The sequence below is a fragment of the Drosophila sechellia genome, chromosome 3R, assembly GCF_004382195.2.
Source record: "Drosophila sechellia strain sech25 chromosome 3R, ASM438219v1, whole genome shotgun sequence".
In the NCBI taxonomy this organism is placed as follows: Eukaryota; Metazoa; Arthropoda; class Insecta; order Diptera; family Drosophilidae; genus Drosophila; species Drosophila sechellia.
Window position 1 is genome coordinate 29,505,166 of NC_045952.1, and position 275,530 is coordinate 29,780,695.

Below are 275,530 nucleotides of genomic sequence, written 5' to 3' on the forward strand. Positions count from 1 at the left end.
TTAATTATTCCGAGATGAAATGGCAAAAGGGACGCGAGAACCCAAAAATCCTCCTTAGTTTCACTTTTTCGGATGATTTATTAATGTTTCGCCGCAGAAATATGTTTATGCTACCAAGTAAAATAACACAGAACTGCGACTTTATACGTAGGCATTATTTGAAGCTTAAATGAGTTTCGAATCTGCGAGAAAACCAGATAAAGCTATTATCTCCATATCTGTAATCCAGTAAACCAATAATGTTGCTTAATTTGCATTATTTTTTCGTATCTGATAAGCACGAAAGCTATATACAGGTCAGAAAAAGATGGTAACCCTTTTAAATGGCGCCCACGCAGTTGGGCAATATTAAATTGTGTTTCCCTTGCTGTTGGCGACAATTTTAATTTGCCTTTTTCCAATTAAAATATTAAAAAATACTTCCTTTGATGCGGGCAGCTCAGTTCTTTTTGCTTCTCAAGTGTCCTTTACAATTAGGCCGAAAAGGCTTAGCGGCCCGAAAGTTCATAAGCCGATTTAAGCCGCGGCAGCTGTTGCCCATTTGTTTGGTAATAAATTTCGATTCAACATTATAATCGTCCGATGGTTGCTATTTGGTCCAGCGGATTCACATCTCAATTTTGTGAAATTACAGTCACTCGATTTTACTGGCACATTGTAGAGCATTTCGAGTGGGTCCTTCGCGGCCAGTTGGCTGCCATAAAACTAGCAACCGTAGTTTTGCGGTGGCATTAGTTTTTGGCAGTTTTAATTGGCCGGTCAGCGCCGTTGGCCACGTTTTCAGCTGCCCAGCGCTTCAGCTGAAATGACATTTCGTTATTGTGCTGGGTATAATTACTCCGCAAATAACTCAGCCGTGAAGATTGTGTACGTAATATTCGGTTAGTTTGTAGATCGGCACGGGGAAAAACATTCATTCTGTATTGCACTGATTATTTTTTCAAAGCACACACTACTAACTTCAAAGTTTACATTGAGTAAAAATCTTCATTTTAAGAGAACGTAACGATTCTGATTTATAATTGTTATGTAGAACAAACACTTTCCATCAAACAAATAATAATTTATATAAGTTCTCCGTACACGAAATAATTGCGTTGCTATCCAGAGTTCAGGTTTTCGATAAAAAATCAGGCGGACGGAATGCCACACATGCGGCAAGTCGCGTGTTTTGTTGTGGCAAATGCTCTTGACAAATTTCCGCACATCTAACACATTTGTTATGAGCGTTTTGCACAACTTTCGACACACATGCATGCCACTGGCAGCAGAATCGGGCGCACTTGGCCCATTAGTCAGACCAAATGGAGCTAAAACATGTGGTTCCACTAAATTCGTGGAGTAGTACTACGCACAGTTTATTTTCTGGCGGAATTAATGAACTCGTGATGTAGACATGTCTCACTTGGATTACGGCCAATTTCTCAATTCTGATGAGCAACTGGCGAAAAACTGGAAGAATGCGGAGCTCCTTTGTCTTCGCCTGCATCGCTTCGCCATTTGCATGTCTGGCTGCAATTTGCCAGCGAAATGCGGTATGTGAATGCGATAAATATTTGATAAACAACATTTCTGCAGCTTTGCGGTTCAGTGACTCTCCAGGGCGACGCAAATTGCGGCAAATTTCTCGCATTTATTTTCCATTTCGTGGGCTGCCCCCTTAGCGCCGCATTAAAAAACTTTCATAATCATAACTCTGTCTTGGATCTCGTGCAATTGTTGCCGGCGAAGCTCCTGCGACTCGAGGACCCTGCTCTGCGCTGCTCTTCAGCCGGCGATAAGGAGAACGGAAAATCAATACATATTTATGGGTTCATGTGGTGGGTGCACGTACGGAATATCAGCCGCACATACGGGAGTGCTGCGTCCAAAGGAATGGCTTTCATAGGAACTCCGATCCGACTCCGGCCGGCTGCCCATTTGCACGTTTCGAATCGTAAAATACTTTTCCGTACGCCCTCAGAAATGCGCAAAGGAAAATAATTTTTAATAGTGGCACATGTCCTGGCCTATCCTCGTGGGTGTGTTCCCTTCGTATGTGCAAAAAACTGGTCTGCAAACAGGTTAACGTTGAAAAGTTCGCTTCTAATAAAGTTAAAGAGTTTGCTGGCCAAAAGTTCTAGGTTATTGGACCCCAGGGTTGATATGGTTGTATATATTTTCTTTAACTTTCCTCTACTGAGCATGATTTTCAAATGTCGTCCTTCAATATTGATGTTCATTATTCACCGCCTAATCGAGGGAAAAATCATTTAAAGTTCTCTATTGACAATCCTCTTAGCTCCTCCCTTTTGAGAAAGCTGTTGGCTAGAAAAACTGCATTATTTAGCAACAATTAGTTTACCAGTGTGTACCTTCGCAGAACAGGTAACACGGTGCGGTTCCTGTTCAAACAGCTTAGTTGCATGCTACACTTGGTCGCTATTGGTGGTAATCGGCTTAGGAGCTTTCTTTCGAGAGTGCACTTTGCGGCAGAAAATTGATTTGGAATCTTTCCGCAATAGCCAGCAAACAGACAGACAATGGCATTAAGCACAACTAATTTAAAATGTAGTTCAAGAGTTTGAGGAGCAACTTTAAGAGGTCAAAAGGCTGGCGGGATTGCAATCAAACGTGCCTCCCAATTCATTTCATTCCACTTGACGTCATTTAATTTAGTTTGGAATGGCTGCTGCTGGGATGAAAGCAAACATTCCTCGGAAAAAATTAAGGATTTCGGCACTAACCAGGTGCTCAGACTCAGTTGGCAGAAATTCTGCAACAAAGTGAAGTTTACTACTGACTCGAGTAGACTTATTGGCAACTGGCGAGTGCTGCTGTAAAAGCGTAAAATGAAATCCTGGCTCCGCTTTCACTTTCACTGTCTCTGCATTCGAATGCAGGCGAGTCCTCAAAGCCTTCACTTCCTGTTTGATTGCAATTGATATACGTACTGTGTTGTTTGTGCGAATATAGAGTGGAAATTTCAAAATTGAAATAGGTCCTTTACGCCGAAAAATCGATTGATTTTCGTTCTCCCCTCGGCGCTTTCTTGTTTTGCAAACTTTGAATGTTATTTGCTTACTTGATGCTGAAAGAAAATATCAGTTGACTGATGCTTTATACAAAAAGTCCATAGCCGGACTTTAACCTTTTATTCCAGTTTTATCCTTAGTTGTTGCATGTGCTTAGATGAGGATTTCAGCCGATATCTCTTTAATTGGCCAATAACTGCTGAATATGTGGCACCACAATATAGTTACCAAAGTAATCGGCTTAAGAGCCCCCACTGCGAAACGCAGTTTAGTGCATTAAAAGAACTTGCAATGCACTACTGTCTAAGCCAGATTACGACGACAGCCAATGGATTTAAGCTCAAGTATTTTAAAACGGAACTGTGAGCCCAAAAAGGGGGTCTTCTTGCCGAGATTCCAGCTGGAGTTAAATGGGAAAACTGTTGAGGTTGAAGCAGCTGTAGTGGCAAATACCAATCGAGCATGGCTTCAAATCAAGTTCATTTCGTTCCACATGACATGACATCATGGCAATGGAATCAAAAGTGCACACTTGTAGACACAGAAGCCTCGGGTTTGCTTAAATTTTTATGGCCTCAACACTTACCAGGTGCACAGCTTTTCTTGCCAGCTACTGGATGTTCAGTAGCAGGGAAATCCACTGCTGGAAGCTCGAGTATCCAGAAAATTGAGAATGAATGGAAGATGGGTTACCACCACTTCCATTGTTGCAGACAAATATTTCTGTCTAATTGAAAGCAAAAAGGAATATATATTGTTTGTACTTACATTCGAAAATTTAATATGTAATATTTATTAAATTGACTCTTTTGGAAGCATTGTCTTAGAATTTATTAGAATTTGTTTCATTTTAAATTAGGGACCTATACATAATGGCAATCAATTAGCATAAATATTAGATTATCAATACATTGGTCGTGGACCTTTGTTCGTCGGGGAATACGTATTTTAGTATATCTACTGATGCGATCTGTTGTTGTAGTTGGTGGATGAGGTGGTCATCGACTGGAGTTCAGTGGTGCGCTTTTGGACATCCAGCTCCATCTTGGTGGGGCAAATCAGACCGACCCACAGCCGACGATTCGTGGAGTCCAAGAGGACAAAGTAAATGAACATCACAAATCCCTGCATGGTAGCCGTGATGCAGAAGAGGTATGAAAAGGCCACACCTGCTTGCATGAAGGCGAATATTCCAAAGATCCAGGTAAGTCCCAGCAAAAAGAAGAGCATTATGGAGAGTCGGATTTGCTTAACCACCATTTTCTTTTCGTTTTTATGGATGCTCTGGCTCAAAGAGTGCGAGATGCTGTAGAAGACATACACGAATATCACCAAGTTGGACACAGTAATCAAGGTCACAGGGAGCACCACCCCAAAAATGAGACCATAGCCCGATGGATAGCAGATGCCAGTGTCCGTGGAAAGTTGGGCAGCCGAGGGGACGTACGAATCGGGGTCTATTAGAGCCACCAGCAGGGTGGGCACCAAGGGCAGTAGCCAGGCCACAATGGCGGCCTTCAGGATATAGCGAGGTGGTCTCTCGATTCCGATAACTGTGACGTAACGCTGGAACTGCAGGAAGGCGATGATCAGCATCCAACTGAAGAGGACCAGAATGGAGTACTGCATGGCAGCGCCTAGAGCCACACAGCGAACTGTGTTCCCATTCACAACGAGCGCTTCGGATACATCATCTGTATTGAGAAACACGAAGAGCACCATCTGGAGGCACATAGCCAGGGAAAGATGCAGTAGGACCTTCGTGGAGGCCTGACTGCGCCAGCTTTTGAAGAGTGCGGCAGTGAGGAATATTCCCAGTATACCCAGAAGGGAAAGGCTGCAGCCCACTATCGAGATAATGTCCAGCACTTTCTCATTAATGGGAGTAATTAGAACCTCCTCGCCAAGGTCGTTGGCTCGATAGCTTCCCCCCACCAGGAATGCAAACTGTGTGAGGTGGTTAGTGTGGCACTCAATGATGGCATCCTTCAAGGGGTCCGAACTGCTTGCAGTGCTTACTCCCTCGTTTGACCAGGTCTCATAGTTCCAATATCCACATCCACTTCCAAAGCTAAAGGCCTTTGAATCTGGATTGCGCAGATTTTCATTCCGCAGAAGAAAGGGCAGGGGCAGCGAAAGATAATTGCCTATTAAATGTGATGGAATTAATTCAAGTATTCAAAAACAAATGTTCATGCCTTCTTTACTTCTCAGTCCTGGTATGGAAATGGAGATTACTTTGCTGCGAGGCTTGCGAGTGCGTTGCAATGAGGTTTCCACGAACAGAGCATCGTGGGCGTAGACCTTAAAGATGAGATAGGTTGCCCCCCTGCTATTCACTTGCCGCCAGAGATTCTCCGGCAAAAATGTAGCTGTCTCCAGATTGGATTCCTGCTTGACCTTAGCCAAGTCTTCGGAGAATCGGATAAAGCGGTACCAGGAGCCACTAGCGGAAGTTCTTCGCTGGTACCCTGGCGCAGAGAATATAGCTATTCCAGTTATGCGATCGCATTCGGGGTTGGCGAAGAACACGCTGATGTTGCCGGTAATCAGAGCTTGGACACCGATATCTGAGAAGTTGTATGTTTCCACTCCAGTAGTGGCCGTTTCTGCCTCATCACTGGTCGGCTTGGCCACCACCTTGCCGCATCTGTCCCTGGGAACCAGTTGCTCCGGAAGGGCATCCATGTAGCTCTCAAACTGGCTGAGAAGGGAGTTGGTGGCGTTGAGCTGGGCGGATAATCTGAGAACCTGACTGTCGCAGGACATTATCTCCTTGCAGACACTGACCAAGTCCACACTGATCGTCGCATCCTTGTTCTGTTGCATCAATGTGCCGAACATTTGTCCGGTCATGTGGACATCGGCGGGTAGAAGAGTCCTATCCCTCTGCCGGAACATGTTCCTCATGATGCCAGTCATCTCACGGCGCCCCTGGGAGTCATTGGTGCGCCTCCTGCCCTCGAGAATGTCGTCATGCAGGGTGTTCAAGTCGCCACTGATCGTGTGCTCCCTGAATCGCCTCAAGCACACCACGGGATCCCAGTGCTCGGTGGACTCCCAGTGGGCTCGGTTGTCCTGCACTCTGCACTCCCTGGTGACCGGCATTCCGTTTCGCAGAAGGCAAACATCGTGCAGGGTGGCACGTTCGCCGATTCTAGCCCGTTTCCACTTGTTCTGGTGAGGTGTTTGATCGTGGTTACGAGTTATGTAGTCGTGCTGAAACTCCTCCGGCTCGCAGAACATGGACGTACAGTAAACCAGATTTGTTTGCGTAGGTTCATCCGAAGAATTACGTTCCTCTCCATCACAAGACGCAAACGTTCCGTTTCTCAAGCACATTTGATTTTCCTTTGGGCAGGCGGAATAGATCGGCGAAACCAAGGCCAAGACCACAAAGAGCCCTACACACCAGTTGAAATTCATGGCGATGAATCAGGTGCCACAGCTGTTGGCAGTTCTCCGAAACTGTTTACAAATTCTTTGGCAGATAGTGCTTTTCACGTCCGACGTTCTTGAAATATCGCGGCATACTGAGCTGTCTGGCGATCGATTAGATTTCTGTAGACCCCTTCAAAGTGTTTGCTATCAGTTGCCACCACGAGCGCTAATCGACCCCCGTTTTTGTATATCTACACACTACTCACGAAAAGACCTCAAGTCTGCGGCATTTGATACAATTTACATTGTGATTAACACGACCTCGGCAATTGAAGACAAATCCGACGGACCCCTTTGAGGCAGGGAAGTATCACCAAACTTGTGACGTCGTCTTTATTTGTGCAAATAGCGATTTCACGCCTTTTTACGGGTCTTTGTACTTAAAATAATGCTCTGGCTGATTCATTTTTTACTCGCTTGAATTGCCAGATAAGAAGTTGTTACCGGGAAACACGGCTGTACAGGGGCTATTTATACATCAATGATTATCGCAATATTTATTAAATACATAAATTTTAACAACTTTAAAAACGAGTTTCAGAATGAGGGTCAGTCCTAAAATCTTTCAGTTGCATCCGTTCAAGAGAGCTTTGTTTGATCAATTCATTGCTATGGCTTTTTTAAAAAAAAAAAGAAAAAATAATTTTTTAAAAAATGTAAAAGAAAATAAATAAAGTATTTACATTACATTAATAAGTATTTACGCAATTCACTCGAGTTGAGCAGATCCTTTGGCCTTGAAAAAAATCATGAAATGCAATGCATAAAGTGCGATTTTCATTTTGACAGGTTACACGTTTCCAAAGACTCAGCCTTCGATTAAAATCCACCTGTACAGACTTCATTGTAAGCCAGTTTTTGGGCCAAAAAGTAATTTTTACAGCCGACTTCGCAGCACGTAGACTGCGTGTGCTAGCGGAAGTTGTTGGCTTGTTGACACGTTTTCAATTATCAGTCAAATGCCGCTGACGAATTCAAATACGAGCACTAGGCCCACTCGCTTTCAGGCAGCCAATAATCCACCTCCATTGGCAGCAAAAATTGATTGGCCTGCATGCGTTCAATCAAATGTGTCACATCTTGACATATTCACTTTTCCTTTATTGCCAGGCTATTGGGATTGGGATCCGAATATGACAAACCTGCAGCTGCGGAGCGGTTGAATGTGGCACTTGGAAAGTATGGGTGCCCTTCCATCTCGAATTTGGGCTTTAATTTAGTAAGCTTCAAAAATCGAGCTGATTTTCCTTCCCTTTCCGAGCCAAGAAAATGTAAAAGTAAGATATAAATATTTCGAATTTTCTGATTACTCTTCAACAAAGCCAAAGCAAGTATTTGGCCAAGTGTGGTGGGCCATGATATTTGGATTGTCCTATTCCTAATTTATGTCCCACCGAAAATCCAATTAGTGGTGTGGCCGACAAAAGCATAACGAACTCTTGGATCTGAGCCAGCAAGTAAACTTCCTCGGGGGCAACAAGTGACTGGCAGTGGCAGAAAGCTGGGTTTTGCCATTTCGCCTTGGCCAAGTTAAGTCAACGATGCTGCAGCAGCCAGGAAATCATTCAACATTCAACAAAACTACCAGCTCTGCGGTGGTGTGACCGCCAACGATGGCAATACATTTTGCAGGGCCATTTTTTGCATTAGCTGAGCTGCACTAACAAGTGTTGTTGGTGTCGGTGGAAAAGGTTGTGGTTAAGAGGGAAAACGAGATTAAGGTTGGACTTCGAGGCTTTCTCCTTTCCAGACCAAAAAGGTCTTTTTCAGTCGATATCAAATGAGCCGTGGCTACATCAACGCTCTTTTAACGACTCTTAAAAGGAGGCAGGGACACGCATTAAGCGCGTTCGATAAAAATTGGCTATAAGAAGCATAAGTTTTAAGCACTTAAATGACTCGCTGACGTCGCCAACGCACTTTTAACGCAACGGAAAGCCGGAAAATCTGAGTGAAATAAGGCAAGATGAAAATGGAAAATAGCATATGCAGATGCGCTTAAGGCCGCTACAGATGGCGCCCATTAAGCTCATTAAGAGCTGCCATTCTTCATTTCTTTTCTTGGGGAAACAATTTGGTCGGGAAACAAAGACGTGGCGCCACAGAAACCACATGTGAGCAAGTCCTTCATCCTTCCAACATTTTGGGCCATGTCAATTGCAGCCAAGAGAAATTCATTTTGGCTTGCGGGCAAAGTTAAATTGAATTTTTTCACCAGAACTCGTTCGGTTCACTTTACTTACCCTCGAATCGGCTCAGACAACAGGTTGCGGGATTTAATGAAATTAGGAACTGACGAAGGCAACGTAGCCATCGTCTAAATAAATACTCCGAAAAGCACAGGGGGCCTTCAGTTGCAGCATAAAAGAGAACATTGCAAGTGGATCTAAAAATATTTAAAAATTCATTAGCTACACAAGACGATACAGCAAGTGTTTAATCCTTAATAATAGACATTTTACATACATTAAGTATAGAACTTATTTACGGAGGCACACCCTGTTTGCATCTGCCGGATTATGTACACACTTTTCAGCTGCCTTCATTTTGCACAATTGCCCGGGCAACAAATATATGCTCGTGCACTCTGATTCAGCGTGAACTTTGACACGGCACATGTGGCCCAGGATGTCGCCACCATCCGCCCGACCTTTCCGGATTTGTGTGTTTTATGCCAACTTCGAGCAATTTAATTTAATTACAACGTCTGGTGGCGCTGCTGCCGCTCCGGCATCATCTAATTTCATTTGGAACCGGAGACCGGGCAACAGTTGCCCCATAAACACTGCCACACGATGCCGTGTTTTTGGCCCGAGGTCCTTGCCGGGATTGGCTGCAATCCCTACAGCATTTGCATAAGCCTTGATTAAATTCGGCTCTGACTTTTGCAACTTATTCACAGGCATCGATTGGAAATCCAGCAGCCAGAACCGGAAATTGTCAAGGAAATGAGATGGGCTGCAAGCCTGGCCATTTAATTAAATACCAACTGGCAATACATAGAGTGTTCGGCTTGGGTTCGTTCACATATCACACGGCAAAAAGTTTCCAATTACGAATTCGTTGGCCGAGTTGTTTGCTACATCCGCATCGAGTGAAAACTTTGCGATGGGTAAAGGTTTGAGCGACCAGAGAGCGAGTGCTTCTAATGAAAAACCACTTAGACGGAGACAAAGAAGTCCACTTAGGCTGCAGGACATGTATCCTGTCCCGGTGCCCCTCCACAAGTCAGCTTTATGCTGCTGGGGAAAAGTTTCTGCCGCTGCACATGCAGTTTGTAGCGTGCCTAACGACGGGAAAATAGCCAAGGACATGTCCTCAGAGAACATCACGTCCAGGGATTCCCAATTTAATGTGCCTACTTACAGAAATAACAGGCTTGCAGCTACACAAATGTCGGCCAAACAAGATAAATAACTCAGATTCACTGAGCTGACTGTGTACTTACCACATTTTATTACTCTACGTGGGCCTGCTCTTAAAGCTGGCGCACATAACATATGGCCGGCAACATGTCGTATGCGTAATGCGACTTTTGTTGTCCTTATTAAACAATTAAGCGGTCATTTTTATTGCATCGCTGGACAAATTGGGTTGCAATTACATTCCATTTGACCTTGAATGATTTTAATATATATTTAATTCGATTCCCATCCGCCGCATCCGTTGCCATCAGTAAAACAAACATCAAAAGAGAGGAAAAGGCCCACGGCAAAATGGAAAAATGTGGCATAAAGCTCGGGCTTAATTGCCGGAAAAAAGGGTTAATTGCTCGCGTATTTGGTTTGTGCATGCCAGAAAACACCCGAGAGCCCTCTGAGCGAACATAAAAAGTTTCGTTAATGGAAAACGGCGGAACAGCATGTCAGGGGACTCGCTCTAGATACAAACCCAAAACAATTGCAAATTTCAATATTTCCGCCAAGCAAACTCGAAAATTAATTCAGACAGCTCCCCGGGAGCACTTTAAGCCGGAGCTGCCTTCAAAATGCTGCCTCATAACATTAGCAATAGCCCCTGCCTCAAATTTGAGTGCTTGCAGCGGACTTTACAAGCGCTTGATGCATTTTTTATGTTGCCAGCATTACTGGGCACTCTTCGTGGCCACGAGTGCACTGAGCGAAAATATCATAATATATGATGTAAATATGTATAAGAGTGACTAAAATGATCTGTCCTATAAAGATACGAATGCATTGATTGGCATTACTGAAGGTATTATTTGTTTGACCCATACGACTGTCACACCCCTCAACTTTAATTGTCTAGTTAGTCCCTTTAAGTGAAGTTAGTTTATCCGTCTAGCGAACATTTTTCGCCGTGCTCGTGTATGTGCACAACTTTTATCACTTGTTTGCTTTGCATTTTACGAGCATTTAAATACAATGAGTGCCAAGCGGACAGCTGTTGCATGTGCTTGTTTTCTTTTCGAGGGCGGAGGACGCAGTGCAGCATCACGTTTCTCTGGTAGCAGGACAAGGGGGCCAAGCGGACAAGCTGGCTAATTAGAGGGACAGGACGCAGGACGAGGTCCGATTCCAGCCGAATTCGGAACAAGTGGGATTAAATTCAACTCCGCACAAAGTAATGCATCGATCGTTCTTTGCCATTGCTAGGCTTAAAGCTCATTTCGCCAAAGTGCTCGCTTTTATGGCGCATTCAAGTCCACTATTGTTCAGTGCTAAAAAGCAGCTCATGAATGCCGAGCAGCAAACTGGCAACTATTACTTAATAAAGTGAAATATGGGAAATTTATAACCAGACACACACACACACAGACACACACACCGAGTTCGCAGTTCAAAATGGCAGGAACGGGTGGGTCACGAACATGCTAAACTTTCCATATTTGAGCTTCAGAACGGAATTTATGCGCTTTCCGTGCTGCGGGTGGGAAAACCCGCCCACTAGCCCACTCTCCAGATAGTTATGCAGTCAGTTTTCATTACTGTTCGGCAAACACAATAGATTAAATAAAAGCGCAAATAAATTGCGTTCGAACGATGGTAAAATATTGTACATAAATATGAGAATTTATTGTGAGGTTGGGGGAGTTGCATAGATCAGAAATTATACAATGCTGGGGTTATTTACGTAAAAGAGATTCAGCCTCAGGCAAAACAACAAATGACTATTTCATGGAAGCACCTTTTTTCTGATATAATTAGAGTCAGTTGACACAACCAATTTAAGTCGGTTAGAATGAAAATAAATATTTACTTGCATAATAGCTATAATTTAGATTCAAATCATAGAATATAATAATTTCAGATTTAAGTAGCATATTTGCTTATTCATTTGCTAATTAGTACAACAAACCTTACTTTGCGGTTAATCAAAGCAGGAATATATGAGGGTATGACATTAATTAGCTACAAGGCTTCTATAACGTTTCTACGCGGAAATAAATCAAACATTTAAATTGGGTTAGGACTAGATGAAGCAGAATTTTCAAGCGAAACCCAAGATACGTATATACAAACAACCAGACCCTCACGAATTTCTCCGACTAGATATTTGTTTTCCATTCGGCTGGGCGAAACGAAATGCTAATGGCAGCCAGACAAACACACGGACTGAAAGGCTCTTTCCCTTGACAGGTAGCACTTTCGGAATGTCAACCCTTTTTATGCATACTTTCAAATTTAACAGCACTTGCCTCATTAATTTCTGAGCACTTTTACGCCCTTTGACTTTGCCACATGACAATGACGATGGCAAAGCGAATCTGCTGGATGGCCTGGTGTGGCAGTGGCACGAGTAAAAGCCAGAAAATCGCAAAATACTTTGGCTTAACCCATTCATGCCAGCCCCACTGACTGTCCTGCACAGCTTAACTCTCGAGTCGACTCGACTCAATTCCACTTTTGTTTACTCTTTTTTCGGCAACTTAATTTGCTCGCATTACGTATACGACATGCAAGCCGGGCTATGTGGAAACTTTTTGTTTCTGCCGGAAAAGCCAAGAAAAACTAGGAGAGAACAAGTGTTTCGACCGAAGGCTACCCTCTCTGTTGGTTAGTGGTTGCTAGCAAATTCTTTACTTCTCAATTCTCTGCTTCTCAAGCAAACAAATGATTGCTCTGGAAATATTACAAATTATTTCTTGAATTATAATTGCCTCCATGCCATAAAACATCTAGATTTCATTATAGTTCTATTTACTTATATACCCCAAAAACCTTGACTGCATAACAAGAGCATCTGTTTTTCCAGGCTGCAATCGAATATTTTGCTGTGGTCTGGGTTTGAGAAGTGCTCGTATTTGGCATTCTGGGGAAATTCATTTTGGTTCAGTTGTTTGCCCATTTAACTGCAAGCCACGGCGGCATGTAAATATTGATTTTTTTCCTCCTGTCCGCAGCGAAAGGCCAGTATCGAAATGAAAACTTGTTTGAACGATTTGAGGCTTGGACATGAGTGGTGCCAGTTTGACAGACTGAAGGAATCGAAGGCAGAAATTAGAGGCACATATAAATCTAGCCGCTCAGTAGTGCGAAAACCATAACCCAGACCAACAGTCGAGTCAAAAGCCAAATGGGATTTGCTGGAACTGTGCATTGTAAAACCAATTCGTTTCCATTTGTCCTCGGCGTCACTTGCACTCTACACAACCGCATACTCGCACAATGCAATTGAACTCTGCCCCTTAACCTCCACTTCCGTTTCCGGTTGCCCAAGGAGAAGGAGCCGCTCTGATCCTGCTGCTGACAATGCGAGTGACAGTAGGAATGCAAACACAATACACAATATGAAATACGCAGCACTCAAGGATAAAGGCAGAATGCAGAATGCGCACTACGCACACAATACAGGTGGGCTACGGTGGTTACCGTTGTGATTGAAAAGGGATAATAGAGTAACAGTGGGGAAAGGGGTACGAATATTCTGTTCAAATTGAAACAGATTTTCAAAATCGATTGGAAGTATTAATGTTTTCCACGAATAAAGTATCTGCATTTAAATTTAAAAAAAAAATATCCCTTTTTTCGAATTGAAAGGCTACTATTATTCCCCACTGTGCCAAATTAGAAGTAAGAAATCGCAGGCGGAAGCGCTCAACACTTAACATGATTGCACTCGACTCAAAGGCTGAGCTGGGATTTGCGGATTCTCCGTGTGGCGGACCATTGGGGCAAATTCGGGCTTTGGGCATTTCAATTTTGGATAGAGGCACTGCTCCGCCGGGCTTAATGGTCCGATTAACACTTTATGACGTACTCGGGACTCCCTGCGACATTAAAGGCTGCTTATTTATATACTCGAACATTTATATTCGTGCATTTATGTCGAGTGCAAAGGGGAGCTATTTTTGGACAGGACATTTTGCAGGAATTGCCGTTGGTCACGACAGCCCCCACATTTTGTTGTCGTCTGGCTGTTTGGTCAATACTCAATTATGGCACCCCAGTGGGCTCCGGCTCCATATGCTGCAGCTGGCAAAACAGGTCGAAAACAAATTGAAGGTGCAGAGGTTAAACTGCGAATCTGCCACCTGCGAGCTGACACCCGCGAACTTTACCGAACCGTATTGTGGGGCAAATAAAATGGAAAGCATTTAATGTGGCGTGAAAAAGCTGAGAGCGCCAAATGAATGGAATCCCAATGAATGGAGCGCCGATTTGAAGATTTCAACTTTGACAGCGCCCACAGAACGCCTGAATAATTCACAAAACGGCCACAATTTTCTTTTCAGCGTCAGGGAAAATTGACTTTTAATTTTCCACGCCAGCTTGGCAAAATGGAGTATTTCATTTATAAATCAACAAACTGTTGGTCATCAAACAGCCAGCATTTCAATTAATATGCAAATGTACGCAAGGATAATTAACCAGACTGATGTTTCCGAACGGCGAGCCTCTCAGCCTTTCGCTGCTCTGCTGTTGATGTTCAGCCATCAACCTCCAATCGCTATTCACATCCCGAAAGGACCCGCATTTGCAAAGTCATTACCTTGGCGTCGCTGACAGGACACATTCCTCGAATTCCCGCATGGCCGTTGGGCCCAATAAAACTGACTCGTTGCCGAACTGATGACATTTCAATAAAGAGATCCAGACCCCAAACAACATTGATTAACAAGCTGTGGGCTCGTTGGTAACGCAAATGGATTAGTGGCAGAGATGGCCAGTAACTAGGAAGGTAAACCGAGACTCGCATCATATTTTGCATTTTCAGGTGTCCATTTACCGATTACCGAAGAATAGGTAACAACCATCTAATTGCTACGAGATATTGGTATGTTAAATGAAACTATTGCGTTGCCAAGAAGAGAAACGTAAAACTGGGCTTACTAATTGGTTTAACGCATAATTTCAATTATCCTACACACGCGTATTGTTAAAACTTCGAAAGGAAACATTTGTACTCATGTCTATAGGTAATTAGCATTGGCATCCAGTCTAAACCCACCTGCAGAATTTGTTTGGAAAATCGAGTGCATTGAGTAAACACAATGAGAGGGCTGCCAGTGCAGTGATAGCAACCCATCAAAGCCGAATTCCCGCCGAGAACAATGCTCTCCAATTAGGCAAATGGCAAAGTTGATTAAGTCAGCCGCCGTGCTGGGAAATTGCAGGACCGCCCCTTATCCACATGGCCATCAAATAAAGGACCCAGCAATTTTCATTTATTGCACACAATTTCAATTATATCGAGTGCTGTCCGGGCCAAATCGAAGCCGTGACAAATGCCTATTCCGGGATGGATTTACACGGCCCCTGCCGCAAATGGAAGTCATTTATCAAAAACAAAGGCGCTGACTCGGCAGCCATCACCTGGAGATAAGACGAGAGCCCGGAAAGCCCACCCGAGGACCCTTTGTTTGATTCGATGTTGCCATGTGGGGTTGGCTGTGCCGGGTGGTGGTGGCTCCCCTTGTTGCTGACAACCGGAGATAAATACGCACATACAGGTCATTTTACTGTCGTCCGTCTTCGTTTTCGGCGCGGATAGGAGTCCTGGCGAAATCCTGGAAGGGAAATCAGTGTGCTGTGCATATTTAATGGCGTATGCAAATGCAGAGGGTCCGAAATGGCTCAAAGGCTTGTATATTTACGAGTCCGACAATGCCACGAAAACATATTTAACTCGCTCGCATTGTGTCTTGTATCTTCGGTTATCCGCCATTTGTAAGCCATGCCGAATGTTCAGGAAGACCCCAAACAAACCACTTGGCCCCGGTTCCCTGCTCCAGCCGCCTTAAAGACCCCAATCCGCATTAGGCTGCGCGGCTGTCCTAAATCAAATGGCCCATATTTTTGCCTGTCATCCGATAGGATGTCTTATCGATGGGTCTTCTTTGACCTAGCTTACCTAAAAGAAATGACAAAATAAAGCCCATTCATCTCTCTCCTCAATCGCTGAAATGGCGATTAGGGCACTTTAAATAATACATACAAAACATTTGGGTACAGGTATATAAGCTTTACAATGATAGAAATAGACTATTGTAGGTTCATAGGTTCATTCATAGTTCGATGATTAAACTCATCAACTCCAGACGATATTAATTTGCGCACTTTACAACAATTTTACCTTTACCTTGTGGTAATCAACCTAATTTCTTGTGTTTTTCGGGCTTGTGTTTTGATGAACGGCAGGTGTGAAACATTTCATTGCCCAAAAATAACGACCTCTGTGAATTTTCACCGCCCCCAGCGGTCGGATATTTATTGTCTAAACGAATGTGCCGGAGTGCTTCGAAATTAATGGCCGTGGCAACTTGAAAGCAGTAAAGGGACCAAAGGGAGGGCTTTAAAGCCAAGTTACCTGGCCCTCGGCTCATTGGAGCGTTCTTATCGATTGAGTTCGCGCCTTAATTATGAGTAGGGCGAAAGAGATTGGAGCTGCCCATGCTTTTTCACTGATTGCACAACCGATGCTGATTGATGGCCCCTTGTCAGTTAGATTAATCGACTGGCCCTGGCCGAGCGAAAAACTCAAAGTGCACTAACAGCGGATCCTAGTTGCACGGGCACTACATGAAAATCGCATTTGCTTCTTTTATGGCCAGAGTTAATTTGGCTTAATGCATTCTGCGTACCCAACTTTTGGGGTGTCTGGTTTAAAGCCTCAAAAAAGCTGAAGCCCGGGCATTAATATTAAATGTGCGCTCGAAGGCTTGGAGTTTGGGCTAGAAGAGCTCAAATCATGCGCAACTCGAAACAAATCGTTGAGCATTCCGTTGGAGCAAAGCTCCCGACCCGAGACTTGGCCATATATGTAAGCCAAGTCAAGCCAAAGACTGGCAACAAGTTAGCAAACATACAACAATGTCTTGGATGTGTGCATTAAAAGTCAATGACTCGGCAAATGAATTGCAGGCCCAGGCAAATTAAATTAGCGTAGCGACTTGATGTCCTTGTGGGTGACCCTAAGTCGAAATTGTTCTTATTGAAGGATTCAGCGATCCCGAAGTGCGTCGTCTGTCCACTTTATGAGTCGCCGGCATGGCCCAATGTAGCATTAAATATTTAAGTTACCTGGCGTAAAATGCCCCAAATGGTAATCAATAATCTGCGAGGCCGGACTTAATTAGTCAAGTCCAAGGAGTAGTGTGGGATCTTGGTCCTGGTCAGCTGCCAACTTTATGTTGGTTGGAAATAATTAAAGTTAATTGAGTATAAAAAGTCAGCGGAAATTGGATAGGCCTGCACAAGTTCCATTAAATCTTTGGCTGAAATTCCACACGGTGTGTTGTGGGAAATTAAAATGCTCAGGCAGTTTCGATTTCACAGCCCAGCATCTGACATAATTGCACTGCCAGCAAGTTGTCCTCTAAGCCAGCTTTAATATGCTGGCTAAAGAACCAAAGAGACTGGGCTAAGAGAGGGCTGAAGAGAGCGAAAGAGCGGTCCTGCGCAGCTGTGCGCAGATCCTGTTGCTGCTATGCCCCGCCTGCCACGGCTTACGTTGCGTATACGCAACGATGCGTTACTCACAAGCCACGTAGTCCCAAGGAGAGACTAGCTGGACACAAAGAAGGACGAAGGACTGCCAACAGTTGGCGGCATCCAACGCACTCGAACGGTACTCAAGCGGAAGTGCGACTTACAAACATCCAAAATCCACAGTCTGGCATTCTTGGGCGTACATAATGCATATTTATATATATAGGGATAACCCCTGGGCGCATTGTTCTCTAGGCATTATGGAACGTGTCTGGGCATCTCTTGAGTTTTTCTGTTCTTCTAGGGACGAAAGGTGTTTTTTGGAACCACCATAAAGGCGCTCGCAAATTCAAATCCATAAAAGTGTCATTAGGGTGGCGCATAAAACACAAAAGGTGCGCTCCGAAATTAATTAAAAAGGCAAACTCGAGACCGGAATTAATGGCGCATAAGATTTATGCAAACAGGCCGAAATAGGCGCCTTTTGGAAATATCCTTGCTGAAATGTATTTGCCTTAAAAGTGTTTCAATTCATTTGGCAGCAATGGCTGAGTTACTGCTCCGCCACTTCACAGGTTGAATTAATTCGCTATATAAATAGTTGTCTTTTCCCCTGTCGCTCTTTGCCCAAGATCAGAATATTAAATTTGTTTTTGTGATGGGACGAAAAGGTCAGCGCGTTTAAGTTTGCACGCAAAAATTAGCAAAAATAGAACTTAAATATTTATACAGCCCAGAACACGTGGGCGCATTCAAATTAGGTTGTCATGGGGTAACAAAGGAGTAATGTCCTCGAGAAACTCGTGTAAACGGAATGGACACTAATGCCAGCCTTTGTTTACGTTTTGAGCTTTGTTTGCCCCATAAAACAGCAGCCCCAACGAATGTCAGATTGTCCAAATGAAGTTATTTGAGTGTGTGTTCGGCAAACACACTCACACAGATACTCACCCACACTCACAGAATTGTGGGCAATTATGCGATGCGCTTAAGCCTGATGAGGTTTTCAGCGCGGGATAAATATCAGAGGAGTAAAAGAAAGCAGCACGACCACATTTGTCAGTCAAGCCGAATTAATGATACACGGAAAGAAAATGCTTGACTGTTTAACATTTGCCTTCCAGCCTTTTGGATTTTGCTTAACCGAATTCAGTGGCATTTAAAAAACATTTAAATAAATTGGAAATTATTATAGGTCAAAAGTTCAGTTAGTTTCTGAAAAGCTTTTTCCCCAAATAGTATATTTCTTTCGCTCAGTGCAGAGGGATATCCACACATATGTTTTGTGGTCCTGTCGAGAGTAATAATTGCGTAGGCACATTACGGTTATTTGCTGAAGTAGGCGCAAGTATGCGATTAATTTGATTACACTCCGATGAATAGGCTGTGTATTTGAGGGGATTTGGCTGAGTAGAGGGCCCAACTCTTTTTGGGAATCCTGTCTGAGTAAGGGGTTATCTTATATGCCACCGGTTGCATTGAACCCTTGCCAATTCCGTGGAAGAAAGAACACTGGCAATCACTTGGACACAAGGGGTGCCATTTCATTAGAAGTTACACAGTAAGTCGCTGTTAGTTGTATTTGTCTGCTGTCTGTTGCTTTGTTTAAAGTTCATAAAGCGTGAAATGCTAACAAGTTAATTGAAATTCCTGCAGCGTTTCACGTGCGATTGTTTGCTCTCACAGGACACACAAGAAAATGAAAACTCGCCTCGAAGGAAAGCATTTCTTTCTTGTTGCAGCTGGCTTGACTTTTCCTCTCTGGACTCCTTCCTTTTTTCCCTTGGCTGAGCAAACCCTTAGCCGGTGTGAAAAAATGTAGACAAGTGTAAATTTATATTCCCTTCTGCGGAAAAGGGGCCTTTGGCCACTTAGAGCTACTCGCCGGAAAATGCGAGAGTACGGTGTATAACTTTGACGTGAGCCATAAAGGAATTTAAATATTTCTCCAGCAGAAAAGCTATTTGCATTGTTTATTCAGCGTGACTTCAAGCAGACAAGGTATCTGCTATTCAGTTTTCCAGGCGTGCTGAAAGTCGTAGAAACTACCAAGTTTATTGCACACGAGCGCTCAACTTTTGCGAAGGAAAACAAAGAAGCTCCTTGGCAATCTAAAGTCCAAATGTAGCATCTACAGTACCTAAGCTGCTACTATTCCCGTCCAGTTTCAGTTTTACTAGCCTGCGATTTGCATATTTCACATAATGTGTATATAAATAAACCGTATGGTCGCTAAAAACCACACCGCATCAAAATGGCCCCCGGGAATTGCGTCAAAATGAGAATGTGTTGCCGCATTTTCATACAACTCCATCGAGATTGGCTTATCTGCACACTGAACCAAAAAAATGCAACAAAGTGTGCTTATTTAGTTCATAAAACAACTGCATGCTATAAATAATTCAGGAGTGAAATGCGGCATATAAAAAGATAAAGCTCTCATGATTCTACTGTCTGTACCCATACTTTTCTACTTTTTGGTGGTCGAAGTATTTTGAATACTTTTTGAATATATGAGGTTTGGCTGGTTAGGAAACAATTGAATTTTAATTGTAACATTTTGTTGTAGTAAAATGTAACAGATAATCAAACATAATATAAACATTTTTCGAAAGTAACTAATGACTAAAATATTTTCGCCTTACGACCCGCTTCTTCAAAATGTTATACTTTTCGATTAGGCGGTGGATCTCGTTTTTTTCTAACATATGAAAGACAGTGGTGTCACAGAAACGCTGTATGGAAGCAATTTCCAGGTTTGCGGGGGTCAAGCTACCTCTGTCCAAGGTCATGCCCATGACCTTGATGGCTACGTCCTTGGCTTCCTCGAGCGAAGGACATACGTAACCCTTGCTGAATAGTTCATTCTGAAGCATTTCCATGGCTGCCCCTGACTTGCGGCCAATGCAGGTGACCTTCCAACCACTGTAGTTTCCACTCGGATCGGACTGATACAGCTGGAACCCGAAGCGGCGATCCCAGCCCATGTAGAGAAAGGATACCCCGAACGGTCGCTTGCCACCATATTGCGTATACGCCTGTTTGATATCACACAGGCTCCTGACCAACTGCTCGCAAGGAATCATCTCACCGAAGTTGACAAGATATTGTTGGGTGCTCAATCGCAGTTGGGCAACCAGCACGTTACCATCCGCCATGTTGCCCGTGGCGCAACAGGCCATGTCCTCGTTCAACGTCGAGATTCTTGGCACGGGAATACTGGTGTCCATGAGCTTGTCAACGCTTCGTTCAGTGGCCAACAGCACTCCGTTCTTGGCTAGGATGCCCACGCATGTGCCCGACTGCGAGGCGGCCTCCATCGCATACTCCACCTGGTAGAGGCGGCCCTCCGGTGAAAAGATCGTGGTGCGGGAATCGTACAGACGCGCCATCGTTTGGTAAAATATAAAAATATACAGCAGAACACTTGAAACTTGGATATGGGTTGATAGCTACAAAATATGTGGGGCAAACGAGAAGTTTCCACGTACTAGATTAGCAGGAATTCTAGATCTCATCGCCAATACAAAAAATACAAACGTTTTTCCAATTCAAAATTGTTTACTTTGTTAAATGTAGTAGCATTCTTTCTTTTTGAGATTGCTCTATTTTCTCATATTTTTTTTCCAAAGTAAATGCATTTTTGTAAGTATAACGTACAAAATGCTGCAAAAAATAAAAAATTTTCACCTACTTTTCCATTCCCTTTAAGCATCATTTATTTTCATTTTCCGCAGCGAAAATTGTATGTGGCTTTGGGGATTATTGCACAAAGCGCATAAACTTATTAAATATGCAAAATGGCTCTTATTTTTCCTGTGGTAAATGGAAAGGCTCCGCTGTCAGTCGCAAATTTGAGGCACAGCTCTGCGTTATGATAAATGATTTGCCAGCGGGGAGTTGTCGAGCGGGCCAGGAGGCATAAATTATGAACGGGGCCAAAGGTCAAAGGTAAACCAATGCCTCTGGGCCGCAGACGCTACTCTATTAATGTCGAACTTTAGCCCACGGAGAGTTCTGTCACTTTTCCAATTGACTGCAGTCGGCAAACTATCTTAATTAGCTTCGCGCTGACCAACAAGTTCATTCAACATCTGGATTGCCCTCACTGAAAAGCTGAGGAGAGAAGCCGAAAAGGATGTCGTGCCAGTGCAGTATAAAGTCGATGATCCATATTACGATCCCGATTGGTGATTAGGTAATGGTAATGGGTCTGTCTGGACGCTCCGCACCCAAAAGGCTGGAATGATGCCACTCCCTGGAAAACGGGCAAAAGTGGGTCTTAAGTGGAGTGCGCCAAGTCGATTGGAAAGCAATTCTCTTGCCCTTGCCATGCATAAAATATGAGGCAACCGGGGCCATAACTCAATTTGCTGCTACATGCATCCCCTTGCCATCCCCGAGTCCTGGCAGCATCATCAAATCGAAATCGGTATCGGAATAAAAATAAAATGCCTGTCTGCAATTTGGTTTGGTTCAAAAGCCCATCAAACTCATTACGTAGCATTCATGCCTGACCATTTCGGCCACGTTTCCATGTTTTGTGAGCCGCCTTCTTTGTTTATTTTTTGACAGACGAATCCCCAAACGTGGAGCGTATGTGACAGAGGATTTAGCACTCAGCGCCAGCTGGACTCAAATCAGCAGAAAAATTAGGAGAAGAGCTGGTGGTTAGGCTGATTATGATGCGCCCCTTGTAGAACTCATACGGCATATGAAATATGAACGAGTGCGAAGAGCTGAGCCGGAAACGACCCTCATCAATATGGATTTGGCGACGGACATGTGGGCCACGTTCGCGTTGAGTGCCAGTCCGAGTTGAGTCGAGTTTGCTAAATTAATTGCATAAATAATTTACATAGTAATTACACGCAGTCCTGCGAGAAAGAGGTATGCAGACACCCCTCCGTTTGCATATAAATCAAAATGCTAATGCAATCGAGTCGATATTTGCATTTTACGTAATCTTGCAACTCCGTAATTACGTAATGCAGCCACAAGCTGATTGCCAGTCGCAGTCGTTGAGCTTTAATTGCGTTTCCGTTTCCGTTTCGCTGACTCATCGAATATTAACCCCAACCTTTTGGCGCAAGAACTAAAATTGCACCCACTTCCGGAAGCCGAAGCCACAAACGATGTATATTGGATGAAAAGGTAAAAGGGCTAATTTAAGCTCTGCAAAGAAATCCAGGGGGATTTAAGATGTAACTAATAGCTTTGTACCTTAATTTATGGTGATTGTAAACAGTTTAACTAACATAATCGATCAAAAGAAAAACACTTCAGCGACTGCTCCTATTCTGCTCTGCTGATTACCATTTTACAATCAATCGAGTAGTCATAAAAATGTTCAAAGATCATTTACCGGTTTGCGAGGTATATATATGTTAATCTGCTCAATCGATTGATCATCGGCCATTTCAACATCTCAATCGATCACAGGCAGGTCGAACAACTATTGCACGACCAAAATTTAATGGCTTAGCATATGAATCGCATTATGGTTTCTTTTGTGGCTGTCTGTCCATCTTGGGATCAAAAACCATGTTAGAGAATCACATCTCTAGACGTATCAAATGGCAAGACAAACGATCGACGCGCTTTTAATGCGCATTGTTGGCACAAAGAGGCGTCGATTAAAAATCAATATAAATACATCGATTGCTATTATGAACGCACTACAAAGGAAGCTCTGGACACACTTAATATATCTTTATAGAAACTTTTATGCAAATTACTAGCTGAAGAGCCGAGCCCATGTAAACTGAGCACTCATAAAGTTGATTTATGCAGCCGAATCAAGACAAATTTGCATAATTATAATGGCGTGAACAGTCATAGAGTCGCCCCAAAGTCTAAGCCTGAAAACGAGACTCACAAATCTATCACTTGGATCTCCTTGGTGGTCAACAAAAAATGGCAAAGATCGCGATGGTATCTCCCAGGGGCTTGGACCCTCGTTTGTCCAGATCTGGGGGCACCTCGTGATCGATCCAACTGGACTGCCAAATGCATAAATCACGTGCCAGTGCCGAAAAAACAGAATCAGATTTTATACAAATCAGAGAATGGAGATCGGAGAACGGAGAATGTCTGCGACTGGCTTCGCTGACTAGTTGGTAGAAATTATGTAAATGCATGAGACTAGACCCTGAACTTGAAGCGAGTCGCCGGAGCAGAAGCTCGGACCGCTTCAGTTTGCTGCTGAGTTAACTGGAGATCGGTCGAAAATTTAGAGTGGGAACTGCCCCTCGAAAACAACGTGTTGGATACGAATTTACGGACCATGTACAGGACTTTTGTTTGGGTAAGCTTACAGCCGAAAGGAAATTGAGATGGATACAAATGCTATTCATAAATTGGACTAGTTCGAATTGGTTTCATATTTTCCAATGTGTTTCTTGCGTGATTCATAAAAAAATTTACGAGTTTCTAATCCGTTTGCTATTCAATTATTTATAGAAAATAGTAATGGGTTTTTAGTGACTTTTAAAAAATAATAATAAATGTTCGATCCCATTCAAACTCAACTGAACTCAACTAGTTGTCAACCTTTAGAGTATTGTTTTTAAAAATTTTGCAACTAATTTATTTAACTTTTAAGATAAGGCTGCGTGTTTATTCAACACCAAGGTTGGCGCTTAAAAGCATTAACGTTTTAAAAGGTTAAACATTCGGACGCAGTTATCTTGCTTATTTAAATATATTATTAATTGAGTGTAATTTGTCTTGCAGCTGTTAACCCTAATGGCGGTGGCAAGTGCCGCCACCTCTGCTCGGGACTACCTGCCACGCCCCCCCGCCAGAGCCTATGTCTATGGCACGCCCCCGCCCAGCACGATGGCTCAGTTGCGACGGATAATCCAAGGTCACCTGGAGCGCTTCCAGCAGGCGGAGCAGGCCCACTTCTCCCGCCGCGCCAATGTGCAGCTGGGGAAATCGGAAGTGCCGGCGGAGAGAAAACCGCTGGCGATGCACCTGTGGGTGGTTCCCACGCCCGCCATTTCCGGCGCGGCCTCGGATAACGTCCTTGATTACGCCCTGCCGCCCAACACGCCCACTCCGAAGGACTACGCGCACAAGTTCCTGCCCGAGGGCAAGGATGTGGTACCCGGAAGCTCTTACATACCGCTGCGGTTGCTGGTGATAAAGCGCTGAGGCTGATATATGAATCTTGGGCGGCGGCTTGCCTTTTGTTGTTCGAAAACAAGTTCCGGCGGAATGCCGACACCCGATACTTAATGCCCAACCAGTAGTTGGCTAATTGGCTTTAAGCTTACTGGTTCCTAGCGCTAGTCTAGCAATAGTTTAGTTGTTTATGTTAAGGCCCAAGTTCGCTAATCTAAATTAAGCCACCACATCCCGGGGTCCGTGACTAAGACTTCCGACCTTATCGCATCCAATAAATCCGAAACTAAGACTCAGCCACATGCCGTCGTAATCTATGAAATACATTCACCAAAAACTAAGTTGTCATCTCATTTACATAAATTAGAAGTCATAAATTTGAAGTGAGCGGGGAACTACTTGGTTCGAAACGGTTAAAAGCTGTATTCAAAACCGGTTAACGTTTATCTGGCAGCTGTAATCAAAAGCTTAAAGCTTCGCTTGTTGGGTTTAGTCTTAGACTAAGTTTGGAAAGCAAGACTTAAAGCTATGGTTTTGCCTATACTAAAGCTCACTGACAGATATTATTTATTCAGCAGTAAAATGGCAAAACTTGGAAGTTCTTTGGTAATGTAATGAACCCCAATATTTACATTCGGGTTTTATTTGAAAAGTCTGATGATTCATTATCTGATGACTGGCCCCTAATTTACTTTTCATGTTCTACGCAAGGGGTATGATAACCGGTTGACATGGATACCAAGATTAGAGATTGAAGATTGTATAATCAGCCAGCAAACATTATGGTGAATTGTATACCTTTTATGTTATGAGTGAAAGTTATTCGCACACAACTAAGTTTTTGTATTGCTTTACAGGAAAATGAATCAGATTATCCACAACAACTTACAAGTCAATGTATAGGTACTATGTAGAATTTATTTACATTTTGTTTTCCTAACATAAACTTAATAATACGTAGGCTTATGTACTTAAATACTAGTACTGTTTGTTGATGAATGGCTTAGGCCTTGCAAAATCGAGTCAGTGGGCATTTGTATAGTTTCCTGATTTCTCTTCTTGCTCGAATTGCAACATAGACCCAACCAGGCCCGCTGGTTTTCTTTGTTAAATACTATAAAGTAAAGGAATAGAACGAATCCCTGTAAAGTGGCTGTCAGGCAGAACAAATAGGCGAAGATCCTTCCGAAATCGAAGTATGTACACAGTCCAAAAATCCAAGTTATTCCCAAAAGAAAGAAGAGCAGCACGAATAGGCCCAGTTGCTTGAAGATTAGGTCACGTTTGAACAGGGCTGTATAGACACTCCAGGAGATGTATCCCACCAATATTGCATTGGCCACCGTGATAACACCAATAGGCAGTATGACTCCCAGACTTAAGCCATAGCCAGAAGGATAGCAGAGGATGGGATAGTCCATTGAGGAATTATTGGGCCTGTAGGAACCGGGTTCCAGAGACACCACCAACAAGGTGGGTATAAGTGGCAATGACCAGGCCGCCACAGCCGACATTAGTATGTAATGCCGTGGGTGATTAACTCCAATGACCCTCACATATCTTTGATACTGCAGAAACCCAATGATAAACATCCAGCTGAAGACAACCAAGAGTAGATATTGCATCACGGCTCCAACCAGGGTACATCGTTCCGACTCAGATTGTTCCAGCTGCTCCAGCAAATGGCTTTGACTGAGGATCAGGAAGAAGAGCAACTGAAGACCCAGGGCAGCACAAAGATTCAGCAATATCTTCGTGGAGGCTAAGGTGCGGAAGCTCTTAAAAACGGCTGCAGTTATAAAGATCATTAGGAGGCCCAGCAGAGAAAGGGTCAAGCCCACATTGGTGATTACATCCAAGGAGTGATCATCTTCTTTATTGGTGTCCAGACCTGCCTGCATTTTGTTGACTCCCAGTAGAAATGTAAACTGGGTCAGATGATCCGCATGGCAGAGGATCACTGGGTGCGATGAGGCTTCCAAGCTGCCAACACCGCAAGTCGATATTCCATCGCTAAGCCAGGTCTCATAGTTCCAGTAACCACATCCTCCTTCAAATTGAGTTTCATTCGCTTTTGCATTGCGCAGGAAAAATGGCAACTTTCCAGGTAGCTTGTTATCTTAAGAAAAGATTTTTGAATTACAACATAATTGCCATAATTTTTCCTCAACACACTCACCATTCAATCCTGGTATTGTTATGGATATAACATTACTAGTTGGCCGTCGTTTGATTTCCTCTTCCGTCTCCACAAAGAGTGCATCTCGAGTATAGACTTTAAAAACTAAATAAGAGGCTCCCTTCTTCTTCAGTTGACTCCATAGTTTTTCGGGAATAAAGACCGCACTTTCTAGATTCTCCATGGACCTTATATCTTCCTCATTATCCGATAGGTGAAGCATTTCAAAATGCGACATATTGCCACCAGAGAAGTTCACTATCCCACTAACATTCCTCACTTCTGGATCCACGAAGAATACTCTGAGTTCGCTCGTCTTTAGAACAATAACACCCATGTCGAAAAAGGGATGGAATGTGAACTCAGTGCTGTTTGCAAAAATAGTGCTGTTTAACTTTAAAATTGTTGGACTGAGCTCATCCAAATAATCCTCGAAGTTGCTAAGGAGGGCATTTGTTGCATTAGCGTCTGCTGAAAGACGAAGGGTTTCATTGTCTGTAGACATCACTTTTTGGCATATCTTCATCAAGTCTCCTACGACTGCAGCATTTCTTTCCGGTTTTTTGACCAGGGAATCGAATATCTCCGAAATACTGAAGACATCGGCGGCGGCCAGCTTCTCCTGAGTCTGAGTCAGGAGGTTACTCAGTTGGCTAATCATATCCGGAGGGCTCTTCACAGCGAGAAGGTTTATACTTGAGCTGAGTTCCGGTGCCGACCTACAGGTCACGTGATCCAAGCTCTGCCAAACTCTATTCCCATTGCGAATTTGGCACCTCCGTCGGATGGGTATTCCCCTTTCATTCAGGCATAGATCCCTTAGATTGGCCTTTTGCCCAACTCTCGTTTTCTCCACGCGATTGATTCGCTTCTCCTTGCCCTCCTCCGTTTCGTATTCCAGTTCAAAGTCCTCGGCCTTGCAGAATCCTCGGTTGCAGTCCTTGTAGGGATTGTGCGACAGCTGACCATCTGCGTCCACGCAGAGGAGGAATCGCAAGTTCTTCAGGTGGCAGTAGTCCAGACACCGGGCCACATTCGGCTGATCCAGGGCGTACAGCGGGGCATTCGTACCTCCAGATACGAGTATTATATAGCCAGCAATCCACCAGAGAAACAGCAGCATACTGCTATCTATTTTTACCCAATTCAAGCGCAGGCTGCGATGTCGCACTCCCGAAGCTCCGCGATCGACTGACGAGGCGGAGATAAAATGCGAGTGGCGATAAAACGAGTTTTCCTCTCCTCATCCCTGTAAATAGGGCCTGCAAGAATTGCCACTTTCCTCACTGTTCTAGCTGGGTATTTGAATTGCTGGTCTACTTCGAGCGGAGCTCAAGGTCAACTGGTTCTCTGGTCGACGATAAGAATTGCAGCATCTTCAAAGGTCGAACGGTGCGTTATTTCTGAGTGTTAAGAATACTTTTCAAAATATCTTTGAATACAATAAGCTCAGCGAAAGTCTTGAAAATAGCACGAACCCCTTTCATAATGGGTATTATTTATACACAGTAGTTCTGTTTACTTTGATCACATTTTTATCAGGGGAACTTCCTAATTAAAAACAAAAAAAAAACATATAGCCCTGATAAAGAGCTAAATGGTAATTATCAAATTTATATATACACCCAACGATAATGATAATTGGTTTGTCGCATAAAAGTGAGATTCTCCGAATGGATAAAGTTTAATTGCCCATTTTTTAACAGCATTGCATGCATCGATAAAACTAATAGGAATTACAAATAAATTAAAAATCTGATTTTATTTCTTCTGGCTAGCAATGGGTGTCATTTCTGAATGTTTCTGTTATTCTCTCTGATTTTAAAATTGCAACGATAATTAAACACCAACTTTGAGTTGCTAGTTGCCATAAGCATATGCATGCATTGAATGGTAGCTAGAGGCTGTCAACAACAATGACTATGTATGATAAGCAGCCACCTTTAGATACTTACCTTACTAACAGCTAGAAGGTAGAGATAGAGATATTCAAATATTTACATTCAGATACAAAATAATGTTCTCTTGTTCAAGCTGTGAAATCTTTATCTTTAGAGATAAGGTGAGCATTTCAATTGAAGAATTCAGCAAAAGCATGGATACAATTTGTCTGTTTTTAAGTTTTTAAAACTAAAAAACTGAATATACCGAAAGCCACGTAATTTTTGCCAGTGCTCTCCTCTCAGCTCGTAAGATCCAATCCGTCGATGGAATTAACGGCGTGAATAATTAGATGCGCTACTTGAATGGCTGCCACCAACATCGTCAATGATCACTTGATATTTTTTCACTTTCTGAGTAGCCCCACTCGAGTTTGGAGAACTCGCGCGCGCTTGTAGAAACGAGTCTGAATATTTTCCGACAATTCAGAGTCTAGACTCTCGCGAACCCCCATCATCTGTCAACGGCGGCAGAAGATGAAGCAGAGCTGTAGTTGATGAATTGCTCTGTGTGTACTACTGTTCCTATACACCTGTGAGTTGTCGAGTTGATAAGAAAAACCACTCGAGCTATTCATGACATTCACCCCTGCTATTGTAGAATTAATACTACATCTATAATCATATGCATTACCTTTGATTCTACCACTCAAGAACTTTGAATAACCCTGCTGCAATCCACGCAGATTAATGAGATAGCTGTGACCTCTGGCAGTTGGTTTACAGTTCTTGCAAATCACTAAGCTGTGGTCAACTGGCAGTATTTGGATTCAATTATTATTGATGCGAGTGGAAGATGCAACAATTGAGAGATGTTATGATGTGGCAAGGATATTATTTACCTCAACTGAGAAGCATTATCACAAATGTCTGCACCTCAGGGCGATTAAATATTCCAACAATATGAAATTTGTGCTTGGTAAGCGTGTGCTTGTAAATTAGTAGTTAATAAGTAGTGCAAGATACCAACACATTTGTGGTGGCCATTCTAGGTAGTTAAATATTAAACGAGCTATCGAGAATAAGTATTATTGAGTTGGGCGTTCGAAAAGTGCTTAAGAAGGCCATAAATTATTTTGAAAATTGGTCGTTTGACCTACTTTGAGTGAATGAAAGCTGGAATACTCATTTCTATGGCAACATTTTTCCCCAGTTTTCGTTTTGGCTCAGAAGCAATATCATCACTGGCACGTAAAGCGGCACAAAAAGACGCAGGACGAAGCAGCTGCAGAGGGTCCTTCTTTTCATTGTCATAGAAGACATGTTTCGGCTGTGCGGAGTGCTCCGGCAAAGTTGGTTCCACTTCAGGAATTTATTTACTCAAGTGTGATGCGATTATCCTGATGCACTTGTTCTTTGTCTCAATGCGCTAGTTACGCCCGCTGGGCACCGCCCAAAAACAAAAAAACAAATAAAAAAACGAAACAGAATGGAATATTTTCGTGCCCAGATGGCGTGTGCAGCAATAGCAATTGAGATGCCAGCAAAGTTTGGTAACCCTTTCTTCGTTTCGGCTTCTTAATTAAATGCCAGCCCGATTGTCATCTTCTGGCAACCGAACTTGATTAGAGTCCAGGGGCTGTACGTATTTTTCTCCTGCAACTAACGCGCTCCATTTCCCCAGCACAATGTTGGCAGGACCTCTCGATGAGTTGGCTTCTTTTAACTCGCGGTTATCCACAGCTCCCTTACCAGTGCCCACCCAACTGAAACCGAATCAAAAGGATGACTAGTTACGACCTCAAGTGTCCAGGACAGAAGGTCTTCGGTAATCTTTCGCCTACCTTAACTTTATAACTTGGGATACGTTGTTGTAAGCTAAAAACATTTATCATCCCTATATTTTGTTTTTAAAGTTTGTGCCTTAGGGTATTTGAAACTTCGTTGTCAGTATTTTGCCATCCTTTTGGTTTCGTGGTAACCATGAATGGGTGAAAGGGTAAGGGGTATCTCGGCGTAGTTTTTGTGATTGTGTAGAGCCATAGCCCCCGGCAGACTGACAATGATTTTGACAGTCTGCAGGCAGCGCATTCACTATGATACCTGCGTACCTGAATGCCAGCTCCTGCTCCTCCTCCAACGTCACCGCCAGCGATGTCCTGTCAGTGAGCAAATGCCTCTGCCTTTGCTGGCGCGTGCTCTTTCGACCTGTGTGCGATCCGCGGTGCTGGGGAGCGAATAGCCAGCACAATTAAAACTTGGACAATGCATTTAATTATGTTTGCGGAGAGTAATTAATTTATGCAGCGCTTAAGCGCACATGAATATCCGACTGATGCACTCTGCAACGGCCGGTGTTGCGGTTTTCCGAGTGGGTTTGCCTTGGTGTTTTGTCGCTAACAGGTGCTTGTTTAGCCACACCCCATTGCGCCCCATTGGTCGACCTTGCCACCCCGCCACCCACCAGACTACGGATCGCCCACCCATTCAATTTCAATTACCGTACCGTACGAGCACTTCTGTTTACCACTTGCACTGCAAGTGTCTCTAATTTATTTGCTACGTCTGGAGCGCCGAAATGTTCATCTGCTTGACTGGAGCTGCCCGAAAATCCATTGTCGTAGGTAAATTATGCGTGAGCCATTGACTGAGGCGGCAAGTTACAGAAATCAGCAGGAAAGTAAATAAGAATGGCAATAAATAACGCCGGAAACGGAAGTTGGTGCGAGGTGGCGCTGGAAGAGCGAATGCAAAGCAAACACTTGCCGGGGAAAATTGAGCGGGTGATTTGATCCGCATCCAACAAATCAAACTAAAACACTTTCCAAAATGTATCTGCTTTTATAAATAAAGTTTATAATATCTATGATTTATTATTGCAATCACTATATTTAGTATAATTATAAGAATGGGTAAATTAATAATTTATAATTAGCTTATTCAAATTAAAAAAAATTACTACCTATAATTAAAACCTTTAGTTTATATACTTTTATTTTAAGTCAGGCAGACGCCATCTATTGGCAGGTAGCCGAAGATGCTAGAGCGAGATAGAGCTCGAGAGCGAGCTTCTGGTCTCGAAAAGCTTTCCCGACGACACGCAACAACAAACAGCTGAGTGGGTGGCAGTCGACAAAGGAAAAGCGGACAAGTGTCCTGCGAGCCGCCTTTAATACGGCGCTCCTTCGGCAGGAAGCGCTCAGTCGTCGACGGCTGATTCAGGCGAATTGTTCACTCCGGCGGACAGAGTGCGGCGGAAAATCGTAGCGGACTGGGCAAACTCCTTGGGAAAAGTCGCGCGCGCGTTTCGCGTTTCTTATCATACGAAGCGGCCAGTGAAAGTGGAAAGTTATTGCGGGAGTGAAAGCAGGCCCCGGAGAAAGAAGCTAAAAAAAAGCAGCAGACACACAGATAAATCACAAGTTTCAAATAAACAAAAGCCGAGCGAATCGTCGTCCAATAAAAGGAATCGCGCGGCTCCAACAAATGTAAATTATCCTCCCACACACACACATGCTTTGTTTTTTGTGAATCATACATAGGCGAATGCGCCACACACACACACACACACACACAATGCCATTCCAGTTGGCTCCGGATATTAAAGCATACTTCTGTGCGCTCTAATTTATTTTGGTTCCCGGACGGATATTTTGGTTCACGCTATCATTGTCCTTAATTTATGAGGTTCTGCGATTCTCTCTGCAAAAGTTGCCAAATAGAAATATTTGCCTCAATATGTCAAAGTTTATTAGACATTTAGCTTTGCGTGCCCACGGCAATTTGCTGACAGTTGTTTTAGTTGGTGGGACGATAGTGAATGACCATTATATTTGATAAATGCCCAGGCGGACACCAAGTTGAATGTACAATTGCTTTTGCCGCATTTTCCGCTCAGTTCCCTTTACCCAAAAGATGCACTGCACAAAAAAAAGCAAGGTCTAAATTCATTAGCCTATGCTATAATAAGTTGTTGGGAAACCTTATATTTCGTTAATTGCTTTAACCAAACAAATAAATATAAAATAATTGTTAATAACTATAGAATATTTTCAGTTAGATCAGGCAGTAAAATATTTTTTCGCTCGGCCAGCTGATGACTTTATGATATTATTTTTCACTGTACAAACTCAACTTTTGCGGAGAGCACGGCATCCACATCCTGTGGCCGTTCCGTGGCCATGTTGTGTGCACTGTGCCTCATTTTGCGCCGGCCTAATGGCAGGCTCATCATTAACTCAGTTATTGTCAGTTTAGCGCTAAATTGACAGGCGGAACGACGGGCCTTTGGGGAAAAAGAAAGGGGACTTTTTCAACTGGGCCGAGTAAATATCGTTTTGTTTTTACTTTCGCAGCGGCGTCATTTTGTCGCAATTATCAAATGGTTTGCCCGTCATCGCCAAATAGCAGTGACAAATGGCCGCATCGAAGAAACTTTGGCCCCTTCCCCAATAAGCCTGGCCAAACAATTTGCAAAGCCCTGGGAATCGAGACTTATTTACACTCTTGTCTCTCTCTCGACTGGCACGAAAATAGCACAAGGACCTTCTGTTGACAGTGCCTTACCGTTATCAAAATGCCAAATGCTGCACGTAATTAAAATTCGCTCAATTGGAAGGATGTCAGAGGCCCCGAGGTCATTCGCAAATAGGTATTGCCGGTGGAACGCTCTCCTGATTAATATTCCCTATTTGGCAATCGCAGTGAGCAAACATGGGACGGAAAAAGTCTAGCAGTTACATACCAATGGCCAAACGAACAACAGGCATGTACACATTGTACTCGTGTACACTTTCATATATCTTATGACGAGGCTCCTAATGGGCTACAGAAATGTCTGCCAAGATGGGCGAAAATCGATATTTTCTCCGCTCGCTGGCTGGTTTGTTTAAAGTATTTAAAGCATTGCCGGCTGGCAGGTGGAAATCCCTCTCCCTCGCCTCACTCACTGTGCTTTTCCCCATGTAACTTATCATTGCTTTGCAGGCCAAGTTTTCCTCTTTTCAATTGGAGGTAACTTTTCCGGCCAGGGCTGCCATTTTGTGCTCCACTCGCTTATGCCAATCCTGCCCCAAGGCGACCCATTCCCTGGGCAACTCCCAAGCCCAAGCTCCAAACTCCGCGAGAACTCAACGTTCGCAGTGCCTTAATTGCCCTGCACTCGTCGTGGCGCATAAATTTCTTGGCCAAAAGTTTGTGCGCTACCTGTTTTGGCCCGACTTTTGTGTAATTAACCAGACGTATGCACACTTTGTAGCTTTGTTTCAAAAACGCCATTCTGCCATTTTGGCGCTACTCTGCGATTAAATTAGTCAAGGAATCCGTATTCATATGGTATTTAAGATTAAAATATTATATTATTTGAAGAGATGTAGAAGTAATAATCTATAGTTTCTACTTGAATGATGGGCTATCATTTCTTTCACAAAATTTAAATTGTCATTTATTTAGCAAGGGGACTTCCAGGGCATCCAAGGATTCGGCCAAGCGGACTCCAAGCCCCCATTTACCTCGACTAAATTGTGACCCAGTTGATGGCTGAGCTGCGGGTTGTTGGTGTGCCTTTCTATTGGTGCATCGGTGTACGTTGCCTTTGCCTTCCGCACGTGTTGCATGTGGCATGCAACAAACAGCACATATGTACATACACCGCTGTATAGCCCGCAAAAATGCAGATGTAACAGCGTGGCAGCAGAAATGGCCCTAAAAATTGTAGCTGCCAAGTTTGGGAAATGCTCCGGGCCACTTGGGCCGACTTTTCGTTTGCGCTCATTTAAATATTTGATTAAAGTAGGCGCTTAAAGTTAGGCTTCGTATTTTGGCCTGAAAGATTAAAAAGTGGAAATAATCATGGCAGAATGGCTGCAAGCAAGCCCGATTCGGTATCGCATAAAATATTCATAAATGGCAGCGGTGTAATAATAACACTCCAACGCCTTCGTTGCCAAAGCACTGCTCATATATTTCCACTTTCACATGCTCCGCTCGTTATTGCGCAAACCGCAGTGTTTACATTGTAAATATCATTACACTTTTTGTGTTTATCATAGCAGTCATATCGGTTGGGCAAACAAATATAATTTATTACATTTTCATTGTCGCGCTCCCAGGGGAGCAGTGAAAGTCGTACGGCGGACGGACGAATCGCGAAAATGAAATAAATTGCAATATCAATATTGAATTCTGGTGTCCAATTTCAGTTGTGATATGCGTTTGAACATATTCGTTGTGAAGTGAATTAAATACGCCAGCAGAGCGTTTCAATTAAGCGAAAACCGGAAGAGAAAAAAAGCTCTAAAATGGTAAGTGGCATTTAATTAAAAAATCAATCAAAACTGATAATAGAGCACATTACAATCACACATTTCGCTCTCAAATGAACACAGCTGCCTAAGAGAGTCCTCGAGCTGACATATGCAATCCAATGATTGTGATTTTCGGAGCATTTCCACCAACCTTATTTATCATTTCACTTTACTTGTTTCTGCGTGTGGCACTTGGGACTCTCTTCTCCTGCACTGCCACAACATTTCAATGCGCACAACAAAGGCAATAAACATCAAATATCGGTTAGATACATCTTCATCAGACAACCGAACAGCAAAGCTGAGAGCCCGGGTAGCAGGAAAAAATCCGAAAGGCAACAGCAGACACAAACAAAAAGCGAAAACACACTGGCGGCCCGAGGATGAAGCCTCATGTGTGGCCAACTAGACGTATGCGTAATGTATGTAAATATATTTCAAGTGTTTTGCTTGTTTAGTATTACTTCCGGCGGAAGCGATTGATTGTGCTGCGTATCTGGATGGCAGAGGTATGTCTGATGTCTGCTGCCTCCCCCTCCTTCTTTCCCCCTTTGAGGGTTTGATTTCGCACAACAAATCAAATTGATTGCTTTTCGGATACATTTAAACGAAATGAAAATGCGCAATCGCTATTGGTTTCGCATATTTCAAATTTATCGACTCGAATCAAAGCTTGTGTCCCGTCCGGGAATGTAATTAAAGTCCAAGAGCTCCTGTTTTTACGATTCGAAAGAGCCCAGTACGGCAACATGGATCATTCGGGCCAGATACACCAGACACTAGAGTGAAAATATTGATGTTTGTTTAAGAGCAGCCATAAACATAAAAACTAATCGGTTACTGTTTTCCCTTCAATCGCAGTATGGCTTCGTTAACTACGCTTTGGAGCTGCTGGTGCTGAAGCATTTCGGGGAGGAGATATGGGAGAAGATCAAGTAAGTAGCGTTCAAGTGCCAAGTCAACAGTTACACAAACTCATTAGCAAACGACAATTAAATGGTGAGCCGGCATAAGAAACCCAATCACTCTCCCTGGCATATTTTCTCATATTACCCAATATATCCTGCGATTCATTTCAAGGCTATGTGTGCTCCCACAAACATATTAACAGCCACGCACTTAATTAATAACTAAAATACATAAATCCCCCACATTTGTCTGCCACGTACCGCAATTAACTAATTATCCATTTTTCACATCGGACATGGCCGTTCAGTCGTTGGGCGTGGCCCTCCCACACAGCCGTAGTGAGATATACATAAATTAATCGAGGCCGCTTGTTGTTGGTGGCGCATAAACAAGCAGGACACGCGTCGCATTAATGCGTACATGGATTTCACAGGCTCAGAGATCCCAGGCTCCAGCGTGCGAGTGCAGCCAAAATCTACACTCCCCGAACTGCTGATAGAGAACTCTTTTTACAAATACTTTTCACACTCCAAGGATTCAAACTCAATTAATTATAAGGTATCAATGATATAAGCTAAGTCTAAGAGGTTTCTGGGACTTGACTTAAAATCGGAATGGGCTAATGTTTTCCCTTGTTCGTCAGTGTATTCAGTTAGCGGAAATCAACGCCCCGAAAAGGCCACGCGCCTTTGGCAAGTGTGTGGGTGGGTGAGTTTATGGGAGCGTTAGTGTGACTACAGGCTATGTGGTATATGCGATTCGCATTTATCTTAATTAAGTTATTGATATTGCTACATGGCTGCGCGGGTGAGCCTGAGTCATAGACTAAGGGAGTAGTCCTCCACTAATTGGCCGTGATTTATGATTTCTGATTGCTTAACCGCAAGTCACTTGCCATTTGTATTGGCCACGTTCACAAATTGCTAATGAATTGAGGCAGTCAAGGGGCGTATCGCATCGGGTGTCGGCATCCTGGCCCAGACAACCCTTTAATTATGGCGAAGAAGAGGGAAACATGGCGAACTTTTCTCATTAGAAGGGTCTGCTCCAAAGGAAAAGGTAACAATAGCAACGTTCGCAGGACACTGTCATGTTTGATGTTATAAGTAAGAGTTAATTCAATTAATTACGGCATTTAAGACAGCTATAAATGGGTTGCTATTTTAGAAATCTTGCGACTTGGGTACTACAAAATTGTGGAATTCAAATAGAAATGAAAGAATATTTTAACATATATATTTGGCTGCTGCCGCTTAATTTCTCTCGGTGCACTGGCGACCCTTCAATTTAAATGCCTGCCAATGGGGTCGGCATTGACATGACTTTAATTACATTGCAGTTAGTTGGCAGCCACAGTCGTAGACATAGTCGCAGAGCCTAGGGAAATTGCTGCAGCGAGAATCAAACTCATTATCCAGCACTTGAGGCGCCAAGACAAAGACGGGGTCTCAAGTCCTGCGCCTTATGTTTTATGTCCTACGTCCTGTGGCCTCAGCCCGGGGCCACAGTCTCTCTGCTCTCCCAGTCCCCATTCCTCAGATGGGCCACATCGTTTGTTGCCGTCCTCGCACTTGAAGGCATTGTCAAAGCGATCATTAAAGCGAGGAAAAAGAATAGAAAAGCCGAGGCCACAATGGGAACGGGGCCCTGGGGAGGGGTTCGTCTGGTTCTGCCCGCCTTGGCATCGTGGCATTGGCATTGGCATTTGCCTTGATTGACACCCAGCTGACCGCATTGATAGATAGATAGTTGGTAGTCAGTAGTCGGTCTACCTCGTTGTCAGCCCACTGCTGATTGCTTTTAAAGCCTCTTCCCAGGACCTTAAAGCCAGCTCCTGTTCCGCAGCCTCGCCGGTCGTGTTTGCGCTCACTTAATCAGAATCAGTGCGTTAAGTGCTTTATGCTACTTGGTCCCGAAGCATAATTGCAGCACATCAATCTGCAAATGGGTCTCATTAATTTGCCCAAACAAGATGCTCGACGAAAGGGGGAAACGGAGCCGACTCTCAGTTTAAAGCAAAGATGAAACCAAACAGATAACTTAAGGCTTCTGCAGCTAAACACAGCACGGCAAAAAAAATGTACTGCATTCGCTTTCAAATTATATCTTATTGATAAAACAACCCAAAAAAGCAGTTCAGTTTTTCTGAATTTGTTAGACCCCAATTATCCCATTATATAGTATTAGCTTCAATTCAATGTAAGGAATAGTATATAATTTTGATTCAAAATTGATTATCGAGGCTTTTCCTCGGAGTGGCTGTAGTGCCAGTTGTTCAACTAATACACTCACAGCAACCAGTCGACCAGTCGCGTTATTGTTGTTTTTTCTGCCTCAGCTTTTCATCTGCTTCTGTTGCAAAAGTCCTGTTATTGTTATCCTGCTGCCGACGTGCGTGTTTGTGGCACTTTAGACAAAAATCGATTTGCCTATAAAATGCTTTACAGCAACGACCACAATGCGGCCGCAGGCGAGAGCTGAGGTTTGAGCTGCTCGGCTGCGATGGAATTGGATTTGCCCTTTGTGCGAGTGTGTCAATATGCCAGTATATACACCCTATGGTTATGTGGCCATAAGGTTTGAGCTGTCATATGAGCCGCAGCTGCCGGTCACTCGCCAATTCACGCTAATGGGTTCCGATGCCCCGACCTCATCCTTTTTGCCTGATTTAATGCGTGCGGAATGATATCACTAATTTAGTTAAGTGTCCAGAGCTTTTAGCTGCCCGAAATCTTATGCCATTTATGGCGCCCAAGAGGGGCAGGTGAATATCAAGCCTAGAGTTTGATAAATGGCTACAAAACTTGCTCGAGCACGTCAGCGCCGACTTGTCATATTAAATGTAAATTTAAGGCATTTCTGAGGCCAACACGTGCCATTGCCGTTTACCGAACATTTTTTCGACCTATTAGCTTTCTGCGCAGAAGGAGTTGAGTTCAAGGGGAGATTCTCGCTGACAAATACTGAAAATCCATCAATCTTCATTGCGCTTCACTGGAATTTCCATCAACTGCGCTGCGGCGGTGGAGAAGCAATCAGCCAGCATTTTGTCAAGCATCCTGCTAAGGACACTCGTTTGATTGCAGGCATTTGCGAATCCTTTGCCATTAAAAGCGCATTTGTACACTCACATCGTGGTATCTGTGCAAAAGTATTTATATACGGCTTTGATACGCGCTAGTTACGGGTGCCTCCGTTGGATCGGGGGTCCTCCTTTCTCTACTCTTAGTTAGTTGCTGCCCAGGCTGATGTGATGGGAGTCAATAATGACTTTATTGTGTACTTATGATATATGTAGGTTATATATATTTGCCACTTTAAATAAATCAACTGCTCGGTTTGGTGTCAAGATCAAGAATGATGAAAGCTTTATTCTTAATGTATACGCACGGGCAAGCAGCAGTGCTTTTGATCCCGTTAGTTCTAGATAGCGAGTCTAGACGAGGACGTCGCGATTACGCAGTGTGTATGTGTGTGTGTAGGTTCATGTTAATTTCAACGTCGAGAGCGTCGCCACCACGCAGTATGTGTGAATATGTGTGTGTGTGTGTGTTCATGCCGATTTCATCATCGGGTGCAACAGAGTTTCAGGTAGCGGGGGACGAGGCTATGCTGGCATGGTAGCTCGTGATCAATATATATATATACAGCGTTGGCACTTTGCTGATGTCGCCTACCGGGCGGGCTTCATAGGCGGAGGTGGTTGTTGAGGGGGGTTAATGCTGGGCATGGTAACTCGCTCAGCTTATTTTTTGGTTACTTCGGGCCATTAGTCGCCCACACTCCCACACTCCCACACTTCCCCACTCACCCAATGACCTGACTTTTTTGGCCATGTCGTCTTTTTTTTAGATATTCATAGGAACATTCGCATACACACGCCCGCAGCATTACGTCTTTTTCCCTGCTGTTTGGCACACTCACATTGCTTTACACACCCCCTCGAACACACGAAAATCGATCGCATTTTCATGGCAGACATTATGGAAATTCGAGTCGATTCTCGAGTGTGTGTATCTGTGCTGGGGTTGGGAAAATGCCATTTTGAGGCTTGTAACGAGTTGAGGGTTGCCCGTGCCCGTGCCGGTGCTAATGCGTCAAAAATGTGCGTTGGCCTGGCCAAAAAAAGTTCTCAGCCAAACTCAAACTCCGCAACTTTTTAGCTGACAGCTGGTAACATTTGGGGAATGCAAACTGTGCCGCCGGCAGCTCCAAAAACTCAAACACGAAAACAAACATCGGGCGAACACAAGAGAAGCACCTGTTTCACCAGTGCTGTCGGCGCCTAGCTTAAATCAGAAAAGAAACAAGTCAGCAAAATATTTAGAAACAACAATAGTTTTAAAAACAAACAAAAGAGATACATATATTAATAGTCGATAAATGCCATGCTAACAACTAAAACACGTCTAAAGAAAAACGCACTTTATAGATGTTTCTGTTTTCCAATTTTATCTGCCGTTAAAGTTTAAATCGCAAAGTCACTATGGATATGGATTCGTTCAAAAAATCGCAGCACTGATGGTTTCACCCTTCTCCTCTGGCAGGTGAAGTTCCGCCCCAACTTTTTGCATTTACAATATTTTCATATTGCTGCTCCAACTGTCGTCGCCATTTTGTCAACTGTTTTCAGCGCGCAGCAAATATTGTTACGCTTTATTGACTTCCATGATGCTGGCAAGCTGCTCCATGACAGTTGCAGCCACGCCCCCTCGCAGGAGCATCCTGTTCCGCCCCTGGCCAGGACATTTGACACGTTTTCGCACTTATCGCCGAGATTACTTTTTGCTTTGATTGCATTTCTTTTAGCTCGACGTCGCGACTCCTTTGCTTCATTTATTGTCTGTTTGATTGCTTCATATTTTTGGCCAAAACCTGGAATCCTGGCATCCACTACAATCCCCCGGTTTATTGTTGAAAGTTTCCCGTTGGCGTTTTATGTGCTCTCCACTTTTATCGCTTTATGAATTATGCGTCGCGTGCGTGCGGCCCAAAGTTGGTGGCGTTGCGCATACGCAATGTTGGACCTGCCGCCTTCAATTCGCTGGCACTCGAGCATTATCGCCATTAATGGCTTGTCAATAGGGCCGAGTGTCCTTTCGTGTGTTAAAGTCAAATGGTGTGCAATAATCTAAATAAGACCGAGTCCAAGGAGGCTAATTATAGTCAAGACAACGGGGCAGCCACTTGATAACGATTATGACAAGCCATTAAGCAGGCAAAGGCAAAAGGAATAGCCATTATTAAGCGACTCACTGGATATTTGGGTAAGGAGAAGTAAGGCGGTATTGGCTATCAAAAATGTCATTTACATAACACGAAACCTTATACTACGACACTTTAATTCATTTTTAATGAAGAGAAAAGGATATCAATCGATAAACCATTTGTGTAATATGATATACCCGAATATTCAGTATAAAGTTTAATAATAATTATTTTGCCAGAATTGGTTGCATTAAACAAATTCAAATAATTGTATCTTTTTTTACTATCAACGAAAATGAAGCTGGGTTAAGTGAAGCTGTGTTCGTTCCAGAACTTCTTATCAAAAGTTCAATTACACGGTAAAAGTAAATATTTGTATTCCGACCGCTTGGGTACACAGTTTTGGTGTTTCCGCGGACCCTTTCCTCATGTCTTCAGCAAAGCTCCTTAGGAGACTTTCACGGAGGGTTGAACTGACTCGAGTTCACTTGACGGATCCAACTAATTACGTATTCCATGGCTTTGGCGAAAACCAAACGCCAACGAAAATTCCATTAATTTGTAATAATAATTCCATGATACAGTAGTCATTAATTATGTAAACTGGACATTTTTAATTAAATGCGGCAGTCGAAATATGTTTGCCAACTGGGCGCCAACTGGGCGCATACGCAATGTCTAGTTAGTAGTGTTGCAACAGCCTGGGCTCTAAAGGATAATTAAATAACCCGCCAGCCAGTAGAAGGAGTGACTGGGCACGTATTTCGCGCTCAAATGCATCGCTGAAATTTTTATTTATTGCATTTTGCGAATTGCGACACGCGCGCTAGTTTTGCGAGATCCTTTGGGGCCGAGGGCAGGACACGTCGCTTAAAAGCAATTTATTTTCCCCTTATGAGAGGGTCAGCTGCTGGTTGAAACGCTTTGCCACCGTCCGCTTTTCGCCAGCTCGTGTGTGTGTGTGTTTTTTAATAAAACTAAAAACCGCACAAGACTCTCCCTGAGCGCATTTGTAACATTTCGAAATTGCATTTGGGCTGCTTCCCGGGTAAAATCTGCATATTGAAATCGTGTCCTCTCCAAAGGCAGCAGGCATTTTTCATTTGTTGCTGTTACTTCCGGCCGAGATTTGCCAACGTCGATGATGCCAAAGGGCAATGCGTCCCGCCCATTTGCATTTTGCAGCAAAACAAGACATTTCCCGGAGCAACTGCTCTGCATCTGCTCTGCATCAGAAACATCGTCCTCTAAGCCGGAAGTGTTGCCATGTGCCGCCTCCTAGATTTGCGCCGTTTTGTTGGCCTTGCGAGGCTGCAGCTTTGAGTGGAGCTCTGGCCGGCGGCCATCATTAGGACTAAAGTCCTGTAGGATTGTAGGACTGTAGGACTGAGGGGCAGAGCCACCAGAGCAAATTTGCAGCATAGAAATGGTTCCGGATAGGCGGCCATTGCAAATTGTGTTAGGATGCGAGTTGGCAACTGCCAGTGGAAATATAAATCTAATTTCCCTCTCGATTCGATTGGAAATCCATTTTTCAGAATTTGTGTCGAGTGCATGATATTGTTCTGACGGCTGACGTCACTCGAAGGGTATTTTGCTAAATACTATTTGACTTTAGCTAACTTTCAGCAAATACACTTTAGGTGGCAGAATCTTTCCAAAAAAAATATTTATCGATTTACCCTTCTCATGAAAACTAACGGCGAAAAAAGGATCACTTTATCAGTATTTTGGTCAAAACAAGGCAAAAAATCGTCAAAATTTTAAAAGTCGTACAGTTTTAAGGTCCTAATGGTTTTCCTAATTAACTGGTCTTCAAATCTTGAAAATTTTATTTTTTGACATTTTTCGAAAATATTGATGATGTAACCCCTTATCAAAAAATCGAAAATTGGCCAAAAAAAATTTTTTTTTCAACAAGCCAAAAGTTATAAAAGTTGAATGTTTAGGTTATAAGCTGCATAAAAAACGGAACACTAAACTCAAAAACCATCTTTTATTTCGTTTATAATAGAAATCACCCCGGTAAATGGCTAAACCCATCAATTGAAATAAGCACATTTAAAAAATTCCGTACGAACACATTGCTCTTTAGTTCCCTTACATTCTCTCATTACATCAAATATTTAAGACCCATTTTTTCGCTGCATACGTAAATATCAGCTCTGCATACAATAACGTTAATTTACCCTTAATTCCGCCTTAGGTCAGCTTTAAAAACTAATTGTGTTAAGGGCGGCTTAATTCTTTGCTTTCCCCTGCGAAGACCAAACCCAAATCGGAAAATGGGAAATCCAGGCGCAGTGGGGCGGCGTCGACCGCAAAGTCCGCAGTGAGAGATGGGCGCGATGTAGTGGGATTGTTCGGCATTTATCAGGGCTTTTCTTTTGGCGGCATCGACAGTTGCTAATGATGTCCTAATTTCGAGATGTCACAGTGCATGCGTAGAGATAAAAAGTAAATGGAAATGGCCAAAGGCAAGGGCGAGTCAATCGATGGCGGGCGGTAATAAATGACCACGAAAAAGACAAAAAGAATGCTGCCCGATTGGGCCTGCATATGGACAGATATTAATGGGCCTGGCCAAAAGTGCGATTCATTCGATTTTCCGATCATCTGGTCTGCTTCTTTCTCCCTTTTCGGATTTTCTGGTCACTAGGTGTGCGACACACACTTCAAGCTTGATGCTGGCGATGATGATGATGATGAGATCCTTCATCCTTCATCATTAACAACGTACATCACGTCTGCATGTGAATTGCTTGGCAGCGGTTTAACGCTAATCGCATACAAATACACACGAGACAGCAGACAGGATACACCCATAGTCACCAAAGTGGCAAAGTGGGAGCACCAGGGTTTATCTTCCGGTACCAGTAAAACTGGGGAATTGGCTTCCACTGCCTTCTTCCTGATTTGAATAACACGCCTCAGGGATTACCACAAACACACAGATTCCTAGGCACACCGAAATGGGTCATCAAATGGTTGTATGAACAACAAGCATATCGGAGTGGGGCTCCTTAAGGGCATAAAATTCGAAAAAAAAACCCTTTAGATAAGATAAATTTACATTATTATATGTTATTATGATAATTTTTATAATATTTTTTTTTAATATTTAAGCAAGACTCAATTATGATATTTTTTGTAGTTTAATTTATGACCCAGCATAACCTTAGGCAAATACAATTTTGTATTTATTCGTTACTTAGTCCAGTTTAGATGTTTGGCCTAGTTTCCACTAGAATCGCTGTAATTTCGATGTTAATTTCCCGCCTCTGGCATTCGATTAAAGCGATGCTCTTGGCTAATTCGACTTGACCCTGGCACAACTTGGCTGCATCCTGTATGTGCGGGTGTGTGTGTGTGTTTGTGCACAATAAAACATGTGACTCACTTGAGTTATGTGCCACATTAACTTGCCCGAGTCTTAAGTGGCTTTTAACCTTATTTCGTTTCCGTTTCTGCGCTGCACTGGCTGTGGTTCTTTTCTTTTTATTTTGGTTCTTTGCAGCTACTTGGGAAATTCCAAATGCAAGTTGGCCCGTCTAAAGCTGACTTGGGCATACTCTATTCCGAAAAGTGCAGGCATTTAGCTGGCATCATTTAGCCAAGCCAGGCTTATTACGGTATAGAATCCTTCTCACCTCGCTGCAAGGCCGAATTGGATGAGTTACTTACACTTCTCTCCATTTTCTCTTTGGCTAAGTGCCTGCCAAGAAAATGCACTAATGTCGGCTAGTTTAAGTTCGTTCATATGTGTGTAAAACATTTCAATGGGCGAATACATAACTGCAGACAAACAATGGAGGTAAAAATACTAGGGCATAGGTTGTGTCTTATTTAAAAATGGTAAATAATAAAGGATTTCGCTCCCAATTAACTAATTTGTACGGAATGAACCAATCTATTTTTCATTTTCGTCCTATATTTATGGACTCTGCTGTCCGGCGGTTGCATGTGCAGCCCACATTCGCATCCAAACTTCTGCGGTGCACGTTAGAAACAGCTGCGGGCTGATTTGTTAAGTCGAAGATGGCGAAACGAGGAACCACAATTAGACGCGGGCTCATCTTCTCGTAACGAACTCATTAGGAATTCCTCACCCGACCGCACGCAAAGTCATCCTCAGACTCGAATTAGCTGATTGATTATGGATTTTACTCACTTTGCGGTTTGCCGCGAGGCCCACACTCCAGCGCAGGCTAAGCCAACTTAAAGTTTCAGCTGCCAAAAGTCAACAAGTAGTTCATAATAAAGCGATTTAATGCCCTGCCATAAAAAGTGAGAGTCATGTGAGGAATTGCGAGGAAAAGTGGGAAATGCGGGGCGGAAAAGCGCGAAACGGGAGTTAGAGAGCGTGTCAGTGACGCGTGAATTCCTCGGGTTGAGCTTTCTGGCCGGGGACTTTTCATCCACATCCCATCCACACAGAGCAGCGCAGAACGTGGGCTGCGAATGGCTGCGATTGGCATATTAAATAATAATATTTACGCGCGAGAGCCACCAAAACCAAAGCAGTGGCCTGCTGGGGGATGTGTACACAGGATATCCACACAGTATATATAAACTTTCGATGCTGAAAAGGCAATGCGCGTGAAACTTAAACCAACAATCGCGAGGCAAAACAAAAGCACTTGGGCGTTGTCCTAAGCTACTTAGGCGCGAAATGTTTTCGTATTTTTTAGGCGCGCTTCTTCGGCTCCTTGGCCGTTTTCGCAGATTAAGCCACTTAGTTTCGGCCGCCTGTCGTTGTCACTGAGTAAACAATATTTAAATGAGTTTAAAGGGGCTGCGTTGCCCAGCGGAAATTGAATTTGTAATGAAAGCGGCGGAGACGAAGCCACTAAGTGTCGCCTTGCATTTGCCAGACCAACGCGGCGTATACGCAATATCCAGGAAAAGAAGGAAGAACATGGCTCCATAAATTGCCGTCGTGTGTGCGTAATTAATTTTTACAGCTCGTATTAATTGACGCTTATGCTGCCGCAAATGTGCTAAATTTAATGGCAAACTTTTTTCTTGGTGTGCGTGTGTGTGACCGAGGATTTAATGACAAATTGCATTAGGAGAGAAGAACGAAAAAACGTGCCCGAATCCAATGGACTAATTCTGCTTTCTCCACGCACATTAACTTTTTCAATTAAGTTGTCGATCAAAAGGCGAATCTGCGAAACACACACACTCGCCGACGCCAGACACGCACATTTAAATCAATAAAAATCAATAATACGCAGTGCTGGGCGGCAGGTAAGCTGGGCCAAAACGTGCAGCATAATTTAATTTACGGCACAAAATGCTGCCTAGCTGGCACAATAAAAATGATAGACATTTTGCCGCTGGAGTGTTGACTTTATGAAATTATATTGCGCACAGATAGAAGCATTAGGCGAAGGTAACCAGCTGCAGATGATGGTAAAAGCATCCCACCTCAGCTCAACTGAGCAATTAAATGGAACCAGAATTTATGAAACGAGTGAGCTGCAATCTTCACTTCCAGTTCACTGCCCATTTAAAGGACTTTAAGTAGCGTAGTCGTAATATTTATGCATGCACTCGCCATAAATCTTGTTTTAATTTCGAGCTTCCTTCACTCAACCGCATGCCATATATTTTATAGAATAATAAATTGCATGACGAAAATCAATTTCCATTTTGGTGTGTAATATGCAGCAACTTCCTTGGTTTTCTTGGCTCGAAAGCTCTTTTTCAGGTTCCTGTTTCCCATTCAATGTCCGCTGGCAGTTCAGGAAATTAAAAATCAGCTTCCACAGCTTCAGAAGCTGCAATATTAAATGTTTTCTATTGCAACAACTCAATCTTAGCAGGGGTGCAAGTACTTCTCGCATTTCAGCGACAGCTGCTGACACATTCTGCAATCCAACAGCATTTCGCATTTGAAATGAGCAATAATGAAATACCGCATTTCGCCTTCGCTCACCTGCGATGCCACGCCCACTTTTTCGCGACAAATCAGAAGTTTTGCGTAGGGAAAATGGAAAAACTTTCTCACGTACAAAATCTACTTTTCTATTACGTTTTTCCTCGAACTCAACCATCCACCCACCTCCCACATGATTTTCATGTTCGATTCTGCAACGTTGGCATTTTTTCTCGACTTTCTCCGGGTTACTTTCACTGTGCTGGCACGTTGTATTCAATTTGTTTTGGTAACAGCTTGGCGCAAGTTCTATTAAATAATAAAGTCGATTTGCACGATGTTCACAAAGGCAAATGGCAGCGGGTTTTTCTGTTTCTGTATTATTGTTATTCGATGCAAATAGCGGCCAAGTTTCTACGAAGAATATAAAATACTTACCCAAGAGCCAGCTAACTTTTGAGATAAACTTAAAGGATTTTGGTGCTTAAAATTGACTTTACAATCCGCATTATGCTTTATCTCAAAGCAACTGCTTGCTCTGGTGACCCTCAAACAGGAAGTGCCTGCTCTGCTTTACGTTTAAGAACTGCTTGCTCTATTAACTTAAAAATAACCTATCCTACAGAGATAAACATGTTCTCTTCGGCATAATTGAATTATCCAAACTACTTCTTAGGCTATAGCAATTATTCCTAGAAAAGTTATATGAAAATATGACAGTTTTTCTTAAACTTAATCAAACTGAGGCTGTCCAATTCACTTTTGATTAAATTTCATCAAAACCCCAAAAAAAAGCACAAAAGGCAGCGCATTTGAAAAATTCTTTAGCGTGAAAGGGAAAGCTGAAACCCTCGACCCATTTTAAGGCTGACCAAAATTTCTCATTTGAAGGGCTTTATTTCGTCTTCATTGCTTAATTAAAAACATAAATATGAAAAAGCATATAAAGTGACCGCCATATGGGCAGCTGCCCGCCAAAAACACACAGACAGACACACACACACACATACACAGGGTGGAGGAATGCCAGCCACTCACTCATAAATTCACGAGCACAGAAGCAATTTAATTAAAATTAATGTATTTGCCACTCTCTTTTTTTCCGTCTGTGTGGAAAACCCTTCTCTGCCATTTCACATTTTGCGGTTTCGCCTGACTCGATTTTGATGGCTGCTTATTTTTGGCTCGGCTCGGCTCGGAATTCAGGAAAAAGGCCATGGTCAGCATGGAGGGACAGTTTCTGGTGCGACAAATTTACGACGATGAAATAACATACAATCTAATTGGAGCAGCTGTCGAGATACTCAGTAAGTAGTTAGCTGGTGCCATTTGGTTATGCAAGCATATGTGGGTCATAAAGTACTGACTCACAACTGTCCTTGAAGATATTCCCGCAGATGACATCCTGGAGCTGTTCGGCAAGACTTTCTTCGAGTTCTGCCAGGACTCGGGCTACGACAAGATACTGCAGGTCCTGGGAGCCACGCCGCGGGACTTCCTCCAGGTACTTTCGCATTATTTACTCAATACATCCGAACTTTAACTTAATTGAAGGCCATTTCACACTCATACGCCATGCATCTGCGGCACAATTGCATTGGCCAATCGACTTTTAAGTCATTTTTCATGCTGCTCCCTTGGCAGTTTCTCGGTTTCGGTCTCGGTCGAGACTCGAGTTCGACATTCGCCATCATTGATAAGCATTAAGTATTTTGCTTGAGCGCACACATCGCCACTCAAACCCGAACCGTAACCCATTTCCCTTGGCGCCTTTTGTTGCACTCACATTCGATTTATTTTCAATTTTCCACATTTTTCACCGCAAATGCTTCTCGAATCCTTTGTCATAATGAAAAATGAAATTGAATTTTCGTCTGCACCACCGCAACATCAACAACAACAATGCCACACGGAGAACAAATGCCACGAATGCGGGCCATCAATTCACTTTGAATTCCGTGGACAGCATGATTTTTATCAACATTGAAGAGATATCGATTGACCTTTTATATAATTTCTAAAACAAGTTTCTTGCTTGGAACCCAATTTTTGTTTTTTATAATTAGCTAAGAAAAAAGTTACTCTATCTAAATTATCCACTTTCCTTTTTCTCTCTGTGCAACAATCAGAATCTGGACGCCCTGCACGACCACCTGGGCACCCTGTACCCTGGAATGCGGGCTCCCTCCTTCCGCTGCACGGAGAAGGATGGCGAGCTGCTCCTCCATTACTACTCGGAACGGCCTGGCCTCGAGCACATAGTCATCGGCATCGTCAAGGTGAGATACGACTATATACGAGTGTATGTGCCCAGTCACAGTCCCATTCCCATTCCCATTCCCGATATCCTGTGGGAGACCCATTGACGCCTCCGCTTCGCTTATATCTTATATCTCTCGCTCACAGGCCGTTGCATCCAAGCTGCACGGCGTCGAGGTGGAAATCGACATTGTCAAGCGCAAGGGAGAGCCCATCGACGAGGCCGAAAAGGAGCGGGCCATCGCCCGGGAGAATCAACAACTGCTGGAGGACGCGGTGGCCACGACGACGACGGGATCGGCAACTGTTGTCCTGGCTCCTTCGACGGATGCCGAGCGAAACAATAATCACAATGGCAGCAATGGCAGCAACAATAATGGAATGGCCAACAACGGCAACACCGTCAACGTGAATAACAACAACGATGGCCAACAGATTGCCAGCGAGACAGGTAACGTAAAGGCAAAGGCTCGGAAGAGTAAATAATGCAAAAAACAGTCGCCACGATTAACATATTGCGGAATTCACAGAGCTGGCTGGCATGACAATAAATGTAAACTGTATTGACTGGCTGGGCCTTATTTATTCATTTCATTGTGCCGCCCAGCGATATAATAACGAGGAAACTTTGTGACATTGCTCTGATTTTAATACAACTGGCTGACTTCGTTTGGCTTTTATGGCTAAATGTATTATTTACCAGCTAAAAACGGTTTATTTATGTTGAATAAAATGCAATTATTTCGTATGCAATTAGTATCGAAAAACTGTCAGATACTGTTAGCCCGCCGAAATTGTATTTTCTGAACTACTGGACTCATCGAACTACATAAATTTATTTACTTATATCTTGCTGCCAAACTTTTGCAGATCCCTCCATTGCGCTTAGCACGTGTCCTATCGCCCAGGACAGCTTCGATTGCGACGGGGACAAGGAGCAGAAGTGTTTGCGACTGCTGAAGAACAAGAGTGACGACATCGAGCGATACGACCATGTGCAGTTCCTGATACGGGAGATCAACGTGGCCGCCAAGTCGCAGGTGGATGCCAAAAAGGACGAGGTCGCCGACGACGTGGAGTTCCTCTGCGAAGGTGAGTGTTCACCTACTCAGGCTAATTGCCTGGCTAATGCTGACCCTTCCTCCTCGTCACACAGCTCCACTCATATCGCCCGCCACTTTCTGCAAGGTGTTCCCCTTCCACCTGATGTTCGATAGGCAAATGAAAATCGTTCAGGCCGGCAAGGCTGTGTCTCGAGTAATTCCCAGGTGAGTCCTTGCTAACGGTTTACAGTACGCCATTTACTTATGAGCCATTGTTTGCGATTAGTGGCCATTAGCTGGATGGCGTTCGGATTTGCCCCAGCCCTTTCCCTTTTTAGCACACTGCAAAAAAGTACTTTAACAGATGTCTGAAAGTATGCACACTTTTAGACACTTAAACGAAGATGTTAGCATCTAAGTGATTTCTGCAGAGTCCTTATATATGCATTATAAGTTGGGATCAACAAATTTATGCTTTGTATTTCTCCATGTGCACCCCTCAGAGTTGCCGAGGAGAACTGTTCCCTAATAGAGGTGGTGGAGGCCATCCGGCCGCACCTGCAGCTCAACTTCGAGAACATCCTGTCCCACATAAACACCATCTATGTCCTGCAGACACGTCAGGGGGCCATGAGCAGCCGGCACGAGCAGCGTTTTCTGAGACTGAAGGTGAGCAAGGGCCAACAAGCCATCAATGTGTCTGGCACGGTTATGAAAGTCCCATTCCAAAGGGCCCTTACGCACAGCCGCGCCGTGGCATTAAACTTAATGCTCGGCCTGCCACAGAGTGCGGCATAAAAATCTATTTTATTGCAGTGGCTCACCCTCGGCACCCGAAAATAATCTGTTATTCTTTTGTACTCCTCAGGGGCAAATGATGTACATTCCGGAAACGGATCGGATACTGTTTCAATGCTATCCCAGTGTCATGAATCTGGACGATCTGACCAAGTAAGTACCAGTTAATGGGGATTACAACAGGGAGACAGGGATATAAGTGCTCATAATGCACCAGCTTCTAGTGTACTTGAAATACGGTTTTAATTAAGGCAATAATCTTTTGGAAACACCAACCAATTTTTCCGCAAGGAAGGACTTTAAGTATCGTTCAACCATTTTAATAAAGCGGCAAATGTGTCTTAACCTGATTTTAGAGGAACGACCATATTAAAGGCATTAGCTCTTAAATGAGGTATTACTAGGAGATACCTTTATGGCATTAAACTCGCAGTCAAATTGAAACAAATGCGCCTTCAGCTGGCTGAATTTATGCGTGACATTAAAAGTGTTTCCTCTTGGCTTATTTTCTTCGCTCGGATTCTATTTGCTGCCTGGCGATTTCAAAAGTCCTAAGTAAAACAAAATGCGTGTCATTTTTCCATTTTACACCCACGTGCCACATCTTTGAACTCGCCGTTGAACGTGGAATGTGTCCTGTTTTTCAGGAAGGGACTCTACATCTCGGATGTGCCGCTGCACGACGCTGCCAGGGATTTGGTCCTGCTCTCCGAGAAGTTCGAGGCGGAGTACAAGCTCACGAAGAACCTGGAAATGCTCACCGACAAGCTGCAGCAGACCTTCCGCGATCTGGAGAGCGAGAAGCAGAAGACCGACAGGTAAATGACAAATGACAGCGCCGACTCCTTAATGGCGCGCAATTCTCTCAGGCGCGAAATTGAAATTACTTTTCCATGTTTCTGCATTCTTTCTGCTACATCTTTCTGCTTCATCCTGGCCCATTCAGGCTGCTCTATTCGGTGCTTCCAAAGTCGGTGGCCAATGAGTTACGACATCAGCGTCCTGTGCCGCCCAAACGGTAAGAAAAAGTCAATTTACCCTATCCCTATGGGAAGTGCACAGAGAGAAAAACAAATTGTGTTGAGACCATTGTATAGCTTAGACTTACAGTCACATTACTTTTCTCTCTGTGCATCACATGCTGGAAAATGCAAGCAATTTGCCATATTTGTGTCCGTTTATTTATGAGACCACACTTCCTTTGCCATTCGACAGCTACGACTCCGTGACGCTGATGTTCTCCGGCATCGTGGGCTTTGGCCAATACTGTGCGGCCAACACGGATCCCGACGGGGCCATGAAAATCGTGAAAATGCTGAATGAGCTCTACACGGTCTTCGATGCTCTGACCGACTCCAAGCGAAACCTGAACGTGTACAAGGTGGGTCAGTCAGAGTTCAAATGCAAGTGGGCAGGGCTGGCCAACAGCCCCTGCAGTGGCCACTTAATTACACTTTCTACCTGACCACAAATACGATGCAATGCCGGCCCTTTTTTCGGGTCAGCTCTCAATTTGGTCCATCTAAAGGACTCATTGGCATGTCTGTGCTTTCAGGTGGAAACAGTTGGCGATAAGTACATGGCCGTTTCCGGACTGCCCGACCACTGCGAGGATCATGCCAAGTGCATGGCACGAGTGGCCCTCGATATGATGGACATGGCCAAGAACGTCAAAATGGGGTCCAATCCAGTGGTGAGTGTGGAATATAACAAATGCCGAATATTTGTCACTATGGTATTTTGGTGTATATAGTGAGGGAAAACTTCACGTTTAGAACTAGCAGAAGTAAAACTCGCTAAATTTCCCGCAATTGTATTTGAGTCTCGGCTTCGCTTTTCATCAAATTTTAGCATATCATGACGTCTTTCCTTTTATGCCATATTTCGTGCAGCCTTTGCCGAGCAACAAAAATGCATTCACAACTGACAACTTGTGCTCAAGTTGCTCAAGTGCCCGCGGATAAAAAGCGGGGTTGGGGCTGGGAAAATGCTGTGTTTTTCCAGGGGGCCGTCACTCTAATTGTGCGCATTGAAAGTAGTTGGAAAATTGTCTCGCGCGTGTTTTTGTTCGTTCGTGTGAGTATGCAACTTTCGCGCAATTTGTTGCTGAATGCGCCATTCGCAATTTTCCATTCGCCATTCGCCATTTTGAGCAACAGCAACTCAATGGCGCATAAATTTCAATGTCTATCCCCTCGCCCCTCGCAATCTCTTAACCCTCGACTGGCCGGATTGAGTGGCAAGTGCACGTAAAATATTAACAACTTGTGGCAGCAGGCAAGTGCGAAAAAAGTTCATTTAACAAAGTTTCCCATTCTCGGCGCAAGGCGTGGGGCCAAGTTTTGGATGGAAAACTGCGAAAATGGCTAAAATTAATTCAAAATTGATGACACACAATGTCAAAGGACGCGTCTTGTACCTTGGTACATGGTCTCGGATCCTTGCCAGTGGCCACTTGACCGTCAACTGTCACCAGAGACGTTGAAACTTGGCCGAGGATAGTGACGAGGCCTCCTGCCTGCTTTTACTATCTTTTTTTCGGCTTTAACACTTTTGCTTTGAGTGCTCGGGCTTAAAATACACTGCACACATGCAGGGCCACAGATAAATGTAGATATGAAAGGGGGAAGCAGGGAGGGCGGTTCATCCACAGGACGAAGCGAGGACGAGTGTGAGGACGAGGATGCGGATGCCCCACTTGATGGCATCCTTCACAATTACAGCATTGTACGTGTGGACAATGCTTGTGGCTTGTCAGTCACTTTTTGCACATGTCTTGGCATCTGTATGTATATTAGGGTGGCTCACAGCGAAAATGAAAACAAAATATATTGTTGGAATAACATTATGTAAATATTCTAAATATATTCTAAATATATAATCTAATTCAAAGAGGAAATATAAATTCAATTACTCCACTGAGTAGATTAAATAATCTGTAAATATAATTTCCGACTCACCCTAGTGTAGATATGTTGCAGGATCTGCGTGCGTGTGCCACAAACCCACCCACACAAACTTAGCAACTCTTGCTTGGGCTCGTGTCACTTGGCTTTATTGTCAGAGTTGTTGTTTTTCTGTTGCTAAAATTCCATTACCTTATCGTCTTGCCGTTGGCTGTCCTCGTAAGGAAGTCTTCTTTTGGTCCTGGGATCATCCATCTGTTCCGCCCACCACCACCAAGCCATAAGCCCCAACTAGTCTCCATTTCCATCTGGCCTCGCCGCAACTGCAGTCAAGTTTTTGTGGCTGTCAGTATTTCATATTTGACTGATTGCCTTTGGTAATGCAGGGGGAAACCCCTTTCATGCGGACGAAAAGGAAAAAACGGGGAGGGGAATTCGAGAATCGAGTCAGCGTTTGATAGATCGCTCGAAATCCAATTAACAATCGCCACGGGCGACTAATGGCAAAAACTAGGACACGACATCCGAGCCTGTTGCACTGCCCTTCCCCAGGACTCTCTGCGCCCCTTTTGCGCCCCTCCCCCCATCGAACCTCCCTCGCCGCCACTGGCGTCATTTTGCGCTTCATTAAATCCTGATAAAAAGCAGCAGCAGGAGCTAGTCATTCCGCCTGGCACCTCCTCCTCCGTTTATGAAGCCAATTATACCGATGTTTTTCTTTATGCAAAAACTTTTCTTCCAGCCCTCTTTTCCCGCTTTTCCCGCCAGTTTTTCTCAATTCAACTCTTTGTTGGCTACTTCCTGTGCTTACAGTCCATAAATATTGATTCGGCTCTCAGCAAAAACTTTCTGCAGTTGCTATGTATTTTATACACTCGAGGGCGAAACCAGGAAAACCATTTTCCTCACTGCCATGCATCTTGGCTGATGGCTAAAAATAAACCAGCAATTTTCCAGAAAATAGTTTCGAACTAGAATAGACAATCCGTAATGTCCTTTAGCATTTTCTGGCAAGAAGTTTCCTTCTCTAATTGGAAAAAATTGCGAAAAAACTGTTTTTGTTTCCCGAATTATGTTGACATTTGAAGTATGGAAAATATCATAATAAATAAAAGAAAAGCATTGGCTCCAACATAGCTATCCATCATATAATCAATAGAAACTGTTTTAAGCTCTATGTTGAATCATTCATCAGTGGTGCAGTGGTACTGGTTCAATTTGATTTTGTTGCCAATTTTTTCGCAACTCGACTTTCTGCACATTGGGTTTCCAAAAGTTTTGATACTTTTCTTATCGCACTCCGCCCCCTAGGCGATTAGTTTCATGTAATGTTTTTCTGGTAATTACAACTTTTGTCCTTCGTTTTTATCTCTGAACTGCTGGCACTTTACCCATTTACACATATTATCCTGGCTCTGCGTTTCTGCGAAACCCTCTCGCTTTTGGATTCCAGCATCGTCACCTACTAACAAGGACCTATTGTGGGCGGGGTTGGGACTTCCTCCTATTCTCTCTGGTCGCCGCTCAGTTCGTTTTAAATTTAATTAAAGAAAACTTTTTCCTACTGCTGCTGAAAGTTTTTGGAAAGTAATTGTGGCAACTTTCGCTTGGTTTTTGCAGCTACATTCCGTTGCGGTTGGCAACTTTTCGGGGTGTTGATGATGGCGAAAGTTTATTAGCGCAATTAAGTGCCTTTTTAAGACCCTGTGAGGCCCGATAAATTCTGCTACGAACTCAGATTATACATTTATTTTCTAGATAAACTCCTTACAAATTCTACAATTCTAAATTCTTTGTTTGGTCCTTGTTTTTCCAGCAAATTACCATAGGCATCCATTCCGGCGAAGTGGTGACTGGAGTGATCGGCAACCGAGTGCCGCGCTACTGTCTATTCGGAAACACTGTCAATCTCACCAGCCGGACGGAGACCACTGGCGTTCCGGGGCGCATCAACGTCAGCGAAGAAACCTATCGGTGAGTGCTGGTGCTTGTACTGGATGTTTTTTGCTATCTGGGCTCCCCGGGCAGGGAAATTGGCGGAAAATCGGGATCGAAATCGGGTGGACAGGCCTCCTCCGTATACGCTCCATCGCCGGTGGCCATGAAAGCCGCCAATGCGGCCTTTTCCGGATCCGTGACAGCCTGCAGGAGCTGCGCTTGGTTCTCGCTCTCGTCCTCGCTCTCCCCTGCACTGCTGATTGTATCCAGCCGGGCCACCTCGCTACCCAGCTTGCATTTGGCCGAGGATTTTTCCCTCTGCTGATCCTTGTCCTCCGTGTCCTGTGCCTCAGGTCCTTCGAGCTCCTCGGTGAGATCGATGTAGCGTTGCAGGCGCTTTGGCAGCCTCAACGTGTCGATGCCGTTGGGCAGTTGATTGTGCATCCGCAGGACGTCGCGGATACAGCAGCTGGAAATTCAAGTTCCATTTTAAAGTCTTTAAAACAAAGAATATAGCGTTAATTTATCTTGATTTTGTGAACGCGATGTCTGGATAATCGTATATACTTTTATACTTTTCTCGCCTTTAGGCGCTGCTCCTGTCAATCTCAGCGGGATATTTCATAAATTAATTTAAGTTTCGCACAATAAGCTCATACGGTGAACAAAAAAATCCGCACAGCAAAGTTCATGTGCTTAAAACTTTTCTCGTGAGTGAAAGGCAGCAAGAGCGAACAAACTTTCACTAAAGTTGCCTGCGAAACTAGAGGAAGAAGTTAAAGTAGCGGATATTGGTAGCGGATTCTTTTTGGCCCTTCCACTTTGAGCCGCAGTGAAAGCTTCCTCTGAAGTTTGCCAGTGTGTGGAGCCGGTTCTAAAGTGCCTTTTTGATACAGCGTGGAGCAGCGGCAACTTGTCCGAAATTCTTGCGAAAGTGAGCCCCAAATTGGCGTCATAAAACGCACGGGAGGCTTAACAACATGCTAATCAGCTGCCAGGGGTATCCAACCAGGAACTCCGCAGTTTATGTCCATGTTAATTTGTCCTGTCAAGTTTCTCTGTTCTGGCAATATTTTGGCATTTTTACGGCCGCCGACGACAAATTCGACCAATCAATAAAGCAAGCTGACACCGCCCAAGGGGAACAGATGAGCGGCGGAAGTCACTGAGCAGCCATAAAAGCAGGCACAAAAAGCGTTGCCTACTTGTGGGCGCCTCTACGGGAGTCGGGATGCCGGGGCGTATGCGCAATGTATTCGCCCATGACGGCAATCGTCACATTCTCTTCAAGACACTGATTTCGGGGCCAATGCGCAATGTAATGCGGTTTGCATGCATTCTTTGCGGGTACCAAAGAGATTTGCATAAATTGAAATCGCAAAATGGCTGGCTTCAAGAAGAGGAACTGCGGCAGAAGATGTAAATCAAGTGCTCATTTCGAGCACATTGTTGAAGCCTCGACAAGTGGACGCCGACTCGATTGCAAATACAGTGGCTATTGACTTTTCAGCAAAGAAAAATATGATGAGAGACTAAAACTATATTTATAATTTAACTCAAAGCTTAGTTTATCTAAATAATCTTCAAAGAATGTCAGACAAACGGAACAGAACATATGCTTTCAATTCTATATAAACACTGGCCTCAACACCCATGCTTTACTGTACGAAATGCAGGGCAGGAGCGCGAGTTTTCGCATCGCAAACATTGGCCAGAGAAAAACAAACTGGCAAACAAGCTGCAAAACGGGTTTCCAGCTGAAACGAGAGCCAATGTCAATGGACATTTTTGTGACACGTGAGCAGGCGGAGGCAAATATGTTTGTCTATTTGTGTACCCGGCATCATCGGGTCACCGAGTGCTCCACAAATAAGTGGCACATATGTGGGCTAAGACCACGCATTTGGAATCCCACAAGAACCTTATCAATTGCAGACGACAACTTCTGGAATTAAGTCGAAGAAACTTCTCGACTCAAACAGCGATCAACGTGGCAAGGAAATTCGCATCGATTTAATTCATTAAGTTGGCCGACATTTGACTACATTGCGGCCGAGTCAGTGAGGCAAGCGGGAAAGTTTCGACCCGACTTCTGGATACAATACATGAAAGAAGAAGGCCAACTTGTACTAAGCCGCCCGACAAAAGCGGCAGGACGAGGGAAACTTGTCAATTTTTGCCCAGACAGTCTGTCAGTTTGTCAGCCAGTCAGTTGGGCTCCTGTCTTATGCTTATTTCATTTTTCGGGCTTATAGCCGAATTGTCTGCCCGTAGGAAGTTAAGCAAGCGTGGCGGACCTAAGCCAAAGTAATTGAATAAAAAAGTGAAACTTATTATGGCTGTCAGACTCCATTCTCCCTGGCCTAATCTCCATTTCCGACCAAAAGATGTGGGCAGCCCATTGTTGGTCACAAGCTCAAGTGTTCCAAGCGGTTTCCATACCCTGCTAAGATTACAGGTCAAAGTTGATAATTACCGGCATAAATGACGAAGACTGGGCACTCCGTAGACCTGCTCTTTGCCAATAATCTTATCCATCAAAAGGCGGCCGTAGCGATCGAAGAACATTTCCCTGCGGGCAGCGTATAAAAGGGGCTGAAATAGAATATTAGAGATAATAGTAAGACAAACTACTTCTTACATATTGCATCACTCCAGAAGATATCATTAATTTAATAGGCATTTGCTCACCTTGAAGGGCATCTCAATCATCACCACATTGCGCAGCAGAATCTTGAGGCACATGACCAGTTCGAAGCTGTAATTGCGGCCATCCTCGATGAGTTTGTCGAGCAGCGCTATAATTACGGAGGCGCCTCCGTCCGGCGGCTTCGGTGCGGCGCCGTATCTGCAACGGATGCAAGGGGCGTGGGTGGTGAGAAGGCGTGTCAGCGGTCGGGAGTGGGTAACTGTTTGCAAATGAGATACAAGCTGCCAGCACGTAGTTGGTTTGCTTGTGGTCAATGCAAAGGGTCAGAGGTCGGTGGGTGAAGGGGCAATAAATGCTAGATGCCCCGATAAACACAATGTACAAATGAAATAATGAACAGACACGACTCGCGGTTGTGTCAGTTGCACACTAGTACACACGCACAGGAGCAGAGATGTACACATGTACACTGAGAAAAAAGTGTTGTCAATTAAAATAATTTTAGAGCTTAAGATTTCTTAAGGTAAGCTGAAATGTCAGATAAATTACAATGGAAATATCTTTAAAACTGTATCTACAATAAGGTTTATCAAATTGTTAAGTGACCAGAATTTTTTTTCACTGCATTCAGGCCGACCTGAGTAAATGGCAAATGAAGTGCGAATTGCAAATTGCAAATGACGCCGGCAGTGTTGTAACTTTTTAAATTGAAAATGTTTGTCAAAGATCTCCCCCGCATTCGCATTTCTCGTTTTCTGCCTGATAAGCATTGTAATTTATATGTTTCGCTTATTTATGTGTTGTTTCACCGCCGGTACATTGTATAAATATTGTCTTTTTGCCCAGCGAACAGAGTCGCAGGCCGCATGGCGTATGCGCAATTATGCACTAGTAAATCAATTTGGCAGCGAGTGAAAGTACCAGCGAAAAAGGAATTCATTTCTCCACATTCATTTGCATATTTTATGGCCAATTTCAAATGGGAATGCAACAAAGCGCAGAGCGAAACGCAAATTAAAACACACAAAAGCGAAACAATATCGAAAATTTATGGCGCATCAGCATCAGTAACTCGAAAAACAGTGGCCGCATCTGAATAAAAATCAGTCGAGGCCGAAAGGCGTCGGCGCAGAAAGAGATACAGAAACAAAAAAACCGACTGACAAAACCCACCTCCGAAAACATCCGGGAAAGCGGTGGAAAACCGGAGGGTAAACCGACAGCGGGGAATTGGCAAGCCAAACTCAAACATTTGCCATCAATCGAAGCCATTGCAATTGCAATTTGCTTGGTGCAATCAGCACAGCTGGCGGGAATCTCAATACCGTGCTGAATCTAGGATGTACAACTGGCCTCCGCCTCATCATGCGAATTCTTTCCCAATTACGCCCCTTTTGAGGAGTGGGATTCACTTTTAATTTCGTAGGATAACAAAGGGGGCACATAATGTTGCAAATCGGCGGATGGGGAGGGTGTGCTCAAGAATTCGCCCGAGAAATGATTCGGAATTTCATTTGGCAGCTATACTGAAGCTGTATTTTGGCGGAGGCATTTTGAAATTTATATTTAACGCCAAAAACCATAGTTCTATTACTTTTAAGGAAAATAAATAAAGTGCAAATTTAAAGAGACTTCTTAAGTCACTTCTAGGAAAAATCACATAAAATGTGCCACTCAGACCGAAGGACCTGCGGAAATTGAATAATTTTTGCGAAAATCTTGATCTAATGAAATTCAAGCTGCCTTCCGCCAGCCGTCGACATAAACTTTGACAGCCGAGCATCTCAGACGGGGACTTTGTTGTGACTCGCCTTTTTGGCCAGCAATCAATACTCGCATTTTATGCTAAGCATCCTTTTTGGCGCTGCATCAAAAATTGAAATCGAAGCCAGCGAAATGGTGGGGCGGGGCGGCAGGCGTGGCCGCGGCCATATCCAGTTAGGAAACAATAAATTGCCGCGACGGCGAAAGTCAAGGACGAAGGACGAAGGACTCAGGATCAGGACCAAGTCGAAACTGCAGGCGTTTACATATAAATTTATGAATCTCGGCCGAGGACCCGAGTGCATGCTCGTAACTTTTTACAAGCTGCTTTTTTGGACCTCGAGACTCGCTGGAGACCGCCTTGTGATGCAAATTCGCTGTGGCAGCGACTTTCATATTTAATGATAATTTTTCCTTTTATTTTCTCTACCCGCTCCTTGGCTTGGGTCTCGTCGAGCGTTTTCTTGTGGCTTCGCGAGCACTTGCTTATGCTAAGCGTCTTGTATTTTATGTTGCATACATTGCGGCGCCGCCAAGTGGTGACCGCTTTGCATATTTCTCGCTAATTGAAGTGGTAGTCGCTGGCACTTCCCTTCCTGTCCTCTTTCCCTTCCCCCTGACCGGAAGTCCTTTTTCCAGGCCACGACTTACCTCAGCAGGATGAGCAGCAGTTCGGGAGCGTTCGCCTGCAGGGCAATGCGAAGGGGCGAGGACTTGCCGCAGGACTCAATGGGGACATCAATGAATCTGCAAAAAAAAAAAGAACAAAAAGTCGGATTCGGATAAGTCAGTTAGTTTTTAGGCCCACATTCCGAGTGAGTTTAGTGGCCGCCCAAATGGGCGACAAGCATCAAAATGGGCTTCGCACATTAGCAGGACTCTCTGGAGCTGAGAAAATGGGCTGAGCCTGGGCGGGTGCCAGACCTCAATTAAGCTGCTCGCTTGTTGCTCAGTGCCCTTCCATTACAGGAAACACAGTGAAAAATATAGAGCCCTTCCTTGTTTTTACTTGGAACTAAAAGAAGAGACCAAAGTTCGTACTTTAAGATGTCTTAAAGACGGATTACTGAGCCCTATTACCTATTCATCTTCGACAATTTTGCCATGTTTTTTTCTGTGCCTAACTTGACATTGCGTATACGTAGTGTGTTATGTGAGTGGTGGGCGTTTGTCTCCATTCAGGCATTAGCATGTACAATGCACTTAAAGCACATTTCCGACACAGCGCACACAGACACACACACACACGGCTTTTATGTCTACGCATAAAAGTAGGCAAATAAAAGAGCAGAAACCACAATAAACCGGAAGTAGAAGTAACCCACACAGCAGACGATAAGCGCACTTTGAGCCACCATCCAGTGACAGCTTGGAAATTGGCTTGGCAAATTCATTTGCGTTTTATTGGCGGCGATAAAAGTGAGTCCCTGCAAGAATCAAGCCATTCCCCAATCGCATCCCATGACAGGTTCCTCAATAGCCGTATATAGCACCTCGTGGCTGGCACATTCTCCTCCAGTCGGAAGTGATTTGCCCCCAAGTCAGACATTAACACTTTAATCAGCTGCTGAGTGGGCTGACAAATCAAATTTCTGTCTAATGGTCTGCTTAGCGAGTATTAGGCGGCGTTTCATGTTAATGTCTTTGCTATACAGTGCGCACTTCGATTCAATCCGATGAAAGGAGTGGGAGTTCTTTCGGCTTGTGCAGTTCCCAGTGCCTTGCATATATTGGCAGGGTATAAATTATTCCGAGTGCCATTAAGTCGGCAGGTGGACTAGCTAGTGGATTATGCTAAACAGCAGTGCAATAATGCAACTTGCTAGTTTAAGCCACTTAAGCTGTGCAATTACTGAATTAAATAATACTTTTTTCATTCGTTTCAATCGACAATAAAGCTATACACCTTTTTACAACTGCTTTTGTTGCAATAAGAACACTAACATCGAAAGTAAATTAAATCTCATTGTCAGCTTTTAGCTTCAACACCATTCCTCTTCACGAGTGTTCACTGTTCTGCGAAAACTTTGGCAATATGCTGCTCCAGCACTGATTTATGCAACTTCAACGGCATTTGGCCGAAACGTTTATTGTCACATTGCTTGTTTTTCTCAGCTCCTCGGTCACACACACACTCACACACACACACGGTTTCCGGCCCCACATACATTTGCAGCTATTAACGCTTATTCATGACTTTGGCTGCTGTTTTGCGAGAGGGCATCATAAATGTCGTCTTAATGCTTGCCAGTCAGTATGTTTTTTGCCTTCTGTTTGTTTAAGAAGCGCAAACAGTCAACTCTGCAATGGTGTGGGTGCACGGTATATATCCATGGGGGCGGGCTGTATCTGTGTGGATTAGTGGGCGTGGTGGGGTTGAGCATGCTTTTGTGCGCTTATTACACGCATTTTTGACTTTAATCCTCCGAAGTGCTGGCGAACAAAGCCGAAATAACAAAAGGTTTACATCGCTGCCTGTTGGTTTTCAGCTTATCGCATCAGGGACACTCACACACGGACCTCGTGTGCATGTGGGCGGGTCGGAAAAAGAAGGCGGAAAATGGGAAACCCCCCGAAAGCAAGCTGCAAATGAAAATCTTAATTATACATGACACCAGCAGAAGTGAGAGAAAGCCACCGCCAGTGATTGAGAGCCATTCCCTGTAAAAGTGTATTCGCAGTCGTGTCTGTGGTTGTAAATTGTCGCCATCTTTCACTCAATTATGGCAGTCACACACACATACACACTCACTCTGTGTAGGTGCCACAACAATGGCTGATGAATTAATTTAATTAAAATCCTTTCATTTCTCTGGCTACCCTTCACGTTCGTCCACCATTTTCCCAGCGGGTATTTATAGTATCTTATTGTTACCGAAAACATGATTATTATGTGGAAAACTGGCAAGCCATTAAGGTTGCTCGGTATCTCGGCACATACATAGTCCGATTTTTATTGTTTCCTTTTTAATTCTTGGCGATTTTCTTCAAAAGCAACTTATAATTTGCTTTAATAGCCATAATTTAAGCGTATAGAAAGCTTACTTCGACTGTTATAAAAGTAAGAGCTCTCCATAAATGTCCAAGCATACTGCTAGTATAAAAAACTCTTTGGGGGAATGAAGACCTCGGCATGGCACCCAGGCAACTATCCAATTAACCCGGCTAGTGTGAAAATCGCTCGAGGCAGCAAAAGAGCGCGACACATGAAAGCCACGCGGAGAAAGTGGTGAGGTGGGAAAAGGGGGATAACGTCAGGACAGGATGGGGGGACTGGGCTGAGGACTCACCTGAGCTGTCGCTCCTGCTCGAAGCGCGGAATCCAGACGGGCAATGTGAGCTGCTCGCGTGTGGCGTGCTTCAGAAAGTAAACCATCGCCCGGACATTCTCGTGCTGCGAACAAAGGACATACATGGGTGTCTATTCCACGGGGGCAGGAATAGGGTCTGCCAGCCAGTCTCACCTGATCCTGGAAGTCACTGCGCCAGCCGGCGATGAAGTGCGGAGCATGTGGTCCAAACAGGGCGCCCAGGAAAATGCGCTCATATGTCTTCTCGCACTCGTAAATGGACACTGAATTGCACAGAAAGGAGATAAATTAGTCATGGGAACAGGAAAATAGTTAAAAGTTCATTTATATGGAAAAGCCACGTTTAATAGCATTTCGAAGTGGGTAATGCCATAAACCAAATTTGTGTCCACATTGTGACCGATTTTCCCGTTATGCAGGCAAATTGTCGGTAAGGAAGAAAGCGGTTGAATAATGTCATCAAATCGCAGCAGCGCAGCCATAAAAAAGCTAATTACGTGGCTGCACTTGTTGCTGCTTTGGTTTTTTGGCTTTCGGTTTCGCTGGCTTTTTGGCACAGCCCAGAAATGAAGTCAGCGGAAAACGGAAACGGCCACGATGTTTGCCAAACCAAGGCCAGAGGGTCCAAAAGGCTGGAGTCAGCAACAAAGCAACTTGGTGAGTGAGGACAGGACAAACAAGGAGCAAGTTTTATTGCACACGAGTCCAGATCCCCCGACAGAGGCATGCCATTAATTCCAGGCATTTTTCCCGCTCGCAAAAGTTTACGCAGCCTTTTAATTAGAGGCAGCCAGCATGCGTACGCCCCAAATAACTTGCAACACTTTGAGGCACTTTACAAGTTTTACGATGCAGCAACAACGGAGCAACAGAACGACATCAGCAACACTTTCTTAACGCAATTAGCAAAAACACGTGATTAAAGTGAAAACTGCCTGCTTATGGGCGTAATAATCCGATGCGATGGGATGATATTTATGAAAGTATGCAATGCACACAGCCACGCCCAAAAAGCAAACAAGAAAGTCGTGCCACACACACATACGCATACATATGCATTTAAATTAAATTATTTAGTTGGCCCGACTCCACTCACCCAGCAGCTTGACGACCACCTCCGAGTCCCGGACTCCCCAATCCCAGCAGGTGCGCAGTCCGATGTACAGGATGTTGTGATACTTGCCCATGAGGCAGACCTGGGGAATACGCAAGAGAAGGAGGAGGGGTGAAGGGGCTGAATCCCACCTGAAGTGCTACTTTTTAAATTATAAATAATTGCCATATGAAGAGCTGGCATTTAAAATGCAAGAAAATTAAGTTTAGCAGACTCTGCCAAAGGAAATTAAGCCAGAAACAACTTGCCATATTTATTTACATTCCAAAAAGCCAATTGGATGAATATAGTTATGCATAGTTTTAGTACTTTTATAACGGTTTTATAGAAAGTTGTATTAAATTCCACTTTTATTCGACTCAAAAGGAAAGCAATGTTATTGGGCTAATTACTCATTGATTTTCATTCATAATTCATTGGTATAGTTTAAACTTTAAGATGTATTTAACACGACAATGAAATATAATTATTTCCTTATTTAATTTTTGAAGTACAGAAAACTAATTGTCAAAGCTTTATTAATTAAATTGTATAGATTCTTTTAAGCAAATATGTATTAATATTAATTATAGAAGTATTGCACACTGAAATGCCACAATTGCAACACTCTATTTGCATATAAAGCTCACCTGGCCGTTCTGCTCCTTGGCCATTCGGTGGTACCTCATGGCCGCCGTCACCGCGATGGCGGCCACCTCGTCCGTCTGCGAGTTCTGGCCGCCGCTGCAGCCCTTGATGATGGAGCTCAGGTGGTCGAGGACATCTCGCCGCGACTGGCGGTCCTGCAGGCCGTTGCGCGAGATCTGCTCGAAGGTGTCGTCGAAGAAGCACTCGAAGATGTAGTCCATGACCAGATGGCGGCGCTGGGTCCGCCGGTTCCGCTGGTGACTGGCCCGTTCGGCGGGATTCCGCCGCAGTCGTTCCCGCAGCCGCAGACGCAGCCGTGCCCGTGACTCAGTTTCCCGGCGGAAGCCGTAGAAATGCCGTGGTATTGGCAACCAGCAGCGAACCCACACAAATTGACTTTTTAATTGACTTACCAGCCGCTGGAAAGCCTGTAGCAACTGCGAAAGCATATTGCAAACAAAATTTAATTCACTTTAAGTAGGCAAATATTTTCGATTGAGGTGAATTGATTCCCTCCAAAGAATTGAAATTCCGCTTCAAAAAAACTCCCGCACTGCTGAAGCCAAGAGTCACAATGCACAAAAAGAGAGCATTTCTTCTGCGGGGGTGACTCTCTTTCGCTATCGATTTTTTGCAGCTGGCAATGATGTGCTGGGAGAACTTTTGATAAACATAAACAACTCATAATGAGCAGGGAATGAATATTAATTTTAATATTTCTAAGCATTGCAATCATTTAAGAACGTAATTACATAGTATGTGAAGCTTATTCAAAAGTTGATATACAGCTCAATTACTTTTGAGGCCTCTTTATTTCCATGAAGCCCCCAGCAAAGCAATTGGCAAACAGGTGTTTGATTACCAGCCGACAAGTATATTTCTATGAGCTCTTCAAAAACCGAATGGAACTCGAGGACTCCATTGAAACAGATTCGATTCGATTCAATTCGATTCAATTCGATTGGCTTTTGCTAAAAAGTCTATTGCACTTTGAAATTTGCTGGTATTTTTCCGAACCATTTATTCACTGCACGCAGCTCACACACAATTTTCCACCCCACTCATCAGCAGCGGCTGGAAAACTAAACAAACGAAGTCCACATTCTAAGAACGCTCAGCTGTTTACCTAAGCGCTCACTCTCCCGCTTTCTCTCCTCTCTCTCTCTCTTTACACGGAGAGCAGAGCACGGAGCTATTAAATACGCGTTTCATGAGCATAAAGCTGAATTAAATTCATATTTAAAGTATATAGTACATACATGTATGCTCACACATTATTTTTGTGCAAAATGGATAATGTTTGGCGATAAGCATAAAATCAGATGAGGCATAAAAATGCAGGTTTTTTGTTATTTTGTAATTTTAAACTAAAAAATAATTGGTTTGTCATTATGAGGATTATGCTTGGATTCAACAAAAATCAATTTATTTTGAAATGAAATGCTAATGGTGTGCTGTTTATTGTTTGAGTGCTTTTTTCGATTAAACTCATTAATTCATTTTCTTTTACAACTGAAAACTAATACTAAGTCCCTCAATCTACTAATCCCCCTTCAATAGATCTATTACACTTGCAAGGCGTTAATTTTGAAATAAATATTGAAACAAATATCCACATGAATAAATTTAAATCTGTAAATAATAGGAGCGATTTGTTTTTCTTGAGCTTAAGCCACGTCAAAACAAATGTAATTTAAAACACAATTCCGATTGTCATGTAAATCTCTCAGCTGCTACGAAATAATTTCATATTTTAAACAGCAATTGTGCACATTGTTTACATGTTTTTCTATCCCCCTTTGCCAATTAATATTTATTTATGCGGCACATATCAATTTACCCATACATTATTCAGGCACACTCATTCCATTATTCGCCGTATTTGTACGCTTAATATTTGGGCTGACAATTAAGCGTTGGGTAAATATTTAAGCACTGCCATAAACATTAATTAAGAACGCACACGCAGAGATCCAGAGATGATGGCCGGGATAATCATGTCTGGCAGGGATTCCTGGGGTCCTTCGCCTTAATCGCATATGCAAATAGGTGTCGAAGGACATTCGGCGCAGTGTAATTAACTCAGGTCCATTAAAACGGTGCATATTTGTGCAGGTTACCCAGGACAACACTGCAATAATTTCACCTGATAAGGCTCACCTGAGCGCTAATTAAAAGGGCAATGCAATTGTGGCCATATGCAGGCTATCTGATGCCGCAAAGGTCGCCAATAAATTGAATTAAATGCGTATCCAATCAGCGGCGTATTGGCCGTAAATATATGAGTCCGAATAAATGCAACAAAGTGTGGTTGCACTGTGGTCGAGCCAAGCGGAAGCGGAAATGCACACAAGCCTGCGATATTTTTATTCCGCTTCCGTTTTGTGCTGCACTCGATTGTGCGGGCTCACGGAGCACAATAACCGAATTTACATAATTTCTGGCGATGCAATCTAACAGCTGAATAAGGGGTCTCCCACGGTGGAAATTACGATGGCAATTTATGGGTGTGCAGATTGAGAAAAATACGACCTCCGTGATATATGTACATCATTCAGAGTGCATTATGGCATCGGACCAAGTCCACCACGGAACTCCCTAACTCGAATTTATGTGACTGCCAAATGTGAGTCACATCTCCCATCTTAAGCACTACTATTCTTTGCTTACTGAATTGGATTGCATCTTAAAGATATAGTTTATACTCAGAACATAACATTCTGCCTTTATATCTCATCGTAAGTGATATTAAAACATGACGATTACTTTGTAATTTTGATAGAATTATTTACTGCGCAATTCTACTTAAGAAAGTTTTATTTACGAAAATTCAGTTTACACAATGCCTTACGCCCTGCAACTTTCTCTCCTTTTTGCAGGCTCCTCTGTCTGGCTATCAACCAGGATGACTCGTTCCACTTGGAGTACCGCGGACCCGTTATCATGAAGGGCAAACCGACGCCCATGGACTGTTGGTTCCTGACGCGTGCCACCAGCAGCATTTTGGGAGGCACTTCCTCGACCGGAGGCGGTGGCGGCGGAGGAAACGGGAGCTTGGATTCGCCGCTGCTGCAGCCAGCCACTCCGACGGCTGGCGGGGCCACGCCCATTCCCGCATTCGCCCAGCGGGCAGCAGGACATGCCAGCGTGTCACGTACTTCGTCCGCAGGAGGAGGGGGAGTAGGAGGAGCGGTCGTGGGCACATAGGAAATGTGCAAGGACTCGTCCTGCTGCTGCTGAAACATCCTGTAAAGTTGCCACTGCGTGCGTGACTCCATCTGTCCGAATGTCTGCGGCCAAATCTGCAGGTCCTTGGACCACTTAACCACTTCATTTCTATGCCTTTGTGTTTGTCATTCTGCATCCTGCATTCTGCGCCCTGTGTCCTGTGTCCTTTCTCCCGCGTCCTGCACCCTAAAACCCAAGTGTGTGTTCTTGGCATTGTGTGATTGTTGCTGCTGGCACATTGCGGCCGGAGCCCGAGGAACGTCGGATCGTTGTGCAAGGTAATTTATGTTAATGCTCTCCTATCTGCAACCATTCAAGCCAACCATCCGGGCCAACCACTTAGCCCAGTCACTTTACAAATGATTTACATTTCTCGTGTCTACGCTGGGAAAACCATCATTCGGGTTTAAAAACTGTGTAGATTGTATTGACTATCTTTTACCCACTAAGTGGAAAGTCTGAATTTAGCCTAGCTTCCACTTAAATATATTGCGATATCTATGCAAATGTGGTTAGAGTTTAACCTAATGTGCGCAAATCGTTTGATTAATACAAAGTGTTATATTCAGAGAACGTAATTTATTCCACATTATCATGTCATGTACTGCAATCCCTTGAAATTAGCCTCGCCCTCCGGGGGCCGGAACAAATTTTAATGCCAGCCATAAAGAATATTTTGTGTTAGGACAAGTTTCAACCCATCTGGCCCTATCCGCTCGGCAGTAAACTAGATAAGTCCAAAACAACTCAATATAAAAGCCATAATATGCCAAACAGTTAAATATATATCTCACTCGAACTCTAAAGGATTTTGTCAGCACAGCCAGCGAAAGCGCAAAGCCTTTCATCCTGTCACGCCCCCCGCCCCACGCCCACTCTTTATCCTCGAACCGAAGCTGGCATTTTTTCTGTGTGTGTTTTTGTTTACAAAGTTTTGGTCAATCAAGCTGCAAGCCAAAGAGTTCTGTTTCAGCCGAAAATACCCCAGAAGGAGACCATTCGGGTGATCGGAGGAGCGGGTGTGCATAGAATTTAGCACATATTTTGAAAACAAATATTTGATATGAGCAAGCTGGCGAACCAGCCCGTGGCACTTGCTCCAGTCCAAAGGAAAAGCCACAGCGCGGGTAGGTCCAAAATCGAGGATTAGCTATTGGGGCCACCCTCCCAAGCAGAACATAACTAATTTGACTGGCCAGAATGTTCTCTTTTTCGAACTGAAGTCTATTTTTGGGCCAAGCTTTGCTTAAAATACCATGTACCATACAAAGCATGATGAAATCGCATTAAACGCCCCCAGAAACCCACTCTCATATTAGCTAAGTAGCATGCCACAGCAGAAAAAAGGCAGAGACTTGCAGGAAAATTCGGTTGTCCCAATTTCTGGGCTGGCATTTTAAGTGCACACATATATCGCCATTGTAGATATCTGTCTACCCTTCGGATATATATCTGCTTATGGCCTCGATATGGCGCACATTATCGTTAAATGCCAGCGGCAACAACAAGTTGGCATGCAATTTGATGACTTGGAAGTTGGCAGGCATTTTGATGATGCCATTCAACTGGCTGGATTGTGGGCGTATGTAATTCAGGCTTCCTAACGATGGCTCGTTAGAAATGGATTAACATTGATTAGTTCTCGCAGCCTGCTCGCTGGCGGAGCCAAATCATAAATTTCCCTAATTAAATGCCCCCAATTTTGGTCCAGAATTTTTCACAAATCCGAGCATTTCGGGCTCCCTTGTTGCTCATTGAAATTCACTGGAGCCAGAAATAAAAAGTACAAATACCCATAAAAGTTGCCTGATTTGGTGGCCCCAAGAAATCCAGCCCGCCTTGTTTCCGCTCCTGTCCCTTTTCGCCTGCTCATAATTTTCCTCATTTTTCCTATTTAGTCTTATTTATTCTTCACATCCGGCCTGTTTGTGGAGGAAGTTGTTCGGGGGATGCGGTGGCTGCCTTTTCCGAGCTTTGCCTCATTTAAGTTGGCCCACTTTAAAGGCCTTCGCTGAAGGGATGCATTGGCCACACGGAACCACTTCAGAATTGTAATTATTTTTAATGAGCGACGCCTTCGATTGCAGAGCTAGTTGCAATACAGCTGAGTGTAAAATAATATGGCCAGCCCGAAGTAAATATAAATTAAGGGGAAAGTGAATAAATAGCTGTGAAGATAATATTTTCAATATTTCTAATTCATTGTATGCGAATTAAGTTCTGCAAAAGCTTACTTGGTTGGAATTCCTTCTGCATACATTCCATTAAATACAACTGTGTATTTCTGAAGTACACATCGGCTTTAATGAGCCCCCGTTCGCCTCATCAGCTCCACTTCAGATCCATTTATCATGCGCCAGACAGATACATATATCTATATATATGTATGTATACAAACCGAGGCAAATTTATTCGGTCCGCAACAAAAGAGCGATTTTTCTTTGCGTTTCCGCATCATTGGGAATATGGAAATAACGCGGCTGCCATCAAGCCCGTACAATTTCCGTTTCCTGTGCGCGCTAACATACAAATCCGGATATCGCAAAAATACCAATCAAATAAATATTTACCCGACTAAATAGGCATAAGCTCTTATGCGACAATTGGGCGTGGCAGCGAGGGCGGGGCATCTTATTAAAAATTTAGCTGAATTCGCAGTGACAGGCGTGCAGAGTTTGTCAGCTGCAGGGAGAAAAGAGCGAACACGAAGACCCGGTCCCAGTCTCATTTAAAATTCATAAAGATGGAAATTATGATTGCGATGAGCCGACGACAAAATGTCAGAGGCAAAGGCTTCTTTTCTACTCACGGTCCCAGGCGACTCTTCGAGAGGAATAACAAAAGGGGAAGAAATGGGAAAAGAGGGAACACTATACACTATGTGGCATAATAACGCTTATATAGTAATAAGGCTGATGAGACGATAATGAGGCTCTGGCAGATGAGTTACGCATACGCCACGTGGCCCCGAAGAAAGGGGTCGACCTGTAGAAGTCCAAACATATTACTCACATGTTGGCACACTTTCGGCAGTCAAAGGAAGCCTGCTCATTGAATTATCCCATCTCTTTGCTTACCTCACACAAAACTGGGTGGGCGGAAAATTGGGTTGGGCAAAAGTTTTTCCAGCTTGCTTAGTTTTTTGGAGAGCCAACATAAAAGTTTTCCTATTTAGATTACTGTCGAATGTCAGTTCGGGCAGGGCAAAGGAAAAAGCACAAAGTTTTATTGCCCCAACTCGAGGGGTTTATTAATAAATGATACAAGGATGCACGACATTCCGGCAGGTATTCGTTTGACATGTATGAGCCCTTGGGTAATTTGACTGCAGCAAGGACACGGAAACTAAGGACTCTGGGCATTGTCGTCGCCCGATCAACACTGGCAGGAGTAAACAGCCGAGGCGTGGCTTAATCGAAAACTCGGCACTAATTTCAATTAAAGTTGGAATGACTGCAAACAGGCAGGCATTCAACTGCAGACAGTGGCCACATTAACTGTCTTCCTTCCTCCTCCTGCCCCCGCCCTTTGCAAATAGGTCCTGGGCAAGCAGGACGACTTCGATGGCATTCATTTGCATAGCGCTGCAACTTGCCACGCCCTCACTCGACTGCCAAATCAAGTCTACTTGCCTCTAAATGTTGCCGACAACAAATCAATTTGAGGCGGTTTACCATACTAAATTGAGCCGGATCGTTGTTTGTTCAGTTGGCATTGGAGTGCGTAAGGAGCAGTCAGTCGGTAGTCGCAGTTGTTATGACAGCCCGGGACTTAAAGTTGGATGCATTCGCACTAAGTTGCATCTGCTGAGAGGCTTTCGAGTGCCGAAGAGGAAAACCAATCAAATCCAATGATAAATGGGAAAACTTTAGTCCAACTTGCTAAGATTCTGATTTTATTAGAGTTGGGATCCTGCGAGCACTTTTAAGTACAATTTTGTTTCTGCAATTGTCAGTTATTTCCGCTTTAAAGTTGATGTGAATGCAAACAAAATTTGGTTTTTCTTTTCACCTGAAATATGTGAAAGCATATTTATTTTCCTGCGCAAATGTTTATTCCTGAATATCCGTTATCGACGCAGCGAATCGCTTGTGTGAATGCAAAGTTTATGCTTTTTGTATCCAATCGAATGCAATTTGCCACAAAAAGGGGAAACAAAGCAATCTTGGCTACGCCCGCAACATCAATATCGGTAGCTTTCCATGGACCGATTTTCCGATGCTATTTTTTCGCCCATCGCATTCTTCTGCCGTTTTGCTCTCTTTCGATTTTCATTCCGCTCGACAAAAGGCGCAAACTTTTCAGACAGCAAGGGGTGCAAGGTTGGCACTTCTCCCACCTCCTATCCATTTCCACTTTACATTCGCACTCGAACATTTCCCTTTCGGCGCGGAGTGTCCACCTTCGTGCATTTGATTTGTGGGGCCATAAAGTTCGAGGCGAACACTCGGATGCAATATTTACAATTTTAATTCAATTTGTTCAAAATTCCCATGTGAATGGGGGCTATGTGTGTGTGTGTGTGTTTCGGATCAGGGCTAAAGGGGCGTGGCAGGATGACCCCCAAAGAAGCACTTGCTGCTATTTTTGCACATTAAACTAATCGATATTGTATGTGTGGGGAGGGCACAGGGGCCCGGCATTAGATGCAAGTACATTTTAGCCATTTTGTCGTCGTAGTCGACTCAATGACAGCTCGGCCGAAGGACAGCCAAGGACTCGAGGATGTTGTTGTTTAATTGTCTGTAAAATTGTTAAATTGCTTAGCGTGTCAGCAGGAGCCGAAAGCAGGGCAGGGGTTTTCCGGAAGCTGTCAGTGGCTCGGGGTTAACATGCATGTGCAATTACTATCAGCTGCCCTGCCATCCATTCGACACCGTCGACTTATTTATTCATTTCCCACTTGCATGCCAAAGGTAAAGTACAGAGATAGCTGTTCAATGGAATCCTATTTATTTTTAAAATCAGTCTGAAGCAAACGGTTTAAAATTAAAATGCGTATTTAAAGGGAAAATGACAAAATCACAGTAGGCACAACTCGCGATAGAAGAAGCATCCCTAAAAACCAGTTGAGAGCTAACCAAAACTATTTGGCTTAAAATAATATTAGCCATGATTCTCTAACCAAATTATAAGGAACCTTGGGCACACCTTGGTATATATTTAAATTCAGTTCTTGCACTTTTCCCAAATTAAAATGGCAAGCTCGCCAAGCCGCAAACGCATGTATGTATACCTGGCTGTAACCAAAACTTGGGGGTGCCATCAAACTGACTCCACTAATACTATAAATAATCGTTTTCTGGCAGACCTTTAAACTTTTCTTCTGGCGGGGTGGGGAGGGGGAAGGGCAGGGAATTGCTTACGTGATTGAAATTTTGAAAATGCCCCAACAAAGGCTGTCGGCATAGGTTGCCAGTTTTTGGCAATCAAAAGTTGTTTGCGCCTTTGTAGTTCGACTGTTTTGTGGTCGAAACGCCCCGCATCCAAACGCAGTTGGCATAACAAACAAGAGAGTTGGATGAAAAAACAAGCCAAGTTTCTTGTTCCGTTACGTTTCCACATGACCAAAGTCCAACTTTTGACATTGACACTGTTTCCACCTCGTGTGTCCTGCGATCCTGGCCCGGATTCACGGCGTAATTGGGCGTGAAGGGTTAAATTGAATTGCGTGCTCACGGAAGCCAAACGGTTAGACAAACAAACTGAGCTCTGATTTCGAGTCCTTGCCACAGAGAAATAAAATCTAAGGAATATCAGTTCAAGTCACCTGTGAAATCAACATATACATACTATCAATGCGAATGACTTGTTCCATTTTTCTAAGTGTATAAAATGGACACCTTTTGCAGTTCGTGACCGACATATGAGTATTTATATTCCCCATTTTGCGTTTGTTACTATCGAAATATTCCCACTAATATCGCTCCAAATTGTTTTCTCATTTCAGCCTGTGGATTATTATCCTGTAAAAATGTTTAAAATCATCTGTGCGTGTTGCGTGAGTCCTTGTAGATGTGTATTATTGTGTAAAGAACGTGTAATTTGTTAATATGTATTTATTATGATTCTACTTTGTGATGGTTTCTTAGGCTGAACTTTTTCGTGTAACTATATTAACCTAATGGCAAAATTACTCGAACTGTAAAAATCGAATAGCGAAACAATGTAAGGCAAATATTCTAACCAAACCACTCGACTTTGGGACAACTTAATTAAGGCGTAAACGTAAATTAGCATAACCACAAGGCACCAAAGAAAAACAGACAAAAAGACAAAGATACATATATGCATATACTCACAATATATAGATGTAATTGGGTTCGTCAACTTCTATACAGGGCTACCGACCAGTAAACCAACCAACCAAATTGTTAGTATCCCAACTGCACCAAAAAGTAACTCTATACAAATGTACAAGCGGAACACAAGCAAGTATTTAGAAAACAGGACATTAGGTTAAGAGCTCTCCAATCCGAAGTTCGTTTAAGTTTCCATTGATCTATGGCCATTGTTACGAAGGACAAATCTCTACTTTACTATAACTGAGAAATAGCTTTATAGTTCTTAAGCCATCACGCCGGAAGTCTCGCTCTCTCCTTCTGAAATCATGGACTATTATAATACAAACCTATATATAGATATATTCATAGCAATATCAATGTGCACAGATGCAAGTACTAAATTTATATATCCAACTGTTCAGCTGAATGTTCTTCTAAGGCGAAGCTTAGCTTAAGCTCTGGTCCTCCATGGACTCGATTCGTTTTTTGTTGATCCAATTGGTTGTTGAGTGTTAGTCTAAGTTACTTACTTGTACTGTAAAAAGGCTAAGAAGTGTTAAGTGCTAAACTAACTACACCCTAACCACGATCTGTCCACCCCTATCTGATTTCATCTGTACACAGCGTGGAGTAAATGTTAAATATGTTAAAATAAAATCAATATGTATCTGTACCCAAGAGTAAATCGCAAGATAAACATACGCAGAAACCAATAAAATATTTCATTGAACCCTGACACGATGTGTTTTTACCTAATTTAACGTTGTAGTTGGCCATTTGACAATATTTAATTGAATTAGTGTTGTTTATTTGTTATTTATTGTTTTATTGGTTCGTTAATAAATAAAAATTTGATGAGTGCTCAATGTGCTAATCAAATTACATGTTGTTTCGACTGCTGCCACTTGGATTTTGGCAACAGAGCCTGGGCCGCCTCCTCCTCCTCCCTGGCGATTCGTTCGCGAATCCAATAACTCGCCCCGCAGACGAGGAGTAAGAGGCAGGGAATCAGGATGAGCAGCACCAAGCCCAGCGAAATGCTCGCGACCCGCGCGGACTGCTCCTCATGCCCTGCAAGAGTATGCAATGGGAAATACACAAAGGATTCTACAGGACAGAGGATGGCGTTGGGCAATTGCATTTACCAACAGGATTGGAGGCCTATACGAAATTTATAATACCCTTTACAGGAAAGTCATTTGTAAATCCATAATGGTTCCGACATACGAGTTTATTTTGGTAGGTATCTATTGTAAAGTTTGAATTCTGGCAGCTATATATCTATTCCACCTTGCCTTCTGCAAACTGATACCTTTCCATCACTGTACATAAATAAAACAACCTAGCAAGCCATCCATCTAGCTCCTTCCTGCCATCAATCCACCCACTCAAGGCTGGAGCCTAGTTTTCGCCTAGTTTTGAGCCCCTTCGTCCTGCTATTGTGTGGCGCCTATTTCCCAGATAGACCAGGCTATACTCTCGCATTGATAAAGAGGACGAGGAGGACGAAGGACGAAGGATTCGCCGGTGGCAAACAGACATAAGTAACGGCAACTTGTTCATCAATTTGCTCAAGATTGATTGACATTGGCGTAATGCACACAATACATTCTGTCCCGATGGAAGTGGGCGTAGGTGGAGTACCAGGGCGTGGCAGTGGTTCCAACAAAAACGAGATGGGTCACAAAAAACACTGTGACAGTAGAAGATTAATGTCTTTGGCTTCGCTCCTATTGCTTCGTTGTAAATTTTATGTAATTTTGGCTTGCACTACCGCTGCATTGGTAGAAGAATTAGAAGTGTTCTGATCCTTGATTTTTCTAAAATAGTTAACTCTTTCCCTACCATTCGTTAATTTCTATTTAAACACTATTTTCCGCAGTGTCTGTCATGCAAATTATTACAGAAAATTGACAGCCAGCTAAATGGCAAACAAAGCGAACCCTGCGAAGTGTCAACTTTCATGTAACAATTGGCATTATCGAATTGCGCTGCAAGGAGAACTAAAAACATTATTCAACATGTACAAGTAACGACTATAAACAAGTGTTTTTGGTTTTATTCAATATAAAATGATGATTGTTTACCTGGGCCAAAGTAATACGTAATGAAATTGCCGTTCTGATTATGCTTAATGTACAAGGATTCGGTTCACGGATTGGGACTATTAATAAATGCTTATTGGGTGTGTGTTATTGGATGTGGTCATGGCCGTGGGTAGAAAACAGCGGTGTAACAATAAGTAAAGTTAAGGAAAACTGATGGACAGGTGGGCGGTTCCATGTCGGTGGCAATGGAAGGTACTTAAAATTAGTTATTATTGGGTGGCTCTTATTTGAACTTTGCAGCTTAAGGATCGCGATGAGTGCCGATCCTCAGACCTCCGTGGACTTCTGCACCGAGGGAGTGGGCGAGGTGGCCAGGGGAGGCGAAGGCAGACCAGTGTCCTGCGTCAGGGGCGTGGGCGCAGTGCGGAGCGGCACGGTGTTCGCGCTCGACGGGGGTCTACTGTAGTACTGGGTGTTGCTGGGCAGCACCGGCACTCCTCCGAAGCGGTTCTGCGTCGCCGCCTGTGGAGTGTAGTTTATGGAACTGGCGCCGCTGGTGCGACTGTCCAGGCCACTGAAGGTGGGGCTGTACTGCTGGCGATGCAGCTGATCCGCCTCCTCCGGCGACAGGGGCTGGTGGTATCCGGCTGGATGAGTGGTGCCCGTGTGGACATCCGCCTCGTCGAAGTCATCGTCCTCGTCTGGATGATCTCCGTCCACCGGGGAGCCATGCTGATCCAACTCCGTTCCGGAGGCGGAGTGCAGGGAGCGGCGACCCAGCTGTTTCGGCTTCTCACCTGTGGTTACGTTCGGATTAATGTAGGAAATGTCCCTGGCTAACATTGAGCTGTTTCTATTTTGACTACCTTCCGATGAGGTCACATCCTCGTCGTTCTGATCCAGATCCCATTTCTTAGCTGGAAAATCAATTTGCGGTTTGCCCGGTAATGGTTCGTTCGTGCGATATACTTTGTCGTAGGACCTACTTTTCTTCAATGTGCTGGCATCCGTATCGCTGTCGTCGTCGTAGTTAAGTGTCCTTAAATTACGAGCCGAACTAGCCCTCGATCGGGGCAGCATGGGCATCTGCCACTGCGGATCCTCCTTGAGCTGCTTCTGGCGATAGCGATACACTCCACACACGATGCACAGCATCAGTGGACAGATCACCAGGAAGATAATGCCAATTGCTATGAAAGCGACGCGACGCGTGTAGTACACCTCACCTGCACGGGTTCAAAGTTGGTAAGGATTGGTATCTATCTGGGGCATCACGGGACATACTCCTACTACATACTGGTTGACTGGATTAGCTATTAACTTCTATTTGCATATTAATTAAATCTGTTTCTAATCTAATTCAGTCAGTCAGTATAATTGTAGGCACGATACGAGGGTCTCTTAACAACGATATAGTATTCAGTTTCTGGAACTTACGGAGACATTCGGTGTATCCGTATTCCGGAATGTTCCACAGACCGTTCGACAAGCACTCACGACGTTGATCTCCAATCAGGATAAAGCCCTCGTTACACTCAAAGGATACCTTCGCACCAGGCATAAAGTCAAAGCTCAGCTTTCGACCAAAACGCGGAGTCTGCAAAACCCCACAGGATACCACACGTCTGTTAAAAATATCAAGGATAACAGGATTAATTTCTGACTGCATCCAACTCCATAGTTTAGTGGATAACTTACACTGCATTTTCCGCCTGCATATTGACTATGGTGTCGTAGTAGTTCTTGGTAAAGTGTGCCAAGTCTCTATTCAAAGTCATTGCGTAATCGTACTGGCACTGCATACACTCTCCACAGAGTTCCTCAGCTCTTTCAAGATCGTAAGTGCGATTCGTTGGCAGGAAGTCCGCAGGATCCAGGACATAATTCGGCTGGAAGGTGGCATTCGCATAGTAACTGGACATTCGTCCAAATTCTCGGGTAAATAGAGCGGCTCCCACTCCAGGAACCTCGCGATCCGTGAGCATCCACTTGATTCCAAAGTTGGTGTGAATGCTGCGCAGATCGTTCAGATTGAGTTGGGCCACTTGTCCATTGGGCAGCATAAAGTCGTCTAGTTTATTAAAGCTCCAGTTGCCAAAAAGTCCCGCGGTTTTGTTCTGTAGTTAAATAATGAAAATGTAGTAATCCAAGTATATAATTTCCTAGCTACTTACTATAAACTTCCAGGGCAGGAAAACGCGACCGGTCATGTATCCCTCGTTCTCCACCACTTCCACTCCGATACCAGCATCGAATTGCACCACCACCTGCGACTGATTGAGCAGGTAAGTCGGGGTATACACGGTGACACCGTCGAAATGCTGGAACTTCAGACTCTCGCGATCGAAGTAAACCCTGCGTCCATCGGCCAGGACATCCAGGCGATAGCGCCATCTGGCGTGCAGAGGACGCAGACGGACCTCAATCGTTGTGGTGGTGTTTCCCCGCATGGCAACCGCTGTCAACTGTGTGGCCTTCACCTCGCCATAATAATTAACTGGCAGCTGCTCGAATCGTCCTTGAACCTCAAACTTATTACTCTCATCCACGCTGCGTGCCAGGACGAATTCTCCCAGTCCGTTGAAGGTGTAAGCCGAGCCATCGAAGGTCACAAAGTGGGGATCGCCGAAAACACCGGCGATTCCAGGCGCCTGATAGGCCACACAATCCTGCGAGGGACGACGCTCGAAGCGGTAGGTTTCGCAGCCCACCGCCTGCTCCTCCTGCCAGAAGCAGCAGGAGTAGAAGGGGCGCATGTCGTGGAACCACATGGACAGCGAGGGCACCTTGCTGGCCTCGTTCCAGGGCATCTTGCCCAGGTTGTGGACGCGACGGGGACGGGAGCCCCACATTTGGTCGTAGGTCAGCATCAGAAAGCCATAACGATCGTAGCAACACTGCTGTTCTGCTCCTTGGGCACTGGATAGGAAAGAGCACGCCAAGGTTAGTATAAGTATATAATTAAGTATATATATCTAAGATTTAGAGTGACTTACACTGGCGTTCCACTGACCACGCAGTGAATGGCCCCGCGATGACGCAGGCAGCTGGGGTTCGAGTCCTTGTCGCACTCGCGGTCAGGGCGGAAGCGTCCTTTGTCCAGGACAGCCTGGTCCAAGGTGCAGGGGCACAGTGGCAGGTCGGCGGCAAAGTTCCTGCGAAATGAGGAATATGTACTTTCAGTGGGGCAGTCCTTTTATCGCAATCCTCAGCTAATTAGCTGGGGAAGGATGCCCATGCCCGAACAGCATCCATTTAGCCAATCCCCATAGGCGTTCTGGTTGCTTTTAATTAGCGGGGCAAATGCAAATGCATATTTGTTGAGCCTTACCTGAGGAATCGGTCGGCGCGAATCCAATTATCGCAGAGAGCCCGCGCCCATCGCTTTCCATGCTGTCGCTCCCACTGGGGCGCCATATACCAGGCCAGAGGAATCGGCCGGGACCAGAGGACCCTGCGAATGGGAAAGTGCAGTGTGAGAGTGCAGGCCCAAGATTAATTTCAAGCAACCAGCCCAAACGAATGACACTAATCGACCTTTGACATTCGTGCAGCTTGCACAATGCCAGCTTATGAGCTCCCACGCGATTTAACTTGCTCCTTTTGACGAGCAACACGATTTTGCCATTAGCCGTTGCCTAGTTATCCTTCAATGGCCATTCGCGCCTCGCGCTGCCATGGAAATATTTTTCATTAAGTTCCACAATTACTCGGCCATCAAATGGAAATTAAATGTTGAAACAATGCTAACAATTTATTTGGGCCCATCCGCACTTTAGGCCGGCTAACGACACCCCAAGGTGCCGTAAACCAAAAAGAAAGAAATTGTCTTATATTGCGTCTTGGGGGAAAAGGCACAGCGATAAAAAAGGAAAAGATAAATACCTATATATCTTACAACACTATCACGAGTGTCTCGCAGAAATATAAACTTTCTTAGCTGCATTACCGTATTTTCTTCCTGTGTAGGCCAGAGTTTCCAAATAAGCCCTTGCAAATTCGTAATGTTCAAACTGGCCATCCAGCAAAACACGACTCGTATTTTTGGCCCACAAATTTGATGGTTCGGAAGATGATTCCCGTTTAAGTGCAAAATAATTGCTGGACGTGAGGAAAAAGGCTTAGATGGGAACGAACATGGCAGCGATTACCATTGGCCGGGGCCATTAAAAACACATTTCCATTATTGATTAGCTTCGAGAATGTCTCGCAATTACTGGCTGTCATAATAAGCAATCTCCAGCCAGCCAAGCCAGAGCAAATTGATTGCAGCCGAAGGGAATGGGATGGATGACTGGGTATCTGGTTTCTGGTGGCTCTGGAGCAGCCCAAGTACACATAGTCCGTTCGCATTGTCATTGAAATTGCCCGGCAAATTGAATAAAAACATGGATAGACCATGAGAGCGCCAGGCACTCGGAACTGAGATGACATATTGAGACAACCGGGAATCAATTAAAGCTTAATAACAAAGGAATGTGGCGATGAATTTAATTTAGGACAACTCAAGTGAGTGAAACCTTGTATTAACCTGTTTAAACGATTTATATGAGGTTGTTTGCCACAAATGTATCTACTTACGGACTGATGGCCAATCCTGAGTATTGGTCGGGCTGAGTGAGATTGATCTGGAGGAATCCGAACTGCATGTCCCGGTTGATATTGTTGCGGTTGATGTAGTTCGAGGGCGTGATCACGTAGCTGCCGGTATTCGAGTAGGAGGCCTCGATCACATCGATGTACTCCAGTTGCGGCTCGATCTTGGTCTCGCGGTAGCCCCACAGCGAGATCATCACGTTGGCATTGGCGTTCGAGGTCAAATTGTACTGGTTCCAGGTGATGCGGATCTCGGCGGGGTTCTTCTTGTGCACATCGTCGGTGGTGAAGAAGATCTTCTCGGTGGCGGCAGCCGGGGTCTCCACGAAGTACTTTCCGCGCCACTTGAACCTCTGGGTTCCCACGGAGATCTGGAATCGGATGTAGCCCTCGGCCTTCAGGTAGGGCTGCACACAGATCACGCGGTTCCGATCCACATAGGTTCCCAGCACGGACTCTGTGTCGAAGTGGCAGGTCACCCTGATGGCCGGATCAAAGCAGGGGCCAGTGATATTGACGACTTGGCCACCCAGCATGTTACCAGACTCGGGGGCAAAGGTTAGAGGTAGCAGAGCAGCATCTAAATGAGTAAAATGCATATAAGATACAGGGAGATTGGCAGTTACCAAAACACAACCGGTTTCTAAACATTAGTTGCCACCCATGGCAGGAACCCCGCAATCAAACGTACCGATATCTTTGTTGCAGGAGCCAATTAGAATCTGCTCGTCCACGCGGAAAATGTGGCGACCCGGGAATCCATTGGCCCAACCTCTGTTGGCCAGGTCGCGAATCACCATGTTCTGACTGTAGGGCCTGTACTCGTAGGCCTGGGTTCCATTACCGGCATTGAAACCGACCTGGAAAGGGGGAGCAAAGTTCGCGTGTTAAGGGTGTGGGAATTTTCGGGGGCAGAAGTGCAATTAAATACATGCATTCGGATTTCCCGCACTTTTAATTAACTGTTCACAAAGTTAGCAATTATGTTTCGGGCTTAGGAAAATTTTAAATTGTGCGTTTAATTACTGCAAGTGGCTGGTGGCTGAAGGGCACTCGAGTTTCAAAAGCAAAATGATTCAAGCTAATGATAATTGTGAATTAAATAAGTGATTCTTCAACATTTTCGGCAAAGGAAATGAAGAGTTGCCAACTATTAGGTATTTTGTATTATTTCGAAAGCTTCTAATCGAAACTTTATTCCTTTCTGTGAATTCCTAATCGAAAAACTTAACTTGCACTTTACTTTCTTCCTTTAGATTGGCGAACAAATCACGAAAGCAAACAAGGCACGGCTAGATCCTGGGAAACTAAAGGAAAAACAAACTCTCCACTCGCAATCAGTTGGCAAGTTTTCCCTTGGAGTCAACTGTTTAATTGAGTGCCAACCGACAAAAAGTGAAGGGACTAAAAAGGGACAGCTTGACCACTTACATATGCAGGAACTCCACCCTCGCCCTTCGTCGTATCACCTCCGGCCTCAGTATGAGAAAGCCAGTTCAGAACGGCATAGTTGAAAATAATATAGGTGTAGACCTCGTCGGTGGCCAGGACCATTTGGAAGGTGTTTGTCTGTGGAAAAAGAGTGAGTACATGCAATATTTATAAATCATTTTACCAAAAAACAAACTTCAAGTATATATAACATACCGTGTAGAGGGAGTTGTCTATGCCACCGGCGAACGAGACGTTCTTCCAGGTGGCGATCACCACGTGCTTGGGGATGAAGGTATCGGCGCCCACGACTCCCTGACGGATGTCCCACATGGTGCGTTCCCGCACCTCCACGCCGAATCGGTCCGTACGTCCCATCAGATCGCGTTCCACTCTGCAAATAGAATGAGTTTTGCGTCAGTTTGGTACAGCGGACCAGTGAGACTCATGTGGCTGATGCGAAAATGGGAAAACAAATCGGATGCAAGGCAAATTTTGGTTTGGCGTCCGCCTGATGATGAATGGATTCGATGTTCGGCATATAAATCAGGGAGCAGGCGGAGAGATTTCTGATTTGGGCGCTTCCTCATTACTTTCCCTGCCGGGCATATTTTCATAAAGATTTTATTTATTTTACGCTCTCGTGAGCACTTTCAAGTGTGCGTATGTTCGTATCGACGGCCGACACATTGGCGACGCCAACGCGGCTACGTGGCGTATGATTTATATGCTTTAATTATTCATTACGCATACGCCGCGTAGCACACACTTACACCCAGTCGCCACTTCAAACCGTGTTTGCTGCGCCATAAATTGCTTTAAGCCAGTTTGGCTAAATTACAGTCGGGATTCATGCAAAATGCTTAGACAAAAGCCATTCCAATCCATTTCAAACACCAGACAAATAAACCTTAAGCCGATTTACCGGGGTTTTTTATTACACGCATCCCCTTTGAGCCAGTCCAATGTTACTGGCAAATCTAACGCAAGTTTTCACTGCCGGACAATTGCATTGGAATCGAGGTGAACAATCGAGGATTGACAATGCTCTTGGTTGGAATAAGAGGCTTATCAAATGAAGCGTTCGGCTCAGTAGAAACATGTCCAGATGCTGGCCGCAAGAATAACTACCAAAATCTGTGGGGTTCTATTTTGCCAATAGTGGCATTAGGCCATATTCAGAATGGAGATAAATAATAGAAATGATTCCAATAGCATTTCAAATTAAAATGAAAAATGTATTGTTCTCCTTTGTTCTCCAATCGAAACTAGGGTGGATTATTGCATTAGGTATCCATTTTGTACTGGTCAAAATAAAAAGTCTTCCACTAATCAAATTTATAGCACTCAATTAAGTCCTTTTAGAAGCCACTGAAAACACTATAATTGAACCGAAATCATATGCAACATTCTGTCAGTCCTTTATGCCACTTACTTAAATCTAATAAAGTCTTTGGCTCCAGAGCATGCACAAATGTAAACTAATTCCCAATCGCTTTGACAAGGACATTCATTTAGGGCACTTCACTCATATGAGTGTAATAATTGAAATCGAAAAACTCGTTATGCTCCAGCATTTCTGTGTGTGGCAAACAAAGATGAATGTGGGCCATTTTCTATTTGCATTTCCCCGGTAACATTTTATTGATTTTGCCCCGGCGTTTGTTAGTGATAAATGAAACAGACACACACACACAAGCTGGCACTGCAATGCAAACATGAGTGGTAGAGTGGTGTTTCGCCTATGTTCGGCTTATTTATTAACACTTCAACGATCCGTAATAAAAACTCATAATGCAGCCATTATCATACAACATGCGCTAAATTGCCGCCAGTGCGCTTTTGTGCTATTCAATTTTTGAGGGCACATAAATTAAACCTGGCAGCAGATGGCAATGGAAATAAATTACAAAATTACGCTTTCCTTCCTCTCGACGGGCGTAAAAAATAGAAAACGTTTGTTGGCAGCCAGCAAAAAACCGCATGCCATGGCCAAAAGAAGAAGAAGGAGGCGCTCAGAGATAACCGCACACACAAAACCCCACACTCACACTCGCACTCACATAGTTTATCATCTGTGTTTGCCCTGAGCAAAAACTTTAAAAGTCTGCAATTGACATTTGGGCCAAAAAAATGCGAATTGTCACTCAGCCTAGAAATGCGCGCGCAGCAGCCAAAAACAGCCGCAGACTCGGAGACTTTTACGTGTAAGTAAGCCAAAAAGCCACACATTTATATAGGCACTCAGAAAAAAAGGATATTCAAAGGATATTTTTGGGTTAAAGAAACAGAACATTCGGTGGGATATTTCAATGGAAATGTTGTAGTAAGCTGACGCAATCAAGGCAGTTGTAATATCCATAGCTATAAATTTAATTATATTAATTTGAATTGTATAATTCAAAAGCATTTTTCGCTGTGCCGACATAGAGAGAGTCGCAAAAAAGTAATAGAAACTCAGAAGCTCGTACATAAGTCGGGCTCCGAGCCGCCTTCCACCCGCTTTTCCACCCAATTTCCCGGCCCCTGCCCACAACTTCCTCCGTTTTCCCATCGCAGGCCAGTTCTTGAACTGCGCCATTATGTACTTTATTGCATACATTCGGGCGCTGCCACAGTTTTGTCTGCATTTGTAGGTTAAAATGCCTTTTCGCCGCTTTGCATGGAAATATTCGAGCCCCAGTCCCACATCCACGCTTCAGCCATGTCTCGGTCTTCGCCTTTTGCCGCTTGCCGTGTGGCCCAATTCCATCTCGGGGTGTAAATGAAAGTGAAACAATGGCCGTACTTAAAGAAAATGGCGAAAATTGCATGTAAGCTGCAGAAACAGCGCGCAGAAAGCGCTCTCACCAGCAAATGCAAACAGAGACTTGCAAATGGCCCAGCCAAGGACTATGGAAGACGGGGCTTCAAGGGATTGGGGAAGTTCTTGTTATGATTGGCAAAAGGGAATAATAAAGCGGCATTATTATGGCGCCCTGGCTACAAAGAAAAACTTTGGCCAAAAACACTTTTACAGGGAACTGGCTGGCAAGACCAAGAGTGCTAAGTCTGCACTCTATAAATTTAACGAAAGTGACTTTTGGCAAGTACTTCACAAAATACATCTCCTTCAAAGTCTGACCAAAAACCTTACCTTACCTTAAAGTTCGCAAAGAACTTTGTTCGGAAATATTTATCTTTTAATTGCATTTTCTAATTGTTGTTCTTTTAAATTTGCTGTGTATTTCTGTTGTAATTTTCTGAACCTCTGAAGTGCTTAATTTTCCCATTCCCAATGCACCTTTGACTCTTTTGCCGAATATGTGTTAATTGCGCCAACGCAGGCCGGCAATTAGGAATCCGTTTGAAGCTGCCCTTGCCAAACAACAATTAGGCGCTCACAGGACCTGCAGAATTTCCCACCTTGACCAAGAAACCTCGCACAGAGTCACACACATCGAATCTCACACGCTGACAAAGTTTAAAGCGTTTAACAAAGGCAAAAATACTGAACAAACGACATTAAGTTTTTATTCGCCACCCGGCGCGGCTAAACGTTTGTGTGTGTAATTAAACGTGCGCTCATAATGAATTTAATGCTCAAAGTGGATGGCGACCCACGCGGCGTATGCGCAACGCCCTGCACTTTCAGCTAATCCAATGCTGAGCGCTAAGTGTGAGTGTGTAATTAAATTGATGCGAAATAATCATGGTCCGACATGTGGGCGGGATGTCAATGACGGAGTGGGTGACAAGGTGAGGGGGTGGGTCGGTGCGTCGGTGGGTGGTGCCCTTGTGTGGGTGGCCAGCAATTTTACATCACTCGCATCTCGCTATTCCGCTCTGCCTGGCTTCTTTATCTGCAGCGCCATGCAAAGTTATTTAAATTAAATTCCAGTCACAGCTTCAGTGACGCCCCATTCTTTAATACCTCTGCCCTCCCACTCACAAGTGCACTGGTAGAAAAAGCTATCACAAAAAATATCTAACTGCTTTTAAAAGTTAATAGGTAATACCTATAGGTTTTCTTTTTTCAGTGCTCTCATGAAAGTTTGGCTGAGCATTTACCCTTCATATCGCTAAACACAAGACGAAGACAATTAAATGACAGGGACTTGGCCATTGAACGAGTTATGAGACTGTGTACGGACTGTGTATAACTATGAAAATGCATTGGACGGTACACGCACTCGTGTCCTTATCCTTGTGCTGCTCCGCGCAGGATGTTAATTGCTCAGCTATGGCAATTGTCAGCAGAGTGTTGACAACAAACCCAGTGAACGGAAAAATGGAAAGTGCCAGAAAAGAACTCAACGGAAAAACATTTATCCAGCAATGCTATAAGCCATTCATAATGCTGCCAAATCGATTAAACCACTTTTGTAATTCTTCCTCCACTTTTTCGGTAGATTTCCCATGAATTTTTCAACTTGCATGCATCGCTCAACTGACTTGTCATTCTGTGCCATTTTGAAGTAATTTATGCTCGCATTTCCTTCTTTTTTCGTTGTTCCTCAAGGCCATGAAATGCAAGGCGATGCGACTATGTAGATGAGCAGCCATAAGTTATGCTCCAAATAGCTCGGATCTGCGAGTTAACCAAAGAGCAATTTAAGGTGAAAGTTGCTTTAACTAATTAATGCACTTTTGAGTGTCTGCCTCTCTGTGAGTGCGATTGCGGAATTTGTAAGGCCAAGCTCTTTTAAGTGCTGCCATGGGTAAGCCCATATAAATACACCACAATTAACTTTCAACCCCCTCTGGCATTAATTTGCATAATTAGCCGGACGAGGGCAAAAAAATGGAAATTCATGTTTGTATAAATTTAAACATTGTCCTCGGAAAGTTCAGCGTGAAAGTGCATGGCAACAGAATATAATTAGAGTACAATTGGTCACAGAGAGAATCCATCCTGAACTCACAATTTATATTTCGAAATGCTCTTTTCTGCAAATCCTTAACAATGCATCAGAACGATGGACACTTCGCAATGAATTCACGCTCAAGTGCATGCTGAAATCAGCAGGAAAATAATGGAGCTGGAATTCTGTTGGGAACCCGGAAATATTACGGAGCACAGATGAACAGGTAGCCTCCACTGAAATAATGCAGCAATTCTGGGGCAATAAATGACAGTAACAAGCAGCGAAACACTAACGATGTCACACAATGATTCAGTTTGGACCTCCACGAAGTCGGAAGAATAATACACTTAATACAAATATATATATAGATAACATTGTTTCGGGGAAAATACAGTCACTTAACTTTGTTGACTTTAATCACAAGAAATTACTCGACATGGTGCACGTGTGCCAAAATATCAAGTTCTGGTATTTCATAATTTAATTCCTTGAATTAATATAGAACAAGTTGTTTGTCAAATAAATTATACAGTTTGGAAGGACATATGCATAAATGCAGGCCCACAACATGCACACTCACACACACATGCAGAATGGGGCCATGGGGACCGGAAGTGGAGAGCGGGGCACGCACACACTCATGCCATTTTGTGTTAGTTTTCTGTAAATGGCGACTGGCGCACGTAAAACGAATGTGAACGTATGAGTACTTTTGTTTGGCGCGTACTGTGTGCTGATTTTGCATATGCAAATGCCACGAGAAACAAGGGCGAATAAATACGGCTGGCAAATAAATACAAACGAACCGGAAATGCGAGCGGGAGGGGATAATGCGGAAATGTATTGAGATGCGAGATGCGGGATGCATTGTCTTACCGGAAGTAAACACCGGGCGTCCGCTGGTCAATATCCGATGGATAAATTCGTCCTACTCGGCACTTGCTGAAGAAGATGCCCATGAAGGAGGGATCGCGTTTGGCGGGCCAGTCCTTGATCGGGAAGACCAGGGGGTATGTCAGATACTCTGGCGGATCCGAGAACTCCAAGTAGCCGTTGAGGGAGAGCTGTAAGAGGAGGAGATTGTTGGATTAGTGTCAGGTTCACATATTTTGTGCAGCTTCACAGTCATGTCTAAATCTTAAAGGAACCCTACCCTGGTGTAGTTGAATCGGAAACCGTAGAAGGGCAGCTGGAAGTTAAGATTCTTGTGCAGCTGCGTCATGGAGGCGTGGATGTCGAACTGGTAGTCGCCACGTCCGCCGTACATGTCCTTGTCGAAGTACCAGTACATGAAGTTGCTCCTGAGCTCCGCAAGACGGGCGGCGGTTATGGTGTATCCTCCGGCTGCCGTGGAGTATGTGGTCGGCGGGGCGACATTGTTATTGGGATCTGGAAATAGCGAGAGGAGAAGACAAATAGCTTAGAGAGGAGAGCTCTGGCCTATCATTATAATTTCACACCTAATCCGGCGAGATTACTTTTTCAATTCCACAATATTATCCCTGGCACTTGCTGCGTTGCAAGGCATAAAGTGAAAGAGAACTTTTTCCTGGCCTCTTTGCATTTTCCGGCTGCAACTTTGCCACCCACATCCTTGCAGCTCCCGTTCCGGGTGCTTGGCCATTAAAGGTCACAGTTAATATTCATTTCTGCGCTGCAAACTTTGCTGTCTTCCTTCTTCTCTGCTTCTCTTGGCCCCTTTCTCCTAATTTCGCCTCACCGCTGGCCTTTTAAAGCAATTTAAGCTGATTAAGTGCAAAGCTGACGTTCCCAATGGACACTGCAAACGGGAGCCCATGAAAGAACCCAGGATCCGCTTAAGGATATTGCTCCTGACGCTGGCCAGAAACTTAAATTGCTGACGAAGTTTTCGTGGTGAAGTCCCGGGAAAGATTTCAAAATATTCTTGACATCCCTAGGGAGTTGTGGTTGCCCCAAAAGCGACTGACATTCATTGCATTTTGCAGGAATACTTTAATATTTTGAAGCTTTCTCTTGTACTTCTATAAATCAATTAGCTAACTAATAAATAATTAAGAATAGTTATAGTGTGCAGTGCAGATATCTATGCCTCTTCTTAAAGTCCTCTTTTCGTGCCGAATTCTATATTCCACAAATTCAATTTTAATATTTAAGTTCGTTGTTATTTCAATGGAACCCGCTCCTTACTTACAATTTAAGCTTAATTTATAATTCCATTAATTAATGAACCCCATTAAGATCCTGACACCTCATTTCGCCTTTTCGCACAGGTATTTTCCCATTCCCTCTGTGTTTAATTGCATGTTTCTCTTTGAATATATGGAAATTGCAGTAGTATGCTTAATGTATAACACCGTTTTTATTTCGCTTCTCATTTCCTTCTATCATTTTGTCGGCTGTGAATTGCAGAGTGTCGGGTGAATCATTAATTGCATTGATTTTGATTGTAATGAGCCAGCTAATGAAATGTCAACAGTGTGAAGTGGCCATAAACCCCAGCGGATTTATTGTAGAAACCCTGAACATCTGTCGCGTTTAAAGTTTTTAAGCTATTTATGAATCGATACCCTCGCTAATCCTTTTTGGTGGTCCTTATAAAAGTGCGCGGATTAGCAGTCAGTCTTTTGCCAAAGATTTGTGTAAAATTGGTGCGCGGAAAACACGCAAAACTCGCGTGTTCGGGTTGCAATTACCGGGAAATCGCTCCTTTGACAAATCTTCCTTTTTTACTTGCATAGCTTAGGTAGTCGGCTCAGGTAGTTTCCCAGAATTAAGTTAAGTTGGGTATCGACAATCGGGAGCGGCTACCTGAACTTTTGGCACCAGCTGTCGGGGTGGAAACTGGACCAGGTAGTCCTTAGAAGTGCACCTATATAAGGTCTGCGTTCCTTGCCTCAACATCACATTCGTACTTCAACCGTCAACATGAGCATCAGCACATTCAACTTCCAGTTCTACAACTACAAGCTGAGCCCGTCCTCACCGGGATTCGGCAGCACAGCCTCCCGCTCCTCCTCCTCCTGCATCAGCGAACTGGAAATGGACATTGACGAGGACATGTCCGCCCAGCCCACCATCACCTCCACGCCCAAGCCGCGCTTCACCACCCAACTGGCCGTGGAACTGGCCAAAACGGAGCCGGGTAATGGCATATCCCCACTGCGACCCAAATTGCATACGGCCCAGAAACGCTGGTCCATGGAGTTGAGGGAAAAAGTGCTGGAAATGTCCAAGCGAAATAATGGCCAGGAGAAACCACAAACCGCAGGGCAACAGGAACACCAACAGCCACAGGAACAGCCACTGCAACAGGAGGAACTGCAGCATCAGCAGCAGGAACCCACTGTCACCGACAAAATCAACTTCTTCAACAAGCTGACCAACACCTTTGAGTCGGGTTTCAGCAAGCTGATGCCCCAAGCTAGCTCCACCAACAACCGCTTCATAGCCATGTTGCGCACCGCCCGTCCTCAGAACGTTGCCACCACCACCGCCAACAGCAGCACCGCCAACAGTTTCCTGGGCAGCGACCACAGTCTCAGTGGTTCCGTGACCGGTCAAGTGCCACCACCCAAGCCCAAGAGACTGGCGGCCACCACCGCCCAGTTTGCCACTCCCCATGTACCCGGCATGGGCGTGGGCAAGGGCGGCAGCCAGCGCAAGTGCTCCCTGCGCCGCAAGCCTTCGATGGACAAGTCGAGGGCCACCATCTCCCGCCAGAGCTCCAGTGCCTCGGTGCGAACCCAGAACCACGCCATCATGGAGGACCTCAGTCTGGTGGTTCCAGTGAGATTGCGCATCGCGGAGTACGAGCAGCGCATCTCGATGAGTGCGTAGGTCCAGAAACTAGGTTAATTGTAAGTTCCAAAGGATTGCCTTTAGTTATAAGTTAGCCTAAGCTTCTAAAGACAATTCAAATATAAGATATATGAAGCAGAAATAAAGCGTCTTTTTCTTGGCAAATTACAAATATTATTACAAATAAATATTGCAATCGGTGAGCAATGCAACATATACATTTCGAGATTCTATTTGTGACCAAACCCTTTTTTATTACTAAGTTACATTCGAACAAATACAAATGACTGTGACTAATGCGGCAAAAATTCCAATTCCGAATAGCCAATATATCAGTTCTAGGAGACTGATAAAACAGAGTTGCCTGAATTGCTAAATCCACACACTACCACGGGTTGTAAACTGAATCACGCAAGACTCTGTGCCCCCGCTGTCCCCCTTGTCCACACCTATATTCGTGTGCATACATATGCGTATATTCACTATACCACCGCGCACCTGTTTTGTTTGCCGAAGCGGAAAACAAGAAACCGTTAGCTTTTTAATGCCTCAACCTGGGGCATTATCTTATCGGGAAAAACACAGAGACAGAGAGAGGGAGTGAGAGAGAGAGGGGCTTTCAGCACCAACACCTGAATGCCCGAACACAGGTTATAGAGCAAATATTGGTAACTAAACCAAACTGAAACCCACTGAGCTGTTCTGATAAGATAGTCAACGCGGCGTATGAGTAATGGGGTGGAACTGAATCAGCCCAGGGACAACGAAACCGACTCACCCCAATTGTAGCCGCTGTTGTCCACGTCGTACAGCTCCCCCAAATAGTCATTTGGCATGATGAGGGCTCCGAACATTTTCTCGGGCTTCAGTCCCGCGACGGTGAGGACATCATCTGTTCCCCGATTGCTGACATGCACCACGGGAATCAGAGTGGGCTTCTGCAGGGCCAGGTGTTTGGTTTTCGGGTTGTCCGCTTCCGCCTTTTTGGGAGCGGGCGTGGCCTTTGGCACCTCAACGAATTCCGCCTGAGCTTTGGGCTTAGTCACCTTGACCGTCTCCGGAACTGCATTGATTATTTGATCCTCGAACTCCTCCGTCGATATATTCTCGTTAGCCAGGACAAAGGCCATAAACCCGCAGGCCAGCGCACAAACCACAAACAGTTTGAAACGCATTTTCACTCGATTTCGATTTGTCACTTAATTGGTAATTCGTTTTTTCGTTTCACTGCTAAAAGAAAAACACAAAGCCATCAATTAGGAATTAACAATTTAAGCATCACTCAATAAGCACTCAATTCATGCGAAGTTGTACACTATTTAGGCACCGTTTTCCTCGGATATCCTCGTTTTCTAACAATTTTCACTTGATGACATCATCAGTTAAGGCAAAGGCTTATCAGTTCTCTTATCACTTGTCACCAATTATCAATTTTAACTTTAATTACCAGGCAGGAAAACACGTTCGTTGCAGCGAGCCGCTCAGCTAAGACTGAAGTTAAGTTAACTCTAACGGGCCGATCGGGGCGTTGCCAAAACTCAGTTCACCTGTCGCCGTCTACTCGATTGTGAAACATTGCCTTATCGGCCAGATAAAGCTGGCCATATCTTATCAATGGAACACTACGCACCGATAACGCATTCCTTCTTCGGCCCGCTCGGCTTTTTCGGGAAGCTTCACTCTCTTCTCTGTGCTCCAAATTTAGCAACCTATTTGTTTATGCCCATTCCTGGGACGATTACCTATTTTTCTCTCTGTTGACAATGGTCTCTTGCAGATTTGTGATTCACTTCCATTACAGTTAATCACCCTCATGACGCGGCCATTTTGTGAAGAGCTGAATGGGCTGTAAAGCTACACATGTATGTATGTGTGTGATGTGAAACTGATGAGAACACGCTTCCGGTTTAATTATAGACAATGACCCATTACCGACCATCAAAAGGCATTTCCGATGAAGCTCAAGAGTTATGAATGGAGCAGTCCGTAAAAAAGCCTACGGATTGATTTCATTAGGCCATGAAAGTGTCATGGTCGTCATTAATGAAGAAATCAAGTGCAGATCGGGGAAGTCTGAATTTATAAAAGCAAAGCATTTTGAGGACCAACTTTTGTGACTAATATGGTATCATAAAACAATAATGCAGATAAACATTCCTACAAAATAAATCGAAGGATAAGATATATTTTTATAGTGTTTATTGTTAGGGGAATGAAAAACAAATTGTTGTTGAAAATTTACCCCATATATCCTTTAAACAAACGACAGCATATTTATATATAAAATATATATATAAAATAAAAAATGTTTTTAACTATAGTAAAGTTAATTTTATTATATTTCCTAGCGTATGGATGACTAACTTCATGGATATAACTCTTCCCTCTCTCAAAAGCAATCCATTATTGACCAACGAACCTGTTGCATTATCAGCTTTAGTGAACTGATAAGAAACTATTTTGAAATTCATTATCATGTCATACATGTGTATAACAATTTGGTAGTTATTTAGGCTCATGCACAGAGCCCAAGCAAGCGCTCTGTTAATTAACAGCGATCATATCACACCACCAGCCCAAAAGTAGGCACTACTTTTCGGTGGGATGTTTTCTCTCCAGGTTTATTTCCCAGCTTATCAGCAATTTAGTTTATTTGGACTATGGGGGTTCCGGCTCCAAACAAAAGTGAATGCCTTTAGTTCTGGGTCGAACGGCGTCGAGAAGAGACCGCGATTTCGCTGCGAACTTATCAGGTGATCCGGCATACACGCCTTGTTTTTAATCCATCAACATGCTGCGTTATCTGGCGCTTTCGGAGGCGGGAATCGCGAAACTGCCACGCCCACTATCGCGGTGCTATCACAGCGAAAAGGGCGTTTGGGGCTATAAGCCGATTGCCCAGCGTGAATTTCAAGGTACGATTGTAAACAAGTGTGTTGCCAAGACTTCAATAAAAACCTCATCCGTCGAGATAACCATCGCATCGATAAGAGTCTTTCGGGATCAAACATTCTTATGAATGAGCAGTGGAAATCTACCCAAGCAAAAAGAAAAACCGCCGAAGTTTGCTCTGTAGTGACATTGTGTGTGTGTGTGTGTGAGAGATCGAGTGCAAATTGCTGTGGGTGAATTCGAAAACCAGTTTGAAGAAGATATATCATTCGTGTACCCTGTAATCGGAGGGTATATACAGGATTATTTATCACTAACTTTATGTGATATTCAGACGTAACTTCATTTCGCAAAATATTTTTGAAATTGAACTTCATTGCTTATGCCCCCCAGACTACCTACAAAATATAGCTCCTGTTGACTGGTGGAATATTTTTGTTGGCTTTAATGTTACCGTCCCAAGCTTATCTTTAAGTTCTCAGCTTATCACATGTTTCACTCTGAAATCTGATAAGCCCGAAATATATGGCGCTACACCCAGTACCTCGATTTTATAATTAGAACGAGCAGATTGTGGCAGACCCCCCGTGCGGTGCACTAATTAAGTGAAGAGAGGCGGATGTCCAGTGCAGAGATACTATATCTTTTCCCAAAACGCACGGCAGGGAGTCCGAAAAGGACCCGGCTAAATATCAAAGCCGGGCAAACAAAGGACCCCAAAACGGGAGCTCCTTTGTGCTTGTCCTGCATCCGTTGCGTACACAATTGGGGCTTATCGACACCATGGCCAACAGACACCAGTCACCAGTTGGTAGTTGGATAGTCTGCCAGGAGCCTTTGACTGGGCAGCAGAGGAAAGCCTTCAACGCTTGACCATGTGACATCAGGCGCCTAGGATGCTGCACTTGGAGAAAAGCATGTCTAGAATTTACTCAGGCTTTGGGAAAATATGTTAAATATTCTACAGCAAGCCCAATTGGCTTACTAATCTATGGCCAGTAGGTTGAATTAAAAGGTAAAACGTACCTAAACTGACTTCAACTGTTAGTTTTGTCTCAGTGTAGTATCGGTATAATTCTCTAGATACGCTCACCGCCTTGTTTGCCGTTCGTCCTTTGGCTGCACTTCTGTCAGGGCAATTATTATCCTTGGCAAAGGACGCGCCGCTGAGCTCCAATAATATTTACACGCTCAAGCTGAAATGTTGTCGCCGCAAATACAATTCATCATGCACCCTGTGCTCCTGTCCAAGCGACCTACTCTTTAACATTAAATTGATTTATGGCCGAAATGCCGCCGAGAAATTGCATAAATTTCTGAGGACGACTTGGGGTCGGTCCAACTGGCCAATGCCAGCTGTCGATGGCCCGTGTCCTGTCCCACGGATTTCGAATTCTCAGGGTTCTGTAATCGAGTGATATGAGTCATCGCATATAAATCCTGTAAGCAGGATAACACTTTAGCACGTAAACACCTAAGCAGCCAACGAGTTGTCAATGGCTCAAACAGAGAAAAAAATCCCCCAAAAAAGGCAATAGAAACAACAATCGTAATTTCTCATATGTAGCACGAATTTCTTGCCACCGGGAAGCACAAACATGGTACACTCTATAGTTTTAAATTCGATAGCAATCTGCTTACTGGAATAACTTACGATACATAAGATAAGAATATATGCTTTGCATGCGATCTCAATAAGCCCCATTTAAATCTTTAGCCAACATTTGACATTTTCCACTTAAATTCCTTTCGAATGCCAAATATTTGCCGGGTAAATACGATTCAAAAGTGCACATACCTGGCAAAGAATAAATATGATAAAAGTAAAAGGCCAATAAATTCAAAAGGCCGCACAACGTGGCAGTGGGCGATGTGCACGTGAATCCTTTTTTAAATAATTTATAACGTGGGGCGAAATTTATATTGTTTACGCGTGTGTTTCAGTGGCCGAGGAAGTGCGGGCCTCAAGGAACTCGCAGGCCAACGTCTATCGCTTTGTGGAGGCCTTTCGCCAGCACGGGCACAAATTGGCAGCCGTAAATCCCATCAGCATCAGGACGAGGTAGGAGGCTCCAACACCCAGCACCCAGCTCCCAGCTCCCAGCTCCCATTTCCCCATACCCCTCCCGAAATCGTCCTGGCAAATGTCATATTTTATTCTCCCTTTCTGGCTGCTTTGTAATATCGCCCCGGCTGCGTGTATTTGTCTTGTGAATTTTCGTGGCTACTGGACACAGCCAGCAGGAGCTGCAGGAATTAAGTCCCGCATTTTATGGACTGCAGACACAGGAGCCGGTGCGCACCGATGGCCTTTTAAGTGGTCCGCAGGTGGCCCACAACGTCGCCCAGCTGGAGCAGCTGCTCAAGGACATTTACTGCGGCCGCTCAACCAGCGCCGAGTTCTCCTACGTCGAGGTAGGTGTCCCATCCTATCCCATTCCATCCCATCCCATAAACATTGCGTGCTGATCCCGCTGCCTCATTTTCGCAGGACATCGAGGAGCGTGAGTGGCTGGCCCGGAACTTTGAGACGCTGGACCAGCAGCAGCTGGGAAACAGCGAGCGCTGCGAAATCGCCGAGCTGTTAATTAAGTCGCAGGCCTGGGACAATTTCATGGCACTCAAGTTTCCCACAGTCAAGCGATACGGCGGCGAAGGAGCCGAGTCCATGCTGGCCTTCTTCTGGCAACTGCTCCGTGACAGTGTCCAAGGTGAGTTTCCCACGCAGTGCCATAGAAATCATTTGGATGCATCATTCCGTTGAACATCGATTTGTCAAAACGATATTCTAGCAGTATATTGAAATAAACTTCCGCCATTAAGTCCATATTATTCCGAATTTCAAAGTTTCATCCCACATTTATGACATGATTTATACGAGCTCGTGCGTGTGGACCGCTCCTTAAACGCGATTAGCGAAACGCGGAATCGCGCACCCATTTCAAGGCGCCAAACTTTGTCTCGTGACAGTACGCAGAGATGGTGAATCTGCTCCTCGGAATTCGAGCTAGCCCACCTGAACTCTAGCCAGCATTCCAAACTTCCTTCCCACAGGCAGGCTCACATATCATCGCACGCTTACTTAACCCTAATCTGCTTTCCCAAAACTTTTCCCTCTCGCATGAAACCCCGAAAAACAACGGAAACGACGACAACGATAAAAAAAATTATACAATGGAATGACAGCGAACATCGAGCACGTGGTCCTGGCGATGCCCCATCGAGGAAGGACTCCGCTGCAAGCAGCGCTCCTCAACATGCGGCCGGCGAAAGTTTTCCGCAAACTCAGCGGCGCATCCGAATTTTCCGAAGACATCGAGGCCATGTCCGACGTCATAAGTCATTTCCGTAAGTGAAACTTTGCCGGGGCGTTCGGTGGGCGTACAGGTATGGCAGGGTATTCTGGTATATTCGTTTATTACATGGGCAAGAAGGATCTGAACTTAAACAGACAATAAAATAGTAACAGAAGCAAAAATGTAACATATAACTTATTTATAGTAAATTATTTATACAAAAGTATTTAGTACTAGGTGCGAATATTACATCGATCTTAATATCTTGGGTATTTCATAGTCTTCATTTGAACTGAAATCTCTTCATCCCATCCTTTTCGTGCGCGCCAAGCAGTCTTAGTCTTGCTGGCCTAAGCACACACGGCGTATGCTTAATTTAATAAAACCTGAACCGAATCGCACACAGATGTTTGCGAGCAGCTGGAAATACTGGGCAAGAAGCTGAGCTTCAGCATGGTGCGGAATCCCTCCCATCTGGAGGTAAGCCGACACACGTCAAACTTTGAAATTTGGTTCCTGATTTAAGCATCGTGTTCCTCCTTAATCCCCCTTCTAGGCGGCCAACCCTGTGGCCATGGGAAAAACGCGATCGAAACAGCAAGCCAGAGGCGAGGGAGCCTTCGGGAATGGTAGTCAGCCCTTTGGAGAGCACGTGCTCAACGTAATCCTTCATGGAGATGCTGCGTTCGCCGGCCAGGGAATCAACCAGGAGTGCCTCAACATGGCCTATGTGCCCCACTTTGAGGTGGGCGGAAGTCTGCACTTGATTGTGAACAACCAGGTGGGATTCACCACGCCCGGAGATCGAGGACGATCCACTGCCTACACCTCCGATTTGGCCAAGTCTATTCAGGCTCCTGTGTTCCATGTCAACGGCGATGATCCCGAGGCTTTGACCAAGATTACAAGCTTGGCCTTTAGGTACCAGAGGGAGTTCCGTAAGGACATCTTTATCGATCTGAACTGCTTCAGAAGATGGGGTCACAACGAGCTGGATGACCCCACCTTCACCAATCCCTTGGTCTACAAGATTGTCCACCAGCGGGAATCGGTTCCGGACTTGTATGCCCAGCAGTTGGCCAAGGAGCAGGTTCTCTCGGAGTCGAAGGCCAAGGAAATGAGGGATGGGTACATGAAATATCTGGGTGAGGAACTAGCCTTGGCTCCTACCTACCAGCCACCACCTTCCTACTTCGAAAAGCAGTGGAAGGACCTTCAGTTGGCTCCCTCCAAGGAGCTAACCTATTGGGACACAGGCTTGGATTACTCGCTGCTTCATTACATTGGTCAGCATAGTGTGACTTTCCCAGAAGACTTTGTAAGTTAGCTCAGATATGCGTATACATATATTCTAAAGGTTCTTTCTTGGGTAACAGAACATCCATCCCCACCTGCTGAAAACGCATGTCAATGCTCGACTGAAAAAACTGGAGAACGGAGTTAAGATCGACTGGTCCACAGCCGAAGCCTTGGCCATTGGCAGCCTGATGTACCAGGGACACAATGTGAGGATCAGTGGCGAGGACGTGGGCCGTGGAACCTTCTCCCATCGCCATGCCATGCTGGTGGATCAGCAGACCAACGAGATGTTCATTCCCTTGAACAGCATGGAGGGCGGAAACGGTGGAAAACTGGAGCTGGCTCACAGTATTCTGTCGGAGGAGGCGGTGCTGGGATTCGAGTACGGCATGGCCATTGACAACCCCAAAAACCTGATTATCTGGGAAGCGCAGTTTGGGGACTTTGCCAATGGAGCACAAATTATAATCGACACCTTCATCGTCTCGGGAGAAAGTGAGTTGGAAATAGCTTCTTTTCTCCGTACTGATTTTAAAGAATTTCTTAACCAGCCAAGTGGATGGAGTCCAACGCCCTTGTGATGCTACTGCCCCACGGATACGACGGCGCTGCATCGGAGCACAGTTCCTGTCGCATCGAGCGCTTCCTGCAGCTCTGCGACTCCAAGGAAACATCCGCCGATGGCGATTCCGTCAACGTGCACATCGTGAACCCCACCACGCCCGCCCAATACTATCACGTGCTGCGTCGCCAACTGGCAAGGAACTTCCGCAAGCCCCTTGTGGTGGTGGCCCCCAAAACGCTGCTCCGTCTTCCTGCGGCCACATCCACGCACGAGGACTTCCAGCCGGGCACGCTCTTCCACAATGTCCTGGGTGAGTAATGGCCTCTGTTTATCTTCACGGACTCGAGGGATAGCTGGTGGGGTCACGGCATGACTAGGGTACTGCGTCTCTGTCCCTAGGCAAATATGTAGAAAACTGCTTTAGTTAAATCTATTAAAAATACACCTCGTTGGCCAAAATAGTTATTAGCCACATACATAAAGGCAAACTAGCAATATAAACTTTTCAGCAACAGAAATGAGATTTCCAAAGCACATAATTGACTTTTAATGCCACGTATATCTTTTTATATGCTGCCCTGCTACTATGAATTGTAAAATAATGTTCACGTAAATTCAGGTTTATTATTCGACGATATTAATCAGCATTTTCTTCTTTACTTTCCCCTGCTCTTACCCACATCCAACGATAGGAGACACCACCGCGAAGGCTGAGCAGGTGCGCAAGGTCATCCTGTGCAGTGGAAAGCACTACTACACTCTCGCCGAGGAGCGGGAGAAGCGGCAGGCCTACGACACGGCCATTCTGCGGCTGGAGTCCCTGTGTCCTTTCCCCATCCAGGAGCTGCAGGCCCAGCTGGCCCAGTACGGCAACGTGCAATGTGAGTCCATCGTAAACTTCGGCCACAAAGTTGACCGGATCTATACTTGCTATCGTTTTGATACACGGAAAAATATAACTAATATCTTTCTTGATATATATATTGTATAACTATATATATTTTCTCTCCGTGCAGCTTTTGTTTGGAGCCAGGAGGAGCATCGCAACATGGGCGCCTGGACGTTTGTGCGGCCACGTTTTGAAAATTTAATTGGCCAACAGGTAAAAAGTCGGCCTGCCACCGGCGGCCTCGGAAAAAGCCCTAGACACTTTTCACTACCCACCGATTTTCCCCGCTTTCCACAGCTCCACTACTGCGGTCGCTGCGAGGCACCCACCCCCGCCACCGGAATCGGAAAGGTGCATAAACGGGAAGTCGATGAGATTGTTGCTGCCCCATTCGAACTTTAGGGCGAACCCGCCTCCTCAGCCTGTGCATATATCACAAAGTACTTTAGCCCAATAAAACTGCCAAAAATATATGTGTAAAAATATGTGGAGAAAAAAAGACTTTTGAAAAGGTTGATCGTGGGAATACCCTAAAATTTAATCACTTACAAAATGTTTGCAAACTTGAATGGGTTCTTAGTGGATTTAAAATATCTCTTTTAATTTATTTTGTTATTACTCGGTGTACGAAGTGAAAGAAATATTTCTAAATTTACGAGCAGTGATAACAGTCAAGATTTAAGTATTGCATGCAAACATTTTCAGCAAAATTCTTTACAAGCGCCCTTAAAGTGCCATAAAAAAAGAAACTAAAACGAACCGAAGTGGGAAAATGCTTTCCGCTCCGCACAAAATTCATCGTATGGAAAAGCCGTCCGAAGAGGGGAAACTTTAAGCGAAAAGTTTTTAATTGTTTGTTTCTGGACCAGCCTGGTCCGGCAATTGTGAACGTAACTTGTTGTACCAATTGAGACCAATAAAAATCATAATGCCCCAAAAAAGTAACCTACCGTAAATATTTATTATATGTTTATGAAACATTTTACAGACTTTCATTTTGAATTGTTTAAGCAGCGCAGTGACCTAACTTATAGAAGAAGTACAGAAGGTATTCGTGGGTCAGGTCAGGCGGATTACTAGATAGCTGGATTAGCTGGATTAGTTAAGGCCTACGAGAATATACATACATGGAGATAGACAGTGAGGCGAGGCGAAGAATGGAGTGCTTCGGTGGCGACTTGTGAGGAGTACTACATATAAGGCGTTACCAAGGACCAGCGGATCGGTGAGAGAAGGTTGTCGGAAGAGAAGCAACTAACTGCAAAAGCTATCAAAGTGGCCAAAGTCTCATCATCACGCTTAAACTCTAGACGGCAGGACTCATATGACCTGTCTGCCGTAGACTTGCTCAAGAATGGTATAAAAGTCGGTGGACGTCTTATATGTGAAGTGCAGAAGTCACATCCAGAAGACCATGGCCACGCACACCATCACCACCACAAAGGCGGCCTCCCGGCAATTTGCATTGTCCCACCCGCACTCCAGATCGAATTTGAGGGCCTATCGTGGGATAGCGATTAGCGACATATTCCTTGGCAGTATTCCATAGGATACCCACCTCCATCAGCTGCTGCCCTCCTTTGTTCTCACAGCGCGTCTCCCTTAGGTCATCATCGTGTTCGTCGCAGTTGTGGCGTCCGTACACCTGGCAAGGTGAGTTCATGAAGGTGCGGAAGACGGTATCGGTCCAGGTTTGGGAGGAGCAGATGTACTGGCGTCTCTTGCGTTGCCAAAACTCCACCCACCTATACAAACAAATTGTGATATCGTACTATTGAAACACCATTGCCTTACCCCAGGTCGCAATCGCAGTTGAGGTCGGTGTGAGACATCTTTAAGTCCGTGAGGAACACACTATTCGGCAGATAGGGAACAGCTCCTGTGTTTGGATTGGGAATCTTCTTCAGGTTCCTGTTGTGGTAGCGAATGTCCAGCGAAATGTTCCGAACTCGGCCCATGTACTTAAAGAAGTTTGGAGGCAGGGCTTGCAGCGAGGTATTGAATAATTGCATGTAGAGGTATGGAGAACGCATGCCCTGGAACAAATTAAATGTATAATTTATAGTTTATATATACATCGAGTTGGAAGAACTACTCACTCTTAAAATGCGTTCATTCAGGTTGGTGAACTGGGGACCACTGAAGGTGATGTTGGTCAGCTTGGAGGGCAAATGGCCCTCCATTTCGCGCTGCAAGTCGGTGGGATTGCCTAGCTGAAGGGTCTGCATCTCCTGGGTGGGTCCAGATCCCTTCTTAACAATCCGGGTGAAGGGCTGTGGGGCCTCGATCCATAACTGCCGGATATTGTAATGGTGGCGCAGCAGATGTGGAATATTGAAGTGCTCCAGGTGGGAATAGGCAGTGAGCTTAAGCGATCGCAAGTGGGGCAACGAGTCCAAACAGCCATACTCGAAGTAGTGCAGTCGGAAATTCGATATATCCAGCATCTCAAGATCCTCGTTCACGCCATCGAAACTGTTGTTGTTCAGCGAGGTTATGGGATTTCCAGATAGCATCAGGCGTCTGTTGAGAGTTGCGAATACTGATTAGATAGACCATTTATCAAGTTAAATTAACTCACCTCAAGTGGGGCAGAGCTTGGGTCATCAGTGGCACATTGGTCAAGTCGTTGTTGGAGAGGTCCAGCATGCGCAGATTACTCATATTGTGGGCTAGTTCCTGCGGAATCGAGGGCAGTTCATTGTAACCCAAGCGGAATTCCCGCAGATACTTCAGTCGAATCTCGGGCACTGTGCTCAGAGAAACGTTCTCCAGGCCCAGTTTGATCAGCGAGTTCTCCAAGCCCATAAACGACTTATCCATCACCTTCAGATCCCGATTGTGGGATAGGTCCAGAACGGCCAGTTTTGGCATGGTGGCGAACACTGCATCATCGATTCGCAGCAGATAGTTGTAGGAGATGTCCAGGTAGCGCAGTGACTATAGTCGGTATTAGGATTTCATTTTATATTTTTAAAGCTAGTGTTTCACCAATTCACTTACTCTAAACTTGTTGGACAAATCCATGCTGTGAATGGTGGAAATGAAGTTGTTGGACAGGTGCAGTTCACAAAGCGTCAGCGCAGCCAAACTGGACAGCGATGAGGAGGGGATCTTCAACATCATGTTGTGCGACACATCCAATCTTTAAGAGTCACGAATACATAATGTCCATAAATTGACTATATAGTTATTTACTCACTTTTCCATGCCTCCGTTGTAGAAGAGATTGTCGGGCAAGCCCCTCAGGTGATTGTGCGAGAAGTCAACGATGCGCAGGCCCTGGACGGGTTTGAATATATCCTGGGGAATGTCACTGAGGTAATTGTGGCCAAAGAAGACCAGCTGGAGCTGCTTGGTGTTCTTGAAGGCATCAAAGTCCAGTTCGTGGATCCAATTGTAGCTGAGGTCCAGCCATTGCAAGTGGGGCATGTTGCCGAAGACATCACGTGTCGTGTTCTAAAAGGTCAAACGGTATGAAAGGCTGGTAACAAAGTCATAGAATTGGATTTACCATCAGCGAGTTGTAGCCCAGATGCAAGTGTGTCAGTGAAATTTCAGCAGGCCGGAAGTATCCGGGATGGATAATAGATATGTTGTTGTGTGAAAGATCCAATATCTTGATGTTCGAGTGATACATGCCACCTGTATACCGAAGCTATTAACAAACTAAAGATTTGCTAGTAAAGAAGACCCTACCATGCTCGTTTCGTCCACTCCACGAGGAATTATACATCAACTGCCTGATTTGATTGTGGCTCACGTTCACATTAAGATTCGACAAGGTGCCCACTTGGTCGAAGTAGTCAAAGTTGAAGTTCGGTAGCTGATTGAAGGCCATGTCCAGGATCTCCAGTTTCGGAAGGTTCTGGAAGGACTCGTCGGCCAGGTTGTTTATCTTGTTGCCCCTCAAGCTTAGATACTCCAGTTCATCCAGGTTCATAAAGGCTCTTCGCTCGATCTTGTCAATCTTATTATCATCCAGATGCAGTTTCCTCAAGGCTTCCAGATCGAAGAAGGTATGCTGGGATATGGAGGTCAGGTGGTTGAAGCGAAGCGAGATCTCCTCCAGCTTTGAGTGAATGTCGCCCTGGAAGGTTCCCTTCAAAACCTGCTCAATCCTGTTGTCATGAAGCTCTAGGAGCCGCAAGTTCTTCAGGAAATGGAAACTGGTGTCGCTCATGCTGCTGATGTGGTTGTTGCTGAAGTCCAGCTCTTGGAGGGAAGTCAGATGCCTTAGGGGTTCAGCTGGCAGGGCACTGCCAGAGTAGCCGTGCGACATCTTCAGAGAGATGAGCGAGTGTCCAATCTATAGAATATAATTTATTATTAAATGAGCCGAATTATTTTAGGAAAATCCTGAATTACCTCATGGAAGGCATCGTTCTCTATGTTGGATATTCCGTTCTCGCTAAAGTCCAGCCTTTTCAGACCCCTGACATGCTTGAAGGCGTGCGATTGAATCCCGGAGAGACTGGCCCTGGTGATCTGCAGATCCTCCAGCTCCACGCCGAAGTCCTTGAAGTCCTCGGGTCCCACGGAGGAGGATCCCAGGCGCGAGATCGACAGTGATCGCATGTTCCGCATTCTGGTCATACTTTTTGTAAATAAATACAAGAATGGTTCTGGGGTGAAGGGTGTGTGGGGAGCAGGATGTTTCTCGGTGCACTGGGTTCACTTACTTGCGCAGGGTCTGCAGATTAGTGGGGTCGTTTCGGTCTCCACTCAGGTCCAGTTTCAGGAGGGTGTAGTGCACCGCATTGAAGGTCTCCGTGGGCTTCTGGATCCTGATCTTATTGTCCCGCATGCTGATGACCCTATTATTTAAGAATAATTGTATATAATTATAAATTACAATTATAAACTTCCACAATAGATATGAATTTTCCCAGTGTCGCGTATTTTTGCATGATTGCCTGATTGCGCGGCTTTTCCCTCTTCCTCGAATTCTTTCAAATAGGGTCACCCACTTAGCGCACACACGAACTTAGGAACTGGAGAAGCCCTAGAGGCTGCCGGCAATCCGATTAGTTCCCCCCAATATGCACATGTACAAATGGAATGGGGTAGAACGTGAGTGAATCGGAGTGCAGGTGCTCGACTCACCTCAAGACATCGAAATTGTTGAAGAGCTTGTGATGCAGCTTGGTGAGATTGTTGCCAGACAAATCCAGGATCTGGAGGCTGTTCACCAGGCTGTCAAAGGCCACAGGCGAAATGTTTGTCAGGCCGCAGTAGCGCATGTAGATCTCCCTAATTCGAGCTGGCTTAAAGGCATCTTCCTGAAAGCGAAGTGTAAGTTCCAAATAGGCTCTTCAATAACCAAATTTCTGGGAGGGATATTCGTCCAGTTAGGTTTAACAAGGGTTAGTTTACCTACCCTCAGAGTGTGAATGGGATTGCCATCGAAGAAGGTGCGGTTGACGGTGTCGAAGTACTTGAATGAGTTCGGAGGCAGGACCTCGATGTGATTGTACTCCAGGTGCAGATTGTCCAGATTCAGCTTGGTGCTGGCCTTGATCTCGTAGGTTTCGTTGCCACTGAGCGACCAGATCACATTGTGGGAGATGTCCAGGGTGCGAAGACTTTTTAGCGGACCCAGGGCATCGTACGGAATCTCCGAGAGGATGTTGTCCGTAAGCAACAGACGGGTCAGCCGCGGCATTCCATCGACGAACACGTTCGGATCGATCTCGAAGAGGTTGTTCCCACTCAGGTCGAGGGTCTCCAGGATGAGGAGTCCGGAGAAGCTGTGCGACATCAGCTGCGAGATGCAGTTCTCGCGCAGAATCAGCGTCTGCAGCGAGTCCTCCAGGCCGCGGAACGAGTCGTGCTGGATGTGCGTTATGTGGTTGTAGCCCAGGTCCAGGTGACGCAGCTTTTGCAGGTGCCGCAGGGACTTGGACGGGATCTCCACCAGGTCGTTCTGCGGCAGAATCAGCTCCCACAGCGATCGCTCCAGGCCGGTAAAGGCATCATCTGGAATCTCGGTGAGATGGTTCCCAGAGATCTTTAGGCGGTACATGCCCGTGGACTGTAGGAAGTAGGGCTCAATCTCGCGCAGACCTGTGTTCTCCATGTGCAGCATGAAAACCTAAACCAGAATACATTCCAGTTATTGGAGTTAATACATTGATGGGTAGTTATGGGTAATAAAATGGGTAGAACTAAAAGTAATGGGTCATGTAGAAAGCTAATCTTACAACTCACCTTTGACTGGTTCACCATGCGCGGTAATGCCGGAAACGGAACATTCTTGCAGTGCACTATCCCCAGATCCGTGGAGGACTTGGAGCAGGTGCACATCACGTTGTAGGTGCAGGGCGGGTAGTGCGTCTCCTCCATCTCGCGATCGAACATGGAGGCGCGGGCCAGCGACATCCAGATCATGATCATGAGCGTTATGGTCAGGAAGGCATAGCCGAACTTAAAGAAAAATTCGAGGCCCTAAGGATAGAATGGATAATGTACTGGGTACTGGGACGACTAATCATCGGGAGACTAGCAACAAGTCACAAGAGAAACTTTTCCATACAGCTTCATAGTGTCTATAGTTATCTATCCATTTAATAATATCCCTTAATTGAATTCAAGCCCGCGTTGCAAAGGATCAGTTATTTTCTCAGCTAAATAGATTATGAAAACGTCAGCAGGACGCTTAACGTTTTTTACTTTTAATATGGCTTCTTAAGCCCGTTAGCAGTTTTACTGCGACTTTGCCAAAAGGATTAGCTGTTGTGTCTGGAAAAGTTTCCGAGGATAAGTTCAGGGGTGACTAGACCAAAGGGGTCTTCATTTCACAGGATTTGAATCCGTACACGGTTTCTTTTGAGTCGCAAGACTTAGGCACTTCAAGGGCTTATCAAATGTCCTTTTTTGGGTTTTAATAGCCATTTAGATTTAGTTTAGCAGGATATCAGGCCATTTTATTGGCCAATACACACCATTTTGCTGTTAATTAAATTAGGCACTCGCGACAGTTGGCGATTTAAACAAACTTAATTAAGATTTCACGGCCACCCTTCACTCTTTAGTCAACTGTCCAAAAAATTTGATTTGATTTCCAGCTCCCAGTGGCTATATTCCCTGGCCAGGACACTCGCGTGGAAATCCTTGCTTGAAATTCCGTTCGCTTTTCAGGGGAAAAACAGGGCTGTAAAAAACACGACCGAACCGCTGCGCGTTCCACGCACGTCTGACAAACTGCAAATCAATCGGCGACGGGCCAAGTACTCTAGTTGGCCAACTGGCGCATCCGGCTAATTGGATTGTAACATATCGGGAATGCTCGATGGCGCCGTCACCATTGGGCACACACTCTTTTCGCCTCATTTGCAGCATTACTTCACTGGAGGAATGGCCAAATGCTGGTCATGCTGGCCTTTGTATAGAATATGGCCGGCAAAAACACTGCGATAAAAGTGCGAGCAGGGCGGAAGCGGATTTCGGACAGGTTTTCAAGATTTCCAATGCAGCGGCAATAGCCTCTGGGTCGGCTTAAAACTTGTACGAGTTCGTTTAACATGATTTCGGTGTGCACTGCTGATTTTTTTGGGGGTTTGCAGAAACGCGTGTTTAACAAGCTCGAACAATTGAAATTCGGAACAATAAGATTACAAAAAAGTTTGAAAAGTTATAGACAGAGGCATTTAATTTTATATACAACAAGTTTTGTTTGAAACAATTCAACAGTTTAAATGTATATAAAAACATTATGCAGCTAAGGGCCTTTCTTGCTAGATATCAATTAAATAAATTATTACAAAGTGAAAAAGGACATGCATAAATTTAAAGAATTTTCAATTTTGTATTACTAAGCAAGCCTTACTTAAGTGAGCGAATCTTGTGATATATCCAGGAATGATATGTGCGCTCCTTGACCATCTCCTTGTCTGCGAAGTTATATATATTACCAAAGCTAATAAACAAATCAAAAGCAAACTTACCGTCACACTGGAAGCACTGAGCCAAATTGGGCGGACAAATGTTCTCTGAATCGAAATAGAAGGTGGTCTTCAGTTCGCGGAACTTGTTGTGCGAACGCATGGTAATGTGCCGCGAGTAGGGATCCTTGCCATCCAAGTGATCCCTGACATAGTGGGCAGACAGGCGAATGTCCATAACATCGCTTAGCTGATCATCGATGGATTCTACTAATTTAGGGGGTTTCTTCAGCAGTTCAGAACAGACATCGTTGTAAACTGTAGGTCAAAAACAAAGTTATAGGTGAAAAAACCCTCTGGCTGCTTTTTTTCCTTACCGTTTGCCAGATTCAAGTGGATGTGCATCATCAGCAGATGCTCTAAGGTGCAGTGAATCTGAAACAACTTGGAGATTCTCTCCGTACTCTCGTGCTCGTCGAAATGGCTGTTTTTAAACCCGGCATCATCGTCGCTACCGGCATATTTTGCACTTCGCGAATTGACAGCGCCGTGATGATGCAGCAGCGTCTTCCGCATTCCAGCTGCTGGGGTCGGATCACCCCTGACCGCATTGTGCAGGGATTTTCGAAGCTGGGGCAGATTCTGGGGGGTGGCATCGTCCATCGACGCTTCGCTGGAGTCCTCCTTCAACAGATTGGTGCTGCACATCTTGCTCTCGGTGTAGATAAACTCGTAGTCCTTGTACAACTTCTCCAAGCCAATCTCCAAGAGCAGTTCCAGAGGCTCGGCCCCACTTAAACAAGGCATGGCCAGACGACGGTTGGCCAACTCGGTGATAATCTTAGCCAGTCGATTTTTGTTAGTAGGCGTGTTCTATGGAATGAGGAACATGCAAAATGTGTCGTGAGTTTGCATGCTTATATACTTACTACTATGTTACACCGTGCAGCACATTGGAAGAGCATACTAAAGGCAATTTTGAGATCCTTGTAGGAGTGGCAGCACTTGAGCAGTTCCCAAAGCTTATCGGTGAGATCCGTGAGCTGGCGCACCTTAGCCCTCTGCACCACATCTTCGATGTCAAACTCCGCATTGCTGATGCTATAGCGACCTATAAGGCCTGAGACATCTGTCATTGTCTGATTAATGGACTCGCGCAGCTCGTCCATGTCAATGCCACTGCCACAACGATAGGTGGGATCCCGAGAGACGCCCTGTTTGACATCCGTGTGGTAGGAGACGATGTCTTCGCGTATGTAGACCAGAATGCGCAGCTGGTTCATAAAGTCCTGCGTCAAAGAACTGCAGTCGCCCACGCGGAAAGTGTGATTCAAGGCCACATCGCAGTCGTTTAGGTTTACCAGGAGCGGAAGTGCAGCACTAGAGGTCCAGGAGCAGCGCAGTCTCATATGGGAATTGACCTGGTAGCTGTTTTCGATCAGGGTTTCATCTGGGGTCTTGCCATGATGGCGCACCAGGGATTGCGAGGTTACCAGGTAAGCAGGGCGCACACCCTGGTAGCTAAGGATTCCCCTGGAGAAGTGCGTAGGGTTGAACTCATACTGGAGCAACTGAGTCTGCCCGAGATCACTGCCGTCGCACAAAAACCACACGGATCCGAGTCCCTCGGCCAGCTGCAGGAACTCTGAGCACACAATGGACCTCGCCTTGTCCACGGGTATTCCGCGCTGGTACTCCTCCTCCAGCTTCCAGGGATTCGAGTGTTCCAGATGAAGGTCGATGGACAAGTCGGCAATGGCGTCCACCAGGCAGTCGTCTTTCAAAGGACTCCCCGTCAGATCCAAGTCCGCAGAGCTCTCTTTTTTTGGGGCTGCCCTGGTGGGCGTGGTCCGGAGTCTGGCCACTGCTCCATTGCGATCCTCCTTGAAGACCAGCACAATCTTCTTGCCAGCGTCCGCAGCCCCTACCATGCTCACCAAGTAGGTGGGTGGCGCTCCATAGGTGATCGTGTAGGACTCGCCACACCGCCGCATTAGCTCCGCGTAAACGTTCGCCAAGTTCGCAGAAGCCGACATTTTTGGAGCAAATTTGCAAAACAGAAACAAAAAGCGGCAGTATTTGAAAAGCGAAGCGAGAATTGATTGAACGGTCACACCATGCTTCACTTTTTAGTGCACCGCAAAAATACTAGCAGTAAGCCACGTGAAGGTCACATTGCAGCTGGTGGTAACATCGATAGTCGATACGCTCAGGTCAGTAACCAGTAACCATCGATAAGTCTTATCCCCGCACGTGTTGAAATTGTTTTCTTTTATTTGGACCAGCTTTAATTAAGTTAATTCAGACATGTCGGACTTTGAAATGGAGGACAGTGCCTCTGGCTACGACTCAGGGGATAACTCAGATGCCGAGGTAAGTGAGGAACCGCCGAAATGAACCCTCCGTATACCAAAAACCCCATTCTTTTCCGCAGCTGCAAGCGGCATTTGAGCGAGGCGACTTAAAACCAGGCCTTAATGTGGAATTCAATGGGCAAAGAGACAAAGTGAACGATGTGGTAAGTAGCCAGCTTGATGCCCGTTTACGAATCGACTAATCCAATCCTGCCCACATAGACCAAACTGCTGACCAAGACAGAGGCTATCAAGATGCAACTGCCTTGGCTGGAACGCCTGGACATGATCAACACACTGGCTCCCCTGGCGCCGGAACTCGCTGTTCAGCTGGAGAAGCACGAGCAGAAGCGAGCCAATCTCTTCAAGGGCAACGCCAAGCTGCCCTACATTCGCCCCGAGGAGGATCCCGTCCTGAATGACTTCAAGAGAGAGATGCTCTTCCACCGACAGGCGCAAAGTGCTGTTCTGGAGGCCATTCCACGCCTGCAAGAGCTGGGCATAAAGACCCGTCGGCCCGATGACTACTTCGCCGAAATGGCCAAGTCCGACGAGCACATGCAGAAGGTGCGCGCCAACCTGATGGCCAAACAGCAAGGTCAGGCGAAATCCGAGCGCATCAAGCAGATCCGCGAGCAGCGTAAGATGGGCAAGATGCTGGCCAAACAGACCAAGGTCCAACGCGAGGCCGAGAAGAAGGACATGCTTGACAAACTGAAGAAGTTCCGCAAGGGTAAGCTGAAGAACCTCGACTTCCTGGAGGACGCCAAGGCGCTCGAGTCCAAGCAGAAGCAGTCCGCCGAGAATCGCAAGAAGCGCAACAAGAAGTTCGGCTTCGGCGGCAAGAAGAAGGGCCTCAAGAGGAACACAAAGTCCTCCTCCGCGGGATTGGATGGCGACAAGTCCTCCAGGCGCCAGCGGGGCGTGAAGGCTGGTGCTTCGGTCAACAAGCGGCTTGGCAAATCGCGACGCATTAAGGCCAAGGGCAGAAAGTAATCCCCCGGGACTGCCGACTATCTTTAGGTGACCAAACTCTAGTTTTATAAAGCCCCCAATCCTGTATAGATTTTTTTAGAACCATAAATAAATAACATTTGTGTGCACGCAGCCTTACTTTCGAAATGTGGAATACTCCTTATAGAATTTTAAAATTCCATGAGCTATCTTCATAAATTACATTTTTCTAACATCTTTTATTCTAGAGTGGACTACAACTATCACACGTTCTCCTTGTTCTTTCTTTTCTTTTTTAGTTTTGTGCTAGTTTCCGATTCCTCCGAAGAGTCCACCGTTTTCCGCTTCTTTTTTGACTTTACTTGTTCATCAGTTTCAGCATCCTGGGGTGATCCTTCAGTTGCTCCTGGCCCTGCTGGACTTTCCGCTTTCTTGTCTTTCTTCTTTTTTGTCTTCACTGGCTCTTCCGCAACGTCTTGGACTTCCTCTTCCGGCTCCCGTGTCTTACTTTTTTTCTTCTTGATCTTGACGGGATCTTCTTGAGTTTGATGTGCTGGGGATTCCTCTTCTGCCTTCTCAGCCTTGTCTTTCTTCTTTTTCTTGGTTTTTATGGGCTCTTCCAGTTGGGAAACCTCACCTGCCTCAGAAACCTCTTCTGTCCTGGACTTTTTCTTCTTTTTTGGCTTCGTATCACACTGCTCCACGCTGTCATCAACTGACTCTACTGCTTGATGTTCGGTTTGCTCCGTTTCAGGCGCAGTCTTTAGCTTGCGCTGAAGCTTCTCCAGCATCTCGCGCTCTTGCTGCTCCAAACGGGCGATCTTTCCGCCCAGCTTTAGGCCATGCCTTGCTCCTTTGTGCGCCGTCCTTCCTCCGCAGGCCTTGAAGAGTTCCGCATCTGTGAGTACCGCCACCTTGGTGACCTCAATGTCCTCCACCCTGATGCGCTCGGAGGTCTCAACCTCGCCGCCGCTCTGCGTGAGCAGCGAAGTCTGCAGGAAATTTTCGTAGGTGGTCTTTCCAGCGCTGGCGTGCTGCTCCTTGGCTTTCTTCAGCTTGCGCGCGGAGAATCCGCTGGTGGAGATCTCCACCGCTTCCTCACCCTTTCTGCGGGAGGTCGACACCTGTCCGTCCTGCTTAACCTGGACGTCCACATTGCTGGCGGCCTCGTTGAAGCAGCGCTCCCACCAATGGTCATTGAATTCCTGGGCGCGATCCACTCCCAGTCCCGCGTTATCGAACTTCAAGGCGGCCTTCAAGGGAACTGCGATTCCGGTGTTGTTCTTGCCCAAGCCGTCGCCCTCTTTCCAGCCGTATTTTCCCAGTATCTTCTTGGCGAAGTCCATCACAAGAAATATGAAAAATCAAAATAAACAAATTTGCACGTGCGGCGCAATTGTTATCGATAGCGCATGTCTCATTTCACATCACTAATAACTATTAAAGGGCTACTTGTGTCGATAGGTTCTGCCAGTTACAGGGTGACTACGGTCCTAACACAATAGAGCTGCATTTGGGCGACGAAATTTGAATTTCCCAAAATTATATCCAACTTTGCAAGTTATCGACCAAGTAAATCAATAAATAACTTCAAATAAGAACAAACTTGGCCAAGGTTCCATTACACATTCATTTCTCCTTTATTTCAGGTTTCAGCTGCGCTCTTCGGCTCATTTCGTTTGCAACTACTCTTAGTACAAGTTCCTTCATATAATATTAAGTGGCAATGAACAAAAACAGCGTTTACATAAAGAAACTGATTTTTTCGAATACAAAATACTTGAAAAAACGTAGACTTTCAGTACGCGCCACAATAAAATCGAAAAGTCGTTGAACCCAACGATCCACCGCATCTCCGCCCAGCCACGCCCACACATTCGCCCATCAAAGATGTTAGTCGCAGAGGTGATCTCCACGAGATGCCCGTCGCATGTCCAAGAACTTCGGGGAGAGAGAGAGCCTTGGTGGGCGCCCATGGAGATCCTCCGCCGGATGGGCAGAGTGCACGAGGATGGTTGGACTTCGTCCGGTGAATCGATTATGTTGGGTTTTCGGTGAGCCGGAAGCTTGCTTCAATTAAAATCTAATTTTAATGTCTGTCGTCTGGGTGTGGGCGTGGGTCCAATCCGATTGAATCCAATCCTCCTCCTCCTGATATTTCGGTTGTTCAACTTAAAGTAGGTGTGGTCTTCTCCTCGCTCGCATGTTTTTTAAAAACAAAATTTCTTGTATTATGTGGTTGTTGTTGGTATTTATAATTAGATAGTGGTACAGGATGTTCTTGTTTGCTATCAATCAATCAATCAATCATTTTATCATTAATAATCGAAAACGAACGTAGGTGTTGCTTGTTCTGGTTGTTGTTGTTGTTTGTTTGAAGTGTTGTTTGGTTGCTATTCTCGTTCGCATGCGACTGGCGCACGCGCCCGATCGCAGGAAACAAGGACGAGCAATCGATGTGCAGCAGGCGCGCTTAGAAGGCGAACAGCAGCAGGAAGGCCATCATCAAACAGAACAGACCCATGGCCTCGGACAGGGCGAAGCCCAGAATGGCGTAGGAGAACAGCTGCTGTTTCAGCGATGGGTTCCTAGCGTAGCCGATGATGAGGGAACCGAATACTGTTCCGATACCAGCACCTGTTGTATTGGTTCGTTGTGTTTCGGTCGAGAAGTTGGGAAGAGAAAGAAGATCAAAGCATTAGTACCCTGTCCAAGTCAGTTGGCATCTCCGGCTCTCGCCGAAGCTCGCAAGTGAGAACTCGAACTCAAACTCGGACAATGGGGAATGGATGGGTCACCCCGACGCCCATTTGGCTTCTTGCTCCAGGTAGTCAGTCACAGATTAGTCTGAATTGAGTTCTGCCTGGGAGGCAGCAAGCACATCGCACTAAAAACGCTGGCCACGAAAGGTTTCAATGCCAACCAGGCGGCGGTCACCGGGGGGCAACGGCAACGCCTGGTAGCAGGATTTCTGGTACTTTCGCCCTGCAATCACACAGGTTTCCTGCTGGGAAATGAAGCCGCAACAAACAGCTGGCTCGGCCGATTCTCAGACCTTCCCGGGGCAATGGTTTGTGGAGTAATCAGATACTCGTTGTGTGGGCCCCAGATGCTAGTTTGCAACTGACTGGAGGAGAAGGAGCCCAAGGCGTCTGGGTATTCGCTCTGACTGAATGAGGTATGTGCCCAACGAAACCAATACGTACCGGATCCAGCGACACCGATTGTTGCGGCACCAGCGCCAATGAATTTGGCGGCCGAGTCAATGTCACGCGTGACTGGCGAGGTCTGGAATGACCTGATCTGTGGCAGCAATGCAACGGGGGTTGTGTTCTGAGCCGCCAAAGTCTGGCTCTGGCTGATGATGGCGCTGCTCAATGGTCGCAAGTACTGCTTGGAGTTGGCGAGGAGCTGGAAAGGTGGATGAGCGCTCGTAGATTATATAAGCGGTATTCCACGCCGTGTGTACATTGCTTGAGATAAAGTTTCTGGCCGTGATAAGGGATATATTATGCATAAAACTCATTATATTTTACCTATTACCACTACTAATTTGTTATAATCTCCTCATAGCTAAAATACAACAACAATTGAGGATTGATTCATATAATCCGCTCATTGTTTATCATGTTTACCAATTCCATTTAAAAGTATAAGAATACTATGGAAAATGTTCCATAAATACCCCAAATTCCTTTACATCGCACAAGTAGGAACTATTTGTGTGTGATTCTAACTCATGGAAACTTAGTGCTTGGACCACATATAGCCCGATCTGGCAAATACACTAATACTGCTGCTTAACCCTCGAGTGCCGACCAAGTTCATTGCTCTGCTGTAATGCCAAGTTATGCAATCGTTAAGTAATTTTCCCTAGATTGGCACTTTGGCTGCTGTGTTCGTTGTACTTCAGAGGCTACTAGCATAGTTGTTGGTGGCCTGATATTAACAACTATAGTTTTATAAACAATGTCAATTATTGCCAATTTGTATTACCCCGCACCCCTCTCTTTTTTCAACGCTCTACTGGAAAGCTTTCGCCGGTTCTAACCTCAAAGAAACACACCACAGACCTGAAAGCAGGTGTTATACAATAAGGGGATAGCCTTCGAAACTGTAAATAAAAGAACTCACTAAACTCTACGCACGGATGTTGAGCGATAATTCACAATTTCTCGCATTTAATTAGTAGCTTCCACTGGGCGCACACATAACCTCAAAGTTATGCAACTGTGTGCCGTCCGTGTTTTCTCACCGCGGCCATTGGAAGTTCACCACGCCAGGGCGGCATTCAAATGGTTAGATCGGGAAAATCAATGCACTTTTCCGATAATTATGTAATTCCCTGCACATTTTAACTTTATCTCGCACAATTCAAGCAATAAAACGGGGGGAGGGGGTACTTACGGCGCTCCTGGCAACGGGGGCAATGCGAGAGACTGTCGACACGAACATTTTCGGTTGAATTTCCTTTTTGTTTTGCTTACGACAAAATTGAAGCTAGCGCACGGCTCTGCAAAAGATATAGACGAAGATATCGATTAGTTCTGGGCTGACTTTCTGTCCCAAGAATACATTGTATGAAGTCCCACGCCGCCTCAGAAAAGTTACGTAACATGCGGAAAATCTGCCCTCGCACCGGATTTTCACTCGACTCTCAGCTCGATCTGTGCTCAGTCATCAATTGAAACCGATTTGCTGGCTTTTCCTCTTCGAATTTGCCGATTTTCTAACTTTTTCAGTGACGCAACGACTTGAGGCACACACGCAAACCACTGCAAAACCAGCCTGGCACACGTGTGTGTGTGTGTGCGAGTGTGCCGCAAGATGGCGGCGCATTATCAAACACGTTTCGCACTTTAATTGGCGAAATTTCACACGATTCTTCACTGATTCCGCGTTTTTTGGCTATCTGAGGCGTTTGCACGACTGTTACCCAACAGAGGGGTGCTGATAAGGGGGTGCTCCGCCAGCGGGCGGAAAAACCCGGAGAAAGCAACTCACTTCGAACAAACCCTTCACAACAGTAAAACGAATTTGACAATTTCGCTGACTTTTGGGGGTGCTCAGTGTGGCCGCCAGCCCGAGGTGGGAAAAATGCCGATCGCTCGATTTAATACTGGAAAGTACCAGAAATACCACTTTAGTTGAGGAACCAACCCATGGTGCAAGTCCTGGCTAAACATTTTCAGCAGAGACGCTGCCCAGGAGCGAGTCTTCGGTGGAATAGGAGGTTGCGCTTACACAAACGGAACAGTGTGACCATATCAGTAAGTGAATTCGTCTAATCAATCAAATAGCCCTTTCCCATGAAACTGCATCTTTCTGTTATTTATTTAAACAAAAAATTAAATAAAATATATTATTTTGCGAAACGGTCCATAAGAACGGGTTGTTTTGAAAATGTTTCAACCAGCAAATGCAATAGATAAATTATATAAGTTTTCTATGTACGAGTTGAATTTGGAAGTGAAGGGCCAAATGGGTATAATCGTTTGTGTTTTACATGCATATAATCTATTCATTTATATAACTGCATACATAAATATTGTGAAATATATATTTTCATCAATGTAGTTGATGAAATTATGTATATAAAATATAACCAGACTTAAGTTTTTATAATATTCATCAATTTAGGGCACAATTTTCCTGTCTTTTTAAAATATATTTGATAGGGTTGAAAATATTAAATTCATATGTGAAATTATATATATGAAAACATTTTAATAAATCTTAGCTAAACCAGTATGCCTAAACCGAAATTGAAATAAAAGTGTAATTCAAGATGCAATATCCTCTGTATAACTAATTATTTCATATTGTTTTGATTATTTTTTACGGAACAACATCTACAAAAGTAAATGACTAGAGCACGCCGGCATATTTACATAATTCTATGCGCAATAACAATCCTCTATATAAAAATGTTTATTTATTTCTCGTAATAATTTCTTATGGTACAATTCTTAAGTAAATAACTAGAGCCGGCCGGCATATGTTCATCGAAATATAAGTTTGTATTCTCGAAATATTTAATGTTCTCTAGGAAGGTGTATCCGCTAGACTTTAATGAGTTAGGAGGGGACACTCGCTAAGAACCCGAGAATGAACTGCAGCCCTGGTACGGGACAACTCCCCACAGTCACGCACACCACCACAAACGCAGCATAACGCGTCGTTCGACGTCGGTGTTTGTGTCTACGTCACGTCGGCTTAAATTATGTTTTAATTACCCAGCGGCAACTGCGAAGGTAACTGAATCGAAGCACAAAATGCTGTAAGTAGATTGAGTACTGATTCTAATTTGAAGTCGGTTAAACCCAGTGACGCCCCCAAAATGTTGCAGCCCTCAATTGCATAACAGCACTTGCGCATGAGTGTGTGTGTGTGAGGAAACGCCAGAGGACCGAAACACACCACACCGAAGAGCGGCGTAGGGAAAGAGACGGCAGAAGCAGCTGAATTGCAGTACAAGAGTTCATCGCTAACACAAACACAAGCCATGTCCTCCTGCTGAATTTCTAAAGCGACTTACTATCGCTTAATTACCAACGAACAGTATTCGCCCGATCAAACGCCACATAACCCCCTAAACTCACCACAACACATTGGAAGTGGGTGGGAGTCGCGGCTAAGCTGAAATTGCAGCCCTGGAAAATGGACGTTTCGGCGCAGTGCTGACCTGGCCACACAGACCAGCCCCCGACTTAGTTGCTGTTTTTTTACATAACTCGCCACACTCGTTCGCCTCGGAATACGTGATATATATATATATGACAATACGATATATATTATGGCCGTTTTCCTGATCAACGTCTGCAAATACAATGGCTGCGGCATCACATTTCCGAGCTTGAGCGATCTGATTTCCCACATCGAGGACACCCACATAGGTGAGACGGGTCGTAAACACCGTAAATATCGCTATCATTTGACCGTCGCGTGATGTTCTCGGTGTGTTTTGTTTATTTTATTTACTCGCCGCGGCATAAATAAAAAAACAAATCGGATCGCAGCGGGGCAGAGGTATGCGAGTGCGTCAGTGTGTGAGTGCGTGAACGGCTTCGTGGTGAATTGAATGTTGTTTCTGCGATATGAATTGCAGTTTGCATTCGGCATTTATTGCACTTAAAGGCAAAATCGATGATGGAAGCCTGGAAATGGCTACCTGTGCCCACGCACACCGCTGCACGCCGCACACACACGCCCTGTTTTCCAGGCGCGTACAGCATTCGTTGATCGGTGCGCTGGCTGGAAAGTGCGGGTGCGAGCGAGAGCGCAGCACAAGCAAAACAAAAGCAAAAAAGCCGGTGATCCATTCAATACCCCCGCCCGTCTGTGTGTGTGCGTGCGTGTGTGTTTGGAAGGCCAGCACAGCATCTAGTTGTTTGTGGTGTAGTGGAAACCGGCGAGTTGAGCGCCCTTTTTTTGACCTGTCCGCATGGCTTGGCTTGGGTTTGGCTGCTTCTGGCGTTCGTTTCCATGGCAGGTGTATCCGCATCCGGTAATCGGAGTTGAAAGTTAGAAGTTGTAGGAGATCGCTTCTTGTCCGCCCCCTGCGCCTTTGCTCTCCGCTCATCCCTGGCACCCTAAATCACAATCGATACTTGAACTTTCCCGTCCACGTGACTCCCGTGGGCTTCCAATTAATCATTTCCAGGGTGTGTGTTTGTGGACTTTTACCGGCTGAAATAAACAAATTCTAATTTTAGTGATTGTGCGGCGAGGGGCGGGGTTTTTTGAGGGCGAAAAATCAATAGAGTTAAGCTCAGTTGTGTTGCCGCATTACGAAAACGGGGGTTAGGGGGTGGTTTAACCGTTAACGGGCTTTATTTATGCCCAACATGCCGTGCGTCTTACACTGAGAGTTTTTTAAAGTACGTTTGTATGCTTGACTCGCTTTGTTGCTAAAGTGAGGTACTCTTTAAAGGTCGTTAAGTTATTCGTGTAATTTATTTACGAAAACACATGAAATTAACAAGTGAGATCACCATTCATCCAAGTCAATACCTTTTCATGCTTTAGGGGCAAAGTAAAGTGGTGATTGCAGAGCTCGTCTACTGTGTAAGCTGTACACACACACGTTATTTAATTACCCTTTGGACTTCAATTTTTCTCTGTGTACAAACAGGCTCTCTCACACACGCATAGAGAGAGGGGTTGGAAAGAGAAAGCAGAGGGGTTGCTCAGCTGACGATTACGTTGGCAGCTGTTTTGTTGTTGCCACTGCTGCGTGATAACGGTCAACACACACACGCACACTTGCACATATAAAATGGCTGCCCGGGCAGGCTTTCCCACCTAGCCTCCACCCCCTTTTGCGTCCCGGGGCATTACATAAAGCCCAGGCACGAGCATACGCCCACTTGGCAACTGCCACCCCCAAAAACGCCCAGGCCCAGATACCAAATACGCCCGAGGCCCCGAAAACCCGCATCCCCCATTTGCCCATTTTCCCATTTCCCCACTTCCATTGCGTATCCATTACGTGAGCGTGCTGTTCTAGGGCTTATAAATGCCCATCATTTCATTATCTCGAAGGACATTCGATGCGTGGGTTCTCTGAGTGGATGGATGGATGGATGGTTGGCTGGGTGCATGGATATGAATGTGTGCCTGTTATCAGGACTCGCTGGGCGTTGTCGCTTCGTTTCGGCTCTGTTCGGTTGTCATGGCAACGCAAAAGGCGGCGGGACCTTCAGGTTTGTCCTTTTCACAGTTGCCAGGCACCTGTTGTACGGTCCCGAAAATGCCCGGGATAACTTATTTATGAGTGTTTCTGCACTCGCATTTAGATAACCAGCTGCGAAAGGCGAACTGCCGCAGCAAACCAAACAAATGTACCTGTGCACCTGTCGAATCGTTTTTGCCATTTGAACGGGGAATTTCATCCGAAAGATAAGATTCTAGCTAGCTATGAGTCACCAAAACGCATTTGGTTCCATCCAAGATTCCTTTTCAAACTAAACAGTCCCATAATAGGTACAGTTTCAGAGATTGTATGATGGGGATTCCAGAGAAAACGAGGATTGTATAAATCTGGGGACTTAACAACAAAATCTCATAATGGTTGGGTTGGGAGCAAACCCGTTTGACCTTGAAATACTTTTGGTTTGCAAGGTTATTTCTGCGACTTTTCTATTTCTTATGAGATGGGGCATCGCAACCATTGAAACATTTTTGATTCAATGAACTTTGAAGGTTATTAAATGGTTTCAATAAGTAGGTTTTAACGAAAATGAATCCCGGCACTTGCCATGTCAACATAATTCGACTGCAGTCAACGACTTGTGTTCCTCAAATTTCGAACGAAACGCTCTTGCTTCACAGCTATTGGAAAGTTTTTGAGATAACCGCCGAAATGAAAACAAACCAAAACAGCATGTTCAAGCAAGAGAAAAACATTTGTTATCGTTTTTAAATTCTGCAACAAGTGCATGAGTCACACGAGTGCAAAAGAGAGAGGAATCTGCGTTTATTTTGTATCTGAAATGCGAAAAACGTATGAAATACGACGCATATACGCATATACAGATGTGGGCTGGTATGTGGCTACGATATGTACGCATGTATATAGGCTATTTGCTCAAGAGCTGTTTGTAAAATACCCGATTTGATACCCTGCAGTTTCATTCATTGCCATTCCAGCATCTCGAGCGCATAATCACCGATTTTGTGATGTTTTTGAGTAGCTATGAATTGTGGAACTGCAGGGTATATGTATGTACATACATGCAAACATCGAGCCAAGAGCAAAGAGTCACCTACAGCGAAGTCGTGAATGTCTGGGGTTATCAACGGCAAAATAATAATAACAATAACGAAGGCGGAGCAGAAATAAAAAAAAACCCGAACCGGGTGAACTGATTTGACCGTTGACAAATGACGCCGTGTTCTCGAGAGGATGAGGGGCGTGGCATATCGATTTCATCAGCTGGAATACGTGTATATAATTGCAGTTTTAAGTGGCGAGAGTCCAAGGCAATTGATACTTGCTGAAATGTTGCCCAAAGTACGTGGAACTATTACGCACATATGGTGTGTCCGTATGTCGGCCTGTCCGCATGTCCGTATGTGTCATCCATCGATTGCCGGCACGTAGACATCATCGCAATCACTCCCGCAAATGTTTTTAATCGCCTTTCGGCTGATAAGCGAGCAGAGTGGCGGTGCGCGGGAGTCGCCAGATGAAAGCATATGTTTCGCATAATAGCTAATTTGCGGCATATGCTATCCGTTTGCCCACGAGTACGAATCGAAGTAATTAAACTGCAACGTTATCGAACTTTGTCACGTGGGCGCTGTTGGGCGGAAATGCAGTCTGTTTGCGATTTCTAGTCACTAATGCTACGAGGTCTAGTGCAGATGCAGATGCGACTTAGTTTGGCAGAATGGCAAAAGATATCATCATGTACCTCATCTAATAATCGATTAGCTGGTTTTAGACTAACTGCAGTGACACAATCATTTGTGAGATCCGCAGCTGATCGATGCGTGTTGTTTGATCGTTTAGCAGCCCCTCGTTAACTGGAACTGAAATCGCATGACGAATGTACAGGGTGCCCGGTGGCGCATATGATGAATGGCCCGGCTGACTCAGTTACGCACCAAAATGATTTAATTGGGAAATAAAGCGTGCTCATGGAGGTTAGGTTGTGCACACACACATGGATCGAGAAGTAAATAAAGACGGAGACGGAGACGGGGACAAACCGAGGAGGGGCACCTGTTATTATGCACTCGCTGATTAAGCAAGCTTTGGGCTTATGCTTGTTCTGGCGATAAGATAAAGTACCCACGCCGCAGACCATGTGCTCCTCCTGGTGCTCCGTCGCAGTACCAGATCGAAGCCCCCATAAACCCCGCGGAAAATGCGTCAGCAGGCGCACTAAATCCGTCGCCATACCGTACCCCGTACGTGCACTCTCGCTATTTACTTATTTCGGCATTTTAATAATAAATTGCCCGGGCAGTGGGCCCCTTGAATGTCTGTGAACTTGTTCCAGAGCAAACACAGAGGTTAGCGACGAATTGTGGATGCAGGTTTCGCGTTTGGCTGCCCGCATTCCGGTTCGGCTTTCGATCCCGTCTCGAAAGGGAATATTTAATTGGGTAATCCAGTTTCGGTGACTTTCTAGCGGGGTTCCTAATTACTACCAGTTTTGTTCAAAACATTACAATCCACATATGGTGTGATTTGAAATTGATTTGTTTTGCAACGAATGCATATTAACAGGCCTATTTCATTACATTTTCTTGCAGACTATGACCCAAAGGTGGTCGAACAGAAGGAGCAGGCACAGCCTGCCTGCCTGCCCTTAAGTTACGTCCTGCGCTTCATCACCGAGGAGAACCGCAAGGAGGCGGGCTCGTTCCTGGCCAGCAACACAACAGCCCCACCTACCACCAACAGCGGATCCAATGCCGCTGGCCACGGGAATGGCAATGTGGAGCTCAAGCGAAAGCTGGCCATCAAGCACCACAGCTACAGCATGTCCTCGTCCAACCGCAGCACCACGCCCACAGGTGAGTCATATTGAAAACTCTATACATAAGGATGACTCAAACTCCTGATTCTGCACCCATTTAGGCAGCGAAATGGACGAGGACGAAATGGTGGTCACGGAGTCGGAGGATAGCAACGACTCCTGGACCACTGAGGAGTTTAGCTCAGAGTTTATCATGCGCTACGGCAGCAGGTTCGTTTATAGCTCTATACTTTTTAATAAAGCTTAAGCTTTTATGACTTGAATGTTACATGGTGTTTGTCACAATTTGCTTCATTAATTTGTGTACTTTGGTTATCTTAAATAGGCATTCCGGTGGTGGAAACAATGGCACGCCCGGCAATGAGAAACCCTTCGCCTGCCCTGTTCCGGGATGCAAAAAGCGTTACAAGAACGTCAACGGCATCAAGTACCATTCGAAGAACGGTCACAAAAAGGACGGAAGGTAACGATTGGCCACGAAATTACTGATTGGTAAACTGGAAGCTGATAGTTCTATTATCCACAGAGTGCGCAAGGGCTACAAGTGTCACTGCGGCAAGAGTTACAAAACGGCCCAGGGCCTGAAGAACCACGCGCTGCACACCCACAACTCGCAGCCGGATAGTGTGCTGAATGCCCAGCTGGCCAATGCATTGGCCATAGGCGACGGGGCCAGTGCGGCCACGCCTGTGGGCAGTAGCAACACCTCCTCCAATCCGAACCCGCCGCCCATCATTCAGCGCAGCAACTCGCCGTCTCAGTCGCTGGGCTCGTTGAGTCCGTCGAGCATCAGCAACATGTCGAGCAGCGCCAGCAGTTGTCATGGAGGCAGCGGCAGTCTGTCCAACGGGAACAATGGCAACAATGGGAGCACTACTAGCAACACTGCCATTCTCACTAGCAACGGGAATGTCCTGCAGCAGCTCAGTGCCGGGAATGTGGTCACCCTGACCAATCTTCCCACGCAACAGCATCAGCAGCAACAGCCGCAGCCGCAACAGCAGCAGCAGCAGCAGCAACTCCATCAAAACACTGCAACAGGTAACAGCAACAACAACAATTTAATGCGCAGCACACTCGGTTTAGTATCCATTAAAACCAACAACACGCCGACAGCCAAGTCGGTTAGCAATCTGATGGCTGCTAACGCCACAGCCAGCAAGATACTAAAGCTGGCCACCAATGTGGCCAATGGTGGCTCCTCTATGGACATTGTGCAGCAGCAACAGCAACACAACAAGACCACAACTACTGGCCAAACAGTGCTCAATGGCAGCAAACCGCTGCCCAATTTGGTCAACTTGGGCATTCTCACGCCGGCCACCTCACCCACCAAAAACACCCAAACGCTGACCTTCACCACCACGAATGGTAGTACCCAGCAGCAGCAGGCTCTAGTGGCCTCGTTGGCCAAGAAGACCAACATACTGCTACTACAGGAACCAAACCAGTTGGTGCAACAGGTACAGCAGCAGCAACAGCAGCAGCAACTGCAGCAGCAGGTGCAGCAGCAACACCACGTTCTGCCCATCAGTCCCACGAGCAGCGTCAGCGGGAACAGCAGCAAGAGCAGCTCGCCCACGCCGCAGCAACAGCAACAGCAGCTGCTGAAGAAGGGAAAACTCGAACTGATAGAGCCCATGGAGACGGATGAGGGTCAGAGCGACGGCATTTCGGAGAGCGTGGCTGCAGCGATTGCCAGCATCACAGATTGCAAGGAGGACATAGGAGGAGCAACAGTGGCGGGCATTGAAGTTGTAGGCGCTGGCGCCGTCAACGAAGAGACGTAGCCTATACTCAAGCAGCTACTGATGCACCGAAAACTGACGCTGGAGCCACCTAAGGCAATAAATTGACCAGCTTGTCCGTATACGAAAGACATTCTAGACTCGACAGAATGCCGATCTTCTTGGGGGCAGACAGCCCACTCACTCACCAAAACACACATTTGGAAACATTTCGTAGACTGCTTACTTGTTCTTAGTTTAGACCCCGAGTCCAATCAACTTAAATCAATTGTATCATACAACTAAACATAATGGAAACAATCCCACAAATCGCATTATTTGTGCAATATTTAAATCTGTATATTTTAAAGAGAACATTTTAATCATTTATTCATCGATTGTATGTATGACTTTCATGCTTGTATTAAACTATTTACAACTGCTGATCTCCTCTTAATTTAATTAGGCTATACAAAAAACACCAACACAGACGAAGCACGAGCAACAATTGTAAAAATACGCAAGAAAATGCTAATTTCAAATTCATTTCCAACTGATCAATTTAATTATTGTTAGCATTACCACTTAGAACTTTTTTAATCTCGGCTTTAGCTTTAGTGACTATTCGTATTCGACTAAATCCAAGTATTATTTATGTTCTAAGCACTAGCAAAATATAATTTAATTATACTATATATATACACACATATAAAAACACACACACATCTACACGGATATTTAAAGTCTGCTCATTAGTTTAAGACGTCCTTCGACTTCGTGCAATATTTTTAATTTATTCCTTAGTAATTCCTAGCAATTCCATCTCTGTCGAATTTTGGGTATTCTTTATTTTCGTTTCGTTTCGTTTGTTTTGTTTTTATTTTATGTTTTTCGTTACTTCTTTTCCTTTTCTCTCTACCTATTGCAGAAACCTCTTACTCCTGCTCAAACAACAGCAACCTCAGCAACCCCAACAGCAACCACGGCAGCAGCGATTCCAGCAAGCCGCCCACGACTGTCCTGTCCGTTAACAAGAGGTCCACCGCAATCGCTACAGCGAAACTGCCCACCACCGGCAACTCCCTGCCCATGCAGATCTCGCCCAACTTCATTGAGCACAAGTATTCGGCGCTGGCCATGAAGGAGAAGTTCTTCTTGAATCTGAGGGCCGGCAAAGCGGTGGCCAGTTCACAGGGAGCCGATGGAATGGGCTCAACCATGGGGCACCAATCGGATGTGGGCATTTCCGGCGGATCAGGAGCAGGCGGTGGCTTGCGGGCGGTTGCTGTGGGCCAAATGTGCGCGCTGCAAAACGAGCACATTCACCAAAATCTCTTCAAGAAAACGATCAACTGATCGGCAGATCGGATGAGAAGGCAAGAGAGTTGGCTGTGATGAAGTAGTAACTAACTGACTAACAAACCTAACAAGAGGCGGAGAAAGAGGATTCGTCAATAAGGCAGAGATGGGAAAAGGATGCAGAAGCTGCAGCAATTAATGGAGGAGGAATAAGTGAGGCAGTTGGGCGCTGCCCTACGGTCCTTAGAGAAGTTTTCCAAGACAAGGCAACAAGAAGCAAGAAGTAAGAAGCAAGAATTTCCATTGGCTTCCAAAACACCACAAAATGCAAAAAACAAAACAAACAAATTCCAAGCATTTCGTTCGCAACTATGAAAAAATCACCCCCTAGCACACAAAAAAACATTAAACCTAATCTCAAAAATAGTTAAGCTGGCCTGCTTAGAAAAGCTTCTCTAAAACAGCTTTAGATAATTTTAAAATTAAAGGAAACAAAACAAAACAAACAAAAATTTTGAAAAAAAAAATAATTATACAAGCGACAACATTTTAGTAAATACATTTGGAGAATTTTCTTCAACTAGTCATTATTGTAGTTAAATTAAATTTTTGATTTTTATACGCATAAAAACATAACTATCTAACCTACTGGTTGGTGGAATTCCCGAACCCTATATTTATAACTTAAAAAACCTCTATCCCGTGTACAATTTCAATGAAATCAAAGTTAAGGGTCTTTCCCCAATCAGTTTGCGTCATTCTAATTGAAAATTATAAATTGTCTAAAAGAAATCCATAGAAGCGAAATGGTGCACGGAACTCGTTTTCGTGAGACCGTCGGAATTAGGAAAATTATAAGTCGCCAGCTTGCCAAGGCAACTTTGAGCGAGAGATGCAAAATTTATAAATGTCGAATATTTCAAACATAAAATAGTTAGCTACAAATTTAGGGGAAGCCGGGTGGCGTTTCCACATAGGAGCCACAATAACTCTACAGTAGTTATAGTATTATAATTATAGATTACGCTATTATTTATAGAGCAGAGCATGCATCTGTAGCTGTGTGAGTGTTTATCCGTGCATGTATTGTAATTGTTTATTTATAGTGTTCGAACGTCCCCTAAGTGTAAAGTCCCCAACAAATACAAAATATACGATATGAATACAAAATATATTTGTCCATTCTCTCGACGATTGTATAGCATTGTACGCCCCTGATTCAATCGAACTTCCTATCCTAGCAGAATCGGGTTCCTTAAGCATTCAAACAGAACAAAAATGAAATTTTTAAATACGATACGATATTTACATCATATACATCAATTTAGTCAGCCGCCAAAACAAAACAAAATAAAAGTAAACTTTTCAGAGCGCATTTCGCAGACGCGCAGCGTCTTAAAAATTAATCACAACTAAACTAAATAGTTCAGCGTCCCTATAGATATAACACCTAGCTATCGATGAATACCTACATCTAAATACAACAATATCTTTAAGACCTCACGCTTAAGCGATGCCAAACGGATCGCCCTAGTTTAGCCAAACAACTTTTATATGAACGGAAACTGTCTTCGGATCCCCGGAGCTCCATCGAGTTTTCGGCCAGGAGATGCAAGTAAAATCCCGATAACTCGCATTCAAACTTTCAGAATGGATATGAACTCAAACCCTCTAATGAAAACAATAAAATGAGTATGTCATCTTATATAAGACTGCGGTTATGTTCGTAAATATATTTAATATATGTATGTAAAATTAACGAAAAACAAAACCGCACACAAAAAAAGTAATAAAACCGAAATAACTTTTAATTAAAAAAAATCACAAAACAGAAAATGAATAAAAATCTATATGAATAGTTACCGTACTCGTACTCTACCTACATACTATTACTATGTACTATATAATGTATTGTAACTGTAATTTACTAAAATCGTAATAATACGTAGAGAATTAACTGACGTTTAAACATAAATCATAAATCATCGACATCCACATAAACACAAAAAAGTCCCTATTTGAGTTGAAACCGAGAGCTCAAAGAGGATTATTGGCACATCCATAAGCCAGAAGAAATCATTATCAACCACAAAAACAAAAAAGTAGTAAAATATTCTCTTTTTGCTTTATGTGATCTATTACATACTACATAAACATATGTATAATAAAAATGTCCTTCAAAAACAAAATCCAGAAAAATTTTTGAATTTATGTTTCCTAATAGTCGGAACGATGCAGTTTGAGGGGAACTGTTTATTGCTAAAACAGTTTGAGGGGAACTGTTCGACAATGAATATTTTGGGACGGCAAATGCCAGTAAAAGTGGTTTCAATTATTTGTTTGATTTAATATATTTACTGCATAATTTATTGATTTGTATTTACAAGATATTACCTATGCTAGATACAAGCCAAATTAAATTATTACTCAATATCAATTAACAAAGCTTTGAAAGAGTTCGTAGATCTATATTTCTCTTTATTACCTATTTATTAACCTACCTAAACTTTCCTTCCAAAGAGATTTTGTAATTCACCACCATGACTATATTTTTTAGTTTTCCCTTAATTTGGAAAACCACCTATTCAAAACTTTGGTCAACTTACTAGAAGCAAGTTGGCAAAATTTTCACAGAGATAGTACAAATGGCATATAGGCTGATGTTAATATTACTGGAAATGCGAACTTGGAGAACCAAAAATAGTAATAAATGAATAATTAGTCCAGTAATGTGATCTCATGGGTCTTGGCATCGATTGATTTCTGAGCAGATGACTTAAGCACACAAACTACGAGCCAGTCAGAAGGTGAGGAATATCATGAATATCCAGGAATCCTTGGCCTTACGCCGATTCGCTGGCGCCGTAGAGCAGATTGTCCAGTTTCAGTTTGTTGATCTTGTCGCCACGGGCTCCATGTCCTGGTCTGCCCCAGAACGTTTCGAAGGTGTCGAAGTGCTGGTTGCACAGATCCCTGTCCAGTTGCTTGGAAACGGAGACGGATCGACGGTTCTGGGAGATCTGGACATTCAGGTCGTGCAGATAGCGCATGTCGGCGGCCGTTTGGATCCTGGTTGTCGGTCATTTGGGTGGGCAGCAATATTTTAGTTTCATTTATATCAGTTCGATTTTTCAGATTTCGAATTTTCGAATTTCCGAGCGAGTTTCGGTTTTCAGTTCAATTCGTTTTGCACGGGGATACATACATAGAAGATTGGTATTATGATTTTTGATTTTTGCTGTTGCGGTTTGTTTGATTTTGGTGAGATTGGTATTTGGTTTGCTCGTTTGGTTGCTATACTTTCACTTGTATTACAATGGATATTTTCTTGCTGGATGAGCCGAGGAGAAGTGGGGGATTAGAGAAACCATTAACAGGACAAGTTCACAAGGCATAAGCACAGAGGGGCAAGCGGACTTTCGTTTCAATGTCTGGCGCAGAGCAAGCAAATGAGAAACGGAGGGAGCGGGTAGGTGGTGGAATGGAACTATGAAAGCAGGAGGGGATCAGGATTGAAAGAACGTGGGTTTCAAGCCTGGCGAATGTGCAGGGTCAGCCGCTTGAGGCAGCAGCCCGTGGCCAAGGCCGTGGGGCAATCGCAACTGCAACACTGCAGCTTGCAGTTCAGATTCTTGGGCAGCCGCTTCATGTGGCTGATGTTCTTGATGATGCTGTTGATGCACTTGATCTTGGTGGTGGTCAGCTGACAGTTCTTTGGTGGATGCTTGTGCTTGGATGCGTACCTATCGTGCGACGGCGTCCTCTTGGTCACGTCCGTGCTGGAGAGGCTGATGGGTCGGTGCATGCCCCGCCTTCTGGCGAGCAGAGGAACCAGCTCCACCCCGCCACCCTCTCCATAGGCTCCTCCGTTTGCTCCCGCTGTGCTGGCATCCGGAGTGGCGGTACTGGTGCTCCCGGGACAGGGACCTCTCGACGCCATGCGGGGGCACATCTTGACGGGCTTGCCGCCGCAGTCTTGCGGCTTCAAGTGGTGCAGCATCTTTCCGGGCGGCGGACCTGGCGGACCCGGGCACTTCTTGCCCGGCGGAATGGGAAGTGAAAGTGGCGACGGCTTGGACGGACTCTTTTGCATGGCGGGACAGTTGCAAGTGCACAACTCACAGCAGCGCTGCGGTTTTGGCGGCTTGCCCGGTCGCGATTTGCGAAAGGTATTCTTCTCGGCCGGAGTCACCGGGTTATCTTGGTCCAACTCCTTCAGCATCTCCTTGTTCGTCCAACCCTGAAATTAGATTATAATTAAACAGTGTACATATGGGCACTAGCTACTGATACCCACCAGTGACTTCATGAACGTGTTGCCCACTTCCTTGGGACTCCGCCAGGGCTTGCCGCCCGGACCCGCCTTGCCCCAGGGCTCCTTGCAGGACTAGAAGGAGGACAGATAAAGAGGAATCAGTTAAACTTGGCTTCAGGGGGCGTAATAAGTGCCGCTCACCGGCTTTTCTAGTTTGGCCTGCAGGCGCTTCTTCTGAGTGGCCAGCTTTTCCTGCAAAGGACATCGCTGCTCACTCTCGCTGACCACGATCTTCTCCAGGAGCGGCTTGCCCTTGCACGGCGGAGAGGGCTTGTAACGCAATTCTATGTCCACATGGCCTTTATTGCGAAACGACATTGAAGGATGCTCTTTCAGCTCGATGTGAAGACTCTCACCGTTGGCGTTTTTGGCCACATTGACACCAACTGCCGCTCCGGGCTTGTGCGGAATCTCCCGCTCGCAAATCGTTACGGTGCTGCTCCTGGGACCACTTTCCTGCAGGTGATGAACCGAGTGCGCGTGGCCCAGTCGGCCACCCGGAGGCGGGGCAGGCGGGGCGTGATGGTGGTGGTGATGGTAGGCGGCCAGCGGGTTGTTGTGGCACTTCTTCTGCATCGAGAAGAAGTCGTTGTAGCGACACGGCTGCAGCAGATTCATTCGGTGGGCATTGGTCTGCGGCACATTCAAATTATTGGAGTAGAATACATAATTTGAGAGAGGGATTCAAGAGTCCTTACCACTGTGGGCGTGGAGTGAAGACCTGCGGCTGTGATGTCCTTGCGGCGCACTTCTACGTTGGGTGCCCCACCACCAGGTCGACCCCAGGGACAATGTTGGTGAAAGAGGTCGTAGTACTGGATAAAGGAACATTGTTGGTATTAAACCAATTAAGACTGTTAAGAACTGATCTTCAAGTAACTAATCCTTAATGCAAACTAGCGTATCCTCCGCTAAGATCATGAATCGCATTACCCGCAATAAAGTCACAACCTAACTACATTAAATCCCTTCCGCAGGACGATTACAACACCGAGTTATGCCTTATCGATTGGGTGGCAGCCTATTTATGGCTCCAGACTGCCTCAACCCACCTCGTCGTGTCACTCCGCGAAGTGTGGCGATGTTTGTTTACGGAAATTGACAAGTCCTGGAGCTCCCGCTGACCTGGCCCACAAACTTTGTTAGTAGGTTGTTGTTATAGTTGCAGCGAACGGCGATTTGCATTTCACTGATTTTTTTCACCCACATTTCGGCTTGCGCTTTCACACAGCTGCAGCTTGTGATAGGCAGTGGAGCAAGCAGCCAGGACTCCAGTCACGCAAGGACTGGCATTTAGTTGGGCTTTTAGCCGAAGAGAGGTGATTTGATTACCGAAGTCGAAATTGTCAAAGGGTTTGTTGAACCAGACCCGCGCGGGCGGATGCCTTACATGTTGCTTGGGGCAGGTCTTTGAACTTACCGAAAGTTGCAACTATCGCGTGGGGGAAGGTTCGAGATGTTTTTCGATTGTCATAGGTTCGTTTCTGGTTTTGCCTTAGACTTCCAAAAGAACTTGGAACATGGTGAATTGATTATCGCCTTTAAAGTTTTTGAACTAATACATTTAGGGTTCATAATTCCAAGATTAAGGTGTTTTAAATAACTCATACGCACGGTCTGGAAATATCACACATACGCACTGTTACCCACCTCCTGCTTATCCTTCTCCTTGCGAGCACACTCCTCCGCCTTCCTGCGCCGCCACATGCGAAGACTCTCCTCTGCATTCTTGCGCTCCACAAGACGCTTCTTCTCATCGCACCACATCAGCGGGTGCTGGATGTGGTCGTGGCAGAAATTGCCGCCCATGCCCATTTCATCGCTAGTCGTCATGGCTCTCTGAATGCTCTGGAAGTCCCTCGACTATCTGGATATCTGGGAAACTGGGAGAACGAGAACGGAAGTAGCGCTGCGTTCAGCAAACGCGGCGTTACTGAATCGGTCCCGTGTCCCGTCCAAGCCGTTTAACCGCCGAATTGGCTGCCAGGATCCGTGCCAGGCACTAAAGGGCCGTGGATGATGGGTCGGTTGTCTAGGCAGCACGCCCGACTATTTATAACCTAGGTTAAGGCACACTTCGGTCGTCTGTCCTTGAAGACGAGTCGAAGGATATCGAAACCTCAGCCAATTTGGTCTGGCTATTTAAATATTTCGCCAGTTAGACACGATGTTTGCCTGCTCCACTTTGCTAGGCTGCCTGGACATAAAATATATTGACTTTATGTTGGAAATTATGCCACGGCTGCGTTGGCTTAACCTGAATCGTGATGCTCTGTATTAATTAAGTACGGAAAAGTAAGTCTACTGCAGTATTGCGTGCCTCTTAATACGAAACTTGTTGATGTTTTAAATTGAAAAGCTCTTGCAAGCCTAAGCAGCTTGCATTACTCATACGCCCCGTGTGGCAGCTTCAATTTCAGGCAACTCACACCGCCAAATTTATTTGTTTGCCCCAATTTCGGTTTCAGCCATGCCCATCGCAACATGAGGCACTTTGGCCCTGTCCAAAACTATTTCACTGGGTCAACCTAGATGGTGGTTAATATGTTGCGCAGCTACAAGCGACGAAATCATCTCCATTTTGTTTGTTTTACAAAATCGAATTTTTATTCATCTCTTTAAGTATACAAATATCGTAATTACAAGTATCAATATCAACATCTTTATCATTATTTTGTCGTTCGCACTCTAAAATATGTGGGTATATCGTCGTCAGCACCCAATTGTATTGATGAACTAGCCAGCAAATTTCCGCGTTTTATCTCTCATTTGCCTTTCTTTCAGTGTAGAGCAGGCTGTAAAGGAGCCCAGTAAGTTGCATCAAAACTAAACGGATAAAAAACGAATTTCGCTGACTAACTTAACTGAGGTTGTGTTCATAAATTAAAATAAAAACTTACATCTAAAAAGAGATGTAGAACATTTCGAAATGGGGTCTGCGGTTCGATTTCGTTTCAAATGTCTTTTAGATTACTATTGCATTAGAGGCGGAGAAGAAAGATTTAAAATTAAGACTGGGCAGCATTGTTTCACGTACAATCCTCGTTTCATTTCTTACAGAACATATTTTAATATGCATTTCATGCGCGAATGGTTCAAAATATTTTATTTAATCCAGCTAAACTACGGGCTTTCCATTTGAAGTTACAAGTTTGTGCGGTCGGAAGGGATTTTAAACAGAGTGCAGGCATTGAACCATTGAACCATTTAGGCATGAAATGCCCTAAATCAAGTATTAATATAAAATAAACCAATTATGCTTCGTATTAAAAATATCGCTCTACACACTGGCGGCTTTCTTTGTTGCATTGACTAATAAACATTTTCCTTTATAGTAGATTCCTCATTTGGTGCTCGCCTGGCAACCCATTTCCATTCTTTTATTTGAAGAAGTGTTTGTACAATTTTCTCGTTTCCCCTATTGTTGTTGGCTTTTGGCTCATATTTCGCTCTCTATACATATAAATAAACTTGTCGAAAAACATTGCATACAAAATTTGTCAAAAATTCATTGAACATCTCGTAATTATGTTATGTACAGCGATCGTTGCCGTTTAGTGTGTGTTGATTAGGTTTGTTTATGCAATTATTTACAGTGTCAACAACAAATGCCTAAAAACTAAATAATAATTCTTGTTTACAAATTGGCCCGCCGGCTGAACAGGACTTGATCCACACATCAAGTGGCCTACATAACACTATTGTTATTATTATTATTATTATTGCATTACGGGTATGGTTTATGTTAGGGTGTTCGGGTGCTCGACTCTACTTCATGCGGTTGATGACTAAGTCGGCGACCACCTGGAGGCCCTTCTGGTAGGGCGACTCCGTGAGCTCCTGGGCCAGCCGTATCGCCTCGTTGCAGTGCTTCTTGGCCAGGAAGCGGGTCTGCTCCAGACCGTGCGACTTGTGCACCAGCTCGAAGGCGCGCTCCACGTCGCCGGGCTCGCTGAAGCGCCGCATCACCATGGGATTCAGCTCGGGGTACTGGAATGTACGGAAAAGGCATTTCAATTATGCTGGTTATGCAGTTTGCAGCTACGGAGCGGCTTTAAACGCACTGCACGCGTGCGCAGCCCGCGGAATGCATAGCAAATGGGCATTGGTAATCGGTGGCAATTGATGAGTTACAGGCCCATTGTATCATCTGCGCATCTAGCCAACCACCCACCCACATGACATCATCACACCTTCACCGCCGGCACCATGAATACATCATCGTTGCGACGGCGGGAAGCCACTTTGGATGCATAGCCAATAGACATCTGGACAAAGAGACAACTCAATCTAGCTCACTTATACACAGAGAAAAATGGTATGCAGCCATATGAATTTAAGTGTGGCATACATTTTTTATACACCTACGATTTAAAGGATATTGATGACTTATGTAAACATTTTTCTCTGTGTACACAACGAACCAGCTTAGATTTGTTGGCAAGCCAACTAGGAAATATACAACGGATCCCAGATTCCGCACTCACCTTCTCGCATGCAAAGAGGACGGGGGCGGTGGCCAGACCCAGCTTCAGATCCGCCGCCGTCGGCTTGCCCATCTGCTCGGTGGAGGAGACAAAGTCCAGCATGTCGTCGACCAGCTGAAAGGCCAAGCCGATGTTGCGTCCGTACTGGAAGGCCACCTCGGCCACGTTGTCGTCGGCCTGGGCAATCACGGCGGTCTGCAGGAGAGCCGTAGAATTGAGAATCGAGAATAGAGAACAGAGAACAGAGGGTTCAAGATCAGCTCAAATTGCAGGGGATTGGGCACAATGGCGCGAGACTGCGTGCACACTAATTGCCGAATTAAGCGGCTCGGATCTGGCCAATAAGTGCCTGGTCCGGTCGGGCTCGCATGATGGTAATGAATACTCACCGCCTTCAGTGCATTGGCGATCAGCGATGCGGTCTTCCTGTATGTCTTGGTCAGGTAATGGGCGAAGCGCTCGTTCTCCGTTTCCCTTGAGCCCAGCTGCATGAACTCGCCTTGGACCAAGTCGGTCAAGATCTGCAAGAGATTACGGGCAAGGCGTCATAAATATGTCACAGTAAGTGGTTGGGGTTATGGTTATGGCTTCAATTGTTCTCGGCCTGGGATTCCCGCTCGCAGATGAATGGTTAATTATGCAATTCGCAATGTTTCCCCTACACTGATCAAAAATTGGTAGAATTTTCAATATAAATATGGCTATTCCAGATATAGCATTTCGTCTCGCTGATACGCTCGTGTGTGTGTGTGTACTTCCGCTTGGCTAAAACCTCGCATGCAAACAGCAAATACAATTGTGCCAAATGAATCTGGCAAACAAGACTTCATTCAGATCTCCAAAGAAGTTGGATATTTTGGCTATCGCCGCTTCTGTTTGCCCATCAATTGTGTGGCACGCCCTTCGATTCGCCTTCGCATAGGCATTTTCATTGATTCGGACGAGAAATTCACAGGCAGTTGTCAAAATCATTGGCAAACAATAGTGGGCGCTGAAAAATGGCGGCTTCCACCAAGGAGCTCAAGGTGAGGCGGCCGCAACTGGCCAACAGTTTCTGGCCAAAATTCCCGGCCAAATTCCTCTGAGCGACCACCGCTGGACTTTCAATGTTAATTAACACTGACAAAAGCCAACTACAAGTGCGTGAGCTCTAACAACTTGGCCAACAAGTGCATTAGGAGCCAGACAAATTAACACAATGCCGCCTTTTAAGCAGCTAAATGAGACCAAATGCAGCGCTCGCGGAATCGAGTGCAATTTTCGGAAAAACTATGCTTTAGCCTCGAAGCCACTTTGCAAGTAACTTATTGGGAATTTTCTTTTTCAATCGCCAGCTCTCGACCAGGGGATTTTGGCGGCATTCAGTCAATTTCAGAGATTATACACTGAAACAATTAATTGCTATGTACTCTTCACAGCTTATGAGCCTAATATAAAGTGGGCTTTCCCAACGGCGTTAAAAGTGATAACCGTTTGGTTTAGCCCAAAATGCGGGGATAGTCATAAATTCACTTGATTGAAAGGCAGACGGACTTCTACCCATTTTGTTAATGCCATCCGACGTCTTAGAAACCGCTCATTTTATTCAGACACGTGCACAGCATATTTAATATGAAAAATCTGATAAATATATGCCGAAGATTCTAGATTGTCGTAGATGAAAGAAATTGGCAAAAGTCGTCTATAAACGAGTGAATAAAAAGTTTTGGGCACAAAGAATCTGGTTTCTTAGCACATAAATTTTCACAGCTTTTGATTACCAAACTAGTTGGACAAACTACTTAGAATATATCTTTAATCGGACGCACAAGTGGTGTTTGTTGGTTCATCCCCAACTTTTCTTCATACATATGTGCAAATTCGGCAGCCCAGAGATTTTTGCATAAATAATGGCGACCAGTTTGGCTTAGAACTAGTTTCAAGACGAATGATCTCACGATCGCGAAGAAAGTTTCATTTTGCTGTGGTCAAAGTGCTTGGCATGCAAATGAGCCACATTATGCGATAGACGCACGAGTATGATATCGGCCAGATCGGGTTAATCATATATCAAATAGCGGCGGATAAGTGTCTGGGGCGCACCTTGGCCATCTTCAGGCCAATCCTCAGGTGTTACGCATGTTTTTTCTACGCGAATTGAGAAAACGCCAAATGTGTAACCCAAAAACGAAGGCAAGTTTATTGTGTTTGCCTTGGCTATTAACTGGCTCGATTGTGTAAATATGCATGAAAGCTGGGAGCTTGAAGAGATCTGAGATTCGGAGCCACCTTGGTCTTGGCTTCCAGGGCAATAGATCTGGTTTCACTTTCCGTGGCAGGTGTGACTAATTCGAAATTCGTAGGAACTACGTGTGAGTATTTCTGCGGAATGCGCGGGATTCACAAGGACACGAATGCCCATTTCCGACTCATGAAAAGTGAATGCCGCTTTTTGCAAAGTTTCTCGAACTCTGGCGAAGGGCAAACCTTGGGGATCGAACTTCCAGGGACGCAGGAAGTTTGCAGGCCCGGTGATTTGTGCCCCATTAAATGCGGCAACTGGTTTTGGGTTTCCCAACCAACAGAACGAGAAACTTTCATCAGTTTAAGACAAATGCTGGTCCATCAATCGTGTGAAACTTGGCACCTTACGCGATTACGTACTTTCTTGGCATAAAACTAAAGGCTCGTTCTTGTGTATTTACCCAGAATCCGCGCGATTTTAAGATGGGCAGCATTTCTAAGTAAGTTTCTTAGCTTTTCAGTTTGCTCTGGCAATTAACTAGCAGCATAAAATGTGCGAGGCACTTGGTATCTTCTACAAATGTTTGTTTTCGGTAGAATTTTAAGCAGCAAAGTTATTTTTATACAATGATTGATTGTTACTTATATATAGTATATTCAGTTTGAAGCTCGTGCCTAATCATATCCTTACAATTAAAAGTTTCCTTACCTGACTCAGCACGATCGTCACATCATCGCTGCGCAGACGAGCTATCATAATCGAGGCAATCGATAAGATGTAATCACCAGCCATTGTGACCTGTAAAAGCGATGAGACATGGTCAGAAACAAGCGGCCATAACAAAAGATAGGCCAACGCAATCGCGGCAAGACAGTTATGTGTTGCAACGTTAACAGCCAGCAGCGAGTTGGCTTGAAAGCAAGATAACCCAACCGACATGTGACTAAGATGAGCGGCGATACAATCAAAGGCGAGAAATTTCCGCTTCTTGTGAAGATGCGATTGCATTTTAATTTGAAGACATGTCGAAAGGGAACTATTTTGGGATCTATTATTGAATAATTGAACGCAGCGGCCAACGGCATCGCCATTCGATTTTGAGGCCTTTCAAATGATGCAAGATGGATGTTGACAAAGTCAATAAACACTTCAAATCGAAATACGCAACAAATTGATGTCAAAGTCAGGCTTTGGGCCCCAACGATTGCTATTCGGCTGTTTCGGTTGCCGAGCGACTCGGGCGCGTGTTTGGCTTTGTTTGTTTGGCTCTGGCAAACATCGGTGGCACCGATGATGCCACATATGCCACCCATATCACGCGGACCGATCCTTACCTTCTTGTGGTTCCACAGAGCGTTCACGCTGGGCTTGCCGCGTCGGAAGTCCGACTGATCGATGACATCGTCGTGGACCAGACTGGCCGAGTGCACCATCTCCGAAAAGAGGGCGATCTGTCGCTGTTTGTGTACTAATTGGCTGTCAAGGCGATAGGAAGATACAAGATTTAGGATTAGGGCAAAGATCCGAAACTACATCCACATATGTAGGGTGATTTCATTCGGTCGGGCTGCGCACATTTCGCAAAACCGTGCTAATCAGTTACACTCGTCTACACAGAAAAGTCTTCTTCAACTAATAGCAACATTTTAAGCTCTACTGTACTTAAAAAAAAGTAGGTTCATTATAATTGTGAATACTTTTACGTTAGGTAATAACCATGAGTTCTTTTTGAAAATAATAAAATCAAAAACAGATGCAGTATTTTTTTACGACTACCATTATTCAGCTTGTAAACTCTTGTTATATAAATATTAAATAGTAAATTGACTCACTGTGACTCGTTGTTTAGGTGATAGTTTATCGCCTTGGCCATCAGCATGGTAACCATGGGTCGCAGAGCCTTGCCCTGGCCATCGAAGTAATAGCTGGCAATGGTGTCCAACTCTGGCTGGGATGTGCCCGACTTCAGCAGCTGAAAGAAGATCCGAATTAGTCAGGCCCACTTCCAGTTGTTTTCTCCGTTCTGTAGAAACTGGCCTAAATACGCAAATATTTTTGTTCTGGGGCGCGAGAAAAAAATCCCCTCGTTTTGAGGGAAAAAACCATCTAATGAATGACGTTCTTAGCATCTGGAATGGAACTGATGACCAAACTCTGTAGGTGTGCCTAAGATTTGCCATGGCCATGGCATATTTGTTTCATTTAAACTTCAAACTAATAAGGATCTAGGAATTGTCTGACCAATATTTATCCACTTACATATCGCACATCGTCGTAGAAGTACTTGAGGTCGTCATCGAGTATGATGTAGGGATCGATCTGGAACTCCCTCACAGGACCTGCTGGCTGTTGTGTGTGGACCGAGCTGTGCTGCCTCAGATTCGCCTTGGAACTCTGCGAGTACTGCAGCGATTGGCTGCACTGGTGGGGACTTTGCTGCAAGTTGGAAAATGGTAGAACGGTTAGCGATTTCGATGGCGATTTCGGGCAAAGGCTGCAATTACTAACAAAGTGTGAATAATGATGGAGCAAACAAGTCACTTAACAACTTTCAATTGCGGCTGTGTCACGTCTAACAAGTTTTGCCTTGCCCGCCGGCGTGTTTTCTGTTTTCTGTTTTCAGTTTTAGCCGAAAAATTAATAACTGGAAAATTGCAGTGGCTACAGTCTTGGGCTGTAACCCCCGTAAATGGCCAACTAATTGTAGTCGCTTGTTGACGCCCTCGCGCGACTCTTGACCTTGTCGCCAAAATTTGAATGGTTAAAACCACAAATCCCTTTGTTGCAGACACAAAAGAGAGCAACACGCGCTGCTCTGCTGAATTGTTGCTAAATTGTTGGCGAACAAAAAGTAGTGCCATTTTCCACACAGGAAAAAAACTTCGAAAATTACAAGCCGAATAAATACTTTCTTAATCGCAAAGTTAAAATGAAGTTGCACTTTGCTTGGATCAATTAATCAGAAACCCAATAGCCAGTCACTTATAATTTCTCGCAGTGCACTGCTTTTGAATTGATTTTCTTTTCAAATCCGTTTATGTGCCATTATGCAATGTTTGCATTTGTTTGCTTCTTGTGCAGCCTGTCAACTAGTCAACCAGTCAACCAATCAACCAGTCAGCCTCTCAGTCTGTCAATAAAGCGCCACACATGCTGGCATGATAACATGTAAATTCGATGTTGCCAGCTGTCAGCGGAGTTAGCAACTTTTACACCATCAAATCTTTATCTTTGGCCATTTCGACTGGGTGTGATTGCGGAGTACGCGGTGACCCACTTGTGGCCCTGGAGTCCTGCCACGGGCCAATGACCATCACTTGCCGCCCTTGGCCAGCGGTCTTCATCCGCATCTTGTGCAGCATCATCAGCAGCATCATGATCATCATCTGCGTGGTTGGGAATACACGTGTGGGCTTTTGGATGGCAAACTGGTTCCGTTTTGGTCACCGAAGGGGCCGCCAGGGGCCCACAGCATCGTAAAATACCCAAACAAATTGTTGACCATTGAAAAGAGCTTGTAATGACCCAGTTTCATATTTAATATGTGTCATAAACATCGGAATGGGCTTTGCTTTTGGCGAGTAGAAAGCGCGCCGTGCGATCGGCGGCTTATTACAAAATCGACGCATCACAATTTACAGCAGCAGCCGGAAGAAATCCAATTAAATGCGAGTCGCGGTGGCTTTCGTTTTCAATATGTGCGCCAAATGAAAATTAGTTGATAATATTTTGCAAAGGCCAAAAATAACAGAAACCAATCGGCACAGCCATTTCTTTGCGTGGAACGTGCAGAAATGCATTTAATTGTGGCCATTTCGAGTTGGCCGCAAACGTTGAATGACTTTTAAGCGTTGTAAAACGCTTTTCACAGGTGCCCACGAAAGCCGAACGGATTTTAAGTGCCTCTAAACCCATTGAACTGCTTGCCGTTGGCCACTTGGCCACGTTATGGATGAAGTGCCCGATTGTAGTATAATAAGCCAGGTCAACGATCTGCGCTTAATTCTGGGTGCCTACTAAGTCTTAGATCCCACCGAATCTCACGATGCAAATTCAAACTGGAGTTTGGCGAGCTTATTGCGTGCACAAAGCCAAAAGCAGCCGCACTCGAATTAACCACATAGGAAGTGGACTCTTTCGTGCACTTGACTGCTGAAGACGAACCGAGGATTTGGACTCAGTCAGCTCGACGTGGTTTATTGTGCAACCGGGGGGCAAGGAAATCGCGAAGTATCTAGAAGAGTGAAGATGTACACATGGTATGGCTTTGATTAATCAAACATTGGACTAATCTTCATTGGATGTTTTTAGTGAGTGGAGATCGGCTTGCGAGGTAATCTGGCATCGGTTGATAAGGTTAAACCGCAATTGGCCCGGAGCAACCGAACTCCGAGGGATATCCAGTTGCCCCACATGCAACTGGCCACAAAAGAGGAGCCGCGGCGATTGGCAAGCCAACTTTCACATCGATTCGAAAGGAAATAATAATAACGATCTCTTCGGCAACAATGCGGCTGATAATTTACCTTTATTTGCTTAGTGGCCGGCGGCGCCTCTGCCAATTTTCATTTAAATACGCGCCTTTTCGCAGCCATTAGATTAATTGTGGAAAAATTGGCCAAAATGGGCGCAGTGATCAAAGCAATTGCAGCATTTAGCGGCGTGTGCAAATATCGGCAGACAAGTGCCAAAGGCGAATCAAGCAAAACTGGAAATGGAATTTTCGCCCCAGGGCGCTCCCACGACATAATCCTCTCCAGATGTGTACCATCCAATTCAGACCAAAGCCCAGCCCACTCGGAGTTGCCAACTGAAGATGTAGACAATTAACGGCTGAAAGTATTTAAACACTTTCGAGTGCCGGGCCAAATCGCACTGATTGATGTCTGTTTTGATTGAAAGGCCCACATAAAACCGGGGAAATTGCGACATTTTGCATTGCTTATTGATGGCTTTACGACACACTTTTGTCCAGAGCCTCGCATTGTTGTGATTTCTGCTCTTGTTTGGCCGGAATTCGCTCAGTTTCTTTTGGCCATTTGTATGCGGCATCATAAGCCATTTTTTATTCAATATGGCAATATGAGAAGCTCGAAAATTACCATTGCATGTTGCTATTTTAATGGAGGCCAATTCGAAGTACACAAACTATTAGCACCTGCGATTCGAACACTATTCAATTATGGCAAACAACTCACAATTCTGTGCCTACCTTGCGTAGCGAAAGAACATTCATTATTCGACGCAATTAACTTAATTTGTTAACAAGCTGTGCTTATGTGACAATCGGTCTTACTTGGCTGACTTCTTTGACCAGGAAGATTGATGTCTGAAAGATGAAAGAGCTCCTGCGACCTTGGCAACAACGAAAAGCCCTGCTGTCATCAGATCGCAAGCATTTTAATTGCTTCCTTTTCTGGCCGGTCAAAAAGAAATACCACCGCTGCGATCGAACATGACAGGCCGTCGGTAGCGGAAGCGGCCAAAAGCGAGGTATTGGCCAAAAGCGGACACAAGACACGGCCAAGAAAGTGAGCTCAGCTGAGGGCCGCGAAGACGGGCCTTTGGACTTACTTTCCCTTTTTGTCATCGCTGCGGTTGTATTGCCACGGCTGACATAACCAACGCTCTTGTGGGCCAAAAGGGGAAAAGGGGGCGGGGCGGCAACGATTGGCTTTGTAATTTCTCCGTTCGATTTGAACCGCGGGAGCTTCTTCATTAGCCAAGTTCGCTGGCAAGTGGTTAACATGCGTGTTAACAACCCAGTCGCACCGCAGGCATCCGAGCTCAAGTGAGTGTGAATGCCAAAGTGGCCGAGTGTTTGCCTCCAAACTGGGCAATTTGTGTTTGACAAAGTGCTCGTTGCGGCACTGAGAACGCTTCTGAATCTCAAATCCCGCCGAGATGCAGCAGCTCGAGTGCGGCGAGCATAATCTGTCGGCATTGTTTGCTAATGTCTCAATTGCGCAGGCCACGATGCGTCACGGTTTCATTGCGATCGCAATAGGGCTCATCAGAAACTGTGACAACTGCAATCGATTGGCCAATTGAAGTCTGCAAGTCACCGAGCCAAAAGATGAAAGCAAACGGCTGCTCACATGGGAATCCAAAAAAGTACCGAAGTGGGTTGACTTATGGCTTCTGCCATTGAAGTCCTGTTTAAAGCGGAAATTGCTTCCTTCGTTAATTTTAAAAAATGTTTCGAATAACCAACAGTGAGCTCCATCAGCACTGAGTTTTCGAACTAATGATTTGTCATTCCAGACGTGGATTTTCACTTATTAATTGGTATATATCCACTTGATTTCCGATCCAGTTTAGCCGACCATTTTCCGCAGTCAAGTATCTGCCATCGAGTCACACGGAATTCCCCCGTCACTTTGGTTATTGCGCAATCGCGATTCACAATTGAAATTAGTGCGTGCCCGTCCAACGCGGCGGCTGCGTGATATTTGCCTATGGAGGCGACTTTAAACGCTGCCAAAGCAATGGCGAATGCGTTTTTAAACGCCTAAACATCCAAGCGATTGTAAAACGCCGCCAGAGCCTGTGAAAATCGCTTGATGGCCGAAAATATTTGTTGCCTACCATAATTTCTGGAGGTGTCAGTGTGCCGTTGGTAATTATAACAATCTGTCAAAAGGCACAGGCACTAAAATGCAGCCGAAATTAAGGTTCGCCGAGGAAAGGCAAAATGTTTTTGCAGACAAATTGGAAACCAGTTGGCGGTGGAAAACCTGAAAATTCAAGTTTATCCTGCATTGGCCACTTCGCGGGTAAATCAACCCAAAAGACAGGAAAAAAACAAATTCCGAAGTGCAACTGCCAATGCGACGCGTGCCGCCAATAAATGCAAATCTAATTTTTCGTGTCAGTTTCTGGCCAAGCGATTTCGCAACTCGGAATCGTTGAGTGTGGAAAACATTTAACCAAATTCCAATGGTAATCAGGTGAAACCCTCGGCCAATTAATAGGGCCCCGATTGGAAGTAGAATGTTGAGCAAACACTGCGAAAAAGGCAATCAGTGTGGGAAACATATGCAAACGCCGCCCAAGATAGTCAAATTTATGATAATTGCTGATAAAACATCAACAATGTATGGCATGGCTTTGGTTTTGGCCGGGTTATGCAACTTGGTCAAAAGTATCCGAGGCAAACTTGCTCCACCGCCCAACACCGCTCCCTTTGCACACAGAGAAAAGGGGGAGCAATATCTAAGTCTACAGATATTGGTAGTTGGGTAAATATTACTATATCTTCAGTAATCAGACTTGATTTATGCATACTTATATATATTATATTATAAAAATGTCTCACTTGCTCTTCGGCAATATTTCTTTCGGTGCACTTGGCGGCGCTTCTTTTACGGCTTTCAAATCGAAATTCGAAAATTTGTTGTTGAGGAAAACAACGCCGAAATCATTAACAGTTAACAGACTTGGCGCGAAAGAGATGGAAATGCGGCAGAAAGGCCGAAAACCACCGATACCAATACCGATACCGAAACCAAAGAGCCAAAGCTAAAGCCAAAACCAAACCGAACCCGAAACCAGTTTAGGACAACGGGCCAAAACGCATGCGTCTTCTGGAATTGGGTCAGCAAGTACGGGCCGAAAAATACCAAAGCCAGGCCCGAGCGATTAAAGAGACCATTGCAGGTGTGTGGCTCATGGGACAGGTTGAACGAAAGCCAGGTCAGCCGGCCCAGTCGCAATCCGCTTAGGCATGCCCACATCCAAGCTCCGAGGAGCCAATCAAGCCGCCAGCAAGTGCACATTAAACACAAATAATTTGGAGCTGATAGAGAATTATTCGGCGGAGGTCTGTCGGCTTGGAACTTCTTCTGGCAGGGCCGGAACACCACTCGGACTCGTGGGTCAGTGAAAGTGTTTTGCAGAAATACAGAAATGAAGACAGCCGCCGCTAAGGCGGAGATTTACGATATGACCATCTCGTGCATACGACGGATGTATCTTTTAGCATATCTGCCACTTTTGCTCGGCTCTTTCGTACGTATTTATGCCCGCGATGATCACTTTCTCACAAGTGGCTAGCGAATATGACTGATTGTGAAATACGGCTGAAAGGAATGCGGGCTGAGAGCTTTTAATTGAGACATACGTATGTATGTATATCTTCTTAAGTAATTTGGTACAAGAAATATGTTTACTCGCTATCTCGAACCCATATGTAGGTTAAGCACTCCAAACCCTGTTTAAATGCCTCTTTTATTGATACAAGCCAAATCGCAGCTGATTTAATCGAGTATTGACTTCGTGCCCAAAATTTCTAAAAGGTTTAATGAAAACAGGTTGCGATTCGGTTTCACTTTCTCGAGACCCTCGCATTCAAATTAAGCACAAGCGCGTAAAAAACGCGGAGAATCGACCGAAATCAATCCATCTAACCGTTCACAGACTCTCTAATCTAATTGAAGACCGCCACCTTGGGAGTATCTACATATGTGTGTACCGTCAACACATCGAATTCACACGCTGGCGTTAAAAGACTGGGCTCAAAATCACGCATTTGCAATGAAAGTGAAAAGCTTATGGATACGAAAATACTTTCAGGCGGAAGCGCTGGAAAATATGAAAATAAGAAAATTGGGAAACTAATTCGATGCAGAGATAACGAATGTTAAAAGCTGGCCAATCGGCTTCTTGCCAAAATCGTGTGGCGCATACGTATAGATATATGTAGATAAAGAGTCGGACTTCCTTTTCTTTTTGGCCGGTTTCTTTTGGCCAAAACAATGGAGAGCCCGCTCGGCAGCTTGGCAAATGAAATGAAATGAAGAAGAAAGTCAAAGAAACCGTTAAAAGTGAATTTCTTCTACGACTGCTATTGCCGACTATTATTAGTTGGCGTTTTTTTCGGTTTTGGTTTTTGGTTTTTGGCTTTGCCTGCGACGTGCGCTTTCTATTTGCGTTTTGTTTATTGTTTACCTATGATAGATGAACGTATCAGTTTCCAGGTGCTCGTGCTTTGCCGTCTGCCCGCCGTGTGGATGGATGCGAGTTGGGCACACATCCAATTTGGCGTTGAATGAATTTTTATTCGGCTCCGAAGTGAAACAAAAAAGGGTCTTAAACAACTAAAATGCATAAATAATTCGATGACGGCGACTGCATACAAAATTATCAAACTTTTTGCAATGAGTGGGGATATTTGGATGTGAGTACTGCTTATAGTACTGTTACTTTCTTTAAACTATAATTTTATCTGAGATATCAAGATATCATTTGGCTTCTCTCATTTTCGGGAGGCAAATGCAAACCCCCAACCTCTCAGAGCAAGGTCTTTTTTACGGGTGTCAAAGGTGAGCATTAAAGTGAATTAACGAGCACTTAACCCGTTTTATATACATATGTATACCCAAAACGCGACCAAAGTGCGGCCATATAGATACAAATAAATATGTTCAAGCCAAGGCTGGCCGCTAAAATAGCCAATTCACAAACTGCATTCAACTTTCTGCATTCGCAATGCCAAAGCAATTAAATCAAAGTCGCACTCCCGAACACCACCCCCCAAACTAAATGGGTTGGCTTAAATGGCGTGCCATAAAACAATAAACTAAATAGCAAATGTGAGAAACCGATGCACTAATCGCGGCCTATGCATACATGCCTACTCAAGGCATACATAAGTGAGTAAGTAAGCAATTAAGCCGAAGGCTTGACTAGCCAATTGAATTTCAAGACAATTGCCCGAAGTTCCTTCTGGGTTTTTCCGACTCGCAACAAAGGCTGGAGATGTTCCCCAAGAAATATGACCTAGGAAGGCAAATAGCTCCATAACTCTATAATGAGCTCGGTTATTTACGACCCTTTTGTTGCACTCAGTGCGTCATTCGTGGGATTTAAAAAATTACATGCATTTCAATCGTTTTATTTGCTACAGTAAACTCGCTTTATAGTGCCATAACAATAAAATATTATGAGAGAAAATTAATATTTATATTTGACACCTAGGACAATGTCAAGTTGTTATCATAAAGCAGAGTTAGTAGTAGAAATATGTAAATCTCATAAAAAAATCTTCCTTATTCCTGAACGTGTATTCACTGTATTTGCATTAGTTAATCAATCTAATGAAATAGCTGATAGTATTTACCCCGACTGATAAGGGCACCAAATCCGCATGTTCGAAACAATACAGAACAGAACCCACTTCAGATATTACGTATACGCACAGGTCGCCGACAAGTGGAGCACAGTTTTGGGGGCACTGGCCCCCAATCAGCTGTTTATTGGCGCCGCAAATAGCGCGAAAATCAACAACGCGGGCGATAAATATTGATAAATACGAGCAATAAACCTGAGCTCAAATGCAGCCAACGAAATTGCATAACTCAAAGAAAAAATGAAAAAGGAAGAAAAACACTACAGACTAGCGACTTGTCAACGATATAAAAATAATGACAAACTACAGACAGACCAGAAAGAGACATAATTATCGGGCCAGAAAGAGAGGCAGATGAAAAACTTCACCTTGCAAAAATGCGGGAAAAACACATGGAAACGAAGCGGAGAAAAACAGAGGCGTTCGGCAAATGGTAAAAAAGCCAAGGCACAATAATAAATAAATGCGCCAGCTTCCGCCAACAACAACACTGCAACTGTGGGCGCAACAAGTTGTTTTTCACGCTACTTGCACAAAAGCAATGGCCAACAACCAACAACCAACAAGCAACAACCAACGGACAACTGCCAGCAACCAATTTCACTTTCATTTTCTTTTTGGCTTCGCAGCGAAGAAAAGAAAAGCGGACAGCAAAAGCCAAAGTCACGCAGACGCATTAGCGGCCAAAAGAGTTGGCTTGCAGCCAATGCACTCTGCACTGCAAAAAAAGCTAATACATTTTCAATCCGATTCTTATAAGGATTTATTTCACATTGGCAAATTTTAAAAGAAAGCACTTAAATTGTACTGTTTATAAAAAGGATCTTTCCCTTTTCATTACTTCAACTATTTCTGCCACTTAACAGAACTTTTCTCGCTGTGTAGGCTTCGTCCGACAATGAACTTACCAGCAGATCGGGGTAATCCTTGCCCATGCTGAAGCTTAATCCGTGGCAGAGTCGCATGGCCTGCTGTTGAACTTTGGGCGGACTGAATAATCCGGTCGCGGCGGACGGGGCTGTGTATCCTGGCCGGGATCCGAGGAGCTGATAGAGCAGCTTGTGCGTCTGCTGGCGACGCGAGCCGCACACGACGCGACCGGAAGTGCTCAAGCAGGCCATTTTGTGGGTTTTGCTTGTGAGGATTTCGTGTAGCAGGGCTTATGCGTTGGTTTTTTTTTTTTTGGGAAGGGCAGGATGCAGCTTCTTGATCGAGACACAGGCACAGAATTCAACAGGTGAACAGCATTATAGTGGGTTTTTTTTATGTTTTTTGCAGGCTCGCAGGATTTGAAAAACGCGCGATTGCGTGGCGATTTCGGGGTATCGATGGACTGGCGATTTCGAGGCGACGGCGAAGCGCGGTTTGCTTGCGTTTGGCTTCAGCAGCTCCAGCGAAGTGTTTTCGCTTTTTGTGGATTTTTGAATCGATGCGCGTGCGCGCGGTCAGGTGTGGTGGGAATCCCACTGGCCGACTGTGGTGGAAACGATCGCTCACGAAGGTAAGATCGGCTTGAACTTGAACGGGGATTTCGGTGGCTAAGCCAGCCACGCGGTTTTGCAGTCACTGGGGGTCGAGGTCTGTTTGGATGACCCCAGTTTACCTGTGGGTCACACTATTGGAGGGATATATCCGGACTCAAGCGTTGCTCACAGAGGTCCTATGGCCACTACCGCCACTAGCATCCAGTCCCGCCAGTGTCCTCATGTTCCGCAACAACTGGGACGCTCGAAGATCCCGATGAAAACGCGTTTTCCGGCCTGGCAAATAGTTTTTATTTAACTCGCACGCAATTTGCACCTTTTCACTACTTTATTTTGACGTAACAGTGCAGAACAGCTGCTGCGAACAGCTGTTTAGGGTTGCAACGTGCGCGGTGACGCAAGGCGGCCGGCTAAAACGTAGCACTAGAGGTGGGCAACATAAGGTGACAAGGTCTGCAACATTAAAACGGTAGTTATTTACGGATGCTGACAAATTTTTTAAAAGTAGTTGCACTATTTTTAATGCTCTTTTTTGAACTAACATTTTTGAATATATTTTGTGCCCTACTTACGTTTTTCTATAAACATATCGATAGCACAACTGCTTCTTCTTGCGCATCTCTAATCACGTTTACGTAAATTTCAGAAGGGCAAGTAACAAGATGTCTAGAAATTTGTTTTTATCAATTACAAACTTTATTAGGAACTTAGAGAACCTGTTCCTGCCACATGGAGGACACCCGCCTGGTGAGAAGCACCAGCCCAAGTTAAAGTTACCATGACTTACCCATTTTCTACGCAGCTCTGGCGTTGGCCGGTTTTCAGCATGATCACAGCCCAAAATCCTCCACGGAATTCAGTTTGAAGCAGCTTATTGGCGACGGAATGCTGTGGGCTGTTCCGAAGCACAGGAGATCCGTGGAGAAACGCCTGAAGCGGAAGTTCGGACATCCGGAATACAACTGGAAGCCTCTGAGGGAGAAGAGAAACCTCCGCTCCTGTCTGCAATGTGGCCATGACCACGAGATGGGAGTTCTTTGTCGTGAGTAGCCTTAAAAGTTTACAAAGAGGCAGCGCCTGTTAATGTTACTCTTTCAGCCTTCTGCTATCAAAAAGTCCTGAAGGAGACTGAGCTCATGCAGTCGAAAATCCAGGAGACACTCGGTCTAGATCCCGTGGACAAGGAAGTAATCGTTCTTTATGAAGGCGAGAAGGCCGAACAGTCCACAGATGATCTGAAAAACAAGCGCATCGTTGAGATGAAGAAGCCTCGTCCCATGTGGTTCACCAAGAATCTGCTCCAAAAATCCACGCAGCAATTGTCCGAAACCAAGGAAGTCAAGCCCTCTGACTTGGCCTAGATACTAAGGATCCATTGTGCATTAAATCCACACGTTCGTTATCAAATCGCTGCTAGTTTATTCTCGGTGAAGGATAAGGACCTTGCTTGCTTCAGGAAGCCGTTGTTAAAGTCCTGGGCACTCATAGGTTTTCTACCTTCCACGCGTATCTGAAGCACTTCCAACTGGCTCTGCTGAGCACATCCGATTATGAGGGATCTCGACTTCCGCAGGTAGCTGATGGCACCAGGTTCTTGGACTGGAACTCCCTTCTCCGGTAATCGCAACTCCAGCAGTTGGACTTGTTTGCCTAAAAAGCTGGTTGTTAGGTTTTTGTAGCCATACAAAGCTCGATAACGAGTGTATATTTCAAAGGCACTAAGCTCCGACCAGATAATTTCTGTGATTTTACTGGTGATCTTGGGAGCTGAAGGCAAAAATATAGATTAAATACGTTCTCGAAGTGCTTCGATATACTTTACCATAGCTGGCCCTTGTGCTATCTTGGGGTTTGGCTTCCTTAAGTCTTACTGATAGATTGTTAACAGTGTCCACAAGTAAATCGGCTCCTAGCGACGCCAAGGATGCATGCAGATCCGGCATGAAGATATCGGGCTTAATATCCATTTCCCGCTGAGCTAAAATCTAAAGCATAAGCCGTGAATACTACTGCATACAATGGTAAGGTAAGAATGAACTTACATCACCGATATCAAACCGGTGAGGTTCGATTTTCATGATGGAAACTCCAGTGCTGGCATCTCCCTTCATGATGGCATATATGATGGGAGCAGCTCCCCGCCATTTGGGCAATAGACTAGCGTGAACATTTATCATTCCATGAGGAAATCCATTGATGATATTAGCAGGAATCAGGTGGCCAAAGGAGACCACCACACCAAGATCAAATTGGGGACACACAGAAGGATCTATGGGCCACTTTTGCAGGGGAAGCTTCTCCTTTTCCGCGTAGGTCCTCACACAGTTGGCGGGACTTTTAAAGGATGTAACAACTCCCAAACGGTCACTAAAATTGAATAATCTTATTAATTAATCTTCTGCATTATCGTTTTAAATATTTTACCCGCAGTTTTTGTGTAACGCCTGTAAGCTGGGCAAGGAAAAATTGTCGGTCCCGAAAAAAAGAATTTTCGGAGGGTGGTAAGTTCCCTTGCAGCGCTGTGCAATTGGGATTACATTCTGCCACACTTTTCTTTTATATTTGTAGAAATTGTTAACTAAACTCTTGCCGCAAAACATCGGAAAATTTGTTGGATAATAATACCGCGTAAACAAAAACAGATGTTCGCGATACCAGCTGGTCACTCTACCAAATAACGTAACAGGAATGCTGAGGTACAGTGAAACCTGTTGCGTCTGAATAACTATGTAAATTGTGGTCCTTCCTTTATATAATCAAGACTCGTTCTTTTTGTTTAAGTAATTAAACTTAGCTAAATTTGTTACTTTACTTTTATATGTCGGTCTTTAGTGACTGTACACTATCGGTAAACGTTTATTATTTTTTGAAGTTCATCGCACGGTCATACTAATGAGAACGCAATAAAAATTAGGAAAATCAAACATTTACAAAAAGACGTATATTATTCGGATCGACTGTTTTGATGCCAAGTGCCAAGGAGCTCCATTAATCCAGAATGGACGCATCTGCTGCCAAAATCATGCCCATGGCCAGTTCCACGTCCACTTCCGGATCCACAAGCTCCCCCTCCAGTGACAAAATGAACTACGCACTGCAAGTGGCGCTGCAGACGATCAAGGAGCGGTGCATCCAGCTGCAGCGCCGCGTGGCCAGCATGGAGGAGGAGAACCAGCGGCTGAGGGAGGCCTCCAGCAGGTCGGAAGGTGCTCCGAGTGTAAACGAAATCGGGGTCACTGGGGACGTCCTCTCTCTGAAAGCACAGGTCTCTGAGCTGCAGCGCCAAAAGGAGCAGCTGGAGGAGCACATTGGCATGGTATCGAACGAGAACAGACGGCTCTGGTCCCGCCTATCGCAGATCTCGAAGGATCAGCAGCTGAACGCAGTGCCCAGCTCAACAGACTCGCGAGCCCAGCAAAACCAGAACCTGGTGCGCTCCAAGACCTTTACGCAGCACTCCCCCAATCCTCACCTTCGCCAAAAGATGCTCTCCGACGGCATTAAGGATCTCAGCCTGGAGGAAATAGCCCTAGATGACTTCGGTGACAGCAGTGAGGAACTAGGTTACCCCTACAATCTGCAAAAGGTGGAGGAAACCACTAGTGAACCAGATGCCAATGTGGATGCCAAAAGATGTTTGGATGGACTGCAGGACCTGAGGCGAGAGGCCATGAAGCAGCAGCAGGAGCTCAGATCGCTAATGACTCTACTAGAAAGTCGCATAGGTAAGCAACAAAATGAAATTCATGCTAAAAAAAGAAACCTCTTGTAACGCCTTTTTTATGTGCAAGCAGCACTCAAGCCCTGTCCGGAATGTGCCCAGAAAACCATCAAAAAGCCTGAGATGGCCGACAAAAGTCTGGAAACGGACGACAGCTTGACCAGCGAGCTGAAGAACTGTGAGAACCAACACAATGGACACAATGGAACGCCGCCCAGCCAGAGAATTAACATCATACAAGAGAAAATCAAAGCAGATGCAGCCGACGCAATGGAGAAGACCTGCCCTATGTGCGGCAAGCAGTACTCCGGCCAAGTGTCCTTCAATGCCTTCCGCGAGCACGTCGAGATGCACTTCATCGACGATGCACTGGAGCTGGAGTCGGAGAACAGCATTGAGCGCCAGTTTGAGTTCGTTTCCCACGCGGTGGGTGACTTCTGACCCAGTAGGCGCATTTATTTCGCCACCGAACTCTGACCTGACCGGGGAAATCCAAGGATTAAGGAGCAGTTTGACTGCACAGGAGCCGCTTGTTACGTTTCTATGGATAAGACGTTAGGGCGATCATGTATCAAAACTATACAACATTATACTTTAAGAAAATACATATATAATAGTTGCGGAGAGTGCATGAGTGCATGAATACTTAGATGTTAGTGACAATACGAAATACAGTTTAAAAGAATAGCCTGAAAAAAGTTGAGTCTCTTCGGTTAGTTGGAAAGTGAAATCGCCGTGGACAACAGAAATATTATATTATTAGCGCTGACAAATATTGTAGTATCAATGCTGACGATCGATCTTAACATCGTTTGTGGTCATTATCCGATCTAATTGGCCGCTTTCCTGTGAGTCACACACTTTGGGGGAATAGTGGAACATTCGACAAAGAAGTTTGGCTTGAGGCCATTGTGCTGTAACTGGTCAGAGGATTTCCCTGTTTTTTTGGCAATGACGTAGTCGAAACCCGACTGGCAACTTCTGCCTAATCGGGCTGGTCCAGTCATTCAATGCGAATATTTGCCATAATTTTGGCCACAAAATTTGCCATCGATAACAATACAAATGCAAATGCTCAGAGCTACTTTCTTTTAATGCATTTGGAATGGGTCGCAGCAGGAATTAAGCTTAAGGAAAAATTTTAATTTGCCTATGCTAATAAGTTTGATAAATAAATATTTTTAAGACATGGGCACGTGGCAGCTCCCGTGGATACTTTATTACGTTACTATGAAATGCACAGATAATGAAACAAATTATCAAATTGGTAGTAACCCATTCACAACTAATGTGCGTAGAATTTGTAAGTTCAAGCTACTTTTGTTAGATCTTTTCCGCATTTCCAACTAATACTGGGTTTTCCTAGCTCCATAGTCTATATTGCGATCCATCATTTATCATTTCGAAAACCCAGCGCTGCAATTAGTCTGCCACTTGTTGCTACCGTTTGGGGCTAATCACGCGCCACTTAGGTGTCGAATTCAGATCCGATCCGATTCCACTCCGATTCCATTCCGACTCCGCAGACGCCAAGTCTACGTGGGCACCGTGCCCCTCCGCACTATAAAAGATATCGGGGTATTTGTGGGCCGTTTCAGTTGCTCGCAGTTCGCAGTGGCAACAGCATCATATAGAGGCCAACATATCTCCCGTACATTCGCGCCGGATGAATTATGTAAAATCGAAAACGCCGTGAATCTCAATACAAAGACACACGCGTCCGCGGGAATCCAATTAAGTTATTAGTAATATTAGAACAATCACATCTGCGATCTGCAACAATGCAGCCGAATGCCTTTCACAAGCTTTTGTTACTACTGCCGCTCGCCTATCAGCATACATCAAATGGTAATTTCGATCCCAGATCTTAAGATAGATCGATCGAATGGAGTGATAAGAGTGCATTAACTAGCCTTCAATGGCAGGAAGTGATACATGTGAAGTAATATTACTATGATAGCTTAATTATTAAAAATGGGACTAAAAGTTTGAAAGGGTGCACACCCATTACCATTAATTGTATAAGCCACTGTGATTAATCACTCTGGCATACCTTGTTTGGGTTCCAAAATAAGAGAGTCGGCTGAAAACAGAAGTGAATTTATTCACGGTCTTGGCTAATAGGATTACCAGATGCTAGATGGCTGAAAGAAAGTGAAAACGTCTCAGACCTAACATTTTCTTCAATTTGAAACTTGTAGATGATCATAAAGACGAATCGCACTGGAACTACGAGACGAACGGACAGAACTGGGGAGGAATTTGCTCATCGGGCGAAAGCCAGTCACCCATTTCATTAAACGTCCAAAAAGTAAGTAACAAGTACATGTAAAACCTTTTATTATCAGAATTAGTCAGAGTTTCTTTGCTTCCGTATGTAATGATTTCATTGACCAGGCTAACCAACTATTTGTTGGTCTACAGCTTCAGACTTAGTTTAAAGTGATGAAAAGAAACCAATTAAATTAAAAATGTGTATCACCAAATTCGATTTAATTATGCGTGCCAAAACTCAGCCCTATTTCATATGCGCATCTATTTAAGCGCTGTTACTGCGTAACGAAATCGTATAAGAACTTGTATAATATTTGTCAAAAGAAACCCTTTAAACTCCGCAACTGATGATGCGATGGTATGAAAATGAACTATAACTGCCGATGATTGGCACTATTATCCACCCAATTAGCCACAGTGCTTACATAATTTACATAATTGGCTTGCAACATGTGGAATGTGATAGCCGAAATTGGCATATAGCTTGTAACATAACTACTTTAACAATCGGGAGCTCTTTTAACGCCACTTTTTGCATTACAAGGGTTAATGGGTGTGGAAAATGGAAGCGCTGAAAGGGCTAATTTATTTCAATAACCACTGATACATTGTCTTGCTTCCCGGCAGTCGCTCATCGTCCCACTGCCGCGGATCGTCTTCGGCAACTATGACGTAAAGCTGAGGGGACCGCTCACCCTGCACAACAATGGACATACAGGTGGGTTGTGGGTTCGAGAGATCGAATGGCCAATGGTTTTGAACGAAAGCTACTAATTGCTTGGCAGCTCACGTGGAGATACCAGAAACTGCTAACGGCAACAAACCCTTCATAACCGGGGGTCTGCTCAAGGGCAGATTCGTGGCCGAGGCATTCCACTTCCACTGGGGATCCCCGATCTCCCGCGGATCCGAGCACTCCATCAACCAGCAGCGATTCGACGTGGAGATGCACATTGTCCACCGAAATGCGAAGTATGGAGATATCGATGAGGCGAAAAACAAGAAAGATGGCATTGCTGTTATTGGAGTCATGCTGAAAATAGCGAAGGTAAGTATCCATCTATCTATTTACCTTAGGTCAGTAATCGTACCGAGAAACCGGGTGCAATCTAGTCCAACGTGATGGAACGATGATGCAATGAAAATCTTCACCGTGAAACTAAATTTGCCGAAGAAAATTAAACGTGCCAATACGTCACTTTCAGATGAATATTCTTTCAGCTGTTTTTCTGCTTATATGAATCAATCATTTGAACACAATTTCATTAGGAGTTTGTAACAAATAACTTATGCTCTTTTTACAGAATCCCAATCGCATATTTCCGGGATTGAGCAAAGTAATGAGTGCGTTGCCGCGAGTGACGAAGTACAACGCAAAGACGACCATTCCGGGCGGACTGAGTCTGGGCCAGATGCTTGGAAACGTGAATCCGCGGGACTTCTTCACCTACCGCGGATCCCTGACCACGCCCCTTTGCGAGCAGTTTGTCACCTGGACGGTGTTCTCCCAGGTCCTGCCCGTGCCCTATTCGTCGGTGTCGAAGTTCTGGAAACTGCGCGACTCCGAGGGGCACAGGCTGATCAACAATTTCCGGGACATCCAGCCGCGAAATGGGCGCCCAGTGTTCTACAGGATCGGAAAGGATCTGAGTGGGGCCTACCTGGGAAAGTGATGCTACTGTAGCTAGACTTAAGATACGTATTTATTATAGTTTCTAAGACAAATAAATTATTTCATCTGTTGTAAGCTACTCTCCCTCTTGGTGTTCCAAATCAGATCCGATACGGTGGGAGTCCACTTGAAATCGGTGCCAATCTCACCTGAACCGAGAGTAAACGGACTATTTGTGATCCTATCCAGTTGCTCTAGGTTGGCAGTCGGAGCAGCAGCCAAGTTAGCAAATCTCCCGCACATTCACATAGGAAATTTAAGTAAATTCCGACGAGCGACATAAGACACACGAGTTATCTGGAGTCAATTACAATAATAATAGCATTGCAATAGTAACAATCACAACTGAAATCCACAACAATGCAGGCGAATGCTTTTCACAAGCTGTTACTACTGCTTCCACTGGCGTTTTATCAATCAACAAATGGTAAATCATATGCCAGAAGTTAAATGTATGTGACGACCAAGTAGAGCCATTTAAAAAAATAAATAAGCATTTCAAATCAATTTAGCATTCGATTATGAGTACTAACAAGGCAGTTATTAGTAGAAGAAACCACTCATTTGCTTCCTTCAATTGAAACTTGCAGGTATGGAATGGAATTACCTGAAGAATGGCAAGGACTGGGAGGACCTCTGCTCCACCGGAAAACACCAATCTCCGATTTTGTTGGATACTAAAACCGTAAGCAGTAAACAAAACTTATTCTAACTATGCAAAACTTTATGTTTTATATGATTTCTCGCACTTACTGGTAGGCACACAAGTTGGTCTCACCTCCGATCACTTTCTGGAACTATTATAAGCTGCTTAAGCGTCCGTTTTACATCAGAAACAATGGACACTCCAGTAGGCTTTGTATAGTGGTTCGTTGTTCGAAGCAGAGCGCAACTAATTGCAATATTGGTAGTTAGCTTAGACATTCCCGTGACGAGCAATGGAAGGAAGCCCTTTATAACCGGCGGCCGTTTGAAGGGTCGCTACTTTGCCGATGGACTTCACTTCCACTGGGGTTCCTACAAATCCCCCGGATCCGAGCACTCGATTAACAAGCGCCGATACGACGCTGAAATCCATATCGTCCATCGGAACGAGAAGTACAAAAATATTGCGGAAGCCGTCCGTCATAAGGATGGCTTAGCTGTTGTCGCAATCATGGTTTCCATTGTTAGGGTAATCCATGATAGAAATGATGTATGAAGAATTCATGTTCCTTGAATTTACTTGTAGAAAGACAATGCAAAGTCCACACCCTTGTCCAAGCTCATGGAGGCAGTCGTGCGGGTGCCGATTGAAAACTCCAACGCCACTCTTTTTGGCCAATCAAGCTTGGATCAGTTGATCGGGGGTGTGAAGCACAAGGACTTCTTCACCTACGAAGGCTCACTGACCACGCCCCTTTGCGACGAGACTGTCTCCTGGATTGTTTTCACCGAGATTACGACTGTCACCATTTCGTGCGTCTCAAAGTTTTGGCTGTTGCGAGACCACTGGGGCAACAGGCTGATCAACACTTATCGGATTGTCCAAGGTCTAAACGATCGCACTGTGTTCTATAGGACGGCCAGATCTTCGAAATCATAAGTTATATGAACTAAATACAACACACTCCTGTACTAACCACCACTTCATGTTACTTAGATACATACTACAGGCTACAATCTCGAGTAAGTATATCACCCAAAGTTCCAACCACGGATTAAGCAAAAGTGGGACAAAGAGCAAAGACGAAGGTTTTCGCAGTGCAAGTCGATCCAGATGCTATTTGAGTTTGGCTCAAGTTGTTACAACAGCTGTTAGTCTTTCTATCAAGTTGTGATAGAAGCCAACCTTTATTGAACAATCAAAAAAATCTATAGTTTAGCCAGTGTATGTAAAGTGCATTAATCTGAAGTATAAGTAGTAGTAGTAGTGTCAACAAGAGAGGTAGTCTGGGTTATTAGTATTAGTATTGGTTACCCAAGATCAGTAAGGGCAATGCCTTGGTTGAACTATAAGATAAGCGCCTAATGAGTTTACCTGCCATCCAGACAGGTAATTTAGCAATTGCGCTGATAGATTAGGGATTCCAACTAATAATAGGAAATATATTAGTATTATCTTTATATTATATAATGTATAAATTTATATAAAATTGTAAGAACTCGAACCTACCTCAATCTGTGAGTCGTTAACTCATTCCGTGGGCGTTGATTAATAGTGATTCACTGGATTTGGAAACCACCCATCGCAATGATTCAAGCGACGTGATGGCGCTCCGCCCCCTTGCACTATTTAATTCTGATTCAGAGCAATCAGGGATTCTTCGATCTATATGCCATGTAGAGCGAATGTGTGAGAGAGCGAAGAGGAGAGGATTCATTAGTTACGGGCTCAGTGTCTTGGCCACAGTCAAAGTCAATTATGAAGCTGGTTTGGCAACAGCAAAGCTGTAAAGCCATTTGCAATTTGGATGTAAATTGCGCCCATAGGCTGGCTAAGCCGATTGCGCTTATCAGCCCCTTGTGCACACCCATTTAGAAGTTAAGTGCAGGGAAAACTGGTATAAATGGTCCTGTTTGAAACCGAGAAGCTCACAGTCTGACTGGAATCTCCAAGGCGAACGGATCTGAAAATACTCACACGAAAAGTTCTTAGCCCTACAATGTTTGCTATCGGTTTTTGCTGGCTTCTAGCCATTTGCGGAGGCACTTTCGCCTATATAGGTGAGTTTACAGGCCCTTAGTTCTAGCCCAATATAATCGCTGGAATGTATTCTATATGCAGAGATACCGGAGGCCTATCTAACTGCTATTAGGCAGGATCGGGCGGATGAGAAGGCAGCAGGCGAGTACAACTACGATGAGCAGGGCGATGACTGGACGGGAACGTGCCAAAGTGGGGAGAACCAGTCACCCATAGATTTGATTTTTGAAGATGTAAGTTTCCAGCGGGTGATCTATTTTAGAGATTTGCTAACTTTCTATCAAAATAGTCCAAAATTGTGGCCATTCCCCGCCTGCGTTTCAACAACTATGATCAGCCATTGCAAACCCCCTTGGTGATTACAAATAATGGGCACACAGGTGGGAGGAAGCTATCAAATAACACATGCTTGTAAACTAATTTAACATTTGGATAGCCAACATGGTTATACCGCAAACTCGAGGTGGCCAGCGGCCCTCCATTAATGGCAGTCTCTTGCCCGGGAACTTCGAGGCCCAGAGCGTCCACTTCCATTGGGGATCGCGGGAGGCCAAGGGATCGGAGCACGCCATCGAATTCCAGCGCTACGACGTGGAGATGCACATCGTTCATAAGAACACCATATATGAGACGATGGGAGAGGCAACCATGCATCCCGATGGCCTGGCCGTTCTGGGGGTCATGTTCAGGGCGGTGGATCGGCAGACCTCCCAGCACTACGGACTCAACAAGATCTTCAACCAGCTGCCGAGAATCGTGCAGTACAACTCCAATGCCACGATAACCGGACGGCTGACCGTCGGCCAGTTGCTGGGTAATATTGTGACTGGAGAGTTCTTCACGTACAATGGTGAGTTGGGGTAACCACATAAAGATCCTTGGTACTCATTGAAGGTTCTCATTAGGATCTCTGACCACACCGGATTGTGCCGAAGCGGTCACCTGGACCGTTTTTCCCGACGTTCTGGACTATCCACGTCGCCAGATCACAAAACTCTGGAACCTCAGGGACTCACGACAGAGGCCCCTCATCAATAATTATCGCAGCATTCAGGACACCAATAGCAGAGATGTCTATTACCGAACCATTCAATAAAATTATTCACGTAATTAAGCAACTCTTATCTTGACTTATTAAATATCATATTCATCACCCATTCATTTTTGGAATTACGACATTTAATTAGCAAATTTGTATCTTACTAAGGAATCAGTTTACTTAAAAACAAGTTTTAGCAATTTCACTTGAGTTCCGGTGCTTGGAACTGGTGTTCGTTTTGACAATAACTCATTTGTTGCTAAAAGCTTGTTATCGAAGGTCAGGATTCACATAACTTTTCATTTCCTATTAACAAAAAAAGTTTTGTGAGTAATGAAAGGCGCCAAATAGGTTTCATAGCATTCAGCTCATAACAGAGTATCTTCCACCTAAAATTATGCTATACTTTGATGTGCTTGGTTGTGATTTGGACGAAATGCTTAACTCGCAGATAAAATAGGGATAGTTTTGGAGAGTATAGTTATTAGCTTTTATGACATTCCAGTTCTTAAGTGATCTTAATTTGTCAAAAATATTTACTCCATTTGCACGGAGAATCGTCAAGTTGCCTGTTAAAACTCACATATTTAATTATTCAATCAGTAAGACACACACGATTTTTATAATTGTACGCAAATATTCAGACAGGAAATCTAAGGCAAATATTGAGAATCAATTTAGCAGGGGTCCTTTTCGGAGGAAGTCCCTGCTCGAAGCGAAACATCCGGTGCGGAAGTGGGTGGCGGAGGAAGGATTCGCTTGGCTTGAGCTTTTGTCTGGAAATGACAGATTTACTGCGCCATATATACGTATTTTTTCTGGAAGAGATATGGCAACTATTGGCACCGGAATCGACGGGGAGGGGACGCGGGGAGGTTGAGGCCGAGATAAAGGACAAGTCAGCATCGATGTTACTCATACGCAGTGTGCACCAGACACGCATACCCACATACGCACCATAGACAATTTGCATTTGCAATTTTCACTGCACCCTCTTTCTCGCTTTTGACTGTCGTTTTTCGCGACTCGCTGCGCATTGCATTTTTCACATTTTTCATTTCCGTTTCCGTTTGCCGGCTCAAAAAGAGAGAAGAATAACGCCCCCAACCGCGTTCCCAGATTTTCTGCGCTTTGTGCGTTTATCTTGGCCGACTGCCTCCTCCGTTCACCCCCTCCCCCTCTCGACTGCTTATTTGCAGATTAATTTGGTCCCACACTCACCTGGGGAGCAATTTGTCGCACAATCCTTTGTCGCTCCACCGAAAGCCCCCCTTTTCCAGGCGAAAATGTGCCATTTCCGTCCGTGTCAATATGTTCCAACAATCGCATTTCCATGCAGGCTGCATCCACGGATTGCCAGGTCCTCTTCGCCATTTCAGCTAATATAGGCAGAGTTTCTCTGTGCAAGCCACAAGTTTATCTCTCTTTAAAGCAGCGGTTTAGATCAAGTATTTCAGAGGACTAGAGGTCAGCTTCATCTCAGACTAACCTCTAATTAAATATTTCCAGCAATTTGTCTCTACTTAATCTTGAGTATTTCGTAGGAATCTGTATTTCTATGCTCACCACCGGAAATTGTCCTTCGTTTGCCTAAGCAGCTCATAATCCAATGGAGGAGGGGAACATGCTTTTTTTTGGGGGGCAAGAAACAAGAACGCAACTTGCTACTGCTGATGATGATGATGTTTCCGCTGGCTGACATTTAACGCACATTTAACTAATTTCGTTTTAAATTGTTGACAATTAAGGGAAATTGCCAAGACGAATCGAGAGCAGGCCCTCCTGGTTCTGCCCCCAGCGACAACCACGTGCCATGTCGCAGTTAATTTGTTGGCAATAAGTTGGAGCACCAGGCCTAATTACAACAACACGCACGACATGACTGCGAAATTTTCATTAAAATCGGCCCGTACTCGCAAGCACAATGCCAGTTGCAATGGAGTCCTTGGATCAGAAGCCCTTTCGCTTGGCGGTGGGCCGAGCTGCCTGGTGGATACCCAATCCCGGAAGGGTAGCACGATACCCACCCATCCGCACTCTGGCACCCAACCACTTACCTGGAACTTCCGCGGAGGATACGCGAAAATTGTCATTTGCCGCAGCTTTAAAGGATTTGCTGCAGAACCTGTCGTTCCATTGTTACAGCAAATTAGTGGAGTCGGGTCGGCGGATCCAGGAGCGGTAGGTGGTCAGCCACATCCGGATGGCCGATGGCCTTTTTCAATTAGCATTAGCCATTACCCGAATCCGCTGGCCACACAGACAGAAAAGTTTTGATTTCATTTGGGTTTTACGCGCATTCCCCATAATATGAACAAAAATATTTCTATCGTCTTAAATATTTTTAATATTTCAGCTTTATATAAGTTAAATTATCCACCATATCTTTTTTCTGTGCACCCGCAGTTTCTTTTGGTTCGTTTTCCACATAACCGCTTTGACCGTGCTAATTGCATTCCTCTGGGGCACCTACACCAAGGAGCAGGAGGCCTTGGTGACCACCATGTACCATCCGATGTATCCCATTTGGAAGGTGGAGTTCCCGGCCATATCTGTGTGCAGCTTGAACCGCATCTCCCAACGTGCGGCCTGGCAATATGCCCACAATCTGTGGGTCTAACCCAGAATCCATATGACCAAAGATGACGTTAAATGACTCTATATTCTTCGCAGAAGTGGCAAAGATCCCAAGCAGCGCAATGCCAGTCATTTCTACGACCAACTGAAGGCCTTTATGTACATGTACTACGATCCCTCGGATCTGATGGACATAGACAATGCTCTTCGCTTCCAGAGTTTCCTGGACAAATTTGATACGGCTAAAGAGGAGCTCTTCTTCAATACAAGGAATCGCATGAGTGCCCTTACCCCGAACTGCAGTGACATGTTTGTGAGCTGCCGAATCGCCGGGCGTCTGTTCGACTGCATGGACAAGTTTGAGACGACGCTGACCAGTCATGGCTTCTGCTGCACCTTCAACTACGATGGAAGGTGAGCGCAGGAGTAACATATCCGGCTCTAAGGACCACCGTGTAATAATTTGCACACAAACTTCGCTTAACAGATATGTAAATAAAAGGGACTTTAGGCAGCGCTACTTCGGACCCGACATGGGATTGGTTTTGACTCTGAAAACGGACCCCAGTGACAACTTTTACAAGATTAATGGCCACAATGGGTTTATGGTGGGTAGTATATTAGGTTATGTCCCCTTCTCTCTACTTACAGTTCTTAGATCTCCATTTTCGAGCCCCACAGCTATCCGGACCCCTACTCCGGCGGAGTGGCCGAACGGGTGGCCGAGACCGGCTTTAACACCTTGTTGCCGGTGAGGGCTAAGATTTTCGAGACTCTGCCCGAGGCGCTCAGCATGAGCCCGTCGGTGGTAAGTGCACAGTATAATTAATGTATTTGCTGTTCTTTGGGACAACCTTTTGCTTAAATCCAGCGCAAGTGTCTGTTTGAGAACGAGATGCCGTGGATCTTCGCCCGTCATTATACCTTCAGTAAGTGCATCTCCGCCTGCAGGGCGCAGAGTGTGGTCAGCCTGTGCGAGTGCGTTCCGTTCCACCTGCCGCACAGATACATCGATGGGAGCGAGAAGAGGATCTACTGCACTCTGCAGCACCTGGCTTGTCTCAAGCGCTACGAGTGTGGGTTTTAAGTGGAGTTAATCGCGAATTCATTGAATAAATGTCTCCCTCCTCCCGCCTTCTCCCGCATCCACCGTCCAGTCAAGTGGTTGAACGTCATCACCAGTCGCGAGAACGTGACGGGTCTGGAGCACGAGCTGCAGGACGCCCTCTACTGCCCGCTCTGCCTGGCCTCCTGCACGGAGACGCGCTATAGTGTCCGGGGGGCCATGACACTGAGCCTGCCCACTCCCAGCCAGATCAAGGGTCCTGCGTAAGTCCACTGGCCAAAGCGGATTCGCTGCGGTGCAAATTGCGACTCCGTTGTGCCTCCGACTCATTTGCCATGCCAGGCTTTCTTTTCAATTTCCATATGGAGCCAGTTGGTGGCCCATACTCCTCCCCAATCGAGAGCTGCACTGCTGCCCGTTTAGCATGCCACTTTAAAGTTGAACTTAAAGCATATTTTATTTGTTTGTAGAGGACTAGTTTGTATCCACCATGATTCCAATACCATTATTTTGAAAATTTTAAATATTACTTATAGTCTTTAATATTCTGCCAGCACTGACAGGCTTGCCTGACTCCTTGCCGTCGTAAAAGATTTCCATATTGCAGGCGAAGCAATCCCGGACCGCGTGGCAATAACAGTTACGGCCCAGCATCGAGTTCCGGATCCGGAAAGGGCCCAGTCCAGTCCGCCGAGTTGGCCGTGGTGCGTATTTATTTTGCCGAAACGCACATTCAATACTTTCGCCAGATTATTAAGTGCGCCTGGTACGAGACCTTCAGTGAGTATGCTCGTTTTGGCATCTCCGCATCTCACCCACCATTTATGTGTGTTCCCGTGCCAGGTACAATTGGCAACATCTGCGGCATTATAGCCGGTTTCTCGCTGATTGGCATCTGCGAGCTGCTGTTTTTTCTAGCCAAACAATTATGGCAGGCATGCCGCGCGGAGCTGCGGGCCGAGCTCGCCCACATCCACGTCCAAATCCGGAATGCGCAGGTAGCGGAACCGGAAGCGGAGCGGCCGATGAAGTTGTTTATACTGCCGTAATTGAGCGGGATGCATCGTTAACTTTAAAGCCCACTGATTTTTATGCACATCCTTCGGACCTCATGTGTACCTTCCAAGCAACTCGAGTGCACTTACTTTGCATTGCCATTGCCGCATAAAAACAAACAGAACTCACGTACGATTGCCAATTGGCGAGGTTGCCAAAAAGGCCCAGACGGTGACATTAGCGCCGGTTGCCGGCCAATTGCCACATTTCCCGGCTGGCCAGTTGCCCGAATGGGACAGGGGTCACTCGACCAGCTATGGGCCGCAGATTCCGGAGTTCAGAAGAAGAATATACTACACAAAAAACATTTGTTTTCACATCGAAGGGTGTCCAAAAGTGTGCAACATTCCTATTGAGAGATCCTTGGATTCCTTTCGAATAGCAAAGTGAATGCATACTTCTTGACACCAATTTAATTCAATCAAGTGATGTAATCCAGAAACTTTGCAATATAATTTCTTCCTGTGCAGCACTTACCATCAACATTATCTTTTATTTTGTCGTATGCAGAGTTGGCAGAAAAAAGGGAACACCCAGAAACAAACAAACTTCGGTCGCAGCTGGCCGAAATCAATGGTGCACAGTTGAGTATAAAGTCTGCGGAGGCCACTCCATCGTTTGCGACAATTACAATTTCAATTATTCTCCTCGAATTACTTTTATCTGCCGGAGTAATTTATTGCCAGCTCAAGGAGAAATAAGAAAATTTCTGTTTACTTATGCAGCAGGGCATAAGGTTTCATTGGAAACCCTCTGTCATGGATAGACAAGTGATTTGGCTTCATTAAAGCCTCACCTCAATGGAATCTTCCGTGGGCTATATCATCTGTTCATCTGTCGATTCTTTTGCACAAAGCGCCCCAAATGGCAGACAGACATTCGAGCCGAATGTATGCAAATTTGCCAGAGAAATTGAAATGATTTTCCATAGAATCTGTTCGCCAGTTGTTGACTTTGCCAAGCATAAAACTGCCTAAAAATCGCAAAAAATTTAAATGAAACGCACTCCATGGAGGGAAAACAACCGAACGATATCCGGAAAGCATTGTTAAACAAAGGAGTCGGTGGTGGGGGGTGGTTGGGGGGGATGTCCATAAAAAAAGCAGCAAGGATATCGGCAGGACTGCCGCTTTTCATCTCCGGCTTCGTTGCGAGCCGTAGTATTATCGCACAATACAATATGTATATTGGATTATTTCGTTTGTGCGAGCTGGCCAGGGATGCCAGAAAGCAGAGACCAGACTCCTGGAACTCCTCCAGGTGGGCGGCACTAATCCTGCCCCGTATAGAATTTCAGCAATAACAGAAATATGCGAACGAAATCAAAATACTTCTATGATTTTTTCAATCCTCCCACTGCCTCCGGTTCCCTGCATCTTTTTCATCATCAACTTTCACTCCCCTCAGGAGCTGAAGTTTTTAATTGAATTCTCGATGGAGAGCGGAGTTTGGTGCTCCACTGCTTTTTGTAAGTTTTTCGCCAAGTAACTGCATCGAAAGTGCAAAAAGTTGAAATTGAATGAGCCCAGGTGAGGGAGTTGGTGGGATTAAGGGAGCGGCGTCCTAATAAGGAAATTACGTGGATATGTAGAGCAGTAACTTTATTATCAGCATAAAGGATGCGTTGCGAACATTTTTAATGGGATTGCAGGTGGGCGGAGTCGAGAGACTCGACCGACGACTGACACAATTTGCACACAAGCTTTTTAGTTGCGAGGAAACAAAATCGAGAGTGTCCCTAGAAGCGGTTGTAATTATATAAAATGTGTTGATGACAGACATTTGAGTGGATGCGCAAGATTATGTTGTGTGCTGCAGTGGTCTACCCTTAAATCCCACTTTAGGAACTTATTTGGTAACAGTTTCGGCAAGGTTGGATTCAGTCGCCAGCTGGATGGCCCAGCTTGGAGCCTGGAGTTGCCCCAGTGCATAATCCATGAGTCCTTCATCCAGCCAAGCCACCCAACGCATTCCGCTTCCCGTTTACCATTTTCGACACATAAATAAAGCCAAACATCCTTTGTGGCCTTATGGGGTTAAGCTAAGAGGATAACCCCCCGACGAAAGCCAATGAGGAGAGGTCCCTGCTTAGCCACCCCCATGTCCTGGGAGTCCAAAATCCTGCAACCCATTTAAAGCACTTTGCTCCTCTAGTTCAACTCGGTGTCCTCGCTTCCGTCCTCTTTTTTTTGTGTTTTGGCCCGGTTTTAAGCTCTGCCAGAGTTGTCAAGCTTCCCGGCCGTTTAAGCTTTCAATTTCGCTGCTTTCTAGCAGAGTGTGTGATGCAATGGAGGTGGAGAGTGTAGCATTGAATCTAAAAATATTTTCCATCTTGTATCTTAAGCTGTGTTGCATTCACTTGGATTTTAAGCGCCTAGCAGTATGCTATATATTACCGCAATCTTTAGCCGGAAGTCGAAGCTTCATACATGGTTGCATACTTTTTGACACATTTTAAATCCAAAATTCAGTTGAAATATTTATTACTGTCATTGTAATGGATTGCTATTGCTATTATTGCGACCGCTGCTGTGTCTTGGTAGCTGAGTCACCGGATTCCGCTAAATTATTTAAAACGCGAGTGTCACGAGGGCCCGGAAGGAGGGGAAAGGGGCTCTTTCATTGTTCAAGTGCGTGTGCCAGCGAGCTTTTGGCTGTGTGTGTTTTGGCCAGTATTTGTTTTCCGTCTACTCGTTGTCTGCTGCGACGACGACGCTTTCATGAATAAACATGCAAACAAATTACTGTGCTCGACGAACCCAAACAAAGGCAACGCGCTCGCAAATTTAGCACCTGCGAACACGGGTTTTTTTTCGAGTGCGCAGCAGGGAGCAAACAATGAAATGTAGGCTAAGATTTTAATGGCAATTTTGTGGTGATTTTATTTTCTTCAAGTTGTCCGGACGCCATTCATATTTGCCGGGGAGGATGGGACCGCCGTGTCCGGGGGTAATCTCTTTCAGCACCCGAGCTGCACATGCTCCATTGCATTCCTAAGCATGTCTAATGCCCGCCTGAATGGCTGGCTCAGTAGCTACTCCGCTGGCTCAGCTTGCGTCAATGGGAAAACTCACTCAAGCATTTTCCGCCAGCTGAGCCACAGTGGTGAACAGTGGGGAGCATATAGCTTAAGCATTCTCTCGGAACTTCTTAGCATATCAGATGGTAATATTTTATAATGATTTGTATTCTAATAAATCCATATATTTGATTAAATCCTCACGTAATTCTCATTTCCATGGCAACACGAGCTTAATTTGAACCACTGTGCCCTCTGTCATCGCTCGCATGGAGCTGAATTTTCAAATTCGTAGCTGTCAGAAATATTTGAAATGTTCTTAATGCACGACTCCCGCCCACTCGAACACGGTGCGCCCCTTTTCAGCGGCTGGGCATCAATCAACACCTTCGACAATTTGATTGACAGCAGCAAACGAGAGCATGAAAAATAAATCTGTCATTTGCATTTCGAGTTTCGTTTGAAATCAATATGAATATAGTACTTGAAAATCGCTTCTGGTTGCTGGTTGCGTTGTTGTTATTGCTGGCAAAGTCAATTTGTCAAAAACAGGCCACGCCCCCGCCCACAGAGCCGCCCACAGCAGATGCTTGTCAAAGCATTTCACTCGGTTTTGTTTTACTGCATTTTCCGCTTTCCCTGCGGTCGCCGGAATAAAGAAACGCGCTGGAACAACGGGGGAGATCCCTCAATGTTTTCTTTCCAGCTTAAAAACAGATTTCCCCCCGCACCTGCCGCTGCCCAAATGATATATGTAAACACAAATATGCGAGTGTGTATGATTTAAATGTATATATTAAAACCGCATATTTAATTAATATAAAATAAATGATCGGGAAATAAATTACGTTTTTCGGACCCATGGCCACGTATTTATGTACATACATATATATCGAATGCACCAGACCTGAAATGCTGGACTGCAAAAATATTTGCCCACAATTGCGACGGCTTTAATGTTAACGCATTTCCCCCTCCTCGCTGGCCACACTATTTGTTTAAATCATAGGCGTACGGAGGCATATTTGTTGTGTCGGTTAAACGCTCTTGCGATTCTTTTATCTCCGTGCGATTCGGAGTCCCGCCGGTTAATTATTTTAAGCTCCTTCATTACAAGGAGTTGACTGGGCAAGTCCGTGGTACCTTGTCCATATGCTCACGCATACATATGTATTATCCTGACTCGTGTCCTGTGTTTTATCTGCAGGCCAGCGGTTTCAATTATGTGCGCTGTGTAAAATAGCTGGTGCCGAAAATATTTCTGCTTAATTAATGCAAAAATGCAATTAAAGGAATTGCATTTAAGCTTTCGTAAATACGAAAATATTCCTTTGTAATCTGGCTAATAGAGGAAGATCGGCTCAATAAAAGGACCTTTAAGTATTTCAGATACTATGTCTCCACTTCTAAGTAGATTTCAAACTGGTTTTAAAAGGCGCTTACCTTCTCACTGAACTTTATTTTAATTGCGGAATATTGAATCGGTCTTATAGCATCGCTTAACATTCATTTATAACGGGGGCGTGTCAGTTTTCCACTCGCTCATGTTGCAAGTAGCTGGGAAAATTGCTGTATACACGCGTACTTGCGAATGGCCTGCACTGAGGTTGTAATTTCGTTGGCGAGAATCTGGGCGAAAAATATCCTGTAGCTGATTTTTAATTACGAAAACACAAAAAGGATGTTGTTGCGACTTCGTGTGTGTAAACACCGCACACCAATACCCGTGCACACACTGCAGGATACCCGCACACACACATGTATGCACATATGCTCGGGCTCGAACATCTGCAGACATTCCTAGGACCTCAATGAAGCCATCGTCTCCTGCCAGCAGATTTCAATTTTTGTGTGTTAATTACATTGCCGGCATAAGTTCGGGGCCTAGGTGGGCGTGGCCGGGGCTGTGGGCGGGGGCGGGGTCTGGTCGACCCACTTGACTCCGCTTGTGCTTGTTTTAAGCATTTTGGCGCTTGTGAATGTTTAATTATCAAAAATTTGCACTTGATCCTTGTTTTTCGGCTCTCTTTTCTTTTCGCATTATAGTCGCAGTGTGTGTGTGCGTGTGTGAGAGGGGCTTATGGTAATTGCACTGGTGTGTGTGTGCTTAATGTGTGCTCTATATATATTGCTTCGTTTATGCGACTATCATTTGCAGAGTACAAGTATTCCAGGAGTATCTGTATGAAACACTACTACTGCCTTTTACAGCAACTGAAATATCTACTACTATTTGAATTAGTACCATTTTAAGCGTATTTCCATGACGTACGTATAAACCAAGCATATGTGCTTCGTAATGTTGTGTAAAGTGTAAAGTGATTTGCCCTGTTTTGTAACCGGCTTACATAATTCAGGACAACGAGTGCCCTATAGTTGTGTTCGCTCGCCTGTTTATTTATTAATGCACTCCAACAGCAAACTGCGCCCAACAAAACCAACAACAGGCCAAATTATTTATAATTACAAGCGGAAAAGCAGCAGGGAGACGAGGATAAACCGAAAACAAGGCTAAGTCGCCGCACATTTTTCATTTTTATTTCCTTCGGAGAATAAAAATACGAGAGCGCGGCAGTAGCGAGATAATTTAATGCCTTTAAAACAGCGAAACGCCGTTAAGACCAACAAAGGAAATCGTTCTCGCTGGATTCTCCGCCGTCTTCCCCTCGCTGTTGTCTGTTATTATCCCGTTGTCGCCTGACAAATAAACACATACAGCCGGTCCGTCCCCTAAAAGCGACTGCAGCAACAATAACATTAAATTAAATACATAAATCATATTTTTTGTTCATGCCGACAGGGCGATAAGGTGAGGGAGTGTTATTTTCGGGTGGCTCTGTGAAACTTTAAGGCGCCCCCCCCTTGAGTGGGAAACAGGAATGGAATAATGTAATGGTTGCTTTTTTGCATTATTTTGGTGTAATTAAAAGTGTCTACCAGTTGCAGACATTGTTTATTTTCGTTATCATTTCCTTTTTCCGAGGACATTGGCCGTCTGGATTAACGGGTGAGTTAGGGAATTTAGGGAGTATTCTTTTCTGCACCAATAGCTCAGTAACCACTTTGCTACCAAAACCCTGATGGATTAATCCATACTCCAATTCGTAACGCCCACGAAGTAATTAATGGGCACTGGCTCATGCCACGCCCCCTCGCTGAGCATTAACACTTCGCCACGCACACACTCACAATCACTTGGGCGCTTTTTATCGGACAATGTCTCTGCATAATTAATTGTTAATAATGATAAGGTGGAATTAACGGACTTTCATGTAGGCCCCCGGTGTTAATTTATGTGTGCGAGCCGCACAGATTTTAAATTAATTACATATTATTTGCTAAATCAACTGAAAATGCGATAAATTAATAGTTCAAATGAATCAAACGCAATGAAGTCTATATTTTTTGAAACCAGAGAACTGAGTGAATGATTTAAGGTGGGTTCAATATACTCTTTAACAACTAACCATGTAACTTTTGGAAAATCAGGCCGCTTTTCACTCCGTGGCGAAATCCCCATGGAAGCCAATATGAAAGGACCACCCTGAGCCTATTTGGCTGCCCTTTTTGGGGAAAGGATTTATAGGTTATCCTGGGAAATCGAAGCTGCTGAGAGGGGCTCAGGCCGAAAGTGGTGGCCTGAATAAATTCTCAAATCGGTTTAGGCCCGAAGTTTCTGGCGGCTGACTCTTCAAGGGCTGTTTGTCTTTTTTACGAGCCTGGTTTGTTAATGCAAAAGTTACTCCGCCGAAGGGGTGTTAAAAGTGCTTACCCCGCTGTTAACGAATTTGCCTCCTTTCAGGTTGGCTAAGCAGATTGGCATAAATTTGTACGTGGCTTTCAATTATTTGCCTGGCCTTTAATTTTGATGAAACATTTTTTTGTGCTACTCTTTTGCTTGTTGTCACTTTTAATTGTTGCATATTTAATGTGTGGTCGCCGTAGCTCATTACTTGGCCCAGTTTTACGGCCTTTTCACGGCTCTGGTGCCCATCAAATTTCCCCACCGGCTGCGTTGCATATTTTAGTTTACTGCTCGCTTGCCTAATTCCCGGGATTTCATCACCACGGGTTACCTTTCGTGGGTTGGGTTTTCTGAGTTCCGTGGTACATAATTCCTATGTGCACCGCTTGAAAAGTTGCATAAAATAAATGTGCACCGAAAACCTGCAATAATAATAAAAATAATAATTTGCGTTGCCAACGCAATGACCAAAGCTCAAGGGTCGCAGTGGCAGTCGCAGCTCACAGTTCGCAATTTTCCAGGGTCTTTCGTTCGTTTGCGCTTTTCTGCTTCATTTTAAACGATGATACTTAAATTTCCATTAAAGCACTTGCCGCAGCCATCAATAAACGTGGCCAAGAGAGAGGTTGGTGGGGGGAGAGGAAAACGGACTGCGTAGTTTTTTACCGGCCAAAGTCAAGCATTCTCTGCGGTTGCCCCCCACCAAAACCCCCCATTTCATGCCACCCATTCTGTAGTCATGGCGAAAGTGCGGGCGGTCGGTGCAAATATTTACAGTGCACAACTTTAGCGAGTATATAATAAGTTTGTATTGGCTAGAGATGCACAAATTATACTGGCCACACTGGATGGAGAAGAGTGCTGGTTATTCCTGAATTTAAATACAAATTGCTTTTATTGTCATATATTTACAAGGGGCAGCTTCAGTACTGGCTCCCCTTTAGCATATTCCCATTTACTAACTTACTTTCCGCGATCCAGAATTTGGGGTATCTCGTTAATAAAGTGGGAGATTTGTGCTTTTAAGAGAGATAAAATGTTTTTAAATATCTTAATATTAACTTGATAGTTTGAATGTGAGCTACGCATATGTTCGATCTTGTAGTTATTCCTTTTGAAGGTGCATGCCACAACTGCAGTGAAATCACACTCATGTTGCAACCCTAGCTGCAGTTCCTTTGTAGGCTGGCCAATGCCAAACAAATGTGCATATATTTTATATAATTTATATGTAAAGCCAATGCCGCAATGACGAGTGCCGCACAATTTCATTACTGGTTTCTGTGTGGGCCGTTTGTGAGCTACCAGAGCATTCTTTTTTCTCGCCCCGTTTTCCCATTTAAGCAACTGGCCAGGCCGCAAATATTTGCACTTTAAAATGAAATTCACGCAAAGGCATCACATGGATTCTGGATTCTGGACTCTGCATTCTGGATTCTGGCCTAAAAACGAGAAGAAGCCAGAGAAAGAGTGGCGAGCCTGCGGCAAGAAGTGCAAACAGAAACAGCAAACGTGCAACATCGACGCACTCGGACGAAGTTCAATGCAATCCATGGCAAAATAATTATATAATGTTGCCGGCTGGAAATATATTTATGAGCATAGAGGAGCCGGGGGCAACTTCAGTGCTGAAATGCTGACTCTCTAATTCCCAGGTTCACGGCCTGCGGAACTGATGGGCAGCAGATAATGATTACTTTTGTGGCAGCCTTAATAATAATGATAATGTGTCATAAGGCAATTATTCAGTTGCAAAGGTTGCTGAAGGGAAGCGCGGCCCATAAATAAATATCCCGCAGTTATTTGGTGTGTGTTGACAGCGAAATTGATTGCAATTAATGGGCTCGTGTGGGTCCACATGAGCCTATGCCACATATCCTGGTGCACACTGCTCCCCGGACTGGTCTCAAGTGCAACAGTTTGCGCCTGAGTGCCCCTGCTCAAAAGATGTTGATGGACAAAGCAAACAGCTAGAGCCAAAGATACAGATGCGCAGCCAACCAGGCCGAGTCAAACCGGCCAGAAGTGCAGTGCAGTCGAGCCAAGACATCTCGAGATGCCTTTGCATGGCTTATCAATTAGTAAAATTAGTTGTTTATGCTTGAAATGCATAACTGCAGCTAAGTATGCCATACTTAGTAAGTTGTTTAAGCAAGAACTGGACTTTAAGACGCTGGGGAAACATTTGAAAATCAATTAGGCCCTGATTCAGTTGGCCCGAAAGGCACGCGGAAAAATGTTATGGTTACTTGAATAAAATGACATTATTTCGAAATGTAAGTCACTTGCTAACTTACCTGAAAATCATAACAACAAATAGACAGGATTGTGAAGGACTTAAGTGCATTTTCTTCCCGTGCAGCAAAGCCAATTTGGCTATGTCAATAGAACGAAAGGACATGAAAGAATGGCAGCCCGAGGGACTCGACTCTGCGGAACTGGGACTACGACCAGAAAGCATGTAAATATCCAAATCAAAAGCGCAATTGAATGTGCGAGTAAATGTCATCGTATCTTGCATTCAGATCTTTGATTGCCAGCCATTCAGGACGGCAAGTTTATTGCACTACACTTGGCACTCAGCCAGGCGAGCGAGGAGCGGGGGTATCCCGATCCCATTCACCTGGCCATCTGAGGCTCTGAATCCTCGGCTGCCGAGTTGCCGAGCTCTCCGTTTCTCCATTCTCCGGTTCACCAGTTCGTATGACACTCGCCGGGAATTGACACAGAATAGCTGCCAAATGCCAGGGCACAAAGCGAAATGAGGAAGTGTTTAAATAAAAAAGGAACAGGGAAGAACTAGGACTGCGGACTGGCCAGATATATGTATATATGTATGTGTATGTGGCGTGGCACATTGTGTCCATATAGGGTAGTAGTGGTTGCTGCAACAGGAAGTTGGCACAGCCAGCGTGGAGTGGCATTGATCTTAGCATTGGACACGGCTGAATGCTAAATGCAAAACGCCGAATGCTAAGCTTGAATGCCGATGTGGATGCCCCGGTTGAGCTTCAGGTTGAGGTTGAGTCGCCTGCAGGTCGGTCATACTTAATTCCAAGTGGGTTTCGAGTTGCCAACTTGATATTGAATCATGGAAGGGCCTTAGTTTCGAGTGCGGGCCTGTTCGTTGAACCGCTCGAGTGGATAGCGCTGGAGGGTCCGCGCTTAAGTATTTAATGGGGCACTGGGATTAAACTCAAGGGTTCCACTGGGGCGATGGCTGTGTGGTAGTTCTGCACTTTATTTCGTATCATTAATAAGATCAATGTACGTAGCTTCATAGCAAATCGCGTCTAATAACCTATGGTTAAGTGGCGAAACCACTCTTCTGTTTGGCCCAAAGAAACCTTCGCCCCTTGATCATGGCAATTGCATCTCGGCGATGTTTGCTCAATCAATTAGCACCACATTGCGTATGATTGATTTAGTGTTGAGTAGTATTCATGGCTGCTAAATCGATGATGCCGCACACCCAGTGCCTTCGTTTGCATTCACGGTGGTATTTGCCTCGCACTGACTTGCAATGGCTAATAAATATTTGTGCAACGTTGCGTATGACTAATGTGTTCCAGCGTGTGTGTTTGTGCGTAAATTAAATGCCAGCCAATGCAAATAACCGAATAGCAAGTGCCGTCGGTTGTTTGAATTGCGTTTAAATTCATTAAAATTTAATACATTTGAAAATTAATTAAAAAGCCACTCAGAGTGTCGGATTGCTTTGTTCGCTGGTCGTTGATTTGTCCATTCGATTATGGCCAGTAAGGCAAAAAGGGCAATTAAAACTTGAACAATTGCCGCTGGCAATTAAAAGTGCATAATAATTTTCGTTTTTCGCTAGCTTTTAAGTGCTGTTAGCCGCTTTTTTAGAGTTCCAAATTCAAATATGAAACGTGAGCCACAAAAGGTTGCCAGGACACTTTTCATTTCAATTGTCATCTGTCATCCGGCACTTGCCATGGTGGAAATTAAAAGCCAACTGCCGTCTGAAACTCGCTTTTGTCTAAATGTGTTTTTCTTGGCTTTCCCTGATCTCGGCCAGAAGTTTCCTATAGGCAAACACGTGCACGAGATGGAATTAAGTTGTCCATGTGTGTGTTTTAGCCACGTCTTTGTCTGCGCTTGCCGTTCCACTTGAGGTGTCTTTAAATGCGGCGAAATCTTTATGGAGTTGCCTACGCGCCGGCTTACAGAACAGCATTTCCTTTGGCTTATCCACAAGCACAAGCATCTCCACGAGGAGCATCCTATCTGCGATGCGTAACGCTGCTGAGATGCTTTTAAGGTCTCGCAAACAGAGTTTCCAGACTTTGTAAGGCTGTTGGCCATAAAATGAGTGTTGTGTGCACTGGAAAATAATCCAACCAATGTAGTAAATCCATGTGAAAAATATTTAGTACTTACTATTATCTATTTGTAAAATATAGGTGGTATGTTAGGGATGTGTGTAGTTAAGAGCCAATCAGTATCCGAATACTTTCCTCATCAACTTTACTTTCTGTGTAGATTGTCTAAAGTATCTGATGCCTGCCAAGGGTGTTCCCAATTCTGTAGCCTGCAGCTCTTCCCCTGATGTTCTGTATGCATTTATACATTTATGCTAATCGCGTTGGTGCGTCGTAATGCCGCTACTTTAAGTCGTTTGGCTTTTAAAGCCCCATAATCGGCAGAAAGGCAGCTGCCAATCCCAATCCCAATCCCAATCCCATTGCCATTCCCAGCTCTCAGTTCCTCCTCGGCCAGTTACATTTGGGACTGGGTCTGGGTCTCCAGATCCCTGGCTGCAACCCGGAGCCCACCTATGTCTGCTGTTCTGGATTCAGTGCATTTTCTCAGCATCAGCATCGGCATCAGCATCCTTTCATAACACTAACACACAGCTTCCTTGTCGGCGGCTGCTCACAATGTGCTTTGTGTTCGACTTGTTTGAAAAACTATTTTACATTTAAGCGCGAAATTCCACACTATGAATGAATTTTTCATGAGCCGCGGACTCGCCTCGTCCTCCGTGGGTTTCGGTTCGGTTCAGTTTGGTTTATCCCTGCATCATTATCATCATCGTGGGGCCTTCGCTGCTCCCAGTCCGAACCCTTTGGTCAGCTGCATGGCATTTTAATTGAATTGATTATTTCAGTGGTCGGGTGTGATGTTGATGTTTGCACTCGTACACCCAAGTTCGCCGACGTTCAGTTTCAGGTCAGTTTAGCCTGGTTTTTTAACGTAGAAATAATAATGATTTGCTCCTAGACTCGTTTGCATGCGAATCGCAGTCGGGGCCCCCGGCTGAATTGTATTTTATCTGCTGCAATTTAACCCAAATTCCAGCGCTTTCAAATTGCATTTGGAGCAACGCTTTTAGGTTGCCAAAGTGCAGCAAACAATGCGGGCGTGTCCAGGTAAAGAAAGGCCAGAACCCGGTCTAAGCCAAGACCAAGACCAGAGCACAGGGCCCAGCACACGAGACCACCGCAACTTGCGTTGGGAGTTGGATCCAGTCCAGTCCAAATAAGCCGCAGGGCCAGCAATGTAAATTGTTTGTAATTTGGTTCTGGTTTCTATGCTATTTTTGCTTTCTTTGGCCGTCTGCGGAGAGCCGGCAAGTGCTGTTGGCGTTCTAACAAAATGATTATTGATCACTTAATAAGAATTTTTCATACAATGGCGCCAGAGAAAGAGATCCGCCAAATCAGGTCTTTGTCTGCATCTTGCCAAGGTCCCTGCCTTCCGCTCACAAAGGCAATTTTAATGAGCTACCCACGCAACAGTGCACTTTAATGCAAAGTAAATACGCCTGACAAATTGACGGGGAAAAGTTGGGGGCTCTGCGTTGGGGACATTTCAAAGGGAAAGTATCCATTACAAGTTCCCCAAGTTCCGCACTGCCCGAAATGAAGGGCACATCCACCTCATCTCGGCGAAGTCAATTCCATTCAATTCAATTCAGTTCAGTTCAATTCATTCAGCGCCATTTCAGCCATTCCCCCTGCGATAAGAGAACAAGAAATCGGCAATCTGATACACCCACAGAAACACATGTGCCACTTTATCTAAAAAGGGGTTTATTGTGATAATTATTTTGTTGTGCACCCCTTTGTTGATAAGGCAACTGCGATATATATACAAGGTAAGGTAACTCTAGTCTCACAGTTTGCAGCAGTTATTTCTCTCTGTGCAGCTAGCTGGTCGTACTTGTGCAATCGAATGTATCTTGTCCCGATTTTTTCTTCGTGCCCGTAATGATGCCGATGAAATGCCTTGGCAATTGAAGGCAACCTTCAGCCCGATAAGATACATTTCCACAGACGGATACATTGCCGGAGTGCATAGTTTGGCCCAGACAAAAGATGTGCTGCCGCTGACAACTTGAGACGAGATAATTTGCTACTTGAATGCAAACGATACGTAGTTGCTGCGGCATCGAAGTAAATTTGAGTAGTCTCTCTAGCAGCGGGTGAATCATGGCCCAATGTGGGGCTCGGCCAAATCATCGATAGCAAATTAATTAACGAGTTGCCAGCTATAATTGAAAACACTTTTGGCAGCAGCTTAGCCCCAATTGCGAGTCGTGACTTCGGTCGAATATCTTTGACTTATTTGCAGATCTACCAGGCAAAACGGCTTATGACTGTTTGTGTCAGTCGTTTTGCCTTGGATTTATGGTTTTAACTTTGTCAAAAGCCCGTGTCAGCTCAAAGGAGCCAATCGAACGCAGCAGGCGGCGAGGAAAGTGATTTCCCAGCTGGAGTTTTCCGCTTAATGCGAAATGCGGAAAGTTAATTGCCTTCGCAGCGAGACACTTGATGGGCTTTAAGCGCCGCCTCAGATTTTCCGACCCGACAAGAGTGACCCATTTTTGGGCCACTTCCACTTGCAATCAAAAGTGAAAGAACTTACCTTCAAACGCGCAGATAGCCATCTCGATGCAGTCGCCGTATTCGCCGTATTTGCTCGAACTGGAAAAGTATCTCATGGCTTCGTTCTGCGCCTTTCTCTCCGCTCCGTTCTGTCGTTCTGGAGATTGTCATTTGGCGATAAGAGCTGCCTGCAAGGCCCAATCTAAATGAAATCCAGATACATTTGTGCTCAGATACAACTGACGACCCAGTTTCATTCATGCAACGAAAGCAAAACTATGGTGCCTCTTGTGTCGATTGACTCATAAGCAAATTTTACTTTTCCCCGTGCTTTTTCCCTTTTTATCTGTGCTCGTGTTTTGCCTTTTATCGTTTGCCATTGAAATGGCCATACTTCAATTGAGGCTCATACATTTTTACAGCCTGACATTTTGTTTATTTATCTAGGCATTCGGGCGTGTCTATTTTTAAGCAAGCTGACTAACTGCCTAACTGGCTAACTGACTTTCGCACCTCAGCGGGCCAGAAGCAGGCAACCTACCCCTTTGTTGGCAATTAAACGACACTTGCCATTACATTTACAATTGCTCAAATGTAATAAATATATCCCAGTGAGCACTTGCAATTGTTCTGCGAAAAGTGGGTGGTTCTCGGTGGCTGATGACTTGGCATCGGGCAACGCCCTTTGGTGCTCCATTAATTCCCGCCCTGGAACATTTTTATTGTCCAAACAGAGCGTGGCGCAAGTTTATTGCACACTTAGCATAACTCCAATTGAAGTTTCGCCAAATGGGCGAATTCGAAATTAACATTTGATTACAAGTCAATTCCACTCCGCTCATTGCCGGCTATTAATCAATATAGCTAACGATTCGGAACTTAAATGGAATTTGTTTATCAATATTTTAATTAGGCTTCGACAGCGCCAATTGCTCATCAAGATAATTCATTCATATATATTCAATGAACTCGAATTTATCCAAATGCCGTTTTAATGTGACATGCATTTTGATAAATTAACACGAAACGAAAATTAATTATTCCTTTTTTAACTTTTGTTTAGATCAAATGGCATTACTTCTGCTTAGGAGCTTTAGTTTTAGTTGAAATATAATTGTGCACTTCTGCATACTGTGATTTTGATTACCATCAATTGCATAAAGTTTAATATTTGCCAGTGAATACGTAAAATCATTCATCGTAGTTTGTGTTTATTTATGAGGCAGTAAATAATTTCGCAATACCGACTTTTGAGTAATATTTTAGGCTCCTACCAATCTCAGGCGAGACTACAAAACCAATTAATTAATGCTCTGATAGCTGCTATCTTTTACTATACTCGTAGATAGGCCCACACATGAGTGTTGAATATTTGAGTCCATCCGAGAATGCCTACTAATTGGTAGCCAGCTCATGCGATATTGCAGCACAAATCAAATAGAGTTTGAGCACAGCAATTTATATTGAAAATTCCACATCAAAATTTCTGCTCCAAAAAGTGCGCAGAGCTGCAAGAAAATAAAAAAAATAAATCAGTTGCCATCAGGGAGCACAGAGCAAACAAGCTGTATATGGCCAGAATCTAAATATTTTCCTCGCCCAGTTGTGTGTGGATGCGATGTGAGTATATCCATCTGGAGGAGCTCGTACCCTCGGCTCCTTTGGGAGCAACTGGGTTGAAAATGACACACCATGAAATTACATTTATGCCTGCAGTGCAAATACTTTACAGTTATGAACATGTCGCTCTCCGCCACACAGAGAGAAATCGAGGGATGATTCAAAGATACATTTTTAGATGCTTTGTTACTTTATAGATATATTAGTTTATTTGGCCACAAAAGGTCTTTTAATGCAGAGCAGTGAAAAGGTTCGACTCCCACTCCTTAATAGTATATGCATGTTGTAACTTATAACATATACAAGGTATTAACTATATTTTCCGTTCAGTGTATGCGACTGGTCTCCCGTCTCCACGAGACTGTTTCTAATACACTTGAAACTCTCTCGCCGGGCGTCTCAATGGGTCGTCGTCGCTGTGCAGGAGTCCATGGATTGAGGTTTCCAATGGGCGACGCTGCCAGTGAAATGTCACTTCTGCCACTTGCTGCCAGTGTTGCAGTTGCAAGTTGCAGAATGCGTTGCAAATATTTATACACTCGCGCACATCGCTCATACGCAGCGTATGACTATTTGATTAAATTAGTGCGAAAGTGCTGGGCATGCCAGTTACTTGCCAGCAAACATAAATGACGCTGCCATGTTAATAATTAAGCTGACAAATTGCTTCCTGCGGGATTCCCATCAGCCAGCAAAGTTATGCAAATATTTTGCTGGCCCCGCAAATAACTGTGTCAACTTCTTGTTCGGCGCCAACTGAATGCAGGCATTGCAGCATTTGTGGGCAGGACTTGAGTCGTCGTCGCTGGCTTAATTAAAAGCGGACTGCTGGCGAAATTCTATCAGCTTGCAAATTGTTTCCGCCAGTAATTCGAGAGCCGCAAACAGCCAGCCAAGTAAACAGGGCCCAAAAACGGTGGCCTGGCAGGGGATGCGCGAATTGTGGCAGCTATAAGCTTGCAACACCTCATTTAAGCGCTTTGTGTTGCAAATTTTTTGCGTATTAAATTACCATTTGCCACGGCTTGTTTGCGGTGCTTTCCTGCTGCAACAACACCCGCAAGCCAAAGCAAACAGTCCGGCGTCAAAGCGCACCAATCTGAGGGGCAGACAGACAGACAGTCAGACAGACGGACTGACAGAAGCCGATCCCTGAAACTGAAACACAATGCCAGCTAAATAAACAAACAGATGCAATAAGCGAGTGCAATTCGGTGTGGGATTACAGGGAGGAGTTGGGTCATTGGGGTTGGGGATTGGAGTTTGGGCAGCAGATTGAAATGCATCTATGAAGCAGGGCGCCCAACCCAATGTCAATGGCGCTGAAAGTAAGTTTTAATCTCCAGCGACCGACAAAAGACACTGATGTAATCAATTAACTTCCGGCGGAGTCGCTCACTTAATTTCCTTTGATTAAAAAATATTGCAGAAATCACCCCTTTCGTAAATTGAACAATCGTATGAGTACATATCTCACTTTAGATTCAGATACATATGAAAGTATATATTTTCTTCCAGTGAAACTACACATGTTGCGAAGCCAAAATCAATTAAAAGTAATTGCATATCGTTGAATGTTCTGTCTGGCTGATTCGTGATGAATTAAAAACCATACCATAGCAAAAACTTAAATACAACCCAGCGGAATTATGAGTGGGAGGTGGGGATGGAAACCGAATGCAACGGTTTCCGTGTCTTGAGCAGAACCTCTTTAAAGCGGTGAACCCGCATCATGACCAGAAAAACGAAATGCAAATTTTGAACGGCAGTGAATTTTTCTTTTGTTTTCGCTGCACTGCAACTTCCGCATTGTTGACCATGAATAAAAATTTAACTTCTTATTGTTGGGGACACAAGGCACGTGGGCAGGAGAGTTGGGCCCAAACCAACAAGCCAACAAACAAACAAACAAACCAGCACAATCTGGCCATGTTTCGCCGTTCAACGCCCACGAAAAAAAAGCAGAAGAACTTGCGCTCCATTGATTTTGCTAGTTTGTGGGATATTCTGGGCTCTGTTTTCTGGGAGCTGGGAGCTGGGAGCTGGGATTGGGCCTCTGAAATCTCTGAGGTCAAGTGAAGCGTTCGGCGGGAGGCCCGCGCAGTCGGACTTTCTAAATCCAGGACGCCATTAATCTAGCAAGTGTCCAGCAGTATGACTAAATTAATTTTTGTTCCGGTAGCCGGCGAACAAGGCAGCAGAACTCGTACCCCGGTCGTGATTTATAGAGCACTCATTTAGAAAGTTGCTCAACAAGCGGCAGGCAGTTGTTCGTTGCCTGTTGCACATTGTTCGCTTTGGTTTGGTTCTGGCCAGAACAGAAAAGTTCCTTCTTGTTACAGTTTTGTCGTGCCGCCGGAGCTGCCTCCATCCTCCTTCCTGGTTTTCCCAATGCCCAGAGGCCGCTCTTTGGACCCGGCTGCTCCGTTCCGTTCTGTTCGGTTCTGCTTGAGTTTAATGAATGACATTTGCTTGGCCAGCGGAGTTTGATTGAGTTGTTTTTGACCAGCCACGATGTGCAATTGGCGGCGCACTCGGTGGATGCACGATGGCCGATTGCGACTGTCAACTGGTTAATTGGGAATCACATTCATCGATCGCTGCTCTCCGACTCCAAGACCAATTAACTGGGCACCCAACCTGTTACGAGTCCATTCATAAATTTCATGGGCCAAATCTTGATTTATAACGCCGTTGGCCAACAGGCCTCTGAAGACTCTGCCTGTTTTTATCAGCCCCATAAATAATGTGATGCGCTTAAGCGTTTTATCGCAGTTTAAAGAGAGCGCCAGTGTTTATGACAATATTTTGGCAGGGACAATATTTTTATACTTTCCACATAGGCGACACATACAAACATATTGGCAAGTGGCCAAAGTGAGCCGCAGTGGAAGTTGTTGGCGGTGGAAGGGGCAAATATATGTATTTTGTATTTTACGAGGCTCTTTGGCTAAAAGCGCGCTTTTATGGCTTTGTTGACGCTCCCCAGTGCCGCAACAATTTAAGGGTCAGTTTGGGGCATGTGACAAGCTCCATCAGTATTACAAGCAGTGAAGTTGTCGCAAATGTTGTCACTTTATATGGGATCATATTCGGTGCATCATGAGCTGCACTGGGTTTATGATCATATCGATTCATCATCTCTCTAGAGTCACGTCTTGTGCTCAACTGCAACAGTCGCTTATCTTACCACTTATATGAAGAGTGTGAGATTGTTTCACAAAGAATAGATGAGAATACATAGAGCTTCTCGCTTGTAGAACGCTTTAGAAACCAGATTGGTAATATAGAGAAAGGCACCCTTAACACTCTGTGATGTGCCTCCATTACCTGCTGTCCACCCTTGAGCTAAATTAATTGTTTCAGCAAGCACCCCTTTTAAGCCCACAAAGTACTGCTGGATGTCCTGCCAGTCCTGCAGGAAAGCAAATAAATTGAGTTTTGAGCCAGTTCAGTTCAGCCGTCGAGTGGAGACAAAGGCTGTGTTGCCGGGACATTGATGTGGCTTTAAGTGTCAGCAATCATAATGAAATATTGGCAGTGGTAGCGGGCTTTGTTCCGGCACAAAGGACGGCGCCAGAGTCAACAGGATACGCCAGGAATATGGCCAGGATATGGCGAAAGCGCCACTCAAAGGCTCAAAGCAAACAGCGGCAAGAATTCGTTTCATCAACCCGATGCACTCGGCAAACCAGCAGGGGCAAAAACTATGTTCGCAATTCGTGACAAGTGTCGACTGGGCAGGAGTGTGTGGAAATTGAAATGCTCTGGAGGATGCAACAGTCCTGCGGATCCTACGAATCCTGCACATCCCGGCCGTCACACAACCGCATTCGATATGCCTTTTGCCTTTGTTGAGCGAACTGACCCAGTTGACAATGGCGTGGCCAATAACCATATGGCCCCCAGGGGGACCACCACCACATCCAGAAAAAGCAGCCAAAGGTCTGTTGTCATTTGCGGCACGTTTGCACGCTGATTTGTTGTTACTTTCAAATTGGATAATTGCTAAATTCTGGCTTATTTTATTGTAATGGCCGGGACGATAAATGTAATAGCAGTCATTAGGAGTTAGCCCGGCTTCCGTGCTACGTACCTCGTATGTACTGGCATCGAACTGCAAACGAGTTGGCTACCATGTCTCTCGCAACTTGCGACTTGCAACTCGTAACTGGCGATACTTGGGCCCGGGTGCCCCAAGTCTGAGGTCTCAGGCCTCCGAGATCTTGGGTTTGCTTTGCATGCTGCCACTCATTAATATTGCGCCCCTGGGGCGAGCAACCAAATTGCAGTTACGTGTGGACGTTGCCGATGCCACCGATGCCACTGATGCAGCAGCAACTTCTGTTGTCGTCGTCATCGTGGTGCAAGTACACTTTTATGGCCTCGAGTGCAATCTGCTGAGAAATTGACATCGAATTCAATCGGCAGGGCATCGCACCTATCGCAAAAGCGTGATTGATAAACCCCGGGGGCCATTCACACACTCGCCATAAACAAAAATAAGTTGGCATCGGCTTCTAATCGCACGATTGATTGACGGACTGTCCGATTGGCTGCTCGTTTATTTATGCCACAGCATTTAGTTGCGCCGCTCTCCGTCGAGGGGAAAATTCCGGAAAATGCCCTTATTAACTTAAAAGGTTCTTTTCCACCGGCAAACAAACTTCGCAGCCGCAAACAAACACGAACGAGATAAAAGTGCAGGCTTATTGAAAAACTTTTGCGACAACTTGCACTGAATAAATGGTAGACAAGTGTAAGACAAACTCCTTGCCTCAAAAGCGACAGTTTCGCGTTGGCCTTCGCCTTTGCCAGTCATGTGGTTGCAACTTGGGGGATTTCCAACTCTTGATTTATATAAATTTCAAAGAAATTCAGGGTTAACTAGGCTAAACGTCTGGAGTATTTACAACTTTACCCTATACCACCTACCTACATACGATTACGCATTGAATACCCTCTATTAGGGCATTCCGGTTTCGAGCATCTCCTGTAGATCTTACGTGCCTGGCTCCTTTGAAGTTCACTACTTGAGCTGAACTTTGGAGACAAGTGGCACGCCCTGCAGCGAGTCTGGCATTTCAATTTCACTTCTGGCTCGCCGAAATAAATGTCCCCTCCACGCGGGCTCCATTAAACTAATGTCGAGGCATCGGAGCGGAGAGACAACGGGTCGCATGATTAATTTTAAAGGTTTGTGTAGTGATTACAAGGCGTCGTTCCACTTAAATCGTTGCCAGAACGAGTATATCACTAATGACTCGGGGCTGCTCCAGTTTCGCTTGACTTTTGTGCGAAGGAAATTATAACGAAATTATTTAGCACGGAATCAACAGAATGTGGCACACAGGCGCCTCATTACTTGCCTCTCGGCTGGTTCGGCTCAATTGAAATTCTTGCCACCAGAAGCTGCCAGAAGCCCAGAATCACTGCATCGCCGAGTCGCCACCCACTTGGTGGCACTTAACTTCCGCTTGAATTGCAATGCAGCCTGTGAATGCAGCCAAAGAAATGCCAGGTCACAAATGTGCACTTGCAGAAATGGGGCACGCATTCGACAATGCACTTCATCATATATGATAACTAATATAAAGATCTTATATCTTCAATAAGAAGTATTTTAATATGTATTTATCTATCCTTCAAGTCCAGTACCTTTTTCTTCGAGTGTGCACTTCACACATCCACATGAGCACCACTTAATTCGCTTGATTTGCCTGAAACGCTCCCATGGATGTCTTACATTCGGGAGCTGGATGAGCATGAGCTGGATGAGCAAGGTGCCAAGTCCCCCGGCAGCGCTTCTTCATTTGATAAATTCATTACTTCTCGGTCTGCTCTTATTTATGCCCACATATGTCTTGCTGAGACTTGCTTTTTTCCGTACAGACAGACCCTGACAACTGTTGCCATTAGCAACTCGCAGCAAATCGAGAACGTACCGCATTTTACACGTGCCACATGCCACGTGCTGAAGCCCCACACTCCACGATCCTAATGCGTCTCCATGGCCTCGTTGTGCGTGTGTTTCCCACTGGTTTGACAAACTTTTGGCCATTTGCGAGTATTCATGGGCTGCTTCCCAGCTTCCCAGCTACGCAGTCGGGAAAACCCGGGTAAATCAAACGACGAGATCTGGCTGAGATACACTTAAATGGCCCAGCCAGCCGAAGAGCAAACAGGGAAAGCGGTAGGTAGCTAGTCGAAATTCAAACAGAAACCGAAAAGTGCGAGCTGGCTGGCAGAAAAGTTTCGATTCGGCCCGGCCCAAGTGCAAACAAACAATGCTCTCGACAGACTAATTATTTTAGCTAGGAGGCGTCCACGACTCCATCTGGATCGCGGGATGAAGACACAAACTAATCAAAATATTTTCGCAACTTTCCATTATGAAGTGAAAAGTTGAAGGCAAATTCAAAGACGAACTCGCAGTCGCAGTCGCAGTCGAGCAGACATTGCTCTTGTCTGGGGCTCCATTCGTTTGCATTTGCATTTGCATGAACAATGAAAGGCAAATATTTTGCTGCTATTGACATTCATCCAGAGGGTCCGCATTCAATTAAGACAAATTATGAGCGCGTCCTCTCGCATTTCAAGATTCAAGAGCTTCCGCCGGCGATGGCGACAGCTGATGGAGTCCAAGTCCAGGTCCAGGTCCAAGTCAAAGTCAAAGTCAATGGCAGATGACGAAGCTGATGATGATGGCCGGTTGCAAAGTGGTCCTTGGACAATTCGGATTATATTTTTATGCTCAAGTTCCCAAGTTTTTGAGTCTAAACTGGGAGAAAAGTTTGCCAAAATTTGTACAGGTGCGATTCGTCACTACTTGAACGGTTGTCCATCTAACTTTCCAGTTCACAGGTGCATAAATGGATGTATTATGATTTGAATGATTTGAATTATTTAAGATTTCTTAAGATTGAATTAATTCAAGTTTCCTTATCAAGCACACCCTTTTTTCTGTGAGTGCATGAGCACGCCCCTTGCAACCCGCAGCTCCATTTCTTCATGTTGGTGCTGATTTATGAATTTAATTAAAAACGGCGGAGGACACAGGGCAATTTTGGCGTGTTCCGCGGACAAAGCTGCGTCTTTGTGCGAGAAGACGGTGCTCCCTTTGGCCCCCAAAGATGTTTCTTTATGACATCCATACGTAAGGAGCCGAGGTGGAGGGTCTGAGCTTTGGGTTTGAGTTATGTGGGCACGTGTTTTTATTTAATTAGCTGCGGCCATGCATCTTCGGCAATGTGCGTTCGCTTTGTTATTTGGCCGTATTTAAAATGCGCCTTTTTAAGCAATTATTTTGGGCCAGCCATTGTGGGGCGGCTACTCGTATTCGCGTTTCGGTTTGGCTAACAAGATGCGGCAACAAAGTTGCCTAGATGCAAGTATCTTATTTTCGCTGTAGCCCCTGGTGCGTCTGGTACGTCTGGTTTGTCTGCTGAACCCACATAATCAAGACAAAGCCGAAAGCAGCACGACACAGTCAGTCCTTACAGTCCCCACCCGCTAAAGTGCCCTTGCCCCAGGCCCTGCTCTTTGCCTCTTTGGCTCTGCCATGTTTATCTTTTAACTAATTTTTTTCCATGTTGCTTTTTGGCCCGCGTACTTGGCTTTTGTGGGCGCGTGTGTGCCGAGGCACTAAGCTGATGTTGAATATCTTCTGGTGGAAGTAATGGCCAAGTCGCCAAGTTGCAGTTGCAAGTTGCCAGTTGCAAAGTTTACCGCCGCAAACGAAGCGAGCTAAAAGGAGGAGCCCCGGAATGAGGAGCTCTATCTGCGACCAGAGTTGCCCGGGCGTCTGAATCATTCACAAATGAGTCACAAATTAAATAGAAATCTCCACAGGAGCAGCATTCATATTTTATAAAAGCTTCGCAAAATAATTTGGCGTTTGTAGTAGAAGAGTAAAGTTGACTTTAGATTATCATAAGCTGGGGGTCTCACTATTTGTATAGTTATATAAATTAAACGCAATGCGTAAATTCTGGGAAGGATTAATGTCCGGTGAGATTACAATTTATTTAGGGTCTTCTGTATGGATTTATAGGGTCATGTATGGAGATACGTCATACTAGAAAGCCATGGATTTTTCCCTCTGGAAGTTCTTAGTCATTATAGGCGTGATTGCCAGAGAAGGTGTACATGATCTGCTCCCCAGACAGTCCCAGTCATGCTTGTTTGTCTCTGCGCCAACTGCTGTTTGCCAGCCGTTTAGCGCACTTGGTGCGATAACCGCGACAGGTTGATGCTTTTCATGATTACCATTTGACAATGGCCGCATGGCCGTGGCCAGAAGGGAACTTTGGTGGCGCCAGGCTGAAAGGCTGCTGCACTTACACTATCGATATCGTGTTTAATTAAAAGCAGCCTCGAATTAGAATGGCCAGGGTCTGGGCCAACTTTGGGTTACCCCGCTCCGCCCGCACTTGGTCATAAATTGCGGATGAGCACCAGCATTTCATCCGGGCCAAAGTTGGCTAACCCACAACTCGGGCGACTCAGTTCCATTTAAGATAGTGTCACACGGCGAGCAAAACATTTCTCGATAAGATCAGGCCGCTTCAGCGTTGTCGACTCCGTTTTCGTGGGGCACTCCCCTGGCATAAAAGCGCGGATACCTTTGTTTGGTACACGTATCTATGACAAATGTTCGAGTCGAGTACGGGAGTACGCCGATAAGCAGATACTAATTAATAACCGACGCCCTAAGGGGAGTTTTCCAAACTGGGGTCGTCACATGGCTACCTGAAAAGGTATTTCCCAAAGAAGTGGCCAGTTAAGCGATCGATCGCAATGGCTTCAGGGCGTGGTAAAAATAGGAAATCTAAAAACCAGTTGCATTTACATGGCAAAAAACTGGATGGAAGCGATCTGTATAATGGGAAAGTGGAAGAATCTGGAAACTGAAGTACTATTAATGTACTATGTTAAAGATGACTGTTTTTTGGAAACTTTCGAAAATTGGTGCGATTTATTTGGGAATTTGAAACGTATCCCATGGCCATCATTGTTTACTCAACATTTTTCCGAGTGCCCTTGCAATTTTCATTAATTATGACCGCGGGAGGGGCGCCCCGTTTGGCGGCTTCATTGCAAAAACGTGCAAAACGTTTGGGGCCTTTGGGCGATTCAATGCTCAAGCCAAGTGAATGATTCAAATCTGTGCAGTGTGGAGTGGCGTGGTGTGTTGTGGTGGTGCACAGGCGCCACCGGTGATGCAGTTGTAGTTGCAGCTGCCGTGGTGCACGCCACCTAATCGCCCGGCGCCATCGTCAAGTCCGCCAAGAGATCATCGTGGGTCAAGGCAGCGGCAGAGAGCAGTGGAATCTCCGGTAGCCCTGGGCTGCCAGCCATGATGCATCCACGCAGTGCGTTTGCATTCCATTAAATTAGCCGCAAAGGCAGCTCCTTATTAGCACCATAATTTAGAATGCACGCCCACTTCTCGGGCCGTAAGATGCAGTCCTCCAGAATGGGCGGCTACTGTGCGGTCGCCAGTTTTGTTTGCAATTTGTTAATAGGTTGTGGCATGCGGCATGTAAATACCCGAGACTGCGATGTGGATGTGGAGCTAGAGCTGGAACTGAAGCTGGAGCTGGACCAGGAGCACGAAGTCGCTGCATTCTCATTAGCCATGCGGTTTGTCCTGACTGGCAACTTAATCCGGCGGGCAAAGACTTATGCTAATGCCCGGCCATGATGTGCATTAAATTTGCACACGGCTTTGGCCAAATTAGCCGGTATTGGCCGGTTATTTAAGGCATCTATTAGTCATAAAATCGATTGCCAAGTCCCGGTTCTTGGGCTCATTCGCACGCTTTGGCCAAGTGGTCGGCAATGCCTCGTACTTGACTTCTGAACCAGCGCCCACCGAGCGTGACTGGACTGGAAATGGGGCTCTGTACCAATCCCCAGTCCGCCAGCCCGAAGTCCAAGACCCAGACATCTAGACGGTGGACAGGCTTCAAACACTACACAGAATTCGCTGGCCAAAACCAACATAACAACAATGAAACTTCTCGCCTTGTCTCGCGGTCGACGTTTGTGTTTCTGTTTCTGATTCTGGAGTTCAGATAGCTGCGATCTGAGTTGGGCGCTCCGAATGCGGCTCGAAATAGAATTTTTCCCACCATCTAAAAATAAAGCGACTAATGCAATGAGTATTTACATGGGGATTGTATCTGGACCACGACTACACAATGCTCTCTAAAAATAAGTGGCAGATAGATAGATGGGATGTTTGTCGTTTATTTGTAAGCAAGTGGGGATGATATTCATCATCTTTAAAGTAGCTTTAATCCATTTGAGGTACTGATAATACAGGGAACAATGTGCTTAAGCTAGCAAATAAATCAAATTGAATCTTTGTTTTTTATATTTACTTAATGTTTATTGTATGTGTATATGTGTATACAGATCTACTATACTTTTCCCATCAAGTTTCCTCTTTTGAGCTGAGCACCACACCCTGTAATATATATTATTATATTTATATTTTTTATTGGTACTATTGAAAATATGAAAAACGCCTTGCAATTGCTTATGAGCCATTCGTATTCCTGTCTTCAAGTCATCCCACGACTTCCCCATCCCCGTGGAAACCCTTCGCTTGGTGGGAAACCCCATCTCGCAGTCCAAGTAACGCATTACAATAATTGTGTCTTTCGTGTTGGTTCTTTTGTTCGTTTGTTTATTAATTTACCCATTTATATGTAGTTCCCCGCCTTTGCGGTTGAGTCTGGAGTCGGTGGCATTTACGTTGCAACTTCATGGTTGAGCAACGCGGGACGACGTGTGGGAGCCTCGGGCGGTCGCAAGTGACTGCAAATTATACGGCCGGACCTCATAATAATAAATGGAAATGTCTGTAATTCCCATGTGCCAAAAGAGAGGCTCGAGGAAAAGTAAAAAAAAAAGGAAAACAATCGGACTGAAGCATTCGCGGATTATGCAGCTCATTTGCGAAGAGTAGTAGCTCTAGTAGTTATTTACTTCTCGGTCTGGGGAATCGGAATCGGACTCGGAAGTTAAGCTAAACAAATAAGCGGCGTGTAAATGAACTCCGGCTGACCCATTATGCGGCCAATCGATAAAGAAAAGTGCTTTTGAGGGAGTTGAGCCGTTTCGGGCTTGTGTTTTCCAAGACCCATTGGAATCCCAACTGGAGCCGATTGATAAGTACACAGCGGCCAGCTGTTCGGGGCATCTATCATATGGCCGGCTTACCGCCTGACATGGGAACATCCGGTGACTGGAACGCAGAGAGCGGCCCTCGCTGGGCGAGTTCAATAAACTGGTCGAGCCTAAAAAGTTTCAGGCAGCGAACGAATTTTTAACTGGCATCCAGCTCCTCGAAAAAAGGGAGCAGGCTGGAGCAGGAGGCTTTCTGTGGCGGAGGTTTTCCTGTGGTCCGGCGATGCACTTAATTTTGACAGATTACATCTCATTATGTACACCTTGCGGCGGAGTGGCTAAAACGAGTTCGGGAAACGGAATGAGGCCGGGATTGATGGCCAGTTGGGCTTTGCATAGCAATGCGCTCTGAGCCTCGGATCGATCCAACTTATGGACACCGCCAATTAATTCCCATTCTCACCGCCGACGACTAGCTGGCGAAATTATTTGGCATCTCGCCGAGGAGATCGCAATAGCACATTGTTTATTGCCCGGCGAATTGGAGTTCATTTATAAGGCAATTTAAAATCAATTTACGTGTTGCATGAGCCGTTAATTTATCAAGTGAACTCGATGGTGCAACGAAAGCTGCGGATCCTATGGAGGAGCAGCAACCGCTAGACTCTTCAACAGTCCCATCATCACGGGCAATTAATTGGGAATCGAGCTGACTGCAGTGGGGCGTGCTGGCATTATGATTTTTTCATTGATACAAATATAGCTGACTGCCCCATCATCGCCCGGGTTTTATGGCCCCTGCCCGCCGCTAATAGGAACGTATTTATCAGATCCGTACGTGCTCAGTCGGGGGAGGTGTTGTATCAAAACGTATAATTTATTAGAAACAAATACAGACTACATAACACGTACTGCCCCGGAGAGGAGGGATCTCCCCATCACCTGGCGGGGATTTGTGGACTAAGGGTGCGCGACACTTGCTCAAAATTCGGCCGACTGGGGAATAATTACACTATTTTCGCATTGCAGAGCCTGAAAACATTTATTGCCATAGCATAGGTGGGGTTTTGACAAGATTAGTGTCCTTGCGAGAAGATTTAGTCAGTCGGCCGAACGGTAAGCAAGTGTCTTCGTACCTTTGTGGAACTAAGGCTAGTGAGGCAAGGGTAAGGATGCTCCAGGATCACAGAATGGCTCTCTTTCCCTGACGAACGCCTCAAAGGCAGTAGACCAGGGTCCAAAACAAGGCGTTGAACACGATGAAGGACAGAGGGAAGACGAACCGCATCTTGCGGTCGATCCACAGGGACACCTCCTTGGGCGTCATGGTGGCGAAGGTCTGCGCGGGCTTCACCTTCGACGAATCGCTGGACTCCGAGGTGGAGGTCTCGTCCTGCTCGTCAAAACTAATGGCCGAGTCCTCGCGACTGAGACTGCCTCCTATTATGATGGGGGTCTCTATGGTGATCACGGTGTTGTTGGAACCGCAGGTCTTGTCCATGCTGGTGGTGCTCATGGTGCTCATAGTGCTATCGGTCCTTTTATATCCATGCCGCCGATGTTTCTTCATATGTGGCACAAATGTGGACTTGACTATATACTTGGTGGTTCGCTTCTTGAGCTGCAGATCGTTGTTTCGCCTCCAGATGGTGTTGACAAAGGCGAACTCCACCAGGCTGCCGAAAATGAAGATGGTGCAGACCAGGAACCACACCTCCGACATGGTCACGTAGCTCACCTTCATCAAATTGTTCTCCTGGGACAAGGACAGAGTGATGAAGGAGAGGAGCGTGGTGCAGCCCAGAGTAGTCCTGGCGGGGGTTTGATCCGCCTGCAGCCAGAAGGAGACCCACGAAATGGTGACTATCATGATCGAGGGCAGAAAGTAGTCGATCACGTAGTAGCCCACCTCCCGAGTCAGCAGGACGGTGAAGCTGATGATGCTGTAGTTGCCCTCCAAGGAGCCATGGGACATGTAGGATTCGTTGGACACCCGGATGGACTCGTTGTACAGCGACCCAATCAGGTTGTATTCCGTCAGCTGCAGTTGCTTGTCGAAGCTCACTGGGTTATCGGTCTCCCAGTGGAGTTGCACCAGCGTGGTGTTGTACATCCAACTTTCCAATGTGGTCTTGCACTTCTGCTCATCGAACGGAAACTTTTGGAAATTCATCCAGCAGTACAGCGTGGCCTGCAGGCGCGTGGAAGTCAGAACCGTGCCATTCGGATAAATGCTGGTCAGCTCATCCTTGGCGCTGGTGCCCAGCACAGTGGAAGCCTGTTCGTTGGTCAGGAATATGTGTGGCACCCAGAGCATCTTCTTCAGCTCCGACTCCCCCATTATGGGCTGCCTGCGGTTGGGCAGATAGCTGGAGAAGGCCAGGCGCGGGTCCAAGTAGCGCAACTGCAGCAGACCCTGCACCGTAAACTGCAGGTCACTCGAGTCCAGGTTCTTCATCACATATATGTAGAACCGGGCATATATGTCCATGGGTACCTCCTCGCCATCTTTGTTGTGGACCACGGGTGGAACCATCCTGTCATAGCGACAGCCGGCGGTTAGTCGCGTCAGCAGCTCCATCTGCGCCATGGACTCTGCGTTTTCCAGCGAAGGACAATTGTTCACAGTGGATTGCGACAGGTTGATGGACACACTGAAAGCATCCGTGGTGTTCAAAGGCGACAGCACCACCGATCCATTGGCGGCTAAAAAACAAAATTATATTTGACATTGTGAAATTAAAAAATAAATGGTAGTAACGTTATATTTCTTCATGAGTAAATCGGATAAATTTAATAATTTTCCTCTTTAGACAAGATATTCTGAAATCAGAATTTTTTTCGCAGAGGGTACGAGCAGTTCAAATGGTAACTGCAATTTGATTGATACGATTTTTAAGTGCAGATAATTTGACTTAGTATTCACAATAATCTAGACGAACTAAAAATAAATATGGTCTAATTGCGATAAGCTAAAAAAGGGTAAAACATTGCTTAAAACTGGAATTTCCAAGAATCCTGATCAACAACAATATAAATTAATAAAGTAATTATTGGAAATATGCTTATTTTAGTAGATGTACTTTTTTAAATTTTTCGGATATTTTGGTAAAACTAATCTAAGTATCCTTCCTTCCCTATAATAAATTCATATTTCTCTAAAGATCTGAACTGCTGTTTAAATTGTGAAATCAATTTAGTTCAGAGAGCATGATTGTAAGCTCGGTAAGAAATGATAAAATGGTTAATATTGTGATAACGTCGTCTTTAACTTCAGTTTAAATATTAGTTTTTAAAATGACAACACTCTTAGAAACGTGAATACTTATTACAAAAAAATATGCAAAACTAAGAGATACGAAAATTAATTAATAAATTTTTCCCATTTTTCGTATCCGTGAAATGGCGTTTGATCAGTTGTAGATTTTTCTGTCAACCTACCCAGATTCTGTTGAAGATCTCTCAGATGAACTCCGGCCGCACTTGATATTTCCAAGTAGCTGATTAGTACGAAAATCCCAAGTGTATCCATTCTCCGGTTGGTCATACCTCGTTGTTTTTCGAATCACGGGACTCAAGTATGATAAGTAAGTTTTCAGGAGTGCGACGATTTCGCGACGATTTTCTATTTTCTTTTTCGCGCGCTGCGTTTTCACGGCCATCCGCTTGGCCCTTTCTCGATCAACTAACTAACTATTTAACTTGTGGCTTTTTGGCAGCGAGTTGGCGAAACGCCTGTCCAGTCCGCCAGTAGCGGAATATCGGAATATCGGAAGTCGGATGGCTTGGTTCGGGTTCGCGCTCTTCGGAGCAGCGCTTCGTTCTACGTAATATCTATTACTAACTTATATATTTTAATTGCGAGCGGCTTTTAATTCCTCGCCACTCATGACAGCTTGTTCGGGCCAATTATTGTTGGATGCCAGCGCGCCTTATCGCCGCTGGCCAAAATCGCCTGTAAGTGGCCGGCTTTTGCCCCACCTGCCGTGTAATGCCGTTAATTGCGGTTATCATTCCGCCGGAGAGGGCGGCCAAAATGTTTGCTCATGTCTCCGGACTCTTGATTAAGTGCCCGGCCAAAAACGTCGGTCGGCTCCTCTAGAGATATGGAGAAATAGAGATATACGCTGTCGCACTTCAGTTAACCGAAGCGATCGCATAATTGATGATGACCCATTGTCAGAAGCGCTTCGCTGGCGGTTTATTTTTGGCAAAAGTATTTCTGCAATTTGGCTAGATGTGATATGATTAGCCGGGGGTTAGCCAACGGATGTTGACGAGTACTTTTCGGTCTGTGGTCACTCGAAAATTCTGGGTGGTAACAGATTAAAAGGCATTTAACTGGCATACAAAAGCAAAGCAAAACGCAGTTGAAAGATCTTAGAACTGCGCAGCGCATCTTGGACCATTTGAATCCAGGGAGGAGGGCGCAGTTTTCTCTTCACTTTAATCAGCCGTTCGCCCACTTTTACCAAGAACAGGACCGCCTCCCGCTGTTTGCTGCATGCGGCCCATAAAAATTTATGGCTTCCAAACGAAACTACGCCGGAGTGCATTACGCATGGCTGCGACTCTTGTGGCATCCGCACCTCACTCCAACAGCACCAGGTCCATTTGCCCGCTAATGCAGTCGGCTGATTCCTGAATCACGAGGAGGGTGGCACGTGGCACGTGGAGCAGGCCTGCAACATCGTAGATGGCTGCAAAATCGCAGCAGATTGGTCTCTTTAGCTGCTAAATGGATGGCTATATCGAGTGTTTACCCCGCCAGTTGAGGGGCGAAAAATTAATTTACAACATTTGCCGATCAATCTAAGCACTCCTACTGTTTGTAATGATAATACTGATTATCTGGAATTACTACTACAATATAATTATCAACAACAATATTACCCTTTTGGTTTTTGGACAACATGCATGCTGATTACTTTTTCTTTCATTTTGTAGTACAGAACTTGACCCATTGAACCATGTAATAATGTTGCTTATTTATAAACTGCGCATGGGATTGAGTAATAAAAATTGGTTTTTATTGCAGCAGATGAACTTTGTAATCAGTACATATTTTACTACAATTTATTCTCCATGCCGACTATAACTTCGGTCATAGCTGATAGTGGTGAGGGTATTGTTGAGCACTAACAAGGCAAATTAAAAATGTTTACAATCTCATTTTCACAACCCTTAGCAGTGATTTCGGCCGAAAGTTGGCGTGAAAGTGGGCTGATTAGATAGAGCCATTGGCTGTCCGGTGTTGGGAAGGGGGCTTTGGGGCAGGGGCGAACTGCAGTAGTCGTGCAACTTGAAATCAATTAAATCACTCACCGGCCATATAAACGCTGAAAATCCGTTTAATCACCTTGCCCGTGTGTTCTCAAGCCCGGTAAATATTCCACACTCCCCGCTTTCATATTTCATTTTAGTGCTTTCGTTTTATTTTGTTTGCACGAAGTCCCTGCTGGCGCATTAATTTAAGCCTCCGGGAACATAAAAGCTGCTCGCAAAACTAAGCCGATTTAAGAGCACATTTGAATTCAAATGCCGCACTGCCGAATAAAAACTAAACGGACGGACGAATCCCTTTTTCCCAGCTCCAGCTCCAGCTCCTGCTCCTGCTACTGCACCTTGCTCTGAAAACAGTCTGGATCTGAATCCGAATCCGCATCTGAATCTGACTCTGAACCGAACCAAACTGAACCGAACGGAGCCCAAAGGGAGTTTAAATGGCACAAAAACTGTCTGCAAAGTTTGCGTCTGAAGTTTTTAGTTTCGGCAGTGCTGAAATTATAATCCTTTAAATGGCAATCGAGCGTTTCTGAACAGCCGGAAGATTAAGCCCGACGAGGAGTGCCCTCTAATTATGACCCGTAATCGAGGGCAGATAAACGGTTCCATAAGTTAGTCTATAATGAATATACCTTTTAGAAATAAATACATTATTCTGTAATATCTACAAGTGGATAAGTTCCTATCTTCAGATCAATATGTACTTGTATCAGGAGTATTATTGATATCTCACCCATTAAACGCACTTCAAAAATGTGTTCTTTGATTGATTTGCGCACAATTACAATCAATCTTGATTTTGATGACACCTTTCTATCATTACGTGTTCACTTAATTAAAAAATCAAAGGTGCGGCATTGGATTCCACGTTTTCGATGGCTTTCGCAGAAACCGAGCTGCATTCCGCCGCAGATATCACACCTTATCGCGCTCCTTGTTTCATTGCATCCAATCTTCTGGACGAGAAGCCCCACATAAAGAGGTGAGTAATAGTCGTCGCCTCTGTAATTGTGGTATATGGAGGGCTGGTTCTGGAGGGGGCGTGGTCGGCCGCCAGAGCAATTAAGGCTGGCCAGACTGGCCTCAGACGGTTGGCCAGGTTGACATCACCGGACAATGGGACATAAATCACACGAGTCGCCGACTCACAAGGACGCCGGGTCCTCAGATCTGGGATGTGGGGTTGGTTCGAGATGATGGTTTTGATTCCCGGACCTCGTTTATTACTGCTGCTCGGCTTTTTACTACTGTTTCAACTGGCGATTTTGCTCTACTCTATTTTATTTTATTTCATTATTTGTGCAGATTCTCGCTGCCTTTATCGCTTTTTGTGAGTTGGCGGCGGATGCTGGCAGCGCTATTTTCTATTTTCTATTTTCCATTTTCCGCTTTTCCTTTTCGATTCTGGCCTTGCCCCTTTGTTTCTGCTGGTGCTCCATTATGGTTTCCTTTGATTTATTTTCGGTTTCAAGTGATTTCCGCCAGCACTCAACACTTTATGGCTGTTTTCGCCCGGTTGTGGCTTTTCACATTTTTTTGGTGCTTTTCTTGTTGCATTTCAAGCAAAACTCCCAGTGCAAACATTTGTCATTTGCGGGTTTGGTCCCCGGGGTTTTCCTCGGGGTTTTCCTCGTGGTTTCCTTTTGCACTTTTGCCTGGCTTTTGATTTGCGGTGCTTAATCGTTGGCAAGCGTCTGCGGACATTGTGTTTTTAAATGCAGATCTTGAACGGCTCTGTTTGCGTTCGGTTCTGGCCATAAATTTGTTGGCTCTGCTTGAATTTTGCAATTTTTTGGTAGCCAGCACACGTAATTGAAAGCAGCAGGGCGGCGATTCGACTCCTGTTGGCCATTTCAGTGAGCCAGTTTGCATTTCGGGCCAATTCCCGACTCAGTGGTTCAATGGCATCGCCTCGCCTGCACTGAGGCCATTGATTAGGGTTCTCTCTTACTTTCCTACCACTCTGCTCGGTTGGTGGCTTACCAAAACCCAAAAAGCCAAAAACCCAAGACCCAAAAGCCAAAAAGATGCCTGCGGGCCGACTCGCTGCCTTGTAATCTGTCAAAATTGGCTGCGTTCCTGCTAAGCGGAAGTTCGAACAAAAAATTTGCCACACTAAACTGGTTATTTAATGCTGCACCGAAAGATCTCAAGGATCTTTAGGATTTTAAAAATTGACTAATACAAAAGTGATCGATTATCAGCCATAATGGGTAGCATTATTGTGGGGCCTTTCCATTCAGTGGCATGTTTTCATGATCATTACCAAGTTGTAGCTCTTCAATTTCTTTCAGTGCACACTTTATTACGAAGCCCCCAGTTCAATGTCCTCGGTGGGCGTGTCGATTGACTTTGAAATCCCCCAGCTTCTTCTTCGCTTCGTTTTTTTTTTAGCCTGAGAATGTGCATTATAATGTCTGCAATGATCAAAAACTGGCACTTGAATGAAGTCAGCCAGCCAGCCAGTCAGTCACACACTCAGTCACTCGCCCCGCGAAACTGAAAGTTTTAAGCCCGGCCTGACATACAATTATTAGTTTAATTCCAAACCCAACTTTCACGCTGAGTCAACGACTCTGTTTGTATCTGCGACTCAGTCAACCCAGTCAGCTGTAATTGATCACGATGCGACAAATATTTATGCAGAAAACATGGGCCCAGTATCTCTAAGCTGCACAAATAAACACGCAGAGCGGCAAACTCGTATTAAGCGATCAATAATCGTGGTAAATGCGGCACTGTGACGCCAGGGGCGATAAGGCCAGAAATATGAACGCACAATCCGCTGAGACCGGGAAGGAAACCCGATGCCAGGGACTGGTTTTTGGGCCTGGCTCGTTGCAGATAAACAATGGCAATAGAAGAGCTTAGACTTTGGGGAAGGGTCAAATGCCGGGGGCATTCCTCGGTGCAGGGGATGGGCAGGGGGAAAAACCGCAGAGGAGGAGGATGTGCCTTCGCCTTCGAGTGGCCCCTGCCCAATGATGATGATGATGATGAGCATAGCAAATACAAATTATGGCTGAAGAGCGCTACGTAAATACTGCAATCATTTTAATAGACCAAAAACGGCGGCGCATAAACCATAAACCAAACGCCACAGAGCCACAAAGAGGAGGCATCTCCGGACCCTTGGACCAAAGTGGACAGCCGAAACTAACTTTTCTATGGGAAGTCGGAGTTAAAGGCGTTTTGCGATGCTGCAATGCTGCCATGCTGGACTGTTGCTCTGTTGCACTGTTGCACTGTTACAATGCAGCAATGTTGCAACAAGCTGGCACGCGAGCGGCGAAAATTGCTAGCGAGCCCATGATGCGGTTTCCCGGCACTTGCCCAAGTTTAGCAGGGAAATTAGCGTAGATAAATATTTCCGAGGAAATTCCACAGCCGATGACCACTGATCGATAGGCAGGGGGTGTGTACTTTGTCGATTTCAGTTGCCGGAGGAGGTTCTTCAGCTGGAGGACAGCGAATTCCGATGTGTCTCGGCCACTTGCGGTTTGCAAATTGCTGGCGAGGAAGGAGTACTCTTCCCCGCGGATCGTCGGGCTTCCTCTGCCGGATCATCGACGTTCTATGGGGTGATTTCTGGCTGATAGACAGCTATAAGCGCACTTAAGGCCGCGAGATGAGGGCATGTATCTTTAGCTATCACTCGGCGTGCAAGATAGAAAGCAGATGCTGACTAACCCCAGTCGTAGTCCCAGCACCCCCCTCCGCAGTCTGGAGCATCTCCCCCCCAGAGGAACTCATCCAAATCCGACTGCCGCCCCTGTCAATTCCGCAGCATTTATTTTCGTCGCCGGCACTCGAGTCTCCTTCTCTGGAGTGGTTTTCCCTCGGAGTTTGTGCTCTCGCTGTGCGCATGCGCTCTCCAACTCTACACACATCTCGCGGTTTGTTTTGCTACAGTCATTCGTAAATATAGTATAAATAGTAGTTACTGTAAGTGTATATATGTGCAAACAATATTGGTCAGGATGCAGCAAGATAAGAATTAATATATTTAGAAGTGCTGAGACATGAGGTACTGCATTTTAAAAATTATTTGTATATTGTATACACTCGTTTTTCGTTTTTTATCTTTTACTTTATTTCCGTACATTTTTATCTGGAATCATTCCTGCAATACAAGTCTTAAGCCGTACTTAGCGCCACACCACGTGCTGGCGCTCTCTCCGGCCAACTCTCCATGGCTCTCTCTTTGCCAGCCGGCATTCGAAACTCTCCAAAGTTGGCGCCAAAAGTGCCGCCTGCTCCACTCCGGAGACGCAACACCATCCACACTCACGGTCCACCCCAGAAACAGGTTCCACCCGGGGGCTCAGCCAGGCGGCTCCAAGTCGATGCTCGAGCAGTTGCTGTTGGACCGTCGCACGTAACGCACGCTGCAGCGGAACTACTGGGTTTTCGTTCGGATCGGAATTCGCATCGAGTTTGGGCTTCGGTTTCGGCTGCTTCGGACTAATCGGTCGGTTTGGTCCGCTTGATCGGTTGGTGAACTGCAAACTCGGCGGCCTGCATTCGGCACTTGTGATTGATGGACTGCAGTTGCTCCGCAAACTCTGACCTCTGAGCCCGGACAATCTGTGACTTGAGCGCCCTGCTTTTTATGAGGGTCGTCTCGCTGACCGATTCCAAAAAACGACCATAAACGGAGAATATATCAAATAAAAAGTCCAATTTCGGTTTTTTTTGTTGCCGGGTTTTCGATTTAGGATTTCGCATTTCGCATTTCTCGAGCTTGTCGACGTCGTGTGCGCGGTCTTCATAAATTATAAAAGAGCGCATTTCGCGAACGACTTGCAAATAAATAAGCATTTACGCTTTTATTATTGCCCGGCGTGTGTGTGTTCGTTGTTGGTGAGAGTGTGTGTGTTTTTGGAGCAGGAGCAGCAGCAGTTCTTCGGAAAAAGCTCCCATGTGGCGCAAGCCGGGGGAATAAAATAAAACCGAACCGAGCGCTCCCCACTTAAAATATCATCTTTGCATACAATCAACATCTAGCCATAAAAGTGTCTTCGTCCAATGAGCATTTCGGGATCCGCTCTGATTTGTGTGTGCTGATAAGCCAGTGATTGCCCCAAACCGCGCTCCTCGCAGCCCCCACATAAAGATATCCAAAGCAGGTAAGCGGGGGTACGCCGCCCATAACTCAACTCATCACGCACATTGAACCAGCCGAAGTGCAATGACATCGCGCCGTCATTATGCAGATGTGTAAATAGCGAAATGAGCAGCGTGTGCCTGCATCCTGATGCATCCTCATCTTAGTCATTATCGTATCGCTGCCCAGCTGTGGGGCTTCCAGCCGCAACGATCTGCATAATTGGAGCACAGCTGGGTGTCTCTAACTGGCTCTAATGAATAAATAAGTGCCACTAATAGTTTTCGCACTTCCTGTCCTCGGCCATCAAGTTGCATGCGTTCGCGGCAGCAGGAATTGAATCATCTGCCACATCTGCATCATCTGCATCATCTGCATCATCAGGCCGCAACAAGGCAGCGTCCTCCGTGCTGACAATATTTAATTATGAAGCTGCGATGGCGATAACCTAACTGTCTGACTTCTTTTGCTATTTGTGCCTGACATGCAAGAGTTTTGTGCACTGAAAAAAATCTATAAGTACCCAAGCAGTTAATTTGAAATATTCCTAACTTAGTTAGATAGTTCATTGTTTGTAAAGCACTGACAATCCGCAACCAGAGCTCACAATTATCCACTCGAGTATTTTCTCCTGGTGTGGACAAGTCAATTCCGCAATTGTGGTTCTTGCAACAGCAACATTTACTGCTGATGCTGCTGCTGCTTCTGTGTTGCGTTGTGTTGTCGTTGTCAACGTCATCATCGTTGGCATAATCATTTTCGCTGCTCTTTCCCACACAAATCGGCATGGAAATGTTTTCATTTGGCGCATTTACTTTTTCCATCTTTTTTGAGCGGGCAAAATGAAATTCTTGCCATGGAGAAATCTCAGCAGTTGCCATGGCAAATGTTTGCGCAATTATTACTGCAAACTTCTTCCGATGCTCTCAAATTGCTTTTTTATTTTTGAGAGATATTTTTTATTAGTTTAGGATATGACTGGCTATGATTTGATGGCATAGTTATAAGCTACATAAGTGCAGCTGTGTCACACCGGCCGAATTTCGCATGCGAATTCTTTCCGAGGGAAAAACATTTCCTGTCCAACAATGTTGTGCAACGGATGCCCCATCATAGTTTCCCCAGATAAACATCAGCCAGACAACCAGAACATTTGGATGACTTGCGCAAGTAGGCAGAGTGGGGTAAAAAGTGAGCACAAAGTAAATACAATTTTCCAACGAATTTTCCTGACTTCCTCATTTGCTTATCAGCGATGGGGAAGATGCCTCCGCCGCTTGATTTCACTCACGCAGACCCATCAACTTTTAATTAGCTGTAATTTGTAAATTCAACGTCAAACACCGACCACGCAGTCAGTCAGAAGATGTCGCCGCCGCCTTTGAAGCTGCCGCAAATTCGGATGGCGATGATGATGTTCGCCACACTGACAGATTGCTGATAAAAGCCCCCTCAACCCCAACACCCCATCCCAAAGCGCCTGGTTAACCCTTTCAGCGCCTCTAATCGCCGGCAAAGCCAGGCCACGAGTCGCGGTATTCTTCTAACCAAAGCTGCAAAACGCCCATCCATCCATCAGTGATGAGCGGCAGCTGTCAGCGGGTTCGCCGGTTAGCAGGCAGGGATTGGCCATCCGTCGAAATTTGACAAAACTGTTTCGGTTATAAATGACTCTTTGATGGCCATAAGCGGTGCCCAAAACGGGGAATTGATTGGGGTGTATTGAAAATCAAAAAAGGGAGAAGCCACTCGTTTCGAGTGTCACATTAAGCGGGAATACATGGCACTTTAAAGGTTTGCCACCCGTTCCTCATACCACTAATCACTGGCCAGGGTCGTAAATCCACTCGACTGATTCCCATCTGCCCATCTGCAGCAATAAAATAATGCTCGACCAAATTACTTCAGGTCTTGGGATCCGCTTTTTTAATTAGTGACATTATAAATGTGGACACACACACACACACACACACACACGGGGGAGGGGGGCTGCACTAAAAACAAAACTTTACGAGCTAATTTTATGGCTCTTGCAAATTTATAGACTTTTGGCTCATGTGACACAAGACTAGCGAGCAACCCAAAGTGGCAGCCACTGCGAAAGCAGCAGCAACTTTCCTAACAATCTCTATAAATCCCCTGCTCGCAGCAGAGCCACTTAATTAATTTCTGTAAAAACTTTAAGAACAAAGGGCTGTTCGTTCACGTTGCCCGTGCAGTTGTTGTTCGGTTGTTCAGTTCGGCTGCTATAGCCCAGTTGTTGCACGTTAATTTCCAATTTCCAAGGCGAAAAGAAAATGGGAAAAAAGTGAACGAGTAATGTCATACATAGCAGCAAAATCAAAGCCCAAAGAAACAACGACGACAACTTCGACGGCGGGGACAACGCAACAGTAGAACTAACTGCAAACTTGCAGCAGGCTGAAGCGCAGCAGAAAAGCTTGCACCAGTTTCCCAACTGCAGCTCGAGGTTGTTGTAGTTGCGAACAAAAAAGACAAAAACGGAAAAACGGGGAAAACAAAAAGGAAACCGGGGGGAAAACTGCGCACAGTAACCAAGTGAACCAGGCTGCGAAGAGATGAGAAGTTGATGCTGTACACTCGAGGAAAAGCCTCAGTGAACTAGATCGCAGAACTAGAATGTTACTTCCAGAAGAAAGTTCTGTAACTCAGCTTATGATGCAATAGTGGTTGCAACGTAACTGCAGCAAACACTTGAGTAGCCCAAATCTGATCCCCCAGACTTTTATGCCAGTGTAGTCTTAGCTACAAGCTGGAGCGGCGAGAAAAGGCTTTAGAAAGTAGCCAGGGGCGGGGGCAGAGATAAATGGTGGCGGGCCCAAAGCCAAACCCGTTGGCAGCTCGGCTCACTTCTTCAGTTTGCGTGATGCAATTGCCAGCGCCGGAGCGCCAAAAGATTGAAAGCAAACGACAGCCACGTAACTGGAACACTTGACGGTGCTGCTGCGGATGCCTCTGCTGCAACAATTTCCAATTAAAGCAGTTACTGCTGCTGCAGCTTGAGTTGCTCGGGGACCTGGTTGCTTCGTTCTGTGTTCTGGGATCCCAGAGAACCGAGATCCGAGCGATCTGGGATCCGAGATCTGGGAGTTGGAGTCCGCTTATGTGTCGCTTGCGCAATCATCATACGGCGCGACGGCTACTTCTGACAGCTCCAACTGCTCCGGCTTCTATTTGATTTTCTATTGGCGAGTCGCACTGAGGCCAGTTTGTGCGACAGGAAGTCATCCGTAATGGGCCTTAAAATACACATTTTATGCCCAGCTAACCATCCCCAATTAGAGCTTTGGGTTAATTGCAGTGACGCATAGTTGCGCATTAGCCCACCGCTCGCCGAGCTGCAGATCCATCCGTCGTCCAGGAATTGGACGCTCCCAGTGGACAAGTCGGAAGCTAACGGCAGCGCGGTTCGAGCTAATTGATCATTAGGTCTATTTCCGCCGTGAGATGGCTGAGTCTTGGAGTTGTGAGTTCCTTACCTTTGGCTAGTTGGGTTTTCCTGCACATAAGTAAGTCATAAAGTGGCAACTTTTATGACAACCGAGCGCATGTTGCACGCAATCACCTGGACAGGCCGAAATTCTAGCTTGGATTTCAGTTGGGTTGGGCTCTCTATAAGGTAGATTTCCTTGCATCCACGGGGGCAATCGTTTTTTATGGTTTCTCCGGCTAGAGAGCAACAAAAAACGGATGGCCATAAAAGAAAATATGTGCTGCATGTAAGAATCCACGGAAAAAAGACCAGAGAACTGGGTGAAATCGATTTGTATACGGTATGTAGTTCTTTATTACAGCTGCGGCCGATGAAGACTTTTGTAAAAGCCAGCGAAGGAGAAAAACCAAAGTGGGTTGGATTGAGGAAAATGCGATTTTCCTTTCCCGAGATCGATGAAGGAGAGGTGGAGCGATGGAGGGGGATAGTGCGTGGTGACTAGACAAAGACCATAACTATCCAACGAGTAGTTTACCAACTGCCCACCGAGGCATCAAAATCTCAGTTGACTGATAGATAGATAGATAGATTTCCCGCCAGTCACTGACCCACTGCCCACATGCAAATGAGTTCGAGACCGGGTATCTCACGAATGCGTGTGTATCTGGGGACGACGGCAAACTGGGTCGGGGGATCTGCATCCAGATCTAAGTATGTACATGGTGCGTTGGCGTTGAGTGAAGTCTGAAGTCTTCTCCTGGCCTTTCCGTTTTTGGGAAAATGGGAGCGAAACGAGAGGAGCACCATCCCCACCCCCACCCAACTCCAGTGCTGTGTTGTTTCTGGCTGAATCTTTTGTTTACTTCTGGGTTATTTTTTGCTGCCGAACACATTTGGTTTTTATTCCACGAAAGATGCTGCCAGAAGAAAAGCGAGAAACCCGAGAAAAGCTGGAGCTGGAGCTGGAAAAAGAACAGAACAAGCGATCTTAATTTACGTTAGCTCGTTAGCTGGAACTACCGTTAGGCGCTCAAGTGCAGAAAACTGCAGCAGCGTCTGTTTTTGTGGCCAAAATGCCGATACCTTTTTTGGGCATTCTACCAACGCCTCCAATGCTCCATTGTGTCCGCTGTTCTGCGGTTGGAGGGCGCGTGAAAAGGCCAGTATCTCGGCCTGGTAATCAACAGTTAGTGGTCAACAAATAACAAAGAAAATTAAAAAGAAATTCACAAAACCAAAAACCAAAGAAAAAGAGGTATTGCTATTGGTTTCGCATGCTTTATTGCCAATTGGAAAGTTGGCTGGAGTGCCAGAAAGCCATTGAAGCCGCTCGGAGATTGGTGTTAGAATGCTTTACGGGCCATTGTCTCGAGTTGGCCGTAATTGGAGGAGCCGTTGTCCGCCGCACTCCGAGCTCTATGCAAAGCCATGGATGCGACCAAGGAAGTGGTTGTGTAATAAATTGCGAACGAAGGCTGGGGAGAATTGATTTAATAACTGCGCATCATTAAAGTGTCTTAATTGCATTCTTCCGCGAAGCAAAGGCTAATCAACCTGAGAGTTGCACTCGCACTCGGCCATTGATCAAACGTCTTTGGCAATCCATCAGATGCCGCCGAATGCCAATGCCATAATTTTCCCAGCTCCCAGTCGCAGCCAGTTTTCCCCGCTCCTCACCCTGCCCCACCAGTCAGGTGCCGCTGAGTCAAGTCAATCAATTAGGCATTTCAACACATGTTGTTTACAGTTCTAATTCTGGCAGCGTTTCATTTAAATGCCATCGTGTCTGCGGCAGAAATGCAGCCGGATCATCGGAGCATCGGAGCATTGGAGCATCGGAGGTGGAGCCAACTATTTTAAACACGCCGCTCGTTAACGATTTCCTGTTAAATTATGCTGCGGCTCCAGAGGGAAAACTTCGGCTAGTTAGGAGTTGGTGAAGGCCCAAAGAAAGAAAGGGAATCGGAAACCACAGAGGAGGGGTCGTAAAGCGAAATAGCCGAAAATCGAGTCCTAAATAGCCCCGAGTCACGCTTCATCTTGGGTAATATACTAATGATTGTGTTTAGAACAAAGACCACTCATCGGGCTAATTCAACTTGAGAAATGCCTTCCGCTGCTAAATCGACCCCTTAACCCACAAACTCGCTCGCAAAAAGAAGACGACGTCGGCTGATCGATAGCTTCCCAGCTGCTCAAAAGCTCATTAGCTGGCTGGATTTTGGAATAGAAAATTCCCAGAACATTTGGACCGCCACTTTCGCTGGGGGGCGAAAATAAGAGTGTAAAGCACCTCTAAGTTGAGCGGGAAAAGCGGTAGAACGTGTCTCGAATGCACTTGAAAAATCAATTAGTACCCCAGTGATTAACGATTTCCTCGTCCCAGGGGCCCAGCCATCGCCAAACAGAAACTGATAGTCCACATCAGACGGGGCTCTAAGTTCTTGGCTCGCGATTCTGGCCAACTCAGTTGGCCAAGACCAGAGCTAGTTAGTTTCCAGTTATCTGCTAGACAGATTTGATTTATTCAACAGGCCACCCACGAACAGCAGTTCCACGGCAGCCAAAGTTTATAAATGTTTTACGAGAGGTATAAATTTAAATTAGCAAGCAAAGGTCTTTAAAATAAACATGGAATTGATTCATGCTGAAAGTTGAAGGCAGAATACTCTTTGAAGCGCATTTGGAGATTTCAGAAGATCTTTATAATCTAAGATTAGATGGGATTTCGTTGGATATTGCTTTATTCTTATTTCTTTCTTAAATACAAGTACATTCGTCTTTCGTGAATTTTTATTAACTAGCGATTTCAGATAATCCCCTGCAGATGGTGGCATTTAAGTTCTTTTTCATAGCCCAAAGACAGCGATTATTTCATAATTGTTATGGGTTTTTTATGCTTGCAACTACCATTTGGCCATAAAGGCCAATCTGAGAGGCGAACAGTTAGACAGTCAGTCATGGCCAAGAAAGATTCTCACTGATCGCCCGATCATTTCCTAATGAATATAAATTGCACCATCATTTGCAGCCGAACACGAAAATTTCATTTGTGCAGGGGATTTATGATGACGCATTAGAGCGAATGCTTTTGGCGGAGACTGTGAGGAATTCGAGGTGGAAAGAGGTATCCCGGTTCTACCGGCTATCAGCGATTGACCCGTATTTCTGGTTGAGCTCGTGCCGTCAGACATTTAACCTTGACACCCAGCGCTGCCTCCTCTCACCGCCCGAAGATCCGGGGTCAAAGGGCGGCCGTTCGTTTCGCTCGCCGTTAGATTTGGCGCAATAAAAGTTTCTTACCCGCTTTTCGCCGGCTCTTCTGCTTTTGGCCTTCTTGCGCAAGTTGGCTTTTTTGCTCACAATCGGCGGGCATGACTCAAAAGTACAGCGACTGAAATACAAAAATAGTCCCAGCGAAATAAATTGCAAAATCTTTCGTAAGCCAAAGAAAAAGTGCGGCATTTTTTTATGATTCTGTTTGTTTGCCTTTTGCCTCAGATATCTCGGTGTAATTTTATAGTTAGCCGAGTCTTGTGGAACGTGATGCTATTTCCATTCGCCGGCTATTCTCCTTTTTATTGGCCAGGAAAGGAGAGCTAAAAGAAATCATAAATTTGCAGAAGCCAAGAGTCTGAATATTTAATAATGTCGATGGGAATCGAGGCAGGAGGTCGAAAATAAAAATGGTTTCCAATGAACGGCAATTACTTTCCTGCGCAGGAGGAAATGTCTTTAAAAATGTATGTCAATTGGTCAATTTCCGCCCCTCGGCGAGTGTGGGCCAATTAAATGTCATTTACCTTATGTGCTGACCACATAATCCCCATTCCAATCCCCCCATCTCCCGGTCTGTATCTGGACTCCAGCTCAACCATTAGCCATTCGCAAAGCAAATCCTATTTAAATATTTATATTACAAGCTGTCCCAGTCTGTGGTCCCCTCTTGGCCCATCGCTCATTTGGCCAAATTGCACTGTGGGGCATTTTAATTAGGCAAATGGCCGATTTGCCTTCATAAATGCAGACATGCACAAAATTAGCGAAACTATATCGCAATGGCGATTGACAGTTCAATCAACTCGCGGTGCAAATTGCCAATGCATTTGCAATAGAAAATCAAATATTACGTATACGCCCCGCCGTCGCCCCTCTCCACACTCCGCATCGAAAACAGCTACGACCCATTGTTGTGTCAGCGATAACCAAAAAAAGGCAAACAAACACGACGATGACGGCGGCGACAGCGACTCCAACACCTTTGGAGTGGCAATTTGTTGGCGCTGCCATTGGGATATGGATGAAGTGGAGTCCATGGAGGCAACTGCTCCGGTTTGGCGACAAGCATACTGGAACGAGTGCCTTCGGTTGGCAGGCGAATGCGAGGAGTCGATACCCTAACCAAGGCGACTTGGGAACTTCAAAGAAGCCGATAAACTGGGCGACTTGTCAGAGTATTACAATGTGATTGATTGTCATTTAGCCAGTATTTAGCTCTGAATAAACAAATGTTTGCTAGACCTAATGCCGCGTTCTACTGACACCTTCTGATTCATTCACTTCCGAAAATACTGATATTAACATTCAAACTACAAAAGCCAATGACGGTTATTTATTTACCAAAAAGGGTATGCCCATTTCGAAGTGCCAGCCTGGTCGGGACTTAAACCCGTTGTGGTCTAAAGTCTATGACTCAAGCAATCAATTGCCAGCGGCAGCAACAATGCAGGCCATACTTGAGTGGAAAATCAGGCATTGAGTATCTCGAGAATGACTTAACGGCAGGAAAACTGTGCAGTAGCAGTGGCCAAATGGCAAACTGGCAAAAAAGAAAATGAAAAGCGAGGAAAGGCCACAATGAGAGCTGCTAATAGCTGGCAACTTTTGAGTTGAGATTGCGATTGCGTGAATGCTTTCAGACTTTCAGACTTCCCGACGTGTGGCACTGCAGTTCCGGCCAACTTGAGCCCAACTCTGACTCCAAGTCGGATTCGAAGTCGAGGGTACGATTTCACGTCGTGCTTCAGATGTGTCAAATGCATCGATGGAAATACATATCAGTAATTTGAATCGCTTGCTTGCAAAATTTCCATTCGTATTGCGCAAAATGGCAACGGCAAAAATTGCGCACACAAACAATTATTTGGAAATTGCAGTTGTTGCTGTTGCATGCTTTTCTGTTGCCAAGTTGGCCATAAATTGTAACAACTGTCGTTTGCATATAAGTACCGAAGTATCGAGCCATGGAAATGCAAATGGAGCACAGGATTGTGGGACCAAATGTCAGTTGCCAGTGCGTTTATTAAGTGCTCGAGTGATGATGCAATGAATAGCCTTCAGTGGAAGTGGTATAAACTACCCGGCATGGAGTGAGCCAACTCATGACTACAACTACTTACAATTTGCTGAATTTATAATAACCAAATCTTGTTTTGTTCTTCGGCCGCCGGAGGGCCAATACACTCAATTAATTATTCATTAAACATATCCTGTCATGGTCTCTCCATTGACTTCCAGCTCTCTGCCAGCCATTCCCTGTCACAAATCAAACATATCCATCCATTCTCCCCTTTAATTAGACACAGAAAATAAATTGAATTAACAGCGTGAGCGTGGAAAGAAGCGAGCTACATAATTGCTACCATGGCCAGAAAATGTTTAATTTGTTTATTTTTCGGTTTTGGGCCCGCTGCGTTCGTACCGCAATTTATTAGCAAGCCGAGGGAAACAAAGAAAAAATTGATTGATCTACCAACTGGGCAGGGTTCAATCAAAATGTGTAATGAACGAGCCGGAAAAAATAGCAGAAAAAATGTTAAACACACGAAATTCTCGCAGCAGTCGGTTTGGGGAACGGGGATTTTTGGTGGAGTTCGGTTTGGTTTTCATTACGACGCCGCCGCTCGTAGCGGGCTCTCGTTTTAATGATACAATTTAAAATCAACGCAGACTCATGATTTTGCATATTCCGAGCATTAAACTCGCCTCGTCTGCTGCGGCGAGCATAATTCAGGCATGGTTACCGCATTTCCCCAGTTTCCCAGTAACAACAATCAATGCCCGACGCCCGCTGTGATTTGACCAAAAAGCTGAAAAATAAAAGAATAGAAAAAGAACGACTGACGGACGACGGACCGGGTCTGTAGCTGCCGAAGTCATCAAATAAATAACCGCGGGACCCGCAGTGAAAGAATGGCTGGCCAGAATGGGTGTGTCCTACTGCCGCCGCCGCCGCCCCTTTCCTTGTTCTCGTGGAAAAGCAAAAAGGAAAAGCGGAGGAAAAGCATTTTGTCTAAATGGCGAGGCATTACTTTTAATTAAAAGCAGCGCCGAGGCATCCGCAAAAATTGAACTTGAACTCCGCGACCATGTCTAATTCAACATCGCCAGTTGGGGTCCATGGACACATGATTACCCATAAGCTGACATCGCAGAACATCAGAGAACGCTTCGCAGATCCGACTTTAATCAGTTGGCCACGGCAACGAGCCCGTCTGACATTTGATGTTAATTTGCACTGAGCGCGACATCGAGCATACGCAGCGTTGTCCGTCCTCCAGTCAGCCGGTTAATTACCGCCAAGCAAACTTTACAAGCCATAAAGCACACACGACATCTCGTAATGTATACATTTTAATCGCGAACGCATTAATTAAACTACATGTAAGCCACCACCTCCAAAGGTGTAAATAAGAAGAAAAAACACCTGGTTTGGATTTGAAAGAACGCGATAATGACACAAACAAGTTTTGAGAGCTATTCCAAATGCGTTTTAATATTCCTGACTTCGACCATCCCACGCCCGATTCCCAGCAAGTAATTAGCATAAAGCACGTGCGCCTGGCTCATTGGCATGCCAATGGGCCTGTCTGGAGGTGGATACTCGTGGCTACCTGTTGGTGGCCATGCCCACTCCACTCCACTTGAATCACAGGTGCGTACACGTCACGCCCCTTTAAAGCCGTCGGGTCGGGAGACTTTTGGCCGGGTCTCTCGCCTGGACGTGGCCCAAAGCATCTGGCCGGCCGGCTTAGCCCGGCTCAACTTGGCAGACATTTGCACAATCCATTTCATTCCGTTCTGCTGCATTTCATTTCGGACTTCTCTGCCGCTTGATTTATGCCCAGCGGCCAAAGCCCATGAATCACAGCCAAAAGAAAACCACTGAAATTCGGTGGACTGCACAGTATGTTTTGGTTTGTATCTCTTAAAAGAGGATAGATAAATAGAGGATAGCTCAGCCTAAGTTTCCATTAATTTTTTAGTGCAATTAATATATTTATATCAGAGATGTAAAAATGAGAATCATTGCAATGAAAAAAGTGATGTGCGACTTTTAATACAATAATGTCGTGCTGAAAATCATCTGCGGTTTTCTTTATCAACACAAACAGCCAGTTGCATTACATGCTTACTGCTCTAATTACACAGATTTATCAACTCCCGTCCCCAGCCCAATTACAGGGTATGGATGCCGTGCCACGCTGACATTTCTAGTGCAAAGTCTCGACACAAATAGAGCCAGTGGAAAGAGGGGTATGGCGGGTATAATGGGTACGGCGGAAACGGGGGAGCTGCAGAGATCACTGCATTTATTGTATACCTGCAGATTTATGATCATGCAACCAGCGTGCCGCTGCCACGGCACCTACTCCCAATCCATTGTGGTGGGGCTTTTACCCAGATTCGTCTATTGTTGCTGCAGTATCTGGAATACGGCTTTTTGCGGTCTGTGTCTGTCCATTTCACGCTTTGCCAAATTGCCAACTTGACCGGCTCGAGATGAAAAACAGATAAAGCAATGAAAATGCGGGCAGGCGTTTGCCGTCCGGCGGTATCTCGGCCAGTGCGCGAACATAAAATGTTATTTAAGGCGAATTTCGGGCACAATTTGTTGTTAATGAATGCAGCACTCCGCACTCCAGCTCGCTTGCCACAGATTTTTACAGATTTTTACAGATTTTCCAAGCAAATTGCGCCCACAAATGAGGTCAGGCAGCCGCACAATGTGCGCCCGTTAGCTGCGGCCATGCTCACGTGCTGACTGACTTGTGAAAGTAAGTGCCCCAGCTGGATCGGATCTTTATAGCTTTGGCTCAACTCTTTTATACACACATATGGCGAAAACCTCCCATTCAGTGGGGCAACCTGCATCGTGTGAGCCTGCAACTAACCTTCACATAAATTATTCCCATCAACAGCTGCAGATACGAGCAGTCGGCGGTGGAGTAGGTGTTCCTCCAGTCGGCCATCCAGGCGGCAGCTTAATGTTTAAGACATCGTGATAAGCTGCAGATATTTATCTGGCGAGCAATTTACACGAGGCGACGCCTCGGAACACAGCGAAGAGCATGCAACATGTGGCTCTGGCTGCAGTGAAATGAGGTGTCGAAACAGTTGTTAGCCAGTGCTCATACGCCCCGTGGTACGTGGGAAATGAAGGAATTTCAGGTGACCTTGGGTTGCCAGGGCGGGCTTTCTCCAGGGCTTGCTAATTTCACGTCCATCAGTCGTGATTGATTGAAATAAATCATCACGATTATGCCCCACAAAATGTTAGCTCTTGCCATTCTAAAGAGTTCGCATTGCCATATAAGTAAGTTTCTATCCATTTTATTCTTCTTCACATTACAGCCAGCACTCACAATATTTACATACTTCTGATGCCACTATCATTGATGTGTGGTACTTGGAAATATTTTTAATGAGCCCCTCAAAATCTGGTCTTTAATTGGCTGCCAAGAAATCCATTTCCAGTACACAAATATTTGCGTATTTATTGTTGGCAATCCGCAGAGCAGGCCAAGCCAAACCCATATTTTTCGTCCATAGGCCGTGTGTGTCTACGTGCACTGGCAATCGCTTCGATAACACTTGAATACAAAATGAGGGTCATTAATTTTATAACAAACTATGTTGGCCTGCCGTGGCAGCCGGGGCAGCCGAAGCACACTTGAAAAATCCCCATTTCCAGATGGGGATTGCGGCTTATCCGCCTGCCAATGTCGCCTGTCCGACAGCCAGTCAATCATAACCCGTTTCGGCTGCCTTGGCGAACAAATCAAAACTTGTTATCGTTCCGAAAAGATCTCTAGGACCAATAAAATGTACTCCTATGTGGACTGGCCACCTCTGCCTTCCCAGCCCTCTCCGCCTGGCTGCCATGGACTGAATGCATGGAGCTGGAATTGTCAGGCCTTACGTGTTCGCCCATCAAAATGCTGCACGCCTCATCAGGCGAGCGAAAAAACCCATGAAATCGGTGACACTGTCCGCCGGATGGCCATGGCAGCAGTTTAATTGCAGCGACTGTAGTGTCATTTCCATTTGAACCTGGAGTCGTGGGGCCCCCGCCATCCTTCTTTTTGGGTCATGTCGGGCTAATCAAGGACTGGCTGGGTCACGCCCACGGCCATTTATCAGCATCAGAGCGAGTCTAAGTAGTAGTAGGCTCAGATGTTGCCTTTATTAAAAGTTACTTTTCTTTGGCACTGGGAGAAATGGGGAAATGTTGGATATCTAAATACAATATTAAATATTAAGGCTAAATATTTTAGGCACTTTCATTTATTTGCAATCGTGGTTAAGCTGCATTATTTCGGCTGAATCCTAGACACAGTTCTTTCTGGTTTCCATTTTTTTTCCCAGTGTATCTATACACATTTTTGTGTTTCGCTGCGGCCGTGGCAAACGTGAGCTTATGGTTTATGGCGACTTAATAAGGCTGTGACCGGCTATCAGCCTGTTGCCCCGACCATCCGCGATTGCAGCCCTGTCGGCATCTCTGGCTAATGGTTAATGGCCGGCGGATGAGGCGAATGGGGCGAATTTGGCGGGGAGGACGCCCGGCACATTAGGCACAGCGGCCAGGAAAAATCTGGGGAAGCTCACAGCTATGGAAGCTATGAAAGCTGTAGAAGCTCAGGGATGCCGCACGATGATAAACAACCGAAGCGTTTTAAACGGCTTCATTAATCTTATTCAGCTCTGCGCTGCGCTTGTCTATTAAAGCCTTGTAATGCCTGCAAGAACCCAACAGCCAACATCCAGCATCCAGCATCCCAGCATCCAACTTCCAACTGATGATGAGCAGCTGTGGCAACCGCAATCAGCGAGCTGAGGCTGAAAATCTACTACCTGTCAGCTTCATGTCATTCCGGCATTTTATGAGCTGTTGCTGCAGATGAAGCTGGAGTTTGGCCAGGAGCAGGGGTATCCCCCATCCCGCTGCCAATAGAAATGGCATTGACATTGGCGGCACGGCAGAGTGGCGTAACTGTTACTGCCGACTGCTCACCGGTTACTATTTACCAGTTACCAGTTACCAGTTACCACTTACCACTTACCAGTTAGCAGTTACTGGTTACTGTCACCGCCAGCATTTTCAGCTGGGCTTCTTGAGGATGTGCCAGGGTGATGTGTTGGGTAATAACTCGCCATTCCAACAGAAGCTGCAAAAGAGCATTCATCTAGGGTTCTGATTCAGCTCTAAATAGGTTTTAAAAATGTATGAAAATATATTAGCCATTAGTCAATGTCAATCTTCATAAATCAGCATATATTTATGTGTCTTATGCATATATTTCGACCTCTAGTTTTGATTGTATATAGTTTTAGTATAGAACTTTAGGAGACTTCCTGTATAGAACTATTATAACAACTTTTCTACTAAAACCCTTGATTTTGTCCAAGTTGCCAGTATCTTTTTTTTTTTGCGATGCCGCCGCCTCATCATCATCATCTTCGTGATCGCCGTCCTAAACATGACAATTTTCATGGGCTTATCATTTCATAATGAATTTGTTTTGTCAGCCAATAAATTACGGGCAACACGCCGTTGGTCTACCTATAAGAAAGTGGGTTTCCATTGGACCCGAAGAAATCGCTGGCACCATCCGCAATAACCGGGGAGCAACTATGCTACATCATAATCATGCGAGAAACATCATTGGCAGCGGCATAAAAAAGGCAATGTCTTCGGCTTTATCGTGAGACTCGTTGATTTACTGGCCCGCAGTTTGTTTAGTTATTAGCTTTTGCCCTTTTTGGCCCAGAACAAATTGCGTTTTGATTTATACGGCTGGAATGAGTTTATCTACACGCGACACAGGTCTTCGGAATCGGAAAATTGGATTGGAATGGGCAGGAAACGAGTGTCAGACGCTCTCCCACATCAAAAGGCTGGAAAATCGAAGGGAAAATGCCAGTCACCATTCAGCATCCACCATTTCCACATCCATTTCCCGCCCAGTCCGCATCCCCGGCCACATCAAAGGGCATTAAAATTTCAAATAGGTAATTAAGTAAAACGCATAAACCGCACAACACGAAGGCATGCGATTATTTACACTCGGGAAGAAGCGTTTGCCATCGGTTGAGTACTCAGATTTCAGATTTCAGTGTGTCAATCAATTTGCCTTCCTCCGGCTTCACTTTGCGCTTCCGTGTTCAAGTGCAGCACACGGCAAAGTGTATTAAATAAACCGCAAAACGAACGCTTAACTCAAACACATGGTGGGTAAAATACGGAAGGGCCCAACAACTTGAGTGCCGCAAACAACCGTCATGCAAATTGTAATTGAGTCGCACGGCGGGAGTCGGGGGTCTGGAAACCACCAGGAACCGAAGTCCCCAGGCCCCCAGATCCGCAGGTCCACAGATCCGGGCTCATTATGGCTGGTGAGCTGAACCTACGAGACCAGAAACCAGTAACCAGAAACCGAAATCCGTAACCAAAACGAAACGAAAGCCAACCGTCTGTAAATATTTGGCCATCCTTCGGCACTTGCTCTACTTTTCCCATTTGCCGCAATTAAATACATTAACGAGGGACATTTTTCACTGGCTAAATGTCGGCTTCGACGACGGCCTAAGCCGAAATGTCTGCTGACCCGTTTTCCCCAAAGGCATTTCTGTTTTGCGTGGCGTTGACCGCCGTTTTTCACCAACTGTTTGCCGTCGTTCAATTTGTTGATTAAATTTATATCGCATAATGCCATAAAGGGATCTGTTTTTATGATGGCTTCACTCGAACTGTCCGCGACTCTTATCGACTGTCATCAATCTGAGGTTGCCGACCGCACCCCTGCGGATGCACCTCCTCGCTGATTCCCATATTCCCTTGTTTATGGTTTCTGGACAGCTGACAGGTCCAGCTGACCAATTAAAAAGTACACTAAGCGTGGGGATTGATTATGACTTGGGCTCTAGGTGATTTACTAGGAGTATCTTTCCCGGTCACCAAGTGAAAATACGGGGGACATACAGAATGACTCAGAATATTAAGTTTAAGTTTGTTAAAGTTCAAGTCTCACAAATGAAGAATTGTCGAATTTCACGATAGTGTAATCTAATCGGATTGCCTAATTGCGGCGATTATGTGAATGAAAGTTAACCAACTCGTTTATAAGTTATGCAAATTGATTCACCATTTCTGACCTGCATTTAAGTTTTGTGTGAGTGGTTCAGTGAACTGGCCCCTTTCTCCGATTCTCTTTCTCTATTTGGCTGAGATTCTTCCGAGAAGCCGACAAATGGGTCAATCGAATGAAACGAAACCTGTTGTGCCATCGCATCGAACCGTATTCTTCTGGCAGAGAATTTAAATAAAATTCTTATTAACGTGCAAATGAGCTCTGCCACTTGACACTTTTGATTTGGCCAAAGAGCAGACTTTATGGCATGGCATAAATGTGTGCTAATGGCTCTTGGAGCTTTTCCGCCAAAACACCCATCCCATTGGCATACATTTTATGACCCGTCTTGACCGCCTGCAAAGACGCTGATATGACAGAAAGCCCTTTGGCTGGAGGCCATAAATGCACCAAATTCGAGATGCAAGATTATGTGCCAGTTTGGTGGCCATAAAACTGCGCAAGGGGCGAGTTCGGTGGCTAAACATCAATTAAAACGCGGCGGCTAATTGGAGCCATAACTTATGTCACGGAGTGGGCAGATCACTGCAACTTGGCGGAAGGTGGCAGAAAGGTAGCAGGTGGTGTCGCGACGGCGGAGCAGTCACTCAAATAAGTAAATTGGATTTACCCCGGCCACAAGGCAACTTTGCCTGATTGCCTGGTGGATTGGGGACTGCTGGGCGCTCCGCTTCCGGGTATCCGGCTCCTCGGGCGGTTCTATTGCTGCTATTCCTGCTACTTTTACAGCTCAGCTGACAATGTTGCCAATGTTGTACGGTAATTTTACATAAAAGCACATAAAGTGCAATGTTTGATCGTAAAACTTTTTTACGACATTCTTCCTGTGCGCATATATAAAAATGCCTTTCAGCCAGCTGACTCCTCAGTGGCTATTTTCCTTTATCTGCTGTGGCGCTTATATTATATTCCCGCCGCCCATTTCCGCCTTCCTCTCTGCCACTGTGCTCGGTTGCCCCTCTGCTGCCCCAGAAATTGTTTGCTCATATAAAATTTGTAACACGTGTGCCGAAGGTGGCAGTATTTGAAGATCTGGGAGGAAAAGCAGGACCTATGGCTATACTATCCCCTATCCCCTATCTTCTATCCCGACTCTTTGCATTTCTATTTCGGTGCGTAGGAAAATTTATGTTGGCCTGGTTTATTGTTCGGCAGCAAGCGAAACACTTTGGAGAATTGCTGCCACCAGTAAATCGAAGCTGGAGATGGGCTGGGAGTACTGCCCCGCCCAGTGAGTGAGTGGGCGTCTTCAGCGCAGAATAATCTTGGTAATTTACCCAGGAGCTTGGCCTCATAACTGCAATTGCAGTTTCCGTTACCTTGAGCTGCAGTCTGCAGCATTTAAGCACTCATAAAGTTAATGACATGCAGGGAACCCCCGGTTAAGTGAGGGAAGCACCCTGAATATACCTGAGATGCCTGGGATTCCATTGTATCCCGGAGGTATGCAAATGCAACTGTCCCATTTACTTGCCTCTGGATGGCAGTCATTAAAAATAAAGCAATTTTCACGCAGCTGCCAGACCGAATAGAAAATAAAATGCATTTTCCGCCACATGACGAATGGGTTGATTCTATTTTACAGTTTCGCAGCCAGCCCATCCTTCATTAAAGAACAAGAAAAGCGGGAAAATGTATTTCTCTTCTTTATTCACGTATATATTTTTTGCTGCACAAAGAAAATACACAAGTGCGAGCGGGAATGAGGGTGTGCAATGATGACGTTACCTTCGGCAACCACCGCACGGAGCATGATGGCCAACAGCACTGAGATACCCTTTAAGCACGGAGGGTATGTCCACTTGCAGCTGCTCCGTTTGCCACTGAACGTCGGTCCACGAAATCAAGTATTTACCTAACCGCATACATTTCGAATGCAAACAGTGCTGGGTATGCAGGAACATGCCTCAACTTTTGCTTGGGGCACGCCCCCTCACAGACAGCCAGTCAAGTTGTCCTACGGAACAGACGAGGCTCTGGCATCAGCTATAAATGCACTCGGAAAAAAATATGATACTAAGATCATAACATTACTTTCAAAGTATCTTACAAAATAAGTGAATACCTTTCAGGACTTTCAACGATGTACTTAAATTGTTTTGAAAGTTACTTATTAATTTATCCAGAAGGCTGTAGTGTTTTTTTTTCAGTGTATGGCCTTACCTTCAGTCTGAACTCTAGCCGGCATATCCAAGTGCAACTGCAACTGTGACTGCGCCTGCAACTGCGGTTGTGGCGCACTTTAAGCGAATTTCATTTGTCTGCAGCGTCAAGCACTTGACAATCACTCACGTAGCCGTGCAGCTTCCTGCCCCTCTTCTGCATTTAAGCCACCTCCTCCTACTCCCTCGAGCCCTTTGGGGCGCCTCCCCCTGCTGCTCCCCCCCTCGACAAGCCCGCTCCCTGGGCGCTCGTCTGGGCTTTAGCTTTGGCTTTGGCTTCGGTACCGTCTGGTCTTGGATTCTGGGCCTGGATTCTGGGTCTGGATTCTGGGTCTGGGTTGGTTGGTTGGATGGATGGTGTTAACAAGTTCCCATGCAACCGCTTAAATATTAACGCACACACGGCGACACACGCTGATTCATTGGAGGCAGCTGTCGTTGTCGTTGTCGGCACCTGTAAATAAATACTCATACAGCACGCGGTGCAAAATCTTGTGTGTCATTGCACTCGACGACAGCCAGGACTCGGCCAGAGAAATACTAAAACGAAAAAAAAACACACTCTGCGTATACGTGACGTTAGCGGGGGCAAGACTCGAGCGAAATATTTGCCCGCGAACCGCTACAAATCATTAAAATCATCGAAATGCCAGCGTGGCATAATTAACTGCAACTCAATCAGTAGATTCGCATGAGGCATGGCTATGTCATTCCGGGCACAAGCGTCAATGCAATTAGAGCCTGTCTGGATGTCTTGGACAATCCAATTGGGTTCCACCGGCTCATTACGTGCCAAATACGAGTGCAAGTGGGAAAGAAACCAGGAGGCAGTGAATCTGGCTCTGATTGTGGCCCCCGTCGAAAGTGGGCGCCAAGACACGCCGTCGACCGTGTTAATTGCTGCAAATGCCTGAAGGTATTCCGAGGCCCACGCCCAGCTGCCCCAACTGCCAGTCCCCAACCCCCAGCTCCACCCTTCGGACCATATGTTATGTGGCAATTGTGTGTGAGGTGGCTGTAAAATTTATACCCGCCTGCGGATTGCCAACTTGCCGTAGCCTTTGCCTTCGCCTGCCTTGTGGCCACGTCTGTGGCTTTGGCTATGCACAAGGAGAAATGGCATCAAAGATTAATGCAATTAACTAATAAGCTACATGGTATTTATATCCTCAGACGATGTCTTGTAGAAGTCTCGGAACAACATACTATATTCATTTGATATAGGTATTTTTCGTTGATATTCGATATTCAACCATATGCAGATTCTTCCAGTGCACTCTTGGCTGTGCATATTGCTCTGAAGAAATGAGCCAGCTAGAAAATTTCTAGGAAATTAGCGCCAGAAGACTAGAAGAGACTAAGAGGGACTAACTCGTGAACAAATATTAAGTAATTTTGCGCACGCATATCTCAAGAGGAGCATCGAGTGGCTCCGAATGCGAGATGCACGTATTTTTCCAACTAATTCTGGCCGGGATTATGTCATTGTTGAGGTCTTGAGATGAGCGCCTTTCAGACGAACCCTTTAACATCTGTCAGCATGGAATTCGCCCGAAGCCATCGCATGCCCACCTGCCATTAAGTCGCAGTCATTTGCAGTCTAGGCGAAATTTATGCCTGTGCCCTTGGCTTCAATTTTCCAGCTCATTTGAGAGTTATTTACATCTCACTGCCCGACGCCCCCCAAAAACCAATAAGCCCCATTTTGTAGTCAAATCAACCAACTAAAAAAAGGGGGAAATCAGTGCCTGAGAGCAACCTCCATACCTCACCTGCCATATATCCCCCTAATGCCCAAAACCCGGCGCGCATTTAATCATCATTAAAGCCCGAAAGTCGGAAAGTCTGACACTGCTTCAGTTTCTGGTTCATGTTCTGGCCTGGTCTGGACTTCCCTGATGAGGTTGGGCAATCCTTCCGAATCGGAATACGAATCCGAATCCAAATCCAAGACCCCCACAGTCACCGCCATCGTCTGTGTCTCACCTTTTTGCCATTTGCACTCTTCGATGCTTTCACGTTTTTCATCATCATTACCAGCAGCTTCTACGCACACAGCACGGCGGGTAATAAATAATTTCGTTTAGCCAGAGAACCAGACGCAGAATCAGACCCAAGCCACCACTTTTGCCAACCAGACGGATGTGCTGAAAGTTTGTTTGGCTTTCGCCTTGGCTGGGTGTTACTTCCGCAAACATAAAATGGCAAAAACGGGGGGAAAATCGAGGACGAAGGGTCGCTCCTGTGATCCATTGAAATATGACAAAATGCTGTTTGAGACATTTTCAGTTATTGATACGCCCGTCCGTCCGTCAAGCCAAGCTAAGCTGAAATGAATGCAAGTAGGGAGCCACGTTTATGATGATGTGAGGAGCAGAGTTTCGGGCACAAATATTATTAATATACCGGGCAGAAGAAGGAAAAGTAAAGAGCCAGCCATGGGAAAGAAAGTAGTAAAGTCCCCCGGAAAATTGAAAGCAAAGTTTAGTCTGATAAATACGAGAGAAAAAAAGGACGAGTGGTTGCTTTCTGGCAAATGCCACACGCACTTTATCACAAATCAAGCCAAGTTTTTCCGTCCGGGGCGTCAAAAGTGGGGGCTTTTGGCCAAAAGTCACGCCCACCGCCCCCTGCTGCTGTGATAAATTTGATGGGAAAAGAAATTATGAGGGTGTCGCTGGCTCAAGAAACGATGCTCGTGCTCATGCTCATGCTGATGCTGATGATGTCCTGTAAACACAGGCTCGGGCATAAAGATATGGCGCTATAAATATGCCGGGCGATAAATTTCCCCAGTGTCATCTGGAATGGCGAAGCTTCGGAAAAGCTGCTCAAAAATCGATCAATGGCATATTTATCATATGTGCGGTGGCGGGATTTTTAGGCACCAACCCGCACATGACCTTGCGGTTGGGCCTTCCAGAGTTATGGGCTTTGTTCCACATTTTTGATTTAACTTTTTAGCGAGTTGTAGGATGTGAAAGGTTATTGGGGTCTAGCCATGTAAAATGTGGCGACACCTGTGTGAAATATCTTTTTATTAGTTCCGAAGATAATGTTTAATGTTAAAGCGACACACCACTATTCCCAAAATAGACCTTTCACTTGGTGTCGCTAGAAATAGTGCCTAATTAAGAGATTTTAGAGGTCCGAATTTTAGAAAATTTCAAGACTGATGTTCCCCTGAAACCGAACATGGCAATGAATAAGTTTATTGCCGCGCAAATTGCTTTCCATTTAAATGTACATAATTTCTAGGCGGGAGCTTAACGAGATGAGCATTAAATTTAAGGAAAATGTGGAAAATGCCATCGTAAAAGTGCGGCACATACATGTAAATTGTAATTTCCGCTGTGCGTTGAGGCGCTGCCACTTGTGGGTGGTTTCTGCGGGGCAGGAGAGAATCGGGCTGGGGCAAGTTGAATGAACTTGTTGTTGCATGCGTTTGGCTGCAATTAAAATTACATGCAGTGCATTCTCCATTCTGCATTCTCCATTCCATTCATAGTGGCTGTCATTCAGAGGAATATGCATTTTAATTGATGTTGCTGCTGCGGCTGCTCATGCTGCTGCTGCAACTTCTGCTGCTGCTGCGTTGACAGAGTGACCAAGTTAAAGACAGATGTATGACAGATGTCAGTCAACTTGGCAGCCGACTTTCCATTAATTAGGCATAATATTTCATTAGTGTAATGAGCGCCAGGCAGTGGGAAATGTGCCCGCTACTAGCGTCTAATGAAAGCAGGGACACAAAAAGCAGCCAGCCACTATCTACGCTGCGCCGTTTTACACTCGACGAAAAAGCTAGTCAGTCGGATGGTAAATAGATGATGACAAAATCGAGAATAAGCTAAGGAGAGCAGTGTGTTCCAATCAGGACCTCTATTACAGTAGAACATGCAATCCTACCCTAAAATGTATATGTATCTTTTGGATACTATTCACCTATGCGGGTGATAGATACACGCATCCCATCTTTATATCCGTGTATGCAAAACAACGGACTTGAGGTCTGGCCATGTGAAATGTGCGAAAAGTTGGCAGTTTTTCAGCTGCTCCTTTGGCTTTTGCGCTCGGCGCCTTTCATTATGCGAGTGCACATTAATTATTTTGTAGTTGCAGCCGGCACAAAAGGCGAACTCTTTTTCCTTCTCCGACTGTCGGCGAATGTTGTGTGAAGTTGGCGAGAGATATCAGGCATACGGCAGGCACTGTGCCGTGGCTTAATTTGTTTGGGGCTCAAACTAATTTGATGGGCTCAACGATTGAAAGGTTGGTCTTTCGCCTAGTCTGCCTCTGCTTGTGCCATTTGATTTTGAGCAGGAACACAATCTTAACATGTTAGTCATTGCCTTACCAAGCGTCACATGCAGTTTTGTCCATTATACTTAAGTGTGCTTAGATTTCGCGCTTTATCAGCCGCATTTCTTCTTGTGGGAGTTCTCGCCAGCTCCAGTCACCTCACCGCATTTCGTCACGACGGCCTTAAACCGATACGTTGGCACCCAAAGCCCGGCGCTTCCTCCTCTCGAGTTCCTTTTCCCGCCTCCGCACTCCCCTGTGCCGTGTACTATGCCTGTACTAATGACATAATCTGCTTTTGGCCAACACACACACACACACACGCTGGAGCTGAAAGCCCTTTAACTAATCCGCTTAAGTGACTTTGTTGGGGCTGCCGCTGTCTGTTGGCCGTAGGTGATTCTTCTCTGCTTCTTCCACTTCATGCATATTAAACTTATCGCCGGCAAACAACCGCAATTATAAAATTATAATGATAATGCCCAACTAGGGAGCGGCAACCGCTGACAGTTGGACTGTCATTGCCTATGATGATGACGATGATGTTTATGTTGGTGTTGAAGTTGAAGTTGCTTTTGCCGCTGATCTGCCATGCAGATAAGCGGCGAAGCCAAAAGAGTTATTAAAACAAGGCCTAGTAGCTTCAACTCGGCTCAAATGCCAGAGATTTTTACTACAATGTTTACATACTCGCAGAGCAAACCAGTTTGCCCGGTGCAGTTGCATTCCCACTAATTGCCAGCTAATTACCTGCACGATATTAATTTCCACTTTCTATCTTTTCCATTGCAGAAAATGCTTAGCTGTCTCGGAGACACCGCGGCGTATACTTAATCTTGTCAACGGGCCAAAGCACGGCTAAGCAAACATGAACTGCCTCTGTCGCCCATCACGGATTATGTCCGTGCGCATTAATTTGCTGGATGAAACCGAGTTCATACACGAGATCAAGGTAAGCCAGCTCCCTCATTCGCTGCTCCCCGCTAGCAAACATGGCCAACTCTTTCGCTTTCACCCCCACAACATCGTCAGCATCCCCATCATCATCACCATCATCAGCGTGCTGAAGAGCGTTTTGTGGCCACAAAAGTGTTGCATACTTTGCACGTGCCTCGGATTTTTAGGGGTGCCATGCCAGGTCCCATCCTCATCAATATTTAGTGCAGGGCCTTGTGACTTGGCAAACATGCAAAGTGTCATCATTCACACGTCCATCGCCACAGATGTCTGCTGTTTTCCAGCTTCCCAGTGCCTTTACATCTCTTTGGCTCAAAACTGCTCACGTTTGCCAAATTAAATGGGTCGCCAGGCGACGGATCCCTTTGTCTCCGCTGAGCTTGGCTGGGAAAAATTGTGCTGATTTCGCACGCCATCTCATAGTTGGCATCATTGTGCGGGCAAATCAAATAAATTGTTGTGATTCCTCTCCGCCGGCTGCCTGGCCTGGATTTCTGCTCTTTGGTTTCAGCAAACCTTTGCAAAATCTCGTCCCAATCCCACATGAAAAAGGAAACTCCCAGCTAGCATATTTGTATTTGCCTCTCTGCCACTGGCTTTTAATTGAAAAATATTCCGAGTCCGATTCGGATTCGGATTCCAAGAACGAAATCGAGGGCATAAATCAGTTATGAATGTTCGGGGAAATTTCGTTAAAATGCCATAAAATAGCTCGATGACATCAAGTTGCTATCGATTGTGGATAAATCAGAAAAGTCATTTGCCAAACGCCAAATTGCCTTGAAAACTCTGAAGTTTATACAATTAAATACATGGTTTTCTAGAGCAATCGATTGAAATGCCAATTGCTGGCCGATTAAGATATAGCTATTTCTGGAACCTTAATAATCTGCATTAAATCAATTAGACCACACCCAACCCAAAACTAACACAGCCGAAGGTTGTGCTCCATGAATAATAATTCTGGGTAATCGGCCGATGTTCAGCGAGATAAGGTTCAACTACAACTTGATGCCCGATCATATTCAATGCAAATTCTTGTCATCTGCGATGCGATGTGCCTGTGAGGTCTGCGACATAATTAGCAGTGACTTAAAGGGCCGCCAGTTAATTATGCAGATGCCGGAAAGTCGACCGTGTGTGTGTACATGCATAAAGTACATATGTTGTGTGTGTGTGCCGGGTAATTGGACCAGTTGAGCGTGAATCGCCCACGGGCTTTAAGTTGTTGCAGCCCGCTGCCTGCTGCCTGCTGCCTGCTGCCTGATTGATCGACCGGCGGTACGGAGTCGGGGCATCGGTACCCGGGAATCGGGAACTCAACCACGACGACAGACTAGTTTAGCCATTCCGGGAACTGACTAATGACACTGGAACTGAATCTCTTGTGGCGTGTGGTGCATGCCATGTGCAAGAATTGGAGCACGTAAAACGCTAATAATCACAGCTCATCAGCGGAGATTTATAATAATTTTACAAGATCCCAGCCGAAAGCCGGCGGCTCTAGCATTCGGGGGCGTGGCAACAATTTGACAACGGCCAACTGGCCAAGTGGCAAATGGCCAAGTGGGCAAGTGGGCAAGTGGCTGTTTCTGCCCGCGGAGGTCGCCATTAATGAGTATAAAAACTGGACAGAGCAAGTGCGGAGCAAGTACTTATAATAGCTGGCACAACTTATCGCTTGTCATTATTGGCGGGTCGGGGCGAGTCACCTCGACTCACCAGCACATGATTGATAAAAGACTCGCCGCCGACAAATTCCGAAAACCCAGAAAAAAGCCACGGCAAACAACGTCGAAAGCCCAGCCATGAATGAAAACTCAAAGAGCCGCGATGACGATGACGACGACGATGGCCCGATATGCAAAAACGGCAGCGGAAAAAATGCGTGTGGCCGCCAGCCTCAAAACGTAATTTTATTTACACGACGAAAGACTGCGGCCAAGAAGTAGGGCCAAAAGCAACTGCCTGTCAAATTGCCACGGCGACGCTGTCGTTTTGGCCGTGTTGATTTTGACGGCTGCCGATGGCACTAAACGCACGCACTTAAGGCCACCAAACAACTGCAGTCCACCCATAATGACTGGGAAGATGTGCAGAGGGGAAAATGATGTGGCATGAAGATCACTTTAATTATTGTATAAACATTTCTGGATTGTATATTATGATTTACATGACTTATGTATATCTACTTCCGACTTTTGGGACGAGCTGTTCTTCCTGTGTAGTTACTCGTGTAGATATATGTACATATTCCATTATGGAGTGAGATGAAGGGTACTGCGTGCGGTTGACTCGTTTCGCATTTCATGTGACACCCAGCCAGTCGATGTGGCAAAATTTACATGTGTGCAAGTGTCTCCGCTGCAGTTGCGCAATCGATATTTCATGGCCACGACAAGAGCTGTGTCGAACGTTGCGTATGAGTGATTATTCGGAATGCGTTATCTTACGGATTAAATTTAAGTCGACAAGCGGAAAACAAACAAATCGTATAGATACACCCGCAAATAAGTGACCACAATGTCATGAATGAAATTCGCTTTAAATAAATTTGACTGAATTACAAAGGGAATTATTAATTGTTAACTTTTTGCGTGCAGTTTTTATTGAGCTTAGTTCAAGCTAATTTAATTATACAAAACAAAAATACAAATCAAAAGCTGCTGTAAGCCGTAACCACAACAATGTCAAAAAACGCATTTAAAATTAAATTACTTTTTAACATGATGTAATAATTGCAAAAATGTCAAATAATTACTGTCTTTTAAGCGCAAAGTATGTGAAATAATTACTAATAGCCTTTATTATAATATGCGACTGTGAGTAAACCCATTCCCATATCAGGGAAAAAAATGAAAATATAAACTATTAATGAGCATTAGGCAACTAAGTGGACTTGAAATCAAGAAACCATAAATTCCAAGCTTTTTGTTCCAAAAAATATTTCCTAAAAATCCCTCGCTAGTTTGACACAAATTCCGAGAGATCTTAAAGTACCCGAGACAAAAGTCTGAAAAATTGAGTTGAACCCGCCGAAATCGAGACAAAACCTCTGCCCCGGAGACCCTGGAGCCCAGTCACTTAAAGGCTGGAAAAACTGTGACAAATGATTTTGACGACTTCATGCCCAGACTGGAAACTGGTAACTTGGAACTGGGAACTCTACGTGCGCATATAAACCAGAAATCCGTGAGTCTGCGGGCCATTTATCACGCTTACCATGCTAATGACATTTGGCCAAGTCGGACGCCCAGACTCTGGGCCACTTCTCGAGTGCTCCCAAGCAGAGCCGCACTTCTTGGCACTTGGGGCGGCCGAAATGGCATAAGCTTGTTATTGCTGGATAAGGTTATATAATTATTTCTTAACGGTTAAGCCGCTGCGAGCGGAGTGTGTGGGCATTGTTTGTCCAGCGCTTGATTCTGTCAATACAGGGTGCCCGCCATTGGAGAATTTATGTAAATCATTCCGCACCGCACACACTTCACTCCAGTTCCGTTCCGTTCAGTTCAACTCACTTCAGCTCACTTCACACCGGCCACAATGACAGGCCGAAATGGAAAATGGTTAGTTCGAGTGCTTCACGAGCAAACACTCGAAGCCAGCAGTTTGAAATTGCCATATCCCATATGAGTTCGTACGTATCGGAGTCGTATGTAGCTAGCGCTAAACCTGGCCCAGAAGTTGGCCAGGCCCCCAGGCGACATTTTATTAGAGTCCGCTGCTCGCGTCATTGCTGGCCGAAATAAACCTGCAGTTTATGGCCAACATAATTAAGTTAAAAGCTTTTTTACAGTCCCCGCCCGTTCAGTCCGTTCCGCAGAGAAAACCGGACGCAGCTCGCTCAAATTGATAATGAAAATGAAAATAAGCAAAGCCCATGAAGCGTGTTTAATGGCTAAATAAATGCCGGCGTCTAGATTTCAGCACCCACACCTGTATCCATGCAGCTGGCTATCCCAGTATCTGTGTGTGCTTAAACTTAACGTCGGCCAGGTTAGCAGTTATAGACGGTAATTTGGGCCATTTCCCAAGGCCAGGCCATTGATTTGACCCATGAAGTTGGAATGGAAATGGCTGAATTTCCATGGCAAATGTTTAATAACGGTTGAGGAACTCCGAACTAATGGATTATGTTTTGAAGCACAGCAATGAATGTATTTTCCAAGATGATTTTTTTCGGTCGGAAAATCCACAACGAAACTTCGCTTTTAAAACGTTAAATGTAATTCAATATTGTCATTATAAACAGCACAACATTTTTGTGGAGAAAGCATAAGCGAAATTCAAAACTCACAATGCTCCCGCTTTCAGGCGTTTTAAATGACGTAATTAATAAGAGGCAAAAGGTTAGGCCCAAAAGCCCCGAATGTTTTACCTTTTTGCCAGCTCAGCGAAACAGTTTTCCGGCGTTGCCCTTTTTTATTTGGCATTTTTTGGGGCAGCCGGGGTAATTACTTTATCTGTTGCTGAAGTTGCGCTTCGGTTGGATAATAGGATTAACAAAGAGCCCCTTGAAAGAAACAGAAAACAGCCAGCAAAAATTCGGAAACTCGAAAGCCAGGCCAAAACCGGCCGTTCGTTGCCTTTCGCAGCTGTCAGAACCATAACTCAGTGTCAAGTCGAGACTTTGCGGCTATATCTGAATATCTGAATATCTGAATACGAGTATCTGCGTGGCCACAAGGCCCCCTACCGCCCCCTCCCGCACTATTTCGCTTTCGAAAAGACAAAAAGCAATTGTTCAATCGGTTGAGGTTGAGCCGCAGGGAGACCGGCGAAATAGATTTGCAAACAATTTGCAACAATTCAATCAAAAAAACTTTAAACGCAAATACAGAACGGACAGACATCAGCGGGTGGCCAGCAGTCTGGTGGGTGGTGGAAGGTGGATGCCGGATGGTGGATGGTGGATGGCAGGCGGTCCGGCTTGACGGCCATCAGATAACTCACTCACCTGGTGGTCCGACGTCCGCCATCCGACGTCCAATTCCCGGGAACCCCTCGAGCCCCTGGAACCTCGAATCTCCGGCTTCTTTGCGCCCTGTGTCGCTGTCAGTTGGCTTCGCCGTTTGTTTGCCAAGCGTTTGAATGGGTTAGCGAACAAAGCGCCAAAGAAATTCAAGGTGAGCTCGGGCTTTTACACCTGGAAGAAATGGGAAATACCTGGCATGATTCGAAAAAAGAGAACAGAAAGGTTGGTTAAGTAACTTTGGCGAAGAGTAATACATTTATAAACGAACTACAGAAGTAAGTTCTAAATCTTAAATAGTGCAACACCTTTTGTGGTTTTACCTAGAAATGCAAGATTTCTTCAAGTGCACACGTAGACATCCATTCCTTGGCTTCCATTCACCGTAGGATAAGCGCAGAAATATTTGCGAGGCAAACAATGATATCCAGCATTTGCACAGACGTCGTGCGATTGCGATAGCGGAAAATGCAAGTGATGCCTCTGCGGCGGAAGTCGTAGCTCTCGCCGGAAAAGCGCGAGACAAGTTGAACAGTTTGAACATCCGAACATCTGAGCATCTGAATAGTTGCACGTGCAGTATTTCACCGGCTTCGCGGGAGCAGAACGCCCAGATGCATCGATAGCATGGCCCAGAGCTTGGAATTAGCACGGCAAAGGGAGCCATGCTCAAAGAGAATCCCAAAAAAATATGTGCCGGAAAGATGCGACAACCGTCGACAGATCAACTGGCTGCAACCCAAAAAAACAGCCCGAACATGCCGCAAAAAATAGCAAAAGCGGAAAAAAAAACGGTGGAAAAACAGATATGGAAGTGCCGCTATGTGACGATGACGATGACGTACCAGTACCAACAACTCATATCGCAGCTAGGGCCAAAACGCCAAGCCAAGCCGATTCCACGGCTAAATCCGAGGCCAAAGCTGGCTGAATGTGGGATGTTGGTCGTTGGATGTTGGATGTTGAACCTGAGTCCAAAGTCAGAGCCAAAGTCAGAGGCTGAGCAGAGTCCCAGCCATCCGCATCTAGCATTGTCAGGCTTTGTGCCGTTTGCAGTTTGCCGTTTGCCGTTTGGCGTGGCATGCGAAATAAAACTCTCGTAAACAGACAGCGACGTCTCTGAACTGCCAGCATCGGCGGAACAAGGAGCTGTCAACTTTGGGCCAGAAACACGACTATCAGATACCCTAGGCGGTCAATCGACTCATGCAAACCATCTCTGAAGTAAGAAAGATCATAAAATTGTATTCCATATTGCTCTTATGAGTCTTAACTTCTTTTGAATATCTACTTAATTTGTTGATGGAATAGGATGATTTTCATGATGAGCATTCCTTAACATTTTTGGATTGACCATTTCCCTTGAGCTGAATGCAATGGTTGAATCAACGTCGTGCCCACCTGGTGCAGGGTATAGCTATAACACACGGTACAGGAATCTCAAAAGGCAGCATCCCGTCCACTGCGACGACAACAACAACAAACAGACTGACAACAAACATTGCGAAGAACAAGCAGCCGGCAAACAACAAAACAGCAAAAATAAAAAATAAAAAAAAGAAGAAAACCCGAGACGAGTCGAGTTGAGTTGAGTCGAGGAACCTTCTCGTCGGCGCTGAGCTGCAGGAATTACGCAAATCTCGTTTGTTGAATGTGTTTTTCAGTTAGGTGAAGATGCGCCAATATGGGATGAGCAGGGTGGATCCCGGGCCCGAAAAGGGGGTTCCCCCGGTGGATGGAGGGCGGGGAGAGGGTTGGAGCAGACATAAATCTGCTTTAGCATTTGGAAAGGCTGCCTGGTTTTTGTGCATAACGACGACACGATGTTGCTGGCATTGCTTTTCTTTCATTTTGTCGCCGTTTTGTCTGTGACATTGCACCACTCACTCCGTCCGTCCCTTTCCGCACTTCTCTGTTTTAGCCCCGTTTGTTTGCTCTCGCTGGCTTTTATTTTTATTCCTCCTATTTGTGCCCTGAGCTTAAGACTCATAATGCCGTTATAAACACAAACGAATGCAGCTCTCTGCAGCTGTTTTTTGTTTTTCGCATTTCGCTGCTCGCTGCTTTTTCCACCGCGTGTTGTGTGCATTTTTTGTTGTCAGAGGTCAGCGCTCGTTTAAGCCAAGCATCGCAATTATACGCACAATGCAATTGGAGAGGCTAAAACGCACACAGACACAGCTCACATGGCATTAAGTATACGACCCGTGGATGTCGGAGCATTTTGGGGGCAGATGCCGAGCATCATTTCCAGCATCTGACCTGACCCCCATTGGCGGCGACTCGGACTCGCTTCTTATTTTCCATTTCAGCCAGCTTTGTTTTTATTTTGCCCCTCCAAGGGCAATAAGCTGGCGTTTCTTGTTAGCCGCCTTGCAGTTTAAATGGCAGCAAATGAGCTTACACCGGAAATACGACGTAATCTGACGGGGCTGGATGAAAACAAGAAAAAAGTATAGCACTATCAGTACGTTCAGTCTTTAAAGTTAATAATTAATCTTTCTATAAAATCACATACATATTTACTTGATCTGTAACTATTCATAAAGTCAAGTTGATATCAAGTAGTTTTGGCAAGCACGTGTGTCTGGGGAACACATCCAATATAACACACGTCCTAATTATGTTAAAGCCCGACGACTTGCAGCACATTTCTGCACACGCAAAAGGCCGAAATTGGGTTAGTCACGTCGTTAAAGTTTACGAAAGACGCTGATTACGTTTTAGCCGGAACGCGGTGCTGGGATTTTCCTTTTCGCCCGAAAAGTGTCCCCCGGGGGTGGAAGAAGGGAAGTTGTTTAGGGCTGGCTGGTGGCCAGACATGTGTGCTATATTTTCCGGTTTACCACTTGGCGTTCTCTAATTAAGTTGCATGGCAAAAACTTCCTCCTTTTTGCTCTGGTGTTGCCGTCAGCTGACAAGAAAAGCAGGCAATCGAGGTTGAAAGCCAGTCGGCGGGGCGGGGGTGGCGAAAAATGTAAGCTCATTAAGTGTACTTGGCCAGGATTCGATGTCCTTTGGCTGGAGGCAGGCGTAGGTCCTTCCAGCAACATCAAAGTAAGCATAATTTGATTAAGACATTTTAGCCAAAGACCTAATCATCATTAGCATCAACATAATCATCGTAGGGCACATCCGGCGTCTTCTTAATTTTTTCTATTTTTTTTCGATTCTCCGTCCTCGACTTGCTTTTGCTGCGCTGTCAGCATCAGGATCATCCGAAGCCTTCATCCTTTGATGCCCCAGACATCATCTACGTCACTGGTTCGGGGAAAATCTAATTTATTGAACTCTGTCAGTGAGTGAGTTGTGTGGAAATTGGCGTTGGTGGAGGGGGGGAATGTTTCCGCCCCCAGAATCGTTTGTCTGAACCTTTTGGGACCCAAAACACTTTTGTTTGCACAAGTTTTTCTGGCAAACCCCATGTGATTAATTGCGGTCCTTACATGTATACGTTGATTTCTGGCCATAACTTAGGCGCTGAACGACTAGTTCATTAGTCTGGTTTCCAATGGGGGTGTCTACTGGTTGGGATTCCTGAAAGGTTCGGAATCCAATAAGCCCAGGTCGATAGAGATGCCTCACGTGCTTTCGGCACACTTTAAGGAATATTACTTCACTCGCTCTTACCTCATTTGGAATTCCATTTACGTGCACATGCATTATTAGCTCCTCTCACTAAGTAAACGGCAACCGACAATATGATGAACGCTCATGCTTCTTATGCATTTTTAAAATGCACTTTTCTTCTTCTCGAGTTCTGTGTTTTATGGTAAAAGCATTGACAGCAAAGTCAGAGGAGCGGCAGCTGGAACAAGAGCTTTCGGAGCCAGATGAGGGGAGACAACAATAAGGACTCGACTTGTGTAGGAAATTTCACAGACCATTGTCTTAATGTCCTGGCCCACGTTCTCTCCACGTATTTGTAATGCAATTTGAGCTGCAGGACCAGAGAAGGAATTTGATGTCCTGCCCAGCTGCAGCATCACGTTCACTTTGCCACTGCCGATGTCACTTCACTGTCACTGTGTCACTTCGTCCTGTTAACGACTGTCATCTAATGCAGTCGGCACAAATGCAATTAGTTTTTGACACACACGCACACAAGTCCGTGCACCGAGCACACTGGCATCCTCGTCCTGCGGCCCGGAGCTCATGCAAAAATCAACTCAGCTCGACTTTTTGATGCGGAATGAACTCTCATAAAGAGATTATTCCTTTCATCCACTGGGATCTCGGGTTGGTCTGGGGATGTTGAAAGGTAAATGATTATTGGGCAGATCAAAAACATTTTGCACAGCTTGCGTACTAACGATATGTTTTTGGGCATATCGAATTCATTGCTTGAATGAGATGGAAATGGAATATTATACAGTTTGCCATCATATGGATTTGGGGAACTCACTACAACTACATAAGTATGAACCTGTGGCAAACATTCCCCAACAATGCGTAACAAATATCATTTGAAATACATATACAGCACCATCCCAACTTGGACTCCATCTTTTGGTATTTACAATTCCCAGACGGCGAGTTAAGCAGCTCGATTTCGGACTGAAAGTCCGAGGTCAGCAGAATGTTTAACATAAATTCAAAACGAGTTGTGCTCGGAGTTGCGAGCCAACTGGCAGTTACACCGAGTTCTCACTCCCGGAATCCCAGTGTGTTCACACTTGCCAGCCATTAAGTTTATTAAGCAACAACAATAAAGCAGGCCAATGTGCATGCGAAGGGAAATGCCGTGTGCAGGATGTGGATGTGTACGAGGACGTGGCTGCGAATGTGGATGTGGATATGGACGTGGATGCCCCAAAGGGATCCTTCGACCAGGCAGAAATACCATAAATAAAACATGGCAGCGGGTCGAACAAACAACAAAAGGCAAAAGTCAGTGTCTGCTGGTCAGCTGGCGAAAAGCAAAAAACGGAGCAGCACATGAGACACACTGCAGACAATCGAGGAGGAGCATCAGCCGCCGCAGGGCGGGCGGCAAACAGGGGGCGTGGCAGCTGCCTTTGCGGTTAACAATAGCACACCCCACGGCCATAGTTTGGGTGCTTTTTGCGGTTCCTGCAGCTGCGGCGGCCACCTTTTTCGGGGTGATTCCGTTTTCGATTGCGAGGTCTCCCCGGAGAATAAACTCAATTTATTATTGCCACTAGAAGGGGGGCGAGAAAAAGGGAATTGGCATTTTAAAGCTTTAACAAATTAAATTAAACCAACGGCAAGCCAGCAAAATTGTTGATTGCCCGACTTTGGCCGCCTTCGATTTGCCATAAATTGTTTGGTCGAGAGAGCCATTTTGCTATTTCCACATTTATTTTATCGCAGGCAGAGGCACACAAAAAAGGCAGCAATTTTCCAATTGAATAATTGTCACTGGCAAGTTTTCACTTTTGTCGGCGGAGGACTTAGCCAACTGGATGGAAAGTGGGCGCAGGACGAAAGGGAAACGGAAACGAGGGCCGTGTCTGTGGCCATTCAATGGCTCAACAGTTTGCCAGTGTTTCCAGTGTTTGCCTTTGCCTCTTTGCCCCTCTGCCCCTCAGCCTTTTCTGCTTTTATCCCTCCTGTTTATCCCCAGGACTTTGCTCTGTTTTAACAGCAATTTTCTTGTCTATTTTCAGGATGATTTGCCCGGCCAGGCTCTGCTGGATGTCGTCTTCGCCAGGCTCAATTTAATCGAGACCTCATACTTCGGCATACGTTACATAGACGAGGAGAATCAGACGGTAAGTGTGTTGAGCAAAAACGATCCAAATCGAAAAAAGTGAAGGAGACCGCTTCCGCTGGGCACACATATTGGTTTTGGAAATTCATTTTCGTTTTCATTGAAATTCATTCAGGCGCGATGAAAAATGAAAACAAAAAGCCCAGCCACCAGACTATGGCAACTCTTTGAGAGTCCTTTGGCTGCGGGGCAGGTTAGATATTTTCGCTTTCGCTGGTCCTGCTGGCGGTGGTGTCCTTCATTGACATTTACACACACCACCTGGTTGCTCATACGCCCCGTGGTTAGCCCTTGGATTAATCCCTCATTTGCATTTCCCCACAGCATTGGCTCGATCCTGCGTCGCGTATTTCTCGCCAACTCAAGCCCAAGTCGGATCCTTATGACTTGTATTTCGGTGTGAAGTTCTATGCCGCCGATCCCTGCAAGCTGCTGGAGGAAATAACTAGGTGAGTAACCAAAATCCTATATAATCCTAGACCCCAAACATTTATGGGTATTCCAAATCGAAGTCATATTCGTGCGAGTTCTGGTGGCATTTAAAGAATATCCTTTTGTCCGCACAGGCATTAACAATTTAAGCATTTAATTTGTGCCATCCCATCATTGGTCTGCCATAAATTCGGTAAATTGAATTTGGCAAATTTAATTTGTTAATTGAGGCACACAGACGCATAATTATAATGCAATAAACAACAAATGAAGCGAATTGAGATACACGAGCTGAAAGCTGTGAACTCGCTCTGCCCACTCAACTAATGGATAATGCATCGAGCAATTAATGCATTTATGCGCGCACATCAAGCGAAATAAATTAAAATAACGCCAGTGGAAATGGCCAGCAGGCCGAAGGGAAAATGCCAAATGTCGTCGCGAATGGCGAGCGAAGTGGGAAAAACTGTGCAAATGTGACCGTGGCCATGGTTTTCACCGCCACATCATCGGGTGTTCGGTCGTCCTGGAGTCCTGGTGTCTGGTTATCCTGGGGGCGATTGCTGCATTTATCAAGCATTTGGTGTGTGCAAATATTTGCTCTCCATACGACGACACGTTGGCCATAATCATTCGACGAGCGACGGCAAAACCATTGGCCAAACATCATCAAAATCCTGGCCAACTGCCGCTGAATCCACTGCTAATATTAGCGCATATAAATGCATCGAAATGCACTTCTGGCCAAGTGGAAAGGGGCGTGGGGCGTGGCAATGCAATTGCCGTTGCATTATTGGAAGTGCACTAGGGCCAAAGAATATCGTGTTATTTTAGCTATACAAAGTCTGCGCCGCACAATAAACGGCAATTGACTTTGGTCAGGACAAAGTTGAAAATTCCGAGCGACGAGGGGATTTCCAGGCAGACTGAGCCACGTCTGACAGGAGAGGATTAAGGCAAACAGGCAGCTTGAAGCCCAAACTGCGCTTGATTTTAGCAAATAATTGTGAAATATGATGCCGGCCTATGCCGTCTGCCGTTTACGAGTATTTGTTTCGTTTCATGATTTCCATGTTGCGCCCAAAGTCAACAAGTCGGCCGAATGTTTGTTCTGGACAAGCATTCAGGGGGGGATCAACTAATTTTATGCCCAGATTTCTGTTTGTTAACTGCTTCTGGTCCTTGTTTTCGGCTTTTTGTGCTGCCGTGTTGGCTAATGAAATTTGTCATTTGCAGGTATCAACTTTTCCTGCAAGTCAAACAGGATGTTCTGCAGGGACGACTGCCTGTGGCCTTTGAGCTGGCCGCCGAGTTGGGAGCCTTTGTGGTGCAATGTAAGTAAAGGAACACCAAGTGAGTCACAGGTGTCTCACAATCCCCTTGCAAATACGAATCGATTTTCAGCGCATATCCTTTGACTTGTGTTTATTTACCAAGAACTCCACCCTTAATTTTTTGTAAAGAAATTGAAGTTAGTTTTCATCCAATAATCAGAGATACATACATATTTGCTCCCCCAGCCGAACTTGGTGACTATGATCAGCGGCGCCACTCGAAGGGCTATGTGTCCGAGTTCCGGCTGCTTCCTAACCAGAGCAACGAGCTGGAAACCCGCGTCTCCGAACTCCACCAGCAGCTCAAGGGAATGTCGCCCTCCAGTGCGGAGCTCAACTATCTGGACAAAGTCAAATGGCACGATATGTACGGCGTGGATTTGCATCCCGTTCTGGTGAGTAATGTGCTGATGCTGCTCATGTGTCAAGCCAAATCGGGTGAACTGCCGGAACGGGGGTGGCATATAGGACCTATGGATACTTCTCGCATGTGACCCGAACCGACGTTCTGAAACCGCAGATGGTTCACCAGGCAGCCGGTCTTCGACGTTCAAGCAGCCGCATAAAAGGGGTCAGAGGGAAATGCAAAGTTTAATTTCATTTCAGGGCAAATATTATAAATCATTTGCTCACATTTCTGTGGGGGTCCCCAATCGGGGAGGGGGAAATGATTACCCCCGAAAAAGCGAGTCTCGTGTGTCTACGCTTTTGTGCTGCGTAAGTTGGCACTTCATTTGCATTTTTTATTGCCCTTTACTTTGATATCAAACCTCAATAAATCACCAGCTGTGTTTGTATACATGCGTGGAGTTGGGCATCGCCCCGAACCCTTGTATCATACTCCATGTGGTATGGTATGCTATGTGCCATAATAAAGCCCATATCCACCCCCTTTTACTCAGTCGTCGGCCTTGTGTTTGTTTATAGACACAAATCATTGACTATCGCGGCGCCAGACCGCCGTCTTTTATATGCTTTGCCGCTCTCTCCTTCTTTTTAATTTAATTAACAGCCAAAATTACATTTATTTCGGCTTTTTTCCGGGCGGCGTTATAAGAACGAGGTATCCATAAAAATGCCGCCTGCTGCTAATGGGCGAAAACTTTCTTCTTGTTAACACATTTTTTGGCAATGGCCGAAAGGAAACTTTTGCGCCCGCCTTTGTTTGCGAAAGTTTCTCAGCTTCTCATTTTCTCTACTTTTTGCTCACACTTTCCCCTTTTCCCACAGGGCGAGGACAGCGTGGAGTACTTCCTGGGCCTGACTCCGAGCGGGATTGTCGTGCTGCGCAACAAGACGACGGTGGCTCATTACTATTGGCCGCGCATTGCCAAAGTTTATTATAAAGGACGCTATTTTATGCTCAGGATAAGCGATAAAAATGTAAATTCTCAAACGCACACAACGCGACAATGGGAACTGGAACTGGAAAACTGTAAACTGTTAGCTGGGAACCCGAAACGACAATGGCCACTGTGACGATGTGGATGAGGATCCGCAATTCCTAGCCCATCCCAGCCATAAATTTGTTTGCCGACAAGTGCTTTTTACAATTTGCAGTTCGTTCCGCGAGTGAATGGTCGAAAGTTGGCACTAAAGGGTAGTAGTAGACCTATGACAAAGTCGAGTAGGAAGTATCTGACAGTTGAGAGAGTTTTGGGCCTGCTTAAAAGATGACCTTTAAGAAATGTAGAAAAGATCTAAAAAATTTAGATGAATAAATAGTTCTATAATCATTAACTCATGATATCCTCGAAGTTGTGTAGTTAAGTGTAGTTAACACAGATCCTCCTTTAAACCCTATAGGGTATCCTATAGTCCATAGCTCCGTTCGAGTGCCTTCAATTTCTTATTCCCGTTTTGCAGTGTCGCCAATTTTTCTGTGTGCTCCTTATGGCGACAACTTTTGGCTGTCAGCGGCATCAAGTGGCGCCAGGAGCCAGAAGCGTAGGAGGACTCGTTAGACAACAAGTAGCTAGTAGCTGGTAGATGGAAGATGGTAGCTTCAGTAGCAGATAGCAGATAGAGGACGCCAAATGGCTGGAGCTGCCGAAAGTTGCACACTTTCGGGTGTTAACGCTTTGATAATCAAAAAAGTTTCCCAGCCAGTTGACGCGCACAAAAGGCGGAACTTAAGCATTTTCCTTCGCCTTGATTTTTCCTTTTTCCTTTCCAGCGTCTTTTTTTTTTTTTTTTTTTTTTTTGGCCAGCACTTTACAGTTTGGAATGGGAGGGGGCGAGCCCGACAGGGGCACTCATTCAGTCAGTCCGCCTCTTTGTCGGCATGTCGAGTCCCAGTCGAGTTTCCAGTTCCCATCGTGACTCGACTCTTGCGCTTATCACACCTTTGCGATTCTATTCTGTTACTGTTTCCCGCAGAACGAGCTGAGCACCTACGGATTCGAGACGCCTCGCAAGTCGGCCTGCAAGCACCTATGGCGCTGCTGCGTGGAACACCATGCCTTCTTCAGGCAGGTGCGAGTGGCCCCTCTGCCCAGTTCGCAGTCGCATGCCGCCGATTTGTTCCAACTGGGATCGCGCTTCAGGCACAGGTGAGTAACCAGCCAGCTGGCCAGAAATAGTGGAGTGCCGCGGCGCACTGGGAACTCTCCAGGAAGTTCCTGTGGGTGCAGTCGTGTGTGCTCCGCCCATCAGATGGAGTCGTTAAACCAAAAAAAACCCTGCTGCTCCGTTGCCTAATTTATTGGCCAAACCCAAAAGCGCATCCAATTAAGACGTAACGAATTTCAATGGCCCAGGCACTCGAGTTCAATCCCTGGCCTCAAAGTGCACCTCATGTAATTAGCTCATTAAGGGGCAGCTCGAGTGGAGAAATTGGGCTGGACTCGAAGCGAACAAGTGAGCTGGCTCTTGAGAGGATAGATGGCTATGGTAGATGCGGCATTCCAAGGGCTAAATTTCCTATAAATATGTTCGGGGATATAGGACATGCCTGCATTTACTATCACTAAGAGCAAGGCACTTCAATACCTTTTTGTTTTGTTTATTTTATTAAGACCTCTAATAAATTCAATGTAAAGTTTGTATTAGCCGAAATTAATGCTCATCAAGTCCGGACTAAATGGAGGGCCACTCCAGTTTCAAAGATAGCCCTCTGAAAACGCCAAAATGCACCAAGTTCGCATGTCAGCTCCTCGAATTTCCCGCCGAACCAATTAGAGCTCATCTCTGGCCCAAGTCAAAGTCAAATCCAAACAGAAGCAGCGTCCAGATGCAGCGCAACCCGACCAGTGTTCATAGATCAAGTTTACGCCATCGCCTGCATGGTCAACTAATTGGAAGTCCAATAAAAATGTCGGATCTGCAGGGGTACTGCGGATGGGGATGTGGATGTGAATGAGGTTGAGGCTGGGGATTGGGATTAGGAGGCCTTCGGGCAGTCAGCCAAAAAGCAACTCGAGTGCAAAGCCCACTAATGACTTTCTGCGAAAAGGCGGCTCTAAGCTGCTGCTGCCTCACCAAATGCAGGCAATTGTGCATGACGAATGTGGCAGGAAATCCAGGGAATCCGGGGGAATCGAGGGGATTCAGGGGAACTCTGGGGCTTCAGGTCCTTCATGTTTATGACTGGACATTTGCGGTGACTGCGGCTGACCATGCTGCGGTAAACTTTCTTGCTCCCGGACACAAAATGGAGTTCACGTGGCCAACCGTAACTCAGTGAAACTATTAACTTGGCCGGCAGGGCATTTGTAGTGGCCAAAAACAAAGTTTTTTTAGGGGCGTCGGCTCATTTTATGACTGGCCCAAGAACAGAACGTTTTTAATTTGAGAAACAAATGAAAGTTTCAGAGTTTCCTAGGTTTTTATTTTATTTGGCTGTCTGTGCTTTACAACCTTTTTATGGTTCACTGTTCATTATTAGCGTCTTCTATGATCCGTACGCTCGTTTTCCTTTTTTGTTTTTCGCATTTTCCCATTTTGGTTGTTAATATTTTTGGACGCCTTTATGCCTACTTTTATGTTGCCCGACACCACCACCGCATGTCTGCCAACCCCGAACCCATCGAACCACACCCAAAAGTCGCCCGGACAAGCAAACGGAGAATAATGCACTTTCCGCCGGACGATCGCCGCCTGCCTTCACCCGTACTCCCTCGAAGCGCCAGCCGCGCCGCGTGATTGATGACTTTTTTAACAGCAACGGCAACGGCAATGGAAATGGCAATGGCCATGGCCATGGCCATGGAGCAAGTGGCGCGGGAACATTAGGAGGCGGCAGCCACATGGGCAACAGGCCGTTGCCCCAGCCCGGAATGGGCACCATCTCCAAGTGAGTACTCCAGAATGCCCATCATTTGTTTTCATTCCGAGCACAAAAGTTTTGATTTACCCGACCGCCCATGTGTAGTCCCTCGCGTTTCGTATTTTACCCATTTATGTGCGGCAGCTGTTTCCTTTGACGTAGTTGTCCTTTTTTCCGGCCAAGTCCTTTTTTGGCCGCCAAGTCGTTTTTTGCTTTTTAGTAATCATTTTTGGGAGCTGGCGCGCCGGAAGAGCTCTCATGTGGCTCGTTGGAGAGGACTCGCCTTTGATCTCTTTTTAATTTTCAAACATATATTTTTCGGTATGGCTATTGCTATTTCGAATCGCCGGGTTCAATTTGAAAGGAATGCAGCCGGAGCACTTCATCATTCCCCGCCTTTTCCGCCTGCGTTTGCGTTTGACAGGACAAACAGGATACATAGATAGAAGCTCCTTGGCATTGTCCCGGCTCAAGTGCCCTCTGGCACTGTGGGTTGTTCTGTTTCGAATTCGTGTTCAAAATCCATTTAGTTGCCATTTCGAAGGCAGTTACATTGTCTAGACGCAGCATTTATTAAATGTTTTATGGTTGTGAACATCAAATTATATGGACAAATAAAAATCATAGAAGTTTCGGGCGAAATTGAGTCATGCCAGGCGATTTATAGTCAGGGAGTGAGGGAGCGAGTGTATACTCGTGTTCCGTTGTGGAGACTAATCGAAAGCGATTCCTCCCAAGAAGCACTTGAATTGGACAATTACCAGCCAGCATTTCCAGCTGTCCAGTGTAAGTGTTTGCCCACCATCCGTGCATAAATTACACGCTCAGGTGAGGCTCTAAATAAGGTAATAGAAGCCAATCGTAATCGCTGAATTCCTTCTCCTGCAAGACCCGGGATGAGCAAATAGCCCGCGTCATTTATCATTTGCAAACAAAGAGAAGCCCAAACATCAGGCCAATCAGGCAGCCGATCCCCGCCACACCACACCAGACCAGACTATCCAGATCCCAGATGCCAGATCACAAATCACAGATCGCTGCATCCCAGGGAGCATAAATCACCGGGCACGTTCTGGCTTTTCTGGGATCCTCCCAGATGGCTTTTCATGGCTTCCTTCGGGAAAAAAGTTTAAAGGTTTTTGTCTTTTGTCAGGGCTATTAATATAATAAAGATCTTGTACTAAAGATTTGCCAGCATTTTTAATGCTGGGAGGAACTGAGGCGAACCGAACTGGACCGAAGCGACGACTCCTGGGAGTACAAAATGATTGCCCGCTGATTGCCAGTGCGGCAATTACTCAATTTTGCACACGCGCATTATTTGTCTGTGTCGATCTCGTGGTGGCATGGCTGGAGGAGCTCAGTTGCCTCCCCAGATCGAATTGGACAGCCTAAATGACCTTCCATGCCGCGGACTTTAATCAACGTTTATGTTAAACAATTTAAATTTATGGCAAAATAATGCGAGATCGCGATGACTGATCCCCCGCCTTTAATCTCTACTTCCTCCCCTGAACAGCAACTACGACAGCCCCTATCGCTCCACCTACAGCATACCCACCAGCTTGGGCATCAGACCTTGCCATCAGCAGCAGAACAACAACTCCAGCAGCTACAACAACAACAGCGGGGGCAACCTGCAAACGCCCGACTCGCCGAGGAGCACCCGGAGTGCTCCCTGGCCCCGCTCCCAGCAGAGATCCCTCTTCGGGCACAATCCGTCGAGTCCGCGATCCGTGAGATCCGCGAGTACGGCAGGCGGTGGACTGCACCACCATCACAGCCACCACAGCCACGGTCACGGTACCAGCCACCATCCGCACCACCAATCCTCGTCAGCGGCAGCCACCTCCTCGACCTCGCACCACCACCGTCAGCAGCGGGCCAGCTCCTCATCCGCCTCCCATCAGCAGCAGAGATACCGCTCCAGTTCCGTGGAGAGCCACTCCTCCAACGACTCGCGGTCCACGCGCAAGTAAGTCTTAGTAATATTACGCATTATTTTTAATGCAAAAAAGGCTTAAACTTAAGTGCATTTATATTTAACTTGAATGTCAAACCCATCAACCGGGATTACTGTATAGACTTCGGACCCGAGCTTGACCCTTCAAAGGGCATCAGGTCTGAATCCTAGGATGAAGTTAGATAAATGCGACGCGTGCGAATTTTATCGATCTAGATGCATTAAGGTTGTCAACACTTAATTAACTTTAGAAGGTTAAGTAGGTTGAGATAGAGTCCAGTATATGTGACATTTTAAGACCAACTAAGCCCTATCGACTTGGACATCCTTAGGCATGCGCCTAGTTTGAGTGGTTGGTTGAACTGATTAAGTTTGTCTATTTATCTTATCTGCAAAGATCTGAATTTCGCAAGGGAATTTGAATTTCCCAATTTTTATGCGTATCAACTTTGGTATTTTCACGTATCTTATCAAGGAACTTTTAGCAATTCGTTGATTTGTTGACCTTAGGAATTTGCAAATCATTCTAATTCAAGGCATAAGCACCGTCATCGCCGCACCTCAGATAATGAAAGCGAGCTTTCCCGAGGATCAGGTCGGTCCGGAAGATCAGGACGTTCGCATCATCGCAAGCACCGCCGTTCGCACCGGCATCGAAGGGACTCAGCCGGAGGATCCGATCACGACAGCACACGAGGACGCAGCTACTCCGGTCATCGCAGCTCCTCGATGAGAAGTGGAAGTGCCGAGCTTATAGACTCCACATCGCAGTGGAGGGAAGTGCAACGACGCCAGGCGGAGGCCAGTTTGGGCCAGAGTTCCGTGCAACAGGCAGCGGTTTCCAAGAGCAGCATGGTGGCCAGGAGTCTCCACAGCAACGACAGCCACTCGGACACCCATTCGCACCACAAATCCAGAAGGCACCGCAAAAACAAGTGAGTACAACCAAAAAGGAGAAAAGAGGAGTATGTATAATTAAATTATTATTTAAAATTTGTAAATAAAAATAGATCCCCATCGGAATCACGAAGCCGCATGTGGAACAGTGAGCTGGCGAAGCACCTACAATTCGATCTGGTGGACACGGAGGGCATGTCGGAGCAGCAGTTACGGGAGATTCCCTACACGGTGGTGGAGACCACTTCGAAGAGGTCCAACTCTAACTTGAAGATCCACAAGAGCAACAGCAAGAGTAGTGTGGGAGCCAAGAGTACGGGCTCTGGCAACACCATTACCAATGGCAGTGGATCTGGAAATGCGGGTCAGGCCAGGAATCGCGTCGATCGCATCAGGGGGTAAGTACTAGTTAACCAATATATAAATTACTAATAGGTAAGGGTCAACCCTTAGAGTGGCACTACTTTCAGTTTTTATTCTGATTATTTATCAGATCTCACTTAACTCATATACATAATTGTAGACTTTACTATCAAAGCACGCATCCACACGAGGCCAACGGAGGTCCTGGAGCTGGAGGCCATGCGCCAAAGAATGGATCCATCCGCTCGGCCAGCACTATATCTTCAAGGGAGTGTGAACGGAATAATGGTCTAGTTAGGTGAGTAGAGGAGATGTCTTTACAAATTTGGGAAATTAATGTAAATTTCTCAACTTCAGAATGATGTCCAGCATGAGCATGGGTGACTTTATCTCGCCCACTGGCTCCAATCTGAGTCCTTTGGAGAACTCGGCTCTGCGGGTGTCCCACGAGCACACTGACTCTGGACTGGGAGCCGATCAGGATTATGCATACTCATCGGAAAGGTAAGATCGCCTCATATTATATCATAATATTTATTAAGTATTTTAAAAGTTATTTTACCTTAAACTAACCTGCTTACTCTTTTACCATGTAACGCCTTGAACATTCCAGATCCAGCGACAGCACTCGCTATGGCACCAACAAATCCTCTGGCGCCTCAAGCGGATCGCACCGGAAGTCGGGGGGCAGTGCCGGGGGGAACTACAACAACCTGATGCAGCAGACCGTGAGTAACCAGCAACAGCAGCAGCGCTCGCTGTTCGCGCAGCAGCAGCGCCAGCAGAAGAGCACCTACAAATACGCCACCTCCTCGCCATCGTCCACTAACCCAGGGAGCTCCTCGGGACTGGCGCCCGTCCACAACGCGGGCTCGAGTTCCAATCCCAGCTCCAGCCAAAACCCCAACAGCGCTACTAACTCAAATCAACAGTCGCCGGCTAATCGCCTGCTCCACTACACGACCTTTGAGAACAACCAGTACAAGTTCAGTCTGAACAATGCGCTGGCCAAGAGCTCCAAGGGCGTGGTGAGCGGAGGAGGCAGCATTAGCAATCTGGCCGGCAACATGGTAACATCTGGTGGTGTCGGTGGTCCAGGTTCTCAAGGTGGTGGTGGTGCTTTCAGCCGGCAGCGCAGCTTCGTGGAGTGGCCCAGCAATCCGGCGTCGCCCTACTATTACCAAGGTCCGTCCACGCACGTGGCGCAGGTGAAGCGCCGGGATGCCAAGTCGGATATTGGGGTGCCCACCCGGCGGCTCTCCGGACAGAGTCTGACCAAAACGCAACTCCTGACGGGCGGCGGGAACTCACAGTTAGCGAACGCAGGCTGTTATCCGTTGCACTATGCGAGCAGCAATGTTTCGGGCGCGGGCTACAATCGTCCCTCAGGTCAAAGATCAGGTGGCAACGGCTCCTCCTCCGGAGGTTTTGGCCTTCAGCCAGCCAAATCGGACCTCTTCTTGTCCTACATCCACGGCGGGGAGTACGAAAGACCCTACATTTACAACTACAAGATGCCGCAGATGCCGGGTGGAGCCGGGGCAGGAGCTGGAGCAGGAGCAGGAACGGGAGCAGTGGGTTCCCCAAAACAACAGACCACCGCTTACCACATTTCTGGGTCGCAGACCGCAGATCCGCCGCCACCCCCTCCTCCTCTGTACGGCGGCACGGCGCCCGCCAACGACGTCATGTACTATCAGTTCGACAAAGGAGCCGCCGTCGCTGCCGGACCTCCTTCCACGTCGTCCTCGTCGCCGCCCATTGTCCAGCAGCCACGGCAAACGGGCGGTCCATTAGTGTATCTGCAACATGGCCAGAATCCATCTGTGCCCGAGGTGCAGCAGTCAACTGTGAGTACGAAGTGCAAACCTGTCGCATGTCGATGTTGAATGTTGATGTTGATGTTGATGTGGATACGTCCACCTGCCCCTCCTCCTCATCTTCAGTTTGTGCAACTTGTCTTTCGTTTGCCACTCCATTGTGTTGCATGTTTGTGTTCCGCGCCTTAATTGAATCCGTATTTCACTGGCACTATCGCATCCCCAGCCAAGTACTTAGTGTGTATGGCATGATACTCCTCCTCCTCCTTTATATTTTCGGTTTGTATTTCTAAAGAGTACTAGAGTCTATGGCGTAGTGTGTATCCGTATTTGCACAAGAGTAATAAGTAACTGAAGCTTTTATGTTGATTATTTCGTAAGACCCATTGTGTGAGGGTTGAGGGAGTCGTGGGGGCTGTCCTCGTTTCCGCCAAATGAGGAATCCTTATCGCACACACACTCCACCCAAAGGACCTGTGTGTGTCTGGCCCTGTCGAAAGCCAGAAACGTTAACTTTCCGCTATCTCAGCTGCGGGTTGCTCTGAAATTTAATTAACTTAAATTTAAGGCGTGAGAGCGCCACTTGGGAAGGGATCCTTTTCAGCACTCGAATTTCAGTGGAATAGTTGGGCGAATCTTGGCCAGACATATGCCCATATATCCTAACTCAAAAGAATGCTTCGCAAAACTTTGCCCAATTTCACGCATGCCTAATTAACAACTGAAATATTCCAACTAATTTCTGCCGGAGCGCAAATAAATTACCCGAAAAATAAAAGGCCATAAAGACCCAGTAAAGACAAAGGTTTTGGCTAGCGGGGGCAATAAAAGAGAATAAATAATAAGCAACTATTTGCGCTACATTATCCAAGTTTATATAACAGACAGGACCTCCAGTCCTGCCTCCTCCTTGACTTCTCTTCTCTCCTGCTGCCCCCGAGCAAATAATTTCAGCCAGAGTTGATGGTACGAAAGCAGAAATACTTACCATTCTAAAATAAATTCTGGGCCAGCTTCCAAGCTCTCGACCGGGTCACACGCATGTGTGTATATCCTCCGGATACACACACATGCACGCATTTTCGCATTTCCCAAACGGCAAGAGAAACAACAAGCGGGAGTACATAGAAACATTTTCGAAATGTTTGGCATAATTTTGCTATAAAATAAATTTTGCAAAATTGTTTTTCCTAAGCTGGGAAGCAGCTTAGTGAGGAGCGGCCAAGAACGACGACTACGCCTGAAATGGCAGCCAAAGCAACGACATCAGCAAGGACATCAAATAAAACAAGCAAATCAAAAATTATGACAGCACAGCAAGGGGCAAAAGCGGCCAAAGGAATATGCCAAACACGGGATCCTGCGGCAGGCGAAGATACACTCGAAAAAAACACGCATCCTGTTCGGTCTCTATTCACCCTGAAAAGCTGAGAGCAAACCAGCTCAGTATTAAGCAAAAACATTTCATTCCTCATTTAAAATTTGAATTTTAAAATTTCTCAGCACTTAAATACAATTAACTCATATAGTAAGTAAAATTTATTTACTATATTTCCTGTTTCTCTGAGTGCACTCGGATATGGGACTAGGGACACCATCTTGGCCAGGCCAAAGTGGCAAGTGCGCAGCCAGCGGCCAACAGACAAACGCCAATGCTGACAACCCCCAAAAGGGGCGGGCGGGGAAATTGGTAGGCGTGGCCGGGTTGGTGTCCTCGCCCCAAAAAGCAGTTAAGTCAATAAATTTACTGATTTAATGTGGCAAAAGTTTCGATTGCTGTTGTCTCTGCCATTTGCTGTGTTGTTTCAAGGGCTAGCAGTTTTCGCCGTCGGCGGAGAACACATCGGGTGATGGTTTTGTCCCTGGTAAAACGCCTGCAGTTGTTATTATATCTATTGTCCGGACTGTTTCCGTTTTAGTAGCCCAAGGAGCCGGCCACACTTGGCCAAATCCTAACAAATGCTAGATTAACACAATTGGCAAACAATAAGGCAACAAACTTATAGGCCTTAAAGCGATTGCTTATCGATGGAAGCGTCTTTCGTTTGAGGAGAAATGTTCACAAATTGATTGAGTTGTTCAGAAAATGGAATGGGCATTTTAATTTAAGTAAACATTTGCGTATTTATCCAACTCGCTGTTTAATATTCCCTCCGTTATATCAAGTTCATTAAAAATTAAAGGTTAAAGACCAAATAATATTATGACAGCCCTGGTCAACAGCATAAAATTTTAAATTTAGAAAACAATGCCCAGGGTAAACAATGACCGCAGCAAAAATGCATGCATCATAACTTTGAAAAAATGGCAAATAAAAAATGGGCATAAAAATATGAAATTGCCAATTGATTTATTGGCAGAAAACATTTTTCCATGTCAAATAGTGCGGAAAATGTACAAAGTGAGAAACAAAGGGAAACTTTAAACAAATACTCGTTTTTTTATCCAGCATCCCGTGAATGATTTAATTATTCATCATGTAGGCAATTGAAAATACTAGATGGTTTGGAGGGGCGGCCCTTTTTCCGGGCTCTAAACGCCCTTTTGTCTTTTGTCCTGCAGACGGCATATGGCATATTTTTATGCGTTTTTATTTAAAATGTTTTATGCATTCGAGAAAAAAGAATAGGACTGCACCACCGCTGGCGGAGTAGAAAAAATAGATCATCCTGGCGCTGCCAGGGGGATGGCAATTATCTTTGATGGCGACAGTTGCCAGACGAGGTGGTGACCCATCCTTGGCGACCCACCCGATTCCGATTCGTCCCTGACATTGGATGCGACCCCCGTTCCGTTTTCCTAGGAGCCGCGTGTTAATGAACGGGGGCGTTTGACACTGGGCCACATTTATGCCAGACAATTTGATGCATTAGCGTGTGTGTGTTGGCTGGCCATGGGCGTGTTTGCCCAATTAAGGCACACACACTCGCGCACACACACACCCATAAGCGGGGCGGAAAATTAATTAAATTCCTTGGCTTTGGCCGGCGCTCTTCAAGTTTGTTTATGCAATCTTGTACGTGTTTCCATTAGGCTACAATTCAAAGTTCATTATTGAATGGAAGTGGGCGAGGCCTAGCAGATAAACTTCCCTCGTGCGGCAACAAATACGATTTTCAAGTTGAATGCAATTTTAATTAATAGAAAATCAAACAAACTTTGTGTGTATACAAAACAAACTTGTGTTCTCCGGCAAACTTGTGTAGTTTGGCTACAAAAAGCATAAGCCGCCAGCACACAAAGGCCGAAAGCTTAAGTGAGTAAAGGATACTCAGGAACTCGATCTCGAACTCGCACTCATACTCATACTTAGACCCCTGAACCATTTGAGTGTGCTTGTGTTTGTACACCTTTCTGATTTCATTTACAAATGAATCTCACTGGCCGGCAGCCATTTCCCCAGCTTTTCCCCCATTTCCCGGCGTTTTCCCCGCTCGTGTGCTTATGTGTTGACTTTTGGCAAAGAACTCGCCATCATAAAGGCATCAAATGGGCTTCAAGCGAACGTGTCTTGGGCCAAATTGAATGAGCTTTTAAGTGTATTGAGCCAGAGACAGAGCCAAGTCGCATTCAATGCGATTAGTTACCGCACATGTCTGCCACCTGAATGGCTTAATACCTTGCTTAAATGCAAATCGAAAAGTGCTTGCTTATTTACCAATATTTTTTGCTGGCTAGGCTCGAGGGTTTATTCAGCTAAAGAACAAATTAAAGACTTTATTCTTAAAGAGAGTCCCATTGAAGCATGGCAACTAACCTCTGGATCAACAAGGACTCAATCGCTATCCGCTGTGCAATCAACAGAAAACCGCAGGGCGTGTGGCGCATTTCGAATGGGTTAGGAACAGCAATCCCCCTGAAACCAGCTCCCAATTCCCAGTTCCCAATCCCCAGGTGCCTGCCCTATCCTGGCCACCTGTGCACGCGGTTTGATTCGAATGGTCAGCTGTTTGGCCGCCGGGGCTTTAGTTACCATTACCATTGCCATTACCATCGGCTTTGGCTTTGGCATTTGGCATTGTTGATTGGGGCCCTTGTTATTCGAGTATTTTGCGTGTAATTAAAATTGTGCAGGAGCCGCGCTGCAGCAAATGATAAATTCATAAACTGGGGCAGGGGTGTTTTCGCTGCTGTTTGTAAATTAATTAAAATACTATAGCAGCATACATTGGGTTGATTTCGTCAATATTATCCTAATTGAAATATTATGTATCTAGTCGAAATTGTCGATAAACAGCATGTGTTTGTGTTTTGCCTGTGCCATTTATTATTATGATAAATTTGTAAGCCTAATATTGTGATAAACAACTGCGTAGATGTGTAAGTTGCATGCCCGTCTGTCCCTAAAACTACTGAACAATAGAGCGTGATTAGAGCCCTGCAAGAAAGCTAAACCTTGTTTGTATTTTCAACCTCACCACCCCCGTACTACAACCCCAAACCACCCCCAATTGGATTCGATTTGCGATCCCCGAAACCAGACGCACTCCTCGCACTCCTGCAGCGAGGAGGACGAGGCCATGATTGTCCTGGAGGCCCTGCAGATGGACGCGCAGACCACCAACGACGAGACCGAAGACACCGAAGACGATGAGGCCGCCGAGGCCGAGGACATTTTTGATGCGGATGCTCCTTTGATGTCCCCCACGGGCAGCCACAATAGCTCGAATAACAATAACAACAGCAGCGGCAGCGGCAGCAACAACTGCATCGCCAACAACAACAGCTGCGGCGGCGGCGGCATTCGTCAATCCAATCCATCGAGCAATATTAATTTCGATAATTGCAATGCGAATGTCTACTGTGGTCAGCAGGCAAAGCAACTAGGGCCAATTACCAGCGGCAACCAAACGTTAAATTGTCCCACATTGAACGCAAATGCAAATGCAAATGCGAATGCGAACCCGAATCCGAATCTGAATCTGAACCCGAATCCGAGTAGCCACACCACCAATAGTCACTCCAGTAGCCAAGCGAATGCGAATGCGAGTCCCCCACCCAACACCACCAACAATATCACAGCAGCAACTTTAGTTGCAGGTGCAGCAGCAGCAGCAACTGGCACGGCAGCAACATCAGCTGCCACCAACCTGCAACAAAATCAAAACATTTCCTCCAGCTTAGAGATAATCCTTTCGCCAATTATCCAAAGTAGTCGACGGTAAGTTTTATTTTCAGTTCGTTTTCGTTTCGTTTCGGTTGCCGTTGTTCTGTTTGTTGAGTAGGTACAAGCTATTTTCTGTTTTCTGTAGCTAACAAGAAGTAATACCGATACCGACCTCTGACCTGCATGCTAAAACCGAGGAACAACAGAAGTGACTTTTCCTTTAGATGGAAATGTATGCAATTTTTTTGCTACCCAGGTGGTTCAGCGTTGAGTTATTGTGTCTATCTGCTATTGTTACGGATTGCATTGAAGTTCTAGCTTTGAGATGTTGGCAAAAACATAATGAGTTGAAAGCCCTTTGTTCTGTTACCCCGATTCGTCCTCCCCTGCCAAGCATTAAACTTTATTGAACAGCGCGGGAAATTTAAAAGAACTCAACCCCAAAAACCAGATACACGACAGCTCCTTTAAGTGTGCGAAAACAAAACGAAACGAAAACATTATAAATTATGTATTAATGTGCCCGTTAGGCTTACGCAACGCGGAAATGTCGGGACCTCCCAGCTGCCAATTTTCAATTGCCTTTGGGCCAAGATAACAATCGACTTGGGGGCCAGGACAATGGCAAAGACTCTCAGGCAAACATTCATTTTCATTTCAATTTCGCTTGCCAGCTCCTTGCTTTCGTTCTGGATTTACATTTGATTTGACTGCCTTTCCCCATTTCCCCCATTTTTGTGCCTCGACATTTTTCCGCCTGGCGGGGCAGCACAGAAACGCACAAATATTTATGTAAGCTAGGAAATTCGACAGCCTCTTTACAAATGAATAGGTTAATGTCATCGGGGTGGAATCTGCTCTTTTGTTTACGAGCCCAACTTGGGGCAAATTGACTTTAAACATGTCAATTTAAATTTTGGGACCCCCACCCAGCCAGCCAGCCAGCCAGCCAACCCAGCAGCCCTCATTAACGGCCACCCGGAAAAGTATGCTCTGGCAAACGTAGAAATATTACTCATACGCCGCATTGCACGCAGCCATTGAAGCAACAAAACGACAATTTCACAACAAATTAACCAGCCAGCCAACCAAACAGCCAGCACTCGCATATCCGAGTGGATGTGAAAGCCCGGGACATTCATTTCGAGCTGGGAATTGCAAGTAAATGACCTTCAAACTCGATAAGCGAAAACAAAACAGGCGAAAGTGCTAAAAATATACATAATTTTCAGCACACGAAGACAAAGGTCCCTCGCACATGCACACATGAAAATATGATAGGACACAAAACACACCCACAGTCACACATTAAAGTATATGTTGTGTTGCCGGGTGGGTAAATGATATTTCTGCCGGCTCGATGGCCCGATGCCAATGTTTCTGTGACTCCGACCCGCACATAAATACAAATTTCAACAAAACAACAGGCCACAAAACAAAAATAAACCCACAAAAAAATAAGCGATGAAAGCAAAAAGGCGCAGTGTTGGCAACAACAGGAGCAGCCAGTAAAAAGAACCAAAAAAAAACAACCAGGCTAGGCAAACATTTCATATCGTAGAAATACTTTGGAGCCAAATAAACAACATTTTGTAGAAGCACAAAAAAGGCATAACAAACAGTTGAAAGGGAAAATGGTTGGCCCGAGGGGCTTAGATGACCTCGGGTTACTCTCTATTTGATTAAGATAAATATTTGAGGTCAGCCAATATTTGGAAAGTATTTCGCTGGAAGTGGTTAGAAATCAAATGTGAATGGACCTAATATAATAAATAGGAAATACCATGGTTTACAATTGTTAATCAATTTCAACAGTTTTGGAAGCTTTAAACAATATCCGATGGATGCTTTATAAAAATGACCTTGCAACACTTCACAACTTAAATGCAGTTCCCTTTGCAACACACAGCCCCAACTTGGAAAGGGTATTTCCACAAAGGGTCTGCGTGTTCGACCTTGGTACAACGACTGTTCTTGTTTTAGATTAGAGCCCCCGGTCTCCCAACCCCTTGGCCCGTCGAATTCGGCCATTTGGAGCCCATCGCGACTTGTAGCTAGGCCACACGCCACCAGCAACAAAGGGACTCGGGGAAACTTTACGCACTTTTGTCACAGAAAGAAAATAGAAAACGAAAACGAGAGCGGTGGCGCAGGGAAAGTGCTGAAAATGTGGAAAGTGCCCGAGTGGCAATCGTAAATTTGACGCACATTTTTGCCCGAGGGCGGAGAGATAAGCTTATGAATGGCTATATAAAAACTCACCCCATTTCCACACATAATGTGGAGTGACTTTTTTCCAGGATTTCTTTTTGGTTTATGATTAAATTAAGTAATTATTTGTGGAGCGGCGCCAACTGAAATGATAAAAAGTATTCAATTTGTGGCAGTTGCTGCGATAAAACTGAATTTACTGCGGCCATAAACTGCGTGGCGGCACTTGAACTATATTTTGGTAAATTTATTTCGAATTGAAGAGCACCATAACGCATACGCACCGTAGTCGCTGAACAAACTAACAAGCTATACACAACCACACCCATACATAAACACATACGCATACACTTACACTCACACCACTTACATTACCGAGCACTAGAGAACTTAAATGAGAAAATCGAATCAACAAGGAAACTTTTTCTAACATGTGCAAATATTTTCTCTCTTTCTCCCCACCCCCAAAAACCCTCTTTTCTCCCACTTTTATTTTCATGCCATGCAAATGCAACTACTACAAAACTACAATGCAAACGGCAGAGCGCAATTGTAAGCGAAATGAGCACAGAGTTGTGAGAATTAGCTAAATTTAATTTGCAATAGCCAAAGCCCGCCGACCATGCCCCTGCAGCAGGAGTAAGCTGCTCCTCGAACCCGCCGCCCACTGCATTCTGCAAACTTTGGTTGCAGCAACAGCAGCAGCAGCAGCAGCAACAGCAGCAGCAACAGCAGCAACAGCAGCAATCCCAGCAGCAGCAACTCTACGAACAGCAGCAGGCTTGGCTCTAGAAAAGAATAAACACGCACAACGTGTAAGTGGAAAGTTAAATGGAAACTACATGTGCGGGTTCAACATCAACAAAACAGGAGCAACAATAAACAACATTTAAAAGCCGCTGGGGCAGAAGTTGGTCCCAAACTTTTCGACAGCACGTTGCGTTTGCAAATTAAATGCACATTATGCCGACATGTAAATAGATAATGCTGTATATAGGCAAGTTGGGACAGGGAAACTTAATCGAGAAGCGAGCAGGCCCAGTAATCTTAAGACGCGAATAATCAAAAAGCCAAAAAAGCAAATGTATCTCACAGATAAACGACAGCAATCGGGGGCCTGTGGGCGGCAGGATGAGAGCAGAAAGCTGAAAGCAGCATAAAAGCAAAAATAAATTGTGCGTTAATGATAAGCGGCGCACATTTCAGCGGCATACAATTTATTAAAATATGCGCACAAGGCAGACAGCGCGGAAAACTTAGCAAAGCCGGGCCCCCAAAAGTAGGCAGCACAAACAGAGACCCACGCACAAACACACACACACACATATACCTATACTGGAAAAGGACTTCTCCCGGAAATCGTTGGCGATAAATATAAAATTTTATTGTTGTGTTCCGTATCTGGCCGAATCTGTATGTGTGTGTGTTTGCGTGCGCCTGGAAGTAAATTAAATATACGTTTTTATTAACTACTAAGAACCAATTTGATACGCATTTAAATAATGCCTCTTACACAAGAGCACACACAAGATTATGTAAAATTTAATTTTACTGCAGCCAGCGGCAGCAGCGAGAAAAGCCAAATAAATGTAGAAGCCTAAATGTGTATGTAATTTAAATAAAATATATGCGTAGAAGAGAAGGATACTCTAGTGTAGCCCCGAACTACTTACTTACTTATGCCAACAACGTCCAACAATTTCAATAATATTTACGTAAGCGAACACTTTCGACCATATACGTTAAGCCCCATTTAGCTTAGTTTAATCATTTGCAACTAATTTAAGTCTGTCCGTCCGCTGGTTGACCTTCTCGACCTCTGTGACTCCTGAATTGTGTAAATATCCCCTCTGTTAACAAATATTACTCAACAATTTGTGCGGTCAACGAATACGGAATGCATATGAAACATTATCGATTAAACACTTTTACAATCTACTGCATGAGGGTGCAAACTGCAAACGAAAAGGAAACATAAATATACGATTAAATGTCTCTAACAAGATTTTACCATGAGTGTGTCACTTTTATATAAATATATATATATATAAATCTAATATATACAATAAAATTACAAGTGAAAAATAAACTGCAAGCGACATTTTATACAAACATTCACAAAGCAGATTTTTATTCGTTTTCCGGGGGCAGCCATTTGTGCTATCTGGGGCTATCATAAAAAATCCACCCTCGGGGGCCCTTCAACTGTAAGGAAACAGTAAAAGCATGGTCCTTTGATAAGCGAGTGGACAGGATGGCCAAGACAAGGAGGGCCAAGTCGAGTTAGCCAAAGCCAAGCGATAAGATGCCAGGAGACAAAGGCGCCAGCGAAACTTTCAAGTCGAAAGTCGAGTCGTGGACAACAATGCGAAAGGGTCCTGCGAAATTAGCCAACTTACGCGGAACAAAGAAAAGCTCTCACGAATTATGAATGGCCTTGCATAAGTTCGGCTCAAGGGGCCAAACTACCTCGAGCTCATAGATTCGGGCTCCACTACAACTTGAAGTGAAAACTACGCTTGGATCCCTCGAATTATGAGTCAGCAAGCTATTAAATACTTTCTTTTATTTGTGACAGCATTACTTTCTCGTCCAACGAAGTGTTAAGCTAAGCTGACTTTAATCACTGAATTAATTCTGAGACCCACCACCTCGAATTAAACCTCAGCCATCCTGGAAATAAACTACAAAAACTGTCAATTCCATATAACACTAAAGTAAAGGCAGTTCCACACGCATACACACAATTTTTTTAAATTGTTACTTACGTTTAGTATTTTAAACACATGAAATCTCGTGGATAGCCAAAGTCAAGTCGACATACTCAGGAATCTCAGATCAGATGGCTTCCCAAAGTAAGAACAGTGGGTTGGCCAACAAGGTGACCACGGTGGTGGCCACCAATGCCTTCGGCGCTGATGTGATGACCGAGATCAGCTACACGGACGCGAAAGTGGTGGGCAATGGCAGTTTCGGCGTGGTCTTCCAGGCCAAAATGGTGCCCAGCAACGAAATGGTGGCCATAAAGAAGGTCCTGCAGGATCGGCGCTTCAAAAACCGGGAACTGCAAATCATGCGCAAGCTGCGCCACGACAACATCATCACCCTCAAGTGGTTCTTCTTTTCAAGTGGCGAGAAAAGGGACGAGGTCTATCTGAACCTGGTCATGGAGTTCTTGCCGGAGACCCTGTATAAAGTGGAGCGGCAGTACGCACGGGCGAAGCAAACCTTGCCCGTGAACTTTGTCCGACTTTACATGTACCAGCTGCTGAGGAGCATGGGGTATCTCCACAGCTTGGGATTCTGTCACAGGGACATCAAGCCGCAGAACATGCTCCTCGATTCGGAGACGGGTGTGCTCAAGCTCTGTGATTTCGGCAGTGCCAAGCAGCTGATCTCCGGCGAACCCAATGTCTCGTACATCTGCTCAAGGTACTACCGTGCGCCCGAGCTGATTTTTGGCTCCACTGACTATACCACCAAGATCGATATGTGGAGCGCCGGGTGTGTGATGTCGGAGTTGCTGCTGGGCCAGCTCATCTTCCCAGGGGACTCGGGAGTGGACCAGATTGTAGAGATCGTCAAGGTTATGGGCACTCCCACCTCGGAGCAGCTCCATGACATGAATCCGCATTACAAGCAGTTTAAGTTGCCGCAACTGAAGCCGCACCCCTGGTCCAAGGTGTTCAGGATTCGCACACCGACGGAGGCCATAGATCTGGTCTCCAAGATGCTGATATACTCGCCCAATGCCAGGGTTTCTCCGTTGATGGGCTGTGCCCATCCGTTCTTCGACGAACTTCGTCAGGATCCACACCAGCAGTTGCCCAACGGCAGGAGCTTGCCGCCGCTGTTTAACTTTACGGACTATGAGAAAACCATCGAGCCGGATACAATGCCGCTGCTGCTGCCGCGGGCTCAGGGTTCCAACAACACCAAGGAGCCAAGTGCTGCCCAAAGGACCCGCAATACAGCCGGGGAAGAGAGCCCTCGGAAAACGGAGGACAGCCAAAAACCGGCGACAGCAGCGCTCTCAAAGTCCCCGGGACCTTTGGGCAAGGCGCTCGGATCCCCGCCAGGCTTTTTGCAACACGACTTGGGAAACGGCGACCATGTGGCTGTGGGCACCATGCCAATGGAGCCCCTGACCCTGGAGCAGAACCACTTCGCAGCAGAGAGCTATGCAGTCGACGAGGATGCCGAGGATAATTTGGACGAGGACGTCGGTGATGAAAACGACTATGACGACGATGACGATGATGGGCAGTGCAATAGCACCTACATCAGCGACGACATGGAAGACGCCTCCGAGTCGGATAACGACGAATTCGAGGAAGAGGATGAAAACTAAATTGTTTCTTAAATGGGCTTTGGGTCTTGATTTGACCGCACAAACAGACAATCCCTTGAAAATATAGCATTAATAGTAAGATTCAAAATTGAAGCACAGGAAATGAAACAATAAAATTGTTTGTCCTTTTAAAAGTTATATTCTTTTGTAATAAGTCTTTAGTTTTCTGTTCCGTTTTCAAAATATATGTTTTCATACATTTAGACACCTTCGCCATCGGGATGTGATTTCACATGGCTGATACTGAAACAGGACTAGCAAATGGCATTTGGATGGCCGGGCTAAAATTATACTTAATTATTTAAATGTCAACGCAATAGGGTGGCGCCTCGACGCGGTTGTCCTTGCTCAGTTCTCTGCAATATAAATTTCCGCGCTTTATGGCGGCTCAAATGCCGGCGGAGAGGCCGAGTCCCAAAAACAGGAGTCCAGCACGCACACATGTCCTTTCCTTTCCGGAGGCGAGTCACATTTCCTGCCTTCGTCCTTCGTGTCCTCCTGCCGACTCTATTTCTCGCCTTCTGTCTGTCTGTCTGTGTGCGTGTGTGTGTTTGTTAATGTGGTAAAATGAATTTTCAGTTTCATTAGTTAAATTGAATAATGTAAAACTTTGTTCGCCGCATTCAACTCACTGTTGTTGTTGTTTTTGGCCATGCCTGGCCTGGAAGCGAAAGTTACACTTCCGTTGGCAACACAAATACACAGCCACTAACTCACCCGCACACCCACACAGACGCACGCATACATACGCGCACAAGGACATGGAACCGGGCAATAAAGCAAATTTATGCAAACGATAAATTTCGTGCGAGAGAAATTGTTTGTTTTGTTGTGTTGTGTTTTGTGTTCGCCAGTTGTGACGTGGAGGGCAAAATGGCAGGCGGAATGAGCGGAGGACGAGTGTAGTTAGTGCCTCTGAGTAGCAGTTACCAATTACTCACCGTTTTGGCCCTGTGCTGCAATGATGTTTCTGCGCTTAAAGCTCGCTCGAGTAAAGTTGGCAAATGCAATTTTAAACTACAGCAAAACGATGCGTAATTAAATATTTCTGAGAATGGAAAACGAAAATGTTTTTAATTTATTTCTGTGGTTTTTGTCTTTAATTTTGAAACGGTAAGCTTAATATGAAACATATCCAATCCCATATTAAAAATCTGTAGTCCGATGCTCCCTTTATGCTCTGATTAGAGAAGCGATTCAGTTTTCCGTCCGTGATACGCAAAGTTTAAACTGTACTCTCATTAAGCGAAAAGTCAAGCACACACAGACTCCGGGTGAAAATCTTTCGCAACAGCGATTACACGGCAACACTAGCAACTAACCGCAGGAGCAGCCGGCAGAGCGACTCCGGCGGAGCGGAGTCCGGCGGAAGGGAGAGACACTCCGGCACGGCTGAGTAATAAACACGCCGATGACTATTTACAAAGTGTTAGCTGCGGGTCGTTGTTGCTGGTGCTTTTGGGGCGTTGCGGGTGTTTTCTGGGTGTCGGTAGCTAAACCTTTGACTCAAGTGAGATTACGATATGCTACATAATAGAAACTCGGGCAGCCGTGAAGAGGTGGGGGGTGGAAGGGCTGTCCACAAGGAGGTGTCCGGAACAGTCGGGGATCCGGAGCAGGAAGAGTAGCTGTGGCTGTGGCAGCAATTGCAATGAAACATTTTTCGGGAACAGCAGCCAAGGGGCACATGGCCGTATACGGCCGTATGGCCGTAACTTGCAGGCATTTTACGGCCTTTTGGGCAGCAGAATGGAGTTCGGAACCAAGTGGGGGGCTGCTCTGTTCAGCTCTGTGTCTGTTCTGCTCTCAATGGCTACTAACAAGCAGCCGCCCAAGGTGAATGCGGTTAAAGTGCTTTCGGTTAAAGCATTTCGTGGGCCAAAGCATTTGCATAAACAGTAAAACCTTCGCACCAACGCCAACCGGGCCAACAAGCAAACAAAAACAGGCAGTCGTGCAAATAGACAGAAGGCCAAAAGCGGGCGGACAAGAGTGCCTGGGATGCCAAGGATAAAAGTGGCAGGAGCGCAGACTTCCTGTTGCTATTGCAACCAGAATTATTTCATTTCCGTTTCCGGACACGCACACTTGTAGCTGCCGGCTGCCGGAGTCGAAAATGCGAAAATGCGCCTGCGGTGCCCACCTTTCTGCGCCCAGATAAATTTTCACTAAATGCACTTTTAATGGGCTCCACACGGCACTCTCCGGAAACTAAACCGAATCCGAGAACCGAAACGAAACCGGAACAAGCCAAATGAGCCACCAGAGGTGCGCTGTTCACAGGCATATCTTATTCTGAAGTATTAAATACCAACTACTACTAAATGACCAACTAATTTTGAGCTCCGTGTATCCTTTGAAATATAAGTGATAGTCCTTTAGCCTCGGCTATTATGTGTCCAGCTGTGCGTTTGTGATTCCTAGCCAGTAACGTATTCTGGTATCCCCGTGGACCAAATGAACCTGCTCATCTCCGGGCTGCATTTGAAATTGTGTATGTTGCTATTTTTCGACAGCACGGATGGGCCTGGTGTCCTGGGATGGAAATGGCTGGGCAGGGGAGGGGCTGCGGCTGCGGTTTGTCCAAATAAAGCAGTTGAGTTAGTTATGCGCAGCTTGCGGTTTCGCTTTGACTATTTTTGCGTGCAGAAATGCGAAATGCAAAATGCCAGCGGGAGGGCAACGGGTATGGTAGAGCCTGTGTAAAACGGCAGACGGACTAATTAGGAAATTGTACGCTTTAATGCAGCTTCAACGAAATAAACGCATAAATTTGTTATTGAATTTACACGCAAAAGCTGGAACAGGAACCCCGGCCCGAAACGTGACGAATTTTCGAGGACGAGAACGGGGACGGGCAGCTGTGAAAAGTTTGCACACAAAAGCGGAATGTCCTGGCCACACACATGTTGGCCATTTATGCACTTGAACTTTTGCTAGTCAAAGTTCCGAGGGATAGAAAATCGAAGTTTTAATTGGATTTGCGATTCAATTAACAGATTTGTCAGCATGTAAACAGTTTTATGACGTCGCTACAGCGACAGGACCTTCTGAGCAGAGCAGAGCAGAGCAGAGCTAAGCTGAGCTGGCCATGCAATTGCGATTCCACCTTTGAATGAAATTTATTGAAATTGATTTGCCATTTTAATGGAATTACGGTGGCAGGCGAAGGTGGACAGTGCATTCCCAGCTCGGCGTTTAATTGAAATCTTTTAATTAGTTTGATTTTCCAATCAAGTGGCATAGAAGACAAACAGGAGTGGCCATTTCCCTGCGGTCGAGCACCGCCCATTCCGCCTCCTCTCCCAGCCAAGGAAAGCCAATTAGTTGCAATGCCTTGAAGTATGCTTTCGGGGCTGTGGGCTACTGTCTCGGTTCGAGTTCGATATCCATTATGTTGTTCACGTCGATTGTCTGTCGATTACAAAGTCCCCTCCTCCAGCCCCGCCTCGTTCCTCCTCTTCCCATCGAAGAGCTATGCAAAGCGCTCCCTTCGCCGGAGTCGTTGCGCAACATAATCATTATCCTTGGCTTAACTCGAGTGGCAGCAGATACGGACGGAGTGCGGAGCAGAGCGGGTCTGTGCCAGGCTCTGCCAAAAGGATTTCGCCTATTGATTCCACAAAGTGAAAGCCAAATCCACATGATATCAATTTGCTTTCAACGTTATGCCGCTGGCGTAAATAACCGAGACAGTCGGCGGAAGGGGAGGAGCGAAACACATCCAGTGGATTTCGGGTCTTTGCGTGGGCACTGGCAGCCCCCTGAAAAGCTGGCGGAACTGAGCGACTTCTAGCTCCTGACAGCGGGTACTGAGTAGCGCGGAAGCATCCGAATATCAAACCACCGGGTTCAATGGATCCCATGAGAGGCAGCCACTTGGTTGGCATGCTAGTGTTGCGGGCGATGGGGATGTCGAAACTGCAACACATCCGATTCAATTAACTAATTAAGCCGCCAACTGAAACTACTCTCAACTAAACTACTGAATTGATCTTCCATCTGGGCAGCCGATTAATGGTGGTTGGTTGCATAAGGTCTTTTGACCGTACGACTTCTGCTTGCCAAAGATGTACATTTATAACTAATTCATGATACAGAGATGTCCTTTGGTGGGGTATCCTTTCCTTTGGTCGTGCGTCCTTCTGCGACACCCACTTAAAAGTATCCATAACTTGCATTAGCTCATCGCAGGCATACCCAATTACGGCGAGCTCCCTCACTCATTTATTTCTCCATGCCACAAGCCGCAAGTTCGCAAGCCAAAACTCTGCGGCGAGTGCAAAAAACGCAACAAATCCATTATGAGCTTATGCTGCGAGCGCAGTGTAAACTTTTCACACGAATCGCGGCAGCTTTACTTTTTCCGCGCCGAGCAATTATTTTAAATGCGCCGTCAACGCCGCCAAACACAAACTAACCAGACAAACAGGGAAGTCCCGGGTTTCGACTCCGGCGGAGCTCGGATGCCTCCGACTCCGTACGTGCATAATTAATTCAGCGCATAAATTCAAGACGCCGCCCCAGAAGGGGGCGTGGCAAGTCGCCAAGGAGCTGGCAAGTCTATGAAATTATAAACTTTATCCTTTCGAGGCGCGAGTGTCAAATGGCGACTGGCTTTTTGATGTCGCCAGACAGCCAGCCTTCCACAATTCCCGCACACGACTTTAAATAAATTAAAAACCCTGAACGAATGTGCCAAATGAAAACGCTCCTGCGTGGAAAGAAAATTGTGCCAGCTCCCGACGGGAAGCTCCGGGCTTCAAAAACGGGTTGGAAACTAATCCAAATGCGGCAGAAGTATTCGATACAGATCAAACAACTTTCAGATAATTAAAACTGAAAGAGAAGAATAAATTGTACGGCGAAGTGAGACATATCATGGCTGTGGAGGGGATATGCAAATCCCGTAAAGGACTCAGAAATGGATATGCAAATTGCAGGAGGGATGCAAAGGAAAGTAAGCAACACGAGTAAGGAGCAAGTTAAGGTGAGTGCTGCAAAAAAGTCCTGATCAAATATGGAAAAAGGATTGAGGACTGAGCAAGAACGAGCGAAAAGATGCCGTTCAACCATTTTAGGAGCCTAAATAATAACTGCTCAGGCGGAATTCAGTGTTCTAACAACGTTTGCACTCGGCCATTCCCATAAAAAATACAACCAGAAGCTGTCGCCAGTCAGCTATACCATTTCCCATTTCCCAGCGCTTTCCCCGCACTTTCCCCGACATTTTCCCGCTTTCAATATTGTGTGCTTCAAGTGCTTTTTGCTCTTTGCATTTTCGCATTGTCAGCAGACGGCGTCTGCTCCACATCCTTTGACTTTGATGGCTCGGCAGCGTGGTCCTGGCTCCTTAGACTCTTTGGTAATTGAAAACGCAAGTTAATTTCTCACTTGCCTGTTTCTTTGTTTGTTGCTTGCCTCCAAGGATTCAGGGATCCCTCCTCCTCCCCGGATGAGAGGAGGATGTTTGGGATGCGGATGAGGGGAATGGGCATTGTCGCACTTATTGTATTAAGAAGATTTTTCGGCAAGTTTTCGTAATTAGTAAAGTTTTGATTGTGCGCCAGCCAATGTTCATTTGCGAACTGCCTTGCTCAAATTGATTTCAGTCCATGAAAATCAGCATAATCCGGCAGCTGGCAGCACTCTGCATAACTACCCAGCATCCGAGCCAGGATGCCTTCCTTCTGCTCTTCAAAAGCTGCTTTGCACTTCATTTTGGCCAGAGTCTCTGGCTCTCATGGTCAGAAAGTGCATAAATTTGCAGGTGGAAAACGCCTGTCGCCCGTCAAGAAAGTTCGAACTATTCGGTGTGTCTGCCAACATCTATCGCCATTCGAGTCAGGACTCCGGACAGTAAGTAGCTTAGAACTTGTTTTACCCACCGAGGCGGCAAAAAGTGCGCACTTCATTGATCAGCAATGCTGGGAAAATATTCAAAATTTGCTCAGGCACGATGCGATAAGCAAATGCATATGGGTTTTTTGCCAACTGTAATCGAGCATTTGAATTTGCATTTGCAAATGTGGGAATGTTCCGGCGAAAAGTTTGCCGCCAACGCAGAGATGAGAAAAAGCGACAGAATGTCCAGAGTCCACTTATAAAAACCAGCCCAGTGTTTGGGTTTCGAATTTTCTTCCTTTGGGTATGTTGGAAAAACCAGAACTATTTTTCATTGCACACTTCCAGGCAGCCTTTTTCCAACTTGCAGCCCTTTTTTTGTTCGCTCTGACGATACAGGTGCCAGCGACAATTGTCGCAGTCACGTAAGGATCAAAAGCGTTGCAAAAAACACGGACAGAGCCATGACATAGATGCGAAGCAAACTGTCATGTGGCAAAATATGCGCTGGTGTCCTCGATGGTCCGACAGTCCGTAGTCCGTAGTCCGTAGTCCGAGGTCCGTTCATATCCTGCCTGCTCGGCATCCTGTTCGTGGGCTAGGCACACAAATAAAGCTTTGATGCCATCAAATTGTGTTTGATGGCGGGTGATAGGCAGCAGGTGAGGTCATTGATTGATTTTACCCTCCTGCAAAACAAACTAATAAGCGAGCGCAGTTGGGGAGACAAGCCTTTATGGCGGTGCAACAGTGCGTATGCGTGTTGCACACTACGTATACGCAACGGGGAGCGTGCTGGCATGAGGTAGGTGCATTTATATGGCAGCAGCAATCGCTCTTAAGCACCGAACAATGCAGCTTCCACGCATGAACAGTTCGCAGCTGGATCAAAGTTGCTGGCGCACACCGCACACACATGGCATCGGAACACACACACTCGGCTCACACACCACCCTTCCGCATTTGGCCTTGTCAACACATCTTTGCAGGTGGGCGGGATTTGTGGACAACTTCCCGCGGGGATGCATTGTGCAACTGCACACAACACATGTGCCAAATTCCCCGGATTTATTCGATATGTTACTTACAAATTGTTAAAAAAACCCAAAAGGGGAAAAATGGGAGTAAAGCCGCGTATGAAATGTGCTGGGAAAAGGAGAAATTTAACATTATAATTCCTTACTCTTAAGCTTTACTATTTATATGATTGCTGAAATTAAAAAACACATAAATTATTTTAAAATTGCATTGTTTTTAAGCAGCTTAATATTTACAATTACTATATGCGTAACTTCTACCTGATATCTACATACATGTCAAATTTTTACTTATACAACTATTTTACTAATATATTTTACCGCGTAACATTCTACATGGTGGTTGTATAAAAATGGCGTAAAAAATATTGGTTTTTGTCTTGGCTTGAAATAATATTGTCTTTGCTATTTATACCCTTTACTTGAGTATCATAGGGTATCATGGGACCGCCGACGACATGTAACAGGTATGAAAAAGCTTTTGCAAACGTAATAGGTAAATAAATTCTTAAACAAGATCATTTGATGTTTATGAAAGACGAAACCTCGGGAACTATAATAGCTAAAGTTTTCGACTCTGTCCGTCCGTTTTTTATGTTTGACCGTATAAAGGTCGAGGTACTTCTTCAGAACATTTTCTTAAAGAGCTCTAGTGTACGCATTCAAAAGCTCTTTCAGGACATGCGCAGCAGGACCCCGCTGACCTTGAATACAACAATAAAGTGAGGCGAATCCCAGAGAGCAGCAACCCGAAGAACGTTGTGCCAAGCCGAAAATTTATGCGCGGGCAACAAAAGGCATTCGAATAGCCGTGAACGTGAGCAGACATCTCGCAAAAAAGCAAGAGCCGCCAGAGAAAAATCCAAGAAGCGTGGAGGGCCTGGCATAATTTGAAAGACCAAGCCCACGAAGACCAACCTCTAAGAATCCTCGACGATGGCCGGGGGTTGTGAGTTCCCCTCGGCTGCGAAATGTGTAATTTGCAGTTCGCAAAAGGTTCTCAAAAAACGTGGTCCGCCGAAGGCCATGGCTCCTGCTCTCAAGAACCTCTTATCGGAGTGCTTTTTGTGGAGGGAATGAAATTCGGATGGCTCTCTCGTTTTCTGGCGATGCTGTAACCCCGAACTGCCCGTCAGTAGAACGAGAACTGTGGCCACGGAAACAAAGCGGGTCTTACACATCAATTTCGCTCAACAAATAACGTATATTGAAAGATAAATAATATTTGTTAAAGTTTTTAAATAAAAGTCGCATCAAGCCAGTAATTTTAGGGTGTGAAAAAATGCTTGGAACTTCCTTGATTTAACTACCTGATTAACTCAAGTTACACTTAAGTCTAAGCCAAAAAAAATCAATTAAAATTTGTGTGTGAGTATGCCAGAATCTATGCCATTTTGTCTTTCGCTTTGCCCTCTGCGCGCTATTTTTGGCTAACACGTCACAAATGGCAATCCCTGACGTCACAAACTTCCCACGCAAACAGCTTCCGAAAGCTTCCAGACACTTTGGCGCCTCTTTTCCACTTACCATTTAACCAGATATTACCTATGGACAAGAGTCTGATGCAATGCCAACCTGGCATTTGGTCAGAAACGTCACCATACGTCAGATTGGACTTGGCATGCCAGCCACGTCGATAAGTACTTGGCTCAGAGTCGATCTCTAAATTAATGAGCGTCGTTCGTCGGCGGAGGACACCTAATACCCACGTCCCACCTATTCTGGAAAGGAAAGGTGTGTTGTGCTCCGACTTATTGGCACTTGGCACGCCGGTAGTGTAGATATCAAATAGCCCACACTCTTCTCTTACCAGTTTAATGCCTTTTTAGGATGGGGTAAGCCCTTGGCCTTGGGGGGAATCCTGAAATTTATTGGCATTTGCCAAATGCATCACAAAATTTAATGAAATGAAAGCGCTTAAATTGTTTTCGCAGTCTGAAAACCGCAATTTGTCAGCTCCAACGGATGTCAGTGATTAAGCATTAAGTACGCAGTTTAGTTAGTCAGAACAACCGAAAAAATAACAATTAATAAGCGTGATAAGCATTTGAGGATACTATCTATAGGCTGTGAAGTTGTGTACTCAGAATGAATGTGCAAGCAGCATCTGCTGATCGGACTCATAATTCTTATGGCTTTGGATGACAAACAAGCCTCGATCGTATCAATCAAATCAGTTGAGTAACGAGTCGGGGAGCTCCTAAAGTGCCACAAATGCGGCAGAAAAGTCGGAATTGAATTTAATAAGACTAACGCACTTAGAAATACATTCTAACCGGCTGCTATGACGTCGCTGGACGCACCGCCAATTGTCGTTAATTCGGGATTATATACACAAATTGCTAATAAAGCCGAGATTAAGCAACTCGATGATGGGCACCTAGCAGTTTGGGAACCAAAAACCGGCCGCGGAACAGAACCAAATAAGTATCGACAGTCGGCCGAATCATCAAAGCCTGGACCTGTACCTCAGCCTCACAGCCTTTGTTTCGTTGGTCAATAAACTCGAATGGCCCGGGGCGAATTTAGGTTGAAGTAACGCTCAAAGGCGGAGAATACTCCCAGTAATACAAGTTATTCAAACCAATTCTACTGAGAAATTGCAGAGGCTTCGCCATTGTGCTTCAGTTGGCGACAGATCGCGGAGCTTTGAATGACTTAATTCAGTCGTTTGTGCGGATGCAGCTAAGCCCCCGGTATCTTGCGGATATATTCAATTATGGATCGGCAAGTGGGCAGGAATAGATTTGAATATGCGCGCGAAAATCAGAGCTTCTTATATCTAATTTGCACTTATGAGTGACAAAGGCAACCTACATACGTGTGAACGGAAAAAGGTACACGGCAAAAGATACTTTCGTGCTCTTAGTTAGTTCCAGGTCCCGTCCCACGCGAAGGTTGTTACCACTTGGGTAAACAAACAGAAAACCTTCAACCAAATTACTCTTGCTCTTGAGCTTGTCCGCGTGTATCTGTTAGATAAAAGGCACCATGTATCTTTGCCGCCCGCCAAAAACAAGGCAGGCACAAGAAACAGAACCTTTTCTCGGCCGTCGAAAGACAACCACGATCACAAACAAAACGCTGCCTGAGAAAACTTGTTTCGGGGCAATTACAGATTCCAAAATTCAGTATTGCCTGTTAGAAACAAGCGAGCCTCTCGAACGAACATCGAACACGTTCGAAGTAGCGCAAAGTCGGGATTGACGGGGTTTTTGAAACCTATAGTATAAGTATATTTACTTTACATTCATGCCATCAAAAATTAAGTATAAACTCCACCAAAGTTTAGGTGGAGGTGGGAGCTCCTCATTTTCTCTCTGTGCATATGGACGCGTAGGGGATTCCACACAGCCGACCAGTGCCGAACGCGACTAACCTCTGGCTGAGATTTCCGGAGCGAAGATGCCTCGGAGCGGAATGGAATCGCCGGTGGTTGCCAGTCTGCCTTAGCCGCTGTTTGCGTGCGGTTCTGCTTCTCCGGCGGAACTTGTTAGTGAAAGCCCATTAGTTCGCGGGAAAACGCTCGGATCTCTTAAGGTAGCAGAGCTAATCGCCTCTTAAGTACTTAGTGCTCGGCGTTAGGCAAATATCATACAATTTAAGCAGATGCAGATAGACAATGCTTGCTCACTTGTGTTTGTGATGAACAAATCCATAAGAATTAAGAATGCCAACCAAATTAAAAAGGTGTTAATAATATGGAAAAGCAACGGCGGTAAAACACAAATTTAAATTGAAACGCATGAGGCGATTTTGGCAACTCATAAAAAGGCTATTAAAAACTGCCCGCAACAATTTATGTGTGCAGATCTGTGGTGTATATATACAACCGTTCAATTCCTGTTTAAAGTATATATTTAGATTTGTTTTATGTGAAAGACTTGCTAGTACCTGTTGATAATCGATTCAAGCCGGTTTCCTCTTGTTTTCATTTTTGTGAATCAAACGAAGTTCCTAATTGACTCTGGTTTCTGATAAGAGTTAGTTGATTGAGATTCGATGGTGATAGCATAACTGAACCCTGAGCCCAGACCCAAAAACTTAATTAGGCAGTCTGAGTTGAAGAATCTCGGTTTTAGTCGATTAGCTTTCAAAATATATATAGTTTCGCCGAAGAATGTTGTTCCGCTTGACAATAATTGCATTTCAAATTATTCTCATTATTCAATTGTAATTGCAGATGGCCCTGCGTATGATATCAGTGTTATTTTGCCAGCAAATTGTATAATCTTTTAGCAATTAGCTTCAATTGTTTGATAGCCTAAGCTAACTATGGATGTATTAGGCACTTGCCTCGAAACTGATATGTGATTAATGTGGACTACACAATGGACTTTTGTTTACCATACCAAAATTAATGGATTTTGTTAGTTCTTTGTGGCAGTGTGTTTATACTCACACGACTCACCAATTTCAATAGAGTGCTTTGTATCTCGATTTATGCAGAAATTGGGTCAAGTAAGTGGGTAGCTACGGATCGAAAGAGCTAATTGCCCTGAAGCGAACTAATGCCTTTCACACGGAAAAAAGAGAGAGACCGCCTGAAGGCAGTGACTAAGTGGTGATGCAAGCCGAGTTGCATTGTGAATTCCACAGATGTGATTTCGATTTTTTTCCGGTTCGGAATTCACCTGAATTCCGCACTAAATAATTGGAATACCCCAAGTGCCGATTTTCCACCACAATCCATAATCTATTCGACCATTGCATCAGGCGAGATCTGGAGTAATTGGATCTTTAGGCCGTTTTCACTCCGTTCGGCTTGGCTGGCCAACTGTTAAGCCAAGAGCATCAGAGGGCCAATTGGCTAATTAGCCGGCGAGGGTTATACACAGATCCGAGTTATAGATCTGGTGTCCATTGGCTTGTTCACCTGTTTGTTTTGCTTGTGCCATTTAAACCAGTTATTCCATGACTGAATCACACATCGCATTATTGTGTTTGTTATTCTCGCCTCTGATGCTATGCTAATTTATGCAGAGCGTGGGTCCAGCACCGGCCTTTGCTTTCGCTTGAGGAAGTAACCCCTTCCCCTCCTGCCACATGGCTCGCTAAGGTAAACAATTGGCGTGACCCAATCCCCATGTAGGGGGCGCGGCTTTCGGGGGATCCACTTCCTTGGCTTTGTGTCGAGTTCATAGGCACACACGTGCCATCCACCGGCGGCCTATCAATCAATCTTTGGGCCCAGTCAGGCTTTTACACCGAACGGAATGCCACAATATACATTTTTGGGTTTAACGAACTCCTGGCGAAATACTTTTAATGCGAAGTCCATTGCTTCCTCATAATGATAATGAAGAAAATATCTCACCGTTCATAATATATTCATAAAGATTATTCAGTAAACTCGATTCTGGCAACGTTTTTCTCCGTGCAAATAATACATTAAGAGGTTGTGCCCAAAACATGAGGCCAGGGTAAAAGTAGAGCAAGCTTTTCTCCTGCCAATGACCTCTAATTACCTTTCACTCAGAATAAAAAGGGGGAATGGAAGTGCCATTGAAAATGGAGGCATTGCCTCCACTCGAAATTCCCAAGCTGAGATTACGAAATGGCAGGCAAACATCTGTGAAACACAAAGTTGAGACATCTGATAAAACGCAGACAAGCAATTGACTAGTTCACATCTTAGCACATAATCTAGAATTTAATATTTGAGATTTCCCCTTAGCTCAATTAGCACGCCATTTCTCAAAGTCAACGCCAGAATAGCCCATTCCCTCCAGACACAACAAAAATGATTATCACCATAAAAAACGCAGGTTCATTAACTAAAAGGTACATCGATTGAGGAAGAATCATTTTCTTTCAACAGCAGCAGTGTGTTTGAATAACGTTCTAGGCTATAAATATTTCTATAAATAGTATTAAACTAGCTAACACGTTCAATTTATGGGTCTATAAGCCGCAGCGTAAACAATTCTATGTAATTAATTCGGAGAAGGTCAAGGGTGTGAGATCTTACTTGCAAAGCATTTTGCGAGAGCTCAAATCAGGAGAAAGTGTATATGACAACATATTAGGCTAATAATTTCCCAAACTAATACATTCCAGAATACTTTTAAAGTCGGAACCCCAGTGCTGACAGCATGGAAACGGAGTCACTGAACCGCAAGAACTCCTCGCGGAAGAGTTCGATCGTGAATGGGAATGGAGATGCCTCTGCCAAGTTGACCAACGGCGATGGAGGCGGTGACGGCGGCGGGGAGGTGACCCTGAAGGCCAAGATGAGCCTGCTCAATGGATGCACCGTCATAGTGGGCTCCATCATCGGATCGGGCATCTTTGTGTCGCCCACGGGAGTGCTGAAGTACACGGGCAGTGTCAACCTGGCCCTCATCGTTTGGGTCATTTCCGGCCTCTTCTCGATGGTGAGTGTGAGCTAGTGAACCCAACTAACCTGATATGCAAATGGGAGTAGGGCACCCGACAACCCAGACACCTGTTGCCCCTGCTGCAGGTGTAAATAAACAGCTCAGAGCACCTGGCAAATACCACCAGCTGGTGGGGAATCAAGTGGAAAGAGCTTGTGGGTGGGACCGGGGAAAGGACTTTCTCATTCAATTACGAATGCTGGCAGAGTGCCACAGCGACGCTTAATGAAATTTTTGAAATTCCTGCACCCAATTCAACCTCCTACACACCCACACCCACACCCACACAGCCAGAAAGGCACGCACACAGACATGACAAGTAGTGTCAAACGCACGAGGAGCGGCTCCTGCTCAATAAAATTACGTATACGCCGCAGTGGCGGTGACAGATGACAACGATTGCGCACTCCTGCGACACTTTAAACGGAAAAGAAATCGAAAAAATTAACCCCATTTCGCTTGTTTATCTCAAAACAGAAGTACCAGTAGTATTGAACATCTATTAATATTTCAGGTGGGTGCCTACTGCTATGCGGAGTTGGGAACGATGATCACCAAGTCGGGCGCTGATTACGCATACATCATGGAGACCTTCGGACCCTTCATGGCCTTCATCCGGCTCTGGATTGAGTGCATGATCGTGCGACCCTGCTCCCAGGCCATCGTAGCCCTCACCTTCAGCACCTACGTCATGAAGCCCTTCTTCCCGGAGTGCACTCCTCCGGAGGACTCGGCCCGCCTGCTCGCCGTCTGTTGCATCCGTGAGTTTCGATTTTAGTTCGTTAATTTGTTTATGGGCGGAAGAACCTGCCCAGAACCTCCAGCGCAATCTCTGCACTCGCGTACTTGACCTATAGATTAGAAACCATTTAAATGCATCATCGAGTGGTGAGCAAATGAAAATGCTAAAAGAGTTTGCCACATGCATCATACACAGCTTATCAGTCTGCCGGAATAGTGTTTTGTTTTGATTTTAGCTTGAAAACAAATACCGATTACAGTGAGCAATCAAAATTAATAAATATTTATAATAATTAATAATATATTTATGATAAAACTCCGTTCCGTATGCTGTATGATTACTAATAATATGTAATAATAACATTATTCCTTATCAAACTCAAGTTTATAAATAAGGGCAATGCATACCAATATATCGCTTCTGCTCGATAAACATTAAAAACTAATCCTTTGCCGGGTGTATTGCCCTTTTTATTGTCCATGAACCGACTGCACACACAATCAATCGCAATTAAAAATCAATCATTTCCGACTAAACTTTATTCCCAATGCCCAATCGCACTTGTTGATAGTCGACGCTTCCTCCAGTTACTCACTTCATAGTAATGGCAATAGTAATAGTACTGATTTAGTATGAGACAATAGAGGGGACCATAAATAACGAGTTGTCATTGGCTCAGCTGGCTCATGAAAGTCCTCGCATTATTACATCACCCACATGGGTCATTCGCATCTTTGGACTAATGAGTATCTTCGGCGTGACTCCAAAGTCGTGATGGAGGCTCGAATGTGGGTTAGGCGGCCTTTCCACATGTACATTTATGGAATATGTATGTTTATTTTACTTTTCAATTTCCACGCTTGCGTTGCAGTTGTGCTAACCCTAATCAACTGCTGGGACGTAAAATGGGCGACCGCTGTGCAGGATATCTTTACATATGCGAAAGTAAGTCCGTCGGATTGGGTTTCCCCGGGTGGAATTGTAACTATTGCTCCCTTCGCAGCTGCTGGCCCTGGTTATCATCATTGCCACTGGCGTTTACCAACTTTCCCTCGGCAACACGCAATACTTTACATTTGAGAATACGGACACGAAAGTGACCTCCATTGCGCTGTCCTTCTACTCCGGACTGTTTGCCTACAACGGATGGTAGGCGGATTACGCATCACAGCGAAGGCAGTTACTAATTGGATTTATTTGCGCTGCCGTTGACAGGAATTACTTGAACTTCATCATTGAGGAGCTGAAGGATCCCGTCAAGAATCTGCCCCGCGCCATCGCCATCAGCTGCACACTGGTGACCATTGTCTATGTCATGGCGAATGTATCCTTCTACACCATCCTGTCGCCGGATGAGGTCCTGGGCTCCTCGGCCGTGGCGGTGACCTATGCGGAGCGGGCCTTCGGCATGCTGGCCTGGACCATTCCAGGTGGGTTTCATTTGCTACATTCCCATAATAGGTATATTAATGCCACTTTTACGTTACTCCAGTTTTTGTGGCCTTGTCTACGTTTGGAGCTGTGAACGGTATTCTGCTGACCTCCTCCCGACTCTTCTACGCCGGTGCCAACAACGGCCAGATGCCCGAGATCCTCACCATGATCCAGATTCAGAGATTCACCCCCACTCCTGCGGTTCTGGCCATGGCCCTTCTATCGATGTTGTACCTCACAGTTTCTGACATCTTTGCTCTGATTAACTACGTGGGCTTTGCCACTTGGGTGAGTTAGCTGGTGAACATCTTTAAGCCACCAATTAATCCTTCAATACTCTCCTTAGTTGAGTATCGGTGTGGCTGTATTGTGCCTGCCTTGGCTGAGATGGGCCCAACCCAATCTGCCACGTCCCATCCGAGTGCCCATGGTGTTCCCCATTGTCTACCTTATTGCCACCATATTCGTGACCGTGGTGCCCATGTACGCCAGTCCGGTGGAGACTGGATACGGCATACTGATGATCCTGTCTAGCATACCCGTCTACCTGGTGTTCATCGCCTGGAAGAACAAGCCCATTTGGTTCCAGAAGACTATGGGTGAGTTCCAGATTCGCACTGACTTCGCCGAGATCTGCTTCCTTCCTGTTGATTTTCACTTATTCACGCTGTGATCCCCACCCATTCTTGATATTCTAGGCGGACTGACACAAGTTCTGCAGAAACTGATGATGGTTGTGCGTCCCAAAGCGGCGTCAAAGGTTTTTAAGTTTGCTATTTATCCTAGTTTTACTTTGGTTCTAACATTCGACTCACCTGCCTGCCTTTACTTGCGCACTAATCTCTAGAAGAACTACTAACTCCACTAACGAACCACAAGTTTTGCAACCCTAAACTTACTTTGCACCCCTAACTCTAGCCAACTAGTAGATGAGCCCGTCTCAAGCTATTCATCTAATCTGACTTTAATGTTTTATACTTTTCAGTAAGCCTCACACGATTCCTACAGAAAATGCTCATGGTACTCGGAAAGCAGACGAAACCAGCTCAGGTGTAAAGGTAAAGAACGTTCTTCGGGGAAGACAGCAGAGATAATATTTCAAGTTAGCCAAGAGCAGAGAAAAGCATTTAAAAGCACACACTTGATTGCATAATGCATTATATAGACAACGTAAACGCTTTTGTGTAGCCAACCAATGATATACATACGAAACACACAACAACTTCTGCCAGCTCCTGGGCGACTATACGATATATACCATATATATATATTTTTATATACACATGTAAGTCTTAAGTTGAAGCAAGGCCCAGGATTACGAGGATAGGATTACGAGGAAGTTCCCAACAGAGGTCTGGATCCAAATTTATAAGAAAGACTGTGGAAAACTACAAGGAATCAAGGTGTCCAGAGCTGTCCGTAAATTGGGTTCGAATTTGGATTTGGCATTTTTTAACAGAGCTGTGCAAGCAGAACGAGTCTTTTAGGATTTTCAAGTATTCTCGAAAATTGGTTAGGCAAACTGTGAAGTCCCGATAAAAGCTATTGTTTATTATAAACTGCATTTGAAATCTAGTTTTTTGAGACATTTAGGAACCATGCTCTAGGCTTGGCTTGATCTAGAAAGCTAGAAGAACGCTTGAACATACTCATCGGAAGGATCTACAGAGCCCATCTTAGTACCTACAAATCATGAACATTTAGAGCACGATTGATTAC

General features: G+C 45.2%; 29 protein-coding genes and 1 long non-coding RNA gene across 52 annotated transcripts in view; 15 read left to right on the forward strand and 15 right to left on the reverse strand.

Annotated features, from left to right (window-relative positions):
* Nucleotides 1-3,819: 3,819 nt before the first annotated feature.
* Nucleotides 3,820-6,559, reverse strand: LOC6612945 (adhesion G-protein coupled receptor G7). Its single transcript, XM_002037401.2, has 2 exons — nt 5,222-6,559; nt 3,820-5,161 (listed from the first exon to the last, which is right to left on the reverse strand). Exons 1-2 carry the CDS (start codon nt 6,438-6,440, stop codon nt 3,972-3,974), a joined length of 2,409 nt encoding a protein of 802 aa, XP_002037437.1. The 5' UTR covers nt 6,441-6,559; the 3' UTR covers nt 3,820-3,971.
* Nucleotides 6,560-6,641: 82 nt separating this feature from the next.
* LOC116801396 lies at nt 6,642-7,406 on the reverse strand. Its single transcript, XR_004361982.1, has 2 exons — nt 7,144-7,406; nt 6,642-7,070 (listed from the first exon to the last, which is right to left on the reverse strand). It is a non-coding gene; the product is annotated as an uncharacterized LOC116801396 (long non-coding RNA).
* A 12,362-nt stretch (nt 7,407-19,768) lies between these two features.
* On the reverse strand, nt 19,769-20,928 carry LOC6612946 (proteasome subunit alpha type-4-like). Its single transcript, XM_002037402.2, has one exon. It carries the CDS (start codon nt 20,737-20,739, stop codon nt 19,966-19,968), a length of 774 nt encoding a protein of 257 aa, XP_002037438.1. The 5' UTR covers nt 20,740-20,928; the 3' UTR covers nt 19,769-19,965.
* Nucleotides 20,929-23,537: 2,609 nt separating this feature from the next.
* Nucleotides 23,538-24,775, forward strand: LOC6612947. Its single transcript, XM_002037403.2, has 2 exons — nt 23,538-23,654; nt 24,083-24,775. The coding sequence occupies exons 1-2, from the start codon at nt 23,634-23,636 to the stop codon at nt 24,503-24,505; spliced, it is 444 nt and encodes a 147-aa protein (XP_002037439.1). The 5' UTR covers nt 23,538-23,633; the 3' UTR covers nt 24,506-24,775.
* A 598-nt stretch (nt 24,776-25,373) lies between these two features.
* Nucleotides 25,374-27,859, reverse strand: LOC6612948 (adhesion G-protein coupled receptor G2). Its single transcript, XM_002037404.2, has 2 exons — nt 26,655-27,859; nt 25,374-26,594 (listed from the first exon to the last, which is right to left on the reverse strand). The coding sequence occupies exons 1-2, from the start codon at nt 27,775-27,777 to the stop codon at nt 25,447-25,449; spliced, it is 2,271 nt and encodes a 756-aa protein (XP_002037440.2). The 5' UTR covers nt 27,778-27,859; the 3' UTR covers nt 25,374-25,446.
* Nucleotides 27,860-31,724: 3,865 nt separating this feature from the next.
* On the forward strand, nt 31,725-75,498 carry LOC6612950 (guanylate cyclase soluble subunit beta-1). The gene is made up of 18 exons (XM_002037406.2): nt 31,725-32,022; nt 34,735-34,836; nt 35,701-35,774; nt 48,047-48,147; nt 48,226-48,344; nt 48,970-49,119; nt 49,247-49,550; nt 49,970-50,191; nt 50,256-50,367; nt 50,646-50,811; nt 51,011-51,093; nt 51,588-51,758; nt 51,887-51,958; nt 52,156-52,321; nt 52,496-52,633; nt 55,663-55,820; nt 68,130-68,756; nt 74,429-75,498. The coding sequence occupies exons 2-17, from the start codon at nt 34,834-34,836 to the stop codon at nt 68,455-68,457; spliced, it is 2,367 nt and encodes a 788-aa protein (XP_002037442.1). The 5' UTR covers nt 31,725-32,022; nt 34,735-34,833; the 3' UTR covers nt 68,458-68,756; nt 74,429-75,498.
* On the reverse strand, nt 55,581-66,284 carry LOC6612951. 2 transcript variants are annotated; one of them, XM_032720389.1, is made up of 9 exons: nt 66,268-66,284; nt 65,253-65,687; nt 64,606-64,705; nt 63,663-63,772; nt 63,489-63,592; nt 60,850-60,945; nt 58,476-58,632; nt 58,261-58,379; nt 55,581-56,253 (listed from the first exon to the last, which is right to left on the reverse strand). In XM_032720389.1, exons 1-9 carry the CDS (start codon nt 66,268-66,270, stop codon nt 55,854-55,856), a joined length of 1,524 nt encoding a protein of 507 aa, XP_032576280.1. In that variant the 5' UTR covers nt 66,271-66,284; the 3' UTR covers nt 55,581-55,853. The 2 variants fall into 2 exon arrangements, with proteins under 2 accessions (XP_032576280.1, XP_032576279.1); XM_032720388.1 differs by lacking the exon at nt 66,268-66,284 and having other exon boundaries at nt 65,253-65,928.
* A 123-nt stretch (nt 75,499-75,621) lies between the features above and the next one.
* On the reverse strand, nt 75,622-93,010 carry LOC6612952 (protein mesh). Of its 4 annotated transcripts, XM_002037408.2 has the most exons (16): nt 92,912-93,010; nt 92,243-92,694; nt 88,838-89,073; nt 88,561-88,748; nt 83,054-83,231; nt 82,838-82,975; nt 82,098-82,266; nt 81,392-81,986; nt 80,142-80,264; nt 79,807-79,965; nt 78,985-79,729; nt 78,509-78,927; nt 78,248-78,435; nt 77,797-78,036; nt 77,677-77,727; nt 76,787-77,607 (listed from the first exon to the last, which is right to left on the reverse strand). In XM_002037408.2, exons 2-16 carry the CDS (start codon nt 92,637-92,639, stop codon nt 77,138-77,140), a joined length of 4,296 nt encoding a protein of 1,431 aa, XP_002037444.1. In that variant the 5' UTR covers nt 92,640-92,694; nt 92,912-93,010; the 3' UTR covers nt 76,787-77,137. The 4 variants fall into 4 exon arrangements, with proteins under 4 accessions (XP_032576278.1, XP_002037444.1, XP_032576276.1 ...); XM_032720385.1 differs by having other exon boundaries at nt 77,677-78,036; XM_032720386.1 differs by having other exon boundaries at nt 77,677-78,036; nt 92,243-92,691; nt 92,912-92,973.
* LOC6612953 (protein bottleneck) lies at nt 90,592-91,503 on the forward strand. The gene has a single exon (XM_002037409.1). It carries the CDS (start codon nt 90,592-90,594, stop codon nt 91,501-91,503), a length of 912 nt encoding a protein of 303 aa, XP_002037445.1.
* A 1,157-nt stretch (nt 93,011-94,167) lies between the features above and the next one.
* Nucleotides 94,168-100,890, forward strand: LOC6612954 (probable 2-oxoglutarate dehydrogenase E1 component DHKTD1 homolog, mitochondrial). Of its 2 annotated transcripts, none has more exons than XM_002037410.2 (12): nt 94,168-94,379; nt 96,301-96,418; nt 96,594-96,771; nt 96,848-97,067; nt 97,543-97,704; nt 98,059-98,132; nt 98,209-98,970; nt 99,029-99,446; nt 99,503-99,826; nt 100,209-100,397; nt 100,533-100,618; nt 100,703-100,890. In XM_002037410.2, exons 1-12 carry the CDS (start codon nt 94,256-94,258, stop codon nt 100,805-100,807), a joined length of 2,760 nt encoding a protein of 919 aa, XP_002037446.1. In that variant the 5' UTR covers nt 94,168-94,255; the 3' UTR covers nt 100,808-100,890. The 2 variants fall into 2 exon arrangements, with proteins under 2 accessions (XP_002037446.1, XP_032578921.1); XM_032723030.1 differs by having other exon boundaries at nt 94,198-94,217.
* Nucleotides 100,891-101,345: 455 nt separating this feature from the next.
* Nucleotides 101,346-107,601, reverse strand: LOC6612955 (chaoptin). Of its 2 annotated transcripts, none has more exons than XM_032723029.1 (15): nt 107,350-107,601; nt 106,616-106,831; nt 105,786-106,499; nt 105,512-105,687; nt 105,088-105,222; nt 104,774-105,002; nt 104,105-104,714; nt 103,920-104,050; nt 103,608-103,864; nt 103,409-103,550; nt 102,987-103,345; nt 102,505-102,928; nt 102,200-102,441; nt 101,964-102,150; nt 101,346-101,905 (listed from the first exon to the last, which is right to left on the reverse strand). In XM_032723029.1, exons 1-15 carry the CDS (start codon nt 107,350-107,352, stop codon nt 101,804-101,806), a joined length of 3,927 nt encoding a protein of 1,308 aa, XP_032578920.1. In that variant the 5' UTR covers nt 107,353-107,601; the 3' UTR covers nt 101,346-101,803. The 2 variants fall into 2 exon arrangements, with proteins under 2 accessions (XP_032578920.1, XP_002037447.1); XM_002037411.2 differs by having other exon boundaries at nt 106,616-106,852.
* Nucleotides 107,602-108,035: 434 nt separating this feature from the next.
* On the reverse strand, nt 108,036-110,390 carry LOC6612956 (protein zwilch). Of its 2 annotated transcripts, none has more exons than XM_002037412.2 (4): nt 109,218-110,390; nt 108,666-109,161; nt 108,352-108,606; nt 108,036-108,297 (listed from the first exon to the last, which is right to left on the reverse strand). In XM_002037412.2, exons 1-4 carry the CDS (start codon nt 110,322-110,324, stop codon nt 108,230-108,232), a joined length of 1,926 nt encoding a protein of 641 aa, XP_002037448.1. In that variant the 5' UTR covers nt 110,325-110,390; the 3' UTR covers nt 108,036-108,229. The 2 variants fall into 2 exon arrangements, with proteins under 2 accessions (XP_002037448.1, XP_032578922.1); XM_032723031.1 differs by having other exon boundaries at nt 108,666-109,128; nt 109,218-110,383.
* A 121-nt stretch (nt 110,391-110,511) lies between these two features.
* Nucleotides 110,512-111,749, forward strand: LOC6612957 (probable rRNA-processing protein EBP2 homolog). Its single transcript, XM_002037413.2, has 3 exons — nt 110,512-110,661; nt 110,723-110,806; nt 110,865-111,749. The coding sequence occupies exons 1-3, from the start codon at nt 110,596-110,598 to the stop codon at nt 111,636-111,638; spliced, it is 924 nt and encodes a 307-aa protein (XP_002037449.1). The 5' UTR covers nt 110,512-110,595; the 3' UTR covers nt 111,639-111,749.
* Nucleotides 111,750-111,803: 54 nt separating this feature from the next.
* Nucleotides 111,804-113,007, reverse strand: LOC6612958 (G patch domain-containing protein 4). Its single transcript, XM_002037414.2, has one exon. It carries the CDS (start codon nt 112,940-112,942, stop codon nt 111,860-111,862), a length of 1,083 nt encoding a protein of 360 aa, XP_002037450.1. The 5' UTR covers nt 112,943-113,007; the 3' UTR covers nt 111,804-111,859.
* Nucleotides 113,008-113,212: 205 nt separating this feature from the next.
* Nucleotides 113,213-116,686, reverse strand: LOC6612959 (ATP synthase lipid-binding protein, mitochondrial). Of its 2 annotated transcripts, none has more exons than XM_002037415.2 (4): nt 116,601-116,686; nt 116,004-116,109; nt 114,803-115,007; nt 113,213-114,233 (listed from the first exon to the last, which is right to left on the reverse strand). In XM_002037415.2, exons 2-4 carry the CDS (start codon nt 116,049-116,051, stop codon nt 114,070-114,072), a joined length of 417 nt encoding a protein of 138 aa, XP_002037451.1. In that variant the 5' UTR covers nt 116,052-116,109; nt 116,601-116,686; the 3' UTR covers nt 113,213-114,069. The 2 variants fall into 2 exon arrangements, with proteins under 2 accessions (XP_002037451.1, XP_032578923.1); XM_032723032.1 differs by lacking the exon at nt 116,601-116,686 and adding an exon at nt 116,236-116,276.
* Nucleotides 116,687-117,742: 1,056 nt separating this feature from the next.
* Nucleotides 117,743-127,284, forward strand: LOC6612961 (myb-like protein AA). 2 transcript variants are annotated; one of them, XM_032720644.1, is made up of 7 exons: nt 117,746-117,876; nt 117,946-118,492; nt 122,862-123,125; nt 123,190-123,298; nt 123,414-123,551; nt 123,615-124,129; nt 125,744-127,284. In XM_032720644.1, the coding sequence occupies exons 2-7, from the start codon at nt 118,393-118,395 to the stop codon at nt 126,169-126,171; spliced, it is 1,554 nt and encodes a 517-aa protein (XP_032576535.1). In that variant the 5' UTR covers nt 117,746-117,876; nt 117,946-118,392; the 3' UTR covers nt 126,172-127,284. The 2 variants fall into 2 exon arrangements, with proteins under 2 accessions (XP_032576534.1, XP_032576535.1); XM_032720643.1 differs by lacking the exon at nt 125,744-127,284 and having other exon boundaries at nt 117,743-117,876; nt 123,615-125,304.
* A 1,287-nt stretch (nt 127,285-128,571) lies between these two features.
* Nucleotides 128,572-129,321, reverse strand: LOC6612962. The gene is given in 2 exon segments (XM_032720647.1): nt 128,572-129,194; nt 129,196-129,321. Coding segments are annotated over 2 exon segments (363 nt in total). The 3' UTR covers nt 128,572-128,957.
* Nucleotides 129,322-129,357: 36 nt separating this feature from the next.
* Nucleotides 129,358-132,367, reverse strand: LOC6612963. 3 transcript variants are annotated; one of them, XM_032720646.1, is made up of 6 exons: nt 132,080-132,367; nt 131,128-131,244; nt 130,571-131,062; nt 130,412-130,501; nt 129,858-130,354; nt 129,358-129,445 (listed from the first exon to the last, which is right to left on the reverse strand). In XM_032720646.1, the coding sequence occupies exons 1-6, from the start codon at nt 132,260-132,262 to the stop codon at nt 129,409-129,411; spliced, it is 1,416 nt and encodes a 471-aa protein (XP_032576537.1). In that variant the 5' UTR covers nt 132,263-132,367; the 3' UTR covers nt 129,358-129,408. The 3 variants fall into 3 exon arrangements, with proteins under 3 accessions (XP_032576537.1, XP_002037454.1, XP_032576536.1); XM_002037418.2 differs by lacking the exon at nt 129,358-129,445 and having other exon boundaries at nt 129,625-130,354; nt 130,571-130,728; nt 130,786-131,062; XM_032720645.1 differs by lacking the exon at nt 129,358-129,445 and having other exon boundaries at nt 129,625-130,354.
* A 1,401-nt stretch (nt 132,368-133,768) lies between these two features.
* LOC6612964 (decaprenyl-diphosphate synthase subunit 1) lies at nt 133,769-148,390 on the reverse strand. The gene is made up of 8 exons (XM_032721275.1): nt 148,178-148,390; nt 139,400-139,576; nt 138,973-139,112; nt 138,475-138,616; nt 137,849-137,938; nt 135,306-135,437; nt 134,917-135,111; nt 133,769-134,419 (listed from the first exon to the last, which is right to left on the reverse strand). The coding sequence occupies exons 1-8, from the start codon at nt 148,388-148,390 to the stop codon at nt 134,198-134,200; spliced, it is 1,311 nt and encodes a 436-aa protein (XP_032577166.1). The 3' UTR covers nt 133,769-134,197.
* A 983-nt stretch (nt 148,391-149,373) lies between these two features.
* Nucleotides 149,374-150,160, forward strand: LOC6612965 (39S ribosomal protein L32, mitochondrial). The gene is made up of 3 exons (XM_002037420.2): nt 149,374-149,500; nt 149,556-149,795; nt 149,852-150,160. Exons 1-3 carry the CDS (start codon nt 149,416-149,418, stop codon nt 150,112-150,114), a joined length of 588 nt encoding a protein of 195 aa, XP_002037456.1. The 5' UTR covers nt 149,374-149,415; the 3' UTR covers nt 150,115-150,160.
* Nucleotides 150,149-151,393, reverse strand: LOC6612966 (methionyl-tRNA formyltransferase, mitochondrial). Its single transcript, XM_002037421.2, has 4 exons — nt 151,178-151,393; nt 150,796-151,120; nt 150,576-150,738; nt 150,149-150,520 (listed from the first exon to the last, which is right to left on the reverse strand). Exons 1-4 carry the CDS (start codon nt 151,351-151,353, stop codon nt 150,156-150,158), a joined length of 1,029 nt encoding a protein of 342 aa, XP_002037457.1. The 5' UTR covers nt 151,354-151,393; the 3' UTR covers nt 150,149-150,155.
* A 230-nt stretch (nt 151,394-151,623) lies between these two features.
* LOC6612967 (protein spindle-F) lies at nt 151,624-153,172 on the forward strand. The gene is made up of 2 exons (XM_002037422.2): nt 151,624-152,478; nt 152,548-153,172. Exons 1-2 carry the CDS (start codon nt 151,752-151,754, stop codon nt 152,913-152,915), a joined length of 1,095 nt encoding a protein of 364 aa, XP_002037458.2. The 5' UTR covers nt 151,624-151,751; the 3' UTR covers nt 152,916-153,172.
* A 617-nt stretch (nt 153,173-153,789) lies between these two features.
* LOC6612969 (carbonic anhydrase 2) lies at nt 153,790-156,495 on the forward strand. The gene is made up of 5 exons (XM_002037424.2): nt 153,790-154,322; nt 154,676-154,785; nt 155,376-155,466; nt 155,534-155,796; nt 156,053-156,495. The coding sequence occupies exons 1-5, from the start codon at nt 154,256-154,258 to the stop codon at nt 156,419-156,421; spliced, it is 900 nt and encodes a 299-aa protein (XP_002037460.1). The 5' UTR covers nt 153,790-154,255; the 3' UTR covers nt 156,422-156,495.
* Nucleotides 156,496-156,555: 60 nt separating this feature from the next.
* LOC6612970 (carbonic anhydrase 2) lies at nt 156,556-158,771 on the forward strand. Of its 2 annotated transcripts, none has more exons than XM_032721780.1 (5): nt 156,556-156,847; nt 157,011-157,105; nt 157,180-157,270; nt 157,332-157,594; nt 157,652-158,771. In XM_032721780.1, exons 1-5 carry the CDS (start codon nt 156,781-156,783, stop codon nt 158,003-158,005), a joined length of 870 nt encoding a protein of 289 aa, XP_032577671.1. In that variant the 5' UTR covers nt 156,556-156,780; the 3' UTR covers nt 158,006-158,771. The 2 variants fall into 2 exon arrangements, with proteins under 2 accessions (XP_032577671.1, XP_002037461.1); XM_002037425.2 differs by lacking the exon at nt 156,556-156,847 and having other exon boundaries at nt 156,976-157,105; nt 157,652-158,005; nt 158,063-158,771.
* A 113-nt stretch (nt 158,772-158,884) lies between these two features.
* LOC6612971 (carbonic anhydrase 2) lies at nt 158,885-160,224 on the forward strand. Its single transcript, XM_002037426.2, has 5 exons — nt 158,885-159,126; nt 159,188-159,339; nt 159,396-159,486; nt 159,543-159,956; nt 160,012-160,224. The coding sequence occupies exons 1-5, from the start codon at nt 159,066-159,068 to the stop codon at nt 160,200-160,202; spliced, it is 909 nt and encodes a 302-aa protein (XP_002037462.1). The 5' UTR covers nt 158,885-159,065; the 3' UTR covers nt 160,203-160,224.
* Nucleotides 160,225-162,069: 1,845 nt separating this feature from the next.
* On the forward strand, nt 162,070-165,303 carry LOC6612972 (sodium channel protein Nach). The gene is made up of 9 exons (XM_002037427.2): nt 162,070-162,326; nt 162,552-162,755; nt 162,819-163,136; nt 163,210-163,330; nt 163,381-163,530; nt 163,594-163,798; nt 163,880-164,051; nt 164,396-164,568; nt 164,632-165,303. Exons 1-9 carry the CDS (start codon nt 162,070-162,072, stop codon nt 164,835-164,837), a joined length of 1,806 nt encoding a protein of 601 aa, XP_002037463.2. The 3' UTR covers nt 164,838-165,303.
* Nucleotides 165,304-192,074: 26,771 nt separating this feature from the next.
* LOC6612973 (glycine receptor subunit alpha-4) lies at nt 192,075-195,059 on the reverse strand. Its single transcript, XM_002037428.2, has 2 exons — nt 194,660-195,059; nt 192,075-193,924 (listed from the first exon to the last, which is right to left on the reverse strand). The coding sequence occupies exons 1-2, from the start codon at nt 194,763-194,765 to the stop codon at nt 192,435-192,437; spliced, it is 1,596 nt and encodes a 531-aa protein (XP_002037464.2). The 5' UTR covers nt 194,766-195,059; the 3' UTR covers nt 192,075-192,434.
* A 5,801-nt stretch (nt 195,060-200,860) lies between these two features.
* On the forward strand, nt 200,861-256,139 carry LOC6612974 (band 4.1-like protein 4). Of its 9 annotated transcripts, XR_004361970.1 has the most exons (19): nt 200,861-201,633; nt 224,756-224,915; nt 235,526-235,630; nt 235,954-236,078; nt 237,298-237,395; nt 237,582-237,790; nt 238,626-238,778; nt 239,775-239,947; nt 241,441-241,689; nt 243,182-243,637; nt 244,162-244,560; nt 244,636-244,920; nt 245,046-245,183; nt 245,243-245,389; nt 245,499-246,735; nt 251,187-251,866; nt 254,113-254,264; nt 254,567-254,575; nt 254,630-254,712. XR_004361970.1 is itself a non-coding variant. In XM_032720369.1 (18 exons), exons 2-18 carry the CDS (start codon nt 224,832-224,834, stop codon nt 254,664-254,666), a joined length of 4,584 nt encoding a protein of 1,527 aa, XP_032576260.1. In that variant the 5' UTR covers nt 200,861-201,633; nt 224,756-224,831; the 3' UTR covers nt 254,667-254,764. The 9 variants fall into 9 exon arrangements, 8 of the variants coding, with proteins under 8 accessions (XP_032576260.1, XP_032576261.1, XP_032576258.1 ...); XM_032720369.1 differs by lacking the exon at nt 254,113-254,264 and having other exon boundaries at nt 254,630-254,764; XM_032720370.1 differs by lacking the exons at nt 254,567-254,575; nt 254,630-254,712 and having other exon boundaries at nt 251,958-254,333.
* A 507-nt stretch (nt 256,140-256,646) lies between these two features.
* On the forward strand, nt 256,647-258,493 carry LOC6612977 (putative glycogen synthase kinase-3 homolog). The gene has a single exon (XM_002037432.2). It carries the CDS (start codon nt 256,866-256,868, stop codon nt 258,372-258,374), a length of 1,509 nt encoding a protein of 502 aa, XP_002037468.1. The 5' UTR covers nt 256,647-256,865; the 3' UTR covers nt 258,375-258,493.
* An 8,017-nt stretch (nt 258,494-266,510) lies between these two features.
* LOC6612978 (Y+L amino acid transporter 2) overlaps nt 266,511-275,530 on the forward strand; it is a 9,586-nt gene continuing 566 nt past the window's right edge. The window contains exons 1-10 of one of the 3 annotated variants that reach the window (XM_002037433.2): nt 268,693-268,795; nt 271,316-271,632; nt 272,150-272,396; nt 273,249-273,322; nt 273,381-273,526; nt 273,593-273,807; nt 273,870-274,099; nt 274,158-274,410; nt 274,510-274,571; nt 274,797-275,530. The exon at nt 274,797-275,530 is cut by the window's right edge and continues 566 nt beyond it. In XM_002037433.2, the coding sequence (XP_002037469.2) occupies nt 271,351-271,632; nt 272,150-272,396; nt 273,249-273,322; nt 273,381-273,526; nt 273,593-273,807; nt 273,870-274,099; nt 274,158-274,410; nt 274,510-274,571; nt 274,797-274,799 (1,512 nt within the window). In that variant the 5' untranslated portion in view covers nt 268,693-268,795; nt 271,316-271,350 and the 3' untranslated portion in view covers nt 274,800-275,530. Of the gene's footprint in view, nt 266,624-268,692; nt 268,796-271,315; nt 271,633-272,149; nt 272,397-273,248; nt 273,323-273,380; nt 273,527-273,592; nt 273,808-273,869; nt 274,100-274,157; nt 274,411-274,509; nt 274,572-274,796 lie in introns of those variants that run through there. The other 2 variants (XM_032721346.1, XM_032721345.1) reach the window with 2 other exon arrangements.

Excerpts from the sequence above, each read along its gene's own strand:
- LOC6612945 (XM_002037401.2), bottom strand. The coding sequence starts at position 6,440 with ATGAATTTCAACTGGTGTGTAGGGCTCTTTGTGGTCTTGGCCTTGGTT. Across the intron at positions 5,162-5,221 it reads TTCCATACCAGGACTGAGAA|GCAATTATCTTTCGCTGCCC; the intron begins GTAAAGAAGGCA and ends CACATTTAATAG.
- LOC6612946 (XM_002037402.2), bottom strand. The coding sequence starts at position 20,739 with ATGGCGCGTCTGTACGATTCCCGCACCACGATCTTTTCACCGGAGGGC.
- LOC6612947 (XM_002037403.2), top strand. The coding sequence starts at position 23,634 with ATGTACAGGACTTTTGTTTGG. Across the intron at positions 23,655-24,082 it reads TGTACAGGACTTTTGTTTGG|CTGTTAACCCTAATGGCGGT; the intron begins GTAAGCTTACAG and ends TTTGTCTTGCAG.
- LOC6612948 (XM_002037404.2), bottom strand. The coding sequence starts at position 27,777 with ATGCTGCTGTTTCTCTGGTGGATTGCTGGCTATATAATACTCGTATCT. Across the intron at positions 26,595-26,654 it reads AACAATACCAGGATTGAATG|ATAACAAGCTACCTGGAAAG; the intron begins GTGAGTGTGTTG and ends TCTTTTCTTAAG.
- LOC6612950 (XM_002037406.2), top strand. Across the intron at positions 48,148-48,225 it reads AGCAGCTGTCGAGATACTCA|ATATTCCCGCAGATGACATC; the intron begins GTAAGTAGTTAG and ends CTGTCCTTGAAG. Across the intron at positions 52,634-55,662 it reads AAATGGGGTCCAATCCAGTG|CAAATTACCATAGGCATCCA; the intron begins GTGAGTGTGGAA and ends TTGTTTTTCCAG.
- LOC6612951 (XM_032720388.1), bottom strand. The coding sequence starts at position 65,699 with ATGCTTTCGCAGTTGCTACAGGCTTTCCAGCGGCTGGTAAGTCAATTA. Across the intron at positions 63,773-64,605 it reads GGTGGTCGTCAAGCTGCTGG|TGTCCATTTACGAGTGCGAG; the intron begins GTGAGTGGAGTC and ends TGTGCAATTCAG. Across the intron at positions 58,380-58,475 it reads TGATTGAGATGCCCTTCAAG|CCCCTTTTATACGCTGCCCG; the intron begins GTGAGCAAATGC and ends ATTCTATTTCAG.
- LOC6612953 (XM_002037409.1), top strand. The coding sequence starts at position 90,592 with ATGAGCATCAGCACATTCAACTTCCAGTTCTACAACTACAAGCTGAGC.
- LOC6612952 (XM_032720385.1), bottom strand. The coding sequence starts at position 92,639 with ATGCGTTTCAAACTGTTTGTGGTTTGTGCGCTGGCCTGCGGGTTTATG. Across the intron at positions 82,267-82,837 it reads AGGGTGGAGTTCCTGCATAT|GTCGGTTTCAATGCCGGTAA; the intron begins GTAAGTGGTCAA and ends CCCCCTTTCCAG. Across the intron at positions 78,037-78,247 it reads CGGATACACCGAATGTCTCC|GTGAGGTGTACTACACGCGT; the intron begins GTAAGTTCCAGA and ends GAACCCGTGCAG.
- LOC6612954 (XM_002037410.2), top strand. The coding sequence starts at position 94,256 with ATGCTGCGTTATCTGGCGCTTTCGGAGGCGGGAATCGCGAAACTGCCA. Across the intron at positions 100,398-100,532 it reads CCAGTACGGCAACGTGCAAT|CTTTTGTTTGGAGCCAGGAG; the intron begins GTGAGTCCATCG and ends CTCTCCGTGCAG. Across the intron at positions 100,619-100,702 it reads AAAATTTAATTGGCCAACAG|CTCCACTACTGCGGTCGCTG; the intron begins GTAAAAAGTCGG and ends CGCTTTCCACAG.
- LOC6612955 (XM_002037411.2), bottom strand. Across the intron at positions 103,551-103,607 it reads TACAACGGAGGCATGGAAAA|ATTGGATGTGTCGCACAACA; the intron begins GTGAGTAAATAA and ends TGACTCTTAAAG. Across the intron at positions 102,442-102,504 it reads TGAATGAACGCATTTTAAGA|GGCATGCGTTCTCCATACCT; the intron begins GTGAGTAGTTCT and ends AATTTGTTCCAG.
- LOC6612956 (XM_002037412.2), bottom strand. The coding sequence starts at position 110,324 with ATGTCGGCTTCTGCGAACTTGGCGAACGTTTACGCGGAGCTAATGCGG. Across the intron at positions 109,162-109,217 it reads CTGCACGGTGTAACATAGTA|AACACGCCTACTAACAAAAA; the intron begins GTAAGTATATAA and ends CTCATTCCATAG. Across the intron at positions 108,298-108,351 it reads TCAGTGCTTCCAGTGTGACG|ACAAGGAGATGGTCAAGGAG; the intron begins GTAAGTTTGCTT and ends ATAACTTCGCAG.
- LOC6612957 (XM_002037413.2), top strand. The coding sequence starts at position 110,596 with ATGTCGGACTTTGAAATGGAGGACAGTGCCTCTGGCTACGACTCAGGG. Across the intron at positions 110,662-110,722 it reads GGGATAACTCAGATGCCGAG|CTGCAAGCGGCATTTGAGCG; the intron begins GTAAGTGAGGAA and ends TCTTTTCCGCAG. Across the intron at positions 110,807-110,864 it reads GAGACAAAGTGAACGATGTG|ACCAAACTGCTGACCAAGAC; the intron begins GTAAGTAGCCAG and ends CTGCCCACATAG.
- LOC6612958 (XM_002037414.2), bottom strand. The coding sequence starts at position 112,942 with ATGGACTTCGCCAAGAAGATACTGGGAAAATACGGCTGGAAAGAGGGC.
- LOC6612959 (XM_002037415.2), bottom strand. The coding sequence starts at position 116,051 with ATGTTCGTGTCGACAGTCTCTCGCATTGCCCCCGTTGCCAGGAGCGCC. Across the intron at positions 115,008-116,003 it reads CCCCCGTTGCCAGGAGCGCC|CTCCTCGCCAACTCCAAGCA; the intron begins GTAAGTACCCCC and ends CCACCTTTCCAG. Across the intron at positions 114,234-114,802 it reads AATCGGTGTCGCTGGATCCG|GTGCTGGTATCGGAACAGTA; the intron begins GTACGTATTGGT and ends CCAATACAACAG.
- LOC6612961 (XM_032720643.1), top strand. The coding sequence starts at position 118,393 with ATGGCCGTTTTCCTGATCAACGTCTGCAAATACAATGGCTGCGGCATC. Across the intron at positions 118,493-122,861 it reads CATCGAGGACACCCACATAG|ACTATGACCCAAAGGTGGTC; the intron begins GTGAGACGGGTC and ends ATTTTCTTGCAG. Across the intron at positions 123,552-123,614 it reads GGTCACAAAAAGGACGGAAG|AGTGCGCAAGGGCTACAAGT; the intron begins GTAACGATTGGC and ends TATTATCCACAG.
- LOC6612963 (XM_032720645.1), bottom strand. The coding sequence starts at position 132,262 with ATGACGACTAGCGATGAAATGGGCATGGGCGGCAATTTCTGCCACGAC. Across the intron at positions 131,245-132,079 it reads AGGAGAAGGATAAGCAGGAG|TACTACGACCTCTTTCACCA; the intron begins GTGGGTAACAGT and ends TCCTTTATCCAG. Across the intron at positions 130,355-130,411 it reads ACACGTTCATGAAGTCACTG|GGTTGGACGAACAAGGAGAT; the intron begins GTGGGTATCAGT and ends ATCTAATTTCAG.
- LOC6612964 (XM_032721275.1), bottom strand. The coding sequence starts at position 148,390 with ATGGCCTGCTTGAGCACTTCCGGTCGCGTCGTGTGCGGCTCGCGTCGC. Across the intron at positions 138,617-138,972 it reads CACCTAAACAACGAGTCACA|CCAATTAGTACACAAACAGC; the intron begins GTGAGTCAATTT and ends TCGCCTTGACAG. Across the intron at positions 135,112-135,305 it reads TCGCCAATGCACTGAAGGCG|ACCGCCGTGATTGCCCAGGC; the intron begins GTGAGTATTCAT and ends GCTCTCCTGCAG.
- LOC6612965 (XM_002037420.2), top strand. The coding sequence starts at position 149,416 with ATGTCTAGAAATTTGTTTTTATCAATTACAAACTTTATTAGGAACTTA. Across the intron at positions 149,501-149,555 it reads ACATGGAGGACACCCGCCTG|CTCTGGCGTTGGCCGGTTTT; the intron begins GTGAGAAGCACC and ends TTTTCTACGCAG. Across the intron at positions 149,796-149,851 it reads CGAGATGGGAGTTCTTTGTC|CCTTCTGCTATCAAAAAGTC; the intron begins GTGAGTAGCCTT and ends TTACTCTTTCAG.
- LOC6612966 (XM_002037421.2), bottom strand. The coding sequence starts at position 151,353 with ATGTTTTGCGGCAAGAGTTTAGTTAACAATTTCTACAAATATAAAAGA. Across the intron at positions 151,121-151,177 it reads GCGTTACACAAAAACTGCGG|TGACCGTTTGGGAGTTGTTA; the intron begins GTAAAATATTTA and ends ATTCAATTTTAG. Across the intron at positions 150,739-150,795 it reads ACCGGTTTGATATCGGTGAT|ATTTTAGCTCAGCGGGAAAT; the intron begins GTAAGTTCATTC and ends CTTATGCTTTAG.
- LOC6612967 (XM_002037422.2), top strand. The coding sequence starts at position 151,752 with ATGGACGCATCTGCTGCCAAAATCATGCCCATGGCCAGTTCCACGTCC. Across the intron at positions 152,479-152,547 it reads TCTACTAGAAAGTCGCATAG|CACTCAAGCCCTGTCCGGAA; the intron begins GTAAGCAACAAA and ends ATGTGCAAGCAG.
- LOC6612969 (XM_002037424.2), top strand. The coding sequence starts at position 154,256 with ATGCAGCCGAATGCCTTTCACAAGCTTTTGTTACTACTGCCGCTCGCC. Across the intron at positions 154,786-155,375 it reads TTTCATTAAACGTCCAAAAA|TCGCTCATCGTCCCACTGCC; the intron begins GTAAGTAACAAG and ends GCTTCCCGGCAG. Across the intron at positions 155,467-155,533 it reads GCACAACAATGGACATACAG|CTCACGTGGAGATACCAGAA; the intron begins GTGGGTTGTGGG and ends ATTGCTTGGCAG.
- LOC6612970 (XM_032721780.1), top strand. The coding sequence starts at position 156,781 with ATGCAGGCGAATGCTTTTCACAAGCTGTTACTACTGCTTCCACTGGCG. Across the intron at positions 157,106-157,179 it reads TTTTGTTGGATACTAAAACC|GCACACAAGTTGGTCTCACC; the intron begins GTAAGCAGTAAA and ends ACTTACTGGTAG. Across the intron at positions 157,595-157,651 it reads TCATGGTTTCCATTGTTAGG|AAAGACAATGCAAAGTCCAC; the intron begins GTAATCCATGAT and ends ATTTACTTGTAG.
- LOC6612971 (XM_002037426.2), top strand. The coding sequence starts at position 159,066 with ATGTTTGCTATCGGTTTTTGCTGGCTTCTAGCCATTTGCGGAGGCACT. Across the intron at positions 159,487-159,542 it reads TACAAATAATGGGCACACAG|CCAACATGGTTATACCGCAA; the intron begins GTGGGAGGAAGC and ends ACATTTGGATAG. Across the intron at positions 159,957-160,011 it reads AGAGTTCTTCACGTACAATG|GATCTCTGACCACACCGGAT; the intron begins GTGAGTTGGGGT and ends GGTTCTCATTAG.
- LOC6612972 (XM_002037427.2), top strand. The coding sequence starts at position 162,070 with ATGCCAGTTGCAATGGAGTCCTTGGATCAGAAGCCCTTTCGCTTGGCG. Across the intron at positions 163,799-163,879 it reads TTGTCTCAAGCGCTACGAGT|TCAAGTGGTTGAACGTCATC; the intron begins GTGGGTTTTAAG and ends TCCACCGTCCAG. Across the intron at positions 164,052-164,395 it reads AGCCAGATCAAGGGTCCTGC|GCGAAGCAATCCCGGACCGC; the intron begins GTAAGTCCACTG and ends TCCATATTGCAG.
- LOC6612973 (XM_002037428.2), bottom strand. The coding sequence starts at position 194,765 with ATGACCAACCGGAGAATGGATACACTTGGGATTTTCGTACTAATCAGC. Across the intron at positions 193,925-194,659 it reads AGATCTTCAACAGAATCTGG|CCGCCAATGGATCGGTGGTG; the intron begins GTAGGTTGACAG and ends TTTGTTTTTTAG.
- LOC6612974 (XM_032720367.1), top strand. The coding sequence starts at position 224,832 with ATGAACTGCCTCTGTCGCCCATCACGGATTATGTCCGTGCGCATTAAT. Across the intron at positions 236,079-237,297 it reads CTGCTGGAGGAAATAACTAG|GTATCAACTTTTCCTGCAAG; the intron begins GTGAGTAACCAA and ends TGTCATTTGCAG. Across the intron at positions 244,561-244,635 it reads AGAAGGCACCGCAAAAACAA|ATCCCCATCGGAATCACGAA; the intron begins GTGAGTACAACC and ends AAATAAAAATAG.
- LOC6612977 (XM_002037432.2), top strand. The coding sequence starts at position 256,866 with ATGGCTTCCCAAAGTAAGAACAGTGGGTTGGCCAACAAGGTGACCACG.